Source organism: Lissotriton helveticus, chromosome 1_1 (genome assembly GCF_964261635.1).
Source record: "Lissotriton helveticus chromosome 1_1, aLisHel1.1, whole genome shotgun sequence".
NCBI classification, from domain to species: Eukaryota; Metazoa; Chordata; class Amphibia; order Caudata; family Salamandridae; genus Lissotriton; species Lissotriton helveticus.
The window spans coordinates 1746183325-1746471682 of record NC_136057.1 but is presented as its reverse complement, the minus strand read 5'-3'; the positions used below and the strand labels follow the sequence as shown (position 1 = coordinate 1746471682).

The 288358-nt window shown below is 45.5% G+C and overlaps 2 protein-coding genes and 1 pseudogene across 4 annotated transcripts; 2 read left to right on the top strand and 1 right to left on the bottom strand.

Annotated features, from left to right (window-relative positions):
• Positions 1-111941: 111941 nt before the first annotated feature.
• ATG4D (autophagy related 4D cysteine peptidase) lies at positions 111942-231024 on the top strand. Of its 3 annotated transcripts, none has more exons than XM_078639947.1 (12): positions 111942-112146; positions 113468-113621; positions 119592-119886; positions 121773-121856; positions 140100-140273; positions 154038-154368; positions 155800-155864; positions 172113-172258; positions 172823-172901; positions 173963-174039; positions 204328-204447; positions 226329-231024. In XM_078639947.1, the coding sequence occupies exons 3-12, from the start codon at positions 119664-119666 to the stop codon at positions 226512-226514; spliced, it is 1485 nt and encodes a 494-aa protein (XP_078496073.1). In that variant the 5' UTR covers positions 111942-112146; positions 113468-113621; positions 119592-119663; the 3' UTR covers positions 226515-231024. The 3 variants fall into 3 exon arrangements, with proteins under 3 accessions (XP_078496073.1, XP_078496080.1, XP_078496086.1); XM_078639954.1 differs by having other exon boundaries at positions 111993-112211; XM_078639960.1 differs by lacking the exon at positions 113468-113621 and having other exon boundaries at positions 112043-112146.
• Positions 231025-243752: 12728 nt separating this feature from the next.
• Positions 243753-244586, top strand: LOC144765249 (ADP-ribosylation factor-like protein 6-interacting protein 6 pseudogene; annotated as a pseudogene).
• Positions 244587-251796: 7210 nt separating this feature from the next.
• LOC144765233 (galactosylceramide sulfotransferase-like) lies at positions 251797-271772 on the bottom strand. The gene is made up of 2 exons (XM_078650319.1): positions 271735-271772; positions 251797-252940 (listed from the first exon to the last, which is right to left on the bottom strand). The coding sequence occupies exons 1-2, from the start codon at positions 271770-271772 to the stop codon at positions 251797-251799; spliced, it is 1182 nt and encodes a 393-aa protein (XP_078506445.1).
• Between the last annotated feature and the right edge of the window lie 16586 nt (positions 271773-288358).

Below are 288358 nucleotides of genomic sequence, written 5' to 3'. Positions count from 1 at the left end.
GCATATAGTTTTGATGGTGTATGATACAAATTAAAAACTGTTTTATAATGTTGTGCACGTAGGTTAGATGCTCTTAATACCCGTTTATTCATTACCAGAGCAAGGTCTAGATCTACCTCTGGGTCATTTAATTTGGAAGACCAGTTAGTTTCAATCTTTTCAATATCGCCAGGAAAGACTTCCAATAAACAGCTATAAATAGTTTTAATCTTATTTCTATCCCTTTCTAGAATCTTGATCAGTGGAAGTTCCTGAGGGGTAAAAGCTCTTGGTCTTAAAGATTGTATATTACGGGCTAATTGGCCGTATAGAAGCCAATGACTCCTAGGAATGCCATATTTATTCTGGAGTACCTCAAATCCCAGAACCTTGCCTTCTTCCGTTATATCTCCCAGGGTAAAAATTCCCATTCTTTCCCACATCCTAAAATTCCTATCGTCTCTCAGCTGAAAGAAGATACTAGAATTACGTAACAGTAGGTGAGGGTTAATTCTTGAAACATGAAAAATTTTTAGAACAGTATTCCATGTCTGCCACAAGCTAAACAGAGTTTTTAATCGAGTTTTTTTGTAGAATTTCCGCATTAATTCCCTCCGAAACAGCCCTGGCGCTCTATCACCCATAAGCATTCTAAAGATTGGGATAGGATTTTCTTCTAATAAGGATCCAGTTCTTACCTGAGCTTTTGACTGTACTAAAATTTGCATTTGAAGCAAGAGGCATGACCAATGATACAGCCGCAGATTCGGTAAGGCCATACCACCCCTATCTTGCGAAAGGGACATATAGTTAGTGGATCGCCTTATCCTGCCATAGTGCCATATAAATCTTATAAATGTGGACTCCAGATTTTTCAGGATTTTTTCTTCAATTAGTAATGGAATTGCTCTAAATAAGTACAATACTCGAGGAAACATTAACATTTTAAGAGCATTAACCCTCCCTATCAGAGAAAGGTGAAACACATCAATTCTCCTTAATTCCTTATCAATAGCATTTATTAAGGGGATGTAATTCTCCTCAACTATTTTTTCCACTGAGGCATGAATCTTTACACCCAAATACGTTGCGGATTCTACAAATCTATAATCAGACCTAGTTATGTTTTTGGAACAAATAATCTGGGTCTTTGTATCATTGAGTTGATATCCAGAATTTGAACCAAAATCTTTTGCCATCTTAATCAGAATAGGTAATGCCTGTTGCGGATTGGTAGTGATCACAGCTAAATCATCCGCATATGCCAGGATCTTATTAGAGTACCCATTATGAACAACTGGTTCAATTCCTGGATTGGCCAAGATCTCCTGAATTAGCGGGTCAATGTACAAGGCAAAGAGAATCGGGGAGCAGGGGCAGCCCTGCCGCGTCCCTCTCCTGATGTTTATTATCCCTGATTTCTCACCATTTACCAACACTCTAGCTCTTGGTTCTACATACATTGCCCGAAGGGCTTCGATAATTTTTGGGCCAAAGCCTCTGCCAGCCAATATATCCCATAGAAAGCTCCAAGTAACACGATCAAAAGCTTTCTCTGCATCGAGCAGGATCATTGCCATCTCTCTTCCCGCTGCAACCCGAGCATCAAATAGACTAATGGCTCTAATTACATGGTCCGTCGTTCCTCGGCCAGGGACAAAACCGTGTTGCCACGGGGAGACAAGATTACCAATGATCCCCCTCAGCCGATTAGCTAAGATTTTTGAATATAATTTAGTATCTGAGTTTATTAATGTAATGGGCCGATAAGAACCCGGACTGGTCGCTGGTTTCCCTTTTTTATGGAAAATTATAATAGTCGTTTCTCTCCAAGACATTGGAACTGCACCAGAGTAAAAAATCCCATTAAATAGGTCTAATAATAAAGGTGAGATCTCATCTTCTATAGTTTTATAGACTTCCAGAGGTATACCATCTGGTCCGGAAGCCTTCCCAGAGCTTAACCCCCGAAGTGCAACAAGAACCTCGTTCATTGTAATATCTTTATCTAGGTCCTCCTTACACATTCTGTCTAATTTGGGGCCTCTGTCACAGATTTCTCCACCTTCCTTGCTTCCAGGCTTTTCAAATTCATACAACTTTTGATAAAAGTCTTCAAATACTCTGCGAATATCCTTCTCTTCCGTATACTCTATGCCTGCTTCTTCAATTTGAGTAATAGTGGTCTTTGTCTTCGCTTGCCTTAGTCGGAGGGCTAGGGCCTTACCTGCCTGTTCTCCTGTCTCATATCTCTTAGCTCTTGAAGATTGAAACTCCCTGATAGTCTTCTGTGTTATTTCTTTCTGTAAGTCAGCTTTTGCAACCATTAAAACTTTTAAGCTCTCTGCACTGTCTCTCCCCATCATAATGTCCTTCACATGATGCTCCTCTGCACTCCCTACTTTCAGCATTAAGTTATCAACTTGTTCTCGATCTTTTTTCGTAAGTCTTGCAGTGCAGCTTATTGTTTCTCCACTCAGAGCAGCCTTAAATGTATCCCACACTATATTCCGGGAAGCACTATATCTATTATTATCAAAGAATTCTGTTACCCATTTTTTAAGATGTTCAGTAAATCTTTTATCCATTAATAATTTTTTTTCAAACGACCATGTATTTCTTTTTCTTTTCAGGCTGCTCACCTCATATGTTATTAATAGTGGATTGTGATCCGAGATTACCTTTGGGAGTTTCGTGATATTTACTTTTGACAATTCTGAAGAGGAAATAAGAACATAATCTAATTTTGTGTGTTTCTGGGCAGGATAGGAAAAATATGTGTACCCCGGATATTGTGGTTGTTTAACTAGCCATACATCCTGTAATCCATGAGAATTAACAAGAGCATCAACTGAGCGATAAACCTTAGGTTTCCGTCCAGTATATGGTTTTCCGGTACCCCAATCAGCCGAGATATTAAAATCGCCGGCAACTATTAACGGGGTGTGCCATCCTACTAATTCTACCTCTAAAAAGTCAAATATATCTGGATCATCCTGATTTGATCCATAAATTACACAAAGTGTTACACCTAGTTCCATTTCTGCTATTACCCACCTGCCATTACCATCCGCCAGTACTTTTTTTGCCTTTCCCAGAGATGTTCGGACCAGAATTGCTACTCCCCTAATTGTTGAGGTCTGAGTTGAACAAGCAACTAGCTCAAAACCATTCAGATAAAGCAAATTACGCTTTGCCCACGGAAGATGAGTCTCTTGTATACACAAGATGTCAATATTCTCATGTTTAACTATGTAGGCCAACCTCTGTCTCTTTTTCCAATCATTCATGCCTCCCACGTTTATAGTACAGATTTTAACATTTGTCATTTAATTGAGTTAAGGTTCCAACATCTAGACCCTGCTTCTTTTTAAATAACCACTGCCAACAATTTTGCATTCCTTTATATAGTTGAGCCATTAATTTTGAACGCGTGTGCCATCGCGTTTGGAGCACCCGCTCGGGAGTGACCTGTGATTTATGGTACAACACGAGCGCTGATATATATATATATATATATATATATATATATATATATATATATATATATTCCTTGAAAAAACCATAAGTTTCAGGAGTTATATAGTTAGGAATTAGCTTTTAAAAAACCTTTGAAATTCACTCAAAAAACTATAAGTTTTAGTGGTGTTATAGTTAGCTGGACATTTTACTCATACAAAACCATTGAAATTGCTCCTATCATTGATGTCATTTGAGATGTCATCAGTGATGTCACTGACCATGTCATGAATGATCTAATATGTGACATCATCAGCAGTGCATTGCGGGTGTGCGAAATATAGTTAGTACAACTAACTATATAGGAGCAATTTCAATGGTTTTGTATGAGTAAAATGTCCAGCTAACTATAACACCACTAAAACTTATAGTTTTTTGAGTGAATTTCAAAGGTTTTTTAAAAGCTAATTCCTAACTATATAACTCCTGAAACCTATGGTTTTTTCAGTGAATTTTAATGGTTTTTTAAATGCTAATTCCTAACTATATAAGGCCTGAAACCTATGGTTTTTTCAGTGAATTTGCAAGGTTTTTTAAGTGCTAATTCCTAACTATATAAGGCCTGAAACCTATGTTTTTTTCAGTGAATTCGCAAGGTTTTTTAAATGCTAATTCCTAACTATATAAGGCCTGAAACCTATGGTTTTTTCATTGAATTCGCAAGGTTTTTTAAATGCTAATTCTATTAGCGGATAACGTTTTTATATATTAAAACGTTTTTTAAATCTCAAATGCCTGCTTTGCTAACATAGTTTTTAAGCACAGGCTCTTTTGTCTCTGGTGGCCATCTTGGGAGACTGCATATCAGAATTTTTTTAATGAAATATAAGAGGATTTGAGAAGTCACTCAAAATGTGCCCTAATTTTTCTTTCTTCAGCACTAATCATAATTTCCATGGCAAAATGAACCCCCTCATTTTGTTCCTTTGCAAATTAAATGTTTTAAGTGTTAACACTTTATTCCAATCAAGATGACTTCAGGTGTGCCATACTTTTGTCATAAGTAAGACTGTTAGCGCTCTAGTTGTTCTTTAGAACACTCTGGGACATTCTGTCATGGGGCTATAGTTGGGCTACATCTGGCTGATATTTGGGCTACATTTGTTTTTTTTTGTCTCTGGTGGCCATCTTTGGGCTACATTTGGCTACATTGGGCTACATTTGGGCTCTAACATATATATAGCCCAATGTAGCCCAATATATATTTTTTCAAAGTTAATTTTCGTAAAAACCACTGGAGCACATATCTTGAAACATAGCAAAGGCACATCGGGCTACCAGTCCCTACAATTTTTCCAAGTTTGGTGGAAAACCATTCAGCCGTTCGGGCTAAAAGTGAGTCCAACCGCCCTATGGAAATTAACATGGGGAAAACACGTTTTCGGACCCCCCTTTTATCTCGGCCCCCGCTTGACGAATCCCCCCTAAACATTTAGGGAAGGACCGGAGCGCCGCGAGGCAAAGTTAAGGAAAATTTCAGGAAGATTCCTCAACCGGCGCCAAAGTTATTCCCAATAGAATGTTGCGATTTCCCTATGGAAAACAATCCTAACTATATATACCTACTGGTTATCGCCAGTAGGTAATATATATATATATATATATATATATATATATATATATATATATATATATATATATATATATATATATATATATATATATATATCCAGCAAATAGTTCTCTCAAGAATGAAGAGAATACACCGAGCCCCAATTTGTTGTTTTAAGCGCGTATTTATTTCATACAAGATGCGGCAAACAACTCCCGACGCGTTTCGAAACCTGTAGGTTTCTTGGACCCGTGACCAAGAAACCTAAGGGTTTCGAAACGCGTCGGGAGTTGTTTGCCGCATCCTGTATGAAATAAATACACGCTTAAAACAACAAATTGGGGCTCGGTGTATTCTCTTCATTCTTGGGAGAACTATTTGCTGGATTACGGAGGTTCGCAACCTCGCCGGTAGCCCGCCTCCACTAAGAAGGCAGAGGTCATAGCGAAATACGTATTGACCTATATATATATATATATATATATATATATATATATATATATATATATATATATATATATATATATATATATATATATATATATATATAAATATATATTGTGTGCCCTGGTTCCTTGTGAGTATGGCTGCCCTTGTTTCTTTAACATGACTCTTATTTTTACTTTACAGAAGGGCAATCTATCAACATTTCCCCATTCTACCAAAGGGACCTCAGGCCCTAACCCCTTTGGTGCTTATTTACAAGCCCCTTGCAAAGCTGGTACATCACTTTTTTCCACATTAGAAGTGACCCGCCGACGGCCTAAGGGGCTTGTAAATAAGCCCCTCTGTTTCCTTATTTTGGAACACTCAATATCACTAGGCAGAGAGCCACATCCTCAGTCTTTCCATGTGCGTATCCCTTCGTGGTGCAGTTTATCATGACCTTGGTGGACTCGGCTCATGGCCACAGAGACCAATCACACAGTTCACCTATATAGGTGAACCCACCTCCTATATAGCTCTTCCGGGATAGTGAGGGAAACCTAGGGCTGGGGGCAAGTGGGCGAGGAGGAGGGATACAAAGAGAATCCAGCAGGTTGGATGGTAGAAGACCTAAAATTGACTCTTAGGACTACAGGAGGCACTGAGACATACGTACAGAATACAAATATCTGTTACAGCAAAGAGCGAAAGGCAGCAGTACTGCATCAGTTATAAATAGCACCAATATAACAGTACATAATCAAAACATAGTGGCTTACCTGGTGACCTGCGGATGCCCACCATTACTGGCAAACCAGGAAACGTTCCAGAGAACCAAAGATGAAACAATCTACACAGGACAAGGTAGGATGAGCAAGGGCGAATAGCCAAGACAGGCTCACAAGAGCCAAGACCACTGTTCAGCAAATAGTGTAGATAACAGGGAAGGAAACACCAGAGCACACTCAAAGAGGACAAGTTATCGACTAGAGAGGTGGGAAAACCAATGAGCATATGGGAACAAAAATAGGTGTGACATTATGGGAATGAGTCATAACATCCACTGTTACCAGACACCCACTCTCAGTTCAAAGAGTCTTTATACGAGTGGACCTGTTCCACCCTGGTAGTGCCTGGTAGTGCCTGGTAGTGCCTCTGATCTCTATCAGCTATAGAGCGACTGGGGCTGCATACATGCCCTATCGACCTGGAAGTCTCTGTCCTGCATGACTGTAGTCTCCATTGCTTCAACCTCTTCTGCAGTGTTCTCAGGTCTCTGATCTGGGCTGAGGGATAGCAGTGATATTGGAATTTGATATCCCAGAAGCAGTTTTGGACACTTTCTGAGGGGTCTTATTGATGCATATGGCACAAATCGGTGCAGGGCCCTGAAGTCTTTCTTCAACTGATGCCACATTTTGAAAGATCCTCGAGAGCCTGCTGGGGCTATCCATCAGGGTGAGCAGTCACATATTTCCACTTCTGGTTCCTCCCTGATTTACCACAGGAGAGTATTCAGTGACCGAAGCCAATTGTCAACTGTTAGTGTTTGCGATAACAATTTGCACTTCAACCTTGTCTGATTAGCAGTTGAACATCTCACCCAATGTGTCACATAGTGTGGCACAAGTTTGTATGAGTTACAAAGACCTGCTCCTCCTGTATTAAGTATATTCCCGCATGCCCTTTCCTCATCATGATCAACATGTGTCTCTAGGTTAGTATGGGGAGATCCACCTTACATTCGAAACCCTTTTCTTTATTAGTCGTTTAGTTGCAGTTCCCAACCCTCCCTGATAGGGCCACATTTGTAAGGTGGGAAACCAAGTTTGTTCAAATGGCTATCTTGATGCTAAGGGACACATGTATATCTGCCTCAACAATGACGTTTTTAACCTTCCGATGGTTATCTATCCCCTTATGATCCTCAGTTGTTGGTGAAGACATTATCAATCGGTCAAAATCTGTCATTTTAATGTGTTCTTTCTTAAAAACAGGCACAGAAATAGTCCTGCATAACTTTTAAGGTGTTGATGACCTCAGACCTTCCCCGCTTACCTGATTTACCTACCATAATAGAGAAGAGAAAAAGCCCATAATCTAACAGGATATTTGAGGTGTCTTAGTTGGAAATGCTAAAGCAGGGCAACCGGTCTCTGATCTCTAGTCTAGTCTAGTCCTTCCAGCCATATGGCAGCATAGTAGAGCATTTTGTGTGCCACCTTTCCAGAGGCTATTTATTTTTATTTTTTGCTTCAGACAGCGCATGCCCTGTCTCCAGCGAGACCTTTTGTTTAGTTACAGCAGGCTTACAGGCCACCCACTGTCTACCATTGATTGGCTTTATAGTTACTCTCGTTTACTTGATTCTTATTTGTCAGTTTCTGTAGGTCTTCCTTCCTCTTCTTGTGTTTGTCTAACGCTGCTTTCTAGGTGCTACATTTCTCTTTTAGTTTAAGCACTCTATGAAAGTGCATTGGTCTCCCCTGTGTCCTTTCCCCACTCTATGTTCCACTCCCATTCTCCTCTGCCCACCTTCCTTTGTGCATATCCTGCCCCAGCCCATCCAGCCTGCCCTCTGTTGTCCATGTGCTTTCTGTAGCCCCTCTAACCCACTCTCTGTTGTCCATGTGCTTCTCCCATCCCCTTCTGCCCATTCTCCATTGTCCGAGTGCTTGCCCCAACCCCTTCCACCCAACCTCTATTGTATGTGAGGTTGCCCCAGCCCCTTCTGCCCATCCTGAGTATGCTTGCCCCATCCTCCGTTGTGTGGCGCCACCCCGTTCCTGCCACTCACCCTCTTTTGTTCATTTGCTTATCCCAGTCCCTCCTGTCCACCCTCCATTTTCCCATTGCTTGCCTTAGCTCTGGTCCCCCACCCTCCATGGTCCATCTCATCTGCTTTCCCCAGCCCTTCCCGCCACACTCCATAGTCTGCATGCTTTCCATCTCCTCCCACCTGATCTTTCTGCCCCACGTCACTCCCTCCTGTTCTCCCTCCATGTTGCCTCATCCTCCAACCCACTCCACTCTACCTGAGAATATAAGACAAAATACAACAGTTGAAATCTACTTCCTATATTTCACTAGAAACTATCATGATCCCCTGCATCATCACACATAGCTGAACTTAGGACATTCCTGCAAAAACCTCTACTGGCCTACAAGGCATAAATGATCAATCTGAAAGTGTGTTCTCTAGTGCGTATGCATTACTAAAATCATTCATATTCTTTGTCACCATTTGCCCCTGGCATGCATGGTCATGGCTCTTCTTGTGTTTAGCCCTCCACCCAGAGCATGAACTTGCAAACATCCACTGCTCCCATTTTTACAACCATTTTAGGACCTACTTTTTTCTTTCTTTTTCAGCACTCTACGCAGTGCTTGTGCTTTTACCAGATTTGTCTCCTCGCATACGCCCTCACCCCCTCATCCGTCACTGCTTTTCCTATTGTTGCTGCCTTTTGTTTTACCCTCATCCTCCCTTGTGTCCCTGCTTGCTCCCTGGTACCTTTCGATGCTTGACCCATCCACAAATCACACCGTCCCCCATCACTGCTTTTCCCTTCATTACTGCTTTCTGTTTCCCCCATCTCCTCCTTTCCGTCTCTGCTTGCTCCCTCGCACCTCCCAGTGTTTGCCATGTTCACAAATCACCCCCTCCCATGACCCCATCATGGCTTTAAACCCCATTGTAGTCTGTATTGTTATAGGGAGTGGTGGTGTTCTACCTTCTAATGTCCTTTTAGTGTATAGCTGAAGTGCTGATTGGAGCATGTGTGCACAGCTGCTATTACTTGACAACTTGTCTAGCCTCTGTATATTTTCCATGCCTGTGGGTTCTAGGTGTGTACGTGTTTACACCATATGTGGTAGTTCAGCAATTGTGTTTATGGCTGGAAAATCAGGCCTAATGTGAAACAGGAATGAGTTATCACAGGGCATGTCAGAGCATGTAAAGTACCTGTGTCTTCTGCTGTAATTTCATAGTCACATTTCTCCTGTGCGAAATGATTAAACTGTTCATGTGATGGAGAGAGATTCAGAAATTGAAAGCAGTCCTTGTAACTCACCGATTATGGGGATTAAAAAGTCAAATGGAACGTACAGAATAGTTCAGGATTTGAGAAAAGTTAACCTAATTGTTGTTCCCTGTTGTCCAGTTGTTCCAAATCCAGCAGTCATTCTTTATCAAATTCCGCATGATGCAGAATGGTATACTGTTATTGATCTTTGCAATGCATTCTTTACTGTTCCATTGCATCCAGAGAGTCAGGAAATCTTTGCTTTCAGATTCCAGAATAGGACCCTCGCATGGTGTAGAATTCCTCAAGGGTATACAGAGAGTCCTTCTATCTTTAATGAGCTGTTAAAGAAATCTCTGGAAGATCTTAATTTACCTGGCAGATCGACTTTAGTTCAGTATATTGACGATCTGTTTATAGCAGCCAAAACAAGAGACAACTGTGTAACAGATACGATTATTCTCTTGAATCATCTGGCAGATGAAGGACATAAAGTGTCCCCTGCAAAATTGCAGTTTTGTAAACAAGAAGTAAAATACCTTGGTCATCGAATTGCAAAGGGAATGAGACAGGTGACGATTGAGAGAATAAAAATGATTCAGGGAATGCAACCTCCAAAAACACAAAGACAGGTCAGAATGTTTCTGGGAATGGTTGATTACTGTCGTCAATGGATTAGTGGATTTTCAGTAATTGCAAAACCACTACAGAGACTGACAAAATCAGACATAAAAGATCCAATTGTTCTTACTGAAACTGAGTTGGAAGCTTTTGAAAAACTAAAAAGAAGTCTATGTGAAGCTCCAGCTCTGGGCATACCAGATTATGAAAAAGATTTTGAGCTGTACTGCAGTGAAAGGGAAGGATGTGCTTTGTCTGTGTTAATTCAGAGACATGGAAACATGAGAAAATCTATTGCTTATTTTTCAGCAGTTCTTGACCCAGTTGCAAAAGCCTTACCAGGTTGCTTAAAAGCAGTTGCAGCAACTAGTGTTAGCCTTGAGCAGAGTGAAGGAATCATAATGGGATTTCCTGTAAAAGTCTATGTTCCTCATTCAGTTGAAATTCTCCTTACAAGAAGCAAAACGCAACATCTGACAAGCAATAGACTGACAAAATATGAAAAGATTATTTTGGGATCAGACAATGTGTCAATTGCAAGGTGTGTGAATTTAAATCCTTCCACACTATTACCTGATACTGAAATTAGTGATGAAAATAATGTGGAACAGGAATGCTTGGATGTTATGGAATACTGTACCAAGCCAAGACAGGACATTAAAGATGTACCATTGCCTGAATCAGATTATGTCTACTTTGTAGATGGCTCCTGTCTAAGATCAGAGGGAGGTATTTTGAAAGCAGCATATTCAGTCTGCATAGTGGCAGATGTTGAAGAAGCATCATGTCTTCAAGGAATTCGTTCAGCACAGGTGGCTGAATTAATTGCTTTAATTCGTGCTTGTGAATTAGCAAAATATTTGAGAGTCACCATAATTACTGATAGTCAGTATGGATACGGAGTTGTGCATGATTATGGACAGCTCTGGTCTCAGAGAGGCTACATGACATCAGCAGGTTCACCAATTAAAAATGCAGAGTTAATTAAAAGATTGATTGATGGCATACAGTTGCCAAAAGAAATTGCTGTGGCAAAGTGTGCAGCTCACAGAAAGGGTGAGGATTTTATCACCAAAGGGAATGCTTACGCAGATGAAGTAGCCAAGTACTGTGCAAGGAACAATTATGCACTTAATTGGGAGAAAAACAGAGAATTTGTTTCGAGTTCACTGATGCTAACATCAATTGTTGAGACATGGCAGGAAATCAGAGATTTACAAAATGAAGCTGATGATGATGAGAAAAACACATGGTTGAAGGCAGAATGTAGACAGCGGGATGAGGATGGAGTTTGGACTTACAAAGATGGTAGAATAGTTTTACCAAATTGCATGATTGCTGACATGGCTAGGATGTACCATGGCCCAGGTCATATTGGAAGAGATTCAATGATTAGGCTTTTCAAGGAGACTTGGTTTAATACTAAGTTCAGAACAATTGCAGAGTCTCTCTGCCAAAGGTGTTTGATTTGTGAACAAATGAACCCAAACAGGCAATCAGTTGTGGGAACGGGAATAATAGGTCGGGAGGGTGGTCCTTTCACCAGATTACAGATGGATTTCATTGAGATGCCCAAACACAACAGGTTGCAATATATTTTGATGATTGTTTGTCTGTTTTCAAGATGGGTAGAAGCATTCCCCACACGACACAGTGATTCAATTACTGTAGCGAAGTTGCTTCTACGAGAGATTATTCCAAGGTACGGATTCCCTGTGACCATAGAGAGTGATAGAGGAGGACATTTTGACAACAGACTGTTGAAATTGATCTGTGAAGCATTACACATTGAGCAGAAGTTGCACTGTGCATACAGACCAGAGGCATCTGGAGTTGTAGAGCAAATTAATGGAACAATTAAAAATAGAATTGGAAAAATGTGTTTAGATACAGGCATAAAATGGACAGATGCTCTTCCACTTGTTTTGATGACTCTGAGAAGTACACCAGATAAAAAGACAGGTTTAAGTCCTCATGATATTCTCATGGGTAGAGTCATGAGACAAGCATTTATACCAGTAGGGAAACTGTTGAGCATTAATGACAGTGCAATTTTGGAGTGTTCTGGCAGAGCCCTTGTTCGTGGAAAAGGTTGTTTAGCGCTTTTTGCCTGAAGCGCCTGAAGCGCCTGAAGCGCTACTGAGCTGTGCTCTGTGTTCAACTTTAGTGCCCGCACCATCACAGCTCGCGTTTCCCGCTGCGCGGGAAACACTCGCATTCCTGGTCGGCGGACTGTGACTACTACAGGACTTCAGGAACCACAAACCTCTTGGCCCTGGAGCACCGCCCTGACACGCCCCCCTCACCTGGCGATAATTGAGGAGTAGGCGCGCTGGACTGAGGTGAATGCTGAAAAAATCGCTGCTGTGCGTCCTTCGTTCTGCTGTGTGTTCTGGCAGAGCCCTTGTTCGTGGAAAAGGTTGTTTAGCGCTTTTTGCCTGAAGCGCCTGAAGCGCCTGAAGCGCTACTGAGCTGTGCTCTGTGTTCAACTTTAGTGCCCGCACCATCACAGCTCGCGTTTCCCGCTGCGCGGGAAACACTCGCATTCCTGGTCGGCGGACTGTGACTACTACAGGACTTCAGGAACCACAAACCTCTTGGCCCTGGAGCACCGCCCTGACACGCCCCCCTCACCTGGCGATAATTGAGGAGTAGGCGCGCTGGACTGAGGTGAATGCTGAAAAAATCGCTGCTGTGCGTCCTTCGTTCTGCTGTGTGTTCTGGCAGAGCCCTTGTTCGTGGAAAAGGTTGTTTAGCGCTTTTTGCCTGAAGCGCCTGAAGCGCCTGAAGCGCTACTGAGCTGTGCTCTGTGTTCAACTTTAGTGCCCGCACCATCACAGCTCGCGTTTCCCGCATTCCTGGTCGGCGGACTGTGACTACTACAGGACTTCAGGAACCACAAACCTCTTGGCCCTGGAGCACCGCCCTGACACGCCCCCCTCACCTGGCGATAATTGAGGAGTAGGCGCGCTGGACTGAGGTGAATGCTGAAAAAATCGCTGCTGTGCGTCCTTCGTTCTGCTGTGTGTTCTGGCAGAGCCCTTGTTCGTGGAAAAGGTTGTTTAGCGCTTTTTGCCTGAAGTGCCTGAAGCGCCTGAAGCGCTACTGAGCTGTGCTCTGTGTTCAACTTTAGTGCCCGCACCATCACAGCTCGCGTTTCCCGCTGCGCGGGAAACACTCGCATTCCTGGTCGGCGGACTGTGACTACTACAGGACTTCAGGAACCACAAACCTCTTGGCCCTGGAGCAACGCCCTGACACGCCCCCCTCACCTGGCGATAATTGAGGAGTAGGCGCGCTGGACTGAGGTGAATGCTGAAAAAATCGCTGCTGTGCGTCCTTCGTTCTGCTGTGTGTTCTGGCAGAGCCCTTGTTCGTGGAAAAGGTTGTTTAGCGCTTTTTGCCTGAAGCGCCTGAAGCGCCTGAAGCGCTACTGAGCTGTGCTCTGTGTTCAACTTTAGTGCCCGCACCATCACAGCTCGCGTGCGCGGGAAACACTCGCATTCCTGGTCGGCGGACTGTGACTACTACAGGACTTCAGGAACCACAAACCTCTTGGCCCTGGAGCACCGCCCTGACACGCCCCCCTCACCTGGCGATAATTGAGGAGTAGGCGCGCTGGACTGAGGTGAATGCTGAAAAAATCGCTGCTGTGCGTCCTTCGTTCTGCTGTGTGTTCTGGCAGAGCCCTTGTTCGTGGAAAAGGTTGTTTAGCGCTTTTTGCCTGAAGCGCCTGAAGCGCCTGAAGCGCTACTGAGCTGTGCTCTGTGTTCAACTTTAGTGCCCGCACCATCACAGCTCGCGTTTCCCGCTGCGCGGGAAACACTCGCATTCCTGGTCGGCGGACTGTGACTACTACAGGAATTCAGGAACCACAAACCTCTTGGCCCTGGAGCACCGCCCTGACACGCCCCCCTCACCTGGCGATAATTGAGGAGTAGGAACGCGCATCGCGGGACGCGCGCGGGCGACGCCGGGCTAAGCCCGGGCAAAGGGCGGGCCCTCTGTGGCCCTCAGTGGCCGAGGTAGGCCGGGCCGGGCCCTGGTATCTTTCACCTTCCTGCATACATCTTTGTCGATATATATTGCTATACATATCTGATTGAAAACACGCGGACTCATTTTTCTGACTGTAATTTGTGATTTGTTATTGTGCAATCATCTGCCTCTCCTGGTGGATCTATATTTATACTTTTTAACTGGTTTGTGTTTCTATCCGGGACTATCTATCTTGTTTAAGGTCTAGTGCATTTATTCGCAATATGACTACAAAGAAATTACGCTCTGGGAAAGTCTTAGGGGAAAAAGTATGCTCATCAGCTGGACCCAATTTACTGCGGAAAAAGTCTGAAAGTAGTGTTCTATTGAAAGGCCAGATGCAGTTGGAACACATTTGGGAAAAATCAATGAATATACCCTCAAAAGACCGTACATTTTTAGATGCTGACTCATTACCACAACCGCAAATGCAATCTAGTGTGGAAATGGATTGTAACAATGATTTATTGTCTGAAATGATTACGTCCTCTCAGCCTCAGATACATGAAGTAAAAATACTAACTCATCATTCTAATAATATCAATGAAAGTGAAAAGGCAGAGATAGACGTAGCTGATGTTTCTATTTCTACCAGCATTGATTTTGATCTTTGTGGTCGGTATATGGATAAGAATCTTTTGACCCAGGTTGTGGACAGTAAAACCCCGATTAGAGCAACTCCTTCTGGAATGCAGCTATATAGCAGCACTCCATCAATTAAATCTAAAGATAATTTATCTACACATAGTGAGTTGAATTCTCCTCAATTTAATCTATCGGGGATTTGCTCTTTTGTCCCATCTAGTTATCCAATCAATGAGAAACCAATTTCTGAGTCTTTGATAGCTCTTGAGCAAATTCTGTCCTCTATACTGCTTCTACTTGGCAAATTTGCTGTGAACTCTGATTGTATTTTGTCCTCTGTGACTGAGATATTGAAAGAAATGTTGGCTAAAAAAGCTGCAAATGAATTAATCCCACCCATTGAACCTGTTGCTGAAAATGTGGTAGACTGTATGAATCATTTGGAGGTCAATGCCCCTATGAGAATGTCTGTAAAGGCAGACATTCATAAGCCTCTTAAAAGCCCTATTTTATCTTCCCTTGACTCGAGTAACGCCCTAAAATCTATTGTCAAGGAAGACAGTGTGGTAGAGATAGTACATACGGTAGAAAATGAACTTTTCCCCATCTTTACCCATGAAAAAAAGGGCGCAGAAGGCTTGCTGACAGGGACTAAAATCATAAAAACAAAACTAAAAGGGAAAAATAGAAAGTTGCTTCGCAAATATAAGAAAAAAAGGCCAAGGCAAATTATATTTCAAAAACATATAATATCTGAAGTACAAGATAAATCAGGTAATAGGGATAATTCACTGTTGAATTTTTCTAATAAAGAGGCAGTAGAGGACTCAGCTAATAATGTATTGGAGGATACCTCCGCTGTGGGTTATACAAACGAGGTAATCCCATGTCCCGTGTTAAATGCGCCTGAACCTCTATCATTGATGGTTGAGATTACGGGAAATTCTCCCTTAGTTCCAAAAGTACTAAATCCAACGGCACCTATTTTCCGTCCTCAGCCTGATACAACTAGAGGTTTAAAGATTCAGCCCGTTAAAAGCGATTTGACATTTGTGGACACATTGATATTGGACTTTTTTCCACTGTTTGATCAGGATGTAAAAATGAATAGGTCTTGGCTGCTTAATTGCTTTAAAGAGACTGATAGTCTAAAACTAATTTTATCAAATGATATTGATTTAGTTTTACCGATAAGATCGGTTACTGGGCAACGAACAAGGGTAACATTCTATTCAAAAATAATTACTAACCTAGTTCTTCAACAAGCAGAATTTTTCCAATGTAGAGGAATTGACGTGTTACCTTGTTATAATAATGCTTTACGTATTTCCTCTAGAGATGGTGTTACAAAGTTAGCTCCTGTACAGGATGAATATCTAACCTGTAATAAAGATCTAAAAATCTGGGTCTCTAGAGGTAAACGAATGGTATCTCAGGTTCTCCCATTACCTGATAACACAGATATTCCTTTAACAGAAGACAATCAGAGGTGGAATTGGTTACCCGGGGTTTTATCTACCAATACTACGAGTAACCCACGACTCTTTCAACATCTTTAACAATAATTTAAAAATTGTCTCTTGGAATGTAGCTGGTTTGTATAATTGCCCCGAGAAATTTGACTTTTTAGCCTCTTTAAATGCAGATGTAATATGTCTCCAGGAGACATGGTGTATAAATCTCCCCTATCTTGGGAAAGAATACTTTGTCTTGGAGGCTCCCGCAAAATCTTCTAAAAAAGGCCATGCAAAAGGTGGAATTGCTTGTCTTCTATCCACCTCGTTACAATGGCAATTTACGCATTATGCAGACTCTAGTAATCTTTTTCACTCTATAACTATTCGTAACCTAGATATAGTGGGTTCCCGGTCCTCATTTGTTATTTTAAATGCATATATTCCTCCCGAGGAAATTTTTAATTCAGTTCTAAAGCGAATGTTCTCCTATGTTAAACTACTATTGGAGGTTGAACACCCCCCCTATATACTGTTGGTTGGTGATTTAAACAGCAAATTATCCAACTTTACTTTAGACATGTTCAGAAATAAATTTAAGGAAGAAGCTTATAATATTCCCCAAGTGCTTTGGCCTACCAGAATAAAAACTAATAAAAGAGGTAAGATCCTCTTGGAGGAACTTAGCCTCGTAGAAGGACTTATTATTAATGGTAGAATGCCCTCAGACACTCCTGCTAATTATACCCATGGATCATTCAGGGGGGAGTCTATTTTGGACTACGCCATTACGGACTATGATACATTCTCCTTTATTAAAGATATGGTGATCTCTCACTCTCCTTTGAGCGATCATAAATTAATTAATGTAACTATCTCATTAAGCCCCTTTGAAACTAATTCCTGGTCCCTAAAGAATAGAGGTCTTTCCATTGATCGAAAATCAGGTAGATGTTTTTGGGATTCTAAAATCAGGAAGGATGTACAAAACCTCCTTGCCCAAACCCTACTAGAACTTGATCAGTGGGAGGGTATAGAATTTTTACAACTTGAAAAATTCATTAAAAAAATCACTGGCTTCGCCAAACAAAAGGGAAATTCCAAAAGAGTTCATTTTTCTCCTAGTTCTCTACTTTTATTGAATAGGGAGATAAATGATCTTATCAGGAAACAATATCTTAACAGATCTGTGGAAAATGAGCGCCAGTTAGCATTATTAAAACGTAGGAGAGTGAGATTGAGAGCTAAGTTAAAAAGAGAAAAAGAAGACTCTCTTTGGATTAGATTAAGAGAGGCTTTAACTTATAATAAATCTAGAGAATTTTGGTCCATAATAAGAAAAGGCTGTGGTTCCATTGTAACTCCTAGTCCAATACCCATTGCTGAAAATGTTTGGACTCTATTTGTGACTACATTATATGCTCCGAATGGTGTTATGGAGGATACATGTAAGTCTGGTCCTAATAGTGAGCAGAAAATAATACTCCCTACTGAAAAAACCATAGCCTCAGTGATAATGAGTATGCGATCAACAGGAGCTATGGGCCCTGATGAACTCCCCATGTCAATAATTAAACAGGATGTCATTTCTTGGAGTAGGATTCTTCTTCCAATATTTCAGGCTTGCTTTTTATCAAGAACTGTCCCCGATTCCTGGAGGGGAAGTATATTAATTCCGATATTCAAAAAGGGTGATCGGATGCTGCCTTCTAATTATCGTCTAATAGCTTTATTAGATGCAATAGGGAAAATTTTCGCTAAATGTCTTTTATTGTTAATTATGGAATGGGCAGAAACTTACATGATTTTACCAAAGGAACAAACAGGTTTCCGTGAAGAGCATGGAACGTTAGATAACTTAACATTATTGCAGGTGATTACTGACAAATATGTACGCGTCCGTGGGGGTGGCGTGTACGCTGCATTTATTGACTTCTCCACAGCGTTTGACAAAGTGGATCGTCCTACGCTGTGGAGAAAGCTGGCTGTGTTGGGGATGCCAGGATACTTACTTGAATTGGTCAGGTCCCTGCATACGAACACATGGTGTATGGTGCTACAAGGAGGAGAAAGGGGCCTTACCTCTCCCATCCCCTCCCAGAATGGGCTAAAACAAGGGTGTATATTGGCGCCCATATTGTTTTCCCTATATTTGGCCGACCTACCATCCTCTATTACTGCATGTGAGGGATTCGCTCCGATAATTGGAGGGTCGGCTATATCTATTCTAATGTATGCCGACGATATACTTATTTTAGATTTAACCCCGAAGGGTTTATCTAACCGTCTGCATGCATTGAACCAATTTGCAGTAGCACATCATATGAAAATTAACATATCGAAAAGTAAAATCATGTGTATTTTTGGTAAGAGAAAATGTAGGTCAGGTAGCTATAAGTGGTTTATCGGGGGACAAAAACTCAACGTGGTGAAAACTTACACCTTTTTAGGTAAAATAATATCAGCGAATCTTAGTGAGAGGCCCCACATCGAACATAACTCCCGTAAAGCGTTGGCCCATGGTATGGGGTTATGTTCGCTATATAATGCCACTGGGAAGAGACATTTTTCACTTTGTTTGGAGGTTTTTAGAGCTAAAGTCCCTTCCACTCTACTATATGGAATCGAATTAGTAGAGTTGCATCATTGGGGATTTCTTCAGCAAATAGAAGGAAAGGTACTGCGGAAAATTTCATCTTTGAACAATGCATGTTCTACTTCTTCATGTAGGTTGGAATTCGGACTTCGAAGTTGTTGGACACAGGGGCTGGTTGCACTTGTAAGATGGGTAACCTGTTTGGCTAGAGGTAAACCTGGTACCCTAAGAGAACTCATTAAAAAGGAATTATTGGGCAATTTTAATGATTTCTCTTCTTTAGTAAAAAACTTTAGGAAAGCAGTAGCCCTGTTAGAGTTGGACGAGAGTACTTTATTTTTACTCTCTCCTCTAGAACTAAAATCCAAACTAAAAAGCGCATCGTGGGAACTATGTTATAGGTTGGATACCCTTGCCCAGCTTAGATTAGTGAATAGGGAATCTCTTCTTAAAACATATATCCCCAAGCAGACACAACAATATCTAATCTGGAATATCCCCCATGGAGTTCGTAGACTATGGTACCTTCTACGACATGATCTGCTCCCTCTGAATTCACTCCTTGCAAAGTGGTATGGGGGTTCCCCATTATGTAATCTTTGTAATAACGCTGTACAAGATTGTAACCACGTTTTGTTTATTTGTCCAGTATTACGCTCTCTGCGCCTTAAATGGTTAAAACATATTTGTTTACAATTGGGAATTGTAAATGTTAAATTGTTTAGATATGCACTTTACTGCCCTCCAAATGAACTTTTCTGTTGTAGAATTTTTAGATTTTTTAAAGGGTTTTTAAATATTTATTAATGATGACGGGGTGATGTTGATGATTGCTTTATTTACTGACAACCGCTGTGTTTTTCTTCTTGTTGTATGTTGTTATTTTATTATTTTTTCTGTATAATGGTCTGTTTAATTTTATGTGGCCCTCATTGAGAGCCAAAACATAATAAACTTTTGACTTTGACTTTGAGTATTGTAAAAAGCTGTCTGACGTCGTGACTTCTGTATCTAATCAGGTGGGAACTGAAGTACAGTCAAAAGACAAAGTGCAAACACATGATTTGAGACCAGGAGATTGGGTCAGAACAAAAGTTCACCGAAGAAGAAACTGTCTAGTCCCGAGGTGGCAGAAACCAAGACAGGTGATACTTGTGACGACAAATGCAGTAAAGTGTAGGGGAATAAAAAGGTGGATTCATCCTAGCCATACTATTCCGATACCTACACCTGAAAACTCTGATGAAGAGAGTGATACAACAGCTGATTCAGATTCTGAAGAAGAAGCTGAAGAAAATCCAGATTCTGAAGATCGACAGAGACGTCGACATCTGGAGAAAGTTTCAGTGAATGGAGATCTGATTGAAAAAGATTTAAAAATTATTGAAATAGATTCTGAAAATGATGAAAATGTGCTAGAAAGAGAATCAGCAGAAGAATCTGATAAAGAAGTAGAAGAGGCAAAAGAACGTGATCAAGATAAAGAAAAAGAAGCTGAAAAGACAGAGAGATCTGATCAAGTTCAGAATCAAGACCAGGAGAGTATCGAAAAGCAGAAAATAAGCTCTGAATGTAGGAACAAGAAATCCGGAACTGGGAAGTTGAAGGTAATTGATGAAGTGGAGGAAGACGAATTGCCAAGTACCAGTGATGGAAGAAAAAGTATAATTCCTAACGGAGTGAAGCTGCCAATTAGAAAAGATCCTGAGTCAAGAATTGAAATTTCTGACAGTGATTCTGGAGAAAGTGATGAAGATTGTCAAAGGGAAAGTGTGAGAAAAAGATCTTGGAAAACAGAATCTAATGTGGCTGAACCAAAAAGGAAATTTCTGAGAAAAGGTGAAACCTGGCCAAGTGAAAACGGAGGGTTGAGAGTCAGGTTAATAAAACGATCAAAGGAGCAGGTGAATGAGATAACTAGTCAAGAGGATCCTGAAAAGAAAGCAGAAAAAGGAAAAAGAATAGAGGTTATCTCTAGAAAAACAAAGAGAGTTTTGAAACCAAATCAGAAGTATAAGTCTCCTGAGTGGGCTTATATTATAATTCCACCTGTAATTGAGATAAATAGCAGCAGTCAGGAAGAAGTGGAAGACAATAGTGACAACGATTGAAGTACTAATCTGTTAGAATTTAGGTTTCTGTTTTTGGCATTAGGCTGAAGAAATTGTGTTAGGTGACACAAGGTCGAAGAAATTGTGTTTAGTTGGAAAATAACTTGTGACGCAAGGTCGAAGAAAAGTTGTTAGAGGGTTAAAAAAAACTAATTGAAAAAGGGGGGTATTTTAAAAATGTAGGTTTTTGTTAGACATAATTTTACATTTTTGTTTTCTTTTTCTAAGAAACACTAACTAAAATGCCTGTTCTTTTGAAGCGTAGTACCTCAAAATGTTCCATTCTTAAAAATTGCTGTAAGATGACTCTGATATGTATGCTCATATTAATTCTGCTCTGGTTAGTGTTAGCTGTCATTTTTCCTTTCGGGATCGATAAGGAGATGTACAAAGTCAATATGACAAGCAAAGCTTCAATTAGTCAAGACAAACATAGTGCAACAAACAAAGCTAACAAAGTTATTGATCACAGACCAGAGGCTCATCAAGATAGATCTGTTAGTGATTTTTCTAGCAATACATTTTCGAGGCTTTTGGGAGAATATGTTAAGGTTATGAGTGTCAAAGATTGCTACATTTGTGTAAAGTTACCTGCTTCTGTTTCTGAGGGAGTGACATACAATATGCTTCCTCTTACTTATGGCATAACCTGCAGTGTGATAGCTAGCTTGTTTTATCAGACTGGTCGCCTGGAGTATTATTATTCAAATTATGATGAGATTTTTGCTAACCTGAAAATTGAGAATGCTTTAAATAAACATAAGCAAGCCAAACAGATGAGGGAATTCTTTTTAGTTACTAATGAACTCACCTATGAGTATGCTTACAGAAATAATCTAACTTGCAAATTGAGAACAGAGGAAAAGACTTTCCTGAACTTAGTTGAAGAGAGAAGGGCAATCTATAAAAGGAATGAAAAGGTCAAACAGACTAAATCCAAGTTTTGGCACAAAGAGGATGAGAAGCTTAATGGCAAATCTTTTGACAATGTTGCAATTCACATAGATAAACCAATTAGTGGCAAGCTTTGCATTAGGAGAGAGAATACTCTTTTTGATAATTACTTTGTAGGTGCTAGCAATTGTGAGGACACTTACCAAATCATGGGAGGTTGGGGATTCAAAGGTGGCAGAGATCCAATTTTTCCTGGGATCTATTTTATCTGTGGAGACAAAGCTTATTATAATCTCCCGGACCATTGGTACGGGACATGTTATGTTGGTCTTGTTTTTCCAAAAATATTTCATGTTGACAGAAATGCAGAAGGTTCGTTTGAAATCAGTAATCATGTAAATAGGTTCAAAAGAGAAAGTTTCTCAGAAATTTTGGGAGACATTTTTGAGGCAGTAATACCTCTAGTAGGTATAACCCTGAATGCAGGAAGAATCAGAAAATTGTCCACAATTGTTGACAGATTGTCCACTGACACAGCAAGTGGTTTCCAATTAGTGGATACCGAGGTCATTGCGATTAGATCAATGGTAATGCAGAATCGCCTTGCCTTAGATATACTCCTAGCAAAAGAGGGAGGAGTCCATGGCATTTTACATGTTCAGCACTGCTGTACATGCATCCCTGACGAGAGCAAGAATATTGAAATGTACATTAAAAATATCACAGAGATGCATTCAGAAATAGTTCCCTTAGAAGAGGATGATTTTACAGAACGTCTTTCAAAAAGATTTCAAGCTATCAAAACCTGGTTTCAAGAAATTGGTGGTTCAGTTCTTGGCAAGATTCTAACACCTTTGTTTGTTATAATTTTTGTGATAGTTTTGACGAAGATCAGTTGCATGTTACACAAGAGAAAGAAACACATGAAGGAAAAGAGAAGAATTTACAAAATCAGAAAGGAACAGGAGAGGGAGATAGAGCTAGAGGAGTTACGCAGAGCTCAATATGACAGTTGCAAAGAATTTGCTGAAACAAATCTTTAGAAATACTAACACAGTAAAGTCGAACCATATTCAATTTTAAACATTTTGCTAAATTTTGGGTGTGGTGTGGTGCTTTGGAAATCACCAGATGAGGGAGTTGATGGAGCGAGATTCAGAAATGTTTTCATTTCAGCTCCTGAAGTCACACTTACATAATTTAATTAATTATGCTAACAATTTGTGCTGTGTGTGTATTAATTCAACCTAGTTTTAAAAAGTTGCATACACAAAAAGACACGAGGGTTCCTAACATGTGTGCTCATAAACGTGCATTATGTTGCATTTTCATGTATGTGGAAAATAATAAATTAATCTTGTTTATTGTTATGTCATGACTAATAGCAGCCGTTTTAAATAATGGCATGTGCTTATTTTGCTTTCTTGTCTATATGGTGTCACTTTACTCTTTACAGGTGCATGAAGAATCCTATTGGATTAAATGAAGAATGGTAGATATAAATGCTGCTTTATTTGTGTGCTTCAGCTAGGTAATTTAGACTAATAGGTTAATCATTAGTTATGGTGGGTGGCAACAGAACAAATTGTATTTCTCACATTAATTATTTTCTTGTGTTTGTTTATATATTAGTTTTTCGGAAAGTGGTTTTGGGCCTAGTGCATTCGTGTTTGCTAAATTCTGCTCGGAGCAAAAGAGAGTCCATGATGAAAACGTTCCTGCTGCCTGAAACAATTTGTTGTGATGAGCTAACTGTTCCTCAGTCAAGCAAGGCCAAGGCCAGGAACCGGCAGAGAAGTGTGCGACAATTTCATATCCGAGGAAGCAATGATTTTCTTTCGGTTAATGTTGCAAACTCGAGGAAGCCTCGTTGTTCGAAAACTAGAGACAATGGACTCTAAGAAAGGGACGGAACTGATGTTCTAAAAAAATGAAATGACACGATGGTGTCACTTGACAGCCAATGGGACTCCGATTTCAGCAGAAAATTATACTTTTACTTAGATTAGGTTAGTGTAGAAAGGTATAAAAACTCTTCCCCGTGGAAGAGGAGCGTTGCTTCTTGCTGACCTTTGATGGGTGTATCGTGCAGACGAACTCTTCTTGGAACACGTAAGAGACCCAAAGACTTTACTCTTTTATTCTTTAAAATTTAGCAAGTATAGTTAGGGACTTAGGTTTTGTTTTTGCCAAACCATTATTTCTTATTTGAATTAAAATTTTGATTTATTTTCAAACTGACAATGCCTTTGCAATGATTCTAATAAAAATGCTTTAATAAAGATTTCTAATGCAATTTCAAAATAAATAGCTAATAAAAATTTTACTTTGGAAAACAAGCTGGTCTTGTTATTTCATGAGTTTAGGTTACCATTAGCAAGATCTTAATCGCCATAGTGGGTTAATTAATTCATAGGGTTTTGTAAAGTATGATGAATTCATTTACAGCGGTTGTATATAAATGTATATAATTTGTGAATAGATTAATTAGGTCACATGATTCAGTTGGTCAAAATATGTCATGTTAGTTTATGGGCCTTGTGATTGATTTATGATTAATAACAATTATTGTGAAGGTGGATAGTGTAGTTTATGACATATTTCCTATAGGCCGCTGGATCACATGTCTCACCTTGCTGCTTCTCATTTCATAAGGTGGGACTCTATTTCTTCCAATGTTTCCCGTCGGGACACTTTTTTACTTTTTCCACATTTACTGGTGAAGTGTTTCCGTGTGCTATTGTTGCTTAACTTAAATTCATAAAGTCTTAATGTCATCAAGGTCTGCCTGCCCCTCAGTGTCCATGGCAAAAGTAGTCCTTTTAACGTGGTTGCAGATGGGTGGTCTGGTAAAACGCCTCGTTCTCTAGAGGCGTTTTACCGGACCACCCGTCTTTTTTTAAACTAGCAGGCTGCTGGCGGTCTTGCATTTAAGTGGAACGGGATTACGAAGTAACTCAGCACACATTTATTCGATTTTAAAACGCACGGATATTGGCGCCTGGGATATACTGCCCGTGCTTTAAGGCCTTATTAGTCAGATCGAATTCTGAAGACTATCGGGTCGTATTATTGGGCAATTTCGGATTCCCTGAGGCTATCTGTGGGATACACCATTATCCACTAAAGGTCATTAGATAACCACACAACGATAGTGCGGTGAAAGTTTCTGGATATCTGGAGGTTCGGTGTAACCCCTTTTTTGAGCATTTTAATGTATTTGTGGGATTTATATAATTCATCCTAAGGAAGGTGATGGCTCTGTAGAAATATATGCCCACCGAAACGCGTCGATGCAATCCATGAGTTATGATACGTTAAGTCTGTGAAACAACGACTCTAACCAAAACAATTCCATGTATTAGAGTTGGATTCTGTGTTTGACTTTTGTATCTGTCTCAGTTTAATAGGAATTATACTTTCCTTCGTTTTATTTCCCACTTGTGTATATTATATATTTTTATGTATTATTGCATTTTTATCAAATTATATTGTGCATTGTGTTTTTAACTTACATCTGAATAAATTGTACATTTTTCATGAAGCTTTTTTATTATTTTTATACTTTCTTCTCTGCTCCTTTGTGAATTGAATGTTGTCTGTATAAATGTGGATGCTGTAGCAAATTTACCCAAGGGGGAAATTCTTTTTGACATTTGTCTTCTGGTACCCTACCCCTTTGGGTTTTTGGGTCCCTCTCTTTTACTAGAGATGCCCACACTGAACTCCTGCTGCACAGATCCCCTCTTCCCCCAGGTCGCCCCCTCTCCAGACTCTGCTTTTCACATTTGTTTTTGTTGCTGTTTTATGTAGTTCTAACACCACCCAAAGATATTGGATTGCTTTACATAAGCACCAATTACTTTTTTTGTGCTGTTTTACACAGCGCCAAAGACCATTCGAAGGTATTGGAGCGCTTTAAATTAGCACCAGTTACTTTACACAAAGACACATTGTGTGGTGACCCCTCCAGGTCGCTCCACCTACCGCACGGCCACCGTGTGTCCTAGGTCTCCACTGCTGCTCCTGTTCCCTGCCGCCGCTGCCTGCAGGGACTCCTCCCTCAGGCCTTCCCCCTAGCCGCCACCTCCGCTCTTCTTCCCGCTGTTTCTGCATTTCCTGACCCCCGCCGCTGCTCCCCTGCGGCCCGACCCCCTCCTCGTCCCCGATCCCCATTCGCCGCCCCGCTCCTGCCTCCCAGCTGCTCCTCCCTCCCAGTGGGCTACATATAGCTGGGACCGCACGGCAGTGAGCTGTGACCCCTCCAGGTCGCTCCACCTACTGCACGGCCCCCTTGTGTCCTAGGTCTCCACTGCTGCTCCTGTTCCCTGCCGCCGCTGCCTGCAGGGACTCCGCCCTCAGGCCTTCCCCCTAGCCGCCACCTCCGCTCTTCTTCCTGCCGTTTCTGCATTTCCCGACCCCCGCCGCTGCTCCCCTGCGGCCCCGCCCCCTTCCTCGTCCCTGATCCCCATTTGCCGCCCCACCTCCCAGCTGCTCCTCCCTCCTCCCGCCCCCCGCCCCCCACTCTCCATTTATGGCAGAGTCCGCGCGTGTGCGCAGCGTTCACGCGCAGCGTTCACGCGCAGCGGGCGCGCCGATTGTGCGCAAAAGGCACGCCAAAGGCAACCCCGTCTGCGCCCGTCCGCGCCTGGACCGCGCCCAGCGCCAGACCCCCTGTCCCCCGCAGATGCCAGCCAACCGGCCGGACTTACGCCGCCGCCACCCTCAACGCACTCAACACCGGCCGGAGCCCCGGCTGCCATCGAGCCACCCCAAGACGCACCCACGGACCCTTCACCTACCAATCCTGCAAGTTCTCCTGCATCCGGAGCTGCACCGCACCAGCCAAGCTGAGCACCAGCAGCAACCACCTGAAGTGCATCCTGCTCAACACCCGCTCCGTCCACAGACACGCCATTGAACTCTGGAACCTGCTCGACACCTCATCTCCAGACGTCGCCTTCCTCACGGAAACCTGGATGAACGCCTCCTCAGCACCCGACATCGCCATCGCCATCCCGGACGGATACAAGATCACCCGGAGGGACCGCGTCAACCAGACAGGTGGAGGCATCGCCATCGTCTACAAGAACACCATCCGCATCACGACCAACTTCGACGACACCCTCACAGCCGCCGAACATCTTCACTTCCAGATACACACCGACCCCAAGACCACACTCAAAGGCACCCTCATCTACAGACCCCCAGGACCCTGCACACAATTCAGCGAAGACATCGCAGACTTCATCAGCCCACACGCCCTCCCCTCCGCTGACTACATCCTCCTGGGGGACCTCAACATCCACCTGGAGAACAACAATGACAACAACACCACCACCCTGCTGGACAACCTCGCCAACCTCGGACTCAAGCAATTAGTGAACACCCCCACCCACTACGCCGGACACACGCTTGACCCAGTCTTCTCCTCCAGCAAGTACATCTCCTTCAGCCACTCCACCGGACTCCACTGGACAGACCACAGCTGTGTCCACTTCACCTTCAGAAGGACCACGACTCACCACCACCCGCAACAGGTTCCCCGCAGGAGCTGGAAAAGGATCACCACCGACCAGCTCACCACATCACTGAGCCAGAACCCTCCCGCCAGCTCAACGGACCCCAACCAAGCAGCCAACAACCTCAATCAGTGGATCACCAACTGTGCTGACGACCTCGCACCTATGAAAAACCATCCCAGCAGGCCCGGCAGCAAGAAAGCCTAATGGTTCAACGACGACCTCAAGAACTCCAAGAAGAACTGCCGTACCCTCGAGAAAGCCTGGCGAAAAAACCCGACTACAGACAACATGACCGCCCTCAAGCACGCAACCCGCAAACACCACCAGCTGATCCACACCACCAAGAAGGCAGCATTCAAGCAATGACTAGACAACAATGCACACAACAGCAAGGGACTCTTCAGCATCGTGAAAGAGCTCTCCAACCCCAGCGCCGGAAACAACGACATCACTCCCTCACAAGACCTCTGCGACTCACTCGCCTCGTTCTTCCACAGCAAGATCGCCGACATACACAACAGCTTCGGCACACAGACCACGCACCCAACCACCGAACCGACGCCCCCCCCACCACCACCCTCCGCGCCTGGACCCCGGTCAGCACCGAAGACACCATACACACGATGAACACCATCCACTCCGGATCACCAACCGACCCATGCCCCCACCACGTCTTCAACAAGGCCGACTCCGTCATCGCACCCCAACTCCGGGACATTATCAACTGCTCCTTCAACACCGCCACCTTCCCGGAGAGCTGGAAGCATGCCGAACTCAGCGCCCTCCTGAAGAAACCATCAGCAGACCCCACAGACCTCAAGAACTACCGCCCCATCTCGCTCTTCCCGTTTCCTGCCAAAGTCATCGAGAAGACCGTCAACAGACAGCTTGCCGCCTTCCTCGAGATGAACGGATCCCTCGACCACTCGCAGTCTGGTTTCCGAGCCAACCACAGCACCGAAACCGCCCTCATCGCAGCCACTGACGACATCCGAGCCCTGCTCGACAACGGGGAAACAGGGGCCCTCATCCTCCTGGACCTCTCCGCAGCGTTCGATACTGTCTGCCACCGCACCCTAGTACAGCGCCTCAGCAATGTCGGAATCCAAGAGAAGGCACTAGAGTGGATCATCTCATTCCTCGCCTGGAGAACCCAGAGAGTCCACCTCCCCCCGTTCAGATCCGAGGCCACCGAAGTCATCTGCGGCGTACCACAAGGATCATCACTCAGCCTCACCCTCTTCAACGTCTACATGAGCCCCCTCGCAGCCATCGCACGCCAACACAACCTCAACATCATCTCCTACGCCGACGACAACCAGCTGATCCTCTCCCTCACCAAAGACCCAGCCACCGCCAGAACCAACCTACACGAAGGGATGAAAGACGTCGCCGAATGGATGAAGAACAGCCGCCTGAAACTGAACTCAGACAAGACGGAAGTCCTCATCCTCGGACCATCTCCCTCAGCCTGGGATGACTCCTGGTGGCCCCCTGCCCTGGGCAGCGCACCCAAACCAACGGACCACGCACGCAACCTGGGCTTCATCCTGGACTCCTCCCTTTCGATGACCAGACAAGTCAACACCGTCTCATCATCATGTTTCAACATCCTACGCATGCTCCGAAAGATCTTCCGATGGATCCCCATGGAAATAAGGAAGACAGTCACCCAGGCACTCGCCACCAGCCGACGGGACTATGGAAACACCCTCTACACCGGAACCACAGACAAACTACAGAAAAGACTCCAACGCATCCAGAACGCCTCCGCACGACTCGTCCTGGACATCGACCGACACAGCCACATCTCCGGACACCTGAGAGACCTGCACTGGCTCCCTGTCAGCAAGAGAATCACGTTCCGACTCCTCACCCACGCACACAAGGCCCTCCGCGACCTGGGCCCCAGGTACCTCAACAACCGCCTGACCTTCTACACTCCCACCCGCCAACTACGATCGACCAGCCACGCCCTCGCCACCGTTCCACGCATTCGAAGAGCCACCATGGGAGGAAGATCCTTCTCCTACCTGGCAGCCAAGACTTGGAACTCCCTCCCCATCCACCTCCGCCTGACCCAAGACCACCTCTCCTTCAGGAAGCAACTCAAGACCTGGCTGTTCGAGCAGTAGCGGACCCCCCGTCCCCCAAGCGCCCTCAGACCCTCCGGGTGAGTAGCGCGCTATAAAAATACCTTGATTGATTGATTCATTCATTTTTGTAGGCATGGGGAGATTAAGTGATTTGCCCAGAATCAAGGATGTTAAGGTGGCACTGACACTCAAAACTGGTGTCTAGCTCCATGATCAGCAGTTCTGGCTCTTACCCCACATCCTCTCCCAAGAGGATGCCACATTGCCTCCCTAGCCTTGGTTCCACATTTTGTAATTACGGGCAAATCACTTAATCTCCCCGTGACTGCCGGCATTTGCTGTTGAATGCAGGTCCTCCTCCTGCCAGTCGCTGCTTGCCACCGCTGAACTTCGTTGCACAGATCCCCTCCTCCACCAGCTCTATTTTCACATGTTTCGCGCAGTTTTATGTAGCATGGACACCACCTAAAGGTATTGGAGAGCTTTACATAAGCACCAGTTACTTGAATTTGTGCAGTTTTATACAGCGCCAACACCACCCGAAGGTATTGGAACACTTGACTTTTTTATGTGCAGTTTTATATAGCGCCAACGCCACCCAAAGCTATTGGAGCACTTTACATTAGCACCAGTTACTTTACACGAGGACACATTCATGTTTGTAGGCATGGCGAGATTAAGTGATTTGCCCAAAATCAAGGATATTAAGGCAACGCCAAAACTCAACCTGGTTTACCAGCTCCACAGTCAGCAGCTCTGGCCCTTATGCCACATTCCCTCCTAAAAGAACGCCATGTCATCTTCCTAGCCTCGGCCTCAGTTCCACATTTTTTGACTCGAATAATTTACGGAGTCTCCGCTTTTCTAAACACAACAAGCATTGGCAAATCCAGTAGGTTTTGCCTATGCAAAATCTATTGTTTTTAGGTCTCGGCTAGACAGCGCATGCACTGCTCGTTAAGACAGTGCATGCGCTGCTCAGCTAGACAATGCATGAGCTGTCTCAAAGAGATGTGTTGTGTTCTATATGTGGGATTACAGGTCGCCTCTTCTCCTACCATTGGTAAACTTCAGCATCGCTTTAATTTTCTTTGGTGCCATTCATCATGACATGCAGGTGTCATGCCCTCATCTTGTGTTTCATATAGGGCAGTGATTCAATTAAGGTCTGGAGAGGCTGGAATCTATTAAACTGCAACAACAAAAGGGTGCCTCTCCAACCATGGATCAAAAATAAGCCTTTCAAACACAGAGATTAATTTTATTAACTCCGGGCCTATTCAATTAGTGAACTATTTCTTTTTTTGTAATTTTCCCATTTCTTGAATTAAACCATACACCTCAAATGGATTATGTCCATTTTACTCATATACCACAATCCTTTGGCTGTATCAAAATAGTTAAACATTTTCTAGAAGATGAAAGAGGAGCAAAGCATTTAACCATTTGCATTGCATAATACACAAAACACATTACCTACAGTATACAATACAAGACTATAACAATGACGAATCAACAGATATATCTCTACAGATAAACATATAAACTTTACAAACAAATCATAGACACATCAAATCACACATTTTGTATACTTTCGAAAAACCTAAAAGTCCTACTATACTTATAGATAGCGGGGTCCTGGTTATTTTAATCTTCACAATACTTTTTAGGTCTCGGCAACGAGAACTATTGTCGCCGAGTAAGCTCGGGAGTACAGAGCGGTGCACGAGCCGACCAGGGTCTGTGGACGCGCACACACAAAGGCAGGCAGGCAGGCACACACCAGACACACACAGACAGACACACGCACGCACACACACACACACACACACCCTCCCTCTCTGCCCACTCCCTCTCTGCCGCTCCCCTCTACCCCCACTCACCGGGCTCTTTCCCTCTGCAGCGGGTCAGTCACGGCAGCAGGCAGGCTCGGTGTCTTCTCCGGTGATCTTCAGCTGATGTGCACGCTCACGCTGCGTCTCCTGCGCGCCCACCACGCTGTTTCGCGCCCGTTGATCCTCAGCTTGTGATTACTACTCCTTCTAACCCGGATTCTAAATTACTATTTCTTGGTTCTCTAACTCCACTCTGTTGATTCGTAACAAACTGATATTCAGCACATTTCACAGTCTCGCTTTTGCTTCTCATAAATACAATAAGATTATTTTAAGCAATGTCTACCCTTCTTTTGGTTCTGTGCCTATTATGCTTCGGACTATAGAGTTTTAGAAAGTGTGGTGGAAGATTCCATGATATCAGTGGTGTGCACAGTGCAGAGTGAGTGTGCAGAGTGCAGAGTAGTGAGTGCAGAGTAGTGAGTGCAGAGTGTGAGTGCAGAGTGTGAGTGCAGAGTAGTGAGTGCAGAGTAGTGAGTGCAGAGTGTGAGTGCAGAGTGTGAGTGCATAGTGAGTGGGCAGAGAGAGTGTGCAGAGAGTGTGCAGAGTAGTGAGTGCAGAGTGAGTGTGCAGAGTAGTGAGTGCAGAGGAGTGAGTGCAGAGGAGTGAGTGCAGAGGAGTGACTGCGCAGAGTAGTGAGTGTGCAGAGTAGTGAGTGCGCAGAGTAGTGCGTGTGCAGAGTAGTGAGTGTGCAGAGTAGTGAGTGCGCAGAGTAGTGAGTGCAGAGTAGTGAGTGCAGAGTAGTGAGTGCAGAGTAGTGAGTGCTGAGTAGTAAGTAGTGAGTGCAGAGTAGTGAGTAGTGAGTGCAGAGTAGTGAGTAGTGAGTGCAGAGTAGTGAGTGCAGAGTAGTGAGTGCAGAGTAGTGAGTGCGCAGAGTAGTGAGTGCAGAGTAGTGAATGCAGAGTAGTGAGTGCAGAGTAGTGAGTGCAGAGTAGTAAGTGCAGAGTAGTGAGTAGTGAGTAGTGAGTGCAGAGTAGTGAGTAGTGAGTGCAGAGTAGTGAGTAGTGAGTGCAGAGTAGTGAGTGCTGAGTAGTGAGTGCAGAGTAGTGAGTAGTGAGTGCAGAGTAGTGAGTGCAGAGTAGTGAGTAGTGAGTGCAGAGTAGTGAGTATTGAGTGCAGAGTAGTGAGTAGTGAGTGCAGAGTAGTGAGTAGTGAGTGCAGAGTAGTGAGTGCAGAGTAGTGAGTGCAGAGTAGTGAGTGCAGAGTGCAGAGTAGTGAGTGCAGAATGCAGAGTAGTGAGTGCAGAGTAGTGAGTAGTGAGTGCAGAGTAGTGAGTAGTGAGTGCAGAGTAGTGAGTGCAGAGTAGTGAGTGCAGAGTAGTGAGTGCAGAGTAGTGAGTAGTGAGTGCAGAGTAGTGAGTGCAGAGTGCAGAGTAGTGAGTAGTGAGTGCAGAGTAGTGAGTAGTGAGTGCAGATTAGTGAGTAGTGAGTGCAGAGTAGTGAATGCAGAGTAGTGAGTAGTGAGTGCAGAGTAGTGAGTGCAGAGTAGTGAGTAGTGAGTGCAGAGTAGTGAGTGCAGAGTAGTGAGTGCAGAGTAGTGAGTGCAGAGTAGTGAGTGCAGAGTGCAGAGTAGTGAGTGCAGAGTAGTGAGTAGTGAGTGCAGAGTAGTGAGTAGTGAGTGCAGAGTAGTGAGTGCAGAGTAGTGAGTAGTGAGTAGTGAGTGCAGAGTAGTGAGTAGTGAGTGCAGAGTAGTGAGTGCAGAGTGCAGAGTAGTGAGTGCAGAGTAGTGAGTGCAGAGTAGTGAGTGCAGAGTGCAGAGTAGTGAGTGCAGAGTGCAGAGTAGTGAGTAGTGAGTGCAGAGTAGTGAGTGCAGAGTAGTGAGTAGTGAGTAGTGAGTGCAGAGTAGTGAGTAGTGAGTGCAGAGTAGTGAGTAGTGAGTGCAGAGTGCAGAGTAGTGAGTGCAGAGTGCAGAGTAGTGAGTGCAGAGTGCAGAATAGTGAGTGCAGAGTAGTGAGTGCAGAGTAGTGAGTGCAGAGTAGTGAGTGCAGAGTGCAGAGTAGTGAGTGCAGAGTGCAGAGTAGTGAGTGCAGAGTAGTGAGTGCAGAGTAGTGAGTGCAGAGTAGCGAGTAGTGAGTGCAGAGTAGTGAGTGCAGAGTAGTGAGTAGTGAGTGCAGAGTAGTGAGTGCAGAGTAGTGAGTGCAGAGTGCAGAGTAGTGAGTGCAGAGTGCAGAGTAGTGAGTGCAGAGTAGTGAGTGCAGAGTAGTGAGTGCAGAGTAGTGAGTGCAGAGTGCAGAGTAGTGAGTGCAGAGTAGTGAGTGCAGAGTAGTATGTGCAGAGTAGTGAGTGCAGAGTAGTGAGTGCAGAGTGCAGAGTAGTGAGTGCAGAGTAGTGAGTGCAGAGTAGTGAGTGCAGAGTAGTGAGTGCAGAGTAGTGAGTGCTGAGTAGTGAGTGCAGAGTAGTGAGTAGTGAGTGCAGAGTAGTGAGTGCAGAGTAGTGAGTGCAGAGTAGTGAGTGCAGAGTAGTGAGTGCAGAGTAGTAAGTGCAGAGTAGTGAGTGCAGAGTAGTGAGTAGTGAGTGCAGAGTAGTGAGTAGTGAGTGCAGAGTAGTGAGTAGTGAGTGCAGAGTAGTGAGTAGTGAGTGCAGAGTAGTGAGTGCAGAGTAGTGAGTGCAGAGTAGTGAGTAGTGAGTAGTGAGTGCAGAGTAGTGAGTAGTGAGTGCAGAGTAGTGAGTAGTGAGTGCAGAGTAGTGAGTAGTGAGGGCAGAGTGCAGAGTAGTGAGGGCAGAGTGCAGAGTAGTGAGTGCAGAGTGCAGAGTAGTGAGTGCAGAGTAGTGAGTGCAGAGTAGTGAGTGCAGAGTGCAGAGTAGTGAGTGCAGAGTAGTGAGTGCAGAGTAGTGAGTGCAGAGTAGTGAGTGCAGAGTGCAGAGTAGTGAGTGCAGAGTAGTGAGTGCAGAGTGCAGAGTAGTGAGTGCAGAGTAGTGAGTGCAAAGTAGTGAGTGCAGAGTAGTGAGTGCAGAGTGCAGTGCAGTGCAGGTATGTGCAGTGCAGTGCAGTGCAGTGCAAGTGAGTGCAGTGCAGTGCAGGTGAGTGCAGTGCAGTGCAGGTGAGTGCAGTGCAGGTGAGTGCAGTGCAGTGCAGGTGAGTGCAGTGCAGGTGAGTGCAGTGCAGTGCAGTTGAGTGCAGTGCAGTGCAGGTGAGTGCAGTGCAGGTGAGTGCAGTGCAGTGCAGGTGAGTGCAGTGGAGTGCAGGTGAGTGCAGTGGAGTGCAGTGCAGGTGAGTGCAGTGCAGTGCAGGTTAGAGCAGTGCAGTGCAGGTGAGTGCAGTGCAGTGCAGTGCAGGTGAGTGCAGTGCAGGTGAGTGCAGTGCAGGTGAGTGCAGTGCAGGTGAGTGCAGTGCAGTGCAGGTGAGTGCAGTGCAGTGCAGTGCAGTGGAGTGCAGGCGAGTGCAGTGCAGTGCAGGTGAGTGCAGTGCAGGTGAGTGCAGTGCAGTGCAGTGCATGCGAGTGCAGTGCAGTGCATGCGAGTGCAGTGCAGTGCAGGTGAGTGCAGGTGAGTGCAGTGCAGTGGAGTGCAGTGGAGTGCAGGTGAGTGCAGTGCAGGTGAGTGCAGTGCAGGTGAGTGCAGTGCAGGTGAGTGCAGTGCAGGTGAGTGCAGTGCAGTGCAGGTGAGTGCAGTGCAGGTGAGTGCAGGTGAGTGCAGTGCAGGTGAGTGCAGTGCAGTGCAGGTGAGTGCAGTGCAGTGCAGGTGAGTGCAGTGCAGTGCAGGTGAGTGCAGTGCAGGTGAGTGCAGTGCAGGTGTGTGCAGTGCAGGTGAGTGCAGTGCAGTGCAGGTGAGTGCAGTGCAGGTGAGTGCAGTGCAGTGCAGTGCAGGTGAGTGTAGTGCAGTGCAGGTGAGTGCAGTGCAGGTGAGTGCAGTGCAGTGCAGGTGAGTGCAGTACAGGTGAGTGCAGTGCAGGTGAGTGCAGTGCAGTGGAGTGCAGGTGAGTGCAGTGCAGTGCAGGTGAGTGCAGTGCAGGTGAGTGCAGTGCAGGTGAGTGCAGTGCAGGTGAGTGCAGTGCGTGCAGTGCAGGTGAGTGCAGTGCGTGCAGTGCAGGTGAGTGCAGTGCAGTGCAGGTGAGTGCAGGTGAGTGCAGTGCAGGTGAGTGCAGTGCAGGTGAGTGCAGTGCAGTGCAGGTGAGTGCAGTGCAGTGCAGGTGAGTGCAGTGCAGGTGAGTGCAGTACAGGTGAGTGCAGTGCAGTGCAGGTGAGTGCAGTGCAGTGCAGGTGAGTGCAGTGCAGTGCAGGTGAGTGCAGTGCAGGTGAGTGCAGTGCAGGTGTGTGCAGTGCAGGTGAGTACAGTGCAGGTGAGTGCAGTGCAGGTGAGTGCAGTGCAGTGCAGTGCAGGTGAGTGTAGTGCAGTGCAGGTGTGTGCAGTGCAGGTGAGTGCAGTGCAGTGCAGGTGAGTGCAGTACAGGTGAGTGCAGTGCAGGTGAGTGCAGTGCAGTGGAGTGCAGGTGAGTGCAGTGCAGGTGAGTGCAGTGCAGTGCAGGTGAGTGCAGTGCAGGTGAGTGCAGTGCAGGTGAGTGCAGTGCAGGTGAGTGCAGTGCGTGCAGTGCAGGTGAGTGCAGTGCGTGCAGTGCAGGTGAGTGCAGTGCAGGTGAGTGCAGGTGAGTGCAGTGCAGGTGAGTGCAGTGCAGTGCAGGTGAGTGCAGTGCAGTGCAGGTGAGTGCAGTGCAGGTGAGTGCAGTGCAGGTGAGTGCAGGTGAGTGCAGTGCAGTGCAGGTGAGTGCAGTGCAGTGCAGTGCAGGTGAGTGCAGTGCAGGTGAGTGCAGTGCAGTGCAGGTGAGTGCAGTGCAGGTGAGTGCAGTGCAGTGCAGGTGAGTGCAGTGCAGTGCAGTGCAGTGCAGGTGAGTGCAGTGCAGTGCAGTGCAGGTGAGTGCAGTGCAGGCGAGTGCAGTGCAGGCGAGTGCAGTGCGTGCAGTGCAGGTGAGTGCAGTGCAGTGCAGGTGAGTGCAGTGCAGGTGAGTGCAGTGCAGGTGTGTGCAGTGCAGGTGAGTACAGTGCAGGTGAGTGCAGTGCAGGTGAGTGCAGTGCAGTGCAGTGCAGGTGAGTGTAGTGCAGTGCAGGTGTGTGCAGTGCAGGTGAGTGCAGTGCAGTGCAGGTGAGTGCAGTACAGGTGAGTGCAGTGCAGGTGAGTGCAGTGCAGTGGAGTGCAGGTGAGTGCAGTGCAGGTGAGTGCAGTGCAGTGCAGGTGAGTGCAGTGCAGGTGAGTGCAGTGCAGGTGAGTGCAGTGCAGGTGAGTGCAGTGCGTGCAGTGCAGGTGAGTGCAGTGCGTGCAGTGCAGGTGAGTGCAGTGCAGGTGAGTGCAGGTGAGTGCAGTGCAGGTGAGTGCAGTGCAGTGCAGGTGAGTGCAGTGCAGTGCAGGTGAGTGCAGTGCAGGTGAGTGCAGTGCAGGTGAGTGCAGGTGAGTGCAGTGCAGTGCAGGTGAGTGCAGTGCAGTGCAGTGCAGGTGAGTGCAGTGCAGGTGAGTGCAGTGCAGTGCAGGTGAGTGCAGTGCAGGTGAGTGCAGTGCAGTGCAGGTGAGTGCAGTGCAGTGCAGTGCAGTGCAGGTGAGTGCAGTGCAGTGCAGTGCAGGTGAGTGCAGTGCAGGCGAGTGCAGTGCAGGCGAGTGCAGTGCGTGCAGTGCAGGTGAGTGCAGTGCAGTGCAGGTGAGTGCAGTGCAGGTGAGTGCAGTGCAGGTGACTGCAGTGCAGTGCAGTGCAGGTCAGTGCAGTGCAGGTGAGTGCAGTGCAGTGCAGTGCAGGTCAGTGCAGTGCAGTGCAGTGCAGTGCAGGTCAGTGCAGTGCAGGTGAGTGCAGTGCAGGTGAGTGCAGTGCATGTGAGTGCAGTGCAGTGCAGGTGAGTGCAGTGCAGTGCAGGTGAGTGCAGTGCAGGTGAGTGCAGTGCAGGTGAGTGCAGTGCAGTGCAGTGCATGTGAGTGCAGTGCATGTGAGTGCAGTGCAGTGCAGGTGAGTGCAGTGCAGGTGAGTGCAGTGCAGTGCAGGTGAGTGCAGTGCAGTGCAGTGCAGGTGAGTGCAGTGCAGGTGAGTGCAGTGCAGGTGAGTGCAGTGCAGGTGAGTGCAGGTGAGTGCAGTGCAGTGCAGGTGAGTGCAGTGCAGTGCAGGTGAGTGCAGTGCAGGTGAGTGCAGTGCAGTGCAGGTGAGTGCAGTGCAGGTGAGTGCAGGTGAGTGCAGTGCAGTGCAGGTGAGTTCAGTGCAGGTGAGTGCAGGTGAGTGCAGTGCAGGTGAGTGCAGTGCAGTGCAGGTGAGTGCAGTGCAGTGCAGGTGAGTGCAGTGCAGTGCAGGTGAGTGCAGTGCAGGTGAGTGCAGTGCAGGTGAGTGCAGGTGAGTGCAGTGCAGTGCAGGTGAGTGCAGTGCAGTGCAGGTGAGTGCAGTGCAGTGCAGTTCAGGTGAGTGCAGTGCAGGTGAGTGCAGTTGAGTGCAGTGCAGTGCAGGTGAGTGCAGTTGAGGGCAGTGCAGTGCAGGTGAGTGCAGTTGAGTGCAGTGCAGGTGAGTGCAGGTGAGTGCAGTGCAGTGCTGGTGAGTGCAGTTGAGTGCAGTGCAGGTGAGTGCAGTTGAGTGCAGAGTGGTGTGTATTGACAATGTAAATGACAATGCCATTTATTTATGATTTAAAGAAAAAAAAAATGTCATGAGCAATGCCAATAGCTCTACCTTTAATGATGCCGAGACCATTGCATTGTAAATGCTTGTTTAATTATGTGGTCCTAATGAGGTCAAAGCCCATGTATAAAACTCTAGGTCTGCGCCAATTTAATATAGCCCAGACTAATCCTTGCTTAATTTTAAAGGTCAACCGGGTTGCTCTTGGCCTTGGGAATAAAGTGCCAATGTGTTTCAACCTTCTTGGTGGGACCATAGAATAATTTGATTGAAGGTCTTCATCAGGGCGGGAAAGTTTTTTTGTAGGACACTGCAAGTATACAATATAAGTTTTTTTTAGTTATCACTAAATACATGAGTATTCCACTTATTTTTGTTATTAAATTATATATATCACGGAACTTCTTAAACAGAAGATACACAATGTATGGTTCTTAAATCTGTTGGAAAAGCGTCTATCCTAGTCTTCTTATCTTTTTTGCTTGTGAAGATGTCTGTATATTGCCAAAAAATTATATAAAGACGTTGTAACTAGTTGTATTCTACAACAACTCGCATCTAGTATTCTCTTTGACTCTAGGGACTTATCATATAGTTGTGTTGGGGAAGTGTGGTGTTAAAATAACACCTTATCAGATTTTAGCCTCGGGGGATCTAAATTGTGCCATGCGTGACTCTTAATTATCTAACAATCACGTTATGCATTTCATTACTAAGAAGCAGTTGTTTTAACTACCGGGCAGGCGTGGAGACCGGCATGCTGGGAACCCCGTGTTGGATCGATATCATGTAATCTTTTTGTGCGCATGCACTATTTTTGGTGGTTCCAAAAGGTGGAGCATTTTTACTTTCTGTGTTATATATATTTTTCATATCTCGCGTTCGACATCTGCTCGAGGGCTCCAATCTCCTCCATTACAGAAAGTGCCAGCACCTGGTTCAGATGAGTTGCGGTCTTATCTTGTAGCGTATTTGAGATCTAGTTGGGGGCTTCACTCTCCTCTGTAGCAGAAGGTATCAGCGCCGGGTTCAAAAGAATGGTGTTCTGTTACCGATTTTGTTTCCGTATTATCAGGAGGCGTCTGATGTGCTTCCTATTGCTACGTAAAACGCATGACTTTGCCTGACTTCCTTTCCTGCTCCATGGTTGCTATAGATGCTCGAAGCGAAAACAGAGTTGTACTTTGAATGTGCCGTCGTATATTGCTCTATTCCAGCGCTGATATTGCAATCATATTGAGACCTACTTTCTAGAAGGAATGGGTGGCATGCACGGTGCTATACAGTGCATGTTGAATCCAAACTTCCTGCCAATGGTTGAAATTTGCATATTGGCTAGACGTGTAACGTGACATTATTGCATATGTAACTGCACATAGTAGGGATCTATTTTATTTAAGCAACTCCCGCAGTCATCTTGTGAGGAACCTAGCTGGTACGCTTCTTCTCTTGGACTGGCTGTTGATAAACAATTTCTTGCAGTTTGTATTGGAAGTAGGTTATGATAGCCTGCCTTTATATACAGTGCATGATCTTGTTTAACCCCTTAACTGCTGGGCCTTTTCCCCCCCAGTGCTGAGCCCTTTTTTGGCTATTTGTAGTAGTTCGCGATTAGGCCTCTGTAACTTTTTGACCACATAAGGGATCCATGTCATTTTTGCGTCCTTTTCTTCCAACATCATGGGGATTCTAAAGGTACCCAGGGTTTGTGGATTCCCTTGGAGGGGTCCCAGAAATTAACCAAAATATAGTGATTTTTTAGTTTTTTTCAGAAAAATGGGAAAAACGGGCTGCAAATGAAAGCCTCTGGGGTTTTCCCTGAAAAAGTTATCAAAAAAGGGGTTGTGGGGCTGAAATCTCCATTTTCTCAGCTTTTAGGGAATGACAGTCTTTTGTCAGAGAACCGACATTTTTCACACAGTTTTGGCATTTTTCTGGGACATAGCCTATTTTTGCTATTTTTAGAGCTTTCCACCTCCTTCCAGTTAATGGTAGAAATGAGTTCGAAAGCAATAATGGATCCTGGAAAGCTGTACATTTTCGAAAAGTAGACAAACTTCTGAATTCAGAAAGGGGTCATTTGTCTAAATCCATGAAGGTTTCTTTACAGAAACTAACAGGTAAATATTGGAATAATTGAAAATTTGTTGAAAAAAACAGCCTTTTGTCACGACGTTTTCACCTATAACTTTTTCTAATTTTGACAGCTCTTGGAAAGCAATATACTGTTACATCCGTTAGACCTTCCTGGTTGTGGGGATATATAGGACTTGTAGTTTCACCAAGAACCCGACGAACCCAGATCCAAAAACTGAGCAGCAACTTGCAATGGTATTTTTTTATTTACTGGGTATAGAGCACTTTGTCTTGGAAAATGTATACATGGAAAAATCTGTATGAAAGACACCTATGTATTTCTGAATTGGGTACAAATTATAGAGTTCAGAAACAGTATATAATTGCTAATTTTCAAAATTGGGAATACTCATACTAGCATGAGAATTATTGGTCATTTTTCAAAAATATTTTTTTTTTACACAATGTCTTTCATTGAAAGGGAGAAATGCATGAAAGCTCAATTGGTAATAACAGTTGATTTACAAATCTGAATTACCCCAAGTCTCCCGATAAAAACGGTACCTCACTTGTGTGGGTCGGCCTTGTGCCTGTGACAGGAAACAGTGCAAAATGCAACGTGGTCACACCTAAATTTTGCAGTTACAAATTGACCCTTTTTTGGCAAAGTGCCTACCTGTAGTTTTTGCACCCTAGCTCTGCCGGCACCTAGGGAAACCTAGCAAACCTATACATTTTTGAAAAGTAGACACCCAGGGGAATTCAGGATGGGGTGACTCGACTGCCTACCACCAGGTTTTGTTACCCAGAATCCCTTGCAAAGCTAAGAATTTGACAAAAAAAACACATTTTCTTCACATTTCTGTGGTGGAAAGTTCTGGAATCTGCGTGGATCAGCAAATTTCCACCCACCCAGCGTTCCCCCAGGTCTCCCGAAAAAAAAGGTACCTTACTTGCGTGGGTAGGCATAGTGGCTGCGACACGAAACAGCGCAAAACGCAACGTGGTAGCACCTCAATTTCCCAGTGAAATCTTGCGCTCTTTGGACAAAGATACTACCTTTTGTTTTTGAGCCCTAGCTCTGCCAGCACCTAGGGAAACCTAGCAAACCTATACATTTTTGAAAAGTAGACACCCAGGGGAATTCAGGATGGGGTGACTCGACTGCCTACCACCAGTTTTTGTTACCCAGAATCCCTTGCAAAGCTAAGAATTTGACAAAAAAAACACATTTTCTTCACATTTCTGTGGTGGAAAGTTCTGGAATCTGCGTGGATCAGCAAATTTCCACCCACCCAGCGTTCCCCCAGGTCTCCCGAAAAAAAAGGTACCTTACTTGCGTGGGTAGGCATAGTGGCTGCGACATGAAACAGCGCAAAACACAACATGGTTGCACCTCAATTTCCCAGTGAAATTTTGCGCTTTCTGGACAAAGAGACTACCTTTTGTTTTTGCGCCCTAGCTCTGCCAGCACCTAGGGAAACCTAGCAAACCTATACATTTTTGAAAACTAGACACCCAGGGGAATTCAGGATGGGGTGACTCGACTGCCTACCCCCAGGTTTTGTTACCCAGAATCCCTTGCAAAGTTAAGAATTTGACAAAAAAAACAAATTTTCCTCACATTTCTGTGGTGGAAAGTTCTGGAATCTGCGTGGATCAACAAATTTCCACCCACCCAGCGTTCCCCAAGGTCTCCCGAAAAAAAAGGTACCTCACTTGCGTGGGTAGGCTTAGTGGCTGCGACATGAAACAGCGCAAAACGCAACATGGTCGCACCTCAATTTCCAAGTGAAATTTTGCACTTTTTGGACAAAAAGACTACCTTTCCTTTTTGCACCCTAGCTCTGCCAGCACCTAGGGAAACCTAGCAAACCTATACTTTTTTGAAAAGTAGACACCCAGGGCAATTCAGGATGGGGTGACTCGCCTGCCTACCCCCAGGTTTTGTTACCCAGAATCCCTTGAAAACATAAAAATTTGACCAAAAAAACACATTTTCCTCACATTTCTGTGGTGGAAAGTTCTGGAATCTGCGTGGATCAACAAATTTCCACTCACCCAGCGTGCCCCCAGGTTTCCCGAAAAAAATGGTACCTCACTTGCGTGGGTAGGCATAGTGGCTGCGACATGAAACAGCGCAAAACGCAGCATGGTCGCACCTCAATTTCCCAGTGAAATTTAGCACGATTCGGACAAAAAGACTACCTTTTGTTTTTGCGCCGTAGCTCTGCCAGAACCTAGGGAAACCTAGCAAACCTATACATTTTTGAAAACTAGACACCCAGGGCAATTCAGGATGGGGTGACTCGCCTGCCTACCCCCAGGTTTTGTTACCCAGAATCCCTTGAAAACATAAAAATTTAACCAAAAAAACACATTTTCCTCACATTTCTGTGGTGGAAAGTTCTGGAATCTGCGTGGATCAACAAATTTCCACTCACCCAGCGTGCCCCCAGGTCTCCCGAAAAAAATGGTACCTCACTTGCGTGGGTAGGCATAGTGGCTGCGACATGAAACAGCGCAAAACGCAGCATGGTCGCACCTCAATTTCCCAGTGAAATTTAGCACGATTCGGACAAAAAGACTACCTTTTGTTTTTGCGCCGTAGCTCTGCCAGCACCTAGGGAAACCTAGCAAACCTATACATTTTTGAAAACTAGACACCCAGGGCAATTCAGGATGGGGTGACTTGCCTGCCTACCCCCAGGTTTTGTTACCCAGAATCCCTTGAAAACATAAAAATTTGACCAAAAAAACACATGTTCCTCACATTTCTGTGGTGGAAAGTTCTGGAATCTGCGTGGATCAACAAATTTCCACTCACCCAGCGTGCCCCCAGGTCTCCCAAAAAAAATGGTACCTCACTTGCGTGGGTAGGCATAGTGGCTGCGACATGAAACAGCGCAAAACGCAGCATGGTCGCACCTCAATTTCCCAGTGAAATTTAGCACGATTCGGACAAAAAGACTACCTTTTGTTTTTGCGCCGTAGCTCTGCCAGCACCTAGGGAAACCTAGCAAACCTATACATTTTTGAAAACTAGACACCCAGGGCAATTCAGGATGGGGTGACTCGCCTGCCTACCCCCAGGTTTTGTTACCCAGAATCCCTTGAAAACATAAAAATTTGACCAAAAAAACACATTTTCCTCACATTTCTGTGGTGGAAAGTTCTGGAATCTGCGTGGATCAACAAATTTCCACTCACCCAGCGTGCCCCCAGGTCTCCCGAAAAAAATGGTACCTCACTTGCGTGGGTAGGCATAGTGGCTGCGACATGAAACAGCGCAAAACGCAGCATGGTCGCACCTCAATTTCCCAGTGAAATTTAGCACGATTCGGACAAAAAGACTACCTTTTGTTTTTGCGCCGTAGCTCTGCCAGAACCTAGGGAAACCTAGCAAACCTATACATTTTTGAAAACTAGACACCCAGGGCAATTCAGGATGGGGTGACTCGCCTGCCTACCCCCAGGTTTTGTTACCCAGAATCCCTTGAAAACATAAAAATGTAACCAAAAAAACACATTTTCCTCACATTTCTGTGGTGGAAAGTTCTGGAATCTGCGTGGATCAACAAATTTCCACTCACCCAGCGTGCCCCCAGGTCTCCCGAAAACAATGGTACCTCACTTGCGTGGGTAGGCATAGTGGCTGCGACATGAAACAGCGCAAAACGCAGCATGGTCGCACCTCAATTTCCCAGTGAAATTTAGCACGATTCGGACAAAAAGACTACCTTTTGTTTTTGCGCCGTAGCTCTGCCAGCACCTAGGGAAACCTAGCAAACCTATACATTTTTGAAAACTAGACACCCAGGGCAATTCAGGATGGGGTGACTTGCCTGCCTACCCCCAGGTTTTGTTACCCAGAATCCCTTGAAAACATAAAAATTTGACCAAAAAAACACATTTTCCTCACATTTCTGTGGTGGAAAGTTCTGGAATCTGCGTGGATCAACAAATTTCCACTCACCCAGCGTGCCCCCAGGTCTCCCGAAAAAAATGGTACCTCACTTGCGTGGGTAGGCATAGTGGCTGCGACATGAAACAGCGCAAAACGCAGCATGGTCGCACCTCAATTTCCCAGTGAAATTTAGCACGATTCGGACAAAAAGACTACCTTTTGTTTTTGCGCCGTAGCTCTGCCAGCACCTAGGGAAACCTAGCAAACCTATACATTTTTGAAAACTAGACACCCAGGGCAATTCAGGATGGGGTGACTTGCCTGCCTACCCCCAGGTTTTGTTACCCAGAATCCCTTGAAAACATAAAAATTTGACCAAAAAAACACATTTTCCTCACATTTCTGTGGTGGAAAGTTCTGGAATCTGCGTGGATCAACAAATTTCCACTCACCCAGCGTGCCCCCAGGTCTCCCGAAAAAAATGGTACCTCACTTGCGTGGGTAGGCATAGTGGCTGCGACATGAAACAGCGCAAAACGCAGCATGGTCGCACCTCAATTTCCCAGTGAAATTTAGCACGATTCGGACAAAAAGACTACCTTTTGTTTTTGCGCCGTAGCTCTGCCAGCACCTAGGGAAACCTAGCAAACCTATACATTTTTGAAAACTAGACACCCAGGGCAATTCAGGATGGGGTGACTTGCCTGCCTACCCCCAGGTTTTGTTACCCAGAATCCCTTGAAAACATAAAAATTTGACCAAAAAAACACATTTTCCTCACATTTCTGTGGTGGAAAGTTCTGGAATCTGCGTGGATCAACAAATTTCCACTCACCCAGCGTGCCCCCAGGTCTCCCGAAAAAAATGGTACCTCACTTGCGTGGGTAGGCATAGTGGCTGCGACATGAAACAGCGCAAAACGCAGCATGGTCGCACCTCAATTTCCCAGTGAAATTTAGCACGATTCGGACAAAAAGACTACCTTTTGTTTTTGCGCCGTAGCTCTGCCAGCACCTAGGGAAACCTAGCAAACCTATACATTTGTGAAAACTAGACACCCAGGGCAATTCAGGATGGGGTGACTCGCCTGCCTACCCCCAGGTTTTGTTACCCAGAATCCCTTGAAAACATAAAAATGTGACCAAAAAAAACACATTTTCCTCACATTTCTGTGGTGGAAAGTTCTGGAATCTGCGTGGATCAACAAATTTCCACTCACCCAGCGTGCCCCCAGGTCTCCCGATAAAAACGGTACCTCACTTGCGTGGGTAGACATAGTGGCTGCAACAGGAAACGGTTCAAATCGTACAGTGGTGAATTTACATTACCTTATTGCAAAACTACCTTGATTTTGGGGGGGGGGGCATCTGAATTTGTGGCCCGGGGCTCGGTGGTATTCTTTGCAAAGTAGCAAACCCAAACAGTTCTGAAAACTAGACACCCGGGGGAGTCCAGGGAGGTATGGCATGCATGGGTCCCCCAATGTTTTCCTACCCAGAACTCCCTGCAAACCTTAAAATTAGGTAAAAATTGCACTTTTCCAAACTTTTTGGCGTGGGATCGCCGTGCCGGCAAAAAAGTCGTACCACCCTGCATTCCCCTTGTTCTCCCGAGTAAAAGGATACCTCACTTGTGTGGGTGCCCCAAAGCAGAACACGCCAAAAATGAATTTTGAAAAAAGTAGTTTTTACTCATATTCACGTTTTACAAATTAAGCACCCCAGCCTAAGTCACATGCCTTTGGCCCACCGACACAAGTGAGGTATCATTTTACTCGGGAGAACAAGGGAAACGCTGGGTGGTAGGACATTTGTTCCGGCAGCGAGATCCCACCCAAAAAAGTATGGAAAAGTGGGTTTTTTGACCAAAATTTCAGGTTTGCAGGGGTTTCTGGGTAGGAAAACATTGGGGGACCCACGCATGCCATACCACCCTGGACTCCCCCGGGTGTCTAGTTCTCAGAACTGTTTGGGTTTGGTAGTTTCCAAAGATGCCTGCCAAGCCCCGGGCCAAAAGCTCAGGTGACCCCCTCAAAAAATAAGATTATTTGGCTAAAGGTAATGTTTTCGTCTCCACAGTATGAATTGGGCCTTTTCCTAAAGCAGCCGCTATGCCTACCCACGCAAGTGAGGTACCATTTTTATCGGGAGACCTTGGGGAACGCTGGGTGGGAGGTAATTTGTGTGAGCCCAGTGATGCCACGCTTTCCCACACTAAAACGTGTGAAAAAACTGATTTTTTGCATGCAAAAAATGAGGTTTGCAAGGGATTCTGGGTAAAGGAACGTTGGAGGATCCACGCAAGCCATACCTCCTTAGAAGCCCCCGGGTGTCTACTTTTCAGAAATGTGTGGGTTTGGTAGGTTTCCATAGATGGCTGTCTCGCACGGGGCCAGAAACCCAGGTAACCCCTCTTGCAAAAGCTGGTGAATGTAACAATGGTGAAAATCTTAAGTCCACCAGGTTTTGCAAGAGGGGTTACCTGGGTTTTTGGCCCCGTGCGAGACAGCCATCTAGGGAAACCTACCAATCCCACACATTTCTGAAAAGTAGACACCCGGGGGCTTCTAAGGAGGTATGGCTTGCGTGGATCCTCCAACGTTCCTTTACCCAGAATCCCTTGCAAACCTCATTTTTTGCATGCAAAAAATCAGTTTTTTCACACGTTTTAGTGTGGGAAAGCGTGGCATCACTGGGCTCACACAAATTACCTCCCACCCAGCGTTCCCCAAGGTCTCCCGATAAAAATGGTACCTCACTTGCGTGGGTAGGCATAGCGGCTGCTTTAGGAAAAGGCCCAATTCATACTGTGGAGACGAAAACATTACCTTTAGCCAAATAATCTTATTTTTTGAGGGGGTCACCTGAGCTTTTGGCCCGGGGCTTGGCAGGCATCTTTGGAAACTACCAAACCCAAACAGTTCTGAGAACTAGACACCCGGGGGAGTCCAGGGTGGTATGGCATGCGTGGGTCCCCCAATGTTTTCCTACCCAGAAACCCCTGCAAACCTGAAATTTTGGTCAAAAAACCCACTTTTCCATACTTTTTTGGGTGGGATCTCGCTGCCGGAACAAATGTCCTACCACCCAGCGTTTCCCTTGTTCTCCCGAGTAAAATGATACCTCACTTGTGTCGGTGGGCCAAAGGCATGTGACTTAGGCTGGGGTGCTTAATTTGTAAAACGTGAATATGAGTAAAAACTACTTTTTTCAAAATTCATTTTTGGCGTGTTCTGCTTTGGGGCACCCACACAAGTGAGGTATCCTTTTACTCGGGAGAACAAGGGGAATGCAGGGTGGTACGACTTTTTTGCCGGCACGGCGATCCCACGCCAAAAAGTTTGGAAAAGTGCAATTTTTACCTAATTTTAAGGTTTGCAGGGAGTTCTGGGTAGGAAAACATTGGGGGACCCATGCATGCCATACCTCCCTGGACTCCCCCGGGTGTCTAGTTTTCAGAACTGTTTGGGTTTGCTACTTTGCAAAGAATACCACCGAGCCCCGGGCCACAAATTCAGATGCCCCCCCCCAAAATCAAGGTAGGTTTGCAATAAGGTAATGTAAATTCACCACCGTACGATTTGAACCGTTTCCTGTTGCAGCCACTATGTCTACCCACGCAAGTGAGGTACCGTTTTTATCGGGAGACCTGGGGGAACGCTGGGTGGGAGGTAATTTGTGTGAGCCCAGTGATGCCACGCTTTCCCACACTAAAACGTGTGAAAAAACTGATTTTTTGCATGCAAAAAATGAGGTTTGCAAGGGATTCTGGGTAAAGGAACGTTGGAGGATCCACGTAAGCCATACCTCCTTGGAAGCCCCCGGGTGTCTACTTTTCAGAAATGTGTGGGTTTGCTAGGTTTCCCTAGATGGCCGTCTAGCACGGGGCCAAAAACCCAGGTAACCCCTCTTGCAAAAGCTGGTGGTTTTGACAATGGTTTTCCTACTACTCAAAAATGTAAAAGTTTGCCTATGTGAGGATTGAGGTGGGGCGGAAAGTCCCCTGCTACCCATTTTAACAAAAAAAAAAAAAAACTCACAAAAGACCATTAAACCAACACAAATATAAATCTAACACTAATTTGATAAAGCAAATCCACCACTTACACAGATTGGTTTTAGCACCTCCAGAAACGATGGCTTCAAAAGACAAATACGTAAAATATTAAAATATTAAAGCCAAGCCTTCTGAAGGGGAGCCATAAAGCCACGTCACGGCACCAACCACTTTATGGTCCATTCACACGCCATTCACACACCACACACAAGACTTCCATACCGCCAGCCACGGGCCCAAACAACCATTTCACTTGCACTCACAGAAAAATACTGCCGCCATGCAAGGGCCCATCACATTCATATGCCACAAGACATAATGACTTTGACTGTATTTTACAAACCTGTTAAGTCTCAACGTCCTTCTACAGAAATGTTCCCAAACACATGCCCAGTGAACCGATACTAATGGCTTTCATGACAGCCACACAAGGCTCAGGAAGACATGACTTTCATGCACCTTTAGTGCACTCACTATGCTAAATCCAACTCCTTCCAGTTTGTGGATGCAAGTTGGGGGGTGCTCGAGTATTCCGCAAGGACATATCTCGAGCTGAGCAAGCATATCTACCTTTGAAACTAAGGCAAACATGCTGAAAATGTTCAAAACATATCATAAGTCATATGCCACAAGACATAATGACTTTTTACCAACCTGTCAAGTCTCTACCCCCACCTTCCAGAACGTTACCAAACGCATGCCCAGTGAACCTATACTAATGGCTTCCATGACAGCCACATGAGGCTCAGGAAGACATGTCTTTCATGCACCGTTAGTGCACTCACTATGCTAAATCCAACTCCTTCCAGTGTGTGGTTGCAAGTTGGGGGGTGCTCGAGTATTCCGCAAGGCCATATCTCGAGCTGAGCAAGCATATCTACCTTTGAAACTAAGACAAACATGCTGGAAATGTTCAAAAAATAACGATATAAACTATGAACGGAGTAATGTGAACCAAGGGTAGTCCGTGACAACGTAGCATATGTGCAATAAACCGTTATGTGCAGTGACTGTAATGCACTTATCATACAGCAAACTGACCATCTACTAAGTTCTAACGGAGGATGAACATGGCAAGCAGCATTGACCCATAAGTGCTACAGGAAATTCAGTGTGAATGTGGCAGCAATGGATTTCAATCCATGGGGAAGAAAAAAGACAGAACGTGTATCTATACTACCTTTACTATCTGCCTTCTACCGTTGCAATATCCATTGGAAAGCATACATACCGTAAGGTGTTCTAACCCGTTTGTGTGTCTGTCCTCAGAGTCCACACTAACCCTATCAAATTGTTAAGAACCTCTATACTAATGCCTTCAATCACTAGCAACTTGAAGCTTGAGTGATCATTTCTGCCACGAGCAATCAATGCTCTCACAATGCTCTATCCAACTCCTTCCAGTGTGTGGATGCAAGTTGGGGGGTGCCCGAGTATGCCGCAAGGCCATATCTCGAGCTGAGCAAGCATATCTACCTTTGAAACTAAGACAAACATGCTGGAATTTTCAAAAACTTCCTAAAGAGAACATCATAAACTACGATGAACGGTGGAATGGGAAACTCCATGACAACGTGGCATATGTTCTGTCCACCAGTATGAGCAGCATGGGAACTATAATGCACTTGTCAATTGGCGAACAGAACAACTACCAAGTTTTGAAAACAGATAAAGGTGTGGCCCACAGACAGTAGGTATCCATTCACACCAACTGAACGGTTAACCTATTGTCAGCTCCACCTCAGTCAATTTCCCAGTATTTTGCTTTAGTGTGATACAACATAAAGCAAGTAGGAAAACATAAGCTGGGCGTACTTGGGCACTGAGGACAGTAAACACGACTCTCCTGCCTTTTTCCCTGCATTGAGCACACTTTACAACGACGACATGGTCGCTCCTTTTTGGCTGTTGCAGGAAGTTTATCAGCAAAGTGTCGCTCCTGCAGCCTTGCCACGTCCTCCAGAACACATGAAGTAGAGGCCTCTGCTTCTGTTGCAGTAAGACTTTCAATCACGGACAACTGAAAGTCAAGGAAAGACATGAGAATTCCTGCGGTGGTCTGACGATAAACAACATACGCATTGTATGTTGACATCTGCATCAGGTGCGTAAACAGTTTCTTATACCAAGTGCGAGTTTTACGACTCGCATTGTATGGCTGAAGAACCTGGTCGTTCTTGTCCACTCCGCCCATGTACTTGTTGTAATCAAGTATACAGGTGGGCTTGTGGACTTCGGCCATTTGACCCCAAACCGTGACAGGGGAAGTGCTCTCATCATGAATTGTAGTGAGCAGATACACGTCACGCCTATCTGAGAACTTGACTGCGAGCAGTTCTTTGGAACGCAACGCAAGGCTCTGGCATTTCTGGAGCTTCTTGCAAACAAGCTCCTGCGGAAATCCTTTGCGGTGACAACGAACTGTACCGCAAGCCACGGTGCCAGCTTTGTAGAGCTCACTGAACAGCTCTACTCCTGTATAGAAATTGTCCACATAAAGGTTATAACCTTTGTGAAGGAGTGGCTGGACAAGCTCCCATACGATCTTTCCTGTGACCCCTAGCATAGGAGGGCAACCTACAGGGTTAAGAGATGTGTCCTTCCCTGTATACACTCTCAAGCTATACACATAGCCAGTCGTGCTCTCACACAGCATGTACAGCTTGATGCCATAGCGAGCACGTTTGCTCGGAATGTACTGCCTAAACAGCAGCCGCCCTTTATACAAGATCAAGGACTCATCGATGGCTATATTCTTTCCAGGAGTACAAACCTCTGGAAACCTGGCAGACAAATGATCCACAACAGGCCGAATTTTGAACAACCTGTCATGGTCTGGATGGTTCCGGGGCAATGCAGCAGAATTGTCATTGAAATGCAGCATGCGCTGCAAAAGCAAAAAACGATCTCTGCTCATGTATGCAGCGAAGATGGGGGTTAACCAAACCGTGCGAGTAGACCAGTAGGATACCAAGGTTGGTTTATGCACTATCCCCATTTTAAGCGTGAGGCCTAAAAATATCTTCAACTCCTCCACAGAAGTGGGAGTCCACTTGCGCACCCTAGAATGAGGCCCTAGAGTGCCTCCTTGCTCCCTCAGAAATTGTTCGGCACGCAAATTTGTTTGCTCCACAATTTTGTCTAGAAAGTCAACCCCAAAAAAGAGAAGGAAGTAGTCGATTGGCAAAAAATTTGCAGTATCAACTTTACATCCAGCATCGCCAGTGAAAGGCGGAATTTGGGGCTGAACTAAATTGGGAGGCTGCCAAGACAGCACACCGTCTGTGCGTGCAGCCGCACGTGCCTGCACTCTGGGTTGAGGTAACCGGTTACGGGTGTCCTGCTGCACAGACTGTGCTGGCAAAGGGACAGCACCACTGACATCGTCTCCTTCAGAATCGCTGGACGATGAGTCATCGGATTGAACTGCGCCGACTGAAAATTCACTCCCAGAATCGGCTCCGTTGTCCTCTCCCTCAGATGCTGTTTCAGTATCTGCTGTTTCAGTCTCTGATCCTGCCTCAGAGCTGGACTCCAGAACCAGATTTAGGGCCTGGGTGGCATTCATCCAACGATGGGCCATCTCTTTTAGTGCCTAAACTATCCTTTTAAAACACTAACCTATGTAGAAGGCAGATAGATTGTTGGTTTTAAAGTGTAAGTGGGTGTGTGCGAGAGTAAAGTGTTTCAATCAATAATGACGAAGTCACCTTACCTTTGCAAAATCAGTACGCTCTCCAAAAAGACTAAGAAAGAAAGAAACAAAAACGCAGTATTACTTTACCTTGCCACATACCCATCATCGCAGCCTTTTAGCGCTGGTGGGAGCCAGTGCGACCATCATTTTGGCACCAAGATGCCTACGGAGGAACGTGTGCTTTACAATTGCACATTATGACCACCTTTGATGCGCCCACTACCATTCTTGCAAACGTGCCCCTCATCTCTCCATAGCCCCTCTCTCACATACACTTAATCTGTTACAAAGTGTTTCTACTGTGTGGCTTTACTAATCCACCTACCTGACTACATAATACAGATCTTCAGCACTAAGAAATATCTCAGTAAATATATATATATATAAATATAACAATTCAAAATGTCAGCATGCTCAATACCTGGTGCAGGCAGCAACGGGTAGAAACCTTACCCAAGATTGAAATTCTGAAACACAAAGGATGCCGCACTACAGGTTTCATAGTTGCTTTATTTTCACCACCACCTGTTGTGGTGAAAATAAAACAACGCAGAAACCAATCTCTGGAGTGCAGCATCCTTTGTGTTTCTGAATTTATATATACCTATATATATATATATCCACATAAATAATTACAAGAAAAGGCGCCCTTCCAGGTGGACCAGTGTTTTGTTGCAATATCACCGCTTTACTATTCCAAATGAAAATCAAGCTATATTATAACTCAAAGGAAGCCCACCAATGACCACCTCTGCCATGGATTCCCTCACAAGCTCCATAGTGCCCCTCAAATTTCAATAACAACTGTGTCTCAGATTCTTTCACTTTTATAATAACACTCACACCAGTGTACCGTGTCAGAGCACTTTACAACACACACATTGCACAGAGACATTTGCACATCACTTTATAGGAAATGCTACATCATACAGGACATGATGTAGTCTAGCAGTAACATGCCATCTATACTGGTAGGCAATATAGTTTGAGTCCTTATACTGGGAAAGCACGAAAAACAAAAGGGCACAAAAGCAGTAACCCACTAACCTCTTCACATATGCACTTTGCTATGTGCATGCCTATGGCTCTCCTGGAAGCCAATGGTGAACCCAACAGAAATTCCAATATTTTCCGATATATATAGATTTTCAGCATTGCCCCCACAGGGGGTCAGCCACTGAGCAGATGGACCAACCCCCTGCCAATATCACTACCATTTTTCATTACATTTTTCTTTCAATATTTGAAGGGCGATCTCGCCCCCAGTTAAATCCAGGCACATAAATGATCAAGTATGCCCCCATACTTGATTGCAGTCCCCCACAGGGGGTCGGCCACTGATCAGAAGGACCAACCCCCTGTCAATATCAGTACCATTTTTCATTTACTTTCAAAAAAAATTGAGAATCGGGAAGTCACTTCCGCCTCAGCGCCAGACCACCACCTCCTCCCAGGCACTCAAATCTGACCTCAAAATTCTCCTCCTTCAAAGACACTTCCAAATTCAATTCACGCCCTCTCTTTTATCTGAAGGAACCCCTTGCATTATAGAAAATTCTATTCTCCATGACTATGTAAGTGCCTCCTGTGTATTCTTGTGGTTTGAGTGTCTGCCATTTATTGCAGGATTATCCTTCTACTTGTCTTTGGTACTCTTTTGTAACATGCACACGTCACTTTTCTATTACACAGTTTTCTACTCTTACATTTTGTTTGCTTTAGATACTTACACAAGTGCCACCATGGCCTACGTAACGTTTGATCTTGTGTTTGAAAATCTGCCATTTATTGCAGTATTATACCTCTACTTGTACTTTGTATGCTTCTGTAACCTGCACACATATCACCTTTTCCATCCTGTAATAAACTGTTTGCTACCTCTTGCATGTGTTTGCTCACAATTGTCACTTATGCCTCATGTACCCTAATGTTTTGTAAATTGATCAGTTACAATTTTCACATCATGTATCAGTACTGATCCTATTGCGAAGCGCTCTTGACTTTTGTAACATGCACACGTCATTTTTTTTCAAATCTTACATTTTGATTGCTTTTGATACTTGCACAAGTGCCACCATTGCCTACGTAACGTTTGATCTTGAGTTACAGGTATAACACTGCAATGGCAGATACTCAACTTGTACTTTGTATGCTTCTGTAACCTGCACACACATCACCTTTTCCTCCTGCAATGTACTGTGTGCTACCTCTTGTATTTGTTTGCTCACAATTGGCACGTTTGCCTCATGTAATGTAATGTCAGGCGCTCAGAGACCTTTGGGTAAAGTCTGGGCTTCATAAATATACATAGAAAAAATAAATGTCCCCCAGAGGGGGTCGGCCACTGATCAAAAGGACCGACCCCCTGTAAATATCGCCGCCATTTTTTTTTTTTTATTTACTGCGTATTATCAACATTTTGGGGGGTCGATCGCACCCCCCCAGGGAAAGCAAAGACAAATAATTAAAAAATGTGCCCCCAGGGGGGGGGACGACCCGTCACCACAAAGGCCGACCCCCCCAAAAACATCCCTGGTGTCTAGTGGGGTTTCCTGGCCGTGTATCGCAGCGCTGCTGCGATCCACGGCCAGGAAACCCTCTCAGGAAGGCCTCGTTTGAAAGGGGAGATTCTCCCCTTTCAAACGAGGCCTCCCTGAAAGCTGGGGAGGCTGTTTTCACAAAGATCTCCCCCTCGGAGTCGAGCGCGGCCTTACCTGCTGCTGTCCTCGGCTCCGGTGGGGAACTCAGTGACGTCAGAGCGCCTCGTGGCGCGCTGACGTCACAGATGGGCGGGAGGGGGGGCGGGCGATGAAGCTAAAAGCCTTCCACGTCTCCCCCACGGAAAGAAATGATAAAAAAAAAAACAGGTGCGAGGCAGGAAATAATTAATTACAACCCTCCCTGGTGACGTCCAATGGACGTGCGCAGCACCAGGGAGGTAGTGCTTCTGACGGCCATTGGCCGACAGAAGCACTAAAGGGGTTAAATCATTTTCTGTGGTGCCCAAGCATAAAATGGTTTTGGCCTTGGTCAAGCGCTCCTATTGAAAAACTGTCTCATAAACGCTATCTATCACCTCAGTACTCACCATTAATCATAAAACTCATACAAAGGCCCATAAACCAACGAGACAATTTTTGAGCAACTGAATCATGTGACCTAATTAATCAAAACTATTCACAAACTATTTACATTATTATATACATCTGCAGTTTATCTAACCTCACCATGGTTTTAAACTTCTATCATTTATAATTAGGCCACTAAGGGGAATGGATCAACTGATGGAAACTAGACCATGAATAAGCAAGACCAGCTTGTTATTTCAAAATCTAATTTTATTAGCTTTATTTTTCAAACAAAGAGCATTTACGTTAAGAATCTTTATTTATTAAGCAAATAGGAAAGCAGCATTTTAATAAGGAAATGATTTATTAGACTGACACTTATAAAGCAAAATCAGAAAGCACAAATTATTAGCAGAATAACAGTTTCCATTCCCTAAATCTATTTCCCTGTCTAATTCCCTCTACACCCATAAAGGAAAATCAATTAAAGTCTGCTGTCCTTACGTGAGCCAAGAGTCCAACAGCATGTCACGTCAAACAGGAATAAGAAAGCGAGAAGGGGTTCTTCTCTACTCACGATGTCAGGTTTTATACCTTTCTTCCTAGCTAAACTTTCTACATTTTACATTCTTTTCATAGAAATCCGAGCTTCTCATTGGCTGTCTTATGTCAGTCCATGATAAAAAAGCATTAGGTCACTACAGTTTCTTGACCAAGCCCGGGCTTTTACATAAGCCCTATTGTCTTTTCGCTTCCACAACTTTGGCTTCCTCAAGAAAGATACTTTGTCCTCGAGTTTCAAACTTTAGCTTCCTAGCCTTGGCAGACACTTTAAGATCCTGTCCTTGAGCCTTTTCTCCAAGAGCACGTTCAGCACAATGAAAGAACTGCTTTTTCAAATATTGATGACAACGTGGTAAAAATCTCCACAGCTGCGCATGTGCAAGGCTCCACCCTGGACAAGCTCCGCGAGCTTTTGTCACAGAAAAGACATAACATAAGCACACTAAATAAGCACATGCCATTAGTTAAACAGCCGCATTAATACTGACAAAGACAATAGACATGGTTAGTTTATTATTTTTCTTTGCATTCGCAACATAAAGCACATTAGTTAATCCCGCGTGTACTGATTGTTGGACAGGCCTCGTAGCCGGGCCCCCCCCCCCCTACGCACAACAGGGCCCGGACCCCGGCTCTCCCTGAATCCCCAGCAAGAGCCACCCCGGCAACCCCCGAGGTAATCCACAACCCGTCCACACCGGGACTCCAGCTCCTGAACCCTCCCGTACCGGCTGGCCGGGTCCCCATCAGCACCAGGGCCCCGGCCCGGCAGCCATCTTTGGACCTTACAAACACGAGGCCACGCGGCCTCGACTCGACCCCAACCCTGGGCCTGGCCGGCCCCGACATCGTGGCACCAACCTCCACACCGGGGGTAAAGAGACCACTTGGCAGGTCAATGGAAGAAGAAGGCGTCAACGGCTCTCCTCCGCCGGGTGTCGATCACCCCCGGCCTCCCTGGGCGCTGGCTCCAACCCCCTGCTGGGTGTCGGGACTCCCTCATTCCGGACCTCCCGACCTCAAGGCGCGAGGGTCCGGACATCAAAGGGAACCAGACCTATAACTGGGGCAGCCCCAGACCGGGAGGGCAGTTGTATCCTGGAGTCGAGAGACACCGAGAAGAACTCATCCTTGGCGGACTGCTGGCGCTGCCGCAGCCCTGCTCTGTGAACCCTTCGTCTTGGCCTGCTGGCGCTGCCGCTGCCCTCTGCAACGTGAACCCTTCGTCTTGGCCTGCTGGCGCTGCCGCGGCCCTCTGCAACGTGAACCATCATCTTGGCCTGCTGGTGCTGCCGCGGCCCTCTGTTACGTGAACCATCATCTTGGCCTGCTGGCGCTGCCGCGGCCCTCTGCAACTTGAACCATCATCTTGGCCTGCTGGCGCTGCCACGGCCCTCCGCCATTTGACCCATCGCCTCGGCCTGCTGGCGCTGCCGCGGCCTGACCTTGCAGACTCTTAAGCTCGAGGATTGTGAGCTTCCCTCCTGCCACCTCCTGTACCGATCCGGTACCAAGACTGTCCCGCTACCTCCTTTCCCTACAGAGACTAGAATTGAGAGGACCCTCGAGTCCTGAATCTCCTGTACCGCTGATAACCTTGCCGCAAGAACCCTATATAAAGAGTGTTGATCTCATCCTTGTGTGGTGTCTATCTGTGGGGAGGGAAGTGACTTGTCTGTACGATCGCCGGAGACGGCTCTCATCGGAGGCCTCTCCCCCAGTATTCGGCCGACCCTCTGGGTCCCCGTCTAACATTGGTGGCCAGCGGCGCGATCCGAACCTACGCATAATCGTACAGAGGGTCACTCGCCCCACGACACACAACCACCATGACAACAAAAGAGAGCGGAGCAACGGAAAAATTCCAGATGGAAAAGCTGGAAGAATACAACCACAGAGAACTGAAACAATTTTGCATAGAATTAGGCATTTCAACCACAGGACTGAGCACGAAAGAGGACTTCAAACGAGCCCTGGAATCTTGGGCGGAGACGGGTACGACCGTACCCCAAACACGAAGCCACGAGACACCCGAAACAAGCCCCACGCCGACGGAAGAAAGAAGATCGGGTCTCTCCCCAGAAGAGGTCCGGGAACGGGAAAAAAGCAGGCTCCATGAATTAGAACTGGCACGACTTCGCTTAGATGGAGAGCTCAAATTGGCGGAACAAAAAATAACGTTGGAACACTTACGGCTCCGAGAGGAGCAAGAAGAGAAACAAAGGCAGAGAGAGCTAGAAGAGAAGAAGCTAACCTACGAACATGAGCGCAACCTCAAAGAACTAGAGATTCGGAAGCAGAACAAGGAACTCTGGGTCCCCGAGCGCACGAACACTCCTGCCCCTACAGACCCCAAGGTCCACATACCCAAAGATGTCGTCAGAGAGTACTACAAGAACGATGATATCCAGCAATGGTTCAAAGCGTACGAGGTAACCATGACCTCCCACCGGATTCCCCGGAGCGACTGGGGAGCCGGGTTATGGGGGAGGTTTGTCAACGAAGGGCGAGACGCCCTGCTGCAACTCCCGGACCATCTGATGACATCCTACGACCACATGAAAGCCGCCCTCCTCACTCGATACGGACTCACACCCGAGATGTACCGCCAGCGGTTCCGCGACTGCAAACGGATCCCGGGTACAACTTGGGTGGAGTACGTGAACTTCTTTAGCCGGGCCTTCGAGGGGTGGATCAAGGGCAGCAACGTGACCACCTACGAGCAGCTCTTTGACCTTGTTGTGTGGGAGCACCTTTCTAACAACTGCTTCATCGAACTCAGGCAGCACCTCCTGGACAGTAAACTAACGGAACCTCGGCAACTCGCCGCCGAAGCTGACCGATGGGAAAGCACCCGAGTTGGCCGAAATGGACCCAGCGAAGCGCACAGAACTGCCCAAGGGCCCCATCGCCCCCGTGGAGGAGGAGGCCAGGGTCGGGGTAGGGACACCGGCCCGGTGACTCCCGCCAGCAACCCCCCGCCCCCGGCCGGCAGGGGAAACCCTCCGATGCGACCCGGCTTCCGAGCCAACATTACTTGCCACCGGTGCCAGCGACCCGGCCACTACGCAAATGATCCCAATTGCCCAAAGAACCCGAACCCTTTACCCCACCAGGTCGCTGCTGCAGCCCTGGGGGAAGAGCAAACCCCAGAAGACCAAGAAGAGTACGAAACCGACCAGCCTGAGTGGGAACCGGCCGCCATTTCCCTGGTTTGCTTAGGGGAACGAGACCTGATCCCTCGGGCCCCCCTTCCCGCCAACACGCAGAAGTACAGCCAGTGGGTCAACATTAATGGCCGCCGGGCTGAAGCCCTCCGCGACACCGGGGCCAGTGTGACCGCGGTCCGCTGTCATCTGGTGGCCCCGGACCAGATCTTGCCGAACATTCTTTGCCCCGTCCGGTCGGCCGACAACTCAGAAAGTCTATGTCAAATGGCCTACGTCCCCTTCGAATGGGGAGGAGTATCAGGGATGCTGAAAGTGACTGTCCGCGATGATGCCCCCGTGGATTGCCTCCTGGGGAACGATCTCGAAAGTTCTCCCTGGGCAGCAGTCGAACGGAGAGAGCACCTGGGGATGCTGGGCCTCCCCGAATGGGTCTGTGCCACGACCCGGTCCATGTCCGCACGTGCCGTCCCCAGTCCAGAGGAACCCGAATGGCCGGAGCCTCCTCCCGCGATTGTCCCAGAGGAGGCCACCCCAGAAGCAAGTCCCCCGGCCCAAACCGAAGAAGGACCTGGTCGGCTCCCGGACCTCCCCGACCTGGCCCAGTGGCGTCAAGAGGGGGGTCCCACCCAGGAACAATTCCAACAAGAACAAAGAACCTGTCCCTCCCCCGAGGGACTCCGGCAGCAAGCCCTTGCCCAGAGCGCAGGGGACACCTCGGGGGCCCACTGGATCTACTGGGACAATGACCTGCTCTACAGTGAGCAAAGGATTGCAGAACTGGGGGCCAGTCGGGTGCTGGTGGTGCCCCTCCGCTTCAGAGATTTCCTCTTGAACTTAGCCCACGATATACCCCTTGCCGGACACCTGGGACAGGACAAAACGTACGACCATCTGGTGACCCACTTTTACTGGCCCGAATGCGAAAATATGTCACCAACCACTGCAAGGCCTGCCCCACCTGCCAGGCCAGCGGAAAAAGTGGCCGAAAAACCAAAGCACCCTTGCAGCCTTTTCCCGTCGTCACCACCCCGTTCGAACGGGTGGGAATAGACATTGTGGGGCCCCTGGACCCCCGAACCGCCCAAGGACACCGGTTCATCCTGGTCCTGGTGGACCACGCCACCCGCTATCCCGAGGCTATCCCTCTTCGAACCGTGACGGCGCCTGTGGTAGGCCGAGCCCTGATGGGGATCTTCTCCCGGGTGGGCTTTCCCCGGGAGGTCGTCAGCGACAGGGGCACGAACTTCATCTCGAAATACATGAAGTCTCTCTGGCAACAGTGCGGGGTCACCTACAAATTCACTACCCCCTATCACCCACAAGGAAATTGATTGGTCGAGCGGTTTAACCGCACTCTCAAAGGAATGATCATGGGCCTAGAAGAGCCCCTCCATCGCCAGTGGGACGTGCTACTCCCGTGCCTCCTGTTCGCCTACCGAGAGGTCCCTCAAAAATCCCTAGGCTTCAGCCCATTTGAACTCCTGTACGGGCACCCCGTCCGGGGTCCCCTCAGCCTAGTCAAAGAAGGTTGGGAGAGGCCCCCCCAGGAAACTCCCCCGGATGTATACAAATACCTCTTGGCCCTTCGCAACCAGACCCGGCGATTCAGGGAGATCGCCAAAGTCAACCTTGAAGCCAGTCAGGAAGACATGAAGAAATGGTATGATCAGCACGCCTCCTCCCTCGAGTTCGAGCCGGGACAGCAGGTCTGGGTGATGTCCCCGGTTGAACCCTGTGCCCTACAGGACAAATGGTCCGGACCCTTCAAGGTGATCGAACGCAAGGAGCCCGTCACCTACTTAATCGACATGGAAACTTCCCGGAACCCCCTACGGGTCCTCCACGCCAACAGACTCAAGCCCTATTTTGTACGCTCAGAACTCAGTCTCCTGATGGCTACCGATAATGGGGCGGAAGAAGACTCCGAGCCCCTTCCGGACCTGCTGAGGACCCTCGAGCAGGATGGCTCCGCGGAAGGGGTCAGACTCTCCGAGGCCTTGTCCCCGGAGCAACGCCAAGACTGTCAAGCTCTCCTGACACGATTCGCATCCTTGTTCTCTCTCACCCCTGGGGTCACCCCCTGGTGCCTTCACGATGTGGACACCGGGGACAGCCCCCCTATTCGCCACAGGGCGTACCGCGTACCAGATCGGGTGCGCGCCTGCATCCAGACCGAGGTGTCCAAGATGCTGACCCTGGGCGTGATCGAACCCTCGGACAGCCCCTGGGCCAGCCCCGTCGTCCTGGTCCCCAAGGCCGCCGCCCCGGGCGTTGCCCCTGAGCTCCGGTTCTGTGTGGACTACCGGGGACTGAATGCCGTTACCAGGACCGACGCTCACCCTATCCCCTGGGCAGATGAGCTAATTGACCGTATGGGGGCCGCCCGCTACCTGAGCATCTTCGATTTAACAGCGGGCTACTGGCAAATCGGCCTCACCCCCAGGGCCCAAGAACGATCCGCCTTCTCTACCCCGGACGGTCACTACCACTTCAGGGTGATGCCATTCGGCATGAAAAATGCTCCGGCAACATTTCAACGACTCGTGAACCAGGTACTGGCGGGCCTCGAAGGATTCAGCGCCGCCTACCTGGACGACATCGCTGTGTACAGTCACCACTGGACCGACCACCTCCGCCACCTGCGGGAAGTTCTACACGCCCTCCAGCAGGCCGGGCTCACCCTCAAGGCCAGCAATTGTCAGGTGGGCCAAGGGTCCGTGACCTACCTAGGACACCAAGTGGGAAACGGTCTGGTGGCCCCCCTCCAGCTCAAGATCGCTGCCATCCAGGCCTGGCAACCCCCTACGACCCAAACCGAGGTCCGGGCCTTCCTGGGGCTCACCGGGTACTACCGGCGGTTTGTGAAGGACTATGGCAGCATCGTGGGGCCCCTCACGGAGCTCACATCCAAGAATAACCCCAAAACAGTCAACTGGACTCCGGACTGCCAATCGGCCTTCGAGAAGCTGAAGGCCGCCATGTGCACTGCCCCCGTGCTCCAGGCTCCGACTACGGCCGGGAATTCATCGTACAGACGGACGCCTCCGATCATGGCGTGGGGGCCGTCCTCTCCCAACTCAACACCGAGTGAGTCGATCAGCCAGTGGCATTCATCAGCCGACGCCTGCTGGCCCGGGAACAGCGCTGGAGCACCATCGAGAGGGAGGCCTTCGCCGTAGTATGGGCCCTCAAGAAGCTCCGGCCCTACCTCTTCGGCACCCCCTTTCGGGTGCAGACAGACCACCGACCCCTGCAGTGGCTGATGCAGATGCGGGGGGAGAACCCGAAACTGTTGCGCTGGTCCATCTCCTTACAGGGGATGGACTTCACTGTGGAGCATCGTCCAGGCCAGGACCACGCCAACGCAGACGGCCTGTCACGCTTTTTCCGCCTCGGCGAGGAGAGTCCCCAAGAGGATGGCTGACTCTCCCTGCCTTCAGCTGGGGGGGACGCATGTTGGACAGGCCTCGTAGCCGGGCCGTCCCCCCCCTACGCACAACAGGGCCCGGACCCCGGCTCTCCCTGAATCCCCAGCAAGAGCCACCCCGGCAACCCCCCGAGGTAATCCACAACCCGTCCACACCGGGACTCCAGCTCCTGAACCCTCCCGTACCGGCTGGCCGGGTCCCCATCAGCACCAGGGCCCCGGCCCGGCAGCCATCTTTGGACCTTACAAACACGAGGCCACGCGGCCTCGACTCGACCCCAACCCTGGGCCTGGCCGGCCCCGACATCGTGGCACCAACCTCCACACCGGGGGTAAAGAGACCACTTGGCAGGTCAATGGAAGAAGAAGGCGTCAACGGCTCTCCTCCGCCGGGTGTCGATCACCCCCGGCCTCCCTGGGCGCTGGCTCCAACCCCCTGCTGGGTGTCGGGACTCCCTCATTCCGGACCTCCCGACCTCAAGGCGCGAGGGTCCGGACATCAAAGGGAACCAGACCTATAACTGGGGCAGCCCCAGACCGGGAGGGCAGTTGTATCCTGGAGTCGAGAGACACCGAGAAGAACTCATCCTTGGCGGACTGCTGGCGCTGCCGCAGCCCTGCTCTGTGAACCCTTCGTCTTGGCCTGCTGGCGCTGCCGCGGCCCTCTGCAACATGAACCCTTCGTCTTGGCCTGCTGGCGCTGCCGCGGCCCTCTGCAACGTGAACCATCATCTTGGCCTGCTGGCGCTGCCGCGGCCCTCTGTTACGTGAACCATCATCTTGGCCTGCTGGCGCTGCCGCGGCCCTCTGCAACTTGAACCATCATCTTGGCCTGCTGGCGCTGCCGCGTCCCTCCGCCATTTGGCCCATCGCCTCGGCCTGCTGGCGCTGCCGCGGCCCGACCTTGCAGACTCTTAAGGAGGATTGTGAGCTTCCCTCCTGCCACCTCCTGTACCGATCCGGTACCAAGACTGTCCCGCTACCTCCTTTCCCTACAGAGACTAGAATTGAGAGGACCCTCGAGTCCTGAATCTCCTGTATCGCTGATAACCTTGCCGCAAGAACCCTATATAAAGAGTGTTGATCTCATCCTTGTGTGGTGTCTATCTGTGGGGAGGGAAGTGACTTGTCTGTACGATCGCCGGAGACGGCCCTCATCGGAGGCCTATCCCCCAGTATTCGGCCGACCCTCTGGGTCCCCGTCTAACACTGATGAATAAATTCTTAAACTAAGTTGATTAGTACATTTCACCACATGCTTATTAATTCAATTACTATTATTATGGGAGACTAACTTTGCAAGTTTGAACAAAATCTTGTTCTTCACCTTGCTCCATCAACTCCCTCATCTGGTGATTTCAAAATCACCAAACAATACCCAAAAATTTATAAATTTTCAACCCTTGAACATGTTTTGGACTTTCTTAATATTAGTATTTCTAAACTTTAGATTCATCTGTTTTTCTGCAACTCTCATATTGAGTTCTCCGAAACTCTTCTAACTCTATTTCTTTTTCTTTTTCTTTTCTCAAATTGTAAATTCTTTTCTTCTCTAAAACATGTTTTCTTCTCTTGTGTATCATGCAACTAATTTTTAACAAAAGTATCACCATAGCTATAACTATTAAAGGAAAAACTATTTTACCTATGATTGAACTACCACTCTCTTGAAACCAGTGTTTAATTGCTGTAATTCTTTTACTTAAGCGTTCTGAAAAACTATCATCTTCTAAAGGTTCAATCTCATTATGTATCTCTGTAATATTCTTAATGTACATTTCTATATTCTGACTCTTATCTGGAATATATGTACAACAATGCTGGACATGTAAAATTCCGCAGACTCCACCCTCGTTTGCTAGCAAAATGTCTAGAGCAAGACGATTCTGCATTACCATCGTTCTCATAGCAATAAGTTCTGTGTTCACTAATTGAAATCCACTAACAGTATCTGTGGACAATCTATCAACAATTGTAGACATTTTTCTAATTTTATTTGCATTCAAGGTTATTCCTACCATAGGTATTACTGCACCAAATATGCCTCCCAACATTTCTGAAAAACTTTCCTTTCTGAATCTATTAAGGTGTTTGCCAATTTCAAATGAACCCTTTACATTTCTATCCACATGAAAAATCTTTGGAAAAACTAAACCCACGTAACAGGTCCCATACCAGTGGTCAGGAAGATTGTAATAAGCTTTATTCCCACAAACAAAATAAATTCCAGGAAAAATTGGATCCTTGCCTCCTATAAATCCCCATCCCCCTAAAATACGATAAGTATCTTCACATTGACTTGCACCTACAAAGTAATTATCAAACAAAGTATTATTTCTTCTTATAAATAATTTTCCACTAACTGGTTTATCTATGTGAATTGCAACATTTTCATTTCTACCATTGAGCTTTTCATCTTCCTTCTGCCAAAATTTAGATTTCGTTTGTTTCAGCATCTCATTTTGCTTGTAAATTGCCCTTATTTCTTCCACCATATTTAAGAATGTTTTCTCTTCCGTTCTCAATTTGCATGTTAAATTATTTCTAAAAGCATACTCATAAGTTAGTTCACTGGTCACTAAGAAAAATTCCCTCATCTGTTTAGCATGTTTCACTTTATTCAAGCTATTTTCAACTTTTAGATTTGCAAAAAGTTCATCAAAGTCAGAATAGTAGTACTCTAAACCACCTGTTTGATAAAACAAACTAGCTATTACACTACAGGTTATGCCATAAGTAAGACGAAGCATGTTATATGTTACACCTTCAGAAACAGATGTAGGCAATTTCACACAAATGTAGCAATCTTTTGCATCCATCACCTTAACATATTCAGATAAAAGTCTTGAGAAGGTATTACTAGAAAAATCTCCTACAGATCTATCTTGGTGAATCTCTGGTTTATGTACAATAATTTTATCAGTCTTATCATTTTTATCATGATTAACCACAACTTTAATAGTCATATTAGTTTTATACATCTCTTTATCTATTCTAAAAGGAAAAATGACAGCCAAAATTAACCAAACTAGGATTATCAGAATTACACATATTGAAGATAATTTGCAACATCTTCTGAAAATTGAGCATCTCGAATTATTATTAGTAGAAGGCATCTTTACTTTTAAACAAAAATAAAATTAAAAATTAAAAATTCTAAATATACACCCCTCTTTTTTTTTGTATAATTATTATTGTTATTATTGTGTCATTTATAAAGCGCGCAGCTACCCCAACGGGGTGTCCCGGCAGATAACTTTCTTTTCTAAGACGTCTTCTTCGACCTTATGTCATACATCAATGTGTTTTCCAGCTAACACAATTTCTTCGACCTTGTGTCACCTAACACAATTTCTTCAACCTTGTGTTATAAAATTAATAAAATCAATCATTATCACTTGCATCATCTAAATCTTCTTGACTATCATTTACTTCTACTACTGGTGGGATAATTATATAAGTCCACTCAGGTGACTTGTACTTTTGATTTGGTTTTATCACTCTTTTTGCTCTGTTGTTTATCACTTCAATTTTCTTTCCTGCTTGTCTTATCTTATTTGAATTTTCTTCCCTTTGACTTGAGATCTCATTAACCTGCTCTTTTGTTCTATTCACTAGCCTAAATTTTAGCCCTTCATTTCCATTTGGCCAATTATCTCCTTTTCTTGATAATTTTTTTTTCGGTTCAGCTAGATTATACTCCACTCTCCAAGCTCTTTTTCTTGAACTTTTCACTTTTGATTCATCTCCACTTTCATCTGTTTCACTTTCTGTGTTAGCTTTAGATCAGGTACTTCTTTACTCGGCAATTTCACTCTGTTAAGAACATCATCCTTATAGCTGGTACTTGGAATTTCGTCTTCTTCTTCTTCTTCTTCAATTACTTCCAATTCACCAGTTTCAGAATTTTAGTTCCTTCTTCCAGAGCTTCCAATCTGCTTTTCAATACTCTCCTGATCTTGATCTTGAATCATCACTTGTTCATTCTCGTTTTCTGCTACTTGATCTAGCAGGTCTTCTTCATTTTCAGAATCTTGTATTACAATCTCTTCAATTTCTTCATTCAATGCCTCATTCGCATTTGAATTTTCCAGATGTCGACCTTCTTGTCGATCTTCAGGATCTGAATTTCTATCAGGTTCTTCTTCAGAGTCCGAATCAGCTGTTGTATCACCTTCGTCAGGATTTTCAGGTGCTGGCACTCATATGGTATGGCTAGCATGAATCCATCTCTTCAGTCCTCTACACTTTACTGCATTTGTTGTGACTAATATCACCTGTCTTGCCTTCTGCCACCTTGGTACTAGGCAGTTTCTTCTTCGGTGTACTTTTGTTCTCACCCAGTCTCCTGGTAACAGATCATGAGCTTGTTCTTTCTCTTTTGTAATTACTTCAGTTCCCACCTGATGGAACACAGAAGTTACCACATCAGATAGATTTTTGCAGTAATCCATAATGACGCTATCATTAATGCTCAACAGTTTATCAACTGGAACAAATGCTTGCCTCATGACCCTGCCCATCAGGATTTCATGAGGGCTCAAACCTGTTTTTCTATCTGCAATGCTTCTCAAAGACATCAAAACAAGTGGAAGTGCGTCAGTCCACTTCATTCCTGTTGCTAAACACATTTTTGCTATTCTGTTTTTTATTGTACCATTCACTTACTCAACAACACCTGAAGCTTCTGGTCTGTAAGCACAATGTAGCTTTTGTTTTATATCCAGTGCTTCACAAATCAATTTTAGCAATCTGTTTTCAAAATGTGTGCCACGATCAGTCTCGACCGTCACCAGAAATCCATACCTCGGTATGATTTCTCTCAAAAGCAATTTTGCCACAGTAACTGAATAATTGTGACGTGTTGGGAACGCTTCCACCCATCTCGAAAATAGACAGATTATGACCAAGACATATCTGAGCTTGATGTGGGGTGGCATGTCAATGAAGTCAAGCTGTAATCTGGTAAATGGACCACCCTCCCGTCCTATGGATCCCATGCTTACCACTGTTTTTATGTTTGGATTGATCTGTTGGCAGATTAAACACCTCTGACAAAGGGATTCTGCAATTATTCTGAATTTTGGATTATACCATGTTTGTCTAAACAATCTAATCATTGAATCTCTACCTATATGTCCTGGACCATGATACATGCGCGCCATGTCAGAAATCATCCTGTCTGGCATTACTGGTCTGTCATCTTTGTAAACCCAAATCTCATCTTCTTCTTTCTGTCTGCATCCTGCTTTTAGCCATGTGTCTTTTTCCTCATCATCTGCTTCATCTTGCAACACTTTTACTCTTTGCCAAGTTTCAACTACAGATGTTAGCATAAGTGAGTTCAAAACATGTTCATTGTCTTTTTCCCGATTAATGGACATATTGTTCTTTGCGCAGAATTTTGCTGTTGAGTCCGCATATGAGTTTCCTTTTGTAATGTAATCTTCACCTTTTTTATGAGCTGTGCATTTTACAACTGCAATTTTCTCTGGCAATTGAATTCCATCGATCAGTCTTTTAATCAATTTTGCATTTCTGATTGGTGATCCCGCAGAAGTTAAATAACCTCTTTGAGACCAGAGCTGGCCATAGTCATGGACTACGCCATAACCATACTGACTATCAGTCACTATGGTAATTTACAACTCTTTTCCCTTTTCACTTGCACGAATCAAAGCAATCAATTCTGCTACTTGAGCTGAACGAATTCCTTTGAGACAGGAGGCTTCAATTACATCTGCAACTGTGCACAACGAATATGCTGCACTCAAAACACCTTCATCTGTTCTTAAGCATGAACCATCAACAAACAAAACATAATCTGATTCAGCCAATGGGACATCTTTTATATCTTGCCTAGGTTTAGTGCAATATTCTAATACATCCAGGCATTCATGATCAACCTCATCCCTGACTTCAGTTTCAGTTCCATCAGGTAATAATGTGGAAGGATTTAAATTCACACATCTTGCAATAGAGACATTATCCGATCCAAGGATAGTCTTTTCATATTTTGTTAGCCTGTTATTTGTCAAATGCTGTGTTTTACTTCTAGTGAGAAGAATTTCAAATGAGTGTGGTACATATACTTTTACAGGAAATCCCATTATTATTCCTTCGCTTTGTTCCAAACTTACACTTGTTGCAGCTACTGCTTTCAAGCAACCTGGTAATGCTTTTGCAACAGGGTCAAGAACAGCTGAGAAATATGCTATTGGCTTTCTCAGTCTTCCATGTCTTTGAATCAGAACTGATAAAGCACATCCTTCTCTTTCACTGCAATACAGCTCAAATTCTTTTTCATTATCTGGCATTCCCAATGCTGGAGTTTCACACAAACTTTTCTTTAACCATTCAAAAGCTTCTAATTCAGTATCTGTTAAACAAATTGGGTCTTTATGTCTGCTTTTGTCAGTCTCTGCAGTGGTTTTTGCGATCACTGAAAATCCACTAATCCATTGACGACAATAACCTACCATTCCTAAAAACATTCTAACTTGTCTCTGTGTTTTTGGAGGTTGCATTGCTTGAATCACTTTTATTCTTTCTGTTGTCACTTGTCTGACTCCCTTTGCAATTCTGTGACCAAGATATTTTACTTCTAGTTTGCAAAACTGTAATTTTGCAGGAGACACTTTATGTCCCTCATCTGCCAGATGATTCAAAAGAGTAATGGTATCTGTTACACAATTGTCTCTTGATTTTGCAGCTACAAGGAGACCATCAATGTACTGCACTAACGTAGATTTTCTAGGTAAATCTAGATTTTCCAAGGATTTCTTTAGTAACTGATTAAAAATAGATGGACTTTCGGTGTACCCTTGAGGGATTCGACACCATGCTAGGATACTCTCTTTGAACCTGAACGCAACAATTTGCTGGCTTTCTGGATCCAATGGAACAGTAAAGAATGCATTACATAAATCAATAACTGTATACCATTCTGCATCATGCGGAATCTGATATAAAATTACCGCTGGGTTTGGTACAACTGGGCAACATGGAACAACAATTTGATTAATCTTTCTCAGGTCTTGAACAATCCTGAAAGTTCCATTTGGCTTTTTAATTCCCATAATCGGTGAATTACATGGACTTCTCTCAATTTCTTTTAGAACACCTTGTTTTATAAATTTGTCTATTACAGGAGTTACACCTTCAAATACCTCTGCTTTCATTTTATACTGAGGAATGTTTGGATAATCTGCTCCTTGTTTTACTGATATTTTAACTGGGTCTACATTTTTTCATCAAACCCATTTCATCTCCAGTGAAATCCCAAATTTTTACATTCACTGTCTCTTTTAATTCTTCAGGTAGATTACTTTTATCAAACACAGGATATAATTTACTTTCTTCTGCCTCAACTATTAACATTGTTAATTTGTAAAGCCCATCTTCTTCTGGAGTTTGGAGCTCAATACCATCCGGTGAGCAATATATTTTACAATTCATCTTGCAGAGAATATCCCTACCTAACAGATTTACAGGACTGCTGTCACAAACTACAAATCTATGCATGTCCTTAAATTTCCCTATTTCAACTTCAACTGGTTCAGTTAAATCTGTTTTAATTTGCTGATTAGCTATGCCTACTACTTGGATCTTGTCACCAGAGAGAGGACGGTTTTCTATTTCCACTGATCTAACAGTAGAACGGGTAGCACCTGTATCCACCAGGAAAGTAATTTCTACATCATTCACTTTACCATTTACAAATGGACCAGATTGATCTACCTCAAGAGTGGCTCCAAGCACACACTCTTCCTCCTCTCTCAGGCACCGTCAGAAGTAATCCTCAGATTCACTCCCTCCATCTTCTTTCAACCAATACTGTTGAGAAACATTTGGCACATTCACTCTTTGCGATCTGTTTACCTGTTCACCTCCGCTGAATCCTGTTTCTGCACTGTATCTCTGCACATTTACACAGTTTGGAAGTGGTGGCTGTGGAATCTGACTTTGGTGAATCACTACCTGTCGCTGTAGCTGTTGCTGCTGATTTATCTCATTCTGCATCTGTGGATTTAATGATGCACTTTTTAACAAATTTCTGGGCGGATTCTTACATTCGCGCTTCCAGTGTCCAATTTCGCCACAATTAAAACATGGGAGTTTCTGTTTCAACTCTTCAATATTTCCCATCAATTTTGGCTTATTATAATTACCTTTAAATTTCCCTTGATTCTGATCAACATTTTTATTTCCTAAAGTTGCTATTTGTTGTTCAGCCACTTTTACCTGTGCCCACATAGCCTTTTCTTTCAGCTTCTTTTGTTTAGCATCAATTTCATCACTATAGTATTTTGTTTTTCTCAAAATATCATCTACTGCAAGTGATTGCCAACCAACTATTCCAGATCTTATAATTTCACCAACTTCAGGTCTTACGCCATATACAAATCTGTATATGAAATGGCTCATATCCTTTTCACTTAAATTTTCATAACCACTGTATTGTTTAAATACCAACAGTAATCTTTCATAAAATGAATGTACTGATTCTTTTGGCTTTTGAGTTGTTCTATCTATTTTAACCCAACCTACTTCTTTTGGAGGAATCTTGTTTTTCAAAAACACAATTACCTTTCCATACATTTTCATTACTTCTGCTGAAAGTGCACCTGTTACTTTATTTCGAGCAGGTTCCTCTGTAGGCCAATCCACTGGAATTTTACATTCTGTCCATAGATCTGATGGAACAACTATGTCAAAGAATCCATCGAGATCAACCCACAAAACTTTTGAAACTTTCACAAATCTGTCTTCCTGTCGATACCATTCTACAGGTTTTTCTCTTAATCGAGGAAAATCATTTGTAAACAGTAAAATGTCCTGTCTGGTCCATGGAACATGCACATACCCTCCTCCTGGTATTTCTCTCATTGGAAACTCATTTGCTACTGCTTCCTTTTCTCTGGCAGGAAAAGCTAAGCTTGTTCTGTCTTCCTCTCTTTTCTTTGACCATTTTATTCTCCATTTGCTTAATTCACCCAATTTTCTCAGAATCACAATTCATTCTTTAATGTGAGTTATTCTTCCTGTGGTATTCAAATTTTCAATGTCTTTTTCAGAGAAATCCACCCTGTATGTTTTCTGCAGATTCTTCTGCTTACTTAAATCTACTTCTAATTCAAAAGCTATTTCCTCTAATTGATCATATTTGTTTTTCGTTTTCCATGTTATGCTTTTGCAAATAAATAATAATTTATCATCCTGATATGCTTTCAAACTGTCAGTTCCAATTGTTCCAATTATCAATTCCTCTATATCTGCTTTCAATTTTGCAACTTGAAATAATTTCGATTCAGGGCTTTGTGATAAATCTATTTTATTCAAGCTCCTTTCCGGAGTTCCAGAATCAGATTCTGCACCAGATGGAGTTTTACATGACAGGCTTTGATTAAAAGTTAAATCAGGCATCATTGTTTTCTCTCGATGTATTTCAGACAAGTCTGAATAACATTTTTCTGCCACTTTCTGCATTTCTGCATTTAATGGAGCAGTTAAAGCTGAATGTCTAACTTCTCTTTGATCAAATACTGGAAGAACAGGTCCAATCGTTACAGGTACCGTTACTGCTTCCATGTTTTTAGTTAACTGCTGTATTAATTCATCTTTTGAACGGAAATATTCTGAGGTATTTGGTAATTCCTCACACCTTTCTGTTCTCATTCCATTTCTTGGGGTTTCATTTCTCTGAACTGGGGTTTCAGCATATTTCTATTTTCACCTGATATACTAGAATTACATCTTGTTTCTACTTTTTCAGGTGTCTTTCTATTATTCGAATTTGATTTAGGAGATGTTTCATCAATAATTTCTCTTGAAGGGGCACTTGGGGAAGACCATGAACAAACTGGTTGATAAGGTGGCGGTTTTCTAGTATAAATTTCTTCTAAAACCGCATCCTCTACATCACTTTCTTCACTATTTTTCTTTTTCTTTTGGGCACTCTTTTGACCAGTTACCTCATTAATCATTCTCGCTGGGTACAAACCATCACATGTGTTTTCACGTCTCCATCGACGCATTCTATCCTCATGTGTTTCTCTATTAAAACCTAATCCAGTACCTCTTGGTATTCCTCTATTCTCTCGTTCTAATTCAAACATTTCATCCTCCCATTCAGCTAAAGCCTCAAATTGAGTAGGTCTAGGCTTTGGTACAAGATTCGTCATCTTTTCTCTCAAATTTTTCAAAACCCCTATGTTAAATGATCCATCTTCTGGCCATGCTAGTGCACCATCGTTTTCGGTATACTTCATCCAATTCTCAATCCAAAGACAAGTATGATAACCATATTCACCTAACACAGTGGTTCCCAAACTTTCTTGACCTGTGGCTCCCTTGACCTACTCAGCAGTTGGCCGTGGCTCCCCACCATTTTTTTACCAGTGGGCGGGGGGGGGGGGGATATAAGCCCGACCTCGGGAGTACTTCCAGTTGTCTTCCTTAAAGTAATTGGGACGCAATGAAGGTATTGCAAGGGTTGGAATGCTTGAATTATTGATCTCATCCACTGGCAATCACTTTGGCTGCATCCCAATCCATTGTTTTTTCCCCCAACAGAGTGCCTGGTCCCAAACCTATTCTCTCTTGCGGGTTACTACATTCTCCTTCTTCAAGTTTTTTCTCCATTGTTCACTTTCTCTTTTTCTGGCTTTTGTGATTTTTCACTTTATTGCTCCGGGTCAAAGCCTGGTGAGGAAAAGTAATTGCCAGTCCGCAAAATGATTGCCAGTGGGCCTGACTTGCAACCACCATCTCTAATTAGGCACTGACCCTACTGGCTTGGTGTTCACTGCCCCTATATTCTCTCCACAGTCCCTAGTGCCCTTCCCTCTCCTGTACCCCCCTTGCTCTCAGCCATATTTCCCTTTCTATGCTGCGTCCCCACTTTTCTGTGATATCCAATGTTATAAGTTTGATGAAAAGTGTAGGAAGCTCTCAAAATGGAGCAGGGCCAAATAGGTATAACCAGGATTCCTTTCTAAGAGGCATGGCCAACTTGGTTAATGGTGTGGCTTAAAACATGTAAACTAGAACTCCATGTTTCACAGAGCGTGCCACCTGACTAGTAATTGAATGCCTCTCTATGAGATTTCTATTATTGCATCCCCACATGTAACAGCACAACCAATGCACACACCCAAAACAAGGCAGACCTATTAGCTTTGCCAGTGCTTGTTAGCAGTAGCAGATAAGTGAGTAACAACAATAATATTATTGGGAATAATTAGAATCTAAAATGTTTCAATTCTGAAAATATGAGCCTGCGAATTAACATAGTAAGGTCTATGGAAAGGGCAGTGCCCTTTCGAGTGCTTCAGACAACCCAGTTCACCCCTTCACACCACTTTCTTATGAAGTCTCCCACTCTGTTACCCACTTATGCCTATTTCCCCCTCACATCTTTCTGCAATCGTCCATCTGCATATCTCGCACTTTTCCACAATTACAACTGAACATATGTAGCCATCGCTCTAAAGAGAGGCCAAGGACTGGAGGTGCATACAGTCTTTACACATTTAGAACCAAACGGCAGACACTGTGAGAAAGTCGCACTGCCTTCTGTCTCAGCTTGAGAGCTCTCAATGGTGCACCTTGTACCGCCCACACACATAACCCGAGCTCACTAAGACATCTGGAGGCGTCTCAGTTTAAAATATGCACCCTTATAAAAGTCATTTGGCGTATCAAAACACTACAGAACCACAACACCTTGAAAAAGCAAATACTCCCAGGGAATGCAAGATAAAGTAAAACATGTGACACGTAAACAGAGATTGCATCGCTAATACGGAATATCGAAATGCTTTTTACAGTCATTGTTGAGAAAATAATTAGGGTTTTTGCTAGTAAAATTACGGACATGAATATAGAGCCAGATTGCGGCCAGTTTTAAAGACAGATTTCAATTGCTACTGGGTTTGAGACTCAGCAAGGCCCACCCCCACCTAAAGTCCTGGTGACAGCCCTGGTTTATTTCGTGTCTGCTATAAAGGTATTCTAACCCATCTCCACACCACTCAGTAAGCTGCATTCTAAGACATCAAAGTTTCACTAAAATAAAGCACTGCTCCCCCACACAAGCACACAAAGGCAAACATTTTAACCACAGATATTAAAAGATTGGAAAGACGCCTCGTGCGAAGCCTTATTTCGCCAACAAGTTCGCTAACCTCATTTGTACAGGGACTGCCTAATTAAAGGCTGTTTTGTGAAAGTTAGGATTGACTGAAGTCTCTTCTGCGAGCCAGCTCACTTTCTCGCGCTCTGATCGGTGCAGGCACGCACACACACGTGGGGTCTCTTGCTTCGGGAAAGCTCGGTGATCTGAGTTTTAGATTTTTTTGCAAACCTATGGCCTTTTTAATCAGACTCTGTGTGGCTTGTTCACTGAATGCTGGCTCCAAAATAGTGCCGCCTGGGGCGGACCGCCCCTCCCTCCCTCCCTCCCCCAGCTGCGCCACTGAACATAGGCCCATCAGCCTGTAGCTGCAATTTCCTACATCGTGCTCGCGGCGCCCCTGGCACCTCATTACGGCGCACTGGGGAGCCGCGGCGCACAGTTTGGGAACCACTGACCTAACATATAAGCTGCAGGTGTTTTGTACTTATGTAGTAATCTTCCACCTCGCGTTTCAATTTTCTTGTCAGGTTTAATTGTATTTTTTAATTTCTGAAACCACGAAAGCTTCTTTTTTTCCTTTATATAATAATAATCCATGTTTTTAGACAATTTCCCTCACTTCGGAAAAGATCATAACTACTTCCTTGTTGTTCTGCGATTCCAACCAATCCGTGCGCGAAACTCACCAACAAGCCAATCAGGTTAACCTTCATCACTATTCTGCTCAACCAATAGAATTACTGCTTTTCAGGAAGAGCCAATCAACTGTAAGCTTGTCTTAGTCACATGAGCCAATCTGTGCGCGAATACTGTGACGTATGTTAGCCAATCACAGCACGACACTTGTGACGTATACTGCTGCTGCAGCTTCTCTGTCCCTCTCTCCTTAGGCTGACACCTCCTTTACAAAATATTTTCACAGCACCATATTTACAAACATTTCAATTGAATTCAGTTAGTAACTCCACAAAAACAAACCATTTGTCTGTTTCGCTAAAATAAAGTGATAGTTTTCCCAAACATTCAAGTATTCTTTTGCGTGAAATAGACAACGCTATTTTCGCAGAATATTTTAATTCGTCAATAAAGTAAGGCTACTTTACCCTTCTAGCAGGTAATAACGAACTCGTTCCTCTCTGAATGCACATATAGAAACAATTCAGAGTTTCACTTGATTGAATATTACAAATTCATTTACACACATTCAAACGGAAAAATCCCTAACCATGCATACATAAATCTTTAGTAGGACTTTAACCCACCAATAGAAATCCTCATTCGCTAGTAAGATAGACGACGCTTCCTTACCCTTCACTCAAGCTTGGATAAATTCTACTACTCTTTTCACAGTGAGTTTTAAAACAGGACACCAGTCCCTATACTCAAAAGCTACGATTTCATAGACAATCCTCACTATGCATTCTACCTTACACACCTAAAATACCTAAACTTGTGCTGTACGTCCAAAACACTTGTGATATACGGCGATACCACTATTTTGAAACAATCAATCAATCAATCAATCATAACACTTGTATAGCGCGCTACTCACCCGGGAGGGTCTCAAGGCGCTTGGGGGAAGGGGTCCGCTACTGTTCGAACAGCCAGGTCTTGAGTTGTCTTCTGAAGGCGAGATGGTCCTGGGTCAGTCGAAGGTGGATGGGGAGGGAGTTCCATGTTTTGGCCGCCAGGTAGGAGAAGGATCTTCCTCCGGCGGTGGCTCTTCAGATGCGTGGAACGGTGGCGAGGGCGTGGCTGGTCGATCGTAGCTGGCGGGTGGGTGTGTAGAAGGTCAGGCGGTCGTTGAGGTACTTGGGGCCCAGGTCGTGGAGAGACTTGTGTGTGTGGGTGAGGAGCCTGAACGTGATCCTCTTGTTGACGGGGAGCCAGTGCAGGTCCCTCAGGTGGCTGGAGATGTGGCAGCGTTGGGGGATGTCCAGGATGAGTCGGGCAGATGCGTTCTGGATGCGTTGGAGTCTTCTCTGTAGCTTGGCTGTGGTTCCGGCGTAGAGGGTGTTTCCGTAGTCCAGTCGGCTGGTGACGAGTGCCTGGGTGACCGTCTTCCTGGTTTCAGTCGGGATCCATCGGAAGATCTTGCGTAGCATGCGTAGGGTGTGGAAGCAAGATGATGAGACGGCGTTGACTTGACTGGTCATCGAGAGGGAGGAGTCCAGGATGAAGCCAAGGTTGCGTGCGTGGTCTGTTGGTTTGGGAGCGGTGCCCAGGGCGGGGGGCCACCAGTCGTCCCAGGCGGAGGGTGATGGTCCCAGGATGAGGACCTCCGTCTTGTCTGAGTTCAGTTTCAGGCGGCTGGTCTTCATCCACTCGGCGACGTCTTTCATCCCTTCGTGTAGGCTGGTTCTGGCGGTGTCGGGGTCCCTGGTGAGGGAGAGGATCAGCTGGGTGTCGTCGGCGTAGGAGATGATGTTGAGGTTGTGTTGGCGTGCGATGGCTGCAAGAGGTCTCATGTAGACGTTGAAGAGGGTGGGGCTGAGTGATGATCCTTGTGGTACACCGCAGATGACTTCAGTGGCCTCGGATCGAAACGGGGGGAGGCGAACTCTCTGTGTTCTTCCGGCGAGGAACGAGACGATCCACTCCAGTGCCTTCTCCTGGATGCCGATGTTGCTGAGGCGTTGAACTAGGGTGCGGTGGCAGACAGTGTCGACGCTGCAGAGAGGTCCAGGAGGATGAGTGCCGCTGTTTCCCCGTTGTCGAGCAGGGCTCGGATGTCGTCAGTGGCTGCGATGAGGGCGGTTTCGGTGCTGTGGTTGGCTCTGAAACCGGACTGCGAGGGGTCGAGGGATCCGTTCGTCTCGAGGAAGGAGGCCAGCTGTCTGTTGACGATCTTCTCGATGACTTTAGCAGGAAAACGGAGGAGCGAGATGGGGCGGAAGCTCTTGAGGTCGGTGGGGCCCGCTGTTGGTTTCTTCAGTAGGGCGCTGAGCTCGGCATGCTTCCAGCACTCCGGGAAGGGGGCGGTGTTGAAGGAGGAGTTGATGATGTTCCGGAGTTGGGGTGCGATGGTGGAGTCGGCCTTGTTGAAGACGTGGTGGGGGCACGGGTCGGTGGGTGATCTGGAGTGGATGATGTTCATCGTGCGGGCTGTGTCTTCGGTGGTCACTGTGGTCCAGGTGTGGAGGGTGGTGGTGGGGGGCGTTGGTTTGACGGTTGGGTGCATGGGTGGTGCGCCGAAACTGTTGTGGATGTCGGCGATCTTGCGGTGGAAGAACGATGCGAGAGAGTCGCAGAGTGAACAAATGCACTGTGTAACTTCACCTGTCCAACTTCTCATATGCTGGCAAACCAGGAATTTTCACACTGCTGGAAAAAACCTTTCGACTGCATATAACAACTGATCAAACTTAACATGTTTTAGACATCAATTCCTATGTATTTACCATGTAACATGCCAGTTACCATAGTAACCGAACTCTGCTACCAAGTAATTGATCCAGCGCTCCTATTGAAAAACTGTCTCATAAACGCTATCTATCACCTCAGTACTCACCATTAATCATAAAACTCATACAAAGGCCCATAAACCAACAAGACAATTTTTGAGCAACTGAATCATGTGACCTAATTAATCAAAACTATTCACAAACTATTTACATTATTATATACATCTACAGTTTATCTAATCTCACCATGGTTTTAAACTTATATCATTTATAATTAGGCCACTAAGGTGAATGGATCAACTGATGGAAACTAGACCATGAATAAGCAAGACCAGCTTGTTATTTCAAAATCTAATTTTATTAGCTTTATTTTTCAAAGAAAGAGCATTTACGTTAAGAATCTTTATTTATTAAGCAAATAGGAAAGCAGCATTTTAATAAGGAAATGATTTACTAGACTGACACTTATAAAGCAAAATCAGAAAGCACGAATTATTAGCAGAATAACAGTTTCCATTCCCTAAATCTATTTCCGTGTCTAATTCCCTATACACCTAGAAAGGAAAATCAATTAAAGTCTGCTGTCCTTACGTGAGCCAAGAGTCCAACAGCATGTCACGTCAAACAGGAATCAGAAAGCGAGAAGGGGTTCTTCTCTACTCATGATGTCAGGTTTTATACTTTTCTTCCTAGCTAAACTTTCTACATTTAACATTCTTTTCATAGAAATGTGAGCTTCTCATTGGCTATCCTATGTCAGTCCATGATAAAAAATATTCACAACCGTTTCTTGACCAAGTCCGGGCTTTTACATAAGCCCTATTGTCTTTTCGCTTCCACAACTTTGGCTTCCTCAAGAAAGATACTTTTTCCTTGAGTTTCAAACTTTAGCTTCCTAGCCTTGGCAGACACTTTAAGATCCTGTCCTTGAGCCTTTTCTCCAAGAGCACGTTCAGCACAATGAAGGAACTGCTTTTTCAAATATTGATGACAACGTGGTAAAAATCTCCACAGCTGCGCATGTGCAAGGCTCCACTCTGGACAAGATTTCAGATCTGCAGCTCTGTCAGCCATCTTTAGGCCTCACTTTGGAAACTATAATTAAACAAACACAAGACATCAATTAATTAAAAAATTTAGACCCATTCTGTTACCCACCCCCTTTACTAATTAATCCCGTTAATATGTTACCTGGCAAAGCACATATAAGCAGCATTATATTTACTTTTCTTCTTTGAACTGAACGAATCTTTGCGAGCTTTTGTCACAGAAAAGACATAACATAAGCACACTAAATAAGCACATGCCATTAGTTAAACAGCCGCATTAATACTGACAAAAACAATAGACATGGTTAGTTTATTATTTTTCTTTGCATTTGCAACATAAAGCACATTAGTTAATCCCGCGTGTACTGATGAATAAATTCTTAAACTAAGTTGATTAGTAAATTTCACCACATGCTTATTAATTCAATTACTATTATTATGGGAGACTAACTTTGCAAGTTTGAACAAAATCTTGTTCTTCACCTTGCTCCATCAGCTTCAAATCTTGACGGCAATGTTTCAATGTTCTTGCCTATACATGTTTAAGGACTGTCCACTTGAAATCATTCAGGCCCTGTCCTCTATCGATGCAGTGTTGGACCATAAGTGCACTAGGTACTTTGCATCTCACACGTGACCAGTGTTCTTTTCTTCACTGGCTGTGTAGGTTTTCCAACGTAGGCCATTTGGCAGGGGCAAATGACGGAATATGTAACATTGGTTGTGTTACAGTTGGTAAATTGTTTGTGTTTGACACTTTTATTTGCATAGTTAAATTGTGTTCCTTCAATGGTACTTGCGCAAGATACACAGTTACCGCACCGCCGATTGCCTTTAATCTGTGGCAATGAAAGCATTGTTTGTATAAATGTTGGGACTGTTCTCTTTTTCGTATTTGCACTTGCTAGTTTGTCCTTGATGTTTTTGTTTCTCTTCAGGGCAAATACAGGTTGATCTTTAATAATTTCCAATCCTTTTACTGAATGCCAATTTCTTTTGACGATTTTCTTTACTTCAGTTTTACTACCAGAAAAGGTGGTGACGCAGACCAATCGAATTGCATTTGGTTTCTCTTTAGGGATGAGTAGTGTCTCTCTCGGGGTATACCACACTTGTTTTATTGAACGCTTTAACAGTTTTCTAGGATAATTTAGTGAAACCAGTTTTTACAGGAGAACTTTAGCATTGTTAAGGCAGTCATCCTTTTTGGAGCAAGTGCGCCTGATTTGTAAAAACTGGCTGAATGGAAGATTTTCACGGAGATTGCGTTAGTGAAAACTAGAACAGTGAAGAAACGTATTTCTGTCAGTCTGTTTTGTATAAAGGGTAGTATACATGACTCTATCCTCATGTTTCACCAGCAAATCCAGTAAATTAATTTGATATTTGGTGAAATTCAATGAGAACTGAATGTCTGGATTTCTTTGGTTAAGCCAACTTTGGAACTCTGATAGTTGTTCTGATGTTCCCCTCCATAGCATGAACACATTGTCGATATAATGACGCCAGATCTTTATGTGTCCATCAAATGGGTTGTTGTTGTAGACCCATCTGTCCTCGTATCAATCAATCAATCAATCATAGCATTTGTATAGCGCACTACTCACCCAGAGGGTCTCAAGGCGCTTGGGGAGGGGGGGTCCGCTACTGCTCGAACAGCCAGGTCTTGAGCTGCTTCCTGAAGGCGAGGTGGTCTTGGGTCAGGCGGAGGTGGGTCGGGAGGGAGTTCCAAGTCTTGGCGGCCAGGTGGGAGAAGGATCTTCCTCCTGTTGTGGCTCTTCGGATGCGGGGGACGGCGGCGAGGGCGTGGCTGGTCGATCGAAGGTGGCGTGTGGGAGCGTAGAAGTTGAGGCGGCTGTTGAGGTAACTCGGGCCTTGGTTGTGCAGGGCTTTGTGTGCGTGGGTGAGGAGGCGGAAGGTGATTCTCTTGTTGACCGGGAGCCAGTGCAGGTCTCTCAGGTGTCTGGAGATGTGGCTTCGTCTGGGGATGTCGAGGATGAGTCTTGCTGAGGCGTTCTGGATTCGCTGGAGTCTCCTCTGGAGCTTGGCGGTGGTTCCGGCGTATGGAGTCATAAACATCACCGCCATTTCTGGGGTGAAGGGATACCCCATTGGGGTCCCCTTCATTTGTAAGAATTGCTCATCATTATTATTATTATTATTATTATTATTATTAATATTACGAATTTTAATATAGCGCCTGGTTACCATTAGGCATCCCCGCGCTCATCCAGAGCAGAGCAACGTCATACCAGCACAAGAAATCAGGCAGGAAACAAAAAAGTTTTCAAGAGTTTACGAAACCGTAAGAAACTTGCTTCCGAGCGCAAGTACAGAGGGAGGGAATTCCACAGGGTGGCCACCCTTATGGAAAATCGTCTTCCGCCAGTTCTTTCTTTCCTCACCCTCATGACCTGCAGCAGGTGTTGGTGGTCAGAGCGGAGAGAGCGGGGAGAGCGGGGGGCCTTATAAGATTGGACCATATCCTCAAGGATAGGTGGCCCTTTCCCCTGTAGAAGTTTGTGGGCTATACAGAGTGCCTTAAATTTGACCCTCTCTCTGACGGGGAGCCAATGTAACGCCTTTAGAGCAGGGCGAGCAGACTGACGCCTAGGGATATCCGTCAGGAGCCTGGCGGCCGCATTCTGCACTTGCTGCAGTTTATTTAATGTACATTCTGGGGCACCCAGAAATAGGGCATTACTAAAGTCCAACCGCGAGATGATAAGCCCCTGAATGAGTAGCCTCCTAGAGGCTGTTGGAAGGAGAGGTAAGATCTTCCGGGCTGAACGGAGCAGGCCAAAACACACGCCTGAGATCTTTTTTGCGTGTGTTTTAAAAGAAAGGTCCTGCTCAAGCCACACCCCAAGGCTCTTGATCTCCTGCTTGGGGGTGGGCACAGGTCCCAAACAACTGGGCCAGCTGCTAGGAGATAAAGAAGGCGAAGAATTCCCCAGCAGCATCAGTTCCGTCTTAGAGCCGTTAAGCTTAAGGGCTGAGCTACACATCCATGTAAAGATCTTCTCCAGGCATGTGTGCAACCGGTCGGGATGGTGAGTAAATTGTGGGAGACCTACTACCAGCTGGGTATCATCAGCATAGCTGATGATCTTAATACCCAGAGGCAGTACCACACTCTCCAGAGGGGCCATGTAAATGTTAAATAAGGTAGGGCTCAACGAAGAGCCCTGTGGCACACCGCACTGGAGAGGTACTGAGGTTGATTTCTCTGGGCCTTCCCATACCTCAAATGACCGGCCTTCCAAAAAGGAGACGAACCACTTGAGGGCCATCCCGGAGACCCCCACCCCTGACAGCCGTCGGAGAAGCACCTGATGGTCTACGGTGTCAAAGGCAGCACTGAGGTCCAGGAGGATCACTGCCACTGATCCCCCTGAATCCAAAATGCTCCTTGCATTCTCCACGACTGCCAGCAATGCGGTATCGGTCCCCTGACCGGGACGGAACCCAGTTTGAGAATTACCCAGAAGGGAGTTAGACTCCAGGAAGCCTGAAAGGCGACTATTCACCAGCTTCTCGGCCACCTTGCTGAGGCCGGGGAGCAGGGAAATAGGCCTAAAATTTGCAAGGTCGACTGGATCCAAATTAGGCTTCTTTAAAAGAGTCTTCACAACCGCTCCTTTCCAGCTAGGGGGTACTACTCCTTGGGCAAGAGACAGATTTATAATGTCCGTCACCGGCCCGCCGATGGTATGGGCTACCTGCTTCAGGTATTTCATGGGAGCAGGGTCTTTCGGAGAGCCACTTTTCATAGATGTTAAGACTGTGAGGACTTCTTCCATGGTGACCGGACCAAGAGAGTCCAACTCCACAGGTCGCACCCTAGACTGGGGCCCTGAACTGTCATTAAACGTAAAGAAATTATATTTGAGGCATTCCTCACCCATCTCTACAAGATAAGATGTTGGAACATTACGTGGCAGTGTCCGTTTATCCAGGAAGTGATGGATAGCTTCCAATCCAGCTTCTTGGGGGATGTTGGTATATAAACTGGCAATATCAGGTGTTGTTCAGGGAAAAAGGGATGCCCTTCCAGAAATGTGATTGCTTGCATAGTGTCACGAATATAACTCACTGTTTTGCCTACCAGCAGTTTAAGAAAAGTATCTGTATATTTGGCTGGTCTCTCCAGAATGGAATCAACTCCGGATGCTCTCCATCTCCCAGGGGGATTTTCAGTGTCCATATGAATTTTAGGAAGGACATACATTAGTGGCGTCCTAGGATTGTCATTGTCTAGATATTTAGCTTCTTTTTTCGATATCCAGCCGTGTTCTTCTCCTGGAGTTATTAATTTGATCAATTTCGAGCGTATCAACTTGGTCCAATCGTCATTTGTTTGTGTATAATGGTCTTCATTAGACAGTTGGTGCATAATTTTTGCTTCATATTTATCTCTTTTCATGGTGACAATTGCACCTCCTTTGTCCGCCGGCTTTATTATGAGTTCCTGATTATTGGTCAGGTTCTCCAAGGTATTCTTTCATTTTTAGTCAAATTCCACGTAGTTAATTCTTCTTCTTTTCAAGTATGTCTAGGTCTCTCATGACGTTTTTCTCGAAGATAAGAAGTTCCATCGGTACACTTGCTGCAGATGGAAAGAAGGTAGACTGTTCTTTGAGACCTGAATAGTTGCATTCTGGTAGATATGGTTTCTCCATGAAAAAAGCTTTCAACCGCATTTTGCGAAACAGTTGAATTATTTCTAGTTTATTTAATACTTGTATTTTGTCGGTTGATAGAACATAGTCTGTCAAGTTGTAAATCAGGCTGGATTCAGTTCTTACTAACGGTAGATGTTACTCCTCCATTATGATTTCTCCCTGATATTAATTGGGGTAGGGTTGTACCATTGTTTGACTCTGGTTCTTCCTCTGGGTTGTCAGCTGCCTCTGTCCAAAAAAGGTTGCGGTCCTTGATAGAATTGTACTTGTTGGGTGCCCCTGGCGCTTGTGGATGGTTCAGAGTCACTTGAGCTATCAGAATAGGAGGAGGCGTCGAGAAGGTGGTAAATTGTCTTCTGCTCCTGCCAACATATGTTCTAAAACTTCCTGTATTGGCTGGTTGCTAGTAGTATTCTTTGTCCAAATATGGATAGGCCTTTATTTCACTGAAATTTGAAATGTCTTTTTGTAATTTAGCCCTTTTGAAGTCCTCTGTGGTCTTCTTGAATGTGGTGCTCTCTTTATCCAACTTGGAAAGCAGTGCTTGGGCATTCTCAATTGCAGTGTTGTTCAGGAAAGCTTCTTATAACTCTTTTATGAGATCCAGCTCTTTCAGACTTAAACGCTCTGCTGTTTTAATAGAGAGGAATATCCAATCTCTTGAGCATTTCGTACTGACGTGACTAAAATCTCGCAAGTATTCAGGCTGGTCTATAAAAATGACTGGAACATTTTTCACTTGCAAGCCGACGGGAATTGTGCCTGCTCTCAGATGTTCTAATAGTACTTCCCCATGTAAAGCTGTGCGGATCTGTTTTTTCTTGAGACGTGTTATCATTTATAGCTCTGATTATTGGTCTGGATAGGTGGTCATATTATCCAGATTGAGTGGAAGGTCTTCTTAAAAGTTCTTCTATTTAATCCTTCCTAAAGCTCAGTGTTTTGGGTTCAGACATTTATGATGATGTTATAACGGTATATCGGTATGCATAAACGATTTAAGTTAGAAATCACATTTTGGAAGGGTATTTAAAAAATGGGAATACTTACTCGTCAAGTGGAAACAAAGTCCACCTGTAATGGGGTTACTGCCTCTAAGTGTTAATATTCAGGGTCCTCCCTCGTAAGCTTGGTGCCTACACTATCAAAGTCTCATATAGGGGAGTGCTTCAATTAAGGATCAAAAATAAGCCTTTCATTCTGGAGAGACCAGCCAAATATATAGATACTTTTCTTAAACCGCTGGTAGGCGAAACAGTGAGTTATATTTGTGACACTATGCAAGCAATCACATTTCTGGAAATGGCTTCTCTTTTTCCCTGAAGAAGAGCTACTGGTAACACTTGATATTGTCAGTTGATATACTAACATCCTCCAAGAAGCTGGATTTGAAGCTATCCATCACTTCCTGGATAAAAGGACCCGGGCACATAATGTTCCAACATCCTATATTGTAGAGATGGCTGAGGTATGCCTCAAACATAATTTCTTTACGCTTAATGACGAGCAATACTTACAAATAAAGGAGACCACAATGGGGTGTACCTCCGCCCCAGAAATGGCTGTGATGTTTATGGCCCTATACGAGGACAGATGGGTCTACAACAACAACCCATTTGATGGACACATACAGATCTGGGGTCGTTATATCGATGATGTGTCCATGGTATGGAGAGGAACATCAGAACAACTATCAGAATTCCAAAGTTGGCTTAACCAAAGGAATCCCGATATTCAGTACTCACTGAATTTTAGCAGACAGGAAATTAATTATCTGGATTTGCTGGTGAAACATGAGGATGGAGTCATGTATGCTACCCGTTAAACTTCACTTTTCTAGTTTTCACCAAAGCAATCTCCATGAAAATCTTCCTTTCAGCCAGTTTTTACGAATCAGGCGCAATTGATGATAAAAGGATGACTACTTTAACAATGCTAAACTTCTCCTGGAAAAACTGGTTTGAAGAAATTATCCTAGAAAACTGTTAAAGCATTCTATGAAACGAGCGTGGTATACCCGAGAGAGACACTACTCATTGATAAAGAGAAACCAAATGCAATGCCATTGTTCTGTGTTACCTCCTTTTCTGGTATTACAACTGAAGTAAAGAAAATCGTCAAAAGAAATTGGCATTCAGTAAAAGTATTGAACCTTTCTAAAGATCTGTATGTAAATAACTCTATAGGAAACCTTTTTAAATGTGGACCAAATATCTTTCAACATGTATGTACAAACCCAAGGATACTAATTCAGTAGAAATTCATAATTTTTTTATTTAAAGACTTTTTCACAGAAGTATAAAACAATGAAACCAAAAGTATGTATTTGTATAATCACTGAACAACTGATGATAACATGTATCTAAATGGGAAACATCGTTTACAACGCGGTGTTTACACCGCATGACCTTTTCCACGCAACTATTACAACGCAAGTCGTTACTACGACTTGCGCTGGATGGCGCTGTGGGATAAGGAATGTTGTAAATATATATTCCAACACCTTCCCTACTGTTACGGGGACTGGTGTTGGAATATAAAATTATAAAATTCCTAAATCCGCGCCCTCCAACGCAAGTCGTTGTAACGAATTGCGTACTAAAATCTGCGATGTCAAGTACCGCAATCTAAAAGATCGCATTGTACTGACATACATCCATCTAAATCAGTTTCTTATTGGCATCATAATTCATTTAATCAATATCAAGCCAATTAACTATGGTACATTCAGATTCTCAAATAGATATCCTATACAAGAAAACAAAAAAAATTCATACAGGCAAATAACACAAAAATTGAATCATATTGAAATTTCATGGCTAAATAATATATAATCTACGCGCGTTTTGGCTGAGCCTTCATCAGGTAGCCATGTATTTTTGCTGTCTTCCAAGAGAGTAACAGCTGCTTTTATGTTCTGACTTCTTTAAATAGTTGAGCAGCTAGCAGACATCTATCCGGGCAAAACTCTCCTCCTGTATAAGGGGTGCAACAGGGACGATGATTTGGTCCCCAGCTGGTCCTTGCAACCCAGCTGCTTGCTACTAGGGTACTCTGTCCTCAGTACCGACGTCCACCAAAATTTTGGGTGAATGTCATGGCCTCGGTTTTAAGGGCAGGGGTCCCTAACTCGTGGTGGCCGTAGGGATATCTTGCGACGATGCACATTTGTGGCGTCGGATATTGAGATTGGGAAGTTGCTACCGCAGCTGTTTACCATACAGCTTATGCGGACTAGTCAGGAGGGACCAGTTAGGGCCCCTCGGCAACTTGCCCCCCCTGCCCTTTAAAGCACGTCAGACGTCTCCCGATAATACCGAAACAAAATCGGTAACAGAACGCCATTCATTTGAAGCCAGCGCTGTTACTTTCTGCTTCGGAGGAGAGTGAAGCCCCCAACTAGATCTCAAATTCACTACAAGATAAGACCGCAACTCATCTGAACCCGGCGCTGACAGTGTCTGTAATGGAGGATATTGGAGCCCTCGAGCAGATGTCGAAAGCGATATATGAAAAGTATATATAACAAAGAAGGTAAAAATTCTCCACCTTTTGGAACCACCAAAAATAGTGCATGCGCACAAAAAGATTACATGATATCTAACCAACACAGGGTTCCCATCATGCTGGTCCCACGCCTGCCCGGTAGTTAAAACTACTGCTCCTTAGTAACGAAATGCATAACGTGATTGTGAGATAATTAAGAGTCACGCATGGCACAATTTAGATCCCACGAGGCTAAAGTCTGATAAGGTGTTATTTTAACACCACACTTCCCCAACATAACTATATGATAATTCCCTAGCGGCAAAGAGAACACTAGATGCGAGTTGTTGTAGAATACAACTAGTTAAAACGTCTTTATATAATTTTTGGGCAAAATACAGACATCTTAACAAGCAAAAAAGATAAGAAGTCTAGGAGAGACGCTTTTCCGACAGATTTAAGAACCATACATTGTGTATCTTTTGTTTAAAAAGTTCCAGTGTGTATATAATGTATTAAGTGATAACTAAAAAACACCTTATATTGTATACTTGCAGTGTCCTACAAAAAAACTTTCCCGCCCTAATGAAGACCTTCAATCAAATTATTCTAAGGTCCCAAGAAGAAGGTTGAAACGCATTGGCACTTTATTCCCGAGGCTAAGAGCAACCCGATTGAACTTTAAAATTAAGCAAGGATTAGTCTGGACTATATTAAATTGGCACAGACCTAGAGGTCTATACATGGGCTCTGACCTCATTAGGACCACACAATTAAAAAAGTATTGTGGAGATTAAAATAACCAGGCCCCGCTGTCTATAAGTATAGTGGGACTTTTAGATTTTTCGAAATTATACAAAATGTGTGATTTGATGTGTCTATGATTTCTTTGTAAAGTTTATATGTTTATCTGTAGAGATATATCTGTTGATTCGTCATTGTTATAGTCTTGTATTGTATACTGTAGGTAATGTGTTTTGTGTATTATGTAAAGTTGAATGCTTGCACACGTACGTAAACAAATGCATTCCTTAAAAAAAAATTAAAACACTCATGGTATTAGAGCGCTTTAAGTGCTCACCAGTTACATTACTCAGTAATAGATTCCTCGTCATACTGATGGGAAAGAGTAAATTATTTGCCCATAATCACAAACTGTTCAGCCGACCCCAAGATTTGAACATGTTTCCCTTGTTCCCCTTTCGGCAGCTCTGGTCATTACCCCACATTCTCACTTCACTTCAAAGCTCCTCAAATGTTTCTATCACTTCCACATTTGTTCAGCAAGACCCCATCAACACCGAAGAAGCATTGGCAAAGCCAATAGATCTCTGCATTGGCCAAGCTATTGGTCTTGCCAACGTGAATGTCTTTTAGCCATGTTGTCTAGCAGCACATCGGCTGTTCAACATGGCTGAAATTCACTTAAAAAAAGCGCCATGATGTGGCCAGCGCAGGCCACGTTATATCGCTTTTTTATGTAAAGGGGGACAGGTGAATACATTCAAAATGGGGGGGCCAAAGAGACTTGGCGTTGGCTCAACATCCTGAAATTCTGTGCTTTCAGTGACTTTCAGCTATCATCTGTGGATTGACTAGTTCACCACAGCATGGAGCCCCCGTGCTGCACGTAAACTTGAAGTTCAAGATCATTTTGGGGCGATTGACTCAACTTGATGAATTACTTGCTCCTATAATTTTGGCAGCCACAACTCAATAGGAATCATTTTTGCTATGCGGCAACTACGGTGCGGACTTCCCACCACACGGGGGCTGTGACCTGGCAATACCCACTGACACCTACATATAGGTTGTCTCCACTCCCCCTGTCCTGAAGACGAACCGTAAACTGAGGATGTAACTTACCCTCCATGCACCACGGTCGAAACTTCAACACTCTTTCCCAAGTGGGCCTGTACACGGTACCACCCCTGCCCTGCCCAATCCACAGATTATATCTCTCTGTGCAGCATTTTGGAGACATCATAAGTGACATTTAGAATAACCCGTGAGGGGCAGGCCATGATAAACTGGCGTCCCTGTAAATTTCAGCCAGTTTTTCAAGATGTATAATGATTACAAATTATTTACTTTTAAATGTACCCTGACTTTAATTCCCTTCTTTTTTATCTTATCATCTTACACATGAGCACGCCTCTTCTTTTTCACTCCCCTTGGAGCAACCCTTCATCTTGCTATTGTGTATGGTGATCTGTTTACCAAAATGTGCCAGTAAAATATAAATAAAACAGTCACGTTTACAGGAATAATGGGTGCCATTGTTCTTTAAGGATGCGCATATTTTTGAATTCTGAATGTACTTGTGACTATTTTGCCAATCATATGCATATCTAATGCCTTTACAACTTGTATATGCATATAAATGAGTCTAGGACCAACTGCCTTCTATATCAAATGATACCCAGGCCCAGGGACATTTTTTGGGGTTACCCCGTTATTCTATAATGGTCATCAGTATCAAATGTCCTGGTGTTGTTTCACACTCTGAGATCTTTAATGAGGCGAAGTCTTAATTCCTATACCAGAAGCGCCGCAGGAGTTTTAGGATGGACCAGCCCAGTGCCTGCAATATGCTAAGAATGATAGGACAGCAACGTCAACCTGCACAGACTTCCAAAATGTACCCAGTCCTTCATTCACACTGGAGTTAATTCTGAAGATGAGACAAGGATGGGGGAAGAATTCCCAATTGTATAGAGTTTTGAAAGTGGATTAGTAAGGAGTACAACTGAGAGTTAGGTAAATACCGAAGGACAACTCTGAAGAATTAAATGATGATGAGCAAGAGAATCTGACAGGTGCTCAGGTGAAGGGAGTGTTGTGTAATGCAAGATTTAAACTAATGTATTTTAACTTCCTCAATTGTACATTCTTTTTTCTAAATCTTTGTATTACTATTTTTAATGGATTACAACAGAGAGCAATATTAAAAACCATCACATGATATACCCGCAGAGCTTTAGTCCCCCTCCACCCTACTTCAGGCCCAACCCTGTGTCACACAAGTCTCAACTGTGCTCCAATGCGCCATCCCAGTTCTCTGGTTGTCGGCCGTGGCAGCATTGGAGGCATCACAGATATTTCCTCTATAGGTATTCCAAGGTCCCCAGATTTTGTCCCACTTCCAGGAACATCCTCGGCCTTCATAGCCAACCCTTTTAGCCACCATGTAACAGTCCATGTCATTCTTCCAACCGTCCAGTTGTGGCACTCGCTCATTACCCCGTAGTTTAGCAATGTTGTGTTTTGCAATGAACAGGCCATGTATTGCTCATAGTTGGATCATACGTGGTAGTTCTATCTCCCCCATGCATTTAGGAGACATTATTTCGAAGCTAGGGTGAGGAATGGCCCACATACCTCATTTAAGCACTCAAATACTGCTTCCCAGAAGACCTGCAGCTTCAGACAATCCCTTAGCACATGGTAGAAGGTGCACACTTTCTACAATTCAAGTCGTGGCTTTACCCATTTTGAATAGTGTGGTCTGGGAGTAGTATGAGCGGTGCAATATTTTCAACTGCACAACACCGAAGCCAGATCTAATGGCGACTTCTGGTGGGGAGGCCATGGCCTCCTCCCATTCTTCGTTTTCAAGTCCCCCCAGATAATGTGTTCATCAACTGTACATTCTCAATCTCCTTAAAACTTAAGAAAATATATCCTGAAACACACAAGCCCTATCCCAGCACAGTGAGAGTTGCACAAAGTAAAGTTTTTTGCCCCCCAAATAAATCCAATACTCACCAGTGGTCTCCATATTCACATGTCATGACATGTCAAGTGTGAGCCATATTGGGGCACTGATTTATATGTGCCTATATCACACTCAAATGCGCACTCATGTAACATGTTGTTGTTCAGCCATGTCCACCCTGACCTGCGCGCATTGCACAAGTTCACATATTCTCAATGCACATGCAACGCATACTTACTAACGTGGTTTCCTGACACGTGCCTATCTACATATAAATGCCTAGAACCATAACCACAGGCTATCCCGTTAACATTTGTGTGCCAATTATTCATGTCTAGAGTGATGACCGTAATTGTGTAAATATTTGTGGGGCCATTACCAGGTCAAGAATACTGACCCTGGCCTAAGACAAAATGTTTCAAAGTGCATCATCATGTTACCCCTTGTGCGGGGTAAGCATCATGGCGCGTGTCAATACCTAATCTGATAATCCTTTCAAATTCCCATACTACATTTCCATACTACATGTTCTAAGTATCTCCTGTTTTGTATCATATGTCCTAACGTTGTTAAACGTCACGTCAATATTGACGTACAAGACAAAAATGCCTAGAACGCTGATCATAAACAGTTACTTTTTAATATTCAAATCTAGACTCCTGGCCATATGCAAGGACATACAAAGGATTGCATACACATTAAATACAGATATTTTCTGTGCTGGGTAACCACCTTTCATATATAAATATAATCACATGTAATTTCCATTTCATGCTCCATTGTTATCACCTATATATTTGCGCGTATATATAAAAACACGTATTTAAAAACTGGATTCTGTTATCAATAAAGTCTAAAAAAAAAGAGGTATTCGCAAACTTTAGCGGCCTGTCGAATTTCTCAGGTCCATGTGTGACTAGAAGCTCTACTCCATGGTTCTTCTTTGCATTCTAAGACTGGTAGTTTCGTTTATCCCATTTTTAAATCATGACAATATTTCCCAGAATACAATGCAACAAACCTGGACTAGCACCAACAGTCAAATTTGGATTTGGGAACATGGCAGGTTAGCTTTACCTTTTTTCCTGCTGACTATAGCTCCAATGAAATGCAAGTTAATGGAAAAATGCAGTTTCCCTATTTTTGGTGTTGCAAAAAATCTCCCTTCAATTTTCTATACTGTAAATGTGTGCAAACAGGAAATGCAGCAGTCATTTGAATGCAGTACTTCCTGTTACACCAGCCTGAAAGTCACATGGGTCGTCCCCTACATCGGCTCAGCAGCTACCGGTATGACCGCTTGTTACTAATCCTTCACATGTACATGCAGTGACTCGCCCACATCTACATATGGTTCCCATTTAAGTATTGAGAAAATAGCGTTTTAACATGAAGCAAAATTCTTTTTCAGCTGGACCTGCTAAATACGCCAGAGCTAGTAAGACTCTTTACACCTTTATGCCAATGATACACAACCCTGTTTGGGAGTCTCCTCTGCATGAAACATTCAAAGTCTCAAACACTGCTTGCACATCATCCAGAACTGTATAGCCTGAGGCTCAACCCAACCAAGACACAAATCCTTTTATTTGTCAAGAACAACAAACAAGAAACACTACAATCCTGGCTCAATGACATGAACCTTAACAGCTTCAACCCCCGATTTTCACTGAATGTTAAAGCACTTGGATTCACCCTACACACCATATTCCTCCTCAAGGAACACATTGCCAAATAGAAGAATAACACACATTCTGATACTGATTCTCTCTTGTAAAGAAAGTAAAACCGTTTCTTCCAGAAAGCAACTTCAGAACTGGTGTTCAAGCCCTTCTACTCTTACATCTGGATGGTGGTAATGCCCTCTCTATAGTCTCTCACACTCCACATTGTTATGTTATGTTATGTTAAGGGGGTGCTTGTAAAGCGCACTGTCACCGTGAGTTTCATGGCGCTGGTAGGGTGCTGAAGGAACAGAGGGACTTTTAGCTGGATTGTGGGAAAAGCCAGGTTTTTAGTGATTTACGGAATTGGATAAGAGTGCCAGAGATCCTGACTGAGAGAGGGAGGGAGTTCCAGAGTTTGGGGCCGAGGTAAGCGAATCTCCGACCACCAGATCTACAGAGTTTGATGGGAGGGACCACCAAGAAGTGTAAGTGTAGTGATCTAAGGTTACGTGAAGGACAGTAGGGCCGAATGAGGGATTTCAGGAAAGCGGGGCAAGAGCCAGAGAGAGACTTAAAAATAAGGCAGCCAAGCTTAAAGGCAGCCCTTAGGCTGACAGGGAGCCAGTGCAATTTAATGAGGAGGGGTTTGGCAGACTGCCATTTCGGTATCCCGAGGGCCAGTCTCGCCGCCTGGTTTTGAATGATTTGCAGCCTATAGATGGAACATTTAGGTAAACCATGGTAGATGGAATTCGAAAAATCCAGGCGGGAGAGAACGAGGGCCATGATGACTTGCAGCAGAGCATCGGGGGTGAGGAGGTAGGCCACCTTCCTAATCCTGCGCAGCTGGAACATGCAGGAGGAGACCACCGTCCCCACCTGCGGCCCGAGAGAAAGCCCAGCGTCAATAGTGACCCGAGGCTTTTCACCGAGGCCACCGGGGTGGGAGGGGAGCCAAGCTCTGCCGGCCAGAAATGTGGACCCCAGTGGGCGGCGCTCTTACCAGGCAGGAGGAGCTCCGTCTTTCCTGGGTTCAGTTTAAGCTGGTTCTGACACATCCACTGAAAGATATGGGACATAACTGCCTGGAAAGTAGGGATAGCAGAGGGGGAGTTTAAAGAAAAAACGAGTTGCAGGTCGTCCGCGTAATTAAAGACGGTGACGTCCCACTGCCTCAGAGAAAAAAGAAGGGGGCGAAGATAGAGATTAAAGAGAAGGGGGGATAGAGAGGAGCCCTGGGGGACCCCGCAAGGCAGGTGCTCCCTGGGGGCCCTAAATGTACCTAGGCTGAGGGTCTGGGATCTCCCAGTAAGGAAGGATTTAACCCATGCCAGCGCCAGGCACCCTCTTGGGATATCCTACACACGACTGCAGCACGTCTCATCCAGGGCCTGAAGAAATATGATAACTTCACCCCCTGATGAAACTCAATTGGCATACCAACTTCAAATCCAGATGTATCATTTACAAAGCTATCACGATTGGCACCTCAGCTTATCTTGAAAACAAGCTCACCATCTCTGGTGGTTCTCTGCACACCCGCAGCCAGGACACCATCAGGCTGCAGACTAAACAGCATAAACAAGAAAAAACAAGATTGCAGGCCTTTCTATGTATGCACCCAGGATCTGGAACAGCATCCCCGTGTCCATCAGGACCACCCAACGATGTTCCAATTTATGAAAGATTTTAAGGCTCCCCTCTTTAATGAACACCACATTACAATGAATTAACCTTCTATAGACTAGCTTCCTCGTCTTAACTCCTTGACTTAATGCTTTTTAGAAATACCATATAAATGCATACATACATCCATATTTTTGGCTATACTTATAGCTGTTTCATCAAAGTTGGGGAGGCACTTCAAGTTGAAGACCAGGGAGCAATCCTTCCACATAGAGCGAGGAGTTCAAGGCAGAGAAATACATAAAAAGTGACTGATTTTTTTTTTTTTCTCTGCTGTTGCTACTGTCAATCAATGTCCCTGTAAAGATCTTCTGGAAGACCTGACAAGAGCATGCACAAAGAATGTTTATGCAAATTTTCAGACATACTTTTCCTTATCGATCTAGCTACCATTATGATGAACATTTCAAAGATTACTAAAATAAACATAAGGTCATTTTTTATCATGTTAAGTTTTGAATCCTGCACAATGCTGGGATGTTGAGCTTTTATAAACAGGTTGTATTGCTAGGCTAATAAATATGCATTTTGTAGATTATAAATCAACTGCATGGCATTTAATGTCCCTCTAAGGGCATCAGTGCTGGGTTTGGCCGTTTATATCTTTTAAGGATGGTAGCTTGGCTTATTTTACAGGCACATGATACCTACAGGCTATCATAACATGTTAGACAACATCATTTGGATTTCTGGGACTCACAGCTTTATTTTTACTATGTAAACATTGGATTACCTGCTTTATAAAACACCATGTCCTGCTGAATGTGTTGGATATTTTATGTGGCTGCTCATTAGGTTACCACACTTTCAGTTTCTGTTTTGCTGCTGACCATCATTTATTAGGTCTCGCCTAGGCAGCAATTGCGCTGTCTCTTCGAGACATGCTATATTCATGTATGGACTTGTAGCTCCGCCCATTTTCCGCCCAACTTTTCCATTGGCTCCTGTTACTGTTGTTTCTAAATAGTTGCTTTTGATTCGTGAATAGGATTAATTGTGCCTCCTTAGTACCCCTTTTTAGGGCTCGACCTACGTCACCACGAAGTGGGGCGGAGCTCCGAGCTCCTATTGTTAAAGAAAAAAAAAAAAAAAGGTTTCTTTAGGGCTCGGGCCAGAAACATTCCTTAGTGCGCGAGCTTTTTTTATGGCATCTGCATAGTGATTCGTCTTCGCTGTGCTGTATTTTTAGTAGCCTTGACGCGATAGGCTATATATAATTTTCGTCCGCCATTGTTGGCATTTTCTGTGTGGTTACGCGCACGGCAGTCCATTAATTTTAATTAGGAGCTGTCAGGGTGCTCCTCCAAATGCAATCCAGATGGTGGGAGCGCGTTCACCATTCAGCATTGCATTGCATGTATCAGGCGCGCGTTCGTCTGCAGTGTGTAATGTTCGTCTGCCTGTGCTGATCATACTTTACTTTACTGTGTCTCTCCAATGCGTGATAGTTTATTGATGCCTCCTTGAGTCTTACACACAGTTCTATCACAGCTAAGCAAAGGCGTTTTGCCCTCTCCCTGTCACCCCTTCTTCCATCTTACAACTGCAGACCATTGGAGGGTCTAGCAATGAGAATGCGCCCTTCTGCTTCCATCTTATGCAAAGAAGTACGGTTGTGCGCCTGCAGCTGAGAAACTAAACACAGGGACCTAATCCATAAATTGTGTTCATTGCCAAAAAAGTTTTTTGTCGCATTGTCAGGGGTAGTAAGCGCTAGATAAATGCAATTACAATACATCTCGGCCCTAAAAGGAATGTAGATGTTATTGTAGGAATTGTCACATTAAGATTTACATTTCTATCGTATCTACAGCAATGAGAATGCGCCCTTCAAGTTCCATCCTATGCAAAGAAGTATGGTTGTGCGCCTGCAGCTGAGAAATGTAAACACAGGGACCTAATCCATAAATTGTGTTCATTACCAAAAAAAAATTCTGTCGCCTTGTCAGGGGTAGTAAGCGCTATATAAATGCAATTACAATACATCTCTGCCCTTAAAGGAATATCGATGTTAATGTAGGAATTGCCACATTAACATTTACATTTCTTTCGTATCTATCATCGTAATGCTATTTCTATCTTGCAACGACAACCCTATCTCCTTCTGTACGTTGCCAGCAGCCCGCACACATTCACTCACTTCCATTAATTTCCGCATACTTACACGCCACACCAGTCTGCAGTAATTACACCCATCCCCCTTCTGCAGGTCCATAAACATAATTACGAAATCGTACCACTTTACATTTCAGGTTCACATTCAGCACTGAGGCTACACTTTTCTTTAAACTACGGGCCCTTTTGTAGTTCGCATTACAATGCCAAAGAAGTACGGTTGTGTGGCTGCAGCTGAGAAATGTAAACACAGGGACCTAATCTATAAATTGTGTTCATTGCCAAAAACATTTCTGTCGCCTAGTCAGGGGTAGTAAGCTTGCAGACCCAAGAAGGATGAAGACACAGAGCAGCCCTGCAGATTAGATCAGCACAGATCAGGCTTCAGTGCCAGGGAGCGGCTGCTTGCAGACCCAAGAAGGATGAAGACACAGAGCAGCCCTGCATATTACATCAGCACAGATCAGGCTTCAGTGCCAGGCAGCGGCTGCTTGCAGACGCAAGAAGGATGAAGACACAGAGCAGCCCTGCAGGTTAGATCAGCACAGATCAGGCTTCAGTGCCAGGCAGCGGCTGCTTGCATACCCAAGAAGATGATGAGACAGAGCAGCCCTGCAGATTACACCAGCACAGATCAGGCTTCAGTGCCAGGCAGCGGCTGCTTGCAGACACAAGAAGGATGAAGACACAGAGCAGCCCTGCAGATTACATCAGCACAGATCAGGCTTCAGTGCCAGGCAGCGGCTGCTTGCATAGGGAGTGCAGAGTGCAGAGTGCATAGGGAGTGCAGAGTGCATAGGGAGTGCAGAGTGCATAGGGAGTGCAGAGTGCATAGGGAGTGCATAGTGCAGAGTGCATAAGGAGTGCAGAGTGCATAGGGAGTGCAGAGTGCATAGGGAGTGCAGAGTGCATAGGGAGTGCATAGTGCAGAGTGCATAGGGAGTGCAGAGTGCATAGTGAGTGCAGAGTGCATAGGGAGTGCAGAGTGAAGAGTGCATAGGGAGTGCAGAGTGCATAGGGAGTGCAGAGTGCATAGGGAGTGCAGAGTGCATAGGGTGTGCAGAGTGCATAGGGAGTGCATAGTGCAGAGTGCATAGGGAGTGCATAATGCAGAGTGCATAGGGAGTGCAGAGTGCAGAGTGTATAGGAAGTGCAGAGTGCATAGAGAGTGAAGAGTACAGAGTGCATAGGGAGTGCAGAGTGCATAGGGAGTGCAGAGTGCATAGGGAGTGCAGAGTGCATAGGGAGTGCAGAGTGCATAGGGAGTGCAGAGTGCATAGGGAGTGCAGAGTGCAGAGTGCATAGGGAGTGCAGAGTGCATAGGAAGTGCAGAGTGCATAGGGAGTGCAGAGTGCATAGGGAGGGCAGAGTGCATAGGGAGCGCAGAGTGCAGAGTGCATAGGGAGTGCAGAGTGCATAGGGAGTGCAGAGTGCATAGGGAGTGCATAGTGCAGAGTGTATAGGGAGTGCAGAGTGCATAGGAAGTGCATAGTGCATAGGGAGTGCAGAGTGCATAGGGAGTGAAGAGTGCAGAGTGCATAGGGAGTGCAGAGTGCATAGGGAGTGCAGAGTGCATAGGGAGTGCAGAGTGCATAGGGAGTGCAGAATGCATAGGGAGTGCAGAGTGTATAGGGAGTGAAGAGTGCACAGTGCATAGGGAGTGAAGAGCGATAGTGCATAGGGAGTGCAGAGTGCATAGGGAGTGCAGAGTGCATAGGGAGTGCAGAGTGCATAGAGAGTGCAGAGTGCATAGGGAGTGCAGAGTGCATAGGGAGTGCAGAGTGCATAGGGAGTGCAGAGTGCATAGGGAGTGCATAGGGAGTGCAGAGTGCATAGGGAGTGCATAGGGAGCGCAGATTGCAGAGTGCATAGGAAGTGCAGAGTGCATAGGGAGTGCAGAGTGCATAGGGAGTGCAGAGTGCATAGGGAGTGCAGAGTGCATAGGGAGTGCATAGTGCATAGGAAGTGCACAGTGCATAGGGAGTGAAGAGTGCACAGTGCATAGGGAGTGAAGAGTGCACAGTGCATAGGGAGTGCAGAGTGCACAGTGCATAGGGAGTGCAGAGTGCATAGGGAGTGCAGAGTGCATAGGGAGTGCAGAGTGCATAGGGAGTGCAGAGTGAAGAGTGCATAGGGAGTGCAGAGTGCATAGGGAGCGCAGAAAGCAAAGTTCATAGGGAGTGCAGAGTGCATAGGGAGTGCAGAGTGCAGAGTGCATAGGGAGTGCAGAGTGCATAGGGAGTGCAGAGTGCAGAGTGCATAGGGAGTGCAGAGTGCATAGGGAGTGCAGACTTTAGAGTGCATAGGGAGTGCAGAGTGCATAGTGAGTGCAGAGTGACAGTGAGTGCAGAGTGACAGTGAGTGCAGCGTGACAGTGAGTGCAGCGAGACAGTGAGTGCAGCGTGACAGTGTGTGCAGAGTGACAGTGTGTGCAGAGTGACAGTGAGTGCAGAGTGACAGTGAGTGCAGAGTGACAGTGAGTGCAGAGTGACAGTGAGTGCAGAGTGACAGTGAGTGCTGAGTGACAGTGAGTGTAGAGTGAGTGCAGAGTGACAGTGAGTGCAGAGTGACAGTGAGTGTAGAGTGACAGTGAGTGACAGTGAGTGACAGTGAGTCACACACCACCAGCCATCAGTGCACGCATCAATTGTTAACGCATCCACAATTAACTATTGTAGCAATCGCAGTATGGTACACTTTACTTTTAAACATATTCATCTAAAGCACAGCATGCCACCATTGGTAAAATTACAATCCAACCCACATAATTCCACTACACACCACATGCACACACTCCATAACACATGGCGAAAAGACATTGCCATTTACAATGCCATTAGCTCAAACTCAAATAAATCCGAGCCCGATTGCATTTCTAATGCTTGTTTTCTTTTGTAATCTTCCTTAAGGACTGGCCCTCTTACATGTCTTGTTACCCGGTATGTTTTATTTCCAGTTTTGAGCACTATTTCCTTAAATGATTTTCTTCTATTGCACACAGGGCATGCTTTCCTGTCACGGCACCTGCTTTTCCACTTTCTGCCGCCTGTCTGCTCTACATCGCCGTCCCGTATCCAGGTGCCCGCTTTAGGTTTCAGCCTGGCACCCACTTTCATATTAACAATACAAATTTAGCCGTGCCCACTTTTATACTAGTTTTTTTTGTACATTAGTATTAATTCACATTTTTGTTTTTACAGTACAGCGCAACGCCATACGAAAGCTTAAACAATGGTGGCTGCAACTCTATTTAAACATCTCTATACATTTGTTTATCAAGCACCACAACACACAGCTCTTAATCCGCAACAATGGCGTACGCGCATTTCTTTTTTTTGGGCTGGCTCACACAGCTTCCTTTGTTTCCTCCACCCCCACAAACAATTAGTATCCCTTGTATGGCTGGCTTGCAATCTTCGACCGCCGTCCAAGAACAATTCTGCCAGTAGTTTAATACAGGTTGACTCTTGTTTTCTTGCCTGTTTCAGATTCATGCCTCCCACCCGGCCACCCCCCGGGCTTACCTCTCAGCGGGGCTGTGTTCCTACTGTCTCTTTCTTTCCCTCACAAACCCCCTTCTTCCAGATCAAAATGCTTGTGTGCCCTTAGTTTAACAGCACATTTTGTTTGGGGCAAGATTAAGTAGCTCCTGGTGGTTCTCCTCATTGTAGGGAAACTGCAGACATGGACACAACTGTACAGCGTGGCAGCTGCAGGATCCCTCTTGGGTACTGGCGTGGTCTCCCAACCTCCCGTGGTGCATGCTTCCTTGCTTGCTGGAGACAGTTGCAGGACTCAAGTGGGGAGAGCACTCCTCGGCTGAGGGTCAAAGCACATTTAAACAACCATTTGCAATGCAATAGGTCTCGCATTACTGAAAACTTGAGCTATTGGTATTGCTAATAATAAGGCAACACCAATAGCTCAAACACTGGTCTCCAACCAGTAGCTTGTGAGCTACTGTAGTTCTCCAGTTACCTCTGAGTAGCTCACCCGTGTGCAGCCCAGCTTATTAAATTATTATGCTTTTGCTTGGTTGGATTAATATACATATAGCAAACTTGAAATTATACAACACTAATAATATTAGTAGCTCTCAATGCGTTTCATTGAACAAAAGTAGCTCCCAGTACAGAAAAGGTTGGAAACCCAAATTTTCAGTAATGAGAGAGCTATATTATTTCTATTTATTTCTTTTTTAAGCAATCGCGGGCCCGCTCTTATTGCCTAAAAAAAAAAAAGGAAAAATATTTCCAGTACAATAGCTCTCACATTACTGAAAGTTTCAGCTATTGGTGTTGCATTATTATTAGCAACACCAATAGCTCAAACTTTCAGCAATACGAGACCTATTGCATTGCAAATGCGTGTCTATTTTGTGAGGCATGCTTTGCTATCTCCTGGCACTGTACCTTTTACATGTGAGGAAGGCCTTCACAGCTGCTATTCATGTTTTTTATGTTTTGTGTAAATCAGGCTTATACAATCACTACAGTGTCTGCTTTTTCTTTTTCTTTTTTTTGTTTATGTTAGAGGGTGCGGCATTAAAATGCAGACAAAAAAATACTTGTGTTCTACTCTAATTTCATTTTTTTTAAGCGTACGGATCCATGCTGGATGGGTAAATAAAAAGAACGGTGTCTGCATCCTTTGGTAGCTGCATGCATGAGTAATGATGCATGTGCACGCCTACAAAATTACTCTTCCGCCAGTAGTGGTTGCATCATTGCACCTTTTTTCTTTTTTTTTTCTTTTAACCGATGCTGCACAGCATCTGTAAAAAAAAAATCTTTCTGATGCTGTACAGCCTCACTAATGCGCAACGGCAAAGCCAAAAGGCCCAAGGCAAAACCTACAGGCTTTGCCAAAGCTTTTCTGAGAAATGTGACAACAGTAGTCCCCATACAGAGAAGTATTGATCTCTCCCCTCCATGCAATTGGCGGCCTATTATATGATTATTGCTTATATGAAGTGCTTCTATTGGAATCCACACAGGACTGTTTTACATCTGAAAAGAAAGAAAGAGTGACCCGACTGGCCACCGCAAAGACTTCCTGGGGATATTAGGCCTCAGCACCCTTTGTGCTTCTGAAGAGGGTACTCCTGAGTACCTTTCCGTCTCTGGATCGCCCTGTACCTCCGCCTGCAACACAAACAAGAGATTAGAAATTCCTTCCCTCCCCTCCCATCCCCTGAACGCCGGGTAAGAGGTAGGGAGGGAACGGCATCAGGGGTGCGAGGAAAGAGGCGGCTCGGTGGGCGGGGGAGGAACTTATACCTCTTCTCTTCCCCCACCTCGGCCGGAAGTGATGAGCAGGACCCCGTAGGGGTCTCAAGACACTAGGCTGTCCAGTGTGCCATCATGTGGCAGTAAAGGGGCCGCCCTCTTTTGAGGGTCCCCTTTCGGGGACGTCGGTCAGCCCACAAGATCTTCTTAGAGTTTCTCGTTACGCAGATAGGAGTGACTTCTGATATTAACCTGTTTCCACGGACTTCATTTCTTGATTTTGCTCGCAAGAAAGTGTCACTCTTACGTGTCGCAAATTTGGTGGTTGAATGTCACTTATAAGTACTATGAAACTATGAAAATGTCAAGTAATCTGAAACCTTGGCACCTATGGGTCACCCTATCTGAAAAGTACACATACTCATCACACCTTCTGTCCCATTCGAATATCTATCTCCCGGTGCTTTTTTTTTTTTTTTTTTTGAAAGTCTGACAATAAGTTTTTTATTTTAATAAATGTCCTTAAAGCTATTAAATAGGCAGATACTGACCAGTACTGAGTAGCTGCAGTACATGCACCGTCTTTACTTTGATTTAAGACATTGCTTTCGCCTACATCCATTCTTAGACAGAAAGGAATCTGGTACTTTTCCCAGCATCAGCAAATCCAATATCGCTGGCTTGAATGCCTTGGCACATGGTAACTTGACCAAATGGCTATGCCAGTGCTTGTTAATTTAAAATAGGGACACTGTCACACACGAAGTAAAAATAATGATTTCCTCCCCTTGTTACCTGGCAAATAAACTGAAAATATCTGAGGCCCTAGACCTTCTCGGAATGTGGAGAAGTTTCTGCTTGAGCCCCTCTCCTTCAAAAGGGAAAGATGGATGGCTCAATACTTCTCAGGTAATGCAGTGAGAATCTGGAACTCGCTTCCTCCGTTGATTCGTGCCACCTCCTCTACCCGGCTCTTGTCGCGCGATGTATGCTCGCGCTGCTGCACGTGTTATAAACATGTTGTCATTTAAATGGTTTTCACTCGCGCATGTACGCCTGTCCCTGCGATTGGGCATTGTCACCGTTGGCTTGCCGCTGTACAGACGCTTCATGCACGAGTGGAGTTTGTACTGCAATAATTGGATATTCCACTTAAAGAAGGTGTTGCTTTTACTTCATTTCGACACCGCTACATTTGGCGACGATTGGGGAAATCGCTCCACCCGCACCCACGCATAAATTTAATTTAATTTGGATTACCTACTTCAACTTCAAGTTCACCGTCTGTCGTCGATCATTTCGGTAGGACTGTCGAAGGAGGTATGTTCTAAATTCAAGACTTGAGGTGTTCTAAATTCAAGACTTGAGGTGTGATTGGTAAGCCACAAGATTTCTATTGGCTTTTTGGATTTAGGAGGCGTGTCTGGAGAATTCACCACCTTTAACTGGATGGCTTTCCGACTATTATGAAACCTCCTTTGCTATTGGTTTGTGGCAATCAGCAGTAACGGATCATTGGTTACTGATACAACGTGTGGTTGTTTGTTTTCCGGTGCATTACTACAGCGATGCACACGCTTGTCTAAACTAAACATGATTGGTTTATTTGGAAATTGAGCCATTCTGCTCAGGCGGCTACAGCGATACGCACGCTTGTCCTTAAAGTGTTTTTCATTGTTAAAATCTTTGCGTATCTCTTCAGCGATACGCACGCTTGCTTATGAATCACATTTGTTTTCATTTTACTTTACATAGGAGTCGTACTGTTTCATCGATACATGCTCTTACCTTCTATTCGTTTGCTTCATTGATTTGTGAGTACTATTATAATTTGACAGCAAAAATATTCTAGGATTGTATTACACTTTCATTTTTATATTGAAAGCTATTGAATAACTATTTGATAACTTTGACAGGTTACATTTGATATAGTTTCCTTAAACAAGAGTTATGGCAAACAACCAGTGGCATCAAATTACTCAGCCACCCCCCTTTTTTAGCAAACCAGGGTCTCCAGATACCATTTGGACTGAATGGTTTGGGTTATTTGAGAACCACCTAGTGGTGATTGATGCTTCAGAATATTCTCCTCAACGCAAGTTTGCAATTCTTTTTGGATGTCTTGGTCAGGCTGCACAGAGAATATTTAAAAGCATTACTCCCATCGCTCCTCCTATATCTCAAGATGAGAGCGGTGATAATCCATGGAATGTTTACATTGAAGCCATTGCTAGGTTAAAGAAGCAGTTTTGTGATGAACCTAATATTATGCTGGAACGTCATAATTTTTACGCAAGGAAGCAAAAGGAGGAGGAGAAAGTTGAAGAGTATATTTCTGCTCTTAGGGTCCTACCTATTACATGTGATTTTGAACCTTCGACTGATAAATTAATCAGAGATCTATTTGTGTTCAAATGCGCATCACGTAAAATTAAACAAAGTATCCTAGGTTGTAAGAACCCATTGTTGAATGAGGTAGTTGATCTTGTCTTAAGTATTGAACGATCTACCTTGACAAGTAAGGTTGTAATAGAACCCTCAAAACAAGGAGTAAGTTTAGTAGACTTTTCTGATGATGACCAAGAAAGAACTATTTGTGCAATCAACACAAAGAGTAAAACACAGTTTAGTTCTAAACCTTTTCAGAAAAAACAAGTGGTATTCTGTTATAGATGTGGCGCTAAGGACCACATAGGCAACGCTCCAAACTACCCAGCACTTAAAAAACGTTGTACTGTTTGCAAAAAGATTGGGCATTTTCAAGGAGTGTGCAGATTTGCAAAGAAACCCCCAAACGTGAATTTCATTGAATATGATGTTGATGAATGTTCAAATTCTTTCAGAAATATTGTTGTAACTCTGAATTGTAATGGGGATGTAGACTCTATCAAGGGTCCTTTGTGTTCTGCAATTATAGATAATATTACATTGCAGGTTATGGCAGATTCTGGTTCTCCATTCACAATTTTAAGGGACTCAACATTTTATGAAAAATGGAATAGGAAAATTGATCTGATAAAATCTGATGTTAACCCCAAGGCATTTGGCGAAAAAGATATCAATATGATTGGTTATTTTTCAGGTTTGGTTCAATGCCTTGGGAGAGAAACTGTGACTAAGATTTATGTTGCCATTCTGTGGAGGCAAGATGGCTGCCGTGAGGAAGGCTGTGTAAGCAGCTCGTTCCCTGGCTCCAGGCGTCCGGGAGAAAAGGAGAGAGGATAGATCCATTTTTTTACGAGGAAAACCTGTGATGAATGCGCTTTTGTGACACAGTTGGTTTGAACTGCTTTGCCGCACATGGTCACTTACCCGTTATATCGGCGTTTCTTCTTCTACCGCTGGACGCCGCAAGACGGGGACCGCCTGAGGCGTTGACCGCTTCCGGCTGATTTACCCGTGTGTGCGTTGTGCAAAACAGGCTTCTACTGCAGCGCGGAGAAAAGTGCTGCGGGGAAAGTGTTCTTGGCTGTCAACGTACTGCCATGCTGAACTTGATACAAAGTATCCCGCTGAAGGATCATACAAATGTTGCTGAACTTTTCCGAGCTCAGTCGGCGGTCTCCGCTGTGGCGTGCTACACTCTGTCTGTTCTGGGTGCAGAGCAGCGTCTTTCCCGGGAGAGGTGGAGGCGGAGGCGGCACACGAAAGGGGAAAAAAAGACACCGCTACCCCCCTCTGTCAGTACCCGTAGCAACAGGAGAGACGGCGAAGGTCGAACGCAGAGAAGAGCGGAACTGGGCGGCGAGGGATTCGTGATGGCTGAGGCTTCAGAGGCTGCATCCCCGACCCCTGCTAACACTACAACAAAACAGGGTAAGAACACTAGCAGGCCCCCTGTCAAACATAATGAGGCTGTAAGTGTTAAGGATTCTACACTACAAACTTTGCCTGCCTTATTTGAGAAGCAAGTTGCCAGGAAAAAAATAACAACTGATGTTAACGCGCAAAGTATAGTTGTGATGGAATTGCCGCCTGAACAAACCACTATTGCAGATGAAATGGATATTAATCCGCTAAATAATTCTTCAAGTCTGTTGCTGACTAATCCTCTAAAGAGGGGTATTATGGGAGTTGTAGTCTCTGGGGGTGCGGGTATCAGTCGCTCCTGCTCTCTTCCCACGCTATCAGCATCAGTATTAGTAGAAAATGACCAACTGAAAACAACGGGAGACCAGCATACTAATCAGGAAACCTCTGAAAAGTTCTTTTCTTTGTCGGAACTTTCTTCGGACGAGGCGACAGGAGTTCATAAAGACTGGGCCGAGATCAGCTGTGAGAGCCTATCTTCAGATGGCGAATTCAGTCTGAGCCCGGATGCTAATACAGCTACTACCATAAAAAAAAAACTCTGGAAAAAGCGGTCATTACGTGTGGGGAGTAAAGAAGCTGTCTCTAATTCACCTAGAGGGGGTAATATTTTACCATCTAACTCTGTATCTGCTCCCACCTCTGACGTCACTGATACTGTGGGAACTAACCCTAATTCCGCTTCTGGCTCGGCTATAGTACAGGACAGTAGTGAAGGCTGTGAGGAGATTACTCTGAAAATGATCTTTGACACTATGATGAGCCACAGGGCCGAAAGTAAGGCCGAAAACTTACGTACGCAGGTGACCTGTGCTAAGGTCAAAAACTCAGTTCGCCGGGCAATCAAGATGTGTTCAGAGACCACAGATAGAGTTGTCGAAGCAGAGACCAGAATTGCAGTTTTGGAAGAAGAAAGCATGGCACAGAGACAGGAAGTCGGCGACTTTACAGCCCTGAAAGAGGATCTGTCCGATAAGATCGCCAATTTGGAGAATCAGGCCCGTAGAAGTAATCTACGTTTTTTGGGAATTCCCGAAAATAAAGAAGGATCTGATCCACGGAGGTTCATTATTAATCTACTGAAGGATGCCTTTCCTGATATGGTAGACTGGGATTGGACACGGGAGGTACAACGCGCACACAGGTTCCCCTTCACTGTGCGGAGTCCACGACAAGGTCAAGCAAATTATCCTAGGGCTATTCTGGTCTCATTCAATAACTTTCTTGCCCGTGAAGCCATTTATGTGTCTGCGAGACCAGACAAGAAAGCAGATGGTCTCGGCTGTCAGTTCTTCGTACGACCGGACTATTGTCAAGCCACAGTGGCCCAACGGTGGAGGTTGAGACAACTGATTCCTGATTTTCAAAAGAAAGAGGCTGCCGTTTTTCTTCAAGGTCCAGCAAAGCTAAAGACTGTATACAAGGGCACAGTTAAATATTTCATTTCAGAGGTCAAAGCCAAAGAATACTTGGACTCTATCTGAACAATAATCAGATGCTAAGGACTTTTTGAATACAAGGTTATTTTTTTGTAGGACTATAAGGGCTATAACGGTTGTTAGTTAGTTTAAGTATTCCTGTCGAAGTTTCAATCTTCTTTTTTTTCTCTTTTTTCTTATCTCTTTCTTTTAAGTAGGACTGACAAGCTTCTCTCTTTCTTTTTTTTTTCCTCTAATTCTGTTCTCTCTTTGTCTAATAGTTTTTCTCTCATCCCTTTTTTCCTGTTTGGACGCTATGGCCCAGGGACACGGCACCCATACGTTCTAGGAACTGGTAGTTCCTATGCCTCCTATAATGGGGAGGGTGGGGGGAGGGGTTCTGGGGCAATGGGTGGGGGTGGGAAGGGGTAGGGGTTGGTGGTGGGGGTGTAAGGCAGAGGTGTTCGTTGCAAGGATGGTCAATTGGAATCTAAGTTGGAATTTAAGTGGTAGTAGTGAGGGTTATACATTGTCGATGTTTGCTAATTTTTTCTTAATCATCAATTTAATATGGAGAAAAAGGTGAAAAAGGTGAAAAAAAAAAAAAAATGATTTATGTTGCTGAAAAAGGAAAGAATATTGTGGGGTGGAAAGACCTCGCGCGAATTGGTTTGTATCTAGTTCCCGGGGATGATGACCCTATTAAGGTTGGTGAATTACCCAAATTCATTAAGAATGATTTGCTTGTTTCCATAGTTGATTGTACTGACACTAACGTTTCAACTGTTCAGGACATTCTTTCTGAGTTCAAACCTGTTTTTAATGATGTAATTGGAAGTGTAAAGGGGTTTGAATACAAGATCAGATTGATTCCCGGGGCACAACCTGTTTCACATAAAGTACGGGTGGTTCCTTTGAGTGTCAGGTCCGAGTTAAAGAAAACGCTAAATGAATTATGTGATCAGGGCATTATAGCAGCTATAAATTCATCACAGTTGGTGGCTCCGGTTGTGGTCGCTTGTAAAAAGACAGGAGAAATTAGGCTATGTGCAGAGTTACGCTCCCTAAATAGGAATATTATGGTGGACTGTCACCCACTTCCTAGGATCCATGAGCTTTTGGCAAACATAGGGGAGGCTAAATGGTTTTCACGGATCGACTTGAGGTCAGCGTATCATCAAGTTTCTTTGTCAAAAGAGTCTCAAGAACTAACATCGTTTATCACTCCCTTTGGAGCTTTCAAGTTCTTACGACTTCCCTTTGGGCTGGCTTCAGCCGGAAGCGTTTTTCAGAAACTGATGGATCTTTTATTTCAAGACATGAGAGGGGTGCAAGTATATATTGATGATATCTTAATTTTTGCACAGTCCTTAGAAGAACACAATAAGATTTTAAAACGTGTTCTTTCAATTTTAATGTCAAGAAACATGACGGTTCGCAGCGACAAATGTAAATTTGCTGTTAACAAAATTGATTATTTGGGGCATACAGTTTCAGACCAAGGTATTACTCCCAAGTTTTCTGTTATCAGAGCCATCGAGGATGCTAAACATCCAACAGATAAAGACGCCTTATGATCTTTCCTTGGTTTAGCAGAGTACTACGCTAGGTTTGTCCCATCTTATTCCCAATTGGTTGAACCCTTACGATCTCTCTTACGAAAGGGTTCAAGTTTTGTGTGGTCTGACGAGTTGGACAGAATTTTTTGCGAGGTTAAAAAAATGATTGTTTCAGCTAAAGTCATACATGCCTTTAGAGAGTACGCTGTTTCTATTATTACAGTAGATGCTAGCATGTCTGGACTGGGTGCTGTTCTCACACAGAGAGTTAATGGTAAAGAACAAACCGTCGCTTTTGCTTCTAGAGCCCTTAAGGTATTTGAACAAAGGTACAGCACTATAGAAAGAGAGGCTCTAGCATGTGCATGGGCAGTTCACAAATTCAAAATGTATATTTGGGGAAGGAAATTTGAGTTAGTAACTGACCACAAGCATTTAGTTGATATTTTTAATAAATCTAATTCGGCTTCTATGTCAGTGAGACTTATGAGATTGGTGTCGAAATTGCAAGAATTTAATTTTATGGTTAAGCATATTCAAGAAGGCAAGAATTTTTGTGCGGATTGTTTATCCAGGCTAGCTATGACTAGGGATGATGAAGAGGATTTTCTGGTCGAGGACGTGGAATGTGTTACTTTGGTGGATGCGGTGAATGAGATGTGTGATGTTATTTCTGAGGGTGACTGGAAAGCTGCTGCCTTGGTTGATGATGTTTTACAGAAAGTTATTAATTATTCTACTCATTGCTGGCCAGAGCCTAGGGGGTTGAGTGGAGAGTTGCGTAGATTTGCACAAGTTGCGGAGGAACTTTCTGTGGAGAATGGCATAGTTCGTAGGGGGGGAAAGTTTGTCCCTCCTTTCAAACTTTGCGAGTCTATCATCAATAAGGCACATCAAGGTCATTTAGGGGTGACTAAAACTGTTATGCCTATTAAACAACATTATTGGTGGCCTGCGATTGATAGTCAAGTCAGGAGTTTAATCGATTCTTGTCCTGAATGTTTGATGTCTGACAAACATTGGCGCACTATGAAGGTTCCTTTACATCCAACTGAATTCCCTGATTCAGCTTGGGAGAAGATTGGTGTAGATTTTTCGGGGCCGTATTCCGTTCTAGGTCAAGAGAATAAGTATGTGATTTTGTTAGTTGACTACTTTTCAAAATGGATGTATTTTGAATTTGTGAAATCGCCTGATTCAGATTCAACTATTTCTTTTCTCAGAAGAATTTTTGACTTAGAGGGGGCGCCTAAAATTATTGTCACTGACAATGGGACGCATTTTGTCTCGGAGAAGATGTGTAGGTTTTTGAAGGGATTGGACATCAAACAATTGAAAGTGGCCTTATATTCTCCAGCTTCAAATGGTTTAGTTGAAAGAGGGAATAAAGTAATTAAGGAAGGTGTTCAGACTGCAGTATCTTGTAATTACAATGTGGAAAATTTTGTCAAGCAGAAGGTATGGCATTATAACACATCTCCTCATTGTGTTACAGGGGTATCTCCATTTTCTCTATTAAGAGGGAGGGAAAATCGTTCACTTCTGTTTTCTTCTTGGTTAAGCCGCAATACTATCAGAAATGGGGCGGAATTAGACTCTGTGAGGAAGACTGTTCAGGATAATCGAGACCGGATGAAATCACATTTTGATGGTGGAATGAATAGTAAAGTAGTCGATATTGTTGCAGGCGATTGTGTTTTAATTAAAAATCCAGGGAGAGTTAGCAAAGGCCATTCAAAATGTTTTGCTCCTGTTCAGGTTTTGAAAATTAGTAAAGGAGCCGCATTTGTTGGCAAGAAGGGTTGGTGGAATAAGCGTCAATTAGTGAAAGTGACGGATCAACAGGCTGAGATTATTGGGGGAAGACATAGAGAAGACCATTCGGATAGTTTAGATTGGAGTTGTTGGTTGAATGAGTCAAGTAGCATAAAACGATCTTCTTGTCATGAATCCTTACTGGTCAGTCTAGTAGTCAACAATGTGCTAGGAATGTTGTTAATTGTCAAAATGTTGCAAAAAATCAAATTGTTTCTTCTTTTGGCAGGCCTATTAGAGCACCTGAGAGATATAATGAATTTATTAGATTTTAAGCATTTTTTTTATTGTCTTTTCATTTTTATTTTTTTGTGTTTTGTTTGTTGTTGTAAGGCAGTGGTTCCCAAACTTTTTTGACCCCTGGCTCCCTTGACCTGTTGGCTGTTGGCCACGGCTCCCCATCATGTTAATTTTTTTTGTGGGAGGGGGAGGGGGATGTAAGCCCAGCCTTGCGGGTACTTCTATTTTCCTCCCTGAAAATATTTGATATGAAGCCAATGAAGGTATTCTAATCATGTAGTCTGGGAAAGTGTGTCGATGATCGGCTTTGATGTGTGTGAAAGGTGTGTAGGACCTTTAGGTCAGTACTTTCATGTAGTCATTTAACGCACAAATGAGTTTTGAAAAACGATTGCTTTAACACCAGACTTTACATGTATGCCTGCTTGTGCATGTGGTGTTCTGTCACTAACATATGTTGTTTTATGCAACAAACTGAATTGTTTGCATAGATTTCTCTTTCTTTCTCTTTCTCTCTTTTTCTCTCTCTCTCTGTCTCTCTCTTTCCCTTTCTCTTTCCCTTTCTCTCTCTCTCTCTCTCTCTCTCTCTCTCTCTCTCTCTCTCTCTCTCTTTCTCTCTTTCTCTCTCTCGTTCTCTCTCTCTTTCTCTTTCCCTTTCTCTCTCTCTTTCTCTTTCCCTTTCTCTCTCTCTCTCTCCCCCCCTCTCGCTCTCTCGTTCTCTTCTAGCAGGGAAGGAAAATCAAACCACTTCACTGGTAGAGATGCACCTGGTATGTACAACGCTTAAAAACACAAATTGCTAAAACTGAAGTAGCATGCGTTACAATTTACTATGTAAAAGCTTCCACTTGTGGCGTCTGTGCCTATCTCCTCCGTGCTCTCCTTGTAAAGCCCCTCCTGTCAGCCCCTCTCTCCACACAGGCTTCTTTTCCTCCGTCTCGGCCTGCTCTTTTAGCCCCCTGCTCTTTTAGCCCGGGCTTGTCATGTTCAGCCCAGGTCTCTGCGCAGATGCTGCCACCGGAGCTTTATTTCCAAACACAAGGAATGTGACACTGGCACAAACCCCGGTGGCCCCTGTAGGTACTGCGCCCCTCGAGATTATTTCCCTGTTTGTGTGCAGACGTGCATTACTAGTATGGATCGCGGACTTTATCTACAGATTTGTATTACTTTAATCGATTTTTGTATTTAGTGGCATATCCGCACCTTCCATACAACATACTGTCTGGGACTATTGAGACACCGGGATGAACAATAGAGTTTGATTCTTAAACTGTGCGTTTGGTGCGCGGCGCCCCAGGCTACTTTATACGGCGCACTGGGGTGCCGCAGCGCACAGATTGGGAATCACTTTTGTAAGGGGAAAGGTGATGTAGTGTAATGCTAATGGCATACATCGCGCGGTCTGTCGCGCGATGTATGCTCGCGCTGCTGCGCGTGTTATAAACATGTCATTTAAATGGTTTTTACTCGCGCATGTATGCCTGTTCCTTCAGTTGGACATTGTCACCGTTGGCTTGCCGCTGTACAGACGCTTCATGCACGGGTGGAGTTTGTACTGCAATAAATTGGATATTCCACTTAAAGAAGGTGTTGCTTTTACTTCATTTCGACACCGCTACATTCTTCAATGTCGACCTCAATCTCTTCTCTTCCAAAGACACTTTCAGAACTAATACTTTCATTCTCAGGCCCCTCAAGGAAGTTCGTTCATCATTGTAAATTTGTAATATTTTCTTGTACATTCCTCACTCTAGCTTGCTGTTTTTCATATTGTGTTTTTTGCCTTCTATGGTCTTACCCTGCTTTTTCTAGTCTCCAGTTTCTTTTTGTAATGTTCTAATTTGTAACATGTCCTTATGTAACGTAACTGGTTCTATTGTACAGCGCTCTGACACCTTCGGGTAAATTCAGCGATATATAAAATTGCATTAAATAAATAAATACGTGATTCAAAAGCTGTCTTGTAAACCAGCATGGCGCCCAGCGCTGCCCCATTCTCTATAATAGGTGAGCGCTCTAGCTCTTAATAGACCTTTTGACCGTCACGCCTGTGTGTTCTGACGCACTTAACACGAAAGGCAGCTTCTGAGAGTTGATCGCTCCTTGTGATGCGCAGCGCACCAGCCTCTGACGCTGCAGCTGACGCTCGCGCGGGGCTGGGCGAGGTCCGAAGAAGCTGCTTCCGGGTATAGTGTTTCCTGGGAACTAGAACTAGAAGCCGCTGCCAGCATTTGGAGAAGACACCCAAACGGGGGCAAGAAGAGGTACCGAGGATAGAGGGGTGTGGAAAGGGCTTTCAAAGAGCTCGAGAAAGAGAGGCTACTTACTGGTAAACTCCGGCACTTGTCACAACAAGCCTCCCAAAAATGCTCAGCTACACGGGGCAACGGGTCCTGAAGCTTGTAATGTGCAGGAATGCGAGTGTTCACAGCGTTTTGCGGGCTTTAGTAGAGTTTGGTGTTGGTGGGTGGGTCTGGGGTCATGATCCAAGAGAGTACCGGGTGTATAGGAGTGAGGCTCCACAAATTGTTGGTGAGGCACAAGTCCTATGTACAGTTCAATGGGGAGGAGAGATAGATGACGAGCGTGCCCGCAGCACCTTACTCACAGTTATGATGCTTCAAGGAAAGCAACTCGGAAAGAAAAAAAAATCACCTTAAGTCAGGAACAATAAACACCAATGTTGTGTAGTGTAGCACCAACCACGATGTACAAATTACAATACCTACTTTAATATATACATTGTATACAGAGATCTAGAGGGTTTATGATCGTATGTTTTATTGGTGCCCTACAGAGGACTTCTGTTTGTACACTATAAAAAGTAAACTAGATATAAACCCAAATGGAAACGTGAAAAGAACATTTATTTTGATAATGTACATCGGTTGTTTATTTTCCATGTTTTGAGAACGTTACATTATGAATAAGTCAAAAATAAAAATGGGTATTTTTGCTTTGGACAGTTTTTCAACATATGAAGTAAACGTTATACCTTGAATAAAAGAATGTTTGGGTTCTAAAAGTATGAGAAATGAGAGATTTGTTTACATTGCAATCTTACGTGACTCGAACACTCCACCTCAATCCCCATTAGAAATGTTGATCACTTTGTGACTTATCTTTCTGAAAGCAGACGCTTAGCAATGCCAGAGCCTCCTGCATGTTCAGCCAGTAAACAATGTGAAAGCTTGTAGGTCTCTTCCCAGCCCTTAGGCATTGTTAAAAATTATTGGTGGGGTCCCACAATCCCTTATAACTTGCCGCCTATGACTAGTTGTGTATTTCAGAGCTGGAAGAAGCTTAACGGGTACAGGGTTTAATATCCCTTGAGAATTTTCTGTAGGATATGGTGGTGCAAGATTGGGCAGTTTAAGTGTGCAGAAGTGACAGGGTGTGTGTGGGTGTAAGAGTGCAGGAGGAAGAGTGTGTGCAGAAGAGAACCGAGTGTAAGATCGTGAAAGAGTGCATGAAGAGGCCAGGTGCAAGTGGGGCTAGGTGCGGGAGTGATAGGTGGGTGCAGAATTGATAGCTTTTTGTTCTGGCTGTGCCAAAATAATAACATTATGCAATATGTAATCATAGGTGTGAATGGAAAGCACAAAGAAGGTGCGGATGAGGAACTCTCTGCTCATACTAATGTAAACATTCTAGAAGAGCATCCCAAAAGGCACGCTCTTGCGTCAGAAGGCCTTTGTAATGAAAAGTGATTTCACTGGTCTATAAAAGCTTATTCCAGGTAAGTGGTTATGTGGGAATGCCCCCACTTTTGGGATTTCGTTGGTTGGTGCAAGCTATCATGGTAATATTGGTCCTTGGTGCACACATGCATTGTATGGTGCACCAGCAGTGTGTCAAGAATAAGGGGCACCAGACCAGATCTGCTAAATTAGGACAGCAAGCAAAGCACTAAATAAAACTCTGCAAATCTTAGGAGAGTAAGGTGCAGAGCAGAGGGAGGGGCTTTGGACATATCTTCCAAAATAACGATTAGTGAAAGATGATGCTGTATGATAAAGGTATTTGGGAAGGAACACATGGTGTGAGAATCACTAGACATAGCTACTCAATATGAAAACACTCTGTAGTCCTGGGCTTGCAATTGTTTTGCCTTCTGAGTTAGCCGGTGGCAGTCTAAAGGCACTACTAAAAGTATATTAATTAGTAGAGGCGGTGGCCACAGACCTGAAGAACCTGTTGGATATATGCTGCTTACTCAGGCTAAATCACTGCAATTTTGGGAGTGGCTGTGGTTTGAATTGAATATTTTGAAACCATGTACTGCTTGGTATGATGCTCTTGCAACCGTGAGGGAAACCAATGCTGAAGGAGTGACTGGTAGTTTAAGGATGCAATCTCACCCTAACCAGTGGACATGTTGGTATTGGTTTGATCACTGTCGTAGCTGGTCAACATTGATCAAGTCTTGCTTCGATTACTTACTGGTAATTGCATTACTCTGAGTCCTTATCTTGCTTGTTTCCTAACTACATGAGGGCCCCCGTGCCTCCACAACACACACACACTCTAATCTTATAAAAGCCCCCCCCTTACCTCCTATATGATCGGCTAGCTCCACCGAAGCTAGTTGGTGTGGACTGAGAGGGCGGGATGGAGGGCATAAGGAAGCCAAGCAGAAGAAGGACTGAGAGTAATGCAATTACCTGCAAGTATTGTAGCATTACCTTCTCTCTCTCGCTTGACTTCCTTACTACATGAGATGTACCCAAGCTATAAACAAAGGCAGGACAACTAAAGAAATTCAGAAACAAACTTTGTTATAGAAAGAAAAAAAGCCTTGGTTACACCCCTGCAGACAATACTTTTGAACCAAAGAGATCTTACACCGCAGGACCTTGAATGACACTGTATTGTTTAATAAATGTAGAAGGAATCGCCTAAGTGGCTGCCCCACACATTTTTGGTATTCAGCCAAACAAGCCCATTAAGCCCCTAGTTGACCTGCCCTGAACCTCTAACCAATACTGGGCACCAAACTGGTAATAAGCCAAGGCAATCGGAGAACAAGCTCATCTGCTCACAGTCTGTGTGGTAGGCTTGCAAACCTTCCTGGCATGCCCAAAATTCACAGAGAGGAACTCTGGCAGTTGTTCTCCATCCTCCCTGAATAAATGAAAACTGAACTACCAGGGATCAAAGACTAACTTCCTCAGGTTGACTGAGAATCGGGACAAAAGACTGGCAGAATGACCTTCTGCTGGCAAGGAAAGACATAATTGACCTTGGGAATAAACTCTGGTCCCAGGACAACTGAACGTCAAAGATCCGCAGAAAGGGGGCTCTACAGAAAAGAGATCATAGTTCACCTAGTCTCCTATCTAAAGTAATGGCCACCAGAAAAAAAGACTTTCAGGGTAAGAAACCAGAGTTAAATGGAAGAAAGTGTCAAAAGTTGAGTAACAAAGAGTCTGCACAACCATAGGCAAATCACAGGAAGGAGACACAGGTAAACGTCTAGGACGCATGTTGGAAAAACCTTTAAACCTCTTCTGAACCAAACACAGGGAATCCACCAGTGTACCCCAAGGAACCTTAAAAGCCCTGTTTGCGACACTTTGGAGCTTCAGCTTGGAAGAACACAGCCACAAAGAGAACCTGGCTTGCATAAACCAAAGGATCTGGGAAAGAGCAGCAGGTCATCCCAATCTCTTGTTTCCCAGGCTACTTCGCAAAGGAAACCGTGTCTAGCGTAGAAGGACCTAGTGGAAGATTTCCCGGCAGCCTGATTAGAAGTAGAAACTGAAATGGAACAACCCAGAGCCATCAGTCCTGACCGCTCCGACTATAAACCGACAATGTCATATGAACCAGTGACTACTCCTGAAGGACTGAGGAGCACAGAAAAGGAGGACTCATAGGTAGCAGCCACTCCCTGTCCCTCTTCATCATCACCAGAAGAGGAAACCAAGATGAGCCGCCCCATGCTGTAGCAACTAGGACAAACTGTACACCCTATCTCCTAACTCTGAGCAGAAACTTCTAGTCCAAACTGAAAGAAAACAGAAGACCCTGAGGCTAAGGACAGGACAGGTCATCTGTCCCTCAGGCTGACCGCTCACTTATCCTGGACCAAAAGCAAGGAAGTGGAGTGTTGCAAGCATCCGCAAATAGATCCACCAATGGACACTCCCACCTCTGACAAATCTGGCTGAACAGACCTAGGGCCGAGACAAAAGTTGTGAGAGAAGGGGATCACTCTACTCAACACATCTGCCAGCGATTTTTAGCAGACCCGAATATAAATTGCAGTTAGAGACCGGAGATGAAACTGTCTCTGAAAAAAAATGTGATCCGAAATGAGGGACAGGGACCGGACCTTTTTTGCCACCTGCCGGTTGATGTACAATTTAGCAGTTGTATTGTCCATCCTGACGAGAACAGCCCTGTTCTGAATCCATGGAGAGAAGACCAGGAGGGCCAAAGCGATTGCTTCGAGTTCCTCCAGTTCGCTGACCTGACACACTGAGAGGATGTCCACAGACCCTGCACCTGATATGAAGCCACCTAAGCGCCCCCTATCCCTTCATGCTCGCATCTGTGGTAACTATTACTATTATCTAAAATCTTGGGGTACCGGAAGGGGAGGACATGAAGACACCCCTTTCAGTAGAGTCAACAGATCCAACCACCAAGCTAGCTTTTGCTCCACAAACCGTGACATAAAAAGATGGAGAGAATTCTCCTGCAAGCCAGGATCCCAGGTCTGAACCAGGAAATGGATCCCAGGCCTGAAGCAGGAAATGAACCAGGACGCTCAGAAGGAATCTATCAAAGGAACCAAAAAGACAGTGACTGCCAGATCCCTCGGTACTCTCAACTAGTATGAAATCCTTGGAGAAAGAGAGCTCCGGAGGGCCAGAATATAGGACTGAACGTTCTCCAACCTGCTGTCTGGAAGAGTCACCACCCCGATGTCTGTGTGAAACCGGGCTTCGATGAAGACACACTCCTGTGCTGGAATCAACTCTGATTTCTTTGAGATAGAAACCCATGGGATGTTAACACTCAAATGGAGAGGGAGAAGTGAGGCCGCTGTACATCCTCCCTAGCCAAAACACTATAACAAAAAGGTACCACAGCTCAAAAAGGAAAAGAGAGACTTTTTCCAATTTGGAAATTCAAGTCTGATCCCTACTTGGACATCAGAAGAATGTGGTCGGGACATTTGGAATACCAATCTTTTGGTAGAGGAATCCTCACACACTATTTGTGTCATGTTCCTCATCAGCAACCTCTCTCCACCCTGATAGGACAATGTTATGAGGGCGGACCAACCTCCTGGTGAACTCTAACGAAGGAGGGAGTTCTTAGTTGAAGATCAACAAATGGCACAATACAGACACATTTAAAAATACCTTGGGGTGCCCAGGTAAATGACCTTTTAAATTTTGGGGACCTCGGGTGTATCTGAAAACAAGAACAAGATGGCAAATTAGAGCAATGACTCAAACCATCTCCTTAACCCAGCATGTTTCTGCACCTATAATTAGCCTATAACGGCCTTGGGCATTCTTCAGGGCTAATGATGTCTAACTGATTGACCTAATCGCCAAATGCAAAATACAGTAAAAACCAAAGAGCCTAAGTGAAAATCCTACCTGGACGTAGGTACATTCCACCCTAATTTAGGGGATACCAGCTGCCTGGTCTGGGAGGGGATGATGTCCTCTTTAGTCACACATTCGTCAGAAGGTCATTGTGTTACTTGACCTGTATAGACTGCACCTTCTCCCAGCCACAGGGCTTGTCTGTCACTCCTTGGCGAGCACAGCTATCCCCAGTATTACTCCTTGCCTGTATTTCCTTGGAGCAGCATTGTTCTCTCCATCCGGGCAATTCCGCAGGGATCAAAACCGCCAAACCCACAAGTATTCTCCAGAGCACAGGCGCTGCAGGAGGACACACAGTAAACCTCAGTTGCTGTTGTGGCCCCTGCCAGAAGCTGTCTCCAGTCCCCCGGGCCCCATCCTTTAAGAGGCGACACTGGCAAATGGATTCAGGAGCGGGTGCCCCGCAGCGGCCCATCTTGGAGAAGACCAAAAAGAACAGGAAGTTAGGAGGGGGAGAGGGGCTTTTATTACATTAGAGGGGGTGTCAGTTGAGGTGCGGGAGGCCTCGTGATTAGGAAGCCAGAGAGAGGAAAAGGTAATGCTACTTTTTTGACATTAGCTGAATTTCCATGAACCTGTTTGTACCCTCCTTTCTGAACTGCTGCTCTTCGTTTGTGATCAACAATTCATTTCTATAACTCCCTTCCTGTTCATGTTTTGGTATTAAATATGATTAGGGCTCCCGGTTTTATGATATTTATTTTATTGACCGTTCAGTCTGTATTTATCCATATTTTTTTGTGCTTATTTGATCTGCATTTATCCATTTTAATTTTGAGTTTTCTGCAAAAATGAAGCTGAAATTAGTATGTTTCCACATTTATTTAACTGGTAAATGTGCACTAATGCTTGAATGCCTACCCGGTTTCAATGCTGTAAACACCCACAGAAGATAAAATAATACGCTTATAAGAAAATATGCACATTTTAGTATCAACCCTGTGCATATCTACTGCTGTGAAAGCCTCTTTACTAAAATTCCTTTCTTTTTTAGCCCCCTTACCTATTAATCCATATAGCTATTGGCCTGGCAGTCACGGCAGACAGTATTTAGAATTACTCAAAAAGCAACCAATTTTCCGGTTTTATCCAAATTTAAAAATAAATACAGACAAGAAAATAAATGTGTTCTGTAAAAATTAGTAAAAATTGAAAACCGGGACCCTTGATTATGATCGTGTGTGTCCGCATGAACATACTCGTTATTTCGTACAAGAACATGTGCTGTGAGAAAGGGAATTGCACACGGAATCGCAAGCTTTACTTGCTTTTTGTCTGGTGTCCTGTTTCCAAGAGACAGTGTAAAACATAATGTAACCATTAACTTTTATCTTTGACGATTAAAGTTGGCAAACTAGGCATTTGTAGCATTAGATGGTCTTAAACCTTGTGTATTCAGCATTCAGTGTTTGTTCCCTGTGGTGGCATTCTAAACCTGGCAGTTGGATTGCAACCAACCTCTTTGAGACACCAGAGCGTTCCTATTTTAATAAAATATCCTGTTTTATCCTCTTACTGTTGTGACACTTCTCTACGACCGCATTATTTCTCGATCGCATGTACATGGACAACGAATAAACACAGCTGTGGTTTATACAAAATACACAAGTCCACGTAGGAGATCTCCATTCCTGAACTCTTTGATTATTTTGTTAACCACATTGAACTTCCCCAGGACGATCAGGAGCCATTGTGGTCCATGTGGTAACTGTGCGAGCTCCTGCGCTGTTCACTCGTGGTGCCTTAGGGGTGGCTTTTTTACTTATCCGGTGGTTAATTTGACTTTCTTAGTACTATGTTGTCACAAATCCTCTACTTGAAACACTGATCCAACTGAAACCCTGATGGTTTGATCACCTCCTAATGAAACTGCAGGTAGTTAAATGATTAGTCTTGGACCATGTGGAGCCACTGCCCCACTTTTCATTTGATTGTTGATTTGAAAAGCCTAGATAAAAAATGTAGTTTGATGTTTTGCTTACCATAGAAAGAGGCATATATGTTGTTTACATGATGTGCTTCATGGTTCTAATTTTTGAATATATGTATATTTTTTTGTTTGTTTGGGATCCCGTCAGGTTTCCTGGCAATGATCCCACATCTCGCACGGAAGCCCCAATTTAACCAGGCCTCATCACGACGAAGGATTGATGCATTCCGTCGCCCCCAGCGCTCTGCAGTATGGGAATGTGAGTCAAGAAGTCGCCCTGCAAAGGTCAGACGAGGGCACCTCACCTGCAGTGCGGTCTTCCATCACAGAGAAGAACTGCAATGGCCAATTTGCCCGGCCGGAGAGTCCCCAGTCGGGGGAGCTGGACGAAGTGGACAAGATTAAAAGCAAGCTGATGTCTGCTTGGAACAATGTGAAATATGGTGTGTGACTAGATGTTGTGGAAGTGTGACTGGATGTTCATTTGAAAGAGATTGATGTTGTCTCCTGCTTAGCGGGGGCAGTACGAAAACCTTCCTCATAGACTGTCCCATAGAACATAACGTTTTTTTTTTTAGAACTGTTATTTATCACTGACATTGCTGGCCCTTTATTAGATGACATCTTCTAATAAGCAGTAGCCCTTAGTTAATAACATGTTGTCTTCCTCTTACAGCCCATCCATCCCTCCGCCTTTTTGACCTTATAGCTTTTAAGGAGGAGGGAAGAATGGGTGGTAAAAGAAAGGCACCACTTCAGTCTTATATGGAGCCTTGCCACTTACCCTTTGGGGACCAGCTTTACCATTTTAAGTTTGCCTTGCTTCACCACCCACATAATAAACTACTAGTTTTATGTACTCTAGTATTGGTTATAACTTACTGTCATTTTGCCAGCATGCCTATCTTGAAAACGTTTTCCTGTCATGCCACGTGTTAGTTGAAAACTGACAATGATTTGATTAAACAAATCAAAGCCTGGTTTCTGTTTACTTGTTGGGAAGATTTATAAAAAAATAAATCACCTGTTTGTCCCATTTTTCAAAACGTCTTGGAATCTTTGGTAGTTGTCAATGTAGCAGTTGTCTAGATCAGGGATGTCCATCTTATGTCCAGGAGGGCCTCATCCAGAATAACTACTGAGCAGGAAAATAAGTTTCATTTTGACTTAGGTATTGCAAATATATTGTGTCTGGGTATCCTAAAATCCTGTCATGGACATGGCAATCCTGCTCCAACGCTGGAAAGCCTGATCTAGACTCTTATGTATTCAAACAATCAAACAACCTTTCCACAGTAACCCACAGCCACTCATTTAAAATCTGCTTTAATGAATGAATGAAGAATATTTGAAGAGTGCTCTTATTACCCTCTCGAATGTCCTGGTGCAAAGCAGACTTCCGATTAAAAAAATAAAAATAAAAACATGTCTTAAGCTTCTTCCGGATCTCTGGTGGTTAAGAGTACCCAGATACACCAAGGTAGGACTTTTCGTTGATTAGAACGAAGATGAGCAGATTCTGGCCTTCTTAATGCCTGGATACTGGACAGGATTGGTCGTAGCAGGGCCTTCGTTCTTGCAGTGAAATACATTCTAACACGATTCTGGGCGTAAGCAGGGCCTGAATTGTGTGTGGCTTTGTAACATAAGCAAATCGCTTTAAAAATATACATCTGGTACACTGTATCAAAGAGTAATGGAGGATTTCAAGGCCAATCATAGAATTAACTGAGCAGTAGCATTTTTTTTATAATTTGCAGTCTCGTTCAGTTAAGGTGGTAAACAGAGATGGAATTAGTTGCAGTAGTCGAATTTTTATACAATAACCCTCACGAACATTTGTTCCCCTGCCTAGTTTGTGTTTCAGACACACTGCTTTCTGGGTTTGGGGTGGAGCACAACATACCCCTTTCAAACTTGCACCCTTTCTCTTTGAAACAACACCTAATGTAGCAGTTCTCACCTTTTTGACTTCTGTGCATGTGTCATTATTGTAAGTTAGGGACCCCCGGCCTAAGAAATTTCTATGGTTTCAATCCCAAAAGAGTACACAGAAAATACAAAAACAAGTATATGCAAAGCAAATGCTCAAATATTTAAATATTTGTTAAGTTCACAAACAAATATAGAAAAAGCTTGTAGATTCGGTTTTGCTTCTTTAATTGTTTATACTTAATTTAAATGTGTTCATTTTAATATTTAATTTTGTTAAACAATTGCGTACCCACTAAGTGGTCCTTGCGCACCCCAAGGGGACCTCCAACCACAGATTAGAAACCAATGACCTAGTGCAAATGTAAACTTTGTAACCTTTTCCCATCCCTGGCAGGTTGGGCTGTTAAAACGAAAACTAGTTTCAGCAAGTCATCCCCACTGCATCTCCTGGGACGTTGCTACTTCTTAGACCGTGAAGGTAACTGTATAATCCATTTTATAGCTAATGGGTGATCCAAGCCTCTTCGAGTTACATTGATAAGTAATGAGTTCATTCTCTTGATGGTGTTTTGCAAGTGTAATATCGCATAATTAAACTTTGATCATCACTGTTATTTTTGTAGATTCATGATATCTGTTTTCATATCATAAGGCTGCTTTAGAAGAGCAGTTTTTACCAAGTCACCAAATGGGGGTTACGCTCTTAACGAATTATGCTATTTCCTGATACTTGAAGGGGTGAACGTTTTCAATGTATTAAGGGCTTTTAATATGGTACAGCCCATCTAGTCTGCTTCTGAGCAGGAACATGATGGTTAAGGAGCTGTTACAAAGTGAAAAGGAAGTAACAACTCTAGTCACGACTTAACTGGTTATACAAAATGTCTCTTCTTAAATGAAGAACTAGTGAAAATGATTTTTCTACAGAAAGTGAAGTGTCATCACACTTGACCTCCAAATAAATGTCTTCAAATATATTGCATAGCGTATGCAAGTCTCCAGGTGCCAAATGTGTTGTTTTGGGCTGTGAGTAGGATGTTGTGGCTTCCGGATCTCCAGGCTTTTTTCTGGGTGCCTACCTGTGTCTTTACAGGTTTTTGAAGCCCTGACCACAACATAACTGTGTCTTTTAAAAAAAAATGTTTATGGATTTGGAGGAAGCTGACATGCAGGTCTAAAAGTCATTGTTTACTTCACAGCATGTCTTCTACAGTTTTCCTCGAAACAAGATAACCTTTTACCATACCTGTGTAAGGTGAAACAGGCAACTTTGTGTTCTAAGAATAAAAAAAAAAGATAAACTACAATTTTAGAAGATTGTGCTGTATAGCTGATATTTCTAGGAATTATTTCCAAATGTGAACTTAGTGTATGTGTTGCACTTGTTGGCCTAATTCTGTTTTGTGAAAAGACACCTTCATTTTCATGTCAGTTGGGGTACGCCTGTTCTTTTTAATACAGGTCTCTATCTTGTTTAGGCAAGCAGGCAATATTGGATGGGGATTCAGGTGATTTTGGCCTCCGTAATCTTACCCCGGACTACCTCGCTAGTTGCACCACGAGCGTGGCCTCTGTAGCTTATCTGTCATGTTCTTTCTTGAGCTGCTGTCTATCCACTGTTAGAGATGTTATGTAATTGCTGAACATAGTTGCTGATTCCTGGAACACTGCAAACTTGATGTGGTTCACAGGAGAGCAATATTGCAGAATCTTGACCTGTTCATTGCAGCCTTTTGGGAAGAATCTCGGAATGGTTAGAGCGATGGCCGCATTCTGAGTGAGCTCCTCTCCAGACGCCAACAATATCCTTCCAAAATCCTACATACAATGACACCCGACAGCGAAATATGATGAGGTGAGCATGGGCACCTCGAGAACCAAGAATATTCCTGCTGCTGACTCAAATCTCTGGTGGAGAGACATCCGACGTGGGAGGGCCATGGCAAGCCAAAACAAAACTAAAGCCTCGGTCTGCAGTGGCAAGCAGTCCGAGACGCACTGCACGTAATGCGGCATTAGGACAGTCATCGGACTGCTGAGATCGATATATGTAGCCCGGAGTGACCAAGCGGTGAGTGACTGGCATGGAGACCTGCGCAGGAGGGCCCCTCTGAGTATTGTGGCATTGGAGGCGGTGTGTGGTCCCGAGGAGAGTGGCTGACAAAGTGTAAAGGCTGTGGCGAGTGGAACGGGCATAGCGCGCAGAGACATCGGCCATATAACAATTTGTAGAGACACGCATCGGAGGACTTGGCTGTGGATTGCGTATCTCTTTGTGGTTACACGCCCTGCGTCTGAGGATCCTGCAGTGCGGGAGGTGCGGCGGCGGAGCTGGTGGGGTCGGGCGAAGGGTGCGTAGACTATTTTCCTGCGTCTCCCTCCAGAGCTGCATATACTGCGCCCCCCGTGCATGCACAGAACGGATCTGCGGTGAGGCGCGCAGGTGGGTGCCTGGACACACAGAACTGCCCAACCTCGCTTGATATGGAGCCTTTTGACTGCCTGATGGTGTCGGGTATGACGAGCTAGTGCCCACCTTGTGCTTTTTGGAACCTGGGCTTCGTCTCTGCACTGCCCCATCTCCTGTGCAGAGTGTGGTGGTGCCCGCAGGAGACCTATTGGTGCTCTCTCTGATTTGCGGACCGCGTGCACATAGGGGCGCCACCATTTGAAAAAGCGGGCTGAAAGTGCGCAGATAAGCGTGCAGAGTGACGCAGAAGGCCTGATCCTTGGCGCACGACCTGGTTCTTCTGAGGCGAGGTGCGCACAAATAAGGTGCAGGAAATAGGGTGACCCACCGGGAAAATAGTTGAGAGCTGCATCAGGGGTCCACACCGCTACAAAACATAAAACAGTTAGGAAATAAATTACAGAGGTCTGCACGAAGGTCTACCTGTTGGTTACATGGCACCTTAATTCATGGCGGAATTACGTGACACTCCGAGCTGTGGTGATTTTTGTGTCCCAACCACCTGCTTGCAAGCTATATACCACCCACTACTTATTATAAACCTCACAGAGGCGGACCAAAGGCGTCGGCACTATGGGCAAGACAGACCGCACCCAGCCCAAACTAACTTTTGATCAAACAAAGAAGCAGCCTGATTAAGGGTCAGAGAGCCAACCGTCGACCCAATCTACGGTGGGAGCAACAGGTGGAGTAACGAACGATAATATCCAAGCCATGTTTGCCACGATTCAAACTGCGCTGTCAAATTTTGACAGAAAGATAGATTCTCTGACATATAGAGTCAATAGGATGTCTGAGCGCATAGACAAACACACAGAATAGAAATGGCGGAGGGCAGAATATCCGAGGCTGAAGACAATCAAGCTCAGATGGACACAAAATAGGTCAAGATGGATAGGCAGCTTGCGGCCATGGCTGCGAAGGCAGAAGATTTAGAGGCGAGGTCTCGAAGAAACAACATCCGCCTCACGGGTGTATCGGAGATGAGGAATACAAGTCCCATGGAAAAATTTGTTGAACAACTGCTCATATCCCTACTAGGCCATGAAACATTCTCTGATATATTCATCGTTGAGAGAGCGCACAGATCATTAGCACCAAAACCGCCGGCTGGCTCGAGACCAAGACCGATTATTGAGTGACTTTTTAATTATAGGGACAGGGAAGGGAAGAGAAATGGGCAAACTGAACCACGAAGGTTTGGATATTTCCCTCTACCCTGACTTCACAGCCTGAGTACAAGATGCAAGGAAAAAGTTCAACATGGCGAAACAGAAACTAAGAGACTTAAACATACCATATGCTATGTTGTATACCACCAGACTTAGGGTTACGGATGAGGGGAAGTCTAGGATCTACAATGACCTTCAGGCTGTGTTAAAGTTTCTCCAACAGAAAAGTCAGAGGGCCACGAGGAGGAAATCGCCATGGGGATACCCGGAAGACCAATCTACCACATCGGACGTGGAATGAAAGGTTCAGGATGTCTTCGCCAATGCGGGCTTGCAGGCTCGGACGCTCAGTGGTGAAATGCTAAAGAACTGTCCAGGCAGCAATAGACCATGCCCTTTTGCTGGTTCATCAGCCTTACTGGCTGAACGACGCCAGGCCTAAAGACTGTCCTACGTGTTACGAAGCGGGGCCTACTCCACGCCGTTGAGAGCTAATCTGATCGCAGGAGGCTTGATAGCTGGGTCCAGGAGACATGAACAACCAGATAAGTCGAACGATTTGACAAGCTTACAATTGACTCAAGTGCTTATGTACATTTTTGTTGTTCTCGGGAGGCTCCGGATTGAGGAATTGATGTTTGATTCTGATCTCTATCTCAGTGCTCGTTAGATGTGGAAGTATTATAAATGTCGAATGTCTAATATTCTAGCTGACGCGTTTACCCATGTGGTTTTACCCACAGGTAAAGGGTTAGCAGCTCTTACCCTTCAGTGTGAACCGCAACAGTTCTTCATTGTTTTTTTGCCTATTTTGTTTTTTGAGGGGGCGGGGGAGGGGCTGAACAATGTTTTTTGGGAATGTCTGCTGCATGCGAGGAGGCGGAGTGGGTGGCAGGTGGGGGTCAGGAATGTATGGAAAATTCCGGTTGACGTTGAGCAGAGATACATATGTTTTTTTTCTTCCTTACCAACACATGGACATCACAGTGAGGGAGGTTAGTGGTAAGGACAGCAATAGAAATGGCTGACACAAACCTGAATACCCAAAAATTGACGTTTCTGTCCTGGAATGTTCGTGGACTTCAAATTCCCCAGAAGATACGTAGAGTGCTGGCATACTTGGATAGGCATGGAATTGATGTTTCAAAGAAGTAATGTTATGCTGTTCCTCAAGTGGTGGAGTTGTAGAGTCAACTACAGGTTGGGTCCAGCTATGCCCACAAAGGCTCTAGTTGGAAATCCATTTGTTGGATTTTAATTCCCTCACACACCCTCTCGGGTGTCATGCTTCATCGTATGGGCTGCTACTCGTTGGGTTGGTGGTGCAATACCCAACGGGCTCACCTAAAAAGGGGCACTTTATTGGAGATCTTTTATCCAACAGCCGTATGATGAAGTGCGGGTATGGGGCCAGAAGTGTGCAGATGTGGTTTAAAAAGTAGGACTGGGAGTACCTGGCGTGGAATTCTTTATTCTGGGGGTCTCCTGCCCTAGTTAAAAACACTGAACACGGCACTCATCAGAGTGTAATGTCTCGTGGTAGAGTGTCCGTTGTTAGTAATCGTAGGTCAACATGTTTCTCTCGTATTGTAAATTACTTGCGATTCTTCAGGACCAGGAAAACTATCTACACTTAAAATCTTTTGGTAACTCAGTTTGACAAAAGAAGGAAAGTCTCCTGCACTATCCACCGACCAAAGAAGGAAAGGTGTCTGTTTATAAAAAAGAAGTATCTGTGGTAGCCTGGGTCCAGACCCAGTGAATTGGGTAGGTCGGGAGGAACGACTCAAGAAGCCAAACTCGAGCACACATAGGAGCCAAGCCTTATGTGTTGACCACAGAGTACTGTTGACGCCTGGATACTTTAAAGAATTAGGCAGATCCGGGCTACCACAGATACTTATTTTTTATAAATAGACACCTTTCCTTCTTTGGTCGGTGGATAATGCAGGAGTACTGTGGGAAGCGTTTAAAGTCACGATAAGGGGGTACTGTATTAATAGGCACGCTGGCATATACTGAAGGACATTCAGCAACAACTGAATTTGATAGACTCGAGGAAGAACACACACTGACCCTGCACTACTAGCACAAATACGGGGGAAAATGGATGATTATCAATCACAAGCCGCAGACGAAGTAAAATACAAAGCATGTAGATTCACAGCGCGTACCTATGGTGAGGGTGGTAGACAAGGGCGGGCTTTATCAAGGAAAAAAAATACCGGTGCCAACGATGCCATTCATTACACAAATAGTGGACAACCACAACCGTGACCTATATGACACTGTCTATTTTGGAATGCTTTAAGCACTATTTCTGCCATCTCTATGACACACATACGACAGTTACCGCATTAGAAATAAATCCGTATCTGCAGGATATCAGTATAGCCTGGTTGTCGGACACACATAGGAAATTCCTGAGTCATCATATTACTAAAGATGAAATTATAGACGCCATAAATTCCCTTCCGAACAACAAAGCACGTGGCCTGGACGGGCTCCCCAGTAAATTTTATAAAGAATACCAGGATTTGCTAATACCATACTTAGCTGAAATGTTCAACGAAGCGTATGAGTAAGGTAAACTAACCACTCCATTAAGGGAAGCTCTATTGATGGCCCTTTCCAAACCGGATAACGATCTCACAAAATGTGACTCTTACCGGTCACTATCCTTAATTAATATTGATGTTAAGATCTTATCAAAAATCATTGCAACCAGGATACAGCTCCTACAGGAGAAACTGGTGCTGCCTGACCAGGCAGGTTTTGTACCAAATAGATCCACGTCTCATAAACTCCGAACAATATTTGCAAAGGAATCACCATTTAGACCCAGAAATACAAGCAGCAGCGGCATAATTAGATGTAGCGAAAGCCTTCCATCGATTGAGTGGGTATATATGTTTACAGTGCTATGTAGAATGGGCTTTCCGGAGCCGTTCCTGAAATGGATAGAATTATTATATAATGATCCCACTGCTAGGGTCCCATACGAAGAGGCACGAAACAGGGTTGCCCGCTCTCCTATCCTGTTCACGCTAGTCATAGAACACTTGGCTTGCATGATCAGACAACGGCACTCGGAGACGGCTCTACAATTCAAACTCCGCCCTCTCAGCATTTCTCTCTATGCTGACGATATGGTGCTTTTCACCCGAAACCCTGACACGCATTTAAACACACTTATCAGGGAATACGTGCGATTCGAACAATATTCAGGACTGCGTTTAAACTGGGACAAGTCGGTGGTCATACCGCTGACACTGGTCACAACACAACCAATTTTGGGTTACCCCCTAAAATGGCATACAGACCTGGTAAAATACCTGGGCATATGGATTCATAGGGACCCGGAACAAGTAGTAAGGGACAACTACGGCAGGGCAATAATCAAACTGAATGAGCAAATAGATAGATGGATAAAGAGGCCCCTTTCTCTGGCAGATCGGATAGCTCTGCAAAAGATGATTGTTCTACCTAAATTCTTATATTTATTTAGTAATATACCTAGCTGGCTAACACAGGCAATGTTCTCAACCTTACGAACTGCAATGTAGAAGTTGACATGGGCAGGGAAACAGGCCAGGGTGCGGTGGGATATACTGACTGAGCCATATCACAAGGGAGGTTTCGGTGCACCGGACCTTCAACTATATTACTATTTTGCACAGGCCCAATATGCTCATTACTGGCTACAGACACACACGTTCAATTTCTCATGTGGGGGTGGAAACAGACAGCGTGGAAACGACCCCACTGACGGCCTATGTGGCAGACCTGAGATCCTTTACCCATCATGACAGGATTCAAACCGTACATTGCACTTCTAGAGCTTGGTACAAACTGGTGCAGCGCGCAAATAAACTTTCTGTTTATGCGCCAGCACTACCTATCGCACATCACCCGAGACTGTCTGTTACGCAAGAAAAAGTTATGCTACGACTTTTTTATGAAATGTAATTGACCACTATGGCGGATGTATTCCCACATGGGAGATTAATTGGGATAGATGACCCATCACTAAGTATACGTAACACCCCCATGAAAGTGTTGCAGACGCCGATAAAGGAACTATATGACTCATATCCGGAGGAACCGTCTCACTTACAAACACTACAGACAATGATGGTGGCACCTATCCGCCGTAAACTGGTTACCCGTCTATACACTGCGGCACAAGCGGAACACAGTGGAACTGTGAATAGATTGCTTAATAAATGGGAGGAACTACTGGGGGACATGGGGAGTGTGCAAGACTGGGAGTATAGTTGTACACAATTACAATTGATGCAAAATTGCAACCTGCGTATCATACACTTTAAATTCTTGCACCAATTTTACTGCACACCGACTCAGTTACACAAGTATGGGCTGCGACAACAAAATGACCAGTGCTATAGATGCGAGGCTTTACATGCAGGCTTATTACATATAGCGTGGGCCTGCCCGCAGCTCCATGCACACTGGGAAGATATTACAGGAGCACAATAATGCTATTGGAGATGATTCCTAATGCCACATTAGTATGCCAATTAGGGATGTATAGAGTAACGCCTGTAAAAAGGAGGACATTTCTGGCTGTAGCGCTTTTACTGGCTAAGCGCCGTGCTGCTATGAGATGGGGTAGTAGATGTCGTCCCCCCCCCCCCCCCCCCCCCCCCCGATTTCACCACTGGCTGAAGGACATGTCATACTGTAGACACACCTTGGAAGTCTATGAGGAAGAATTGCTGCGGTCATCCAGGCCCAAGGACTACTGGTAAACCTCTGGTACAATATTTACAGCGTGCGCAGGTGGAAGGGAGTGATGCGGGACCTGATGACACAGTTTAAATATGAGACCTCTATATCTCCACGCTGCCTAGGGGTTTAGAACCATGTTAACTGATAGAATGAGAATATATATAAGCACTGTTCTTATTTCTCTGATTTGAAAAATGTTGTAATGCAATTAAGACACACTACGGTCATGCCGCGGGAAAGACAGACAAAAGACCGAAAGGGACACATGCCATGTAACTAATGCTCCTGACCACGATAAGAAAAGGATCTCGGTCATTATATATGTATGCGCTGTAATGTAAATTATTTGCTTCCTTTTTTTATTACTTTCTTTTTGTATAAATGTGTAATATTAAGGAATATGTGACTTGCTCAATGCTGACCGGAAACAATAAACAAAATAAAAGAGAGAGCATACTTTATTTCATGAGCTCACCAACCTGTTAGGGTCTAGCACAGAGTTATCTGATTGGGCCCAGGAGGTCCCAATGCTTGGCAAATTATAAATACATTCGGATAACAATTTACCATTAATATAGATGGAGATTGATTATACGGGTAGTGGTTATCCTGCCTTTATTTGATTGCTAATCTCCATTAATTTAGTGAATAGCGCGATTGGCAGTGATTTAAGAAATTGTATGGTTCTTCAGTTTCACAAACATTTTTGTGATGACTGTGTCTAAGGCCTTGGTGTATGTATGGTTCTGTAATGTGATTTAATGCTTGGGGTCTTTTTAAAATATTTCTTCATAAAGGTTTTTTTTTTGTGTGCACTTATGTGGTTCTGGTGGTGTGTTCTTGACCTGATGTCACTTGTTATGTTGTGTTTTTATGAGTGGTAACTTGATGGTGAAGGAGGCTGATACTTTTTTGGGCATCACTGACGTGCAGGTCTGGACATGGTTACTGGCGGTGCAAGAGGATGCAGTTCTTTTCGTATTCAAAGGATTTGGTTGCATGAATTTATTTGCCATTTGTTATCTCCTCTGCACACTTTTATTTTTTTATTTTTGATTGATCTGTTTATTTCCCAATTTATTCGTGTGGAGCCTTTTGCTAGGCACCAGATCGATCTTTTCCCTTATGCTTTCCAGAAGGTAGTTGAGTCGGCAACGCACAGAAATATCACAGTACATAACCTACATTATTACATTTTTAGACTTAAGAAAATCCTACAATCTAAAGAAAGCTTGTTTTCTTTAAGTTATTCTGATGAGACACTTTGTTGCTGTAAGTTGATATTTATTTTTTAACAGCATCTTTTGGCATAGTGGAGTAACATCAACTGACTAATGTTTCTTTCCCGGCGCACAATACGAACAAGGTTTTTTCAAAACTTCTTTTAAGTCTGTATGTACTCTGGATTTGTTTGGATCCTTGGTCAGGCGTGGAACAAGTGATCTGCCAACCAAGTAGTGTTAAGAACTTATAAAGTCTGCCCCCTAAGATCATTGTTGTCAGATCAGGCGTTTGTAGCTTGTTCGTGAAGCAGGTTGGGATTTTTGCGCTCCACTGAGTGGTTGGTGTTAAAAGGGTGGAACCGAGTGCAGTTTGCTTAATATTCAAAGGAATTGAATATTACATTTGGGGTTCCTTTGTAAACAATTTTTTTTCGTTGTTAAATGGACTTTGTTTCACCCTACCCCTCCCCCGAACCCTCCCAATGACTCCTAGGGAAGTTCTTAGCAAAGGAGCCACTGTCATTTGCCCTGTGGATTTAGATTGTTTTATTTCAGGGTTCAGTCATTTTCATTCTTGCGAAAACCCATTTTGTGTGTTTCTTCACAGTTCAGAACATTTTCTAGTGACTCGTAAGTTGGTCGGGTCTACAATGGTGCTATTGGAATGCTCTGTAAGTTCCTCTTTTCAAAGGCTTTTTTATCCTGAAGTTCCGCATTCCTGAATCCTGGCTTGCTGCCCTCTTTCCTGATTTAAAAATACCCGCCTTTATTTCATATATTTTCCATTGCACTTTGTAATGACAGCCATTACTTTCAATATGCTATTATCCAATAGTGTTTGTACTTATCAATGCTACACGTCTTGGTTTGCGAAATCTGCCTTTTAAAAAATAGCCTCTATCGCAATGTTTATAGTCAACACTGCCCACAATGTACACACATTCATGGAATGTATGCTGTTGTGTTAAATCGCTGTTAGAAATGTATTCATAACCTAAGATCCCGTAGTGCACAAGAGGCACAGTTCTTCACAAGAATCTGTTGTAAGGGATACATTGAAAGCTTGGACACTTGTTTGGTTAGGTGGGTGTGCTGTTGGATGGAAATCTACAAGGACTGTCACAATATTTTACTTCAACGGTCTTATTTTGTGCTTCATCCCTTATTTCATAATGAGTATCTGATAGCTCTGTATTTGTAGTCATGACCCAGGCTCTACCTATGACGTCCATTTTTGTTATCACACTTATATATCCATGCCTAGATGTAAGGCTGCAGTCTAGATATTATTTCTTTGGCCACATCAACATTGGATTGTAATACATCCTTTTTGCACGCCACATGTAATGCACAGCATGTCAAAATTGTTTCTGACAACATATGCCTATGTGTCCTTTAATAATGATTCAACGTGTAAAAGTTGGTGCTCCCCTTCCTCGGTTTCAGTTCAGTTCAAGTGCTTCTAGGGAGTGTGCCCTCATAATATACCCTCTCCTACATGAGGCAGTGCAGACTCAAAAAAAGTATTGCCCTACCAGTTCGGGATTCCCAGAGTAAGATTGATTTTGGGTTCTAATTATTAGTAACAGGCACTTATCAACATAATAGCTTTTATCCAATTTACACGTCATCATTTTAAATACAAGCAATGTACATATTTTGCAACAAGAATGTATTTCTTTTTGTAACATATAAACTTTAGACGTCTTTCATTTCCCCTTCATACCAACACCTTTTGTTTTGCATTTCCTGCTATTGTGAGCGTTCTGAGAACCTTTATTGCCCGATGTTTTGCAAAGAGTTGTTTAGGTAATTCGAAAAGTACCTCAATGTATACAAGCCAGAATATTATTAAAAATGGGAATCTATTTGTCCAGCTCTGCATTCTTTTTAGATCTCTCCTACACAGCACATGAACTGTGCTGCAAGTTCTATTGTTTACAATTCAGTGAGCTTACAAACATCCGACAGCATACCATTATTGCTTATCTCCCGTAGGCTTCCTTTGCTTTCTTGTGTTAGCTCTTCCCTTGGAACATGTGTTCTTCCTCGTCTATTTTTAGGTTTCGCTGTAGGGCGGAGCTCTTAGCTCCGCCTCCAGAGAAATCTCTTGATCTCGGTAAGGAAAATGGAATACGCCCCCCTGTCCCATTGGCTAGCTCCATAAATGGAGGCTAGCCATTGGAACAGAGATCTGTCCGTCATTCACGGAGCAGATTCGTGGGCGTTCCCTCGATTTTTTTTTTTCCCTGGGCGTTCCCTCTGTGAGTCATGCGGCGGTGGGCGGAGTTGTTTTTGTTTTTTTCGGGGCCGACCGAGGCTGTCCTGTGCCCCGTTCCCGCCCTCCCCCCTCCCCCCTCGCTGTCCTGTGCCCCGTTCCCGCCCCCCCCCCCCTCGCTGTCCTGTGCCCCGTTCCCGCCCCCTCCCGCTGTCCGTTCCGCCCCCCTCCCCGTGTGTCCGTTCCGCCCCCCTCCCCGTTACCGCCCCCCTCCCCTTTCACTCTCCGTTGCTTGTTTCTTTTTGCGTTTAATCGGCGTGAGTAATCACAGCGTGCGTCTTGCTTTCGGCAGTTTATCTCTGTGCTTCACTCATGCCTGTCGCTCGCCCTGTCATCTGGCAGTCTCTCCCTGCGCTCTAGCTGGGGTCTCTTCAGAGCCTCGTCCTAGCTGTGGCTTGTGTTTTCATCTTGCTCTGCTGTGGGAGTTCGTGCAGGCTTGGTTCCGGGTTTTCACATATTTGCCACATATTGCAGTGATTTGTCTGCTGGGTTTCGTGACGCGCGGCTGGAGGCTTTTGTGCTGTGGGGCAGGTCAGGGGGAGTGAAATGTTCTTAGGATGTTTGCTGTGTGGCTGCGGTGGGATGGTTGTTGAAATGTGCCCTTTCTAGTGGAAGAGTCGGTGCTTTGATTTATTGTAGGGGTTTTTGGTGTGTGTAGGAAGGTCTGCTGAGTCAAAGAGCATGATTCGTGCTGTGCACTTACTTTATGATTTGAGATAGGTATTGTAGGAGGGAAATGCTCTGATGTCTCCAAGGCTTGTTTGAACACGAAGGCGTGTTGTTATTGCTTATTGTGTCCTCTGTCTAAGCTGTGGTGTGGCTTGGCTGCAGACGAGGCGTGAAGTACACTCGTGTCTGCGTTGTTGCTGTGTTTCTGAGATGCTGCTGCCATTTCTCTGGTGTCTTGCATTGAGAGAAAAGTGTGCAGTACTTTAAATTGGCTTGTTGTCCTATGGTGTTTGTGAATGGTGTGTGTGTGTGTGTGAGCGAGAGAGATTTATGAGGTCTGTGAGTGATAATCTAACATAGCCTTTTATTGCATGCACTGTTTTTATGTGTGCATAATGAGTTATTTGCGCAGTACACAAAAATTATCTCCTTTTGTGGAGAAATGTAATCGGTTGTAGTGCGTAGTGTGTCTAGCAGTGCTGTGATGGTTCCACTGAGGTGTAGTGCAGTAGTGAAGTGTAAGTGGTGATGTTGCGTACGATGTTAGTGGATGTGTGCAGCATTTTGTGGCGTTAAGCTGGGAATATTAATTGCACTTGTTTTTGAGTGCATTGCTGAGCGAGGGGTTATATTGTGTTTCAGAATGTGTGATTGTGCTGCAGGCATTAGCTTGTATATTTTCTAAAATGGCAGACAGTTCATAAAAGGCTTTGCGTGTTAGTGTTGCATTTGTAGACGTGAGAGGTATCACATCTGTACTTGGCTAGTTGTCCAAGCCACCTGTGTTGCAGCAGCGCGCCTCAAACCCTTTTGAAGCCACTGCCCTTCTAAGTTGCAGCCACTGACTTTCTGATTCTAAAATTGATGACTTGTCAGTCAGGATCTCGTGGTCTTTGACGGTAGCCAGTTAGGGTTTTTAGAGTTGATTCTGAGATGAGGGGCTGGACTCATTCAGGTGGTTTGAAACAGGTTCTATTCTCTCAAAATATTTTGAGAGGATGGACAGGTAGGAGGACAAGATATGAGGGGGGATTGGCTGATAAGATCCATTGTATGTTTCCTTATATAGGTCAAACCCTCTTGTTCTTGCTACCGATCTGTCCAATGATTACATCTTCTTATAGCAGTATTCACGGGTGGCAAAGGAGTCCGCAATAACCCAACAAACTATCTGCTAGAAGAAGAATGCCCAATTTGATTGATGTACGGCAGCCACAGTACGCTCGCTTAAGTGCCGGCTTCTTGTGATTAGAGATAGTGTGAGGACTTAAAAAAAAAAGAAGCAACAGGTTCTATTAGGAGTAAAGAATGTTGCAACGGGTAATGTCTCACTACTTTATGAAAGTTTTGCATAAGATTGTAATCTTTGTGAATTTGTATTGTTGAAAGTTTGTTAAAAATAAAAAATGGCAGGAAAGTTTGTAAACTCGGACAGCTTTGTAACCTTTGCAGAGTGCAAAATTTGCCAACATGGTGTAAACCTGGCTACAGTGGTGTAGAAAAGGGGCAATGGCTCGAAAGCAAGCAAAGAAAAGACACTCACAATTGGGGTGTAGTGGGGCCCTCACGCCCAAGGGCCTTGGCGCCACTGCACCGGCTACATTAATGGCAGCCATGCTCTTGTACCATTATTTCGGTGACAATTGCTAGCCGGCATTTTGAATTTTTACGTAACACTACATTTTCATGGTTGTTGTTCCAGCGTGTCGTCCCAACAACTGATAAGGCCGTTCCACGGATGTGGAAGTGTGGGTCAGTGACAAGGAGTGCAGGAGACGGCCTCCACGTGGCAGCTTGGGACACATGAAGCAAATTCGCCTTCTCTGAATTCTGGTTTAGTTTTGCTGATTGATTTCTGATATGCATGTTTCCTTGAAGGTGATTCTTTGCACAAGGCGGAGTCAACACAACGCCTGTGGGTGTAGAGGTGATATTGTCTCTTGTGCCAAACTGCAGGGGGAGCCTGTCTGCTCTGTGCTCGCTGGTGAGCAGGTCGGTGGAAATGTCTTGGTTGTGTCCGTTGCGATAATAAAGGCGACAGAGTAGGATGACTTTGTGTTCAGGGTCACAGCGACAGTCCTAAATAAACCAGCTTCTCCATGCTCCTTCCGGGGATGGAGGAGAGGTCGAGGAAGTGAAAAAAAAGAAAGATAGGGTTTTATGAGTGGACTACCACGCATCTTCCTGTCTTAAATTCTAGGCGGCTCTAGTCTGTTACTTGCTGAGCTTCCACGCGCATCTGCTGACACAAAGAGGTATCTGTTATGAGGATGCGGCTAATTTTTAGATTGGCCGTGTCTTATCAGCTTAATTATAGCAGGCAAGTGTAAATGAGAAACTTATGGAAGCGAGAGGGGTGTATGCTGACCAGGAAGTTGGACAAAACGGACCCCAGTGGAAATGCAAAGGCCTTTGGTTATGGTTGGTAGAGGAATGGTGTGAAGGTGACTATATAACCACAATTGCAAAAGAAGAAGAAAATAGGGTGTTCTCTTGTGTCTCGTGGGTGGACGTAGAGGGTTCCGCCTTCTGCAGCCTCGACCTTGGCTCTCCTGAGATCATAGACACATGGACTGGTCGAGGCTTCACTCTGGCTTTACGTGTGCGTAAAGTGCACGTTACATGCCTGGTGGTACATGAGAGATGTCTGTTTCTGTATTACACGCATTTATTTTAGAACTGAATACGAAAAGAAACCTCTCTGCCCCTCTGTTTTGTTTCTGCAACTGGCTTGGCTCTAGGCAACCCGTTTTTTTTCTTCGGATTTCTATAAACCCACTCATAAAAGTAACCGGGCGATATTTCATAACTGAAGACGTTGGAAATGGAGGCTGCATTTTATGAGCATTCAAAGATGGCTGAAAATTGCATTGAAACATACAAATGTGTTATTATTTTCACAAGGTGATAATACCCAATCATCATTCCATAAAGCTTTATAGAGTGCTGCTTCATAACCCACCCGTCTGCGCCCCAACACCAGACAGGCTGGGCCATTCCATTCATGAGGAGCCTGAACTTAGGGCTCGATTATGATGGCGGACGGACCTGCGTCCGTCCGCCACCCCCGAGGTGGAGGGACCGTCCGCAGGGGCAGCGGCGTTCCCTCCATTGGAATTAAGATGTGACCGCCACCCTGGCGGTCACATCCCGTATATTTAACATTGCGGCGGCAGCACCCGCCGCAAAAATGCATGCTGTGCATTTGCATGCACAAAACGGCAGGCACCGCGCGGTGCCTGCCGCATTGTGAATGCAAATGCAGGGGGTACCCCATGTGCACCCCCCATCCCCCTTCACCCTGGGGGCCCGCAACGGGCCCCCAAAGCAAGGACCGTATGCCTTTTCGTGGCGGCATTGCCGCCACGGAAATGCTTAGCCCCCAGCACATCCTAATATGGCTGGCGGTGTCTGATAGACACCGCCACCATATTAGAGCTTTTCAGCCACGGTCGCAAGGCGACCGCGGCGGAAATGCGATGGACGGTCTTCCCGTCCGCCATGGTCCCCCCCGCCATTGTAATATGGCGGGGGGAAATAGGTGGTGGACGGCAAGGATGGCGGACGGATCGCCACCGCCTGCATGGCGGTGGCGATCCGTCCGCCATCCTAATTGACCCCATAGTGTGGATAAGCAGAGGAATCTGTTCAGGAACCCAAGAGCAATTGCACCTGTGGGCTTGGCCCAGGAGGGACCACCCCCACTGGCTAAAGAGGTGAGTGGTCTGTGCCTATAGGGAGCAGCGCCGCATCGGGCGCAGGGGGGCCCCCAGCCAAGCCTCCTCTGAAGAGTAGGAGACCATGGAACCAATGGCCATTCGAGCTCTCATGTAGCGTTTGAATTTCCCTCCTCCATATGGGATGCACGTGTTTGACCCCAGATATTGCAGGTCACAAAAATGTTTTACAAGTGTTGAAGTAATTTCATTATAAACAAGCATTTACAATGCAACGGTTTCGCCTTTGGAAAAGTTAGAGCTATTGGCAATGTAAATGACAATGCCATTTATTTATCTGTTTTCAAAACCAACACATAAATAAAAATGTTGTCATTTACAATGCCAATAGCTCAAACTTTTCCAAAGGCGAAACCGTTGCATTGTAAATGCTTGTTTTTCTTGCTTGTAATTTTGCAACTCCAGTTTTTTTTATTTATTTCTAGAAGTGTTTTGGTGTTATTCTTGTACGTGAAAGGTGCTTTCCTACTTTTAATAGAGGCATATGGCTTTTTATCTATGTTGCTTTCACCCTATCTATTGCCTCTATTGATGCTTTAGTTACTTACACACTCCACTGTACTACTCTACGCCACTCTACTAAAAGCCATGCTATGCTGGCTCCACACTATGCCGCTCCACACTATGACACTCACACCATGCCACTACACGCCATTCCACTCGCACTGTTTCACACCGCGCCACTCCACGCCAATCTCCTTTATGCCACCCTACGCCACACTACTCTACTCCACTCTGTTCTTCGCTCTGCCACTCCACGCCACTCTATTCCAATCAATGCCACTCTGTTCTCCGCCTCTTTGTTCTTCGCCACTCTAGACCACACAGTGCCACTCTACGCCATGCCACTCTTCTGTACACCACTCTATGCCACTCTGCTCTGTCACTCTATGCCACTCTGCTCTCACTCTACACCACTCTGTTCTACGCCACTCTATTCCACACAATGCCACTCTACGCCACTGTATTCTACACAGTGCCACTCTCTACGCCACTCTATTTCACACAATGCCACCCTACTCTATGCCACTCTATTCCACAGAGTGCCACTCTGTCCTACGCCACTGTATTACACACAGTGCCACTCTGTGCCACACCACTCTACTTCACTCTATTCTACGGTCCTCAACTCCTCCCCACTTTATGCTACTCTGCTCATCTCTACTTTACATCAATCTACTCTACACAACTCTACTATGTGCCACTCTAGTTTATGCCAGGCTGCACCACACACTCTATGCCACTCTCCGCTTTCCAGCTGTCATCTGTGCCATGCCACCAACGATTAGTCATGCTGCTGTACAATATGGCTTAAAGACATTGATAAAGCGAGTAACTCTCCGATAGGTGGTTCCTATTGGCTTTGGCAGTGCTTGTTCTTAAAGTAACTCACCGTATTCTCTTTATGCTATGTGTATCTTGATTGCGCTCAGCCATTTCAGTCCATGCGAGTAAGAAGCCCGTTCCACCTTTTATATCAATTATCTCTCGGAGGACAGGATGACCTAGATAGATTTCAAGGATTTTTTTTGTTTTTGGGATGGCATTTGAGACTGTATCCGTGGACTGATCTGTACATCAAGACAAGAACTTTGAAAATCTGAGTCATTTGTGTCCCTACTCAACTAGACATTCTTAATAGTGGGGTTCCATGAGAAATGTTACCTTCTTCGGCACCAATCCTTGCCATTGATGTCTTAGAGTAGAAATTGAATGTTGGCTCTTTTATTTAAAGGCCATTGTGTAACTGATTTATTATATGCCAAGCATGGCTTTGATAATAGACCGATTTCTTTAGTCGGAAAAGGCTTGATTTTGCATGACATTGTAAGTTGGTGGAGGCTGGTGCATACAAGTATTGTGTACCTTGAATATGGTTGTTGTTAAAACGGCATACACTCAATGTATGCTCTTAGGTGGTCTCTAAAGTTTTTCTTTTCGATCCATTTTTAAGCTAATACAAAATGGCAACAGCTTAAAGCTATTTATTAATTTCACCTCTGTGGCTTCGTCAAGAATATATTGCGTGTTTCCAAATGCATTTCTTTGTATACTTTAGTTTTTGTTAAAATTTCGTTTTTTTCAAAGGTTCTTTTCTTTGCCTCGTTGCTTAATAAAGCAGTTGAATGTAAACCTTGTTTCCACTCGTACATTAATGTGGTTCAGCTACCTTTAGTCATTCATGGGTAATTACACTCTAACCAGGTTATTTGCTACGTATTCATCAATGATGTTGTGACGTGGTTACTCGCCTGAGCTGTGTCTCATGGCCAATTGAAGTCATATGCATGTAGTAATAGATATTTCTTCCATTCGCTATATATAATTTTTGCTGTAGAAGTTATACCAGTTTAGTAGATCGTAAGGCTGGAGAGCTAAAGAGTGTTTAGTTAACGATTTCCCCTCTGTTTTTCTTCTAGATGATATTGAGAGGTTTCAGAAGGACTTTGTCTCCAGAGTATGGCTTACATACCGACGGGAGTTCCAGGCTCTGGAGGGCAGCGTGTGGACTACAGACTGTGGCTGGGGCTGCATGCTACGCAGTGGACAGATGCTACTGGCGCAGGGGCTCCTGGTGCATATCCTCACACGAGGTGAGTCATGGGTTGTGTAGGGTGTGGAGAAGACTTAAATGGCAGCTTGACTTTTGTAATCCATTACTGAAAATGTTTTCCTCACTGACCTTTGTAATTGCACAACAGTTAGGGAGTTTTTCATGAGGGACGTTTTAAGAAATGCGCGGGGTAGGACACCTCACGATCTGCTGCTCCCATTGTCTGTTGAGCGCAAAATGCCAGCCCCGAGTGGCAGAGGTGGCGCTGAAACAGCCAATCATCCCTGAGAGAGCTGTAGCTGCCTGCCCAGGTGATAGGAAACTGGGCAAGACCCGGAGACTCGCTGGGCTGCGAGAGTCCACGCTGTGGGGCCGCTCGCGGAGGGGAGAGGAATGGCGCCGTGACTGACGGCGAGGCAGGCGTGGAGCGAACTTTCCAGGCTGCGAAGAGACCCCAGTGAACAGCAATGGATTAAATATACAGTCTAGAAGTGGCTGATCCGAGGTCGCACAAGGAAGTGGACTCCTGAGCCCCAGCATTTTAGGAAGTTGCGCATGGGAGCGGACTCCCGAACCCCAGCATACTGGAAGGTCGCGCAAGGGAGCAGACTCCCTAGCCCCAGCATATTGGGAGGTCGCGCAAGGGAGCAGACTCCCTAGCCCCAGCATATTGGGAGGTCGCGCAAGGGAGCGGACTCCCTAGCCCCAGCATATTGGGAGGTCGCGCAAGGTAGCGGACTCCCTAGCCCCAGCATATTGGGAGGTCGAGCAAGGGAGCGGACTCCCTAGCCCCAGCATATTGGGAGGTCGCGCAAGGGAGCGGACTCCCTAGCCCCAGCATATTGGGAGGTCGCGCAAGGGAGCGGACTCCCTAGCCCCAGCATATTGGGAGGTCGCGCAAGGGAGCGGACTCCCTAGCCCCAGCATATTGGGAGGTCGCGCAAGGGAGCGGACTCCCTAGCCCCAGCATATTGGGAGGTGCGCAAGGGAGCGGACTCCCTAGCCCCAGCATATTGGGAGGTCGCGCAAGGGAGCGGACTCCCTAGCCCCAGCATATTGGGAGGTCGAGCAAGGGAGCGGACTCCCTAGCCCCAGCATATTGGAGGTCGCGCAAGGGAGCGGACTCCCTAGCCCCAGCATATTGGGAGGTCGCGCAAGGGAGCGGACTCCCTAGCCCCAGCATATTGGGAGGTCGCGCAAGGGAGCGGACTCCCTAGCCCCAGCATATTGGGAGGTCGCGCAAGGGAGCGGACTCCCTAGCCCCAGCATATTGGGAGGTCGCGCAAGGGAGCGGACTCCCTAGCCCCAGCATATTGGGAGGTCGCGCAAGGGAGCGGACTCCCTAGCCCCAGCATTTTAGGAAGTTGCGCTTGGGAGCGGACTCCCGAACCCCAGCATATTGGGAGGTCGCGCAAGGGAGCGGACTCCCTAGCCCCAGCATATTGGGAGGTCACGCAAGGGAGCGGACTCCCTAGCCCCAGCATATTGGGAGGTCACGCAAGGGAGCGGACTCCCTAGCCCCAGCATATTGGGAGGTCGCGCAAGGGAGCGGACTCCCTAGCCCCAGCATAATGGGAGGTCGAGCAAGGGAGCGGACTCCCTAGCCCCAGCATATTGGGAGGTCGCGCAAGGGAGCGGACTCCCTAGCCCCAGCATATTGGGAGGTCGCGCAAGGGAGCGGACTCCCTAGCCCCAGCATATTGGGAGGTCGCGCAAGGGAGCGGACTCCCTAGCCCCAGCATATTGGGAGGTCGCGCAAGGGAGCGGACTCCCTAGCCCCAGCATTTTAGGAAGTTGCGCTTGGGAGCGGACTCCCGAACCCCAGCATACTGGAAGGTCGCGCAAGGGAGCAGACTCCCTAGCCCCAGCATATTGGGAGGTCGCGCAAGGGAGCAGACTCCCTAGCCCCAGCATATTGGGAGGTCGCACAAGGGAGCGGACTCCCTAGCCCCAGCATATTGGGAGGTCGCGCAAGGGAGCGGACTCCCGAGCCCCAGCATATTGGGAGGTCGCGCAAGGGAGCGGACTCCCGAGCCCAGCATATTGAGACATTTCATAGAATCCTGGAGGAGCAGAAGCAAACTTGCAGCGAGTGCGATGGAGCAGGCTGCATCCGCCACTTGGCCCTCATCACCTAGCCCCATACAGAAGGGAAAATAATTATATCTACGGGCTCAGGCTGGACATCAATATATTGTAATGTGTTGCACAGAGAAAGAGTTCCTCCAAAGAGTCTATTTAATCACTGGAACTAAAAATAGTTTATCAGACATCAAGGGCAGAAAACTATGCCCTAACATATGTGAAATGAGAGAGCTTAATAGCAATGTTCATAGGCCAATATGTATGATCTATGGAAGGTTAGTCCAAAGGATGTAGTCATTTAGCTCCTATATGACCTCCTCAGTCTGAATACCCATTAGTGTTCTCTTAGGAATAAGAATTGTCACATCTGGTGTTAACTGGTATAATGGTTTTGTCCAATGTAGTCCATGTCAAGTTATCTGCAGTATGCTATGCCTAGTATGTAGATAATGAGTCGTCGGCATAGTAGAGGCTCGTTTGCATCTTAGGGTACTGTGAGGTACTGCAATGTACACCCTAATCTTCCTTGTTGTCGTGCCTATATAGCGGAGGTCACAAAAGCAGTCAATCATATAAATGAGTTGCCCCTGCCAACCATTCACACAGCCACTCTATGTTCTGACCTGCTAGTATTTCAGATATTCTAGTGCAGGTACAGTAAATGATGTAACTGCTAGCTGATCATGATGAATGCCACTTTTCTTTCACTTTTCCTTACTGTACTTTCCTGCATTGTTACTTTTGTATGTTTTTTAGTTGTTTGCCGCCATATCGACATTCACTATTTCTTACTTCACGTGTTCCTAAATATGGATATTATGGCAATTGTTTATGAAAAATGCAATAAAAACATTTTTTAAAAATCATATAAGTGAATTTGTCACTGCTGCAGTTAGTATGTGGTCGTAACTCCCAAGACATAGTCAATCCTTACTCTAGATGTGTACTGTGTGTAGTGTAACTGCATACTCCACAAGAACCACACGGGAAAGGGCCTCTTACCAGAGGTAACATCCATAAGGTCTCCTGACTTTGTGACCTTCAGGGCAAGGGTCTCATTTTGTACTTATTTGTCCTTCAATTCTGGCTGCGTTTAAATGCAAACTCAGGTTGTTGAAGTGTCAGTGTGCCTATATTCCATTTCTTATGTACCACCCGTTTGAGATCGACTGCAAAATGTGCTGACAAACACCAGTCTATCTGAGATGTCTTTGGTCTGGTTTCAAGTAGCGCAGAGTGATTGTTCTTCCTTGCTCGTTTTTAGGTGTCACGCCTGCGTTGTACTGCGCAGCAGTGCTCGCGCAGCGCAAGACCTTTAGTGAGTGAAAAACAGGGTATTAGCACTGACCTAGGAATCGCACACGCTCGTGCGTGTGCGATTCCTTTTGTGCTACCCCATTGGCCTTTGCGTGCGTCTTTTTATAAAAGACTGCACGCAATTGGCCAAAGGCAGGCGCGTTGCTCCACCCACAGCCTATTGGTGTCATTTACGCGCTTGTTGCGCGTAATAGACACCAATAGGCCGTGTGGTTTCAATTATCGTGCCCAGAAATGGGCACGAGAAATGAAAAAGCACGTCTCGCTGTGGCGTGCACGCACCACTCACTGAATTGTTAATGTTTGGATCCATTTCTCAGGGAAGCAACGGAAGGAAAGAAGCGCTGACGTCTTGTTTAAAATGGGTCCCTGCTAGTCGCCAGCAGCTATTTCACTTTCTTTTCCGCTCGTTAATTTTGCCTTCACCCAAGCCCTCCAGCCCCCCTGGAAAATCTGTTAATTATCCTTTACACATACAAATCTTACCCCCTGGCCAACCAAACGTCTCTTTGTGCTCAGTAAATCATCACACCAGCCGCCTGCTTGGAATTCGCGCCCCTCCCATGCAGGCACATTTAAATGCATATTGTCTGCCGAGTTCGCGCCCATGAATAAAATCCCCACTGAAGTAGGTCTCCCTCAGCTTTCAGGGGTCTCCAGGGTGGGTGCACCATCTCACTGGTGAAGAATTGTAGTCCGAAATAAAATCCTAATATTGACACGAGTAGACCATGAAAGTGAGTTTAAACACTGATAACACTGCACATTGTTATAGCGCTCACCACCCTCTTGACGCTACAATAATAACGCGTGTCATTCGCGTCTGCTGGTATGCCTTGTTTTTTTTGCAGGTTGATGTAGCGCGAAAACGACTGGAAGTTATTGGAGCTGTATGTGAGCACCAGTTACATTAGATTTGTAGTACACTTTTCTAGTCTTACATTTTTATTGTTTGTGCTATTTTGAGGGTGAAGTTCCAGAGGTTGCTAATAGCTGTTATTTAAGACCCTTTATTGCTCTGTCGGTGGCTCGGGAGGCAGCGCTCAACCTCCCATTACGGTTTCAGCACATGTTAAACATTGCACTTCGGATAATAGAAAACATGCATTTATTTCAGCTTTCTCTTGGCTTGGACAGGGCTCTGCCTGTTGGACGCTGCAGAGATCGGGGCTCTACACATTTGTTCCCCGCTTATAAACGAGGATGTTTAATGTTGTTTTCATAATTACAAATATATTCAAATTGATGGCCAAGCAGGGTTCCGGTATGTTTTATTTAAAACAACTAAAAAAAGAAATAGAAAATTGGGATGGGGTCTAAGTGGCTGCAGGATGTGGATGCACCGACGGGTTGTGTGTATAAATACATATATTTCTAAAATACATATATTTTTAAGTTGTCACTTAAAGCATCAGTTTGTGGTCGGCTCACCTTGGGGTGCACGTGTCTTTTTTGTGGTGACTCCGGTGACTTTTGTAAATAGGGCTGTGAAGTTTTTAATTCCTGCTGCGCTGTTGTGTTCTCAGTGATGAAACTGGGCCCACGTCCTGGCTCACCCGCTGCCAACCCGTGTGACCCCGTTTATTTACATCCAGTATCTGCTCAATCTGACAGTGCTCAAAAGTCGTTTATTCGCCTTATTCAGAGCTGTGTAAACTCCAACCTTTGCTTCTCCTTTTCATTTGTTGAATTGATCAGTAGAAGAATTTTGTGGTTTCCAAGTCAGTTAATTTTAAGTTTCTTTTCTAAATTTGGTATTATGGGATATATCGTATTATCACAGTCGTATGATTCTGTGGAAAGAGATATATATCAAACCAAATCCTTTGTTCTGTAATGGTTCGCTGAGCAGTTGAAACAGGAACGGACTCCACTGTCTTGTGCAAAATATATATATTTAAAACAAATATTTATATATAATGTAAAAAGTGTAAACAGTGCAAAGGTAGTGTGCTGTGTAGCTGTGATCATGTGCTGCGTTCCACTGCCCTGTCATAGAAAGGCTGACATACTAGGACAGGACGCATCAAGGGTTCTGAGAGCTCGGACACGTCATGCCGCAGTGCATGGCTCTGGTGCAGTGCACTCCATTCCCACAGCACAGGTACAGTCCGAGTGTGGACAGAGGTGCCTGCATTGAATCATTTATTCATTCTGCTTCTGACCCTGCTGTTCCCCCGGCCAGGGGACGCCTGCTTTTTGTCTGTATTATGGTGGGGGTGGAGTGCACTCTTGTCCCTGGGTCCCTTTGGCGCAACCCCAGCCCCACCCATCCCCCCGCCATGCTGTCCGGCAGCTGAATAGTGCTGAGAGGCCTGACACCTGGAGGGAGGCGCATGTTAGTAGAATATTGCACAATATTGTCCCAGAGAATACTGGCTCTTTGCCTCCTGCGGATTCCGTGGCTAAAATGTCATTTCATCTTTTAAGGAACTTTTTGATCTGGATGTTCATGATGACCCCAGGTGTGCTACTGTTTTACCGAAGCTTGAGGTTAAAGGTGTTTTTTTGAGGCATAAAAATAACAGACGTAAAGAATAATCTAGTGATTATTCTACCCATGCTTTTTATTTTTCAAATAAGGAAGAAGGGACTGGGATTCCTATGTACCAAAAAGTTATCACAAGACAGCCTCACCAATATGTATTAACAAGGCTGAGATTAGGTATTGTGCATAATTTGGTGGCATTTCCGAGGATGAAAATATACTCTACCACCCCTTGTCCGTGTGACGGAATCACTAAACAAGCACGTTGCACTTCATGTTAATATGCCCTCTGTATAAACCCTTCCGTATTTTTTACCTCAAACCATTGTTTAAGAAATATTCTGTGTCCACAACTGCTAATGCTATGAGATTTTTATTTGTACTTGCTACCCCGGATATCTGTTTTTTTTATCGCAACCTTTATTCTAAAATCAGTATGGGCCAGAAAAAGCATGTTTTCTTAGTATGGGTCCAAATCCTTTGCTACTAGTCCATGTTCTTACGTATCTTAGTACTATTATGTATTGTATTCCTCGATTTTGTACTAATTCATAAGTGCCTCTTTTTTATTCTGTATACTCTTATGATGTTTTTATGAACAATCGAATAAAGTTTATAACTTGCCTCCTGCCCCCACCCCACCCATTGCACCCAGGAACCCTCCCGAGGAGTTCGGCACAATTCTTCCTGTGAGGACGACAGGAGTGCCGAGCGAGAAGTTAGTGCAAAGAAACCTCTTGAGCACCTGGTTATTTTCACTTTTACAACCAAACCAAACGCTGGAATTCACATTGATTGGCAGCCGTGAACCTGTACAGCTTACAGTATGCACGATTTATGTGGTAAAGTAGTAATCGTGAAAACCGCAGCACACAAGGGTTTGGACACTACTTGTGTGACGAGGCTCCGACCTCAAGCAACAGCAGAGTTAGGAATATTAACTGATCACCCGCCCAGGGCCTGAGTGGTCATGTGTAACATCGCTCACGTGTAACGCTTATCACTACTCTCCTCTCATTGCTCACCTCTCACTACTCGTGTAACAACTCTCACTACTCATGTGTAACACTTCTTACCTCCTCATAAGTCTTCCTCGCCACAAGATTTACATAATGAGCTTCAGCTCCCAACGGAACAAAAACAAGCATTTGCAACGCAATAGGTCTCACATTGACGCGAGTTTGAGCTATTGACATTGCAAATAAGTGCCTTTTTTTTGTTTTCTTTTTAAAAACATAAATAAAAGGCATTTTTATTTACAATACCAATAGCCTAAACTCTCCTAACTGCGAGACCTATTGCATTGCAAATGCTTTTTTTATGTGTTTCTTAAGACTAAGGAGAACAAGCATTTGCAATGCAATAGGTCTCGCATTATTAAAGTTTGAGCTATTGGTATTGCTAAATAATGCAACACCAATAGCTCAAACTTTAATAATGCGAGACCTATTGCATTGCAAATGCTTGTTTAATGCTGGTCCTGCCAAACGTTCACTGTAATCCTGCTGTATTAATTGGGTGGTTAAACTGCATGCATGTTCCTTAAATCTAGAGACTTGTGAGCAGTTACGCCTTATCTGGAGAAACAGTCGTCTAGGGAGATTGTCTCACGGTGCTCTAGGATGAAAACCCTTGTAAGACCATAGGTTCAGTCTCTAGAACTCCATCCAAGGGGTTTATAAGAAGATCAAATGAAGGCAACGTATCCTTGCTATATTCACAAGTGAATGTCAAAAATGTATTTCTAGAGTTGAGCCGGGTATTGAATTCCAAAACAGTGTCAACCTCACCTCTTCAGTTCACCAAAATGTCATCTATATATGTTGTTTCCATATTTTTACACCTAAACAAAAAGGATTTTCTTCTGAATAAATGTAGTTGGTCTCGAAACTGTGCATGTAAAGATTCCCCTTTGGGCCAATGTAGTGCCCATTGATGTTCCGGATACATATAGATATAATCCTTCCTCAAACCTTAAGATATTTTCTTTCTTAGCCAACTTAGCACACTCCATATTAAAAGATCTTGGTGTGATAAAATCATTAGAGTTGTTAAGCAGTAAAGACTGTACCATATCCAAAGTCTCATCTTGTGCAATCTCTCTATACCTGTATTCCACATCAAGAGATGAGAAAGTCTGTAGTGAGATCAAAAGATAAATTATCCAGATACTCAGAATGTCTTTAGTATCTTGAAGATAAGACGGTATTGTGCATATAAAATGGTGTTAAAAAGACATCCATAAATGGTTATAAAGGCTCTAGAGTAGAAGTCACTCCAGAAACATTTAGTCTGATCGGGACCTGGCGTTGTGGTGTGATGATGAACCCTATGATAAACCATGTCACTTCAGCGTGGGTGAGGGTTCTTGTCCGTAAGGAAGCTCTTTCCTCTTTTGATATTGGTCAGAACACTGATTGTCGGCCTACTCTTTAATCTCTTGATTAGAAATATTAGAACCGGGTATACTGTTGTGTTCATTTTGGTGGGAGTTTGCACCCGCTGGTCTTTAAATATTCCTTGGCCTTTTTGTGTGTTATTGTTAGTGAAGTATCCCTCTTTCAGGATCTTTCACTGACCACACTTCTGAAACACAGAGCCTTCAAAATGGAACTCTACAAAAAACAAATTGTGTATTGCTTCAATTCACGTGGAAAGACTCGGACTGGGAAAACTCGAAAAGAAGGCAGTAGGGTCTTGGGTATCCCAGCCGAGAGCAACCAGGAAAGGAGGCTACCGTACATAGAAAGGAAATGGCAGTGGAAACCACCTTTGAGAGGCGACAAGCACCAGACCCTACACTGACCCCCTCTAGAGTGATTGGAGGGAGTCGGGTTCTTGATTAGGACCAGCCAGGTCAGGCTTGTAGGAGTGAGCCGGACTCCAAATAGACTCATAACTTGTCAGCGGGAAAAGCCATCTCATGAAGTAGGTATTAGGAGACCAAACTGGGAAAATGGGCATCGCACAATGGGAAGCATTGAGATCACAGTGGGGTAAATAGTGGTTACTCTACAGAGTTGGGGCTCAATGAGATACCAAGCAGGGGACATGTGGAGGTAAGATGGGGCACCATCACTATTCCCGATTGCCAGATACACAACTACGTACTATGCATACCATCCTCGGGCCATAACCTTGAGGCAGAGTGGAACAGCTTGCTGATCGAACTTGCCTAGGACCAAGGGCTCCCCCATAACCATGAAGGGGCGCTTTAGTTAGGAGTACTTTTAGATTTGTAACAAACAACTAAATACATCACACTACCCTTGGGAGGTAAATCTGCCAAACTATAGTCACCTAGGGTTCCATATTACAGCATTAAATACATCAACTTGAATATATGGGGTCTTATCTCGCCATGAAAACTTATGTCTTGTCTGGCGTTATCTGAACCAACAACAGGTTGATATTATCTTCTTACCTGAGACACATCTCTTGTAGCAAGACCAGTTTAAAAATGAAACACAAGGATACCCAACACAGTACTGGACCTCCGGGGAAACTAAAACTGACAGGATAATGATTCTCTTCAAAAGAGACCTCCCTATACAAATGCAACAGGTGCAAAAAGACAGAGAAAAGCATATTATTGATAGTTTCGATAGTCTGCTTCCAGTACACTCTCATCAATATACATGCACCTAATTCCCATCAGGAAGCCTTTCTAGAATGTATACTATCTACGCTATTGGGGTCGACAGAAGGGAGCATTATTTTGGGTGGGGACTTTAACCAGATATGGCATCCAGAATTGGATTAATCGCCAAAAACACATGCCACGATCGCGGATTCACATAAATTTGTGCACATTTTAAAGCACTGGGCATGATAGATTGCTGGAGGCATTTTACCCACATGCAGATGAATTTACCTTCTATTCTCAGGTCCACAAGTCATACTAGAGTAGATATGTTCTTTATATCCAGGGACATGATTATTGGGGTTATTGAAACATATATTAAAATGGGCACCATAGCCAAATGGCTATGCAGGTGGGAGTTGTGTTGGTGGAAGCTAGACGGATCCTGGAAATTCCCACCCTTTATTGTGACGGATTTGGTCTTCTTAGAGCATTTGGCCCAAATTATCGTGACTATACTGATAATGACCCCAAAGATACCTCCTACGATACACACTGGGATGCTTTTAAGACAACATTTAGGGGAGCAGCCATATCAGCAATGGTGGACAAGAGGAGACGAGCTAAACTTAGTGAATACCAACTCCTAGGAGAGCTGGAAAGAGTAGACTGCTTGCTTAAACGTCAACCCACTCGGAAGGCTGAAAGGGAGTGAAATAAACTACAGGGCAACTTAGAGCCCTAGGAATTGAAAAGGCATAGATAACCTTATTGAAACTCGAACAGCCTTTCTATGAAAAGTAGAGCAAAACAGATACATTTTTGGCAAGGAAATCCTGGGCAGAACAAATGAAGGAACACATCCCTAAGCTGACCACACACACAAAGAGCAGGGAAAACAAGAAGTTTTCCTTAACTTCTATACAAATCTCTACACCTTAAGTGCCAAGTGGGTAAGACTCAACTGCGATTGCCTCCTATCTAGATAGCCTCACATTACCCCGAGTTCCCCCAGAGTGGAAACAATTTATGGATGAACCCATGACACATACGCAGGTGCGAATTGCATTTAAATCCCATAAGGCCCCAGATGGCTTGACGTGCTCTTTATAAGGAGTTCTCAGTGCTGCTCTGGGGCTACTAGACACCGAGAAAGCATTTGATGGGATGCGCTGGGACATTCTTTGAGGATGGTAAAACAAGGGCACTCTTGGGATATGTCTGAGGGGCAGCAAAAGGGTGTACTGGAAAAAACATTTGGCACTCCTTACGGAGGCGTGGATACCAAATCTGTGGCAAGCGATGGCCCTGGAGAAACGAACATGTAGCTTGATGAATAGCAGTAAAAACTTTGAGTGTTGAGAGAACTGGGCCCCCATCAGAAGTACCTCACCTCTCGACCGGTCTATACTGGGTATAACCCACCCCGCCCCCCCATTGGGCATGGGGCCCAAATAATCACAGAGAGAAAGCACTCGGATAGCAAGCAGCCTGAGAGTGTGTGATGTGGGGTTGAGGGCGAGGGGCTAGGGGGTTGATCTTCTACATGTAACACAATGTACAACTGAAAGGGGCACTGAGACGTGGTTGCTAGACACGGAGGGTTGACAAGACTTCTGCAATGCCCTGTTGTGAAGCAGGGTAGTGTATTTACGAAATATGTATGAAATGTTTTGTACAAAAAAAAATCATGCAATATTGCCCCTGTGGCAGAACTGTTTGCCACTACCAATGTGGAGTTGGACTGTTTCAAGCCACTTGTGTTGCATTTATCAGCAGACCTTGGCGGCATTAAGCTGAAACTGGATAGTGTATGAATGGAAGCTTGTTTTTAGAGGCGTGCAACTGTATGCATCCGACGGTTTACTGCATGTGTACAAGTATGCTGCGTGGAGAGGGACATTGGAAATACGAGGGAAGGGAGGATTAAACATTTAAATATTACACCAGTTGAAATCTTCCTAAGGATAAGGAGTGCCAAGCGTCTGAATATATGTCTGAAAACGCCTCCATGTCATTTCTTAGTAAAGTCCTTCTGTGAAAAAAAACAGCCATGCGGACAGAGCAAAGGGTCACAGATGCGACCCCTAAATGACGTCCATGGCGGGTTTCTGGATTCTCAGAGACCTCTTGCCATATCTTGCTGGGGCGTGCAGATATACAGGCTGAAGTGCAGGCGTCGGAAGGGGTAGGTGCTGAGAGCCAGCACACTAACGGAAATTCCAGTTAAGGTGCAGGTTACCCTGTGCTCTAGCCTATGGAGCATTTCTCCTTATTTTTCTAGGTTTCCTCGGGAGTGGTTCAACTTTAGTTGCGGCCTCGCTGTAGTGTAGTCTTGGCCCGCCCTGAGTTCACAAGGGTTTTTACCCCTTCACTCACTTGCACAATCACACCTCGGCTTGTTTTGGTCCTGATAAAGCGGCACGGATCCTTGTGACCAAGGAACCGCGAAACATGTCGACCCTTTCAAGTTACTTGGGCACATTACGCCCATTGGAGTAACGCACGACCTTCGGGTTTTTTATTCTGCAAGGGTACCTTCCCAATAAATGCACCGATTCCAGGTATCCCTTAGCCAGTTTTAACTTCTTACACTCACTTTGACCCTTCACATAGGATTCCCCCAACCCCACACACCCACACTCAGCTGACGGCTGTTACAAAAAGATCTCTGCTACAGTGTCCCTTTGGGGAACACGTAGGGCATTGCAGCACCGGCCCGACGAAGAGCGAACGCCCGATAATGAAGCATGACATCCTTTGGTGTGTGAGAAGGCAACAAGAGACAAGCCATGTGCTTGCCTCTGACCAGTGGGTTCTAGACTTAGAATTTCAGTTTTTCTCCTTTTCTCTCTTTCTTTTTCGTTTTTGTTTTCCTTCTTCTTTCTCCTCTGATGGGTGGTTGACCCTTAACACCCCCTCCTATGGAACCGTTAACCCCCCCATTTTGGTTTGATGAAGTGCATACGTGCAGTAAAATTGCTGGGGTGGGAATCCAAATTAACAGACTTAACCCTGTTATGGGACTATGATCTGTTGGAAGAAGTTGTTGGGTTTCCGTAGGTGGAGCCTCATCCGGATCGACCACCTCTGGGATGTCTGGTGGAATGGGGCCAGGATTACATTTGAAGACCTGCAGATAGAGTAGCAGCGGCCAGATGGGGAGCGCTTTCGCTATTTACAGTTAAGGCACGCCTTAAGGTGTCACATACCGGTGGGTGGGAGAGCTGCTGCCTGACTTCTCCCCGCTAGAGGACAGGCTGCTACTTGATCCAACGGTGGGCAAGGCTGTCTCTCTTACATATTGTAAGATCATGAATAACTTGCCAGATCCACTGGGTCCCTTGAGGGAGGCATGGGAGACGGACTTGGGACTGTTGGAGGATGACGATTAGGCTGAGGCCATACAGAGCCCTAAGGAAATTGCTATACCAGCAAGATTTAGACTTATTCTGCTTATGATTTTGCACTGGTCAAGCATTCCTTGAACACTGCAACAAAGGCTGGGCCACTGTGACTCTAGTCAATGTGTCAGGAGTTGTGGGGAGGTGGGAACCTTTTTTCACATCCTTTGGGCCTGTCCCAAAATTCAACAATACTTGGAAGGGGTATCCCGGTTGATCGCTGCAGTGGTGGGTGTGCAGGTCCCAGTTTAGGCACGATGGCATCTACTGGGAGTGACCGGGAAGTTAACCTGGCCCAAGTATACTAAAACCTGGCTTATGCTGTCCTCTGGAGTGGCAAAGAGGAACATCGCAAGATCATGGAGGGCAGCTGATCCATCGATGGTGGGGGACTGGAAACGAGATCTAGATTGGTATCAGCAGGCAGAGAAAGTGGTTTATCTTAGTAGAGAATGCCCCAAAAAATGGGGAAAAGTTTGGACCCACTGGGAAAAATAAAGAAGTAAAATTGTAGAAGAGCCGGGGAATTGTTATAATTGAAGAGATTTGGACCCAAGATGTTGGGCCCAGGAATTGAGACCCACTTGTTTGAAATTGTGTTACTCCTTTAACCAATAGTGCCCTATTATAACGTGTACTGTTGTATATGGAGATGTATCGAGCAACTGTTTAATAAAAAAGAATTAAAAATAAGAAAATACGTGCACTCTCCCCCATGCGTATGTTCAGTGAGTGAGACCATCTTTTCTTTTAACTGTTGACTTCCGGGCACAAGTTCAGTGCTATGCCCATTACTCTATCCCCTTGATATATTTGTATATTTCTCTATATGTATCTCTGAGTTTGTTTTAGCTCTAAATGATCTTTTTGTACGCTGTCTGTTCAGACATTGATGTAGTCTCTCTTCTCTTTCTTTGCTACCCTTAGCCTGGACATGGCCTGAAGCTTTGTTTGTGAACCTGGTAGAGATGGAGCCACTGCTGACCGGCTCCCCCTCCAGGTCCTCAACCCTGAACTGGAGTCCTGGTGCCACCATTCCGACAGACCGAACGAGTACCCGATGGGATATCATGGCTTCCATCCGAAAGGCAAGTCCACAGGACCCAGCAAAGGAGCATCTCCACCGGAAGATTCTGTCCTGGTTCAGCGACCACCCAAGGGCTCCATTTGGAGTCCACCACCTTGTCGAGCTCGGCAAAAGCTCAGGGAAAAAAGCCGGGGACTGGTACGGGCCATCCATCGTCGCTCATATCATCAGGTGAGCGCAGCAGAGTGGTGCAGCCGCCAACCATGCTATGCCAAGGAGCAACATGCAGTAATGAGCTCTAGGACACAGTGGTTCAGCCCTTCTAGGCTTCCAGCTAGGGTTTGTCAGCAGGGTGGATGAGGAGGGGCTGGGGAGATCCTCGTATTTTTCAGAATTGACTGTTCTTGCTAACCTCTAACGGTGTGTACCCTTCCTCAAAGTGTTCGTTGCTGCTATATTGTAGTTTGTATATGTGTTAGAAGTAAAAACGCCAGGAAACAGAGTAGGTTTCAAGCACTCCTTTATTGGCCATCCACTCTGCTCACAGTGGTGGAACAGCACCAATATTCTAAGATGAGCTCCAAGGATAAGAGTCCAAAGGAAAAGGGAAAGGAGGGGAGGGGAGTGGAGGAAGGAACGTACCAAAAGGGGAAAAGAGGAAACCGAGGATTATAACAATATGTTTACACAGTAATCGGCCAGGCAACCAGATAACCTGCAGAACGTCCACGCGACTAGGTTGTGAGGTAGTGCACATTTATACAAGATAGCCGAGAAACACACAGTTGTACCAGACAACAGGAAAGCATGCTGATATACCAGGCAACTGGGAAAAGGGATATCCTAGGCAACTAGAACTTTTGGTAACTGGGTAATATCATATATACAAGGGAGCTGGTAATATCCATATCAGCCAAGCAACCTCGGTAGTAAGGCAGTTAAATAACTGTGTAAACCTCCCCTGTTATGTTGAGAAGAGATGCACCAGATGCGTGGAATACTTACTTCCTCTAAAGGCTGTATCACTTCATACGTGACTTTGACAGCCCAAGGCCATCACCTCCAAAATAAAATCTATCACAGAGGTTTGGTGCTTGGTAGTGGTCTCCAGCATGTACACTGACGAGGCTCAAATTTTGGTTTAATTGTAAGAAAAGAGCGAGGGGACATCCCGACTAAAAAATGCTGCAATAGGATTTATGGTGAATACTTTCATTGTGGCAGATTTCTGTTCTTCTGTCTTGGTTTAGGTATATATGTACTATATGCATAAATAATACATCAAATAATTGTATTTCTTGCAAGTTCAGTAACCCGCAGATCCACAGAGAAACAGACATTCAGGACTGGACAATTGTAGAACTTCGCTACGTTTACACATCATGTCCTACTAATAGCTGATGTTCATGTTGTTACTCAAAGGCTTGTCCTAGGAATACAGGACACTCTACAAAGAGACCTGTATGGCCTAGGACTACTTACTGATTTAATATTAAAGAGGACTATAGTTCAAGCATAGAAGGTTGACCAGTGTTCCATCTACCTAAAGATGACTGGTGACTTTAGGAATCCACTAAGTAAAAGTAATGTATTGGTTGTATGCAGCACTAGTTGAATGAATTTTGCTGTCTAGTAATTACTCTTTCGTTTTTCCCTTTTCAGAAAAGCAGTACGTATCTCCTCTGAAGTTTCTAACCTAGCTGTGTACGTATCTCAGGACTGTACAGGTGAGTGCAGTGTAGGGCAGGTTGCAATGCCTATTGTGTGATTTGTATGTCTCTTCAAATTAGCCTTTTATTTTATTTCAGCCATTGCTTCGAGAATCATTATGAAGAATTTCTCTTAAAAGGGTCCTCTAGTGAATGTTGTGGCATGTCTCCATCAAACGGGGTTTCTCTGGGATCCTCCTTGTTTGCTGATATAGGACTGGCTTCTACATAGCACCTAGTTTTTGGGTAGTGCTCATGAAGGCCCACCTTCTAGAGTCAGCAGCATAAGCTCAGTATTCAATAACAATGTGGCCTCTTCTGCCCACACTGCACCAGAGTTCTAACGAGTTTGTTCTTGGTTTCTCTCTTTATGCCCAGATGTAATTTATTTGTGAGGCATTCAACCCAAAATTGCAGCCGAAGAAAGAATGCTTTTTGTTAAATATTCGGAATCGTCAGGGAAACAGAGTGTCTATTGTAATTACTCACAGTGACCATCAGTTGTTCATAAAGGTGTTCAGATTACATACGCGTCCTATCCTTGGCAATGATGCCTGGTCACATGTATCAATTGTAATTTGATTCTATGGGAAGGTGTGTGAAAGAGGTACCAAGATGGGGAGAATCTGGGGTGGTGGAGTGAGTGAGAGTCTGTGTGAAAGCGAGAGGATAATGACGTGGAGGAGATGAGATGAAATGAAATGCACACGGAAGGAGAGTGAAAAGACGGAAATGAAGTGTGACCAATGAAGGGATTCCAGAATGTGAAAATTAGATGTCTCAAGTGACGAGCACAAAGGGAGAGGTTGTATTGGAAAGTGGTGTAAAGCGTAGAACAGGAGCGGTTAAGCTGCTCAGCATGGCACTTCCCTTGCCACGGACCTCTGTTCTGCCTTATTCACATCATCATATTATCATTCTTTTTCAAAATCTCACATTTTTTTTGTAAATCTGTCCAATGTTTTAGGCCAAGCCCAAAATTACATAGGCACTGGAATTATGTGGCAGGTGAGGACCACATTATGCTACAGAGTTGACTAAATTATGCGTCCAGGAAAGGTAAAATATACAGCGTTATGCTGCACCTTGTGTGATAGAATTATGTCATTTTTTGTCTTTTTTACATTTATTAAAACTATCTGGGCATAGGTTTTACTTCATTACCAGTTTAACACCCGAGTATAGCAAGTAGCAACAGAAAGGTCGCTAATCGACCTTTGCGAACGAAGTGCCTTCACTATGTGGAAACACGTGCTGCCGCATTTTTAGTAACTTTTGATGTGTTTGAGATGGAAACTTCTTTTTTTGTTAGAATCTGAAGGTTATGCAACATATGATGTGTTATGTGGCAAATGCAAATCCATAACTGCAGAAAAACACGGCTGCCACAAAATTGTGTAATTCTAGTGGTTCTGTACGTAGGCCGTAGTTCCTGTAAAGCATGTCTAGTTTTGCTTCTTTGGCAACCCCCACTTTCAAACCACTCTTTTCATCCCATTTGAAGCACTGGTTACGCCACCGCTTCCTTTGTCTTTCAGTTTGCACAAGTGTACTTGCTTTGTTGCAAAAGTGTTGAATTGCAGCGTGGCATATGCGGAATCATTTTGGTATATTGCATAATTGTCCATAGGGTGCTCATATCCTAAGTTGGGTTTCAGTGCCTAAACACTTCGTCGACTGTACGAGTGAGGAACAGAACACAGGGCAAAGAACCTCTTCACATACCCCAGCCCTTTCCGTAGCCAAACTGAACCATGAATTCATTGGAATATTTCTTGCGTGCCCTTTCAGAGTATTGTTTGAGGGTTTTAGACCTTTTAGCCAATGTAATTAGTAATTTGCCTGGAAAGTGCACTATTTTACCCCATCTTACCCCACCCAAACTCTTGTTTAGGAAGGGCAGGCTTGCTCGCTGCACTTAAACTTTGTTAATTGTACATACATGTAGGGGTTAGGGACCGTTTTGGAAGTGTGTTAAAAAGCTAGGTTTAGTGGACTCTACCAAGTGGTGCGGTGGACGGCGCCAGGTGGGGAAATGGTTGGTGACATCCTAAGAAAATTAGTTGGCACCTGCAATTATTTTATTAACAAATTAAGTACTTTATAGACCTCTTTTATTTAACACACATTGATCTGGAATGGAAATTGCACATTAGTTTCGGGAGCCATGTGCCATGATAAATGTCGTCATTTCACATTGATAAATAACAAATGCTGTGTACATTTCTTGAAAACCAAAAGTACCCCAAATTGCAATTATAAACCACAACCTTTTTTTAGCGCGTGGTACAGTTTTCTGTTGCACTATGTGTTTTTTGTGGTTTTTATTAGCGGAAAGTAAAGTATGGATCCTGCTTGTTTTGCTTTCATTTTTAGCTGGCCACCTCGATGTAAAGAGAAGTGTACATAAATACTCAAAAAAGGCTTGGCATTCATATAATTTTCAGCTCGGCCAGGATTCTTTGTAAAACTGTGTTTTAGCTAAATGTTACTCCACTGACTTTTCATTTGTGTCTTTACAATAAATGAAAATTTATTTCTTGCGGTTGGGTCTGCTGCTAGGAGTTAGAGTAAAGGTGAAGGTTTATTCTACAGAGACTAAGGAAGCAAACAAAAGGGAGCTTGTAGGCGTTCTTGCATATGAATCCCTGCAAATGCTGTCCATGTTTTTTACTAGGAGATCTGGAAAAGTGTAGTCTTTCTGCTTGAGTCCTTCGGGGATCAGTGGTACACGGCCCCCAGAGCCTGGTAGTAATAGTACAGTAGTTGAAATCTACTCCTGTAGTGTTATTTTTACCTCTAGGAGTATATTAGTAGTCTTTTGAGTCAGAAATCTACTCCAAACATCTACCACAGTTGTGGATTCCCTATGGTACTCTAATTCACAAAAGTTACTTGTACTATATATCCGATAGGTGCAGAATTGTACATTGTATTATTTTTTTCACTATTGGAAAAATATAGGCACTTTCCAAGCACTGGAAAGGGCATATTTTATTTATGTATATATTTTTTTGTATCCTCGATCAGACTATTCTTAGGGTGTACACTGACCATGAAATAATTTTTCTCTACCTCAGCATTGGACTTAAGGTCTTGTCCCTGGACTGATTGTTTATGGTCTTTGGGTAACTCTCTTTCCACTTTCTTTCTGCAAACACGTTTTGTGGGAGCAGTTGGTATATTGGTTAGTAGCTCTCATTTACAGCTTGCTTGTCCGCCCTCCATACTGCACTCTTTCTCAAATCCCAAGTTACTCCCTTCCGACACTTACCACCTCAAAGGTAGCTCATTCAAGGCTTAGGTCAAGGGATAAGAATGTGTTCGGACCTCTGATATGTTATGACACTTTAACTCCACAAAGTAATCTCAGTATGCAGCTAAGGTTGAATCTTTTAGAAAATAACTGGTATTCATGTACATATAGGAATTTTTTATCCATTAAAACAATGATCAGCAAAATAAAGCAGAGTTTTCCTTATAGGGCTGAGAAAAGATTCCAAGCAGCTGTAAGTGGTTCTTGCTCTGTAAAGCAATGTATTATGCACAGTGGAAAGTAGATTCAAATATCCACAAATTCAAGGAATGGTATGAAGGAAATGTATGCACACCACAATGAAAGTCGTTTGACCCTCTAGCAAAGCAGATGTCTTCTGTTACCTCCTGAGTCTATGACAGAGCACCACTGTGAAACGTAAGAGGAATCTACGTAGTGAGATACTCTATAGATGGTAGAGTCAGACTGTACACGTTGTCCATAGGGCCATCTGACCTACCGCACTGATTGTTACTGTGACGCATGGTTGGTCAAGAGTAGAGGCCTGAGTATTTTTCTTATTTTACTTTTGCACGTTTTTTTCTAGCAGTGACTGAAGATCTTGGTCCTGATGAATGCCTTGAACTGAGATGTCATATAGGACCGAAACAAGTTGACCACATTACAGGGTACACATCCATAACCCTGTCTCACATCGCTTTTATCCTCTATCCCGTAGGACATAATAACAAAGTTGTTGTACCTACGGAGATGGTTTTAAACACACAACTTTTTTTTGTTGCACTCTGCCCCTCACTTTCACCCTTGAGGTACTAAAATCTTGCGTGCTTTATATAAAACACTCCTGCTCCTTCCACGAGGGGAAGTTGTAGCTCACACTGGGTACCTTGCAGTCCCAGCGTGTTGAATGAACCCGAAGATGAAGCATGTCACCCTCAGGTGAGTGAGGGTTTTCGTCCAAACACTCTTTCTGGCCCCCCGCCACAACCTTTCCCTAGTTGCACCTTGCTACCCTATATCTTGTGTGAGTAACAACTTATGTTAGCTTCGGCCAGCTGGGCTGCAAGGGCCTCAGGACTTCCAGACAGCACTTTTTTTCCAACTGAATCTCCATTCAGGCTACAGTCTGCTGAACCTCAGTTCTTGTCCTCTTGGATGGGGCACCTCCTCTCAGGCACTGTATGGTACTGCAAGTAATCAGCATGTCGTCCTCCAGAGACCTGAGACCTGATCTACAGTGCCTGAGTGTATGAAGCCTGCTCTTTATACAGTGGATCAAAAAGAGGCACACTGTGTAAAGAGTCCAAGCAAACCCCAGAGGAATTACAGAGACACAAATGAAACCCAAATGCTCTCTTTTCTGGTAGCTTGGGCGAGCATTTAGGCATATTGGATGGTAGTCTTAAGCATTTATTACACACACAAAGGCAGTAAGTGAGACCCAAACTCAGTAAAAAAAAAAAATAATCTCACCGTTTATTAACCAGCATTGAAAATGCAATAGGTCTCGCCTTTGATTAAGTTAAAGCTATTTGCTTTGCTAATGGTATTGTATAGCAAAGCAAATGGCTTTGACTTTAACAGTTAAGAAGTTAGAAGGGATGGATCAGGTTGGACAAAGCGGGTGTGCATATTTGTTAGGTTGTGTAAGAAGAAAATACGGTTTGAAGAAAAGCTGGTAGGGCTAGGTAAGGGTGGTAAGGTCAGGGTACAGGTGGTGAGGTTGGAAAAAAGCTGACTGTGTGTGGGAGGATAAGATGACGCTAGAGATGGTTGATGTGTGACTTGGGAGCATAGATGCATAAGGCGGGTTAACACAGAGGCCAGGATAGAGGAAGTAGAGTAGAATTGTATCTAAGATGGGTGAGGTTAGTGACGATGTTGGTTTGGAAGGGTATGTTGATAAAGATGGTGGAACTAAAGGGTGAGGTTGTGTAAGATGGTGGGAGGGATGGGAGAGGTTGTGATTGATGGTGGACGACAAGGGAGAGGTTGGTTAAGGGGTGGGAGGGAACTGTGAAGTTTGGAATGTTTTGGACAAGTGCAGGAAGGTTAGATAAGCTGGTGGGAGCGATGGATGAGGTCAGGTTAGATGCCTGTAAGGATGACTGGGAGTGGGTAAGGTAGCAGTAGGAAAGGTTGAGGTGGGGTATGAATTTGGTATGGATGGCATAAGATTAGCTAAAATGGTAGTCGAGATGGGCGGGTCAGATAAGAAGGTGCTAGGTTACTACTGTGGGTGGGTAGGTTTGGGTGGTTGTGGGATTATTGTTACATGACAGTATAGAAGCAGTATTTGTTTAGAAGTTGGCAGAGTAAGTGGTTTTATAAGGAGCTGGCAGGAGCAGCATTAAGGACTCCTTCTACTTATGCGCACCAATCAACTCACCCATACTTGCGAGTAAACCTACCAGCTTTGAAGATACCTAGCCTTTTGTGCAAAATAGAATAACTGGCAGTACCTGGCTTAAAGGGGAATAGATTGGCTCTCGTTGGGAGAAAAAATATTGGACTTATAACTATTCGAGGCAGATTGCTGCACCAGTGGGTGCATAGAATTAAGGATTTCGTATGCCTATATTGCAACCTATAATGCATCAAAGCACGGTTATATCCATATAGTGTATAACAAATCAGGCTAGATCTAGGTGTGAGTCATATAGCTTTAACCTAGCGTCAACCTACACAATGGGTACATCAGTGGAGCCGTGTGTGTGGGGGCAAGGTAAAGTATCAAGAAAGAGGTGCTTCCAAGAAGAAAAGATGAAAGTAAGCCAGATTTACAGGTGGAACAGGTGATGGATAGGAGCTCATCAGAGGAGGTCAGGTACCCATGTGGTAACCCTAATAAAGGGTTTGGACAAGGAAAGTAATTGTAATGGAACACCTGCTGCTAGAACTGAGTCAACGTTATTGCTGCTGACGGTCAAGAAATGTCATCAATTTTAAACCTACAACATGTTTCCTAAACCTGGTGATGCACTGTGAGCATTCAAAGGTGTATTGGGAGATGGTGTCAGTAAAAGTTGCTGCACTTGTGAAAACGGTAATTGCCAACCCCTATTTGAAGTCTCTGCTCTGGTGACAAATGCACTGCTGTTGTCCAAGTGAATATATCACAAGTAGACTCTTACACTAAACTAGAATCTGTAAAAACAAACTGAACGGCACTTAACATGTTACTTTTTTGTCCATGGATTTCATATTGTTTATGCAAGCCCGTTCACCAAACAAAAAGCTACACTATTCTTAAGGGCTACTGCACCTCTCTATCACGATAACACTAACAACTGTAAGAAGTAGAACTAAAGTACTGACAAGCTAGGACCTGTACAGCTATACACCTGTGGCAGCTTCAATATATAGTCATTGAAAGAACCCTAGACAAGAACTGATGAGTCTGTATGAGAAAGTAACGAAATCATATGAGCCACTCTGAGTCACAATGTTTAGAGGATGGAAACGTTTTCAGAATGTGGTACTGACACCCAAAAATACAAATGGAATCCGAGTCCTCAAGTCCTGATACACACAAGTGCTGTAGCACCCCTAGTTAGGACTATTCTGCGCTTAAGTCTTTTTGCCTTGTGGCTCAAACAGTAGATATGTATACACATGCCCCAGAGAGCAATAATCCGTTTGCCGAATATATGGCATCAGCTGAGTATGCAGGCAACCCACTGCTCTAAATACACAGGTATGGCCACGTCATAAATTTCCTAGCACCTCTCTGTATGAACGATTTAGGTCCACCGTTGAGACTACAAAGTTGTTGATTCTTCAGTCTAATTCACTGAAAGATGAATTTTATTTAACAGGCTTGGACCTAAGGGAGAAGCAGCAGCACTGCCATTAGAGAATGTACAGTTCTGTTCCCCCACTTAACCCACTGCAGTTGTGTTTTTGAACAGTGAAAGTTTGCTAAAAAAACGTCACAACCACACAGGCCTAGGCAGCCACACTGGTAAGTGTATACATCTCTATGAATAACACTACATTATTAGGATGAGATTACAAATAAGAAAACATGAGCATGCTTCTTTGCTTATATAGCAGACCAATAACTCAAACATAGTTTCAATATTCCAAAAAGTACATAAGCAGTTCAATATGAGCTAAGTTTTACCTAACACAGAGCAATTTCTTCTACCAAGTCATTCACAAATAAATCTAAACTTGAAATGATATAATATCAATCATTGGTTGCGTTTAGTGGAATTTATATCTACTGTCTGCTGTAGGCAGAGAGAAATCACATACTGGTGTACCATTGTAAAAACTGTTCCCCAACATGCCAAAATATTGGCTTTCACATGCTGACACAACAAAAAAGGTTTCAATCTGCTCATTTGAAAGTATCAGTAGTAGCAACTCGACATATTCAAATAATCTATAGGGGCACCAAACAATGACTTCTCCAACTTTAGAGGTACTGGGTGGTTTTGCTAAGGGAAGCATGCATCAAGCTGCTGATAACTACAACAGTGAGACAACACCACCCATCAATAACTAACTCTTCGTATGTCATGACGTAATGTATAATTCAGGTGCAGAAATTGCGAAAAGAATCACAAAAGCAATCTAATTTGGCATATCTCCAGTTTATGTGAAAAGCAAATGCACATCTGAATGGTGGACTTTCTTTGGAGCAATGCGATATTAGATACCTTTGCAAAGTATTTGTAAGAGTAAAGGCCTTAATATACAACAGCCTCTGACCACGAGCCGTGCTGCAGAAGGGGAGGGGGGGGGGGGAATCCCTCGCACAAGAACCACGCCAGCCGAAGCTACAATTTTGATGCTCCCTTAACATATGCCCCAGTCTCCCTAGAGACTCACTCACTTAATGCGCTGTAAGCAACGGCTACATCGCACTATTCTCCACTCTGCCCCATTGAACCCGGATTGCCCCTTTCAACCATATTGCCACTACATGCAACCGCAGATGCAATCGCATCATTACCGGACACTCAGACTTTCATCCTTCTTGAACCTGAAACTAGAGGCTGGTGTGTATTTACCTGTGTTTTAGGGCTGCACAAGAAATGAAGGAGGGGTAGAATGCTGGGAACCGTACCCTGTCCTTTTAAATTACATAACGGAGCGCTACAGTATGCTAACAAAGGACTCCTGCTCCGTGGCCATAGGACATGCTGTCACTTCCGCCCCTGCTCACCTTACCTCAGACACTTGCAATGACCTCGTCAAAGGCCCCCCAGCACCCTGCGAACCTCATATGCAGCTTTTTAGGTCGAGTTATACTCGAACCAATTACTACTGAACCAAAGTCTCTCAGACCAGCCGATTTCCTACAATGCGTGTTAATTGTTCATCCGTGACTTCTCGAGCGCGCGCTTGGCCCGTTCCCTCCCACTCGCATCCCGCCCTCCACCAGGCTCACGCTTCTCCAGCGTGCTGAGAGCTTCACTTCAAAGGGATCGGCTCTCCCGCCCCCTGCTTCACACTTCATAGGAATGCGCCCCCCGCCACCGCAATGCCGAGAGCATTTCCTGGCCGCTTTTCATTTTTTACATCTTTTTACAACGTTGCAGGCCTAAACGTTCATCTACTTTACCTCAGTTAAATTCACTAGTGGAAATAGCAACATTCCTTGACAAGTTAAGCTTTACCAGTAAGCACTTAAACCAAATTGGGTTTTTATTTATTTATTTAATGCGCTTTTCTATAGCGAAAACTTTACTCGAAGGTAAATACTTATTAGAACACTACCAGCTCTTGGGAAATCTAAAATTATCTCAGCTTTACTTTACGTGACATTAGTTCATCCAGTTGAACTTTCACAAGTAAAATTGGGCAAATCACTATTTCTTTATCACACAGTTATAAGGGCTACAAACAAGCTGCCTCCTTTAAATATCTATATCACTACCGTACCTATAATGTATGACAACATGTTTCAGAGCGCATTCAGTACCATAAGCCCCATGATATTTTATATATATCTCACTAGGAATCACTCCGTATCTCCAAATTCAAATATATTTAACTGTATCGCACAACAGACCGCCAAATGCGATTACAATCAACTCTACATACCTCTTCGAACGGAGAGTACTCCATGCATAGTTCCGGAAGGCGTGGTAAACAGGCGCCATGTTAGTTCTCTTTTACATAGGGAGCAGTGACATCGATCGAAGGCTTGCTTTACGGAAACACTATCTATGTCCTGCTGTTTTTATAACACATTACTCCCCGTTTAAGTCTATATTGTCCCTCCAATTTGTAACGAAAAAACAGCTTAATTGTTGACAATTAAAATAAATATTTACCGCAACCATCTTGCCCAATATGGCCGCCATTAACTTCTCCCAACCCGAGTTAAAATATCACTATCATGGCACTTTCTATTTTTCGAGTATCTCTCATATTAAGTAAATTGCGCTTCCTGTTTTACACGTATCTAATAATAAATATATAATCTAATAAAGTTTTTTACATATAATTCCCTATTCCAATCTTATACTATAAATTAATCGAACGTATGAATCGCGCCACAATTTGCCCCAAAAAAAACCAAGCATTGGCATAGCCAATAGGTCTCGCTTTTGAGACCTTATTAGTTTTGAGTTATGCAGGCCAATATCATTGGTGCAACAACATCAACTGTTGAATGGTTAAACACTTATAAGTTCCCAAATGCGAGACCTATTGGCTATGCCAATGCCACTCAGCACCACCACAGCACCACTCAGCACCACTCAGCAACACCACATCACCACTCAGCACCACCACAGCACCACTCAGCACCACCACAGCACCACTCAGCACCACCACAGCACCACTCAGCACCACCACATTATCACTAAGCACCACCACATTATCACTCAGCACCACAGCAGCACCATTCATCCCCACCACAGCACCACCACAGCACAACTCAGCACCACCACAGCACAACTCAGCACCACAACAGCATCACAACAGCATCACTCAGCACCACAACAGCATCACTCAGCACCACAACAGCATCACTCTGCACCACAACAGCATCACTCAGCACCACAACAGCATCACTCTGCACCACCACAGCATCACTCTGCACCACCACAGCATCACTCTGCACCACCACAGCATCACTCTGCACCACCACAGCATCACTCTGCACCACCACAGCACCACTCTGCACCACCACAGCACCACTCTGCACCACCACAGCACCACTCCGCATCACCACAGCACCACTCATCACTACTCCGCACCACCACAGCACCACTCCGCACCACTCCTCACCACTCCGCAGCACCACTCCGCACCACCACAGCACCACTCAGCACCACCACATTATCACTCAGCACCACCACAGCATCACACAGCACCGCCACAGCATCACTCAGCACCACCACACCGCCACAGCATCACTCAGCACCGCCACAGCACCACCACAGCACCACTCAGCACCACCACATTATCACTCAGCACCACCACATTATCACGCACCACCACTCAGCACCACCACTCAGCACCACCACAGCACCACCACAGCACCACTCAGCACCACCACAGCACCACCACAGCACCACTCAGCACCACCACATTATTACAGCATCACTCAGCACCACCACAGCATCACTCAGCACCACCAAAGCATCACTCAGCACCACCACAGCACCACTCAGCACCACCACAGCACCACCCCAGCATCACTCAGCACCACCCCAGCATCACTCAGGGCCTCCACAGCATCACTCAGGGCCTCCACAGCATCACTCAGGGCCTCCACAGCATCACTCAGGGCCTCCAGAGCATCACTCAGGGGCACCACCACATCGCTCAGCGCCACCACTGCATCAATCTGTGCAACCATTCAACAACAACTGGTTCAAATATGTTCTCTCAATGTTTCAAGCTTTATTACAAATGTCACAAAAAGATGTTAATATTTCACTTCTGTTCTTGGTTTTTCGTCACAATAAAATACACTGAACATAATCTTCACAAAAGTTATTTACAAAAGTTTAAGCTATTACCATTATAAATTACAATGACTTTTATTTAAGTATTAATTATTTTAAAAAAATTAAAAGCCATTGTTATTTGTAATATCAATACATCTAAGTCACGTAAATACAAAACATGTTGCATTACAAATGCTATAGGTGTCACATTTGCCAAAGTTATAACTATTGGCATTGTAAATGACAAAGCTATTAATTTAGCTATTTTGAAAACCAACACATAAATAAAAAAATTGTCATTTACAAGATCAATAGCTCAAACTTTCCTAATGCGAGACCTATTGCATTGCAAATGCTTGTTTCCTCTGCAACATGACTCTGACTCCGCCCGAGACTGCAGGCTCCAGCCAGGAAAAGGGGACGTGAAGGCGGCCGATTGCACCGCGTGCCCTGACTCCCCTGCGCCTGCCGAGTCGAGCATCTTCACTTGTGCGGCGAACCTCTGCTGGTGGGGGACACCCCGGTATTGCTTCCTGGTTCACTGCGGTGTGTTGGGCAGCAAGCAGGTAGACCATCCTGGTTGTGGATTTGCTGTAGGTACCACTGCCCTCTCTTGCACGCTGTTCTGCGCGCCGACGCCCGCTTCAAAAGTAAGCTGCGCTGGTCACTTTAAGTGAAAACGCAATGCGAAAGTAAACACGCGGCTGGCTTTGCCAAAGCTGAGTGAGAAAAAAAAAGTACGTAGGGAGTAATGAAGGAGTGTGTCACGCCGCCGGGAAAAGATCAAATCCCGGTGGCGTGGCCAAAGGGAGACAAGGCTTCAACCAGGAGGGACTAAGAAGCCTCCTTTAGAATGAGAAGCCAGCATTTTGCATGCAAGATGACGCGAACCAATCTAAAAGATGGGCGGGGCTTCAACTCCGCCTCTGAGAGCTTTGGAATCTGTATTGATTCCAAGAAGCTCTCGTATGAGGAGAATAGCGCATGCGCGCTGCTTTCGCCAGCCGAGACCTAAACATAGCATGTACTTTTATACAGATTTAGATACCAAGATCCTCGGAATCTGAGAAGTACTTTTCGAGTTATTAATTTTTATAGTTTTCAGAAATGGACACAATGCGTTTTCTGGACCGTCAATGTTCTCTTTTGAAGGGCAGACATGTATTGCATTTGTGCCCTTAGCAGTGACTTACGGGACTGTTCTTCAGGACTTATGGTGAGTATCTGGCAAGGTTCACATCCACACCAGCAGGTCGCCTCAGGAGGCTCTGGTGTATCCGGGTGCAGAGGTGTGTCAAGGCGTTGGGTGTCCCATTCACTTCAATGGGAGAACAGTCCAGTTATAAAGAGTCTGCAAGCAGGGACTGGGGCACCAGTCCTGGGGAACCCACAGGGGGGGGGGGGCTCGACCCTTTAGATCCTCGGGCACTTGGGGCACCTTTGGTCACCTTATCCTCAAGCTGGGAGGCTTGGTTGTATTGGTGTCTTTTGACGTCAGATTCTTGTGCATGAGAATCTCATGGTTGGAGGGGGCCTACTGAAAGAGGCCTCCGGCAGCGATGAAGTCCAGCCTGGACAAACCCAAGCGTGGACTTGGGTCTTGGGACCCCTTTGACACCGTCACCTCCCTTAAACTCCAGCCCTTCAGTGCGGGTGCATACACGCTTTGAGGTGTCTGGTGGCAGCGGTCACAGACTCGTGTCTTGGTGTTTGTTTTGCAGAAGAGGGCAAACCCGACAGCTGGGTTGCTCATGCAATGGGTCACTTTGCATCTTTGGTGCCTGCAGCTGCAGACGAGTAGCTCCTCTACTCCAAGGTGGTTTCTTCAGGCAATTGGTGAAGCACTGGCAGCCTTCCCGGTTTCTTGGAGACTGCAAAGCGACAGGACGAGTCTGCTTCTATTTTCATTTTCTTTGAAGATTTATATAAGGCAAACTCGACCCGAAGGTATTAGAGCACTTTACATGAGCACCAGTTACGTTACACAAGGACACAATTATGATTGTTGGGGGCAGCAGTCAGGCTGGCAGCATTGGTTCCAAGTCTGTTGTTGCTCCTCAGTTCTCGTGGTAGTACTCTTCTTTGTCCACTCCACTTGATCTGTCAGAATCTGGTATCGGGGGAGGGGGGGCCCTAAATACTGAATTTAGGGGCGCTCAGGGGAGTGAGGGTTAGTAGCTAATGGGCTACTTACCCCTGGGGTTATTACACCCCCATATGATCACTACTCTGACCCAGAATCCCCAAGTTTGCCATCGTCAAATTGGCCAACTCTGAAAAGTTATGTTCCCTTCAGGTAGCCCGGCGTACGGGGGGCACTAACCTGGGGGGTGGGCATGTCTCCCTGACTAGCTAATCTTTCCACCTGTCCAGGTGCCAAAGGGTTCTGGACAAAGGGAGTTGACATCTCTCATGTCAGGGAAGCCAGACTCTCATATCAAAGGTGGTGGCTTCTTTGAAGCTTCCCTGCCTTGGAATGCTAATCAGCAGGTCAGCCTGTGGGAGGGGGTGTGAACACCCTTCACCAAAGCAGGCTTTGTTTCTGACCTCCTGAGAGTGGAGGCCCTTACCCTTGGGGGTCAGAAACTTGTCTCTGGGGGCAGGCTGGCTTGAACCAGTTAGTCAGCACACCAGTGGCTGGTAGGTTTTCAGGGGGTATCTCTAAGGTGCACTCTGTGTATGTATTAAGAAATCCGACACCAGTGTGAGTTCAATAATACGAGTTGTTTGATACCAAACATCCTTACATTCAGTGAAGCCATCATGTAGCTGGGGAACTCGTTTACAGCAGTGTCCAGCCCATGCATTTAAGTTGGCTTCCCTGATCACTTGCAATATCTAGTTATAGAACTAGTCATCACAGGGGCATGTCTGCTCATACAGACATGACCTTCACATAACATATAATGCACCCTGCCTTAGGGCTCAAAGGTCTGCTATGAGAAAGTGCCTCTTTTGCATAGTTAGCCCCCCACTTTTTGCCTGGTTTTGATGTGGTTTCTAATGTAGTTCACACAGTCCCTGCCAACCAGGTCGACTGTGCCCTAAAACAAACCCCCAATTGGTACTTCTGCCCATTGCAAGTCGCTAGTAAATGGTTCTCTAGGTACCTAGGGCCTGAGAGCTGAAGAGGGTCCCTTGGGACACCCCTCAATGGGATCATGCCACTCCCCTTGCAGCCTGCATGCCCCAGTGAAGGGAGAAAATGACAAAGTCAACATGGCACCCTCCCTGGGTGCCATGCCAGCTAGCACTGACTCTAGCAGGCATCACAGCCTTAAGGCATGGTGCACTATACTATAGGTGAGAGCATATCTGCATGTGCAGATATGCTCCTACAATATTGGGCACCATGTAAGTGCCAGTGAAGCCATAAACAGTACATGGGCTGGGAACTCTGCAACTCTAGTTCCACAGCAGCATGATGGCTTCACTGAATACAGGAGTGTTTGGTACCAACTCCTTTCAGTAAATCCACGCTGCTGCCAGTGTGGGATTTACTGTACCATGTACCCAGAGGGGACCTCAGAGGTGCCCCCTAAATCCCTATCAACCCTGGTGTGATCTCTGACCGGCTGTAGACAGCCAGCCAACGCCAGACCGGTTTCTGGACCTCTGGGTAAAAGAGCCCCTGCTCTCTGGGACCTGAAACAATGCACGTCCTGAGCAGAAGTGTCATTCCTCCTCCCCCAGGATGGGCCAGAGCTTGAAGAAGGGAACTTCAAAGGCCTGTCGCCTTTGTAACGCGACCCCCAGCCTCTGCTGCTAGCAGCAGATGGCAGCCCCTGGTTTACATCCGCCACTTTGAGCGGGTTTTGAGGTAGAATTCAGGTTTGGAACTGTAGTTATATTCCAAAATCATTTGGGTCCAATGACGACTTGCGTATGACCAGTGAGAAAATGATCTAATTTGCTGCATTTTAGAACTTGTAGGGTAACAGTTATTTGATAAACCACGGGCATTTACATTCACAGCGTGATCATTTATTCTTCACCTAATATTTAAAAGTTCTCCCAAATGAATTGGTTTGAAGGGAAAGCATTGTAGTCTAGCCCAAAGATAGCTAGGGCATTCACATTATTTGTAGGGCTCGTGCTCCTTAGAAGTAGTCCAGATTACTATGACTTTAGAAGTAAAAGATGCTATTACATAACTGTTGTATTGTCTTCTAACTAACTTACAGATAAATGTAGCATAAATAAATGGAGGTAGTTACTATGGTGCCAGAAGAACCCTACCAACACCAAACAGTTCGCAGGACAACTTGGAGGATTCAGTACTCGCCCCTAGACTCGTACTCCTAAATTGTTGCCAGCAGCAAGTTCAGCAAATAAGGAGTAGGCAGGGAGGCACACAGTGATGATACCCAGGTTAAATCCCCTTGGCTTGAATCCTCCTTCAAAAAAACAGCATCTCAAACTTGGTGTCTGAGGAGGTTTGACTACTATTGTTGCCGTGCTGGAATCTGTCATCTTTTAGAGGGCCTATACTGCGGTTATATGCTTAGCTTTCTTGTCCTCACTCTGAATAAAAGTGCTTGGAGGATGGTTGTCTCTGGATTTCAACTCATTTGTGGATCTTGAAGCCTTCCTGGTGCATTTTGCCCTTACAGCATTGATCTACCACTTATTGTGTCAACACTATTTCAATCATTCCTTTTATGCCAATATATTTACTCAACTTTGAATAAAGCCATAGATGTTTCCTCAGTTCATGCACCATGGGACTTAATATTTTGAAGGTAGAATATAGCTTTTTGTTAGAGCTGGTATCAGCCAAGACCTTTACATTTTGGTAAAATTCTATATAATATACTTGCTTATTGGGGCTTTTAGCCAACCCTTTTAATACATTGGTCAGGTGTTGTCAACATTTTCCTTCTGCCACATACAACATGGGGCTGGGGGTCAGCCCACTGCAGCCTCTTAAATAGAATAGTTCAAGAGATTTTAAAAATAGAATGCCTTTCTTTCCTCAAATTGCACTGGAATTCTTTAATGATAAAGCCACTGTTTGTGAGGAATACGGTTTCACATTCATCCAGGGGTCATTAACATACTGTGTTATTTCAGTGTACAAGGCAGATGTGCAGAGACTACTGGAAGGTGACGGGACTTCTCAGCTGGCCCCCAATGCCGGATGCTGCTCTGTTATCATATTGGTGCCTGTTCGTCTGGGCGGGGAGAGCTTGAATCCTGTTTATATCAGCTGTGTCAAGGTAAGCCCTCTTTGCTTTACCAATTGTCCTTTTGCTCCTTGCTGTCTTCTTTGCACAATTGTGTTTTGATTTCCCACTCTCCGGTGTTTAAATATTATTTTATGTGACTAGAAAAGTAATGTGCATCTTAAAAAACATTCATTTCACAAGTCAAACATTACCCCAATTTTGGGATGAACTAAAATTGTTTTAAATCATGTGAGATAAGGACCACGATGTCTGCTGCAGGGCAACATCATAGTACGTAATGGTGGTTAGCTGGCTTGGAATTGATTAGAACAGGTATTGGCCTATAGCTTAAACGTTCAAGTGCATGGGCATAGCTGATCCATGCATATCACATTTTCTTGATGGCAACATGAAACAAATGTACTTGAGTGCATCTAAATTCAGCCAAATGTTTACTCTGAAAATCTAGTATGGATTACTCTTTCTTGGGTCAGGGCTGGGCACCTTTATTCTAGTCACAAAATGAGACATGGCATTGAATTTGGGGTAACTTAGTGAGCTATGTTTCCCTTATTCCTGCTGAAGCATTTTTCTGTAACATAATGTCATTTACAGGAGATTCTTAAACTTGAATTTTGTATTGGGATTATCGGTGGAAAACCCAAGCATTCACTCTACTTCATCGGATATCAAGGTAAGCATCAATCAAAATGGGTGACCAGAATTCCTCTGACTGCCCCTTTCACTGTTCTCTCTTTTTTAACCTTAAGATTGGAATCCAGGCCCCCCCTTGCTTTTCTTTTTTGGAATATCTACATGAAACCTCAAAAATGCTTAAAGCAGCCAACAGTGTACTTCTCAACAATCTGTACTTCTGGGTAAATTTGGAAGATTACCTCTTAATAATTGCTTTAGTTATTGTTGGTGAGGAGTTGTGCCTTGTGAAAGATGGGACACCCTTGTGGGTTTTTCCTAGGAATCAACGCCTCCTTGCATACATGTTTCCATATCAGGGGGCCTTTCAGTTGATGATTGCTTGTAGTATAAGCTTGCAGTAGTCCATTCTAAGGGCATGTGGGGTGATGTAGTACAGCCTTTTCAGGTATTTTGAATCTTTTTCAGAGAAAGCTTTTTAGACCCAGCATTTATTCCTGACTTTTTAGAATATTCAAGTATCCTTCTCATGCTTTGCACAAAGACTAAAATCCCAGAGGAACGTGAAGGATCAGGCTCTTTCCCCTCAGTCTACCATGGCAACTTTGCTACCTTTTTCTCGGTTAGCATGTACCCAGCTCCACTGAAACCTAGAAACCTGGTCTTATTTTTTCCTGCAGGAGCTTTCGTCCTCCAATTTATCCGAGCAGAGGACCTGGCATAGTAAATTATGTCATAATTACAAAGAATCATATAATTGTATTGCGTCCTATGAGCATGTTGGTGGTCTGTTTTCATGTTTTTTATATGGCCAGATGAGCAAAGCTGGCACTCGCATAAAGCTTTAGTTTGAAGGCTGTATAATGGGTTCCCGGACAACTCCATCTGTCTGTTTCACAAATATTTTAAAGAAGTGTTGGGTGTAGCCGTCATGTCATCTGCAAGCTTCTTCAATTGTCTGTAGTTTGACTGATTAAGCTTTGATCAACATAAAGGTAGAGTAAGATCTGCCTGAACGCAGGGAGTACTGTCCTGAAAACGACCCTTGTTCTCTGCATAATCATGCACTTTGTGTTATGCTTCTTAATTTTGAATTTACAGATGACTTCCTGCTGTACCTGGATCCACACTACTGCCAGCCTTTTGTAGACGCTGATAAAGATAACTTTCCGCTAGAGGTCAGTGAGAAAATATTGTCATTCCAGCATATTTGTGTGTGTGTGTGTGTGTGTGTGTGTGTGTAAAACACCATCACTACAGAGTAATGTTAGAGGTTTTGAACGTTGAATTGTGGCTTCAGCACAATAAAAACATGCTCTTTGTCACATGTACTTAAATTGCTTTGGATTCCTTTACACATGAGCATACAAAGTCTATTAAGTCTATTCTCTAAAACCAACCCCACCCATCCTCCTTGCCACTCTGTTTCCCAGCCTACTGCAGCCCATTGTCGAGTTTGACCTCCTTCCTCCATGTCCGGGGGTAATCTTCCCTGACACTACCTTTAGAAAAGAGAAGACGATACATAGTACAGAAACTGCTTAATTGCACTAAAAAAAGGTTAGTGTTCATATTGAACTGTCCGATATTAAGCTTTTTTAATTGCATCTATTTATTTTATTTATTTATTTTTTGGAGCTTATAAAGCGCCGGCCACCCCCTGCGGGGGTGTCCCGGCGCTGCGGACAGCAGTCAACCAAAGGGGGTACAGCGGGTCTAGACATAAGAAAATAACCAGGTTTTAAGTCTGCTCCGGAATAGTGACTCTGATGCCATGAACCTAAGGTCCAGAGGAAGATGATTCCAGAGTTTTGCAGTGACCACAGCAAAAGCTCGACCTCCCGTTCTAGAAAGACTGAAACGGGGGGCGTGTAGAAGGCAAAGATGATTTGATCTAAGGACACGAACCGACTGGACAGGTTTCAGCCTGTGTCTCAGATAAGCAGGGCCTAGACCATTAAGTGCCCTAAACGCAATGACCAATGCTTTGAATTGTATACGCTAGGACACCGGCAACCAGTGAAGTTTAGCCAAATATGGGGTAATGGAATGGCGATACAGGATGTTACAGATCAGCCTGGCCGCGGCGTTCTGTACAGTCTGCAGTCGTTTAATCAGATAGGCCGGGGCTCCCACATACAGACTGTTCGCATAATCCAGATGGGACGTGATTAATGCATGAACCACAGTTCTCCGTGAGTCAAGTGGAAGAAAAGGGAAGATTTTTTTAATCATGCGCAGTTTACCAAAACATGCTGCTGAAACTTTATTAATTTGGGTCCTACAGGACAAGACATTATCGAATTGAAAACCCAAATTCCGTGCGGATAAGACCGGAACTGGGGCAGGGTCTAATTCGTCAGGCCACCATAATTTAGCCAGGGAGGAGATTTTTGATTAAAAAATAAGACCTCGGTCTTATCCGCATTAAGTTTCAGGTTGTTGGTAGTCATCCAGGAGGAGATGTTAACCAGGCATTGTCGAAAATTGGACAAATTGCCTTCAGAGTGATCTCTAAATGAAAACACAAGCTGAGTGTCGTCAGCATGAGAGATCACTCTGACCCCCCAGGATTCAACCACATCCGCCAAGGGAGAAAGGTAAACGTTGAAAAAAAGGGGGCTAAGTGCCGAATCCTGCGGAACGCCACATAACAAAGGGTTCGAGGCATGTGGGCTGCTAAATTCATATCTATTGCATAGATTGCCGCCTAGTGTTGGGTCCGGATGATTGCACATTGTTGTCCTGGAAGAGTCTTCGAAGTATCACAAGATAGGTGGCTCCTCCCCTGGACTACAGTGCGCATGGGCATCGACTCCATCCCCAGATTGTTTTTTTCCGCCATTGGGTTCGGATGTGATTTCGACGTCTCCGTGTCGGAATCGAAAAACGTACTTCTTTAAGGCCAAAAGGCCTTCGTTACCTGCATCGGTATTGTTCGCGTGCGGTCTCGAGCATCATCCGACTCTTCGAGTCGGAATTCTGCGGAGTCAAGTAACTCTTCGGACATCGAGGCCCTCTCGTCGCAGCAAGAGCCCGACGCACTTATCATGGAGGGGAGTCCGTTCAAGTTCTGCCCCGTCTGTGGATCCAAATATCCACATATGGACGTGCATCCAGTCTGTAACAAATGCCTCTCGCCGGACCACAACGAGGCCAACTGCATGGCCTGCTCTAAGTTCAGGTCAAAGAAAACGCTCAAGCTTCGCCGCGCGGCGCGCCTCGAGGCCCAGCGAGCGGCTCTGGCACCCGACGACATATTCGACCCCGCAGAAGACTGCCGAAGCCATCATCTTCAGATTTCACCACCGTCGACGGAGGTCGAGGCCGATCCCTAAGAACACGTCGAAGGACAGGGCCAAGACCTTGAATACGTCGAGGAGGTAGGGGACGACGAAGAAGTTTATGGGGCCGCGGAAGATAGCTCGGAGGAAGAGCTATGCCCCGAAAGTTACATGGCTCAGGTCACGGGATCGCCACTCGGCCTTACCCACGACCCTGCACCGCTATCCCCGGCCCCGCCTTCTGGCCCGGCCACGGACGCACCAGTGGAGCCGCCATTGCACGTATCAAAACCGAAAACGAAACCTTCGGAATCGACGACACCAAAGATGGCCGAAATCCCACCAAAAACGAAACCGAAACCTTCGGATCCAACCACACCTAAAATGGCCGACGTCCCAACAAAAATATCGAAGCCTGCTCCCTCATCGACTCCGTCGCCCTCCGGCCCTCCGAAGTCGAAGAAGGCTGTCGAGTCGACAGCGCCGCAGAAGGTGGCCAAGGACCCGTCCTCGAAGAAGGTCGTCCATCCCATGTTGAGCACAGTTGCTCCGGCGCGGTCCGCTAAGGCTGTTGACACGCCTTCGGACGCGACTGCGGCGCCGACAAGCAAACGCACTGTCGAAGCGAAGTCAACTAAGAGCCACGACCCGAAGGCCGGAGGCACTACGCATCGGCACAAGGATGCCGGATCTGCAGCAACGGCGCCGGCGCCTAAGCCTACAACGGAGCCGAGAGCCGTTGGAGCCGAAGATTCGTCGGCGGCATACTCGTCAACACCGAGGTCCTCCGACGCTGCCGAACATCGGGCATCGGTTACCAAACCCTCCGCTTCCTTCACAAAACAGGTCACCGACTCCCTCAAACGTATTCGGGAGAAGACTTTGTCGTCAACGGCTACCACGCCGTCGGCTCCGACACCGGTGGACACACCTGCGAAGACTTCGACCAAGCTTCTCTACACTCTGCCACCGAAGGTGGCACCGAAGGCATTTGCAACCAGATCGGTGCCGAAGATTACTGACACGTCAGAACCTTCCACGCAAAGTGGCCGATTGGATCGACATCCGGCCTCAGAAGAACAATCTGAGCATTACATCGATGCCGTAACGGGGAAATTGACCCTCTATAAAAGAAAGATAACTTCCCAACCATTGGAATCCTATGTCATTCCACTAAAAAAGAAAAGGCCGGCACAGGACATTCCTGCCCTTGTTGAACCTATTCAGCCACCACCAAGGAGGAGTCCATCACCTTCCCCCAACCAGTCAGGGGGATAAGATGATAACCAGGATGACCAGTACAATTTCCCAGCTGACAATGACCCTGATGGTCAACAGGACTCATATGACGACACTGGTGACCAGGGAGGACATCGGGTGGTACAGGACCCACAGGGGTTTGGTGCACGTACATCACCAACTGAGGATTCCGCAGCATTTAATGCTTTGATAGAGAGGGCAGCTGCAAATCATGATGTGGACATGCATGCTGACCCGGTGGAGGAAGATTTTTTGTTTGACACTTTCTCTGTCTCAGAAAGAACAGTTAAGACACTTCCTATGCTGAAAGGTGTCCTTAAGCATGCCCCAGAGATCTTTAAGGAACCTTCCAGGGCGAGAGTGGTGAACCCACGTATCGAAAAGAAATACAGGCCAGCACCTGGGGACCCTGCATATATTCGGGGACAGTTGCCTCTGGATTCGTTGGTGGTTGCCAATGCCCGCAAGAGGGCAAGCTCCCAAACAACGGGTGACGCTCCTCCCCCAGACAAGGAGTCGAAAGTGCTTGAGGCATCGGGCAAAAGGGTGGCTGCGCAGGCTGCCAATATCTGGCGTATATCAAACACACAGGCACTATTGGCACGATACGATAGGGCGCATTACGACACCCTAGAACAGCTCCTTCAACACCTACCTGATGAGTTTAAGGAGGCAGCCGAAATGCTCATACAAGATGGAAAGCTCATCTCAAACGCTGCAATAAAGTGTGCACTTGACGTGGCTGATACAGCGGCTAGGGCGATTAACACTAGCGTCATGTTAAGGCGACAAGCATGGCTTCGCATATCAGGATTTAAACCTGACATTCAAACAACAATACTCAACCAGCCCGTTAATCCTGACAGACTGTTTGGACCAGATGTTGACACCACCCTCGAAAAAATTAAAAAGGACAATGAGACAGCTAAGTCCATGGGGGCGCTTCAGTCTCAACAATTCAGGGGGAGCACTTTTCGTCGCTCAGGAGCACGTGGTGTTACCAGAGGACACTTGGGTCAACAGACACAATTCACGAAAGGTGGTGCACAATCCTCGTACCCCAAGCAGGGTAGAGGGGGTTACAGAGGTAACAGTGCCAAGGGCAGAGGCAGAGGCAACACCAACTCCCGTTCCTCTGCCGCCAACAAACAGTGACTCTGTCACTGCCCCCGACCATCCAACACCTGTCGGGGGGGGAGACTCCAGCAGTTCCTGCCAGTCTGGACATCCATCACCACAGACAGGTGGGTAAGACAGCTTATCCAGTACGGTTATTGTTTGGAGTTAACATCAACTCCACCCACCATTCCCCCAAGACAACGTCCTATGTCGGCAGAGCACTTGCACTTATTGCAGCAGGAAGTTGTGGTGATGCTGCAAAAAGGCGCAATCGAGCTCGTACCAGTGGAGGAGGAAGGCACAGGGGTCTATTTCCTGTACTTCCTTATCCCAAAAAAGGACGGATCCCTCAGACCCATTCTGGATCTACGCCCCCTCAACCTGTATATACTGTCAGAACACTTTCACATGCTTACACTGCAGCAGATTCTTCCCCTGCTGAACCAAGGGGACTTCCTAGGAACCTTGGACCTCAAGGATGCTTATTTCCACATACCACTCCACCCATCCCACAGAAAATACCTCAGGTTCACCATTCAAAACAGGCACTATCCGTTCAAAGTCCTACCCTTCGGAGTGACCACTGCCCCCAGAGTATTTACAAAGTGTCTGGCGACAGTTGCGGCGCACCTCAGGAGGCAGAACATACATGTCTACCCATACCTAGACGACTGGCTCGTTCAAGCAAAGTCGGAACAACAGTGCGCCGCAGACATGTCCCACACCATTCACCTCCTTCACAGTCTGGGGTTCTCGCTAAACTACCCAAAGTCGCACCTTCAACCAGCACATGTGCGGCAGTATCTGGGTGCGACAATAAATACCCTGACTGCTATGGCTCAGCCAAACCCGGTCAGGATCGACAACATTCAGTCGCTGATCCAGAGGTTCAGACCGCAACACTCCCTACCAGCGAGAGTGTTCATGCAGTTGATAGGCATGATGGCCTCCTGCATCTTCATAGTCGCGCACGCAAGGTTGCACATGCGTCCGCTCCAAGAATGCTTGGCAAATCAGTGGACACAGGCTCATGGACAACTGACAGACCTAGTATTGGTGACCGGTCGGGCATACAACACTCTGCATTGGTGGAATCCACACAACCTTTGCAAGGGACGACCGTTCCAAGAGCCTGTGCCACAGATTATCCTAACAACGGACGCATCTCTCCAAGGGTGGGGAGCTCATGTGCTCCACTACACGGTGCAGGGACTGTGGTCAACCTGGCGATCTGGCTCCTGAGGTCCTAGTTTGGCTACCTCAACCTGCCTCCAGAATGCATGGATATCATACGAGAGGCAAGAAAGCCCACTACCAGAGCTTGCTATGCAGCAAAATGGAAGCGGTTTGTCATTTACTGTACAGAACACAATATCAACCCGCTAGATGCATCCATTCCTAACATCATCTGCTATTTGTTACATCTTTACAAATGCAATCTAGCGTACGCTTCCATTCGGATACACTTATCCGCCATAGCGGCTTATCTCCAGAACAGACAGCATCTCTCTGTTTTCAGGGTGCCTGCCATTAAAGCCTTCCTGGAGGGACTGAAACGAGTCATTCCACCTAGAACACCACCAGCTCCAGTGTGGAACCTCAATGTGGTCCTCACTAGGCTGATGGGCCCACCTTTCGAGCCACTGCACTCCTGCGAACTTCAGTTCCTGACATGGAAAGTGGCATTTCTCATTGCTATTACATCGCTCAGACGTGTTAGTGAGCTGCAAGCGCTCACAGTCCAGGAGCCATTCATACAAATTCATTCAAACAGGGTAGTACTACGCACTAACCCCAAATTCCTTCCGAAGGTGGTGTCACAGTTTCATATCAACCAAACTATTGACCTGCCCGCATTCTTTCAAAACCCACAAACAGTAGCGGAAAGAATGCTTCATACATTGGACGTTAGGAGGGCGTTGATGTACTACATTGACAGAACACAACACTTTAGGAAAACACAACAACTTTTTGTTGCCTTCTCAGTACAGCACAAAGGCAACCCTATTTCCAAAGCAGGAATAGCCAGATGGATTGTTAAGTGCATTCAAATCTGTTATCAAAAAGCTAAACGTACTTTAACAATACCCCCAAGGGCGCACTCCACACGCAAGTTGGGGGCCTCCATGGCTTTCCTGGGGAACATTCCTTTGGAAGACATTTGTAGAGCAGCCACGTGGTCTACACCACACACATTTACCAAACATTACTGTGTCGATGTGCATTCCAAACAGCAAGCAGCTGTAGGACAGGCTGTTCTTAAAACACTTTCAGACTTCTGCAGCTGGCACGGGCAACCGCCCTTAAGGGAGGGACTGCTATGTATTCTATGCAATAGATATGAATTTAGCAGCCCACATGCCTCGAACTGAATATGCTACTTACCAGTATGCATCTGTTCTTGGCATGTAGGGCTGCTAACATTCATATCGCCCGCCCTCCTCCCCGGTGCCCGTAGCGGCTGCAGATACTCTCTTGCATTCAATCATTAGCATGGACATCCTTTACACTATTTCACACCATCTCTGCCACAATGGCTAAAAACAATCTGGGGATGGAGTCGATGCCCATGCGCACTGTAGTCCAGGGGAGCAGCCACCTATCTCGTGATACTTCGAAGACTCTTCCAGGACAACAATGTGCAATCATCCGGACCCAACACTAGGCGGCGATCTATGCAATAGATATGAATGTTAGCAGCCCTACATGCCAAGAACAGATGCATACTGGTAAGTAGCATATTCATTTCTCTGCAGAAGCATAGGGCCGGAGGAAGACCTGCTGGGCTCTGTCTCTTAGGAAGGATCTCACCCACGCCAAAGGCGCCCCCCCCCCCATGCCAGTATCTCGAAGGCAGTCCAACAGTATGTCGTGTGAGACAGTATCGAAGGCCGCGGATAGGTCGAGGAGGACCAACATGGCCTCCTCGCCCGCATCCACGCATTCTCGAATAGCCTCCGACACCTCCAGAAGTGCAGACTCAGTGCTAAAGCCGGGCCTAAAGCCCGACTGGTAATCATGAAGAAGTTGATTCGATTCCAGGTGTTCCGCGAGCTGCTCCTGCACCACTTTCTCCAAGATTTTCGCAGGCTTAGGGAGGAGTGAGAGAGGCCGATAATTACTAAAGAGAGTTGGGTCGGCATCAGCCTTTTTCAGGATAGGAATCAACATGGCCTGTTTCCAAAGAGAGGGGAATAGGCCGGAAGCTAGTGAGAGATTCCAAATCTCAAGAAGTGGATTAAGCAGCAGGGGAGCCAGATTGCTTAGTACTTGGGCAGGGTCAAGAGGAGAACCTGATTTACATCGATGTAACAAAGTCTGTACATATTCCGCTGTTAGGGGTTTAAATGAAACAAAAGTGTCCTTGTGAGTAATTTTGGGAACAGATGGTACGGAAACCCTAATCTGATGAAATGTGCCCGTAATCTTGATAATTTTATCGTGAAAAAAATCTGAAAGACCATATCAAAGGGACTGACTAGGGACAATCGGACAGACCACGGCAGGGGGATTGGAGAATTCTTTAATGATGTTAAATAGGGTCTTGGATGAATTCTCAGCAGCCTTGATTTTCTCTACAAAATGGTCCTTCATAATAGTACTTTTGAGTCTATGGAAATGCTTGAGAGCAGTTCTATTAGTAGTTTTAGCGACCGGATCATATGACCGTCGCCAAATGCGTTCCAATTTCTTGCACCTACTTCTTTCCTCTCGTAGTTCCGGCGAGAACCATGGGGCCGAACGCTTAGATCTTAAAGAAGCAAGAGGTACCATAGGGGCAATAAGATCAATCGCTGAGGAAAGACAGGAATTAAATTTGGATACGTCGATGTTTAGATCGTTAGTGAGCTGCCCTATCGGGGTAGAAAAGATAGGCTCAAGTGCCTCACAAGTGATCTTGTGCCATTTTCTCTCAAGGTCTCTGATTTTAGAAGAGACCATAGGAGGTCGGGCACAGCCAACTCAAAAGGAATTAGATAATGATCAGACCAGGTGAGGGGTAATGAAGGTAGTGTGGTAAGACCGGGAAGGTTCGAGAAAACGAGATCAAGAGTATGGCCAGCAGAATGTGTGGGTCCCCGTACCCGCTGGGTAAGATTAAGGCCATGCATAGAGTCTAAAAAATTGCTGGCTCGTGTACAAGTGCTCACATCTGCATGAAGATTGAAATCGCCTAGTACTAAAAAATGAGGATGCTTTAACGATAGATCCGCTATCGTAGCCAAGAGAGTGGCAAGTGGAGATGTCACAGCCCCAGAAGGATTATAAGGCACAACGCTTACACGTTAAGAATACATTTGTTTGGTCAACCCAGCCGAGGGAGTCCCGGCCCTACTGGCGCTGTGCGATAGGCACGGCCAGGCGTCAGGGTACACCCTGAATTGGTCCAAGTCTATACTGTACGTACTTAAGGGCCCGAACCCACTTCTGCCTGACGACTGCCCCCTGACAGTGACAACCACCTCCTTTAAATATTTGGGAATTTTCGTTACCGCTGATGCCGCTGACTTTTATACTAAAAACCTGCTACCACCTCTTGTGCGCTTACGTGCAGACATAAGATACTGGGCGACTCTACCGTTAACCCTCCTTGGGCGAGCGGCACTGTATAAAATGATGGCACTCCCGAGGTTTCTGTATGTGCTGGAAAACTCTCCATATATAGTACACCAGCGATACTTTAAGCAGGTTGCTGCACTGATCTCCAGCTTGCTATGGAGCAATGGCCCAGCAAGGATATCACAGGAAAAACTGGTGAAAAGCTGGTATGAGGGAGGGATTGCGTTACCCAATCTCCAGCTATATTATTGGGCATCCCAACTTAAAATAATTAATCATTGGATACACACCCCACGGGAGGACCCCGCATACAAGGCTGACTGGGCACAACTGGGGACAGACGGCATGCTTGCAGTATTGTACACTCCGTCGCGTGTGAGGGGCCTACTCGGCCCGACATTCCATACAGCGACACTATGGCACACAGCACAATCCAGACTGGGCTGGAGGGGGAAGATAACCAAGATGACGCCACTGTAAATGTAAATGTATTGCGACTTATATAGCGCACGTATCACCCGAAGGCATCAAGGCGCTTGCTTAGGGAACCCGTCCTGGTATTCCCCTGTGAGATACCCCGGCAGGGTATCCACAAGGTGAAAGCCAGGCATCCCACCGCGAGGGGCCGTAGTGGAGATTAAGCAAGCTATTGCCCAGAGTCGCAGAGTGTGACCCCGTGAGTCGAGTAGGCACCGGAGCGAGAATTGTCGAGTCCGTGGAATTTTTGAGCACGAGACCCGCCGAGGCGGGGAATCGAACCCTGGTCCACGGCCGATCTCAGCTTCCAGGTCTGCCGCCTCTAACCACTGAGCCACGCTTCTCCACTGTGGGACACTGCAGCGCTGGGTAACCTGCGGTCCTGTAAGGGCTTCACGCAATGGGACCGCATCGGGATCTCAGTGGTTGGAGACCTCTGGGACAAGGGCGAGGTGCTTCCATTTACGCAACTCCAACACCAATATAGCATGGGCTCCGCTGAGGCATTCCGATATGGGCAGATCAGACACGCTCTAATGCAGGCAATTCCACCTGAAACCACACTCCCTGACTCGTCACCCCTAGAGGACAGGTTGCCGACGGAATTTATGGAGCAAAAAGCGACCTCTCTCACTTATAAAAAACTGCTCAATAACCTGCCAGAGCCCACTCGGACACTTAAGGACCGGTGGGTTGAGGAACTTGGGGAGATGGATGACACGGAGTGGAACGAGGCCCTTGCATCACCACGAGAGGTGGGCATATCGGCAAGGTTTCGTTTGGTACAACTCAAGATCTTGCATCGCACCTACTACACCAGAACACTTCTCCACAAAATACACAGGGCGCCACACCCTTACTGCCTCAGGGGATGCGGGGAGGAAGGTACTCTGTTTCACACACTGTGGGAATGTCCTCGAATCCAAGAAGTGTGGAGACAGATCATGCGCACAGTCTCTCAGGCCATTGGAGTGTCGGTCCTACCTGTACCCCGTACATGCCTTTTGAACGTCTGGGACCCTACTGACTTGAACAGGTATGGCCAGCTGTGGGTTACTTTAGCTGTGACCGTGGCAAAGCGTGATATCGCCCAAAAGTGGGGTGCCCCGGACCTACCTACGGTGGCTGGCTGGACCAGATATATGGACCTCCTGATGGTGAAGGAAAGGGCAGTTTATGTGTTACGGGCCTGCCCCCGTAAATGGAATAAGATTTGGTTGCCGTGGAATAAGTATAGGGGAGAGCCGTGTGCACCCTTACCGGAGGGTGAGGATTCGGACTCCGATGAGGACGATGAATAAACTGTATGGGTGCGTGCACTATGCATGGGGGTATGTGGGGAGGGACCGGGTGATGTAGCCTACCGTTGACTGTGAGACTATATACTTCATTGTCGAGTGACGACTTTAGTTGGGTTCTATAGTTTCTTTTGTTGTTTGCTATACGTTGCAATTGTTAGGGTCAAGTGATTAAGCCTAATAATACTCTGCCTCACCGTTACCATCAGGGTATGGAGTTGAACGCTTTCTATGTAGTATTTGCTTCTGACAATCTCATGCCATACTCAAGATGTCAAACGATATATGTTGTATTACGATCTATCTTGTCATTTGTTCCTACTTATGCAAACAATAATCTCCGAACGTGCAATGTATATGTTATTGGAATTATGTATCCTGTATTCCTGACAATAAAGTTTAAAAAAAAAGAATACATTTGTTAAGTAAGGACATACTCAATTGGTGAGTTCTAGGACAGAATTATAAAATGTAGAAAGACGTATTAAAGAAACTCAAAGGATATAACGTATTGTAAAGTGCAGATGCATAAAGGCATTGTATTTAAGGCTTTTAGCAATCTGACAATACAGAATTATGGGCGAATTCAGAAATATTCTAAGTCTCAATGAGCAGAAAAATCAGTACAAAATTGGACAGCTTCCCTAGTAGCATCGGAAAGTCATATGGCTGGCCCTCAATTTTGAGTATTTAGATAGGATATCTTCTCATAGACTAATGTTAAAAGTGCAGATTCATCGTAGTGAGGGCAAAAGTCTACTATATCCATCAAATCAGAGCACAGCAAATTAGAGCATCATACTGCCTTATCACCTAAACACTAGCCCACTACATGAATATCGATTTAATCCATTCTATACTAACATCATCCAGAGATTGCAGAACAAACTTGTAACAAAACAGGGAGCGATTATGAATGAGTGCAATACTGCAAGCATTTGGCAGAAACCTTAAATATTGTTAACATTACCGAGCCTATCCTAGAAAGATTTATTCGAGAACAACTTCATTTGGAAATAAACAAATGTGACTTTGCTTGACTGTGTGCAGCAGAAATAAACTGTGAACGTGCAGGGTGAGACATTTGTTTTGAACAAGATGGCGTTAAGGCCTAGTAAGCATAAGCTACGAAAAGGCAATTTAACAGGTTATAGCAAACATTTTTGTAATGCAGTAGCATCATGTACATGTATACTTGTACATCTGAGTGTAGATCCATAATCTCCACATCATTGGTAATGCACAAAAACTCACACAATGGTGCATGAGATCTTGATGAGGAGTTTTGAAAATACCTTCACACAAACAGTCCATTGTTGACTTGTTGTAGCCAAATATATTTTTTCAGCTGGGCTGGACACCACAGACTGTTTAGGGCATGCTATGGGCATTGGTGTAGTGTGTCATTTTTAATGCCTGGATGCGTACTTTCGTTACCTGACCTGAAGTCACCGTGTAATTTCCTCCACTTTGCTGTGGGGCAGGAAGACCTCAAGTTAGTGGTCCTGTCATTCAGCCTCACCTCGGCGCCCAGGGTATTTACAAAGTTGATGGCATTGGTTGCAGCCTATCTTCAAAGTCAAGAATCTTTCCATACCTTGACAAATGTCTGTAGAAGGCGGTCGTGTCACATGTTGCATCAGGCCATCTGCGGACGACCACCTCACCCCTATCTTCTCTAGGCTTATCCATCAACAAGCTGAAGTTTAGCTAGCGCAAAGGATTTCATCTATAGGGGCTGTCCTGGACACGGTTGCATTAAGGCTTTTCCGACTGCAGCGTGTTTGGAACATTCAGGACATGATCTTCATGTTTTGGTCTTGGCCCTTTTATTCCAGCTCGAACGGTTCTGAGGTTTCTTGGTTTCTTGGCCTCTTGTATCGTGCTGGGTGTAATGCTGGTTACCACATGAGGGCGTAGCAGTGGAACCTCCGCCTTCAATAGGCTCAGTACTGCGGGTCGCTATTAGGCAACATATGTGTTTCAGATAAGGCCCCAGGACCTTCAGTGGTGAATGAAGGATTCCAACCTGACTTGTGGTAAGTAGGTCTAGTTGCCCCATCCATAGTTCACACTGGTGACAGATGCCCTCACTATGGCATGTAAAAGCCCCCTGGGTGAGGTATAGATCAGAGGCACCACATCAGTCTGCTGGAACAGCATGCCTTCGAGTGGCTCGCAAGCACTTTCTATCTACCATCAATGGTAGTCCCAAGGAAGTTCTGACTGACAAAATAAATGCCATGTGATACTGCAACAGACAGGGCGTTTGTGCTCACATGTGCTGTGCTGAAGGTGCGGAGGCTGTGGCACTGGCTGGATCTTCATGAAAGTTTTTTGACTGTAAACCAACTGGCAAGGTCCCTAAACACAAGGGCAGACGAGCAGAGCAGGTACCATCTAACTAGCTACAAATGTCATTTGCACCCAGAGGTAGCTCAAGACCTATTCACCCAATGGCTTATGCCTAGAGTAGATCTTTTAGCAACCTCAGAGAATGCTGACTGTCAACCTTTTTGCCCTGTAGAGATTCCACCTCAAGGTACCCTTGGAGTTGTGTTCTGCTTTTTGTAACCCTATAGTCTCCTTTATACATTTCCATCTCTGCCACTGCATCCCCAGATTCTGATCATGGTTGGGAGGGACTGGCCTCAAGTGATCTCAATAGCCCCGTAATGGGCTACAAAAGTCTGTTAATCCGACCTGTTGAGTCTGAGTGTCTGCCTCATGCTCCTTCAACAACCGGCATGGTGCTACACTCAAACCTCCAGAACCTACATCTCCATGCATGATTTGTGGAACCAAATGAGAGGATTTGAACTGCCTGCAGAGGTGGTGGACTTGAATTTTGGCTGCTCGCTCCCAAGCCACAAAAGTAGCAATGTTTTTTTCTGATGCGAGGACCATCTGCTCAAGCCACTTGAGGCAAAGCTAATTTATCCAGCATTGGGGTATCTTTCATAGATTCACATGCCTGAATCATTCCCTGTCGCCGAGGCGGGAGTCCCACGGTAAATACAAAAGTAGTGACAATGGTAAATAACAGTAGTAGGCCCCAAAGAAAAAGGCTTGAGGCCTAGATCTTAGTAGCCTATCTACATCATTATACTAAAAGAACCAAAACATTGGTCCCAACCAATCAGCTCTCAGCACCCTCTAGAACACTCTCAGCAGAGCCAGTTCTCCTCAGATTTTCACCGCATGTCGTGTGGAAGGGAGTCTCCCTGAGTGCCACTCAGTTTTTTCTTCATGTTGTCAGACAAGAAGGCCTTGTTCAAGCCCTGTAGAACCTGCGACAAGAATAGAGCCCATGTTGACGATCAACATAAGGACTAATACTGCCTCTACCCTAAACATGGGGGAAAAGATTGCAAAATTTGCCGTACCTTCCCTCCTAAAACTCTCAGGGATAGGGAGGCAAGAGTCCTGTTGTGGCTTAAATCTTCTTCGGCTGAAGATGATGATAGAGCCTCAACATCCAGCAAGAGAGCTAGATCACAGGGCAGTTCTTCAAGTGAGGGGAGAAAACACCTTAAATCCTCCCACTCTACTTCTGCCCATTCTCAGAGGTCTCACTTAACCTCCTCTGGGTCTGCGCAGTCTCCTCATGCTTCTGCTCTGAGGCAAGAGTCCTGTTGTGGCTTAAATCTTCTTCGGCTGAAGATGATGATAGAGCCTCAACATCCAGCAAGAGAGCTAGATCACAGGGCAGTTCTTCAAGTGAGGGGAGAAAACACCTTAAATCCTCCCACTCTACTTCTGCCCATTCTCAGAGGTCTCACTTAACCTCCTCTGGGTCTGCGCAGTCTCCTCATGCTTCTGCTCTCTAGGACTCTAAGAAACCATCTACTAAAACAGTGAGTAAAAGCCACTCAAAATCTCTGGCTTTCCCTCCTTCGTCGACGATTTCTGTCACTTCTTCTGCCCCTTCGTCGACGGAGACTATCTCAGCTACGTCTATCACATCTCCTATACTGTCGACGAGCATTACTATCTTGTCAAAAAAGACCATTGTCGAAGAATCGTCGACGAAGGCTTCATCGACGAAGTCCTCATCGAAGCACTCGTCGACGAAAGTACCGTCGACGAAGCCTCCACCGTCGATGAGAGATGTATCGTCGACGAAGACACAATTGCCTACTACATCCTCGACAAAGACACAGTTGCCTACTACATCGTCGACGACTGTCCCGTCGATGGCTGTCCTGTCGTCAAAGATCCCAAGTCCGTCGACGATGAACTCGTTGACGACACTAGCAAAGAACCCGTCGATGACAAGTCCATTGACAGAGAGCCCGTCGACGACCATACCATCAACAGTGGTTTTACCTGTTCCATCTAAGGCTTTGGTTGTGGTCCCATCTAATTCAACGCCTGTTCCTTCTAGGAGCTTTCAACTCAAAACATTTAAAAGACAGGAGTATTGCAAGATTTCACCTCTTACTCCGTCACATCTCCTGGAAACATGCGCAGGAAGAGGATGATGATTATGACGATGAGGAAGACGAAGGACCATTTGATACAGCTCATCATCCTTCTGAGCTGCATGTCAAATGTCAGGATGACGAGGAGGAGGATTACAACGAACAATATTATCAAGAGGACATTGTCGTCCCGCATTATACAGTATCATAGGCAAGCTCGCCAGTCTGAGACCAGCCATCTGCCTCCAAATCTTATTCAGGACTTGCAAGCCATGCTTGCAGATTATAGACAGCGGTTTCCCCCGCAGCAGGTTATTCCACAAACCCCACCTCCGCCTGTGACGGTTCCAAGTCCTTACCTCAACCTGAGGCTCCGGTCACAACGCCTCAATTTACAGAACCTCCTCAGGAACAACAGCCCCCGGACCCTCATCGGGGTCAAGTCACATCCTGTGATGAGGAAGTTGAAGAAGGTGAATTGCCATAGAACCCTCATGTTGATCCTTGGGATTCTTACATTATCCCTATGCCTTCACCACCCACTCCTCTGCCATCTGATTCGCCACCAGAGGATATAGGAGGATTTCACAATCTCATGCAGCGAGCTGCTGCTAGATTTCAACTAACGGTCACTGTTGAACAAACAGAAGGTTTCCTTCACGATTTTAAAGAGGAATCCAGGAATATTACCAGGGCCGTTCCTATAATTGATTATATATGGAACGAAGGTATCAAGATCATGAAGACTCCTGCATCTGTGCCTGCAGTACTTCCACGGATAGATAAGAAGTATTGTGCTCCGGCCAATAGTCCATCTTGTCTCATTGGACACCCCCCGCCAGATTCCGTCATCCCCCTGGCTGCCCAACAAAGATCTAAGAACCCGGCATCACCCATTACTACACCGCGGACAAGGAGGGGCGCCGTCTTGATCTGATTGGGAAGAAGTTTTCAACTATGGCAGCTGCTTCCATCAGGGCAGCTGCTTCCATCAGGGCAGCTAACTCCCTAGCGATCATAGGGCGTTATGTCCGCCAAATGTGGTCAGATATGGCTGGGCTGATTGACCTCATTCCTGAGGACAGAAGACAGGAAGCACGGAAAATCTTACTGGAGGGAGAACGTGCGGCATCTGAAACAATAGATTGCGCACTGGACATTGTTAATACAAATTTCAGTCAACTAGCTGGGGCAGCAGTACTCGGACGCCAGGGTTGGCTTAAAGCTACCACTTTCAGACCGGAGGTACAGACAAAAATATTGGACATGGCCTACGATGGCGAATTGTTGTTCGGAAAACACATCGATGAAGCCCTTCAGGCAATAAAAACCAATACGGATACTGCAAGATCCTTGGGCTTGTTGCAATACAAAGGTGGAACCTTCTGATGCGCTAGGGGGCTTGGTTTTTCCTCTAGAGGAGGATCCCAGACCCAGCAGAACAGACAATACCAGCCCAATATAGACATAATTACCAATCGTCATACCGGCAATCCAATACGGCTGGTTTCTCTCCCCAGGGAGGTCAGAAACAATCGCAAAATCAAGAGCGAGACTCTAACAGAAAACAGTTATCTCCGCAGGGCGCCAATCACAACTCTTCCCATTCCTGTGGGCACAAAAGTCTCATAATTTGTGGACAAGTGGTGAGAAATTACCTCCGATCAAAGGGTTTGTCACCAAGCCACCTACAACTCCGCCCAAGGGACCCCCTCCCCCTCGTCTTCACTTATTGTTCAAGGAAGCTTTTACAATGCTCCTCAAGAATGCTATAGAGAAGGTCCCAGCACATCAGAAACTGACAGGTTTCTATTCTTGTTCCTTCCTGATCAAAAAGAAATCAGGGGAATGGCGGCTGATCCTAGACCTTCACAACCTGAACAGATTCCTCAAAAAACCAGGATTTCGCATGGTCACACTTTCAGAGATCCTATGTCGCCTAAACAAGGAGATTTTATGGCTTCTCTGGACATGGAAGACGCTTACTTCCACATCCCAATCCATCCCAAACATCGCAAATATCTCCACTTCACTGTGGCTGGCGCCCATTATCAGTTCAAAGTGCTCCAGTTTGGGCTAAAATCGGCCCCAAGGATCTTCACAAAGTGCCTAGCTCCTGTAGCAGCAGCATTAAGATCCGGGGGAATCCAGGTATTCCCGTATTTGGACGATTGGTTAATCAAAGGTCCTTCAGAGCAAGCAGTCAAGATTGCCACTGCAACGTCTTTTCATCATTTCAACTCTCTGGGACTAACTGTGTACAAAAGCAAATCCCAGTTACGTCCAATGCAAGTCCTTCCATTTCTCTGAGCCCTTCTGGACACAGTCCAGTGCAAGGCATTCTTATCCCACGAACGACAGGTTCATCTTCAAAAGCTAGCAACTCTGATTTCAAGAAGAAAGTCAGTTTCTGTTCGCATGTTCGCTTCACTCCTGGGGATGTGCTCTTCGGCCATAAATATCATCCCGCTGGCAATACTCAGAATGAGACCTCTACAGGAAGAGCTGCACCTTCAGTGGCAGCAAGCCGTGGGTTCCTTCAACGACAACGTCAAAGTCACGCCACGCATGGTGAACGCTCTACATTGGTGGTCACAGATAGTCAATCTAGCTGAAGGACTCGCTTTCATACAGGATGTCCCAGATTTTGTTCTGACAACAGATGCCTCCATGGAAGGATGGGAAGGTCACCTCCAAGATTTACAGATACAAGGCAAGTGGTCTCAAGAGTACAGACAACAACATATCAACAGCCTGGAATTAAGAGCGATTTTTTTTGTCCCTGCAAGCTTTCCTTCCAAGGATTGCGGGTTCATCGGTACTGGTGCGAACCGACAATACCACCAGCATGTTTTACGTGAACGAGCACGGAGGGACAAGATCGACAACTTTGTCAAAAGAGGCTCAAGAATTGTGGAAATGGGATACACTTTACAACTGCTGGAGAAATGTGTCCAACTCCAACTAACAAAACACATTGATCAATTTGACCTCCTCAACCCTCATCAATCAGGTTTCAGAGCGAAACATAGCACGGAAACAGCTATGACACACATAATTGATGACGCCCTCCAAATTCTGGATCGCAATGAGTCCTGCCTCCTCATCCTTCTTGACCTCTCGTCAGCATTTGACACGGTCAAACATGAGAACTTGCTGGAGCTGCTAAATACTCGAATGGGGCTATCGGGAACGGTTCTCAAGTGGTTTTCGTCCTTCCTTCACAATCGGTCTCAGAGGTTCAAGATCGACAATGTGCTATCTACACCTATGCCTGCAGATCTAGGTGTTCCACAAGGATCCACCCTCTCCCCTACACTGTTCAACCTCGTTATGGAACCGCTCGCCACCTTGCTTCAAGCATCCAGTGTTCAATTCCATATGTACGCCGATGACACACAACTCTATCTAAAGTTACAATCCCCGGAAGATATCAAACATCTGAATTCCACGCTTATTAACACCCAATCTTGGCTGGCCAATAATCATCTCAAACTAAATGCTCTGAAAACTGAGTTCCTACTCATCTCACCCCCGGCGAAAACCTCCTCCGCCCAAACCTGGCTCAACAACCTAACAGCACTCAATGTCCAACCTACCATCGTGGACTCGGCGAAATCCCTAGGCATCACACTCGACGCCAAGCTCAACATGCAGCAGCACGTCAGCAAAGCCACAAAAGCAGCTAATTTCCAAATTAACACGCTGAGGAAAATTAAACCCTTCCTCCCGGCCAAAGACTTCCAAACTGCTGTACAAGCTTTAGTCATCCCTCGAATTGACTACGGAATTGCGGCCCTCAGCGGTCTCCCGCTATCCACAACAGCACCCTTAAGAGCCTCCCTGAACGCTGCCGCGAGACTCATTACTGGCTCTAGAAAGCATTCGCACATATCCCCAGACTTAAAGTCTCTAAAATGGCTGCCTTTTGAAGCCAGAATACAGCTAAAAATTGCAGTTATGACACACGCGGCCGTGCACCACAAGGCACCCAACTACCTCGCTCAAAAGCTGTCTATATCAGGAGGTTCGAGAACCAATAGGAGTACAAAAAATCTACTCCTGAAACCTCGTAGATTCCGGAAAGCGAAAACCTACAAGCGCTCCTTCTCAGGAATGGCACCCAGGATCTGGAATGCGCTCCCTCCTGAAACCAGGCTGATCTCCTCCACGGCACTCTTCAAGAAAGAGGTGAAAACCATCCTTCTGGCCAAGATCTCCTGATCGCTATAGATGTTGGTTCAGAGACTCTGCATTGTATCACTGCTCACCCTATCCCTTGGCACTACACTTTACCTGTAGAGTGGCACTACTACGCTACTCTCTTACTACCGACCAAGATATGATACACGTTGGTTTACTGATCCACCTGAACACCTCTGTATTGGGATCAATGACTTGTGCTGTCCTATATTACTTCCTTACCTGATTGTATATGGTTTGGTTTTATGTATGTTTTTTATTATCCATGTTATTACCATGTTATTGTTATTGTTACCATGTTATTGTTGTTTTATCCATGTTATTACCATGTTATTGACTATTATACTGTTCCCAGTATCTCTGTTGACTCCTACTGCCCCTACCCTGTCTTTGTGAAGCACTCTGATATCTGTAAGGATCCTGTTCGCGCTATATAAAACTTTGAATAAAAATAACTTAACCCTCGAAGCGGAACATGTCGGAGGCCTCCACAATACCCTGGCGGACACGCTCAGCAGGTCTCTATTGGACTGTCACGAGTGGGAGCTAGAGCACACTCAAGTGAACAGAGTGTTCCAAACTTGTTGCAAGCGGACATTGGATTTGTTCGCAACGAAGCACAACAAGAAATGCCGATATTACGCCAGCAGATATCCTCAACAGGGATCAAGAGGGAATACCCTGTCCATGCGATGGTCAGGGATTTGTGCTTACGCTTTTCCCCCAATACATCTTATCCCGAGGGTGTAACGCAAGATGAAATCGGAGGGCTACCGTCTCATCCTGATTGCACCCCGGTGGCCACGTCAGTACTGTTTCCAAGAACTGCTGTTACTATCCCAGGACCAGCCGATCCGTCTTCTTCAAACACCCACAATGTTGTCGAGGAACAAGGGTCAGGTGGTTCACCCAGACCCTCAGTCTCTAAATGTACACGCATGGCTCCTGATTTCCTATAATTTAAGGACCTTGACATCCCTCAGGACTGTCGTGACATCTCAACTAAGTTACGAGCTCAGAGCACAATTAAGACTTACCGTCTAAAATGGAAGAGGTTTTGCTGTTGGTGTGAGGCTAACAAGGTTCATCCGATAGACGCTCCTGCGGAACAAATTCTCCCTTATTTGCTACATCTGGTTAGGTCTAGACTCACTTTTTCATCAGTTGAAGTCCATTTAGCCGCACTTTCCAGATTCAGAAAAGGTGCTAAGCTTCCTTCTTTATGTTCATCCTCATTAATCAAACAGCTCATGAGAGGTCTTTTCCGAGCATTTCCTCCAGTGCGGCCTCCTCCACCGGAGTGGGAACTTAACATTGTTCTCATGCAGTTAATAAAACACCCATCGAGCCCATCCACAAGGCCGAGCTCAAGTTTCTCACGTGGAAAGTTGCTTTACTTCTAGCTCTAACATCTGCTAGAAGAGTGAGTGAAATTCAGGCTTTCACTATAAAGGAACCATTTTTACATTTCTCTCAGGATTATGTGACCCTCTGGACTAATCCTACATTCATACCTAAAGTGCTGTCACAGTTTCACCTCCGTGAACCGGTGAGATTACGGACTTTCTTTCCAAATCTGTCTACACCAGCAGAAAGAACCTTACATTCTCTTGACATTAAAAGATGTTTAAAGTTCTATCTACAAAGAACAAAGACCTTTAGAAAATCCGACCAGTTGTTTGTGACTTACGGACAAGCTACTCTGGGAACTGCAGGGAGAAAAAAGCCACAATTGCCAGATGGATAACATCTATAATCCATTTCTGTCATGACCAGACTAACAGGCCATTGCTAAGAAAAGTCAAAGCCCACTCCACAAGAACTGTGGCAGCGTCTACAGCTTTGTTTACTGGAGTGACTCTAGAAAATATCTGTTGTGCTGCGACATGGGAAAAATTTCCACACTTTCACGAGGCATTACTGCCTTAAATGTACATGTCAAGAGGATGCGGCGGTTGGACAGGCTGTCCTATGCCATCTTTTTCTTTGAGACCAGTTTTCAGGTACCTTTCGGTCTTTTAATTACTATCTATGGTTGTCATTGTTCATAATACACACACATTTCTGCGATTATAACATGTTCATTGTATATAATATGTGCATAATGCTTACATATCCATATAGTAATATTACTATGCATGTTTCTTTTCCTATTTATAGGTCATGCTTTTAACTTTGAAGGTTTGGTTTATTATACATTTTGTTAATTTCTGGATGCAATTGGGAGTTTATCAGCACAAGTCTCCCACCATCTGCAACCGACTGTATACTTGGTATACCGCTTGCTACTCTGATTCTGGCATGTGAATCTATGAAAGATCTGGATAAGAAATCAAGTTACTTACCTGTAACTACAGTTATCCAGCATTGTTATCTTTCATAGATTCACATGCACCCACCCTCCTCCCCGGAGAGTCGGTTCTCTATGTTTTTGGATACTTATTTCCCACTTGTGCTAACGAAAATCTGAGAACTGGCTCTGCTGAGAGTGTTCTAGAGGGTGCTGAGAGCTGATTGGTTGGGACCAATTTTTGGGTTCTTTTAGCATAATGCTAGAGGGTGCTGAGAGCTGATTGGTTGGGACCATTTTTTTTGTTCTTTTAGCATAATGATGTAGATAGGCTACTAAGATCTAGGCCTCAGGCCTTTATCTTTAGGGCCTACTACTGTTATTTACCTTTGGCACTACTATTGTATTTACCGTGGGACTCCCTCGGCGACAGGGAATCATTCAGGCATGTGAATCTATGAAAGATTCCAATACTGGATAACAGTAGGTTCGAAGCATTGGGGCTGCTGAATTCATATCTTAGCATAGATCGCCGCCTAGTGTTGGGTCCGGATGATTGCACGTTGTTGTCTTGGAAGAGTCTTCGAAGTATCACGAGATAGGTGACTCCTCCCCTGGACTACAGTGCGCATGGGTATTCTCTCCATCCTCAGATTGTTTTTTTCTGCCATTAGGTTTGGATGTTATTCCTCTACTCCAACTTCGGAACCAAAACTAAACAACTTTCTAAGGCCAAAAGACCTAATACCTCGACGGTATTGTTCTCGTTCGGTACTCCTTGACTCGATCAAACTTTCCATCTCGATCCGGTCGTCGACGTGGGCCATTGGGCCTTTCGACGCCACATGGGCCTGCTGTCGATGGAAAGGAGCCCGTTTAAAAGGTGCCCACAATGCCACTCTAAATTCCAACATACTGACAAACATACAGTATGCAACAAGTGCTTATCCCCAGAGCATAACGAGGAAAATTGTCCAGCGTGTGCTCAATTCCGCTCGAAGAAGACTATCCGGAATCGACGGGCCGCTAGGCAAGAGATGCAGCGGCAGGTACCGGAACCGGAGAACATCTTCGATGATGAACACAACCTCCCAGAAGTGGCAGACTCGGATCTAGAAATCGTCAGCGTTGAGGACCAGTCGGACTCCGATGACCAGATCACACTGGGGCAAAAAGTGAGTACACAGCCCCCAACCCCACTTATACCCAAAGACAAGGCTCCGGTCGAAGCATCGCCTAAAGGCCTTAGCCGAGATCGACAAACTCCTTCAGAGACCCCGCCTTACGGCTTGACTCCGAAGCCCAAACCCAGGCCTTCCGATAGCCCAGGAACGAGCAACACTTTTCCCAAAAAGGTTGTCGAACCGAAGAAGGTTGTCGAACCGAAGAAGGTTGTCGAACCGAAGAAGGTTGTCGAACCGAAGAAGGTTGTCGAACCGAAAAAGGTTGTCGAACCGAAAAAGGTTGTCGAACCGAAAAAGTTGTCGAGCCGAAAACTTTCGAGCCAAAGAAAAGCCTCGAACCAAAGAGGGTCGTCGATCCAAAAAGAACACTCGACCCGAAGAAGGTCGTAGAGCCTCAAAAGAGTGTTGATCCCCAAAAACGAGATCTCACTAAAAAGCCCGTTGAACCGAAAAAAGCCGTCGGCTCGACCAAGAACATCGAGCCGAAAAAGATCGTCGAGCACAAACACGCCCAAACACCCAAACGTATCGAACCGAAGACTCCGAAAAAGGTCTCCAAACCAAAAAAGACAGTAAAACAAACAAAAGCCGGCGACGGAAAAAGTCGTTGAACCGAAAAAGGTTGCCGACCCGAAACCAGCTGCAGTCGAGCCGAAAACAGCTCCACAGCCAAAGGCCCTCGAGCCAAAGACTCACAAACAAGTGACTAAGCCAAAAACATCCAAACAAGCCAAAAACATCGGCGCCAAAGCCACGGACAGTTGAGGAAGAACTCTTCCATCCTGATCCAGCGAGTGAGGAACAACCTAAACTGTATATAGACCCTGAAACAGGACACGTTCCAGTTTACCACCGGAAAAAGAGACCATTGGACACGGACACTCCTTCCCCTGTTCCTCCAAAGAGAAAAGACTTCGGAACATCTCCCTCAAGGCCTTTTACTCCTCCTCCTTTCTTTCCTAACATGCCCTTTGTGCCTTACTCTCCTACACATTCAGACTATGGTGAGGGTTACAACATGGGGGAAGATCCTCAGGATAATTTTGGAGAACCAGAGGATCATGATGCATAGGATGACACATGGGATGACCAGAATGATCCATATGAACCACAACCCATCCCTGACACCTCCCCATACCCTACAAAGCCGTCACCTACTGACGACCCCATTGTTTTTAACCAATTACTAGATAGGGAAGCAAAATACCATGGTGTAGACATGCACACTGACCCTATAGAAGATTTTCTATTTGACACTTTTCCTACTTCTGAAAAAAGTGTAAGGACACTTCCTATGTTAAAAGGGGTACTAAAACACGCGCCAGACATATTCAAAGACCCAGCCAGAGCGCGTGTTCTCAATCCCAGAATTGAGAAGAAGTATAAATCTGCCCCTACAGACCCTACTTATATTAAGTCCCAGTTGCCTTTAGACTCACTAGTTGTAGCAAACGCTCGAAAGAGAGCTAATTCACAGACAACAGGAGACGCTCCCCCTCCTGACAAAGAGTCTAAGATATTAGAAGCCTCAGGCAAAAGAGTAGCCTCAAAGGCTGCAAATTCCTGGAGGATTGCAAATACACAGGCTCTATTAGCACGCTACGATAGAGCACATTACGACCAACTTGAAGGTTTACTGCAACACCTGCCAGAACCTTTTAAAGCTAAAGCGAATGACCTCATACAGGAAGGCAAATTTATAACTAAAGCTTCCATTAAATGTGCGTTTGACGCAGCTGATACATCAGCCAGGTCCATTAATACTAGCGCATTGCTACGCAGGCATGCGTGGCTACCCCTCTCTGGTTTTAAGAACGAGGTGCAATCCACCATCCTCAACCAACCAGTTAACCAAGATTTCCTGTTTGGCCCTGCGGTAGATACCATCTTGGACAAAATGAAAAAAGATGCTGAAACTGCTAAGTCTATGGGCGCACTTCAGTTTCAACAACCAAGAAGTTCCTTTCGTCGCTTCTCCTTCAGAGGCTCAGGGAGAGGCAACACATCACAAACTTCCTCAACAATCAAAAGTAACACCCAGAGCTCCTTTAATAAAGGCTCAAACAGAGGGAGTTATAGAGGCAACAATAACAAAGGCAGGGGACGTGACGGCAATAACACCAGAACCTCCACCGCCACCAAACAGTGACTTGATCACACTACCTCCAGACCACTCAACACCGGTTGGAGGCAGAATACAACAATTCCTACCAGTCTGGACCGCCATTACCACAGACAGGTGGGTGAGACAAATTATCCAGTATGGTTACTGCCTGGAACTCACTTGTACTCCACCCAACATACCACCCAAACACCGTCCTATGTCCAAAGAACACATAATGCTGTTACAACAAGAGGTCACGTCCATGCTACAAAAGGGAGCCATAGAGCCAGTCCCTGTTCAACACCAAGGAACAGGAGTATACTCTCTATACTTCCTAATTCCCAAAAAAGATGGATCCCTCAGACCCATACTAGACCTCAGACCTCTGAACCAATACATACTCTCAGAGCATTTCCATATGATTACTCTATAACAAGTACTCCCGTTACTCCAGCAAGGCGACTTCCTTGCTACATTAGACCTCAAAGATGCATCTTTTCACATACCTATACATCCAGCTCACAGGAAATATCTCAGGTTCACAATTCAAAGTTCTCCCCTTCGGGGTAACTACAGCCCCAAGAGTTTTCACAAAATGTCTAGCAGTAGTAGCAGCACACCTCAGAAGACAACACATCCACGTGTTTCCATACCTAGACGATTGGCTCATAAAGGCCAACTCGTATGCGCAGTGTGCAAGCCATACGTCTCAAACAATCCAGCTGCTGCACAGTCTGGATTTTTCCATAAATTACCCAAAATCACATCTACAACCCTCCCACATACAGCAATATCTGGGAGCTACAATAGATACCTCAGTGGCAAAGGCATATCCAAATCCAGTCAGGATAGCCAACATGCAAACTCTCATCCAAAAGTTTCAGCCACAGCACTCTATGCCAGCTCGAGTGTTCATGCAGCTCATAGGCATGATGGTCTCCTGCATATTCATTGTCCCTCATACCCGACTTCAAATGCGTCCATTGCAAGAATGCCCAGCACGGCAGTGGAACCAAGCTCAAGGACAACTAAAAGACCTAGTGTTGGTAGACAGTCGCGCTTACAACTCTCTGCAGTGATGGAACCCACGAAATCTTTCCAAGGGGCGACTGTTCCAAGAGCCGGTTCCACAAGTAGTACTAACAGCGGCCGCATCACTGACAGGTTGGGGAGCCCACCTACTTCAATACACAGTCCAAGGGCTCTGGACAGTCAAACAGAAGACACTGCATATCAACCACTTAAAGTTGCTAGCAGTATTTCTGGCACTGAAAGCATTCCAGAAATACTTGTGCAACAAGGCTGTGTTGATCCGGACGGACAACATGACAGCCATGTACTACATCCAGAAACCAGGAGGGACACACTCTCCACAGCTGTCTCACCTAGCACAGAGCATATGGAGGTGGGAAATTCCAAAACACATTTTTCTCCTCGCAGAACACCTGCCAGGGAAAGACAATCAAATAGAAGATCTGTTAAGCAGACACAGCCAACAGCTACATGAATGGGAGATTCACCCTCAAGTTCTCCAACCATTCTTCCAAAAATGGGGGCATCCAGAGATAGATCTGTTTGCCACAAAAGAAAACTCAAAATGCCAGTACTTTTCCGCCAGGTTCCCACACCCGTTGTCTCAAGGCAATGCGATATGGATGAACTGGTCAGGCAGATTTGCGTATGCTTTTCCACCAGCCCCACTGATTCCGCTGGTGGCACGCAAACTACACCAACAGTCACTCACAATGATCCTGGTTGCTCCTACATGGGGAAGACAGCCATGGTGCACAACGCTCCTGGAACTTTCAGTAGTTCCCCATCAAAGACTGCGCCTCTCGCCACATCTTTAACTCAGAACCATGGAGAAATCAGGCACCCAGATCCCAATCAGATGAACCTAGCGATCTGTCTCCTAAAGTCTTAGAGTTCGGATACCTTAACTTGCCTCCAGATTGCATGAACATTATCAAGGAAGCAATCATATCACCCGCCCTCTTCCCCGGTCACTGTCACAGCTGCAGGATTCTCTTCTTTACAATACATTTGCATGGCCATCTCTTACTTTACTATACTCCATCTTTGCCTCAATGGCGAAAAACAATCTGAGGATGGAGAGGATGCCCATGCGCACTGTAGTCCAGGGGAAGAGTCACCTATCTCGTGATACTTCGAAGACTCTTCCAAGACAACAACGTGCAATCATCCGGACCCAACACTAGGCGGCGATCTATGCTAAGATATGAATGTCTAATTACAAAAAGGGGGTGGTGATGGACAGAGTATCTGAGTTAATCAGAACACTCCTACCCAGTCAACAGATCAGGGCTTGATCCATCACCGTTTTTTAGCTCACTGCACCATCCCAGTTCAGAACCTGGCTATATGCAAATTAGTCTGTCCCTGGCCCATGCATCATGGGAACAGGGCAGACCAAACTACCAAGCCAATTCTTCACTGGAAAGGAAACAAGCTTCCGGGGACCGGTTTCTGGCATTACAGCCGTCTTCGGCCCGGCTTGCTTGAATCCTGATGGTGCAATGAGCAAGGGACTCATGTCTGAGCATACCCTTCCACACTCATGGCGGCCAAAATAATTACAAAAAGGGGGTGGTGATGGACAGAGTATCCACCCCTTGTTGTAAATAAGATATGAATGTCAGCAGCCCTACATGCCAAGAACAGATGCATACTGGTAAGTAGCATTTTCCTTACAGGTAAGTAACTTGTTTTCTTATGTTCTTCTGTTTGCCCTATGTTTGGCCAGGTAAGGTCTTGCTTCGGGCACCATTAAAAGTTATTTGTCAGCCTTGTCTGCATTTCTACTTTTACCTGATCAGCCCTCTCTGTTTGTCACTAGTTTAAAAAAGTTTTTTAAAGGGTTTACATATGTTTCCTCCTGCATCTTTTGTTAAGCCATTATGGCACCTTAATTTAATTCTCCTTGTGCTTGCCTTTTGGGCCTATGTACACCTATTCTTTGAGGCTACTGCCGCTTAAAACGGTCTCCCTCATTGCAGTTCCTTCCATTGGCCACATTAGTGAACTGCAGGTGTTGTCAATTCTACCACCATATACCACATTCTCTCTGGACAAGCTGGTGCTTTGACTCCAGCATAATTCTTTATAAAAATTGTCACCTTTCAATGTTAGGCAGTCTATCACACTCCCCACTTTATTCTATCCACCACATCCCTCTAGGGAAGAGAGGTGGTTGCAACCCCAAAAGAGCTATCCATGTGGATCATTCTTTGAATAACAAGCCTCCTGAGGGCATTAGCTAACTCAATCAAAGCTAAGGCCATCACTAAGGCCTTCATCTAAGGGAGTGTTCCGGGGATGGACGTCTGCCAGGTGGCTACATGGGCCTCCGTCTATTTCCAAGCTTGTCCTGCAGGATTTCCTGGTGTAATGTTCACCCTTTATTCCCTCCACCTTTTTGGGGATGAGGGTGGTACCCTTTTGGTATCTTCTCAAAAGGTGAGGAATCTGCGATTTAGAAGTATCCATCAGAAAAACAATTACTTAACTTTGGTAATGCTTTTTCTTGTGGATACTCCATCTCACCAGAGGTTCCTCACTGCCCACTCCTTTCTGTGGAGTAGACTTCTAGGTGTTCATATGGTTCCATGTTAAATTTTGCACTCTCTCCTGTGGTTCTCAATTGTGTGTCTGATGTTCCGGGTCCAAGGGCGCAGTGGTGACACCTATAGATGGCTCCTCGCCATCAGTTTTAGAGGTGGGAAGAGCCCACTGCAAAGTCCAATGGTGCTATCTATCTGCATTGACGAGCATTTGCTGAAACCGTTTACTGATCCAGTTTGGTACCTGTAGGGAATTTATAATGTGAAGAAGTTTGATGGGGTATCCCTCAGAAAGAGATTTACCTAAAATACGTTATTGGATTGTTTTTTTGAACAGCTAGATTGTGTTTTCATTTTTAATGCCGGCTAACATTCTTAATCAAAATTAGATTCTTTTGCAAAATATAAGCAAATAATAGTTGGAGGCCATGGGCCTTAAAAGAGTTAGACTCTCTGCAGTTCGTCCTGTAAATGTAGCATTGTTTTGCGCAAGGCACCTTGAGAAATGGGTGGGTGGTGCAGGTGGCCTTTCCTGTGAATATTGCAGCCGGTGTTGCACCCTCATTCTGTCCACTTGACCAGTCTGTGTTTTTATTTTTACATCGAACGTGTCTGTCCTCTTCATATTTGCTCCAGACTAACCTAGAGTTCAGTTATTCTGCATTCCATTGTGCTTTGAGACAGACCTCCTATAAAAGTAGACACACACTCATTCCACCAGGGCAAAAGCATCATTACGGGCCTTTAAAAGACGTTTAGTTTATAGACATGTGCAGGAAAGCAACAATGGCTTCTCCACAGGTGTGTTTTGCAAGCTTCATGCATGGCTCGTCCGGGCACAATGCAGCTTTTGGTTAGTAAGCCAAGTGAAATTTGTTAACTTGAAGCATGGCTAGGCACATACTCTCTTCCTACCTCTTTAGTATTTTTGGTTGTTGAATCAAATTATCAACCATTTGGGGTAGGACAGAGAGCAGGATGACAAAATAACGAAACATTACCTTCATGGTAATTCCTCTTCACAACACCAAATTAGCCATCTCATAGAAGTATTTACTGCTCTTTATTGTTGAATGTTCGGAAAAATATGTGACCTTTGGTGGCACATAAGTGTGACCTTTGTTTGCAGAGGAACACTAGCACAAGAGCAGGTCCACACAAAAAATTACAGTGACTGTGTCTGCTTGTGAAAAGCTGACCGCCTTTATCAAACTATTGCAATGGAGGGTGAGCAAGGATGTAGAGTGACTGATTGCTATGAAAGTGATTTTATTTTTCCTGTATTTCTTCCATGATGTCAGCTTTTTGTAAAGAGGTGATTTGGGGAATTGTATCAGATCTTTTATTTTTGCAGCCTAAAACGGACAGCAACACTTAATGCATAGTGCATTTCTAAGACTTCTCCTAAGAAAATGTTGCATCAGGCTTTGCTTGTAGCACAACACCTAGGGTTGGGACCAGTCTGTAAAGTGACTACTTTTGCTGATGCTAATGCAAGGCGTGAGAATTGCTAACTGTTCTAAAGTGGGGTTGGTGCACCAGTAATTTGAGAGTCCGGAGAGCATGGTAAAGTAATGGGTTAGAAGAACGAGTTTTAGAGCAAGCGATGCTCAGCATATCCAATAAACACATGCCTTAAGAGTGGTCTGATCCAATCTTTCGCGGCTGTCATTCTCTTCCAGACTTTCCACTGCAACTCACCAAGGAAACTCCCTTTCAGCAAAATGGATCCCAGTTGCACGCTGGGCTTCTACGTCCGAAACCGCAAAGAATTTGATACTCTGTGTTTGGAACTAGCAAAGGTAAGAGCCACTTAGTTTGCTTTCTGTCTAGCAATAAAACTATTATCTGGTTAATACAATAGTTTTATTGCAGAGTCTGACTACTTATGATGCCACATAATAATTACCCATGTGACACACTGTTCTGATAGTGGTCTGCTCCAAATGAGTGTACTTGCCCTTCTGTCACTTCTTTGGGCACCTTAAAAAAGCCATTGGCACCTGGATCCCTGAAATCCCAGTTGTTGTTCTGGCCATTAATTCATTGAGTGTGACCTAGGTTTACAGTACAGTGCTGCCGGCAACCCCTCAATAAGGCAAGACTTCAACATCCTAAACATGATATGTAGCACTGCGCAAATAAAAATAAAAAAATCCCTCCGTCCTGCTATCCTTCCCTTTTGTTTAGGTCGCGCCTAGACACCACTTGCCCTGTCTCTCCGAGACATGTTGTATATACTTTGTGCGGTACAAAAGGGGGTGGTGATGGACGGAGCATCCGAACCAATCAAACACTCAAACCCAGTCAAAGGATCTGGGTTTGATCCATCACCGTTCTTTAGCCCACTCTGCCACCCCAGTTCAGACATGGCCATATGCAAATCAGTCTGACCCTGTGCCTCATGGGAACAGTCCAGCCCGAACTGCCAAGCCATGCCTTCCCTGGACCGGAAACAAGCTTCCGAGGACCGGTTTCTGGCATTACAGCTGTCTTCAGCCCGGCTTGCTTGAATCCAATGGCAAAGTGAGCAAGGGACTCACATCTGAGCATACCCTGCCACACTTATGGCGGCCAAAGCGGTACAAAAGGGGGTGGTGATGGACGGAGCATCCGAACCAATCAAACACTCGCACCCAGTCAAAAGATCTGAGTTTGATCCATCACCGTTCTTTAGCCCACTCTGCCACCCCAGTTCAGACATGGCTATATGCAAATCAGTCTGACCCTGTGCCTCATGGGAACAGTCCAGCCCGAACTGCCAAGCCATGCCTTCCCTGGACCGGAAACAAGCTTCCGAGGACCGGTTTCTGGCATTACAGCCGTCTTCAGCCCGGCTTGCTTGAATCCAGTGGCAAAGTGAGCAAGGGACTCACGTCTGAGCATATCCTGCCACACTTATGGCGGCCAAAGCGGTACAAAAGGGGGTGGTGATGGACGGAGCATCCGAACCAATCAAACACTCACACCCAGTCAAAAGATCTGGGTTTGATCCATCACCGTTCTTTAGCCCACTCTGCCACCCCAGTTCAGACATGGCTATATGCAAATCAGTCTGACCCTGTGCCTCATGCGAACAGTCCAGCCCGAACTGCCATTAGTGTGGCAGGGTATGCTCGGTGCAATGAGCAAGGGACTCATGTCTATCAGGATTCAAGCAAGCCGGGCCGAAGACGGCTGTAATGCCAGAAACCGGTCCCCGGAAGCTTGTTTCCTTTCCAGTGAAGAATTGGCTTGGTAGTTTGGTCTGCCCTGTTCCCATGATGCACTGGGCCAGGGACAGACTAATTTGCATATAGCCAGGTTCTGAACTGGGATGGTGCAGTGAGCTAAAAAACGGTGATGGATCAAGCCCTGATCTGTTGACTGGGTAGGAGTGTTCTGATTAACTCAGATACTCTGTCCATCACCACCCCCCTTTTTGTAACTGTTTTGAAATCGGTCCTCGGGTTCCCCTTGGTGCGCAATCCACTCTACCCTCGACGGTATTGTTTTCGAACGTGTTCTCTTTTCTCTGATGTTCATATAGACCATCAATAAATCTCCAATTTCGATTACGGTTTTCACGGGCAGCCTTCCGCCCTATCCGCGTCGATCCGGCACCTTGTCGATGGAACGGACTTCGTTGAAATTCTGCCCCCCGTGCCATGCGAAGTATCCGGGTACGACCTACATCAGGTGTGTAACTTCTGCTTGTCTCCCGAGCACAAAGAACAAGACTGTGACGCATATCGATCCTTCAGAACGAAGAACATTCTCTGTGATAGTCAGGCTCGATGTCGAGAGATGCAGCAGTTAGACCACACACTGCATCTCTTCCACGATGATTCCGAGCAAGAGGTCTCAGCAGCTGAAGAAGAACATGCTTCAGGAGGAACAGGCTCCAAGGCAGAGTTGCAGATTGTCCTCCAAGACTACGATGTGCCGCAGGGACAAGGGGATGTATGTGAGTACAGAAGAACATCCGCCCCCCAGCACCTCAAATCCACCCCTACCCCCATCCTCGCCGTCCCTAGAAAATCTAAGGCTTCTGCACCACTTTTGCTTTCAGGTCAAGGGCGGCACCAAGAAGAGGATTCTAATGCTCTGCCATCCAGCTAGTCACCGAAACACTCTGACGAGCCTTCCGGCTCAGGACCAAGTCGGCCAAAACCGACTTCCGAGCCGAAACCTTCGGGCTCTAAACATAAAATGAGCTCAGAGCCAAAATCTTCGACACCGAAACAAGGAAGCATTCCCCTGAGCTGAAATCTTCAGCACCGAAAGGACATTCCAGCTCGGCACCGAATGCTTTGGTGCCAAAATATAAACAGCTGCCAGTACCACAACAGGATCTAAGCATGGCCACTGTACCACCTAAATCGGATTCAAAACAGAAAAAACTCTATATTAATCCGGATACTGGAAATATTCACGATAAACTGCCATCCAAACACAAACTTCAGGATTACGAGAGCACTAAAATTCCATTGAAGAAGAAACATGTGGGGCATGGCCTTTCCAGGCACTACACTCTCCTCCTCCACCCTCTCTGCCTAGGTGTAATGTGTAAGCGATCAAATTGTGGCGGTCTCCTCTACCTCACCCTGGTGAAGATGACACTGATGATGATGACACATAGTCACCAATAGATCCTTGGACAGGTTATACCATTGATACTCCACAGGATACAGACCCAGAGCTTTACCCTGCCAGACCAGCTCCACCGCATGACAATATGTCATATCAGGAGCTGCACACTACCATGGGGTAGAGCTCCATAAAGAGTCCGGAGAGGAGGATTTTCTCTTTGAAACTCTAGCAATACATAAATCCAGTCGGACACTGCCTATGTTTAAAGGTATGTTAAGGCACACAGGCGACATCTTCAAAGACCCTGTACACTCCTAGAGTGGATAAAAAAAATACAAACCTTCCCTACCCAACAGACCCTATTTTTTATTAAGGGTCAGTCACCACTGGACTCAGTAGTGGTATCCAATGCTCGAAAGCTAGCTAATTTTCAAGCATCTGGGGATGCTCCTCCCCAGATAAGTAGTCGAAACTAATTGATGATTCTGGCAAACGTGTAGCTGCGGCAGCAGCTAATCATTGGCATATTGCTAACACCCAAGGTCTCCTTGCAAGATATGATAGAGCCCACTGGGACGAAATAGAATAGCTTCTACAGTTTCTCCCAGATGAGCATAAGGCCAAAACACATGACTTAGTTCAGGATGGTAAACTGATTTCTAACACCTTAATTAGATGCCGCCGATACTGCAGCTAGAGTAGTAAATACTAGCATACTACTCAGGAGACATGCCTGGCTACATGTTTCAGGCATTAAACCTGAAGTACAGCAATCTATTCTGAACATACCTTTTGACAAAAAACATCTTTTTGGCCCAGAAATTGATCAAACGCTCAAAGATGAAAAAAGATACTGATGTAGCAAAATCCATGGGAGCGCTTCAGTCTCCCTCTAACGGGGGTTCCTATTAGCGCTCTTTTTATACGGGAGGGTCCAAATCCACAGGGACAGACCAAAATACTTCCTCTTACAAAACACTTCTCAATCATCCTTAACAAAAGGATTTTTCAGAGGAGGGTATAGGGGAAATAGCCGAAGGGGCAGAGGTAAAAACACCACACACCCCAATCCCCCAACTCCCCAAATAAGCAGTGACTTCCCCACACTTCCCTCTGACTATTCCACACCTGTCGGAGGAAGTCTTCAAGACTTTCTCCCCATTTGGGAATCGATAACAACCGACAAGTGGGTGATTGCAATTATCCAACAAGGTAATTGCCTGGGGCTTACCAACAACCCTCCAAACATTCCACCTCTATATCACAAATTGTCAGCAGACAAGAAGTGTAATCCCTATTACTCAAAGGGGCTATAGAACCAGTCCCACTTCAGTACCAAGGGTTAGGGGTTTATTCCCTTTACTTTCTAATTCCCATAAAGGACGGCTCATTAAGACCTATTCTAGATCTCAGAGAGTTAAACAAATCCATGCTGTTAGAGCACTATCACATGGTGACTCTTCAACAGGTACTTCCTCTTTTACAAAAGGACGACTTTGTCTACTCTGGATCTAAAAGAAGCCTACTTTCACATTCCAATTCATCCAGCTCATCGCAAATACCTCAGATTTATTATAGCAGGCAAACATTACCAGTTCAAGGTGCTTCCATTTGGAGTCACCACAGCCCCCAGAGTGTTCACCAAGTAGCTGCTCATCTTAGAAGACAATGTATCCATGTCTTCCCTTACCTAGACGACTGGCTTATCAAAGCGGGCACTTACCAAAACCTCATCAGTTAGGTTTCACAATCAATGCACAAACCTCTCATCTGTGCCCTACACTAGTACAATCTTATCTAGTAGCTTCCCTCCACACAATCAAAGCTCTAGCCTCTCCCAATGTAGCCAGGTGTCTCAATATTCAGATTACAATAATACAATTTCAACACAATCAAATATTACCAGCCAGAGTTTTTATGCAACTGCTGGCTGGCATCCTGCATTGTAATTGTACCTCACGCAAGGCTTCACATGCGTCGTCTCTAGGAATGTCTAGAGCGTCAGTGGAATCAGTCACCGGGTCAATTAACAGATCTAGTGTTGGTAGACATCTGCACCCATCACTCTCTGCAATGGTGGAACCCTCAAAAGAGCGGCCCTTTATAGACCCTGTTCCACAGACTGTACTAACAGCAGATGCATCTTTGACAGGTTGGGGTGCTCATCTCCAATATCACGCAGTTCAAGGGCTGTGGTCAGACCATCACAAACGTCTCCACATCAACTACCTGGAACTTCTAGCAGTGTTCCTAGCACTCAGATTTCCACACTCCCCTTCTAGGCAAAACTGTCTTAGTCCGCACAGACAATATGACAGCCATATATTATCTGCAGAAACAGGGAGGAACACTCTCTCCAGCTGTCGCGCCTTGCACAAGACATTTGGAAGTGGGCAATTCATCACAAAATCTATCTCCTAGCGGAACACCTCCCAGGGTTAGACAATCAAATCGCCGACCTGCTCAGCAGACACAGGCAACATGTTCACGAGTGGGAACTTTATCCCCAAGTTCTTCTTCCCTACTTTCAACAATGGGGATTTCCGCAGATAGACCTGTTTGCTACAATACACAATGCAAAATGACCAAAACTCTGCATCCAGGTTCCCACACAGTCTATCCAAAGGCAATGTTCTATGGATGAATTGGTCAGGGAGATTTGCCTACGCTTTTCCGCCTCTCCCAATAATTCCATTACTGGTTCGGAAGCTCAAACAAGCATCCCTCACATTGATCTTAGTAGCCCCCACATGGGCTTGTCAACCCCGGTATGCCACCCTGCTAGAACAGTCAGTGGTGCCACATCAAAAGCTACACCTCACACCCAGTAGTCTCCTCACTCAGAGCCATGGAGAAATCAGACATCCAAATCCCAGAGAACTCAACCTAGCGACTTGGCTCTTGAAGTCATAGTTCGGTTATTTGCAACTACCACAAGTACCAGACTATATGAATATCCTCAAGGAGGCTCGAAAGCCTACCACTAGAGCAAAATGGAAACGGTTTGTTATCTATTGTAACAACATCAATCCACTTGATGCCTATATACAAAGCATTATTTCTTACCTGTTGCATTTACATCAGTCTGGGTTCGCTTAAACATCCATTCGGTTACACCTAGCAGCAGTAGCTGCATACTTGCAAAATAAGCAACACTTATCTTTATTCAGAGTATCCATGATCAAAGTCTTCATGGAAGTGTTAAACAGATTGATCCCACCAAGAGTTCCCCCTGCGCCAGCGTGGAACCTAAACATAGTACTTACAAGGCCAATAGGTCTACCTTTTGTACCAATGCACAAATGTCAGATACAATTCCTCTCATGGAAGGTTGCTTTCCTTATAGCAATAACCTCTCTAAGGAGAGTTGGTGAACTTCAGGCTTTATCTATACAAGAGCCTTTCTTTAAGCTCCACAAAGATAGGGTAGTTCTTCGTACTAATCCTACATTTCTGCCTAAAGTAGTTTCGGCCTTTCATATCAATCAATCAGTTGCGTTACCAGTGTTCTTTCCTCAACCTGATTCTGTAGCAGAGCGAGCTTTACACACACTTGATATTAGACGGGCTATACTACATTATGTTGAAAAAACTAAAGAATTTAGAAAAACAAAGCAACTCTTTGTTGCTTTTTTCCCACCACATTAAGGCAATCCCATATCTAAGTCAGGTATTGCAAGATGGGTTGTAAAAATGTATCCAAACGTGTTATGCTAAAGCAAAACAATCTCTAACATTACCCCTTAGAGCACATTCCACTCGTAAAATAGGGGCTACTATGGCTTTCTTAGGCAATATTTCCCTAGCTGACATATGTAAGGCAGCAACATGGTCTACACCGCACACATTCACTAAACACTATTATGTAGATGTGTTTGCGAGGCAACAAGCAAATGTAGGCCAAGCAGTACTTAAAACGCTATTTCAAACCACTACAACCACTACAGGTTAGCTACTGCTTTGGGAGTATACTGCTATATAGCCTATGCAAAGCATGTAATCTACATCTCCCATCCCTCGAACGGAAAATTTTACTTACCCAGTAAGCATCTGTTCTTGGCATGTAGAGCTGTAGTTTCACATACGCCCACCCGCCTCCCCTGTCTCCTGTAGTTGTTGTAGTTCTCAATTTACATTCATACGCAAGGACATTTCTATTCTACACTCACTAACTCACCCTGTGCGGGAAAACAATGGAGTCGATGCCCATGCGCACTATTACCGACAGGAGGAGTCACCTTACCTTATGCCTTGAAAGACTTCTTTGAAGAAAAACACCTTGCAAACACCCGTACCCAACACTAGATGGCAGGAGTATGCAAAGCATGTGAACCTACAGCTATACGTGTAAAAAACAGATACTTACTGGGTAAATAACATTTTCCGTACAGTGAAGCAATAATGATGCCGTTGTGTTTAAGCAGATTTAGATATTGGTTTATTTAGTTGTTTTGGCTGCCAACGTGTTGCACTTTATCCTCCTCAGAGGGTTCGAGACACTGTAAGCAGACTGAATTGCAGAAAAAAAATGTCATATATTATAATATGCAAACAGTGCGGTAAATCACATGAGCACCGTGCCTCATGGCTGAGTGCACATGTGGCTGCTCACTTGAGTGGGCTGGTGTTTTTCGAAGATTGACGGGCAAAGAAAGAAAATTCAAGCCAACCGATTTGTTTATGTACTTTTTACTCCAATGTTTGCCTTGTGAAGTAACCTAGAAGGCACACGCAGCACTTTACAGAGATCCTTAATAATTATATATATGCTATTTTTAGCATTCAGTTACATTTGCCGCCAAGAGATCTTTAGATACTCGCCTTCCTTAGAATTAATAGTTGGGTTCCCCCTCATGCCAGCTCCTTTGCAGAGATGGCCCTGCTGGAGGCACACTTCCCGCTATGCAGAATGGCCACTAAGAGTCTTTAATTCTGGTTCACTTGTAATTCTATTTTTAGGCATTTTGGCTTTGCGCTTAATGAACACACTGAGATGTAGGGGCATAGTGGATTCGTGGGCGGGAACACACCAACAGCAGTAACTTAAATAGCCGTTCGGATACCAGATGATAGGCTGTACTTGAACAGGAGGAGGCTGAGGCTAGTAATTGGCCTCCCCCATGCAAGTGGTTGCAATTGACTAACAATCGGTTTTCGCGAAAAGTGGCTCTGACTGTATTACATAGGGACTGGTCCATGCCCTCCTCACTAGCTCTTCCGCCAACTTCATATTGTCTTGTCGGGTGTTAGTGCTCGAACCCTTGGCTGTGAACCCATTGATGGAAGTTAAAATGCCGCCGTATAGGGTGGCCTGCATATGCAAAAAAAAGACCCTTCACAAAACTGTTAAACAAGCTTTGTCAAAACTAATAGTTTCAGGAATTGGCTGCCAGCCTTTGGCTTTTCCTATGCCTTTATTATGTTTTTCTTTTTTTAACATGGTTGGGAGAGCTGATGGGACATCACCAATATATATTTTTAAAAAACTGGCTAAAGGCAAAATATTTTTGGGTTCCAAAAACCGCACCTTACCGTAGTAGACTCTGCCACTGAAGGGACATTCTTTGTGTACGGATGTTCTCTGTTCTCTTGTGAAGGAGCAAAATGCTGCAATCACAAGGAACTCAGCCAATGGCTGAAGTGGGCTGCTCTGTGCCTCGTGAAGTATGCTGTAGTGGACGGAATTAAAATGTGACTCGCATAACAAAATACCAATGAATGGAGAGGCCTGGCTGAAAGCATTTACTCAAAAAAAAAGTATATTATGTGTAATTTTAGTTAAATCAATCGGTGCTTTCTAATAACAAAACTTAAAAAAACATGGAATGAAAAAGAAATAAAAGCACAATATGGCATACCTGTCGTGGCATTGAAGTGGACTGCTTTTTAGGCAGATATGCACAAGTAAAATGCAGTCACTCACAGTTAACCGACTCTGTGGTTGAAGTAGGCTGACCCACTACCCCATGCTAGAATGAATAGAAGCAAAAGGGAATTGACACTTCAGCAGACCAATGGAGGATGAAGACTAACTGAAACCTCCGTGGCCTGTGAGATAGCTAAAGTCTAATTAATTAATTTGAATGGGGACTCCTACCTCCCTACATGTTTTGGATGAGGGGGAGTAATCTTGCTCTAACCCCACACTCCCATTGAGCACCTCTGTTTCAATTACCTGAGGTTCTATTCCTTGATCGAGGCTATATTTTGAGAGTCAAGTTTGAGTACTAATATCCAAAAGGAACATGAATTTGTGTGTGTGTGTGTGTGTGTGTATACACAATGCGTCAAACTCTGCCTCAACATCTTCTCTTCTGATTCTCTGAGTGCACCATATTCCTCAGCCGAATACGAGGCCCTAGGGGTGACTGAGATATTTGCCTATCTGAGGCTCTGTAGCACTATGTCCCTCCAACCCCTTCCGCCCATATAGCTTAAAGGAGGTTCTGGTTTAGAGCCATTCTTTTGTAACCCCCCAGATGTAGCTTTGCCCAATTTCCTCCTCAGTTAAGCACATGTGCCAAATCACTAAAGAGAAGCTCTAGCTTGGTTATACGAGGCTGAAGTTACCATCATCTTCTGTTCAGTAAGGGAAACTCCACCTGTTCAGTAAGTAAAGCTTTTGAGACTTATTTTTAGGCACGGTGGGTGGTAGCTTGAACAGTTGACCCAGAAATTTCCACCACAGAGACTTGGGACCTTACTTGACCATGCCATCTGGGTACCTCCCCACATAAACAATAGAGGTGTACCCACTGCCCACCTACCAGAAGCCTGGAAAGCGAGTGTTACACTCTGAATTCTTCTTAGGAATTCCAATACCTCTAGGAAGCTGGCTCTTTATATAGTATACCAAAAAGAGAGTATGCTGTGTAAAGAGTCCTGGTATCCCCTATAAGTGAACAGGGGCTTGATCTAGCAAACCCAAGGTGCTCTATTTGGGGATAGTGTGGTCGAGCAGCCTAATCAGAGAGGAGTGCTAGACATTTGTTACACAGAATCAAATGATTCACACACTTAAAAAGATCTACTCCAATTTACCAAAATGACACTTCGTTATATATATATATAAATATATATATATATATATATATATATAACAGCAAAAACTTAATAATTGGGTATGTACTTTGTTTTGAGAGATCACTGTCTTGTAAGTATACATAAATACATTTGCATTGGGTGAGGTATCACGGTTTTTCAGTATACAGAAGTACACTGGCACTTGTATCTTTTGAAGCAGTAATGGTATACTATGGGAAAGAAACATATACTGCCTGTGGGTACTTAGCAGTGACTTACAGGTCTGTTCTTCAAGGCTTCGGGTAAGTATGGGACAAGATCCCAGGCAGCACGATCGAATCACCTTAGACGGCACTGGGGCGCCGGAGTGCAGAGGTGCAATTGAACATCGGGTGCCCCATTTAAATCGATGGGGAACGAACGGTCCGGTCACAGAGGCTGCAAGCAGGGACTGGGAACCCAGTCCGGGTTAACTCACAAGGAGAGTCTTAGTCCTTGAAATGCTCGGGCTCGTAGGGACACCACTGGTCCACTGGAACTCAGGCTTGTGGGCTTTGCTGCAGTGGTGGTTTCTCCGGTGGGGTCTCACTGCAGAAGACTCTTGCGTAGGTGTGTTGGGGGCTGCAAAGCAGGCGAGGACTGGGGGACCAGTCCAGCCAACCCCAAAGGTGGGCTGAGCTCTTGAGGCCCTCAGGAACCCGTTGGCACTATTGGTCCACTTCTCCCTGGTCTGTGGGACGTCGGTGCAGAAGAGCTTCTTGGTGTCAAGTTTTCACGGTCCAAGACTCTCGCGGTTCGTGCTGTCTGTCAAGAGAGGCTGCAGGTGGGGACTTGGGGGCCAGTCCGGTGAAGCCCAAGGGAGGGAGAAGGGGCTCAACCCATGAGTGTCTCTGTGCCTCACGGCAATTCTGGCAGGGGGGGCTCATGCAGTAATGGTTGGTCTGGCAGGGCCACTCTGGCAAAGGCTCTCCTTTCAGTCCTTTTGGTGCCTGCAAACGTCCAGGGAAGCAGCTCTGCTGCTCCAAGGGAAATATTCCTGGCCAGGTGAAGTTGTGGGTCACACTTCCACAGCTTTTGGAGGTGACGGCGCGTTTTGGACAAGCCAGATCCTTGCAGTAGTCTGGGACAGCTGGCATGGTTGGTGCCTAGTCAGTCGCTACTCATCAGTTCTTGCGTCCTGGGCTCATCTTTATCCTTCTTTCTTCTCTAGTCAGACACATATGTTTTCCTGCTGTCAGCCACCTAAATACTAAATTTAGGGGCGTTGCGTTAAGGGGCATGAGGGAAGTAGCCAATGGGCTACTTACCCTTGGGGCCACTACACACCCTAGATGACCACTTGGGCATCATCCTGTCCGAGTTAATAATTTCCCCACAGCCAAGATGATGAAATCGTAATTTTCGTGTTCACTTCTGGTAGCCAACACTATGGGTGTGACTAACCTGGAAGTTTAACACGTCACCTTGCATAGCTAATTTCCTGCCTGTCCTGGCGCCAAATGGGCTTCACGAGGGGGTGACATCATGCAGGTCTGGGGAAAGCAAGGCTCGCATATCAAAGGCGATGGGCTCTTCGAAGCTCCCTGCCTTCACATGCTAATTTACTAACCATCCTGCTGTAAGAGGTGTAAACACCTAATGCCAGAGGAGGCATTGTTTCTGACCTCCTAAGGGGTCATGAACTAGTCTGTGGTGGCGGCTGGGCAGGACCAGTCAGCCAGCACACTAGAGGACTAGTAGGTTTCAGGGGGTAACTCTAAGGTACCCTCCTGGTTGCAGGTATTAATAAAGCAAACACCGGAATCGGTGTGGGTTTTTTAATACGAGGTGTTTGATACCAAACACCCTGTGTTTCAGTGAAACCATTATGTAGCTGGGTAACTCGTTTTGACCAGTACCTACATTACCTTAAAATGGTGCTCACTTGTAATATCCAGCAATGGGGCTAGACATTACAGTATCTTATCTGATATGATGCAGATATGTCCTCACATGTGCTGTAATGTACCCTGCCTTAAGGCACCTAGGCCTACTGTATGAGTGACTTCCATATAGCCCATGCAGTGCCTTTGGCATGGCTCACAGGGATGTGCCATGTCATGTTTTCAAAACATGGTTACCACCATGTCACGCAAACTGCAATGGCAGTCTGTGTGGAATTTGCGTGTGGGTCCCTTTGGTGAGCAATACCGCTATCATGCAAAGTAATGGACAAACACGTTCATACAGTTTCATGGTAAAAGCTAGATAAAAGATGTAAAAGTAAAAAAAAAATGTAAATCATTTTAGTATTCATTCTGCTGGAATGTGATCTCTTCAGGCATTACTTATGTCCGTGGTTCCCAAACTGTGCGCCGCGGCTCCCTGGTGCGCCGTTATGAGTTGCCAGGGGCGATGCGGGGCTCTTAGAAGGGGTGAAACAACAGCAAGACCTCATTAACATGTAAATGGTCTTTAAAAGACCTGTGAAGTGCTCGGGTGCGGCTGTGTGTGCACCCGGGATGCTGTCTCAACCTGGGCTGCCACACACGACGGGGAGGCGGGAGGGGGGGTCGGGGTCGGGGACTGAAGCCCTTTGAGTCCAATGGGTGTTGCGAGCCACGACTGTATTTTTTTTGTGGATTATGTGCTCTGTTCTTGCTCACTAATCACTACTGTGTGTGCGTGAAATGGAATGGGGTTTCCGGTTTCTTCTGGGCACGGCGCTTTGTGCATATGTGAACTTTTCTGACCTTTACTGGTTGCACAGGCATGCCATGCCGTGTGTCTGGAATGCTGCACTTTACTTTATTTATTGATGCCATTGACACTCTCAACCTCGTGCAGTTTAGGTGACCTTGGTATTCTGGCGAGCATTAATTAACCGAACAACAATTGGGTAAAAAATTTGATTCACATAGAAATTATGTTCCCAGAGTCTGTAGTTTTGCTACACTCTCAGGTGCGTATTCAGACAGAGTCCTACCTTGGCATCAGGACTCATGAACTGTACGTACTTGAATATTCATCCACATCGTTTAGCAGCGCATTTTACGTGACCTTTTTGCGCTTAACAGTTCCAAGTACAATGGTCATTTGTTCCCCCACACGCAGTGTATTGCTGTATTTTTATTGGCAGGTCTGTTGTGCACATGGTACCAGTCTCTTCTACGTTAGTTGGTTTTGAGAGTGCTGTGGGTTCGTAGTTTGGTGCTGTAAATGGATGCAGTAATCTGCAGTTTTTATAAGCAAATGATGTAAAAAATGGCTCCTAAAAAACACTAACCGCCAGCGTGGAATAAAAGATCGTACCCCGTTTCAGGTCTGATCTGCACATGCCACTCGCCTCTTTCCCAGGAGGGGTTGTTTTTAGCTGCAGAATGTCACAGCTCTCTGCTGCGCCCGCGGTGCCCATTTTTAGGTTTCAACCTGGCGATCTGCGCAAGCAGTTCGCGCAGGTGAAATCTTTTGTTTACCATATTGGCTATCGGAACGTCCCCCACCTCCCATTAGCTAGCTCCATAAATGGAGGCTAGCCATTGGGAGCCGGATCTGTCCGTCAAAGCCGGACCAGATTCGGGGGCGTTCCCGCGATTTTTTCCCTCTCCGCCTCTGCGATGTCGTCATCGCGGCGGTGGGCGGAGTTTCGTTTTTTTTCCTTCTGTGTTTGTTTTGGTCATTCCATGCGAGGAAGCCCAGGTGAGTGCTTGTTTTTTAGTGGTGGAGCACGTGAATTCAGTGTACGTTGGTTAAAAATACATGATGAAGACACAGGCCACGATCTGGCTGTTCATCAAGTGCATGGGCGCTAAAACTAATTTTTGCCCCTTTATTTGTAGTGAGGACTACGCAGTGGTTTGTCTGATGTGAAATTGCTCGGCTGATCCCCTTTGTTGCAGCATGCATAACTTTTCATTCTTTCAGTTCGACTATACAGTCCGTTTTAATAATGTCCTTAAAACTGCGGGTGTTCAGTACCCAAACGGCCTAAATAGACTCGTATGGGCTAAGCATCTCGTGCCCCTCGTGAGACACTTGTAAAACTGCTCATAAGATTTGCAACAGGGAGTTTTTTCATGGTTTGGCATTTTTCGTAATGCATTACAGTTGAATTTATATAGCGCTTCATATCCTAACCGCACTGCAAAGCGCTGAAGAGCATCATAGAGAGTGCAGAGTGGAGAGTGCATAGGGAGTGCAGAGTGCATGGAGAGTGCAGAGTGCATGGAGAGTGCAGAGTGCATGGAGAGTGCAGAGTGCATGGAGAGTGCAGAGTGCATGGAGAGTGCAGAGTGCATGGAGAGTGCAGAGTGCATGGAGAGTGCAGAGTGCATGGAGAGTGCAGAGTGCATGGAGAGTGCAGAGTGCATGGAGAGTGCAGAGTGCATGGAGAGTGCAGAGTGCATGGAGAGTGCATAGGGAGTGCAGAGTGGAGAGTGCATAGGGAGTGGAGAGTGCATAGGGAGTGGAGAGTGCATAGGGAGTGGAGAGTGGATAGGGAGTGTAGAGTGCATAGGGAGTGTAGAGTGCATAGGGAGTGTAGAGTGCATAGGGAGTGTAGAGTGCATAGGGAGTGTAGAGTGCATAGGGAGTGTAGAGTGCATAGGGAGTGTAGAGTGCATAGGGAGTGGGAGAGTGCATAGGGAGTGGGAGAGTGCATAGGGAGTGGAGAGTGCATAGGGAGTGGAGAGTGCATAGGGAGTGGAGAGTGCATAGGGAGTGGAGAGTGCATAGGGAGTGGAGAGTGCATAGGGAGTGGAGAGTGCATAGGGAGTGGAGAGTGCATAGGGAGTGGAGAGTGCATAGAGAGTGCAGAGTGCATAGAGAGTGCAGAGTGGAGAGTGCATAGGGAGTGCACAGTGCATAGGGAGTGGAGAGTGCATAGGGAGTGGAGAGTGCATAGGGAGTGGAGAGTGCATAGGGAGTGGAGAGTGCATAGGGAGTGGAGAGTGCATAGGGAGTGCAGAGTGGAGAGTGCATAGGGAGTGCAGAGTGCATAGGGAGTGCAGAGTGCAGAGTGCATAGGGAGTGCAGAGTGGATAGGGAGTGGAGAGTGGATAGGGAGTGGAGAGTGCATAGGGAGTGGAGAGTGGATAGGGAGTGGAGAGTGCATAGGGAGTGGAGAGTGCATAGGGAGTGGAGAGTGCATAGTGCATAGGGACTGCAGAGTGCATAGGGAGTGCAGAGTGGGGAGTGGAGAGTGCATAGGGAGTGGAGAGTGCATAGGGAGTGCAGAGTGGAGAGTGCATAGGGAGTGGAGAGTGCAGAGTGGAGAGTGCATAGGGAGTGAAGAGTGCAGAGTGCATAGGGAGTGCATAGGGAGTGCATAGGGAGTGCATAGGGAGTGCATAGGGAGTGCATAGGGAGTGCAGAGTGCATAGGGAGTGGAGAGTGCATAGGGAGTGCAGAGTGCATAGGGAGTGCAGAGTGGAGAGTGCATAGGGAGTGCAGAGTGGAGAGTGCATAGGGAGTGGAGAGTGCATAGGGAGTGCAGAGTGGAGAGTGCATAGGGAGTGCAGAGTGGAGAGTGCATAGGGAGTGGAGAGTGCATAGGGAGTGCAGAGTGGAGAGTGCATAGGGAGTGCAGAGTGGAGAGTGCATAGGGAGTGAAGAGTGCATAGGGCATAGGGAGTGCATAGGGAGTGCATAGGGAGTGCATAGGGAGTGCATAGGGAGTGCAGAGTGCATAGGGAGTGGAGAGTGCATAGGGAGTGCAGAGTGCATAGGGAGTGGAGAGTGCATAGGGAGTGCAGAGTGGAGAGTGCATAGGGAGTGCAGAGTGGAGAGTGCATAGGGAGTGGAGAGTGCATAGGGAGTGGAGAGTGGATAGGTAGTGGAGAGTGGATAGGGAGTGGAGAGTGGATAGGGAGTGGAGAGTGCATAGGGAGTGGAGAGTGCATAGGGAGTGGAGAGTGCATAGGGAGTGGAGAGTACAGAGTGCACAGGGAGTGCAGAGTGCATAGGGAGTGCAGAGTGGAGAGTGCATAGGGAGTGCATAGGGAGTGCATAGGGAGTGCATAGAGAGTGCATAGGGAGTGCAGAGTGCATAGGGAGTGCAGAGTGCATAGGGAGTGCAGAGTGCATAGGGAGTGCAGAGTGCAGTGTGCATAGGGAGTGCAGAGTGCATAGGGAGTGGAGAGTGGGGAGTGGAGAGTGCATAGGGAGTGGAGAGTGCATAGGGAGTGCAGAGTGGAGAGTGCATAGGGAGTGGAGAGTGGAGAGTGCATAGGGAGTGGAGAGTGCAGAGTGCATAGGGAGTGGAGAGTGGAGAGTGCATAGGGAGTGGAGAGTGCAGAGTGCATAGGGAGTGAAGAGTGCACAGGGAGTGCATAGGGAGTGCATAGGGAGTGCAGAGTGCATAGGGAGTGCAGAGGGCATAGGGAGTGCAGAGTGGAGAGGGCATAGGGAGTGGAGAGTGCATAGGGAGTGCAGAGTGGAGAGTGCATAGGGAGTGGAGAGTGGATAGAGAGTGGTGAGTGCATAGGGAGTGAAGAGTGCATAGGGAGTGGAGAGTGCATAGGGAGTGGAGAGTGCATAGGGAGTGGAGAGTGCATAGGGAGTGGAGAGTGCATAGGGAGTGGAGAGTGCATAGGGAGTGGAGAGTGCAGAGTGGAGAGTGCATAGGGAGTGGAGAGTGCAGAGTGCATAGGGAGTGCAGAGTGCATAGGGAGTGCAGAGTGCATAGGGAGTGCAGAGTGGAGAGTGCATAGGGAGTGCATAGGGAGTGGAGAGTGCATAGGGAGTGGAGAGTGCATAGGGAGTGGAGAGTGCATAGGGAGTGGAGAGTGCATAGGGAGTGGAGAGTGCATAGGGAGTGGAGAGTGCATAGGGAGTGGAGAGTGCATAGGGAGTGGAGAGTGCATAGGGAGTGGAGAGTGCATAGGGAGTGGAGAGTGCATAGGGAGTGGAGAGTGCATAGGGAGTGGAGAGTGCATAGGGAGTGCAGAGTGCATAGGAAGTGCAGCGTGGAGAGTGCATAGGGAGTGCAGAGTGCATAGGGAGTGCAGAGTGGAGAGTGCATAGGGATTGCAGAGTGCATAGGGATTGCAGAGTGCATAGGGAGTGCAGAGTGGAGAGTGCATAGGGAGTGCAGAGTGGAGAGTGCATAGGGAGTGCAGAGTGCATAGGGAGTGGAGAGTGCATAAGGAGTGCAGAGTGGAGAGTGCATAGGGACTGCAGAGTGCATAGGGAGTGCAAAGTGGGGAGTGGAGAGTGCATAGGGAGTGGAGAGTGCATAGGGAGTGGAGAGTGCATAGGGAGTGGAGAGTGCATAGGGAGTGGAGAGTGGAGAGTGCATAGGGAGTGCAGAGTGGAGAGTGCATAGGGAGTGGAGAGTGCAGAGTGGATAGGGAGTGCAGAGTGGATAGGGAGTGCAGAGTGGATAGGGAGTGCAGAGTGGATAGGGAGTGCAGAGTGGATAGGGAGTGCAGAGTGGATAGGGAGTGCAGAGTGGATAGGGAGTGCAGAGTGGATAGGGAGTGCAGAGTGGATAGGGAGTGCAGAGTGGATAGGGAGTGCAGAGTGCATAGGGAGTGGAGAGTGGAGAGTGCATAGGGAGTGGAGAGTGGAGAGTGCATAGGGAGTGGAGAGTGGAGAGTGCATAGGGAGTGGAGAGTGCATAGGGAGTGGAGAGTGGAGAGTGCATAGGGAGTGGAGAGTGGAGAGTGCATAGGGAGTGGAGAGTGGAGAGTGCATAGGGAGTGCAGAGTGGAGAGTGCATAGGGAGTGCAGAGTGGATAGGGAGTGCAGAGTGGATAGGGAGTGCAGAGTGGATAGGGAGTGCAGAGTGGATAGGGAGTGCAGAGTGGATAGGGAGTGCAGAGTGCATAGGGAGTGCAGAGTGCATAGGGAGTGCAGAGTGGAGAGTGCATAGGGAGTGCAGAGTGGATAGAGAGTGGAGAGTGCATCCCCTCTACTTCTCTTCTATGGACACTTGTACTTCTTCTACTTCTCCACCAGCACAGTGTGTGTTTCCACTCGCCCGTGGCACTGGAGACTGAAGCACATCCTTCTTAGGGTGACAACCGTCTAGCTGGTCATTATGGACACTCTTTCCAGTTCTGTACTTTTATGTGATCACACTATGCATTATGGGGGGTGTAGTGTTGTTTTGATTCCATTAGAACACAGCTGAAAACAATGATTTGTAGATAAAAACTCTAGCCCCCTAAATCTTGGAAGTGCTTATTCACACACACACACATGCATGCACGCACATATGCAAACACACTCTCTCTCCCTCAACAGGTGCACTACCTCCTCACAAGCACGGACAGCAAGCGTCGCCTTAATGTGCCACCCCAGCACGGTTTAACCCCCTCAGCTGTCAATTGACCGTCTGTCACGTGACACCTGCAGACCAGACTCTGAATTTCTTCAGTGAAATCCAGTAGGGTACAATAGGTCTTACATTTGCAAGAGATTAAGCTGTTGGCAATGTAAATGACAATGCCATTTATTTATCTGTTTTCAAAACCAACACATAAATAAAAATTTTGTCATTTACAATGCCAATAGCTCTAACTTTGGCAAAGGCGAAACCGTTGCATTGTAAATGCTTGTTCCCCATGCTAGGAATTTACCAACAGTGGGGTTTTTTCAGCCGGGTCAAAGCTCAATCAACGCACACAAGGTGTTTTTTCACCCTACCTCTCTCGATGCAATTTGCACACAGTGATTTATTGTCTCCTTTCCAGGCACTTTACTGCCACTTATGACAGCAGTCAAAGTGTCTTTCTTTTCGCTCTCGTTCTTACTTCCTACAGCTTCCATCATACTTTATCTCTTGCTTTCTTTCTTCAAAGTGTATTTAGATCGTGTTCTTTTTTTTCTTTCGTTATTTGTCCACTAAACCCAACTGCATAACGTGTGTGCCTCCTTTCTCTCTCTCTCTATTAATCATATATTCACTCACAATTGGCTCTATTTCACCACGTCCCACACATGTGCAATTTGTACAAACAACACAGAAGCTGTCGACTCTTCTTTTCTCCTCTTGTTCGTGTTTCTCTTTGTCACTGCCTGGCTCCTCTGTGTTCATTCCATGGAGAGAGACATATTTCCTGGCCCGACACTCACTCTCCTGTTGCAGATGTCCTTTCCAGTTAAAACTCAGAGGTCATTGTAGCCTGAGTTCCAGGACGCTCCCACCGCTGGAGCCTCAGCAGGGAGCAGTAGCAGAGATGGTATTGCCCGGGATACAAGTGTCACAAATGCAGGGAGCCGGTCTGAGGCCAGGACTCCTCCACCTGGGGCTGTGTCAATCTTCTTTGAAAGAAGCACTAATATTAAACCGAGCCCTGGGAATGCTGATCGGTTTAAGTATGCAAATCAGTGGAGTCTGGCCTTCCATTGAGATTCATGACTGCCCTTGGCTGCAGGTGTGACTGAGCACAGGCTGCAGATGTGACTAAGCACAGGCTGACAGGCTGGAGAATTGACCTTATTTCACTACTTCACTTCGAGGCGCTTATTAACTGAGAATGTGTTTTGAGTTTAGTGCATTCATTTGCCTGTTATGAGCGAATTATTAGCGCAGCAAAAATTCACTGATAACATTATTTTTCTATTTCTAACCATTTTGATTTTTAGATATTAATTTAATTATTTTCTCTAGACCTTCATAAACAGACTTTTTTTTAATACCGTTTTCCTGACATTTGTAATGTGGGTGATGTGGGAAACTAGTCTATTTCAGAGTGACATTTTGCAGAGAAATGTTAGTTTACGTTTCATGCAACATCCTTAAAGTTACTTTTAGATCAAAATAGTACCTCACACACACATGAGAAATGGATGGGTGTCACAGATTATTTGCATTAATATTAGTGAGCTGCTGTTCTGTTGCAAATATTGAAAACACGTCATCACTATCCATGAATATTATAGATGGAAACACATTTAGAATTTTGGAGGAATGGCAGTGCACTGTCAGTGACCTAGTCAAAGAGGGCATGAAACAGCTGAAACTGGACCATATATTCAAAGCGGTTCCTAACAAGGGCCGGGGACCCCCTGAATATGTTAGGCCTAGGGCCCCCAAAATCCTTAATATATCCCAATTTGCCCACTCTTTTAAAAAAAAAAAAAAAAATCCCCCTTAGGTTGTTCAGGCTCGCTCGCTGCGCTCGATTGCCGTGGTGGACTCCCAAACAAATTTTACGCCTCACCACTTTCAAATGTCTCCAGCCGCCACTGGAAAGGGGCAGTCTCAGGGCACGATGGGAGCAGGCATGGAGGAAAGGGGCAGTCTCAGGGCACGAAGGGAGAAGGCATGGAGGAAAGGGGCAGTCTCAGGGCACAAAGGGAGCAGGCATGGAGGAAAGGGGCAGTCTCAGGGCACGAAGGGAGAAGGCATGGAGGAAAGGCATGGACAGATGAGGTAGTCTGAGAGCGCGAAGGGGGCTGGGATGGACAGAAGGGGAAATCTGAAAGCACAGTGGGAGCAGGCATTGCCAGATGGGTCAATTAGGGGGCACAAATGGAGCAGTCATGGACACAAGGAGCAGACTGAGTGCACGAAGAAAGGAGGCATGCACAGAAGGGGCAGTCTGATGGCGCGGGGGCAGGCATGGACAGAGGGGGTAGTCGGGGTATGGGGCAGGCACAGACAGGAGTAGTCTGAGGGCACGACGGAAGCAGGCATGAACACTAGGAGCAGACTAAGGGCGCGAAGGGAGCAGTTATGGAGAGAAGGGTAGTCTGAGGACACAAGGGAGCAGCATGGATAGAAGACACAGTCAGAGGACACGAAGGGAGCAGGCATGGAAGGAAGTGACAGTCTCAAGACACGAAGGGGACAGACATGGGTAGAGGGGGCAGGAGAGGTCACGAAGGGAGCAAGCATGGGCAGACCGGGCACTCCTAGCGCAGGGCCAGCCACAAGCCATAAAAAAAGACTGGGGAGACATCCGGGGGCAGGTGGAGAGGGTTGGCAGGGTTCTGGCAGACAGGGGTAGAGGGTTGACAGGGGTGTATTAAATGAATTTTGGCGTGCGTGTTTGCCTGTTGGGTGCATTTTTCCTCCAGTATGCAATAACACCGAGTGGCTCCATCTTAACTTGGTGGAATTTAACTCCAGATTAACCGAGAGTTCTACTGGGTTTGGTCTAGAATAGATTAGAAAAATGACGATGGCCCTGTCTGTAAACGCACATTTGATGATGTTTTTTGAAGATGTTTTTTAAACAAAATACACTTTTTTTTAAATGTCATTGTAAATGCATATTCCATATATTCAATAGGGAATATGCATTTACAGTTACATAAAAAGAAAGTGTATTTTGTTTAAAAAACATCTTCAAATGTGCGTTTACAGACTGGGCCATCGTCATTTTTCTAAACTATTCTAGCCCAAACCCAGTAGAACTCTCGGATGGTCCTTGAAAGGGGAAGGCAATCAAATATTACTAAAACATCAGTATGGTCACTGGCTTCAATACAGCCTCCCACGCCTGAGATCACAACGCATTTACATTCTCGATGAGAGAAAACGTATCAGCACACAAAACAAAAGTTTGTTTTTCCCCTTTTACAACTGTTATCTTTTTATTTTGTTACCAATATGATTAAATAACTTCATTGCATCCCAATTAATTTAAGGAAAACAGGAAGTACTCCCGAGGTCGGGCTTACATCCATACCCACCCATCCACTGGTAAAAAAATGGGGGGGGGAGCCACGGCCAACTGCCAATTAGATCAAGGGAGCCATGGGTCAAAAAAGTTTGGGAACCACTGACTTATGTGAAGCAAAGTTCAATTAAAAAAACTAAACCGGTCTAGCTACTGCAACAAACTACATTTTTTCTCTATTTGAATATTTGAAATAAGCTTGGATTTGTTTTCTTGGCACTATGACATTTCGTTTACATGCTCCGCTTGATATTAACCTGTAATATAGTGGTAAGCTGGGAAGACCTTGCTGGTTATATCTCCAGGATTGCCAACTTTCAACCCTCAGTAGTTGATAAAGTTAGTACATCTGAGTTGAGGAACTACTCCATGTTGCTGTATGACTGTAGTAAAAAGTGTGCGGAGAAAAATGTAATTAGTGCAGTAATTTTGCTTTTGTTTCCCACTTTCTTGCTTTTGTTGTTTTTGCTGCCCAGGTGCTTAATTTGTCATCGTCGAAGGACATCTATCCCATTTTCAGCTTTGTGGAAGGCCATGCTCAGGACTACGCCTTGGAAGAGTTGTGCTCACAAATCGCTGAGCAGACTGTGCACATCTCTCGCCGGACGGAGAACCGGGGGAAAGTCAAGCGGCTAAGCTCAGATGAATTTGTCTTTTTATAATATCCCAACTCGGTTGGGACACCTCCAATTGCAGGTAATGGCAGCTATATGGTGGTGGAAAAGGAGGATGCAAGGACATGTCTTTCCTAACCACTATCCCCTCTTGGCGATACTTTTCCCCTCTTTGGGGTAAATCCACTTGCAGAAATCAAGACCTCCGAGCCTGTGGGCTTCCTCGTCAAGCAAACATACGTCACAGTATTCAGGGTGAATTTCTTTCCTCCAGAAAGCATCATCAGGCAGTGATTGTCACACAAGAACTTGATGGTCATTATGGCAGAGATTCCAGTTTTTGATATGGAGCACCTACTCTCCCTTTTACAGGAAGCTTACTTTGTTGCTTGTCAGAACTTTGCCTTCAGTGGTATTGGATAGACCACAGTCACGTATTTGCAGCCCAAGAGCGTTTGAGAACAAGATCTTGTGCTGGAAGAGAGCGCCAACATGTCTGTGCCCAGATACGGGATAGCTCTGTATTTCTTTTCGTTTTTTTGACATCCAAAAGTGAGGTTTGCAGTTTGTTTTTATGTCCCTATTCCTCATTTCATCAGGCAAATTACAAGAACAACTTTGGGTCTAGACTATTGTGATTGGGTTTTGATTCGGCACTACAAAAAATGCTAGGTTAACCGAAAACAATTGCATTTCACTGGTAGGTTTGTAGTGAACTAAACTATTGGTACTGTTCTCCGGAAAGGAACTATCGAGTGGCATGTTCCTTGCAAACTGTGTCTGCATACATGTTGAGCAGTTTTATTTAGTTGTGGCAGCTTCCTTTTTCCCCTAGAAAATGGGCTTTCTTAGTAGGTGTTGCAGGCAGAGCTGCTTTACAAAATTGACACCCTCGTCACCCATGTGTCTTCTAAACCTTTTGTCTCCCGAGAGGGAACCGGCTACTTTGTCCACTTATGCACACAAGTCAAACAGAACTTTAAACCTCAAGATTATTAGCTATGCCACCTGGGATTTGGTACTGGAACCTGCTTGACTTGCAAAACATTTTGAGCTTCACCTTTTTCTTTATGAAATTTCAGAGCATAGTATGCATTATATTTATTTTTTTATGTTTTAACATTTTACTTGCTTTTCGGTTCTGATTCTCCAGGCATGTATGATTACTTAGTGTTTGTGTGTGTGAATGCTTGATTATTCCTTAAGAAGATGTTGAAAGAGGAGTGTGTTTCAAAGTTCATTGTGTACTTTTGTTATCGGCTACTGAAGATATCTACAGTGTTGTGGCAACTCGCAAGACTCTCACATCATCCTATGGGACCCTGCTATCCAGACAACATCTCACTATCTACTAGATCATTCCTCAAAATAACATGCAGCTATTCATCCAATAAATCACCTTCTGATTGCTATGATGCTGAACGGTTACGAACCTAGGTGCACCATTATCTTGTTTGTGCAAGATGCTCCTGGAAATGTAAACAAACCTGACTTGTCAGCTTATATAATAGCTACACTTTTGATTGAACTTAATTTTGTGGCCCAGCATTGCTAAATACCCCTTTCTTTTGAGTAGAAATGTACTAGTCTGTGAACACCACAGCATTGTCCATAATTGGCTTACATTGTTTCAATATTATTCCTGTAGAAAGCAGACCTTGATTTCTTTAATGCAATGAGTGAAGACTTTTTTGGGTCTTTAGGGGCCGTATTACATAAGGCGCCCCGGGGACGCACGGGCGTTTGCACCTGCTCTGTGCGCACTGGGGCACTTTGGTATTATAGAAGGTATCGCAGGCGCTTGTGCATCCCCTTTTATAATACCGATAGCGCTGGCACACTTAAAGCGCCAGCGCTATCAACAGAGGGTGTTCCCTTCATTTACATAGGGATGTGCTCTATGCAAATGAGGTAATTCCTTTGACTCTGTGCCCGTACTATATTACAGATGTGGGCGCAGAGTCAAAGAAGACGCACTGACAGTGCACCTTTTAAAAGGTGATGCACTGTCAGTGTGCCCCCTGAGAGCAGCCCTCTGCAGAGGGTAAAGGGGATCCCATGGACCCCCCAGACATCCCCTTTCAGCGGGTGCAGTCACAGACTGCACCCGCCTGCAAGTGGATATCTGATCCCCTTTGAAAGTGCAGGCGAGTGCTGCCAGCACGGTGAAAATACGGAGCAGCTGCTCCGTTTTTCACATGAATGCTCTGCCCCCAGGGCAGCGCAAGTTTGCGGGTGCCCCCAGGGCGGCGCATTCACCACAATGGGGCGCATTGGCATGGTTTGCGCCCGGCTCACCTTTTCAAAGGTACGCTGGGCGCAAACAATGCCAATACATAACACGGCCCCTGGTGTCATGAAATAGTTCCTTATTTTCTGCATCTTTTTTGAGTAACCCTCTGTCACTTGCACTGGTGACTATTTACAAGAGTTTTGGGTTTGTAACGCAGCTGGATAGCTGAATACCAAATATTTAATAACGATAGTCTAGGATTGTTTTCATCAAAGCTGTGAAATGCTCAGTTTACAGAAGGCAGGAAAATTCCCCAAAAAATATTTTAGAATATATACTAGTATATTAACACTTGCAATAATTATTTTATCAAAGCTGCTTTATCACAATTGCAGGCAGTATTACAGATCCACATTGATGCTGTAGAGCAGCATAATACTACCCCTCTCATATTTTCTATTCCTAATGGATCCAGTATCTACCACTTATAGGTTTCTGTAATTTCTGTATTTATTCTTGTTTTAAAACAAGCTGAGATGATGGGGCAGTGGGTAGTTGATGATTGTGCAGTGACAAAAAAAATTTGCTGACTAGATTGACGCATGACTTTGGTTGTTTGCATGTGAGATGATGATGGAGTTTTAGGCCTTTTAGTTCGGCCATGTGGGCTTTCCTATTTCGGAACTAGGCTTTTGGACCATCAAAAATAAATATCCCCCTTCACTTGTTTTCTGGACCCTTTCTGCGGGTGAAGTGGAGTTCTAGACCCTAGCACTCTCTTGACCGTGCCACCAAAAGAACACGAGTTCAATGTTTAAAACAAATTTATTTTAAATGTCAGTCAACGGGAAAAGAGGTTCCATTTTGCGAAATTTCAAGGTTTTACCTTAAAAGGCATTATTTCCAGTTTACTCCTTTTATATTTTAGCCCTGTGGGCTTCTGGTATATCGTATCAGCTCGAGGATTTCAGCGTGGTGACAGCTTCACTGCTGTAGGTGGACACCACCAGGTGTTGCTGCTTATCAACCTTATGTTGTAACCATTCTTATGTGCACAACTCTTGCGTTTCTTTCTGCATCGTAAGCAGAAATTGAAGCAGCATGGTTGGGGGAATGGGCAGCCATTCTCTTTTATTTATGAGTATTTGGTTCTGCTGTATGATGTGTAGCGTGTGGTCTGTGGTGTTCAGTTAACACCAGTTCTGGCTTCCCCTCATATCATTCCTTTTTAGTTAACTTTGAATGACAAAACGATACATTGTGTCTTTTTTTCCTCAGGTGTGCCCACTGGTTTCAGATTACCTGCGTAAAGTTGGCAGGCGACACACACTTAGTTACATGTGCAAGTTGTAATTCTAGCCAAGACGGGGACAGACAGTGAAGACACTAAGCGCTCAGTCAGGTCATGCCCAAGAGTTTCCCATTTGGCTCGTTAAATAAAGAACTCACTAAGCCAGGTGCTTTTCTTCACATTTGGCACAGTGTTTGACGTGTGGTCTTTTGAGGTGTGGCAAAGTACCTTCTTTTTGATTAAATGCAGTATGATAGAGCAGGGCTCTATGGAATAACAGGAGATGTATGCCCTGTTTGATTTATGTTGCCACCAACAACAATGCTGTGTGCTATGTTTTTGCTGCGATTTTGCCTTTGGTTTTTAATTTATTTGTTTTATTGGTTTTTGACGTAGGAGGGTAGGTCTATTTTTGGGAACATTAAGGTAGCAGTTTTGAACTTTTAATATTTTTCTGTGTTCTAACCTAGTCCCATTTTCTTATAGTTTTGCTTCACCTCATAATAAAGGATTTGTAATTTTTCTTTTTCTTTTTTTACTAACCGTTCAGCTCCAGGTTTAAATATTTGCAAAATTACTGTATTTGATGTCTGGGTAGGATTTGAGCTAACTGCTGGGAAGATTTCAGGTGGGAGACCGCATCACTGCACCATCTTTCAAACACTTTCAAGTCTGAAAATGTTAATGTTTCACTGTGCTTGAACTACTGATTTGATTGTTAAACTGTACTTGATTGTCACAGCTGTTCATATATTTTTCCTGTGCGTCATTAACTTGGTTGAAACTGTCTTATTGTATCTTCCTGTCTCAATACCTGTTATTTGTTGCTAGATTTCAGTCAGGTTCCTGCTAGATCCCACAGCAGGGTTGTCTTCGACACGGCTTCAGGCCTTTATGATCAAAGGTTGCTATGGAAAACTTGAAAATATGACCAGGGATTTCGCCGTTAGCTTTACACTGCAAAGAGAACGTGGTTTTTAATATATTTGTGCTCATACATTGTAAATAATAATAAACCGAAATTACAGACAGAATGCTAATGAAGTGAGGTTATTTTTGTTGGTTTTAAGAAGTGGTTGACCGTCGGTTGATTGTGAACTTAGCACAACTATATTCATGCACATTAATTCTGCAATTGGGACCCCTTGCTGCCCTAGGGTTAGTTTCTGCCAACACAGGCAAGCGTTACTCATTGTTGAGACCTGAGCATTGGCCGCAGCACAATTGTGCCCACCAGTACCCCCTGCTTTATCCCAACTAACACACACACACACCACTCTCAGTCCTATCTCTCTGTTGCTGCTTCATCACAACAGCAAGCACTTCATCCTTCCCTGATTCCCCACTCCATAGTATAAACCACTGGCAGAGACCCAACTCCAAGAGGGGGGTGAAACTAAATTTAGTGTAGTAGTTTCAAACGCGTAGTTTGAAATAGTTATTGCCCCATTTATATCTTAGCATTACAGATACTTTGTTGTGGCAGAGTATCTATACCACCGAGATAATGGTGCGCCGGCTAAATTTAAATGCGGGCGGACCTTAGGTTTAATCACAGCAGAGACTCCTCCTTCTCTGCTGTGATTAAACCCCTCCAACGACTGTGCGGAATCGTATGAATCCCCCCTCTCCCTTGACGGCTTCAGGTGTCTGAGGCAGACCTCTGATTCTGCCCATCTCATTTAGATTAATCAAATGGAGGATAGGCCCTGTGACAGTAACCAGTTTGGGCCTCTTTAAACAATGATAACAATGAGGAAATACACAACTACTCTTTTGTGCACCTGTATTTTATTTAAGCAGGTACAACAAACAGAATCCAGCAATATGTCTTGCATGGATCTAGTTTTCAATTAACTTATGATTTATTTTTATCAAGTTTTAACTTTGTTCAGATCTTTCGAAAAAATAGCAAGATAAGGATAAACGTTAAAAGCAAATAACAAAACATTTCATGACCAAATCAACTGTCAATAAAGTACAAGACATATACATAAACATATAACACACAAATATGCTATGAAGCACCATTTGCCACAATATGTTTCCACAAAACTTGCAAAACTTTCATTTCATTCTAATTCAACAGTTCAGTGACTTAATCAATAACATTTCTATGAATGCTCAACACTATTCTCAAGTGAAGCGTTTCAAGTTCCCATCTCACTCCAACAACTCTCCTCAGGGCTTCTGTTATTTCTAGAATGACTGTTTTGTGTCTAAATAAAAAACAAACAAAATCATGTGTCAAAGTTTGCAAAAAAAATCTACCTCCTCTCTCTATGTGCCAAAATGTCACTAGGTGCAAATTTTTACCTTTGGTTAGAAGCGTCAATCTAATTCTGGCGGACTCTATCGGGGTACATTTTTATCTCCCAATTCAGGACAATGCGGGGATGGTTGAACGAATCCTAAAAGTCAATATTAGGAAAGTTAAGAGTTCGATAATTCTCTGTGTTTGGCAAATATCGTGAAGTTTAGACAACATGTGTGCCGCCTCGTACCTTAATACTTTTCCTCCGATTTATTTTTGTTCGCACACCTGTCATATTCAGGATCGTTCCTCCTAAAACCAATATCTCCAATTAATCACTAGACGTGTATCGTTCTGGAAATACTTCATGGTATGTTGCCGCTTAGCATACACATAAACTCGTACCTTTCTAAACTGCAGTCTGTCTGGTCAATGCCTCTTCAGCGGTTCCCGCTACCGTCTCTCACACTCCCAATTTTTTTCCGTTAATCACCAGCGTGATGCGACGTATTTGTATCTGTCACAAACCCGGAACACATTAAAACACCTTTCTTTTCCAGCTTCGGCTTGCGCTATATTTTCAATATGTAACCTCCGATTACCTCTTCTTTATGCAGGCTGTGGCTGCTCACGATTCTGCATTCTGACCGTCTTTTTTGTAAAAACGCTGTCTTCTGGGTATGGCTTATCAACGCCAATTCCCGGTTGAGTAACTCGCGTGACTTGGCCTTACTTTTGCATTGTAGGAACTGTAGTTTAAGTAACAAAATCATCAGAGCCGCATTATGTTCGCTTTTCATTCTGGAACTATGTTGTGTAACGGGCAATGTCGAAACACCTTTTGCGTTGCTGGATTTTTATTAGCTTCTTGTTTAACGTGAACAACCATTTATGTATCCCAGTGTATTTGCTCGTTCACCGTTCTCAGTCACTCATTTGTGGCCGAGTAATTTTAAGAAAAGTGTGGTCTGCTGTTTGGCACACATGGTGGCTTAAGGAATACCACAACGGGAACAATTTCAAATGATGGTAGGCCATCTCTATCCACTTTAAAGTATGGCAGAAAAGGATACACTTTCTTTTACGGAAGACCACATTCAAAATTTAATCACAGCACCTTCCCCTTTCTCCTCTATGCCTCAGCCAAACAGCAGAATGAATCAGATGCACTTATCCGTTTACATAAAAAACACATAAGAACAGAATTGCATGGCCATTTTTTATTACAACACCTTAAAGCTGGAACAATTCCTTGAGGTCTCCAAGTTAAAAACATCCCTGTCATTTTTATTGAAGATCCTGAGTACAAAAAGGGCTTCAGTTTTATTAGTACGAAATGTAGTAGGGATCTTATGGTCCATACTATAGAGACAGCGCACAGAATTTGGCTTAAAGAAGCAGATGAGTTGGAGACCTTGACTCAAGCAATTAAAGACAACCACACTGTAACAGAAGCCAAGACCCTGCTTGAGAAAATTGAAAAGGAAATTTTAACTTTCAAAGATCATACAGTTAGTTTCAAGACTTCCAAATTTGAGAGACACACTAAAGCCTTTAATATAGAGACTACGTACCCCTAGCTGAAGGATGACTTCTACACTAAAACAGAATCTCGACCATTCCTATCAGACTACCAGGGAAGATCAAAAAATCACTTCCTCACGTAATCAGAGTCTTCATCATCCGATTCATCCAGAGAATCAGACTCACGACAGGGACCATCCAAAAGACAGAATTCTTTTTTAGAGAAAGGCGGGGACAAACCCAGAGCAAGATTCAAACCCCAACCATGGGAAATGAAAACCAGACGCCAGTACTACAAGTCCTGAAAAAACAATTCAATGGTAAATCTCTCTGAAAAGACACTTACTAAGGATGAAGAATCCGTTTTGGAGCTTGGCCTAAAGTTTGTTCCCAATCGACAGACAGATTATACCAACATGAAGATTGAAGCCACTGAGTTCTTTAGAAAAATAAGACTGCAAGTATTCTTTGCTGAAAAAGAATACACAGGCACTGGCGAACACACTGGTCTGAAGAACAAATCTAATTTTATTCCGCCACTCCACAGTATCCCTAAACAGATTGCAGCTTTTGAGCAAGTTGTTTTATCATCAATCTTTCAACTGGAAAAACAGAAGATCTTTGTAAAGAAGAATATAACAGCTCAACAACAAAATGCAATTTGTGATCTTAAGGAGGATGATACAATAGTAATAAAGCAAGCGGATAAAGGCGGCGCGGTTGTAATATGGCCAAAAGAATTGTATCTTGCTGAAGGAAGAAGTCAAGTGAACAATAGAGAATGGTATTATCCAATTCAAAAAGACCCCACTAAGCAAATTCAGGAATTAATTGGAGCTATCCTTAAAGACTGATTTGATCAAGGTTTTCTTGGGCCTACAGAATATGAGTATCTCAATAAAAACATCCACGAGTTCCTGTAATTTATTTTTTGCCCAAAATACACAAGATTAAACAATCCACCGAGCAGACCAATAGTTTCTGGTTGCGGTTCTGTAATGGAGCCAATAGCTAAATATGTTGACATCTTCATTAAACCATTCATAGAAGAAGTTCCATCGTATTTAAGGGACACCACCGACTTTATTGTAAAAGTTGAAGGCTCCCAGTTTGATAATCAAACAAATTGGATGGTCTTGTTTGACGTCACAAGTTTATACACACAGATTCCACAAGAAGAAGCACTGGAAGCTATTGAAATAAATTTTGAGAAAAGAGAAAGACCACACAGAGTACCGACAGAATTTGTCCTGCGACTGGCTGAAATAGCATTGGAAAAAAACTATTTCAAGTTCGAAGATTCGTTCTTTATGCAAATAAAGGGCACCACCATGGGATGTCCATTTGGCCGGAAATGGCAGTGCTGAATATGGCACAGTACGAGGAGAAATATGTTTTTAACAACAACCTGTATTCCAAAAACATCCTACAATGGCATAGATACATCGATGATATCTGGTGCATTTGGAAAGGCACCGAGGTTGATTTGGATACATTCCACGTGTGGCTTAACAATAGGCATCAAGACATCAAATTCAGCATGACCAAAAGCACCACTAAAATGACCTTCTTGGATGTTGAAGTAGTCCCTCGAGATGGTGTATTGACTACTACACTTTACCGGAAGGAGACAGATCGTAACACGATCTTACATCACGGCAGTTCGCATCCTCGTACATTAAAAGACAATTTGCCCTATGGGCAATTATTGAGAATTCGGAGGAACTGCTCAAGGATTGAAGATTTTGAAATTCACGCAGATTTGTTTTGTCAACAAATGAAAGACAGAGGATACCCTAAGGAATCCCCGAGCCATGCACTGAAAAGGGCAAGATTCACCCCTCACGAAACATTGTTACAAAAGAGAATCAAGAAACCACTTGAAAGATTGGTATGTGTATCCAACTATAGCCCTGCTACCAACAAATTGAGGCAAATAATTCTAAAACATTGGCACTTGCTACAAAATTCGGAGTGCCATTTTGCTATCCCATTATTCGCCATGAAGAAAAACTTTTCAATTGGCCAACAAATAGTACGGGCAGAATTGCAATCTAAAGCACAGAAGAGCGACTTAAGATTAAAACTAAAACCGATCCAGGGGAATCATAGATGTGGTAATTGCTCAGTGTGTAATCTTACCATTGAAGGTACGGATTTCAGTCACAATGAAATGAAGTGGAAACATCTCGAATTCCCAAACTGCAAAACAAAAAACATAGTATATGCAGTAGTATGTCCATGCTCCAAGATTTATATTGGGAAGACATCTCAACAAGTTAACCAACGAATTGTTCAACACCGCTCTAGAATCAACGAAAAGGTTCTAAACGCTCCCATGGTAGCACACTTTTCAGAAAAAAAACATGGGTCAAACGATCTGAAATGGAAAGTACTAAAAGCCATTCCGACAGGCACAAGAGGAGGTGACACTGAAGAGATGCTTCTCCGAAAAGAAGCCTACTTGATTTTAAAATTTAACTGTACCATCACATGACTGAATGAAATGTCTGAGCTTTCTAAAGTATAACCTCATGTAGATGTATTGGAATAGTTGATCTTATGACCTAGATCCATCATTTGAAATTGTTCCCGTTGTGGTATTCCTTAAGCCACCCTGTGTGCCAAACAGCAGACCACACTTTTCATAAAATCACTCGTCCACAAATGAGAGTGACTAAGTACGGTGAACAAGCAAATACATTGGGATACATAAATGGTTGTTCACGTTAAACAAAAAGCTAATAAAAATCCAGCAATGCAAAAGGTGTTTCGACATTGCCTGTTACACTACATAGTTCCAGTATGAAAAGCGAACATAATGCGGCTCTGATGATTTTGTTACTTAAACTACAGTTCCTACAATGCAAAAGTAAGGCCAAGTCACGTGAGTTACTCAACCGGAAATTGGCGTTGATAAGCCATACCCAGAAGACGGCGTTTTTACAAAAAAGATGGTCGGAATGCAAAATCGTGAGCAGCCACAGCCGGCATAAAGAAGAGGTAATCGGAGGATATATATTGAAAATATAGCTCAAGCTGGAAAAGAAAGGTGTTTTAATGTGTTCCGTGTTTGTGACCGATACAAATATGTCGCATCACGCTGGTGATTAACGGAAAAGAATTGGCAGCGTGAGAGACGGTAGCGGGAACCGCCGAAGAGGCATTGACCAGACTGCAGTTTAGAAAGGTACGAGTCTGTGTGTATGCTAAGCGGCAACATACCATTAAGTATTTCCAGAACAATACACGTCTAGTGATTAATTGGACATATTGTTTTTAGGAGGAACGATCCTGAATTTGACTAGTGTGCGAACAAAAATAAATCTGAGGGAAAGTATTAAGGTACGAGGCGGCACACATGGTGTCTAAACTTTACGATATTTGTCAAACACAGAGAATTATCGAACTCTTAACTTTCCTAATATTGACTTGTAGGATTCGTTCAACCATCCCCGCATTGTCCTGAATTGGGAGATAAAAATGTACCCCGATAGAGTCCGTCAGAATTAGATTGACCCTTCTAACCAAAGGTAAAAATTTGCACCTAGAGACATATTGGCACATAGAGAGAGGAGGTGCATTTTTTGTTTGCACACTGACACATGATTTTTTTTTTATTATTTAGACACAAAACAGTCATTCTAGAAATAACAGAAGCCCTGTGGAGAGTTCTTGGCGTGAGATGGGAAGAAACCCGTCGGCACTTTGAGAATAGTGTTGAGCATTCATAAAAAATATTATTGATTAAGTAACTGAACTGTTGAATTAGAATGAAATGAAATTTTCGCAAGTTTTGTGGAAACATATTGTGGCAATTGGTGCTTCATAGCATATTTGTGTTATATGTTTATGTATATGTCTTGTATTTTATTGACAGTTGATTTGGTCATGAAGTGTTTTGTTATTTGCTTTTAATGTTTATCCTTATCTTGCTATTTTTTCAAAAGATCTGAACAAAGTTAAAACTTGATAAACTAAATCATAAGTTAATTGAAAACTAGATCCATGCAAGACATATTGCTGGATTCTATTTGTTGTACCTGCTTAAATAAAATACAGATGCACAAAAGAGTAGTTGGGTATTTCCTCATTGTTATCATCGCATTTAGATGGCAGAAATTAGAGGTCAGTGTTCACTGCCAGTCACCGCCAGGAAAACCCAGATGGTAAGGGGCAATGAAAACTGCGAAATGTTCCCCTCGCCATGGGAGAGGACTCTCTTGGTGAGGGGAGCATTTTCTTTTATTTTCAAATAGAAAATCCAGGTTAAGGATTATGTATTTGAAAAGAAAAAGAAAACAGTTTAGTGCAGGGCTCTGTCATGTTGACGGAGCCCTGCACAAAAATGTAAATCGCCTTGACAAAAGTTTCTGCCAATGCTTTGGAAATGACCTCCAGCTTGCTGGCTGTTTCTTAATTTGGTGGGCGTAGTAGTCTCGTCTTGCGGGCGTTAAATCCTCTGCCAGGCCCATGTAGATTACTCCATCTGCCAAATTATAAATCGGCCCTCCGTTTGAAAAATGTAGCATTCAGTGAGGATAATTTTATTTATTTATGTACATGACATTTAGTTTGAGGAGAGATTTAAACTTTTTTCTATGTGTATTATTTTTTTTAATCTTTTATAATGATGACCTGCTCATAACTTCATCTGTGGGAAATACCTTGTTGTGCCATTACTTTAGCTTGATAGAATTACTTTCCAAACCCTGGTCTCTGCCATTTTCGGCTCCTAAGCCAAGAGGTGGTAATAAGTTGTGCCAATGGTAAAAGTTTAAAATTATATTTTTTTTCCCTTTCTCACTAAATGCTTTTGAATCAAGTGTTTTTGTTAAACACGTTCAACCTGAATGCTTTTCATACTAAATGTTTCAAACTATTTGCCTATTTCAGTACTAGCAGTCCTTAGCAGGATCTCCCAGGCTGCCTCCATCTCAGCAACCCTCATCCTCTGTGCTGAAATGCTTGCCTTCAACACCAGTCCCTCTGCTGCCACTAATCTTCAGATCTCACAGTACTATAATCGCAAGCAAAACATGGGTATTTCCTCAATTCCTTCAATTAAGTTACCAACACATCGCTTCGGACAGAAGGTTATTCGTAGGGCAAGTTAACTTTGCTATGGATCAGACCTTCCTTACCTTGGTCAAAGGCTCACTCAGCATGGTTAACTCTCAAAACCATCTCCATTCTGTACCTTCCTACAACTAAAGACTAGACCTAGTCTAAACCGGGGGTATTACCACTAGCTTCCTCAACCCACACCTTGGCATCTGGATAGATCATTGCTCATCGTCTTCATCGATCTCCATACACGGTCAGACTCTATTCAACCATCAACTGCTCACCCTTAAAAGAAACATGATTGTGGATTTAAATCATGCTCTGATCTAATGCAACCACCTCACTCCTCTCCACATGTGATCTGGCCTACATCCAACTAATGAAAGTTATCAAAGCACTGATGACCAGGGGTCCCTCCTGTGATCTGCACCCACCAGAACTTTTAGTTTCAACCGAACCATGCCTCCAAGAAAGAACGCTGCAGCAAAATATCAGCTAGCCCTGATCAAGCCTCGATTTTAAGTAGCCTAATCCGACTACCAAAAGTCTATCCTCACCACAAAGGGTTTTAGCAAATATATGCTCCCACCTCTTTCGAAACACTATTTCAGGCCATGAGATCTTTCTCATACCCTCTGCACAGACCCACTCATCTTCACGACCAAGGGACTGGATATAAAAACTGACTTTGTATCTGTAGGAAATTGGGTTTTTTGTTGCAGTTTCTTTTTGCCTGGTTAGTGATGCAACTTTGACTGAAGTGTTCTGGGTCCCTGCTAACCAGGTTCCCAGTACCAATGTTCATTCCCTAAAAAAACATTGTTTACTCTATTGGCAAAACTTTTAGCACCCTCTGCAAGTCCCTAGTAAATAGTACCCCTGGTACCTAGGGCGGCCTGAGGTACTAAAGAGAGCCCCTAATGGGCTGTAGCGTGGATTGTGCCACCCTAATGGACCCCTCACCAAGCACATGCAGGATTGCCATTGCAGGCTGCGTGTCTTGGCACAGACAAAAGTGAAAACACAACATGTAACACATCCCTGTGTGCCATGTCCCCTACCACTGCATGTGAAACTTATAAGTCACCCCTACAGCAGGCCTGACGGTACTAAGGCAGGTTGCTTAGTACATAACACAAAGGTGTCGATGGCTCTACAAAGCATTAAAAAGTCTACCAAAGTATGTGTCCTGACTGTCCTATAATGTCCTACCAGAGAAACGTGAAAATCAAGAGAGAGTGGAGGATACCCTAATCTCAATGTGATCTGGAAAGGATACCCATCAGTCTCCACACGGAACTGCCCTTCATCATTTGTGATTCCTTAAAGACCAACCACTTGGTGAGCTACCGGTAACCGAGGAAGCCTTGGTCAAATCACTTCCAAACACCAGGTAGTTGCCAGTATGGTCTAGGTATAAATGATAAAACCTTACAAGTGGGTATGAGACGGATTTGCAGTGCATGTGAGGGAAAATGTGAGTAATGGTGAAAATAAAATTGGGTGAGGGAGCAGTATGGAATTTTATTCAGGTTCTGCTCACTCCTCCAATGTTAAAAAAGCAGCAATAGCAGTTTTAACAAATAACTGCCTGGATGTAAAAAGTGGTCGACATGTTTCAGCAAATATGATGGACACCTGTGTGAATTGCCTTCATCAGGACCTAGATATAACTGATGCTACTGCAGGGTGAAAGTGCAAAAAATAAGTAAAATAAAGTGACTGCATAAATATCTTGCTATGACAAGGAAAAAGATCACCTGATATCCTAGGTGTCTTCTTAGCGTATTACGGTTGAGTCTGCATGTCCCTGATAGGAAAACAAACAGACAAAGACACACAATAAGTGTACATACAAGTCACAATGGTAAACAGTGAAAAAATAAAGATGTAATTTCTAACTATACTTTACTATAAAATGAGTATATCATAGGCAAAATTAAAGTTTGCTGTCATTTTGATACACGAAGGTATTTTTATTCCTACATGTGACACAAACTCCATCTTACCCAAGTCATAGGAGTTGAGGACCTCACCCCGCCTGGCAGCGGCTCAGGCAATGAGGGAAGCACCACTCTGGTTAAAAAGGAAGCAAAAAACACACAGGAATATGTGATTGCTGCCTGTCAAATGAACAGTATACAATGAAGTGAATCAGTACATCCATGATGGTTGGTAAATAGATGTTTTAGTTGATTAGAGAGCAGCCCTGGTGTACACCCGGACCGTGCAAAATATCTTAAAAAACACGATTAGCTGTCTACGCATACTGTTACTGGTCCCATCATCTCCAGCTAACTGATAGTATATGATGCAGAAAAGACACCGCATTTCTAAAAGACCTTAGTGCACGTGATAATCAATGTTGTTATTGTTAATGTAGGTTTATATAGCGCCAACTCACCGGCAGGTCTCAGGGCGCTTTGACCACAAAACATAACGACCTAATCAGTGACAGGGAAAGAGTAGAAGCTAGACTAGGCTCAACCCTGCTCTGAACAGGATAGTCTTTAGGATCTTTCTAAAATGGAGCCTATTTCCATCCTTACGAAGAACCTCAGGCAATTTGTTCCAGATCCTCGGCAACAGAACCGAAAAAGCTCTTCCACCTTTTGTGGCCAATTTAAACCGAGGGCACACAAGCAGTTGAGCCTCGGAAGACCTTAGACTTCTTTCAGGTCGGTAGATCTCCAGCCTTTCTTTAATATAGGCAGGGGCTTGCCCATAGATAGACTTATGGGCTATGCAGAGACTTTTGAAAACAGACCTTTGCGTCACTGGCAACCAGTGAAGGCTCTGCAGCAGCGGGGAGGCATGTGATTTCCTTGAAAGTTTAAAGATGAGTCTTGCTGCATCGTTTTGGACCACCTGCAATCTGTTGGTCAATACCTTTGGTAGGCCCAGGTAGAGAGCATTTCCGTAGTCCAGCCTCGAAAGTATAGTGGCCGAGACTACGGTACGAAGCATGGACTGGGAGAGAAGCGGGACTAGTTTGCGCAATTGTCTTATAAGACCGTTGCAAATTCTTACAACGGTAGAGACCTGGCTCACCATTGAAAGAGCACTATCTACCTTAATGCCAAGGCTTTTGACCGAGTCGGCTGGTTTAGGAGTGGGACCCAGTTCCTGGGGCCAGTACAAGTCACTCCAAGGGGAGCAAGTAGATGAAACTATTAACACCTCAGTTTTTTCCGGTTTAATCTTCAGGAGGTTCCCAGACATCCATTTAACTGTGTAACTGAGTACCTCCTGTGCCTGTAACTGGGCCCGTTCAGTGTCATCCATACTCAACAACAACTGAGTCATCCGCGTAATTGAATACGCGGCAACCCATCTCAGTCAAGGTTTTTATTAGAGGTTGTAGATACAGATTAAACAGGAGGGGGGACAGGGCAGAACCCTGGGGAACCCCACATGTAAGTTCTCCCACTCCTGATACCATGTCTCCCAACTGAATCCTCTGGGTTCTCCCCGATAGAAAAGATTCCAGCCAATGATATGCTGAAATGTTGTAATCCACACCGATAGAGCTGGCAACACTTCTATCACGTGTCAGTTTGTCTGATGGTAATGTGTCTAAGTGCTCGTCAAGCTACAGTTTAAGGTATCGAAGTAACAGTAGTGAAAAGACACTGGGCATACAATGCGTGTTAGCGTGCCGCGGGCGCAGATGGCGACAGCTTGCTTAACATGATGCTACTGCTTGCTGACCTGTGTCAAAAGCAGACAAGTTAGCAAAAATTCCGGGCTTACCTTTCCGTCGGTACTTCTCTGCCGGCTTCCGAGCCGACTGGGGAGGTACCGGTGCGGAGAAGGAGCCTCGTTTAAAAGCGGTGCCGTGATTGGTTCAGACAGTCACATGGCACCGCTAGAGAACCAGCCTCTTTGTTTACGTTTTTCAGGAAGAAGAGCCTCATTCTGATGCGATATTCTCATAAGTTGATCGGAGTCACATGTTTGTTTGTATTTTGATAGTATTGATCTCGAACGTAATTACGGTCCGAAAAAACAAAGCTGTGATGTCACTCAATTGTAAAGTCATTATATTTGAACACAGCGATAGAGCATCAGACAAACTGACACGTGATAGAAGTGTTGCCAGCTCTATCGGTGTGGATTACAACATTGATTATCATGTGCACTAAGGTCTTTTAGAAATGCGGTGTCTTTTCTGCATCATGTGCTATCAGTTAGCTGGAGATGATGGGACCAGTAACAGTATGCGTAGACAGCTAATCGTGTTTTTTAATATATTTTGCACGGTCCGGCTGTACACCAGGGCTGCTCTCTAATCAACTAAAACATCTATTTACCAACCATCATGGATGTACTGATTCACTTCATTGTATACTGTTCATTTGACAGGCAGCAATCACATATCCCTGTGTGTTCTTTGCTTCCTTTTTAACCAGAGCTGTGCTTCCCTCATTGCCTGAGCCGCTGCCAGGCGGGGTGAGGTCCTCAACTCCTATGACTTGGGTAAGATGGAGTTTGTGTCACATGTAGGAATAAAAACGTAATACCTTTGTGTATCAAAATGACAGCAAACTTTAATTTTGCCTATGATATACTCATTTTATAGTAAAGTATAGTTAGAAATTACATCTTTATTTTTTCACTGTTTACCATTGTGACCAGTGTTCCCTCGGACGTGTGCGTCTGTGCGGGCGCGCACGTCAGTGCCCCTGAGCGCGCAGTGCTGTGTGTGTGGCATGCACACACATCCATGAGAGCATTCGCGCCACCCTGCAGCGTGAAAAACGGGCATTTCGATCTCACGTTGGAAGAGGCATTTAGCAAATGCTCCGGGGAGGGAGCACTTGCTAAATTTCTTCTGTTTTCTAGAGTGTGGCTCATTGCGTGCTTTTGTTTGAGTATTAGTGTCAATTGCAGAGCCCATAAGGAGCTGCGATTAACATGAATGCTTTAAACAAAAAGCACACAATCGGCTCTGCAGCAGGGGGTAACCGATGCATCCTGATATCTGGCATGGTGCTTGAAGAGGAGAACGGAGGAGGCTCTATGTGGCAACAGGTGCGCCGAAGCTCGGGTCCCGATGTGGCTCTTGCCACTCCTATGCCCTTTAGAGAGGGCCTATTAGCCACCAATGAGTTCCCCCAGCCAGACGCCGCACCCGCCCGTGGAAAGAGGTGGCCAGCGAGACTACTGTCAGTGTTAATACAAATAACACCAATGTCGATAGTTTGAAGTAAGTATTTATTGAATTAATAAGGCCGTCAGCAGCGGGAGGGAAAGGGTATAAAGAGGATGAACAGCTGACGAAATGACATGAGCGTCATGTGACTTGCACTAAATAGTGTGTGAACATTCCATATGACGTAAGGGATAGGAGTTAGGATGGCAAGCCTTCTGCAATCAAGCTTATAAATGACATCAATTACAACATGTTGCTTGATACTTGTGGCTGGTCTGGCCTTCATTCTGGCGTTTTTCTTCGTTTTCCGGAAAGAGCTGCCGTCCGAGAAGACAAAGAATGAAGGTGGAAATGAAACTCATGTGTTAGGCTTCTGGAGTCTGCTGGTGCTGGCTCTGAGAGCCTGACTGTCGTGTTGCAGCTTCTCTGGGACCGTGACCTACTTTGATTCCTTTGAGCCCGGAATGTTTCCACCAACACCTCTGTCGCCAGCAAGGTTCAGGCGAATGACAGGACATTCTTTTCACATGGGCTATAGCGTGGCACTTCTCAATGGCATCGTGGCAGCTCTTACAGTAGTATGGAGTTTGATATGATTCCGTGCTTTGCCATTATGTGGGACATTCAAAGGGAATACTCAAGGATTTTAACGGAAACTGCAGTATGGACTGTTTTTGTACCGCTTTGGAACGGCATTTAGTTTTTCACATAAGAATGTGAATTCTTTACACAACTTGCAACTTATCATGAAACGTGTTAGGAGGAGGGTGACGTTGCAACTCGTTTCCCAAACCACCTAATTTGCCTCTTTAATGGACGAGTGACCGTGGACTCTTTTGTTACCCATAATTTTACAAAATAAAAATTCATTGAAAAGTTGGTAACCAAGATCCACAATGTTAGTATAGGGATGTTTGCACTTTTGTCATTGGGAATGAGTTCAAACTGTTTGAAAAAATGGACATAACCTTTAAAAAATAGTTTAGCTAGAATGAGTATGGAGGGCTTGGGATTGGGAAGGGAGGAAGCGCCACCCTCCGCAGCAAGAAAAGTTGAAAATGACAGAGCCTCTGGATATTGTTTGACTCCTGCCCAGACCTGTTTCCAATCCGGGGGAGGTATTCACCCGTGTAGACATTTATACTGAGGAAGAACTGTGCCCATCAGCAAGGAGCATAACGGGAGAGGAATGTGCAGATCATCAAAAACTCCATTCAAGAGAAAATGTGCACAGCTGTAAAAAGCGAACACTGGGGAGGAAGGCACACCTCTAAATATTACATACAGAGAAAGCCAATCATGAATACGATAGCAATACTGCACAAAAATTGGGCAGCTCTCTAAGACAGTACTAATGGGGAGAAATGCATATCTGTAGAACAGTAATAATGGAGAAAATGTGCACCGCTGTCATATTAATGCCGTAAAACATATTGACATCTGTAAGACTAGACATACTGGGAGCAAAATGGGCTCACTGGAAAGACAGATACTGTAGGACATTTGCAGATCTGTAAAACATTGATATTATGGGGGAATTGTGCATAGCTGTGTAAAGTTAATGATGGCACACATTTGTGCACAACTATCATCCACAAACGAGTGAGTCAAGTGATATGCCCTAGATAGTTAAAGCCTTGCTTTTAGTTCCTCCCTTTATCTCCAAAGGCTCAGGATCCTGCCGTGTCAGAAGGGAAGGGAGGCATCCAGTCTGCAGAAAATATGCATTCTCTACCCTTAACTTGCACTTCTGAGGAGTAGCCATCAGCGTGGACTCCCAAAATCCTGCAGCCAACTGTTCCTCTGACGGCCTACACAACAACAACCCTTACCAACACACCACAGGAAGAGCACTTGGCTGGACTGGAGCTGCAACCTTGGGGCAGAGTGAATACAGAGTAATGTGACTGTGTGAATGCAGGGTCAGTGAAGAGCCTGTGCGACTGCAAAGTAAGATGTGTGACTGTACAAGTGCAGGGTGAGTTGTGTGCTTTTGTGCCTGCAGAGTGAATTATGCAAGTCCACTGTATGAGCGCAAGGCGAAGGATGTCCCTTTGTGAGTGAGTGTGTGGAGGTTTATTAGTGTGCCTCTGTAAGAGCTGGAGTGAGTGCTGGGGGTGCATGGTGAGCGATGTGTCTGTATGAGCGTACAGTGAGTGTTGTTACTATGAGTATACTGTATGAGTGATGTGAATGCACTCAGTGAATGGTGTACACTAGTGAGAGCAGGGAGAAGGGTATGCTTATGTGAGTGTAGGCTGAGCAAAGCATTGTGCATCTGTGAACACAGGGTGAGAGGAGCGATGTGTCTGCATAAGTATAGGGTGAGTCTTTGTGAGGTCATTTGCATATTTTTAATACATATTGCAAGGTTTCGGGAAATATATGGGGAAAATGCAACATTTGCACCCATTTTTTCTATATTTTTCTTGTGAAATAGTACCAAACTAATAATTAGTCTCATAGTAACCCCATCTCCATAGTTGTTTCAAGCTCAATCGCTGAGCTCTCTTGCACTTTTTCACACTTTAAATTCAACTCAAAGTTTTCTGCCTCACCACTTTTTAAAAGCACCAGCCGCCACTGCATAAGCCTAAAAGTGGAAGCACAAACCATTTGTCCCTGAGCCCTAGATTTTCTGTCATCAGCACTTGTTCTCCATATTTCAACAAGAGCAGTTCAAGCATGAATGGCAAAATATCCTAGTTTGCAAATGTTTTCTACATAATTCTGGTTCCTCAATATTTACCGCATAATGCATCATCTGCTGCATAAATTGACGATTTTAACTAAAAAATTGTTTGTAGCTCAAACGGATCAAATGTTACTAAAAAATGTGACTAGTGTTTCTGCAAAGTTGACAGCCCTTTGCAAAGGTTGACTGATCACCTTGTCACTGCTGGATTATTATGTCATTAGTGTCGCTACCACCCACCGGTGTGTCCAATCTTCGAAGCATGTGTGTGCTTCTGGTCACCAAAAGGGTGGTGTGATTGTGGGGAAAAAAGCAGGCAAGACCCACTCCATGGATCACCCACGTGATGGCTGGTACCCCCAGAGTACACTCACAGGAAGGCTGGTTGGGGCACGGCTAATTGATCTGTTAAATTCTGGCCTGCCTGCTCCGCGCTGTTCAAGAATATTCTATCTCTGATGTATAGCTTTTCAAATTTGATGGCGCAGTTGCACGCTCATATATGTTAGACAATTTTAGCCTGCTGGTGCTGCCTCATTGGCAGTGTGCCTCAATTGCAGTATTGTCAGAGGGGCGCGAGAATGCGTGACTAATGCATTTTAATGCGGTGATGCGGACACTAGCATTAAAATGCGTTAGTCGAGAGCCTGATGCAGCGCTACCCTAACCCAGCCCTGAAACTGCGAAAAGTACAATTATAATAACGTTATTATAACTTTATTTTTCCTGCTCAAAGAGAGCATTTGTTAAAGTTTTCATGTTAATCGCAGCACCCATCATGAGCTCAAATTAACATGAAAACTTTAACAAATGCACACAATCACCCGCAGCCCAGATCTATTAAGAAAAGAAATGCAGCAACATAGCTGCCAAGATTTCAAATTGCTATGTGGGATGGTTTCAAACCTGCATTAACACCATTCACGTGGATCTGTATGTGTGGAAATGCACAGTCTTTTCACTTTTTTAAACAAAAGCTTGGAGTGATATTTGGCACTGCACCCACACGCACGTCTGGTTATTGGTGCACATAGCCTTGGTTGCAGCGCACATAGAACTTACACTGCCGCACACAGAGGAAAGAAATTAGAGGGAACATTGATTGTGACTTGTATGTACACTTATTGTGTGTCTTTGTCTGTTTGTTTTCCTATCAGTGACATGCAGACTCAACTGTAATAGGCTAAGAAGACACCTAGGATATCAGATGATCGTTTTCCATGTCATAGCAAGATATTTATGCAGTCACTTTATTTTACTTTTTTTTTTTTGCACTTTCACCCTGCAGTAGCATAATTTATATCTAGGTCCTGATGAAGGCAATGGACACAGGTGTCCAACATATTTGCTGAAACATGTCGACCACTTTTTACATCCAGGCAGTTATTTGTTAAAACTGCTATTGCTGCTTTTTAACATTGGAGGAGTGAGCAGAACCTGAATAAAATTCCATACTGCTCCCTCACCCAATTTTATTTTCACCATTACTCACATTTTCCCACACATGCACTGCAAATCAGTCTCATACCCACTTGTAAGGTTTTATCATCTATACCTAGACCATACTGGCAACTACCTGGTGTTTGGAAGTGATTTGACCAAGGCTTCCTTGGTTACCGGTAGCTCTCCAAGTGGTTGGTCTTTAAGGAATCCCAAATAATGAAGGGCGGTTCCGTGTGGAGACTGATGGGTATCCTTTCCAGATCACTTTGAGATTAGGGTATCCTCCACTCTCTCTTGATTTTCACGTTTCACTGGTAGGACATTATAGGACAGTCAGGACACATACTTTGGTAGACTTTTTAATGCTTTGTAGACCCATCGACACCTTTGTGTTATGTATTCATGTTAGGGAACGTGTCTTTGCTCGGTCTTTAAATTCCCCTGGGCCCCCTCCCACCTTCATGTTATTATAGGTTGCTTAGTACTACATTTGAGGGCATACTGCATGGGCAGATATGCCCCTGTGCTGGCCAGTTCCATTACCGCTAGTACAATTGACCAGGGAAGCCATTTTAGAACATGTGCTTGACACTGGTGAAAATGAGTTTCCCAGCGGCATGATGGCTTCATTGAAAATAGAGATGTTTGGTATTAAACATCCCGTATTGGCAAGGCAAACCCACACTGTGTTGGATTTATCAATACATGCACCCAGAGGGCACTGCAGAAGTGCCCCCTGGAAACCTTCCAGCCTCTTGTGTGCTTGCTGACTGGTTTCTGCCAGCCTGCCACCTGAGACTCTGTTCTAGCCTTCCAGGGTGAGAGCATTTGTTCTCAGGAGACTCAGGACAAAAGCCTGGCGAGGTTGAGGGTGTAAAACACCCTCTCCCACAGGATAACCTGCTTATTAGCCTTGGGGCTGACTAGCTTCAAGGACGCTGCCACCTTTGGAATGCGAATCTGTTTCCCCTCAAAGGACCGGAAGCCACCCCGCTATCCATAGCCTGCTTGGCACCTGGACAGGTGGGAAAATTACCTAGGCAAGTAGGTATGCCGTCTCCAGGCTAGTACCACCCCTAAGGTGGGCTACTGTGAGGTGGACACAATTTTTCAGGATTAGCCATCTTTGTGATGGTATACTTGGGAATTCTGGCACAGAGTTCTGCCCACTTCCCACAAGAAATGGTCATATAGGGGGCATAGTGACCCCAAGGGTCAATAGCGCATTAATTACTACCCTGCACTTCCCTAATGCCCCTAAATGCAGTATTTAGTGGAGTCACTGGCACCAGAGACGCAGATCCTGATGACATACGAAGATCAGCTGAAGCAGATGAAAGAACCTGCCCCATTCCAGTTTGAAATCTGTGCAACCTATCCAATTGTGTTCTGAGTCATATTTGACCAACAATCTCTTCCCAAGAGCAGATGAAAAAATGACTCTAAAAATTATAAGAAACTCATTTAAGCACTCTGTGGAATTTTTACCTTTTAACTATTTTCTTTGAGAAATCATGGTTATTTTTTTTTTCTAAAGATTTACTTTGTGCAAGTAAGCAGCTCATCTTTGGGGAATGTTGAACTCCTTAAATCATAAAATACTATAATATTTCACAAATGCCTCTTCCGAATTGTATCTGAAATCCGACATTTTTTTACAATGTTATTTGACTAAAAGCATCTTTTGGCTTCCTTTTAGTCTAAATGTTCTACATGAAACGCCACCTTTGGCCTACCTTGAGAGGGTAGTGGCCCTCGATCACTTAACTCAGTGTAGTTGAGGCAGGTTAACACCCCCACCCCCCGCCCACAAAAAAAGAAATCGCCAATCTCCACTAATTTGGGCTCAACCAGTTCATTAACAGGATTATAGTTCCAGTGAACAAAGCACTATGAGTCACCAGTAAGGGAATTATTTATGTATCCTCTTTTGAAAAATCTGCTTCCATACCTCACTTCCCTATGCATCAATATTTTTGTGTTGTACAGTCTAAGGTAATTGCCCAGGTGGAAATTCAGTTAACGAGTTACAAAGCATTTTTACGGTAGTGAGTTACAAGCAAGGGACATCATAGTTGTTGAGGGAAATTAACAACTGAAACATAGAGATGTAAATAACCCTGTCCACAAAACTACTGAAATATAGTGGCATTGTTTTCATAATGTTTTGGTGGTCTTTTAAGGCCCACATTACCCCAGGGCTCAAGTCGGGGGTACCACGCGGGTGGGCAGTGTCCCCCCACTTATTTTACCGGGTGGACGCCGTCCCCCCTGCCAAACAGCTGGACTTCACCTTTTGGCCGAAGATCGGAGCTCACAGCATGCTGCTCACGCGCTGGCTTCTCAGATGCAATCGCATCTAAGGAGTGAGCAAGGGGAGGCAATGAGCCCGATGGGGCAAGCCACCTTTCGTGACATCACTTCCTGCTGTGACGTCACTTCCGGTGACAGCATTCCCCCACTTCTTTTTTTAGGACTTGTGCCCTGCATTACCCTAAACATAGCTCAGCAGTAACACACGCCCAGTTCTGCCAGTCACCCTGCACCGCCCTCTGGTGGGGCATTACCAGGTACAGATGTTACTGCTCTGCCAATCACTCTTTAGGTCCCCCCTTCTGTTGCAATGTATCCAGCCCTTGTGTTTGCAGTAGCCCTCTGCCCACTTCTGACACCTCGTCCATATACCTTCTCATTGAGCCGGATCTTCAAAGGCCTTAGCAACGCAAAGCAAATCTGCTTTCATCTTTTAATCCTGTCTGAAGGGCTTGGGTTTACTTTTTCACACCAGAATAACAGTATGACAAACTGGGTAGCCCCAACACTATAGACACACATCGAGGTAAAGCGTGCTCAAATTTACTGACCTATCCTACACTCCACATAGAAAATATGCATGTTTATTGTCTTTAGTTATGGAGTTACTAATAAATTGTTTTTGAGATCTTGTTTTGTGTGTGATCCATGAGCGTCACCAAGTCAGTTAGCGCTGCCTTGTTGCAGTTGATGAAAATTGTTTCTTGCTTTCAGTAAGTCATGCCGCATGTATTCCACGGATGGTGCCTTCTGGAATCGGTGATGTGTTGCCTCTTGCAGTCATTGGTGACTGCTGGTTCATCCAATCAATGATGAATGGCGACTCTTGCTTTCATTGAGTTGCCACTTGCAGTCGATGGTGAGAGGCAGCCTTTGCGATGGCTAGTGAGTGCTGCTTCTTGTAGCGCCTCTTGCACTTAGTAGAGTGCAGGACCTCTACTAACCATTGGTGAGTGGTATCTTTTGCAGTCCAGCCTCGTCATAGGTACTCACTGCCTCCTGTGGCCAGGAGACTAGAGATATGCTCCTCTTGTTTAGATGTGAGCAGCCTGTTGTGTGTTGTTACTTCAGGGAAGTGTCATTAGAAGCCTCTCCCTCTTAACTCAGCACTGTCAAACGTTCTACACCCTGGCGTTTCACTGACATCGAACCTCTCTAATGGCCCCAATGAACATAAGATCAGTTTCCTCCTGTTTGCCATGGACTGAACTTTCTTTGCCCATAGCAAACTTGAGCCAGCCTCTCCCCATATTGAAAGCTGATTGTTAAAATGGGATTGCAATGTCTTGGCCGAGCTGTTAATAAACTGTCATCGTAGCCCTTATTAGCATGTCCCTCGCCCACAGTTTAGTCGATTAGTCCAATGGAAGTGTCTTCATGTCTCTGCCATACTGTCGTTGATAAAGATAAGCGTGATAGCGGAGTTCAGGCAAGACTAGACGGAAACATTTTTCATATTCCAGTGTGGAGAGGTTTCTCCGTAGGTTGTACCCTAGGATCCTGGTGGTGTCTGGCTGCCATGGACGGAGGTTGTCTGATGTCTTTTCTGGTCCCACTGGACCACCATCAAGACATGATCTCCTGGTCTCTCTTGTCAGGGACTCCAAAGCATCCAATTCCCTCTTCATTCTTGTGTATCCATAGCATTCGATTTTCTTCCATAAAGTCCTGTTGAAGTGTTCATACAAGTCCACATCCAGTTGGTTCCAGGTTCTAATCTGCTGAGACTTACCTCCATCAATATTCGCCCTGCTGCCTTGTGGTCTGGTGTTTAATCGTACATAAACCAGGTCTTCAAAATCCAAACTTAGAAGTTCCTTAACAAGTATCAAGGACTCGTCAAAGTACTCTGCAATCATTACTAGGTGAAAATCCTTCTCCAATTTTTCCAGATCTTTTTGCCAAGTCTCATCGACCCGCTCTCTGGTACTGTTCAAACCCAGGTCAAATGTCATTGGATTTTTGGCCAAACCATTTGTGATGTACCTAGAGTCGTAATAGTGATGTGGGGCTCTAAGAAATGTGGCAAGTGGACTTCCTGAGCTGTTCATCACCAGTTCGAATGCCGGCACCGTCGTTCTGTAGTAGGTGAACACTGATTCAAAGGTGCTCACTGGATCTCGGAGGATGGTGAGATAGTGGGCGCTCCCAGGCATGGCCTCCTGTACTGCAAGTACATCTAACCGCATGTGGCTGCAGAGGATGTTAAACTCTGCAGCCTCTCTTGGAAGGTCTTCCACAAACCCCTTGGCAAACTTCTCTGGGTAGGCAAACTGGTAGGTATAGACTGGGAAAGCAAAAGTGAGACCCCGCTTCTCCCCAAGCCGAAAGAGAATGTTCTGGAAAGTGCTGCTGCCAGTTTTATGAGTTTTCAGAAACACAATGTTTTGACTTCTTATTTCGCTATTTGGGAAGCATTCCTTTCCACGTGGGGTCTTTACATCTGGCTCAAACCGTCCTCTTTCTCTGCTAATGCTACGTCCTTTCCCAGCTGTCTTCCTGCAATTGAAAAGAACAGTTGAAATTAGATATTCTATACAAAGTAAGCAGTGAACGTTGAGAAATTTCACATTTATGCAAGGTTTGGGAATCCTGACAATCAATTAACATTTCCACATACCCAGACAAACCAAACTTACTTCTAACTGCATGTTCCGTAACTTTTGGATTATCCCAGGCACAAGACTGAATCTGGAACTATTTGGACATGCACCTGCACCTAGTTTGACTAACCTATTTGGGCCTCAGTCCAGACCCTTACTGGCACCAACTCTTACCTCTACTCCTGTGCTGGAGGCTTTGTTGATACTGATAGCTCCTGCACCGACGCTGCCTCAACTCCAGTAGTGCCTATCTGGATCCGGCCCAGACGCCAGTCTTTAATCCAGAACTGACATCAGCCCATACCAAGCCTATATCTTGTTATGATATTACCAAAGTGCAACTCATAAGTTTGGATGAATCCCATCCTCTTCCCTGGCACCATTTCTATATTAGGCTGCAGGACCTGTTCATATCTGGTTCTAAAACTGTTCAAGGGCTTCAAGATGGCCCACGTGATAAGGAGACAATCAATTTGCTTCCCCATTGCATAGATGCTGATTTATACTTAGACCTAAAGAATGGCAGTCACCTAGATACCTCATATTAGAAATTGGGTTGTTGGTTGACTAGGGTATTAACCAAAGTCAGGCAGCTACCACTGAGTTAGTGTAAGGAGCAAGCAAACCGTAAATGAGCCTGTGCTGACTCACTGGTATCTTGGCACAGAGCAGTTAGGCTTAACTTAGGGGCAATGTGTAAAGTATTTGTGCAACACTTCAAACAGTACAACAGTGAAAATGCCACACAAATAGATTCCTCACCAAGTTAGAAAAATAGAGTTTAAAAAAAATAAATAAAACAAGACCAAAACGACAAGCATCCAATAAGCAGAACTTGAGATATAATTTTTGGGGAAGAATAAACTGTAAAATATCGCTTAGAAGCAATAAGCACTTACTTGGGATATCTGGTCACGCTTGACCGAGACAAAGCCAAAAGTTTGGGCTCCCAGTGATGGAACATGGCCTGGATACAGGACCCATTGAGGTCCACTGAACAAAAGTACCTTGATCCTGGCTGGGTTGACGTTGACGATGCGTTGGTGTTAATCCATGCAGTTGTGGCGATGCGCCAGTCCTGATCCGCGCAGCAGTGGTGATGCATCGGCTCCGATGAGGTGCAATGCTTAGATTCGTCGTTGAAGATGCCTTCAATAGAGATGCAAAGACCTTGCACTGGGAAGAGCTTCATGCAGTTGTAGTTCCTAGGGCGATGTGTCAGGGCTGATCTAGGCAGCTGAGGCGATGCGCTGGTTCTGGTCATGCAACTGGAGTGATACACCGGTTCTGATCCATGCAACATGATCGATGCACAGTTTCTGATCCACATTGTGGCAGCAAAGCGCCCGTTTGACAGAGGGTACATAGGTTTTGCTATAGCAAGCACCTTAGGCCCCCTTCCAAGGCTCTAGGACTGGGATGGCACCACTGGACAGGGCAGACTCGCAGATGGTGGAGTCCATGTGCAAAAGTAAGGTTGATGCAAGTTTTTTTAAGTCCCTGAGGGTTCAGATCAGGAGCCAGCCAGGTAGCCCGAGGAGTCCCTCTGGGTTCACGTGATACAGGTCCTGTCATTCTCAGCCAGGCAGAGGAACAGCAGGCAGCAGTCCTTTAGGAGCCCTTCTTCCTTCTTCCTGGCAGAATATTAACAGGTCCAGAAGTGTACTGTAGTGGTGGTGTCTGGGTCCAGTAGTTCTACCTAGTGGCCTTAGGAGTGGGGAGACTTCAAAGATAGGCCTTTGAAGTGCACAAATGCCCCGCCCACTCTGTCCTGGCTCCAGACTCACTACTGGGGGAGGGGGGGAATTGCAGCCCTTTGTGTGGGGGACAGGACGCAGTCTATTCAGGTGTAAGTGAGACTGAGTCCAGCTCCTCCCTCCCATCCTGCCAGGATGGCCCATCAAGGCACACCTAAACTCTCATTGTGTGTGGCTGTCTAGAAGGAATACACCAAGCCCAGCTGTCACCCTTCCCAGATATGTCGGAGGCAGGCAGCAGGAACCAAATGGCTAGAGTAAGAAAATGCCAACTTTCTAAAAGTAAACACAAGATGATGGATGGAGTGCTGAAACGTTTCAAGCACCCACCCCCCCAGTCAAAATATCTGGTATTATTTCCTTGTTCTTTTGCTCACTATGCCACCCCAGTTTGGACCCACCCATATGCAAATTAGCCTTGATTCTGCACCTCTTGGGAACAGTGCAGCCCGACCAGCCTGGCCAGGTACTCGTTGGACTGGAAACCAACATCCTGGGACCGGTTTCGGGGTCTCATCCCTCATCGGACAAGCTAGCTAGAATCCAGGGCCACAGCGAGCAAGGGACCCACTTCTGGGCATACCTTTGGACACTTAGGGCGAACACAGCAAACACAACAAGATGATGGACGGAGTGCTGAAACTTTTCAACCACTCTCCCTCAGTCAGGCGATCTGGGTTTAATCCATCATTCGTTTGCGCACTATGTCACCTCAGTTTGGCTACTTAAGCGGTTGGCACAATCAGTGCTGCAAATCCACTAGTAGCATTTAATTTACAGGCCCTGGGCACATGTAGTGCACTTTACAAGGAGCTTTTAAATAATTTAAATATGCCAATTGGGTATGAGCCAGTGTTGCCATGTTTTACGGAGAGAGGACATGCCGTTTGCACTGATTAGCAGTGGTAAAGTGCTCAGTCCTAAGGCCAAAACAAAATACCACAAACGGTAGGAGGAAGGCAAAATGTTTGGGGGTGACCCTGCCAAAAGGGCCATTTTTCAACGAAACCCCCCTCCAGCCTCTAGCCAAGGTACTCCAATCAATGCCTTGATGGACTTCCCTGCTTAGGGCGATAGAACGTGGACAACGGTCCACTACTGCAGAGGCACTTGTCAGAGCTACGCCTGTCTAAACTCTGTTGGATCCCTCTATCTATACTCTCTTGAGCCTATGAACTGACCCATGACAAATCCTTCTCATCTGTGGACCCCATATATGCAGCATCTAACCTTAATTTGCTCACAGATATACCCCAATACTCAAACACCGGCCCATTCCATCTCTTGGATCAGACTTCTACCCCCAACCCAAGGAAAGCTCTGTCCATATGGACAGTAATCAACAGAGGCCACTGACAGCTGTCAGTGTCAGGAGCCAGGCTCTAGGCCAACAATTGGTGGGTGGAGGCTCTAAGTGGGGATATTGGGTAAGCCTCTTTAACAGCCTTGGGACTGGCAAAGTGTTCCCTTATGGACTCCTGGGGTCGCATTGACCTCTGAGGTGTCTCAGAGTGGGGAGGGAGGGGGGCGGTGGTTGGGGAGTAGCCCCAGGTGCTTTGCTAACCTACTTCCACTCTACCTCCCACCAGTTATGGGGTAGTATCCTGACACTGGTCAATCAACGCAGGGGCTGTACCCTGAGGCTAAACAGGGGTGAGTCTTCCCTCACCCTGCCCCTCCACCTATCCAGGGGGTGGCTAATTTGCCAGAATGTAGTCTATGGGCATCTGTGGACTAACTACGATAGTCCTCTGGGTCACCTCCCCTCCCCATTCCAGGGATACCAGGGTGGGAGATGTCCTGCCCATGGGCCTGTGTTACCCTACACACCTGGTTGGTGTACTGCTCTGGGATAACTAGCCGTTCCACCATCATGGTCAGGCTAGTCCCAGTGTCCCTCAAAGCAATGAATTCACTTTCACCTGGTAGAAGTTACGACTCCCACCCTCTGGGATCACCAGCTCACCCTCTGAGTCTAGCTCCCAACTAAGGGAGATCATGGCATGGTCTATGACCTGCCCCTGGGGACTACTTACCCCTATTGGCCACTTCCGTAGGTCGCACTAGTGGGTGGCTTCTTTGAACAGACAGAGTCCCCCTAATTGTGTCCTAACTGGGAGCACTGAAAGCAGTGGGACTGGAAATGGGACGCACAGGGTCATTGCCCACTAGAACCTTCCCCTTGTTTCTCAGATGGGGCATGGGAACCCTTTCCTCCCCCCTTACTCTGGGACTTGTCTGGGTCATCTTTAACCTCCTCTTTCTACTGAGGGGAACCTGAACCACCCTGTTTGAGTTCACTCCCAGGTACCTTCTTGGACACTCTGTTGCTGACCCAGAGGTCTGCCTCCTCAGCAAGCCTCCTGGGGTCAGTCAGCATACTGTCAACTAGGTGCTGGCGCAAAGCTATAAAACAGATACTGAACATGTACTCTCTCATGATTAAATTGTACAACCCAACGTAATCCTTAACCTCGCTGTCCCACGCATGGAATAACATTTGTAATGGACATGGTATGCGGATGTAAAGATAACTATGTATCGATCAGCAACTGGCTTGCTGTTTGAAATATTTGTAGTTGTAGCATTGTTTTAAAATGCCACTAAATAAATTAAATAAAATATACCTTGCTGCCCCACACTCAACCATTCAGTGTCCTCAAAATCCTCCCAGGTTTGGTTGGGGAGCTTTTGGCTGTCCCTGAATCTTTGGCGGTACTGCTCAGTGGTCAGCCCAAATTTGGCAAGTAAATGCCCTTCATAAAGTCCACATTTGTAAAGCGCACAATCACCCGTAAGGGTCTCTAGGCGCTGGGGGCCGTCGGGAAGATTAAGCGAGCTATTGCCCAGAGTCACATGGTGCTGGGCTGACCTGCCGCCGGAGCCGGGGATCGAACCGTGGTCCCCAGATTCCAGCGTCAGTCGCCCTGGCCGCGGCGCCACACCTCTTCATGGGAGGGTACTTGGTTTTGTCCCCAACCTCTTATATAAAAAGTGTGTCCTTCCCCATAGTAGGCATGTGTTCCTGTAGACCCTCTCCCCCCAGTGCCCCTGAGGAACCCTGTGAACATTCAGTGCAACTTTATAGGCCGAAAACCATTTATCGGTGTCATCTTCCACCACATAACTGGGCACCAAATCCTTGGGTATGCGAACCCTTTTTTCCCCTTCAGGTACTGCTTGTATGCTAAAACAACGTCAACGCTCCGTCCATCATCCCCTTTGGTTTTTCTTTGTTCGCCCTAAGTTGGCAGGGCATGCTCAGACGTGAGTTCCTTGCTCACTTTGCCACTGGATTCAAGCAAGCCCGGCTGAAGACGGCTGTAATGCTAGAAACCAGTCCTGGGAAGCTTGATTCCGGTCCAGGGAAGACATGGCTTGGCAGTTCGGGCTGGACTGTTCCCATGAGGCACAGGGTCAAACTGATTTGCATATGGCCATGTCTGAACTGGGGTGGCGGAGTGAGCTAAAGAACGGTGATGGATTAAACCCAGATCAGTTGACTGGGGGTGAGTGTTTGTATTGTCAACGCTCCGTCCATCATCCCCTTTGGTTTTTCTTTGTTCGCCCTAAGTTGGCAGGGTATGCTCAGACGTGAGTCCCTTGCTCACTTTGCCACTGGATTCAAGCAAGCCCGGCTGAAGACGGCTGTAGTGCCAGAAACCGGTCCTGGGAAGCTTGATTCCGGTCCAGGGAAGACAGGGCTTGGCAGTTCAGGCTGGACTGTTCCCATGAGGCACAGGGTCAGACTGATATGCATATGGCCATGTCTGAACTGGGGTGGCGGAGTGAGCTAAAGAACGCTGATGGATTAAACCCAGATCAGTTGACTGGGGGTGAGTGATTGTATTTTCAACGCTCCGTCCATCATCCCCTTTGGTTTTTCTTTGTTCGCCCTAAGTTGGCAGGGTATGCTCAGACGTGAGTCCCTTGCTCACTTTGCCACTGGATTCAAGCAAGCCCGGCTGAAGACGGCTGTAATGCCAGAAACCGGTCCTGGGAAGCTTGAGTCCGGTCCAGGGAAGACATGGCTTGGCAGTTCGGGCTGGACTGTTCCCATGAGGCACAGAATCAGACTGATTTGCATATGGCCATGTCTGAACTGGGGTGGCGGAGTGAGCTAAAGAACGGTGATAGATTAAACCCAGATCAGTTGACTGGGGGTGAGTGTTTGTATTGTCAACGCTCCGTCCATCATCCCCTTTGGTTTTTTACTGCTTGTATGCTGCCATCGTCATTGCTGGAACCCACCTGTGTGACCTTAATACCCATCTCTTTTTGGCAACTCTCATGAGCCAACAACAACTTTAGGCCTTTTCAGCCTTTTTCTCCTCCCAGGTCCTTTCAGTCTTTTTTGTCCTTTAGAGCCCTTTTCTTCTCCTCTGCCTCCATTTTTAATTTAGCCACCAGCAGCGCTTGATTTCTCTCTCCTCTGTCGGTTCCTATGCGGACTGGCCGTGGTAAAAGGCACTGCTCACTGCCCTGGCAGGAAGCTCCAATATTCAGGGGTTACCCCCATTCCACTGCAGGTGTTTCATCAGAAGGGTTATCCTCCATCCCATCATCCTCTCCTGTAGTCTCACACAGCACAGAGTGAGCTTCTAACTAGGCCCTCAGTGCCTTCTGTAACTCCATCTTCCTGGTGCTGCTTTTGGCAGGAAGCCCAACCACCTTACTGAGGTCCATGAGCAGGGTCACAGTGTAAACCTCTATGTTGGCCAGTTCAAATTCTATTCTTGTGATTGCAGCTGTAGGTCCAGTCGGCAGAGACTTGAATTTGCACACAAAATCAAAGAATGCCAAACTGGGAGAATCCAAAATTCTAATTGGTCTTCAATGTGGTTGGTAGTGTACACCTGTTACTGCTTGGCACTGCACAAACATAAGTCCTATCCTCACCTCTGATCACCAATGTTAGAAATTGGGTTGTTGGATGACTAGAGTATGAGCCCGTCAGGCAGCAGTTACAATTTTAGTCGGGGTAAGAGGCAGGGAAATCCTAAATTGGTAGCTTCGCACAGAGCAGTCAGGCTTAACTTAGAGCAATATGTAAAGTGTGTGCAACACTTGAAACCGTGAAAGCGCCACACAAAAAGAATCCACACTAGGTTAGAATAATGATGCATAATTTAATAAATAAATCTGGTAGAGTATACTAGCCGCAGATTCCTTAACGTAGAATTATCCCCAGGCGTGAGACTGGATCCGGAAAAACTTTCTTGCCACAGCATCCCTGCACGCCGGGGGGACGGCACCAAGTGACTCAGCCCTGATGCCGTCCGCGTTTGTGACGTCAGCGAGGATACATAAGTCCCCACCCCAGCGCGCCTACGTCTGTTTATTCTCTTTTCTGCGTGCAACACGGATGCGGTTTGTGTCCTGGCCTGTTTTCAGGCCTTCTCTTCTTTTTCACGCTTGCCGTTAGTGGAACAGTGTGCGAATGCCTTCGGGCTTCAAGACTTGTACCTCCTGTGCACGTCCCATGTTGGTGACGGACCCTCACCCGATTTGCATGTGGTGCCTAGGTGAGCGCCACGACTCAGAGAGCTGTGACGCCTGCCAGCACCTTAAGCCTAAATCGTGGTGGGAGCGCCGGATGAAGCTGCTGTTGGCACGCTTGTCCAGGTCATCCCAGCGTCCGTCCCCTACCTTGGAGGCGAGGAGCCGCCGGTTTAGTCTGTGACATCGTCTCTCGCCATGGCCCCAAGTGCGTGGCTCACCGGCTGCTAGGTCCCTCAGTTTGTCTCCGAGGCCCTGTCCTCCTTCCGCGGTGGGCGCCGGCTCCCCCAGCGACAAGCGCCCCCGCCTGTTGCCTTCCTACCTGCCGCTTTCTGGGGCAGAGGTGACTAGGGCCCAAATGACAGCCTACGCTGTGGCTTTGCAGGCTTCTTTGGCCCTTCCTCTACCTCCTGAGACATCTGCGGAGCCCTTGCCTTGCGCGGGGCCTTCCGCGGAGTCGCCGGCGGCTCCGACTCCGGCGCCAAATGTTTCGGCTTCAGGTCGTAGGAGGGGGGTCTCGTCTAGGTGTGGTCCTTTAGGGCTCCCCTCTTCAGCGCCTGGCGTCCCTACCTCGTCGCAAATCCCAATGGGGCTCCCTGTGGCATCACAGGAGATCGCAGGGACTCCGGGCTTGCCCCCGAGTCCCCCTCAGTGCTCTGAGCAGGCGGCTGCCTCGCCAGAGGTCGAGCTTGCGCAGTTTCGGTGCCGGGAACCTTCCTCCCCGGCTCCGGTGAAGTCGCGAGTGGAGACCGGGACATGGGGCTCTTTCCCTAGTCCCTCTCGGTCCTTGGCGCGAGCGGCTGCCCCGTCTGAGGCCGAGTCCGCGCCTTTTCCTGGAGGGAATGTGGGGGCAGAAGTCGACCCGGCGGTGTGTTCCTCCCCGGAGATTGGGTGATTGGGTGCCGTATTGTTGCCTTTTCACCAGCACCTTCCAGGGGGGGCTCCTCGCTGTCCCCACGGCCTAAATCCTCGAACCCTTCTTTTTGTGGCTCACGGCTGGCTTTTCCACCGGCCTCTCTGCCTTCCCCTGAGGCCCCTCAGGTTCTCCATTCATCTGTGGATCCTCTTCTATTTCGAGGCTGGCCACTCCCCCATGGACTTGGGGATGGATGGCTCAGTCTGCAGCCATCACCCACAGAGGGATTACTTTCTCCTCCGCGATGCCGTACTAAGGCTAGTGTTGCCTTTGTGTGGGCTATTTCCACAGCCGCTGATATTCTGCGGATGGGTGAACCTGTCACTCCGTTTTCTATGGACAACCTTTTGGAAGTTACCTACTAGGGCTCTGGTGGACGGGAGTTGTTCCTTCCCTTTGGAGCGTCACTCCACAATTCTCTTATGGGGGCTTGGGGGCGTCCTGCCACGGGTGATCCGGTGCCTCTGGCGCTTCTGCATCGCCACTGTCCTTCTCCACATGACACTGTCTGTCTTTCCTTTCACCCCTCTACTCAAGGCTCTCTTCTGCGGAATGCCTTTCCGTGTTTGCCTGTAGTGTTGTTTCCTCCATCTCGGGAGGCCCAGTGGTTGGATTCATGGGGGCGTTACATCTTCGCTTCTTCCAGCGTCGCCTTGGGGGTGCTTAATAGTTTGTGTGTGCTGACCAGGGCTACTTCCAGTCTGTGGGACTCTGTTGAGTCTCTTCTTTCTCATGTCTCCCATGAGGGTGCCAGTGCTGATCTGCGGGGCCATGTGTTGGATGGTAGGGAGTTGGCCGCATTTATTCTCTGTGCAGACTTGGATGTTGCCGATGCTCTCGGCCGTGCTATGGCAACCTCTGTGGCTCTCCGTCGCCATACTTGGCTGCGTGATGCGGTCTTTCCTGAAAATATTAGAGAGCGTCTGGTTGATCTGCCCTTTGACGGGGTCCTTCTGTTTAATACTCATGCAGACTCCGCCATTCAGCATCTTCTTGCGGGCCTCTGTCCTCCTCCTCCACCTCCTCCTCAGTAGGTTGGGTGGTCGATCCTCCGGGTCTTGGTGGGGGATGTTATCCCACTTGCTCCTGGAATCTGGGGTTGGAGTGTCCTTTACACTTTCTGTGAGGGTTGCTGTGCTCTTGGGGTTCCTTGGTTGGCCCACTTTTTCAGTTGGCTGCTGGTTCAGCCCCCCTATTTTGGCTAGAGTATACCTTTTGGCTGCTTACTAAGCCTTCTGTGGTTTTTGCCGCAGGTTTACAGTTTTGTTCTCTGATGCTGGATTTGTCCCTAAGAGTGGTTCCCATAAATTTCTTAGGACGTGCCATACCCTATGTGGGGTACTTGTAGCTATTGTATAGCTCTTTCTTTCGCTGGGAGGGTGTGGACTCTCCTTGCGGGTTCTTGCCTTTCCTGGTGTCGCTGTATTCTGCTGGTGCGGTCTCTTGGTCATTACCTGGGCGTAGCTGGCGATGCTTAGTTCTGTCTTCTAGGTCTTGATGCGTTGATTGCCTGGCTTGGTATGCTGTCTTCGACGTTGTGCTGCGGTGTTTCACCCTCCTGTTCGCTGTTTCAGCCTGGTCCTCTTTTGAGTGATTTCAGGGGGGATGCGTTCCTGTGTTGACGGCTAGGCCCGTCCTACTTGTTTCTCCTCTTATCTTCTGGCTGGTCGCCTATTGGTGCCCATCTGCGCCTGCCTGGATGCTGTGGTCTGGACGTTTAGTTTCCTGGTGCTTGTCCGTGTCCAGCTGCGCCTGCCTGCTTTTCTGGTCTGCAGCCAGTTGCCTTGGAGTGGGACCTGGCGCCCCTGCTTCTTGTTTTGCGATAGCCTTGTGGGACTATGTTTTTCTTCTCCCACCTGCCTTACTACTGAGGTGCTGTTCTGTCTGGTCTGTTGACTTCCAGCTGTGATGGGTTTGCTGCCCTCTTCACAGGATGTCTTCCCGATGGAGGGCTCTTGTCTTCATTTCTACCCCTTCTCCTTGGTGTCTCTGGGTTGCTCTTCTTCCTCGGTACTCCTCTGCATTGCCTGTACCTCTGGGGCTTCCGGTGGAGGTCCCTATTCCATTGACTGCTGGCCTCCTTTCGTATTGCCCTTGCTTCCGCCTGCTTGGTGAGGGCTGGGCTGCCTCTTTTGTCGTTATAACACATCCCCTTAGGGGCCGGTGTTCTTTGACATTGCTGAGGTTCTCTTCTGCTTGGAGGGGGGGACTGAGCTCTTTCCACTGTCCCTGTACTTTGTCCCCTGTGGGGGTCTGGTGCTCGCCTGAGCTTGAGAGGTCCTCTTGTAGACCCTCCTTCCCCTTGGGTATTGCTTGGGTATCCATTCTACGTTAAGCAATCTGCTGCTAGTAGTCTTTATCCGATGTACGAGTTACTTACCTTCGGTAACGATGTATCTGGTAGAGACAATTTTTTTCCTAGCTCCTGCTTGCTCTTACGTTGAGAATGTATTCCATCCCATAAACATTCCCACTCCTGCCGTAGCTGCTAAACTGAGGATTCACTGCGCCCCTGGGCTGAGCGATGATCCAGCTACAGTGTGTTTAAGGTAGGTAGAAAAACAAGTTTATTTGTCCATAAAGCATTCTGAAACCTCAATTGACAATTAAAAGCATTAAAAGGGCCCTGTCATAACTACCCAACACCCCCTACCCAGTACAGTTCATCATTAAAATTCTGTTTAACCAAGCGTAAATACCGAGCAATTCCAACTGCCACATCTAAATAACGCATTTCTGACAATAGCCCCACAGCTTTCCCCTATGGAGAACATCATATTTAAAAAACAGAGGTCTTAAAAACTTAATTCGATTTGCAAGATAAAAGATATCCAACTGCCACATCTAAATAACGCATTTCTGACAATAGCCCCACAGCTTTCCCCTATGGAGAACATCATATTTAAAAAACAGAGGTCTTAAAAACTTAATTCGATTTGCAAGATAAAAGACCCAGTCCATAAGCATATGCAGATGGGAGCATTTAATTTTAGGGGGCAGGGGCAGAGACCACTATTATTCTGAACCCTGGTCCAGTATGGGCAGATGAATAGATTGGGTTACATCCCACCCTGACCCTTAATATTTTATTTCTCAATCCTGGGTCTGGTAACTGCAATAAATAAGGGAAAAGAGTGTCCTGGCCCAGAGTAGAGATTGAGAAGCTTATAGATGGTCTCTTACTTATACAATAGGTAATTTGATTCATTCACCTAAGCAACAGATTCTCTCAATGTGTGCATGCCTTGGAAGGGGTACCAAGATGTCATTGTACAACTATCTGAATGGAGGTTCCTAAGGGAAATTACCCTGGTTCTTATGGCCTTTGTTTTGAATAACTCACTTGTGATGCTTGTGCAGAGCCTTTGTTCCCTAATATTGCTTTAAATAGCGTTAATCTGGGTTTGATGTGCTACTACGGTATCGCTCATTGATCAAGGAATCAATAGTTCAGCCTTCCATGGGTTGAATCCCCTGGTGCACAATCTTTGCCTCTAGATCACTAGAGGAGTATTTGTTTGTACAGATTCAGTAGTCAAAGTTATTTCAATCCAGTTGGTTTTATTAGATGAACTTAAATTCAGTTCATTATTATACTGTATTCAAAGTAGCATCCTCACTGTCATTTTAATTTTCCGAAATCCAATGCATTTCGGGCTGATGCCCTTCGTCAGGGATCACTATAGGTTAAAACGGAACTGAATTTAAGTTCATCTAATAAAACCAACTGGATTGAAAAAAACTTTGACTACTGAATCTGTTGCCCTTCTAATCTGTCCCATTCGTATGTTGGATCAAGGGAAAAAAACCTCTCCTCCATACAGACCCAGCGGAGGTATCTTCCCTTTGTAAGCCCTTAGTAATGGAATATGGGAAAGCCCCCCCGAATCTACTATTAAAACTGGCTAGACAAATGGCCTGCGTTAGGGCCTTCTGCTTAATGCCTTACCAATGCGTACCCCAATTCAAATTCCTCCTGAAGTTTAAGCCCAAATATTTATATTGGTCTATTTGCTCCACCTCCTGTGTTTCTAAGTGCCAGGTGAAACTCTTAAATTTTTTCCCACAGACCAAAATCTTGGTCTTTTCCAGATTAATGTGGAGCTGGTTCTGCTTGCTATAAGTTGCTAGAGCATTTAATTTCCTCTGCAGATCATTAGGCGTACAATCCAGTAATGCCAGATCGTCTGCATAAAGCAGACAGACAATTTGCTAGTTCCTGATTTTAGGGGAAAAACACTTAGAATGGGAAATAAAGGTGGAAAGGTGGGCCAAAAATAGGCTAAAGAGCAGGGGTGCTAGAATGACAGGCCATTGTCAATGGGAATTCTTTGAGATAATCGACCCGCCTTATCTAACTCCACCTAAGCCCAATTACCAGAGAGCAAGGCTTGAAGTACACTAAGGAAGTTTGACCGGAGCTCCCAGGTGACAAGTTCCCCCAACCGGATATCCCTATCCACAGAATCAAAGGCTGTCAGGAAGTCTACAAAACAATAGCGCAGCTTTTGATTTTCCTCCAGGGCCTTTTGAATAATGGCCCATAATGCAAAACAGTGGTCTATAGTGGAGTGACCCTCTTGAAAGCCCCCCTGTTCTATTGGAATTCTCTTGGTTTCAATAGACCAGTCTTCAAGTTTGGCTAAAATAATCTTAGAAAAGATCTTTAGTGAGATGTCAAGAAGGCTAATAAGCCAATAATGTATGGGGTCTGTACCACTCCCTTTTTTTTAAATGGATTTCACTATAGACCATTTCCATGAAAAGGGGTAAAGGCCGGACGTGGCAATCCAACTAAACAAGGAAGAGTAAACCATGGCCCATCAAACACTGTTCGTCTTAATTATTACTGCTGAAATGTTATCGGGGCCAGCAGCGAGGAACTCTCGCAATAACGGCCTTTACTGAAAAACATGTAACGGGGAGTTTTCGTTCAAGAATTTTATGGGGGTCTGTCGGAGCCGAAGGGTCCCCTAGATAGGTCTGTCAAATAAGTAGCCCACTGAGCTTCCGGGAACATACAAGCAAGCGTGCCCCTATTTTGACCACTAAACTCATTAACCTTTGCCCAGAACTTTTGCTGATCCTTGAGGAGGATAACTTCCTGCATCTCATCCAACTTACTATGGTAGGAGGTGGCTTTTTTTGTCTTCACATGAGATTTATATTGACGTTTAAGTTTAACCAGCTCCTGGGAGGCTAAGGGGCCTGGATGATGCCGAACGCTCCTAGCTCTGTCTCACCAATCGTTTCAACTCTTGACAGTCAGGTGCTGATTTTGTCTAAAGAGTAGCGCAAGTAATTAACTCCATTTATCTTTTCACAGTTTAGCATGGAAAGGTTAAGGTTATTTATGAACCTATTTTGAAGGTTGAAATTAAGTCCTTGTATGGAGTTGGTGTTCTGTCGATATTTTAGAAGAGCTTGCTTAGCAACCATTAAAAATTGTCGTAAATAGGGGAGGAGCTTCGCGGGCATCCAAGATGGTCGCGTGAGCACAGAGCTCCCCGGACCCGCGTCGCCCTTCGCAAATATCCTGACTACATCCTGATTTTGAAGATGGGCTTTTGTTCGCAAACTCTCGTTGATCTCAACATTCTTTGAAGAATTGAATTTGGACGTTGGGACGAACTTTTGCAGACCCGCCCGAGACGGACCGGGGGCTCGGTTGCTTGGCAGGCCGAGTAGTAGTTTAACAACAACGGCTGAAGGGGTCTCCTCCCGATCGACCCCAGTCTAACTTTCAGTTTCGTTTTCTACTCCCGGCTCAGATTGATTGAAGCGCTGCCCTGATCAACCCTTGGCCGGCCTGGTGTTTCTACACTGCTGTGTGCTGTCCCTGCTGAGTGCCTCATTTCCAGCTTTCTTGGCGTCTACGCTATTCTGATCCAGTTTCGTTGTCTTCTTGGCCACTCTACACCCGGCCATTTTCACCAGGTCGCGCGGGCCCCTCCAGGGTCCCTTCTCCAATATGGCCACCAGACCTGATACTGAGAGACGCAAGATCAAGACACCTCTCCGTGGGGGTCAGACCCAGACGAACATTATGGACCACTACTCCCATTTAAAGGGGTCCCCCAGCGGTGCTGGCCGCACTTCTGACCATCCTAAGGCTGATTCTGCTGCGACCTCAGAAGTATCGCTGCAAGACGTCATGAGTGCCATCACCAGCATGAAGGCCTCCATGGGACAGCTGTACGAGGCCCTTGCCTCTAAGATCGACACATAGGCCGTCGACGTCACGCTGATTAGAGCGGACTTGGCGAAGACTAACGAGAGGGTCAAGTCGTTGGATTTGAAGACTTCCAGTCTGATTACTGATGTCACGGACGCTCAGACTGAGATCGGTAACTTGCGTTCCTCTCACGACATGATGGCTCGTCGCCTCGAGGATTATGAAAATAGGGCCCGTCGTAACAATGTACGCCTTATCGGTGTCCCTGAGAGTCCCGAGACTCCTGCAACCAACCTTCTCGTGGAAGATCTGGTCACGAATTATTTCGCTCCCGCTGGACTTAGCAAATTCTTTGCTGTTGAACGGGCCCATCGAGTCCCCGGCGGAAAGGCGAAGCAGGGTGCCCCCCCCCCCCAGACCCATTATTGCAAGACTATTCCACTTTAGGGATAGAGACGCTATCCTTCAAGCCTCGCGGGACAAAGGCCCTGTGAAATTCGAAAATGCCTCCGTGACCTTCTATCCCGACTTTACACCGCTCGTTCAGAGGCAGAGGCTGGGATTTCAGGGAGTAAAGAGACGGCTGCGGGACTTGGGCCTTAAGTACGCCATGTTGTTCCCGACCAGACTTCGGATCGAATATGAGCGACGTACGTTTCTCTTTGATCGCCCGGACAATGTTAGTGACTGGCTCGACTCTTTGCCCCAGAGAGACGATCGATCCGGGCACCCCGGTGGCGCCGACGGTGGCGTGCCGGAGTGAGAGTGACACTGTGGATCCTGGCATCTGAACTTTTCTACTATTTCAGCTGAGTCTGGACATTGGTTCTCTTGTTCTTATGTTAGATCGGCCCGAGGGTGGCGGGGGTGAATGGGGACTCTTCCTCCTCCTGGGTTCTTTGTGTAGATTAGTTTTATGACGGGGCGACAGGCACACTGCAAGTTGGGGTGGCTTATGAGTCGCACGCAGGGGTGCAGGGTGGGGGGTGTTGTAACGGGTTCAAGTTGGGGGGTGGTGGGGTGTGTGTGTGTGATTCTTTCTATTCACGAGGCATCGTATTGTTTTTTTTCATCTGCTCTGGTCATTGGGTCTTGTGTGGGTGCTGCTCTGCCTTCTTCTTGGGGATGGGGGGTGGCGAGTTGAGACTGCTATCCTGGAATGTCAATGGGTTGGGAGACAGGATAAAGCGAGGGGTTGTGTTACAGTTCCTTAGACGCCATTCCCCCAACATTGTCCTTTTGTAGGAAACGCATCTAATAGGTAATGCGTGTCAGGCCATGAATAGGCGTGGATATCGGCTGGTGGCTCACTCTGGGTTTACTTCTGGTTCCAGGGGGGCGGGCATTCTTATCCGGTCTTCTCTCCCTTTTGAAATCGATGAAGTGACGCTTGACGACAGGGGGCGCTATGCGGCGCTTACTGGTAGATGGGAGGGGAAGACACTGTCCATACTTTCGGTTTACATCCCTCCGGGCCTACAGGCCTCAACTTACGCTGATCTCGGTAGGGTTATATTAGGGCTTCCTGATCCTTGGTGGGGATTTTAATTCTGTGGTTTCTGGCACTTCTGATCGTTGTCCCCCTAGGGATTTGGCTAGGTCCCAAGTGTGGTTGAGTGACTTGCTTGAAACCTTTGGGCTGATGGACAGTTGGAGGTTGATGCACCCTACGCAGTTACAATACACCTTCCATTCAGGGGCCCATGGCAGTCTCTCTAGGCTGGATTACTTTTTAATGCCATCGGTCCAATCCTCCTCCATTAGAGAAGTTCGCCAGCTTCCCAGGGGCATTTCTGACCATTCCCCGCTGTGGCTTTGTTTTGAGGTCAGGGTGGGCAGTGAGGGTAGAGTTGCTCCTATTAACCCCTGATACTTCCGCAACCACAAAACCCGCTCTGAACTTGTGAGTGCTATTGATCATTACTTTAATGAAAATGTGGGGTCTGTTTCTTCTTCTGTTTCATTGTGGGAAGCCTTTAAGACGGTTATTCGTGGGCAATCCCTGTCGCTGATTGCCGCCGCCAAGAAGGCTAACAATGTGGAACTTGTACGCTTGGAAACCGAAATAACTGCACTTGAGGATGATCTTGAATCAGGAGTCTCTTGCGCAAAGCTGCACTCCCTCAGTTTGAAACAAGCCGATTATAGAGCTCTCGTTACTGATGCGGCAAAAGTGATGTATAGAGAGCAACAGGGCAGGTTGTATGATGTGGGAGACAAGGCTGGTAAATTGCTTGCGTGATTGGACAAGACAGAGAGAGTGAATCGTGTTGTACCGGTGATTGAGAGGCCTGTTGGTGAGTGTGTTACGGACCCAGTCGGGATCGTCCAGTGTTTTGTCGACCACTTCAAGACTGTGTATGCCTCGGTCTGTGATAGAGATGAGGAAGACTCTCGCTTGCTGCTGCGGGACATTGCATTGCCCTGCCTTTCTGACGCCGATAGAGACCTCATGGAGGCACCTCTTACGGTGGATGAAGTCGCGGTGGCCATACGTTCCCTTCGTTCTGGCAAGGCAATGGGCCCCAATGGTTTACCCATTGAACTGTACAAGCTGCGACCCGACAAAATGGCGCCCTACTTAAGGGGGATGTTCCTTGAGGCTTTGGAGTCTGGTTCCCTTCCTGCTGATCAACGACTTGCTACCATTGTAGTTATCCATAAGGAGGGCAAGCCGCGGGATCGTTGTACTTCGTACAGACCTATTTCTCTACTTAATGCCGAACCTAAAATTCTAGCTAAATTGTTGGATAATCGCTTGATTAAGGTGATCAGAGACTTGATCCATCCGGATCAGTCCGGTTTCATCCCACATCGCAACACCGCCCTTATTCTTCGGAGACTCCATGGAGTTCTCGCGAGGGCTGGAACACTCACTGAATCAGCCATTTTGGCTTCCCTTGACGCTACCATGGCCTTCAATACCATCGAGTGGCCCTACCTTTGGGCGGCCCTCTCGAAGTTTGGATTTGGCCCGGTGTTCATCGCCTGGGTGAAACTTCTTTACGAGAGGCCTTTGGCTCAGGTGGTAGTTAACGGGAAGGTGTCCGGTGTTTTTACACTTGGGCGTGGTACTCGGCAGGGCTGCCCGCTGTCTACGCTGCTTTTTGCCCTCGCTTTAGAACCTTTGACGGAATGGCTCAGTTGGGAGCATTCGGTGGACTGGATTTTGAGGATCGTATCTCGCTATATGCGGATGACATCCTTCTCTACCTCACTTCCCCTCGGAAGTCCTTGAATGTACTTTTTGATGTTTTGACCTCTTTTGGAAAGAACTCTGGTCTTATTATTAATTGGGCTAAATCCTGCGTTTACGTTTTGGCAGGAGATCTCCCTCCATTGCCTCGTAGATTTCCAATTCAAGTAATTGAGACCGGCTTTAAGTACTTAGGGATTTATGTCTCCTTGGACCCCTCTGTGCGCTACAAGCGTAATTTGTTACTCCCCCTTCAGCGGCAAAAACTTGATGTTGCCACTGTCACCACTCGGTTGTGCGGCTCTTTTCAAGATGATGTCGCTGCCTCGATTTTTGTATGCACTTCAGAATTCATTTGACCCAGTTCCTTCGGGTTATTTTCGTGAAGTGGAGAGCCTACAGAGACGACTGGTCTGGGACGGGCGCGCGCGCATTGCTCTTTCCAAACTCACGCTTCCGTGGTATGACGGTGGCATTGCCCTCCCAGACATCAAGCGTTATTATTGGGCTTCTCAGTTGAGTGCGGTCAACCACGCGACTTACGCTCCCGACCCTGCCTCGGCTTTCGCTATGGATAAATATCTTCTGCCAGGAGGGAATTTCAGTAGGGCGCTGTATTCCAAGGGGCTCTGTGGAACACTGACCGGTCCCACCAAAATTGCTGTACGGGTGTGGCAGGACAAGAATGCGGCATTGGGGTGGTGTGGTAGATTTACCCGCGCGACCCCTTTGTATGATTCTGAAGGTTTGGGACATTTGTGGAGAACGAAAGGCTTTGATAAATGGGATATGATTGGTATAAGCAAGGTAGGTGATCTATGGTCTAAGGGTAACGTTAAGTCCTTCGATGTGCTGAAGGCGGAGTACGAGCTCGGTGACACGGAATTCTTTAGGTATGCTCAGGTCCGTCATGCTCTATTGTCAGTTTTTGCTGTGGGTGATGATATTCCTGAGTCCTCCCCCCTTGAGGACCGCATCCTAGATGGCCATGTTCCCGACAGCACAATTTCACTGATCTATAAGAAACTGATCAATAATAGACCTGATTTGCTTGTACGCCTCAGGGCTTTGTGGAGTGCTGATGGACTAGAACTGGATGACGAGGACTGGCAATCTGCTCTGTCCTCGCCTAAGGAAGTTGCCATACCTGCTTGCCTTAGGTTTGTCCAGCTTAAGATCCTCCATCGTGTGTATGTTACTGGTCCGAGTCTGGTTCGTATGGGTTATTCTGTAGACGGGTTGTGTAAGCGTGGTTGCGGTATGACTGGCACCTTCCTCCACATTCTATGGGAATGTCCGGAGGTGGTTGAGTTTTGGTCCCGAATACATGTGGAGATGGAAAGGGTTACTGGTGTGTCGCTGCTGCCCGAAGCCAGGCTATGTCTGCTGAATGTCTGGGAACCTAACGATTACAACACGGCGCAGATTAATTGGGCGACCCTTGGTAATATGGTTGCGAAGAGAGATATCGCTCAGCTCTGGGGCTCCCACAGGCCACCCACCGTATCAAAATGGAAGGAGAACATGGATTGGTGCATGTTTCGGGAGAAAACTGTGTATTTGTCACGGGGCAGGCCCAAGAAATGGGGCAGGATCTGGTCACTATGGAACGCATATCGTGGAAATGTATGTACTCCCCCACATGATTCATCTCCCGATGCCTCCTTGTCCCCCTAACGGGCATTCCGATTTCTATCATTTACTGTATTACTGCTTGTTTCCTCGCTGCTCCCCTCCCCCCCACGAATATTGATTGTACTATATGTACTGTACGCGGGAGCTCGGCCTACATGGACTCATGATCATGCTTCACTGTATTTTTGCCTTGTGAGTTTTGTTAATTTGTATATTTGAATAATTTCAATTAAAAAAATTGATACAAATTTTTAAAAAATTGTCGTAAATGTGTCAGAGGCCTATTTTTGGAGGATTTGTGGAGTTAAAAGCAAAGCATGTCACAGGTGTTTGCATTTTTGTATGCTGAAAGATCATCTGGCCTGTGAACTTTGCTGGCAATAAATTATTCTTAATTTAATTACTGCTGGAAAGCCCAGTTCAGGAAGATAACAGAGAAACTTTCCTGTTCAGAAGATTGTTTAGAAGAGCAGTTTTTGGAAAAAAGGCTACTTGGCTGAAGGTATTCTATTTGCAATCATGGCTAATGCAAATCTATTTAGAAAAAGAAAGGCCTACTTTTCTGAACAATCTTTGGAACTGCTTGCTGACAACATCCTGGAAAACTATGATGTTTTATTTGGTACACAGTCCCATCGTACATCTCTGCACATTAAAAATGGTGTCAGGGACAGTATTCAGCAAAAGATAAATGCCATCTCCACCACCTAACGCCTTTTAACTGATATTAAAAAAGGTGGTATGACCTGCGCAAGAAAGTGCGTGAAGATTATAGCATGGCAAAGCAGAACGCTAAAGGGACAGGTAGCGGGTGTCCCTTATGTTGAACTAAAAGTGCTGGAGATTATTGATCCTGCTTGTTTGGAAAGACTAGATGGAATTGATACCACCCTGGAATACACAGAAAATGAACAGTCAGGTAAGCTTTTCCCCTTCTCCTTTTGTTAAAATAAATTTAAGCCCTAATGAAATGTCCATTCCGAGAGCCAAACCTGGCATAATTTTGGTAATTTTCACGTTTCGCTTTGTAGGCAACATTTCCTAAATTAATATATTATCCCTTGTCGCATAATTCAGCATTATAAGCAGCAAATATGTAGCAGAGAACAATACGAATGACCAGAACTCAAAGGCATGCTGTTTGCAGTGCTACTGTTTTTTGCACTTTTTATATAGCGATCAATGCATCCTTTTTACAAAAAATGAGGCAAGCACGCAATTTGTGCTATAATCGGGGCCACTGGAATTATGCAAGTGTGCGGCTGTGTAGATTTTAGTGTAATTGTACATTTGCTGCATTTGCCACATAATCAATCATCTGCCACGGGGTTCTGCTTGCACACCCTTCTCACATATATGTTTACTGTGATATGACCCAAAACTTGTTGTACAATATTATTGTACCGCACAATGACATCATCAACATAGGTAGGGGGATATCAATCTTCTTCTCTAGTTGAAAGGTGGCTAACTGTTGGAGATGAATTCGATTCAAGCTTTTTGAGAGCCTATGCGGATAAGACATTCCTAGAGGCAAAACCCTCTCTGAGGACACTGGCTCACACAGGTCAAGGACTGCTGCAATTGCCCAGTGATCACTACCTTCATATTTTGCCACCTCGAAATTCTTAAAAAGGTTGAATTGCCAAAGACACTTAAATATGTAATCAATAGGGCCTAAGCACTGGCCCTGCCGGAAAGTTGCTGCTTCTGGGGAAATAATTTTTATATTGTCAGTTTATATAAATCAGACGAGATTCACCAGCCGTTGACTCAACACTTTAGCCTCATTTTTAATGATACCAGGAGGAAACTCTGCTGGGGGAATATTATAAGAATCCAAAACATCCTCCAGCTGCAGCCTGCGTCCAGCTGTTCGGGGAAGAGACGAGCATTAACATCCCCGGCCATTATCACTGCTTCCGGATATTTTGCTACTAGACGCTGGAATGGGTATTCAAATAATTCCAGCCAGCATTTCATTTGCCGATGGTCTTCTTTATGAATATCGACATTTATGAGTAGAAAGTATCTGAGAACATTGTTGCTCAAGCCCAATTCAACCACTGAAAACTGCAGACCACTTGATATGTTTATAACGTCCAATGATCTCTTGATCACCGTGGTAGATATTAGCATTAGAACACCAACAGATGCTCTCCCCTTTCCCCGGGTCTGGCCTTTACTATTCAGTACCATGAAGCCTTCTACTGATTGGTCCTCTCTCAACCATGACTCCTGAAGAAATACCAGATGGAAGGGTTTCAAACTTTCTTCCAGTTCACCACTGTTCCTCAAGCGTTCGAACCCATGGATATTCCAACTCGGGATTCTCAGTGTTGTTTCAGAACACACCACTCTGTAGATGGATGTCTGGATTGCGCATGTGAGGGGCATAGTTAACCCATAACAGTCACAAGCCTTTTTATTTAGCAAACAATATGCTTATACCTTAGGCTTCACAGTATATCTGCTAAAATGGGGCTGACAGGGCGCAGATCCGTGCATCCCTGAGGCCAGTGAGGAGCAGGGCCCCAGCACTGTCCCAGCTTCCGATAGGGCTGTGCTTCCTTTCCTATCAAGAAGCTGGGAAAGGGCTTGAGGTGGGTCTTCCTCTGGAACCTGACCCTGCTGCTCTGTCTGGCTCCTTGTTAGAAATCATGGCATGCTAGTTCCAATGTCCGGCGCCGGATTCCTGCTCTTTTGCTGCCATTGATCTCCTGAGTTGCCAGCAAAGGGAGAAAGGTAATTAAGTTTAATGTGTTTTAGAGTTTCAATGAGTGAGAAGGAGTATGAATAAGGGAAAGCGAGGGAGTGAGTTAAGCAGTGTGAATGAATGAATGAGTGCAGTGGTCTTTTCAGTTCTCTTCCATCAAGATCCCCCCTTCTCAGCTTTTTTAAATACCTTGAAATGAAACAAATACTCTAGTAACTGACAAAGTGGATTTTTAACCCCCTATTCTTTAACTTCGACGTTCCCTGGTTCCTTTCCCAATTATAATTTGAGATTCATGCATTTTTTTCTTGTAGACGAACCCTTCAGATGAGAAGGTGGCATGGGCCAACCGTTTGTCTACGTGGTTTAGACTCCTATCAGTTCCAAGCTCATTGCTTCTTGTATAGCACTTCAACTATAATTTTTAACTTACACCTGCTAAAATAGTAGAGAGGATTAACAGATGCAACATATTTATCATTCATCCGATGCTGAGTAACTAGAACAGACCATATACACGTTTGATACCTGTTCATTGTTAAGAGGATCTGGGGAGTGAATTTTTTATACTGTCATGCTAAATTAATAAGGCATTTTTGTTTGATCCACTATGGACCTTTCTCTGGCTAAACTATGTTTTTTATGAGAAATTGCTATGTTTTTCCCTGTTAGTTGCTTTGATTATCACTAGGAACTGGGATTTGCAATTTTGATTACGAAAGCAGGTAAAATTAAATATTTCAAATAATACTATAAACACTAAATAGGTTTTGGTAAAAAATAAAAAAAAATTGAACATTGTAAGGAAATTGTCCTGTGAAGAGTGTGTCCTTTTATTCGGTTGTTTATGCTGGTGATATGAATTTGTAAAGCGCACAGATACTCCAAGGAGTGTCCCCACACCACAGCCTAACAGTACTAACAGGCACCACTTAAACCAAAGCAAATTGCCAAGTTGTAAGATTTTTGGGGAAAGATGACACAAAGCTCCTCACTTGGAGCTCTGTTGTAAGCAAGTTCCATGTGGATAGATAAGAGAAAGAGCAACCCCGTCCCTTTTTCTAACATGCCTTCTCTTAGGAACCACTACTAGAAAAGACCATGAGGAGCAAGAGCTTTTTGCATTGGTAATGTAGCAGCCTAGTTATCAGATACCTAGGGTCCTACGAAAAGAATACCCTAAGCGCCAGAAGTAAAGTCTTGTAAAGAATTCTCTTCTTTACTGGCAGCCATGACAGCAATCGCAAGTGAGGAGTCATGGATGTCTGGAGAGGAAGATTGACATTGACACGTGCGGCAGCGGCATTTTGAACACCTGAAGTCTGCTAATCGGATAATCTGGGAGACCAAGGTAGAAAACGTTAGCATAATCTAACCTAGAGATAAATAAGTGCATGTATCACCGTCTTTCTGGAATTCGACAGAAGAAAGCATTTTTTTTAAAGGCTAGGAGCAATCTAAATCATATACCTATCATTTCAGAAACCTGTGGGTTGGAAGGAAAACAGGTTATCGAACTTCTCTAAATTCTTTGCAACGGTCGAAGGTGGAGTGGACGAGGGGCTCTATGAGGCCAATAATTGGACCACTAATTAGTTTGGTAAATCCCAAACAATAAGATCTCAGTGTTATCCATGTTGCACATTAGATGACTAGCACAGAGTCATTAAAAGGTACCTGAAGGCAGCTTTTGAAAGGTCCACATTCAACAGCAGCCCTCTTCTCAAGAGTGAGGAGTAGCTCATTGTAATTGGCGTACGCCATTTAAAAACAAACGAGTCAGCCAGGGGCATCAAAAGGGCCAGATAGACGTTAAACAGAGGTGGGCTGAAACAAAAGCCTTGAAGCAACCTTACGGAAAGGGGCATCAACCCACTGGAGAAGACTCCCAGCCACACAGATTTTCCTCTGTTATCCAAGAACGATTTAATCCAGATTACTGGGGTACAGTAGCTTGGGGTCTCCAGATCCGACAGCTGCTTATTTATTAGCGTCTCAAGCAATTTAGGTACTGCTGGGAAAAGCCAAATAGGTCTAAAATTCGACAGATTATAAGGGTTCACAGAGGGTTTTTAAGAAGCGGAACAATGTATCCTGTTTCTAGACTGAAGGTACTGTGGCTGCCTCGGGCAATCCCAATGTCCCTTGGCAATCAACTGTCATCTAAAACAAGGGTCTGAGCCGAATTATGCTGGATTTTAGTGATATTCTCTTTAAAAAACACTAATTCATCATACAGCTCCAGAGAACGTCAAATATCACTGCTGCTTGATGGAGCTGCTATAAACCGCTTGACGATTTTAAAGATTTCATGTGGCCCATTGGTGGCTAATGCTGTCTTTTCTTCAAAAAAGATGCTATCGCTGACCTAAACGCAGCATGGTATTTTCTCAAGGCTGCCTTATAAACCTCGTTGTCTCCGACTGATAATATCCTGCCACAGTCTCTGCCTTTTACAGGCACTCTTTTCCAATGCGAGAAGCAAAGTAAACCAGGGAGCCGAAGGCCCATGTATACAGGCCTTCTGAATCAGTAGTGGAACTAAGGGATTGGCAGCTGGAATAAGCCAGCTGTGAACTTCTTCTGTGTCAGATTTAGGCCTACCTGATAGGTGAGTGGCCGAGATAAATAGAAAGTTCGGAAGATCAGCTGGCTTGATTTTTATTTCTAGTACAATAAGCGTAGGAGGAAGCTGTGCAAACCATATGAGGTTTATTGCCACCCTGCCAGTGAAATTTAATCGGAGAATGATCCGGCCATGACAATGGGCAGAGCTCAGAAACAGACATAGGGCAATTAGAAAAAATAAGATCACGAGATGGCCAACTTGATGCATCGGGGTGGAGGCTACTTGGAAGAGATAAAGAGAAGTCATTTTGTCCAACAAAGCCAGAGTCCCATTATCAGAGACACAGTCATCCTGCATATTAAAGTCCCCTCGGACAATGAAATGTGCATACTGGGACGAAAGATGGGCTATCGCCTCATAGAGACTTAATAAGATCATCAGTGTGGCCCAGAGGATGATAATGTAATGCTCCAGCTAAGTGCTTCTGAGGAGAGGTGGAAAGGCAGAAACACAAAACCTCCACCCAAGAGTTAATGAGTGAGATACGTGGAGTACTGAGAGCATTTTCCTTTTCTACCGAACGTCTCTACTTTCCCTGTGTGCTCCTGCTTTACCCAAGGATTATGACCTTGATTCTTCTACTGTATCGTGTTATTTTATTTTATGTATATTGACCTGATTTTTTAATTATAAGAAGCAGGTGTTGGCATAATTTGAATGATTTTCTTTTCCTCTAGGCGCTGCATTTCGGCAGCCATAGTGTGATTTGAGGGAGGAAGCAGTGTCAATACCTTAGTCTAGTTGTCTGACTGACTAATAGGCGAGAGCTAATGGTGGCTATACCCTGTATTTGAGCCTTCTTTTATGCTTTCCATGCCTTATGTAGTGTGCCCCTAGACACAGTATGTTATGCAGGTGATGTTTCCCCACGCCACCGTGGTATTTGCAGACTTGTGTTTTAATGGTACATGCCAGGCACTGCACGATACATGAACTAAATGTACCCCTCATGCCTTCAAGGCACATAGCAATTCCCTAAGTAAAAGTTTACAATTCATTTTAAGGATGCACAACTGCACTTGATCCGATTAATTTGAAAGTTTGACTGTTTGCCCTTTGATTTTTTAAAGTGAAAACGCACATCACACTGCTACCAAATAGTACTAGAAACAAGCATTTACAATGCAATGGTCTTGTCTTTGTTAAAGTTAGAGCGATTGGCATTCCAAATGGCGTTTTTTAGGTTTCGAAACCTGGCGAGGGGCGAAGCCCCTCCCAGATCGAAATCTATTGTTTTCAATAGTGAGGTTAGGACAGCCTCTGTTTCCAATTGGCTAGCTCCATAAATGGAGGCTAGCCATTGGGAGACAGAGGCTGTCAATCACGCTTTCTGGTGAAAACGCGATTCGGGGGCGTTTCTGGGACTTTTTTTAAGTCCCGCCCCTTTGTCCCGGGCCGCGCTGTCATTGGCTGCCGACCCGGGACACCCCCGTGATGTCATTCCCCGGGCCGCGCTGTGATTGGCTGGCCGGCCCGGGACCTGACTTGTTGCCGTCTGGAACTTATCTGCGTTCCGAGAGGGGAAAAAACGACAACAGGAGGATTTGTCGTTGGCCAGGCTTGTTCTCAGTTGAATTCGATTATGTAATTTGGACAGATGATTTTAATACGAACTCCAAGAGAGCCAGGGCTATTATTCTAAAATAAAAAAAAACAGGAAATCTTGATTTCACTTGCATCCAAAAAATATGTGCAGACGTGCGGGCTTTCTTAATATTACAGTGCGTGTAGCTTCGCCGGATCAAGTCTTTCCTAGCTATGCATCCAAGCTCTGTGGTTCAAGTCACGTGATTAGTCCTCCAGACCCCTATTGGACAGCTGGCTGGCAACAGCTGCAAAGTAGGCTGCTTCCAGGGACAGGGAACCACTGTTTTTCCAACATAGCATTAAGAGAGAAGTTATTCTGCAGGCATCAAGATGCAGATATGGGCTGTGCTGCCAGTATTGTTTTTCTTCAAGCCTTCCGCGCTGTGGTACAAAGGAACTGCGCACACATCTGCACGCAGCGACAGGAGGAATTAACGCATGAAACCGTGCCGCTGGAAAGCGCCGAGGAAATAAGCAGACCCCGAACGCTCATCATGATGGTACGGTATGTTTGATTCTGCCCTGAGAGTTTGGAAAATTATTATGTTGCTCTGCGCAAAATAATTTCTTTCCCTTGCGTGTCTGCACAGGAATAATGAGATGAGAAACCACAGGTTGCTCTGAACTGTCTACTTCCTATATGCAAGTGAATGTTAGAGTCTCAGACAGCCCGTTTCTAATGACTGAAAGTCTAATTAAACCGTGGCACAGCTGTTTGTTATGCTGTGTGTCCCGGGCCGCGCTGTGATTGGCTGCCGGCCCGGGACACCCCCGTGACGTCATTCCCCGGGCCGCACTGTGATTGGCTGCCGGCCCGGGACCTGACTTGTTTGTTTTTGGGGCTGTGTGTATTGTAGAGGGCGTTTTCGATTGTGCCAGGAAAATAGGTTGCACAGTTTTGCAAGACCGATGTTTCAGAGATGCACGTGCAAGCGTAATATGATTTCAAGGATCCAAAAACGCTGTTCGTGCCTTTGAAACTTGCATTCCTGGCGCTATCTCAGCCTGATGGGTTGTTTTTATCCTATTTCACATGGAATGTCAGCCATCTTTGTTCTCCTGCCGTGCCTTTTGCGTGGTGTTTTTCAGTCTGGCCTGTCATGCTTGTCTTCTTCTCAGCAGATCTCCCAGCAGACATGTCTAGCACGTTGCTTGATTGCGGAAGGGGCACGTGCGCCTAATCCAGGCTTGCACACACATAGCAGGTTTATTTATTCTGGGATGTCGATTGTGGGCACGTGCAGAGTGAATCGCTCTCTTCCGGCTTTAGCAGCCACCATTGCTGTTTCACCACTGTCAACTTAAAAATATTCTATCCCAGGGCTATGAAATCTCATGTTTCTTTTTCACTTGACAGTATTCGCTCTTCACTGAAAGTAGCCACGTGCTTCTGAGAAATATAAGCAATAACAGAGATGCTGCTGGGAGCATTTTAGGTGGGCAGCAAACTGGGCACACTTTGGAAAACTTAATTCATGCATTTGTGTGTGTGTGGATGGATTTTCAGAAAGTAGACAATATAGGTGTTTTTTTAAGGAAACTGTATGACAGAGTCCACTATTGTATATCTTTTTTAATGTAGCAGTCAATCTTCAAATCTGTATGTGACTTTTCACTGCACTATTATGAGAACTGTTCAGTGCTTTTTATTATTATATTACAGATGTTCACGTTCTGGGACCATGATTAAGCTATTGCCATTGTAAATGACAATGTCATTTATTTATCTGTTTTCAAAACCAACACATAAATAAAAATGTTGTCATTTACAATGCCAATAGCTCTAACTTTTGCAAAGGCGAAACCGTTGCATTGTAAATGCTTGTTTCATTTTGTTTTAAAAAAAAACATAAATAAATGGTATTGTCATTTACAATGGAAACAGGTGAGCATTAGAGAGTAGTAGAGAGTATTAGCGGACACAGAGCCACACACACACACACAGAGAGCCACACACACACACACAGAGAGCCACACACACAGCGAGAGCCACACACACACAGAGCCACACACACACACACACAGAGCCTAACAGACACGGAGCCACACACACACACCCACACAGAGCCACACACACACAGAGCCACACACACACAGAGCCACACACACAGAGCCACACACACAGAGCCACACACACAGCCACACACACAGCCACACACACACACAGCCACACACACACAGAGCCACACACACACAGAGCCACACACACACAGAGAGCCACACACACACACAGAGCCACACACACACACACACACACAGAGCCACACACACGCACAGAGAGCCACACACGCACAGAGAGCCAAACACACAGAGAGCCACACACAGATAGCCACACACACACACACAGAGCCCCCCCCACACACACACAGAGCCACACACAGACACACACAGAGCCACACACACACACACACAGAGCCACGCACACACACACAGAGCCACACACACACAGAGCCCCACACACACAGAGCCCGCCCCACACACACACAGAGCCACACAGCCACACACACACACACACAGAGCCACACACACACAGAGCCACACACACACAGAGAGCCACACACACACAGAGAGCCACACACACAGAGCCACACACACACACACAGAGCCACACACACACACAGAGCCACACACACGCACAGAGAGCCACACACGCACAGAGAGCCAAACACACAGAGAGCCACACACAGATAGCCACACACACACACACAGAGCCACACACACACACATAGAGAGCCACACACACACAGCGAGCCACACACACACAGAGAGCCACACACACACAGAGAGTTACACACACACACACACACAGCCACACACACAGAGCCACACACACACACAGAGCCACACACACACAGAGCCACACACACACACACAGAGCCACACACACACACAGAGCCACACACACACAGAGAGCCACACACACACAGAGAGCCACACACAGAGAGCCACACACACACACACACAGAGAGCCACACACAGAGCCACACACACACAGAGCCACACACAGAGCCACACACACACACGGCCACACGCAGAGCCACACACACACAGCCACACACACACACAGCCACACACACAGAGCCACACACACACACAGAGCCACATACACACACAGAGCCACATACACACAGAGCCACACACACACACAGAGCCACATACACACAGAGAGCCACACACACACACACACAGAGCCACACACACAGAGCCACACACACAGAGCCACACACAGAGCCACACACACACACACACAGCCACAAACACACACACAGAGCCACACACACACACCCACAGAGCCACACACACACACACACACACACACAGAGCCACACACACACAGAGCCACACACACACAGAGCCACACACACACAGAGCCACACACACACAGCCACAGAGACACTGGCGTCCATGCCCTGGGCACCCACTGCCCCTCACCACACTCCCACCTCTGCCCAGTAACGCCCCAGGGAACAGAGGCAAGAACAAACGAGCACAACCAGGGGGCAGAGGCAAGAAACAACGAGCACAACCAGGGGGCAGAGGCAAGAAAAAACGATCACAACCAGGGGGCAGAGAGCCACACACGCACAGAGAGCCACACACACACAGAGAGCCACACACAGAGAGCCACACACACACACACAGAGAGCCACACACACACACACAGAGCCACACACACACACACACACAGAGAGTTACACACACACACACACACACACAGAGTTACACACACAGAGCCACACACACAGAGAGCCCCACACACAGAGCCACACACACACACACACACACAGCCACACACACACACACAGCCACACACACAGAGCCACACACACACAGAGCCACACACACACACAGAGCCACACACACACAGAGCCACACACACACACAGAGAGCCACACACACACAGAGAGCCACACACAGAGAGCCCCACACACACACAGAGCCCCCCCCACACACAGAGCCACACATAGACACACACAGAGCCACACACACACAGAGAGCCACGCACACACACACACAGCCACACACACACACACACACACAGAGCCACACACACACACACACAGAGCCACACACACACACAGAGCCACACACAGAGAGCCACACACACACACAGAGAGCCACACACACACAGAGAGCCACACACACACAGAGCCACACGCAGAGCCACAACGCAGAGCCACACACACACAGCCACACAAACACACAGCCACACACACACACACACACAGAGCCACACACACACACAGAGCCACATACACACAGAGAGCCACACACACAGAGCCACACACACAGAGCCACACACACACAGCCACACATACACACAGAGCCACACACACACAGAGCCACACACACAGAGCCACACACACAGAGCCACACACACAGAGCCACACACACAGAGCCACACCCACACACACAGCCACACACACACACACAGAGTCACACACACACACACACACACAGAGCCACACACACACACACACAGAGCCACACACACACACACTCAGAGCCACACACACACAGAGCCACACACACACAGAGCCACACACACACAGAGCCATACACACACACACACACACACACACACAGAGCCATACACACACACACACACACACACACACACACAGCCATAAACACAGAGCCACACACACAGCCACAGAGACACAGGTCAGCCGGTGCACTATCGTCCATGCCCTGGGCACCCACTGCCCCTCACCACACTCCCACCTCTGCCCAGTAACGCCCCAGGGAACAGAGGCAAGAACAAACGAGCACAACCAGGGGGCAGAGGCAAGAAACAACGAGCACAACCAGGGGGCAGAGGCAAGAAAAAACGATCACAACCAAGGGGCAGAGGCAAGAAAAAACGATCACAACCAGGGAAGAAAGGTAAGAAAAAACGATCACAACCAGGGAAGAGAGGCAAGAAAAAACGATCACAACCAGGGAAGAGAGGCAAGAAAAAACTACCACAACCAGGGAACAGAGGCAAGAAAAGGGAGCACAACCAGGGAACAGAGGCAAGAAAAACGGGCACAACCAGGGAACAGAGGCAATTAAAAAAGGGCACAACCAGGGAACAGAGGCAAGAAAAAACGATCACAACCAGGGGGCAGAGAGCCACACACGCACAGAGAGCCAAACACACAGAGAGCCACACACACACAGAGAACCACACACAGATAGCCACACACACACACAGAGAGCCACACACACACACACACACACACAGAGCCACACACACACAGAGAGTTACACACACACAGAGAGTTACACACACACACACACACACAGCCACACACACAGAGAGCCCCACACACACACACAGAGCCCCCCCCCCACACACACACAGAGCCACACACACACACAGCCATACACACACAGAGCCACACACACACACAGAGCCACACACACACAGAGAGCCACACACACACAGAGCCACACGCAGAGCCACAACGCAGAGCCACACACACACAGCCACACACACACAGCCACACACACACACACAGCCACACACACAGCCACACACACACACACAGAGCCACACACACACAGAGCCACACACACACAGAGCCACATACACACAGAGAGCCACACACACACACAGAGCCACACACACAGAGCCACACACACAGAGCCACACACACACACAGAGCCACACGCAGAGCCACACACACAGCCACACACACACACACACACACACACACAGAGCCACACACACACACACACAGAGCCACACACACACACAGAGCCACACACACACACACAGAGCCACACACACACACACAGAGCCACACACACACAGAGCCATACACACACACACACACACACACAGAGCCATACACAAACACACACACAGCCATAAACACAGAGCCACACACACAGCCACAGAGACACAGCTCAGCCGGTGCACTGGCGTCCATGCCCTGGGCACCCACTGCCCCTCACCACACTCCCACCTCTGCCCAGTAACGCCCCAGGGAACAGAGGCAAGAACAAACGAGCACAATCAGGGGGCAGAGGCAAGAAACAACGAGCACAACCAGGGGGCAGAGGCAAGAAAAAACGATCACAACCAGGGGGCAGAGGCAAGAAAAAACGATCACAACCAGGGAAGAAAGGCAAGAAAAAACGATCACAACCAGGGAAGAGAGGCAAGAAAAAACGATCACAACCAGGGAAGAGAGGCAAGAAAAAACTACCACAACCAGGGAACAGAGGCAAGAAAAGGGAGCACAACCAGGGAACAGAGGCAAGAAAAACGGGCACAACCAGGGAACAGAGGCAATTAAAAAAGGGCACAACCAGGGAACAGAGGCAAGAAAAACAATCACAACCAGGGAACAGAGGCAATTAAAAACGATCACAACCAGGGAACAGAGGCAAGAAAAGCGATCCCAACCAGGGGGCACAGGCAAGAAAGAGAGTACAACCAGGGGGCAGAGGCAAGAAAAGCGAGCACAACCAGGGAACAGAGGCAAGAAAAGCTAGCACAACTAGGGAACAGAGGCAAGAAAACGGGCACAATCAGGGAACAGAGGCAAGAAAACGGGCACAACCAGGGAACAGAGGCAAGAAAAAACAGACACAACCAGGGAACAGAGGCAAAAAAACTAGCACAACCAGGCAGCAGAGGCAAGAAAAACTATCACAACCAGGGAACAGAGGCAAGAAAAACGATCATAACCAGGGAACAGAGGCAAAAAAAAGGGCACAACCAGGGGGCAGAGGGAAGAAAAACTATCACAACCAGGGAACAGAGGCAAGAAAAACAATCACAACCAGGGAACAGAGGCAGGAAAAACTATCACAACCAGGGAACAGAGGCAAGAAAAGCGATCACAACCAGGGAACAGAGGCAAGAAAACGGGCACAATCAGGGAACAGAGGCAAGAAAACGGGCACAACCAGGGAACAGAGGCAAGAAAAAACGGGCACAACCAGGGAACAGAGGCAAGAAAAAACGGGCACAACGAGGGAACAGAGGCAAGAAAAACTATCACAACCAGGGAACAAAGGCAAGAAAAAACGAGCACAACCAGGGGGCAGAGGCAAGAAAAAACAATCACAACCAGGGGGCAGAGGCAAGAAAAAACCATCACAACCAGGGGGCAGAGGCAAGAAAAAACCATCACAACCAGGGAAGAAAGGCAAGAAAAAACGATCACAACCAGGGAAGAGAGGCAAGAAACCCTATCACAACCAGGGAAGAGAAGCAAGAAAAAACTATCACAACCAGGGAACGGAGGCAAGAAAAGGGAGCACAACTAGGGAACAGAGGCAAGAAAAACGGGCACAACCAGGGAACGGAGGCAATTAAAAATGGGCACGACCAGGGAACAGAGGCAATTAAAAACGGGCACAACCAGGGAACCGAGGCAAGAAAACCAATCACAACCAGGGAACAGAGGCAATTAAAAACGATCACAACCAGGGAACAGAGGCAAGAAAAGCGATCACAACCAGGGAACAGCGGCAAGAAAAACTAGCACAACCAGGGGGCAGAGGCAATAAAAAGAGCACAACCAGGGGGCAGAGGCAAGAAAAGCGAGCACAACCAGGGAACAGAGGCAAGAAAAGCTAGCACAACTAGGGAACAGAGGCAAGAAAACGGGCGCAATCAGAGAACATAGGCAAGAAAACGGGCACAACTAGGGAACAGAGGCAAGAAAAAACGGGCACAACCAGGGTACAGAGTCAAGAAAAAACAGGCACAACCAGGGAACAGAGGCAAGAAAAAACGATCACAACCAGGGAACAAAGGCAAGAAAAAACGATCACAACAAGGGAACAGAGGCAAAAAACTAGCACAACCAGGGAGAAGAGGCAAGAAAAACTATCACAACCAGGGAACAGAGGCAAGAAAAACGATCACAACCAGGGAACAGAGGCAAAAAAAAGAGCACAACCAGGGGGCAGGGGGAAGAAAAGCGATCACAACCAGGGAACAGAGGCAAGAAAAACAATCACAACCAGGGAGAAGAGGCAAGAAAAACTATCACAACCAGGGAACAGAGGCCAGAAAAACGATCACAACCAGGGAACAGAGGCAAAAAAAAGAGCACAACCAGGGGGCAGAGGGAAGAAAAACGATCACAACCAGGGAACAGAGGCAAGAAAAACAATCACAACCAGGGAACAGAGGCAGGAAAAACTATCACAACCAGGGAACAGAGGCAAGAAAAGCGATCACAACCAGGAACAGAGGCAAGAAAACGGGCACAATCAGGGAACAGAGGCAAGAAAACGGGCACAACCAGGGAACAGAGGCAAGAAAACGGGCACAACCAGGGAACAAAGGTAAGAAAAAACTATCACAACCAGGGAACAGAGGCAAAAAAAACTAGCACAACCAGGGGGCAGAGGCAAAAAAAACTAGCACAACCAGGGGTCAGAGGCAAGAAAAACTATCACAACCAGGGAACAGAGGCAAGAAAAACGATCACAACCAGGGAACAGAGGCAAAAAAAAGAGCACAACCAGGGGGCAGAGGGAAGAAAAACGATCACAACCAGGGAACAGAGGCAAGAAAAACAATCACAACCAGGGAACAGAGGCAGGAAAAACTATCACAACCAGGGAACAGAGGCAAGAAAACGGGCACAATCAGGGATCAGAGCCAAGAAAACGGGCACAACCAGGGAACAGAGGCAAGAAAAAACGGGCACAACCAGGGAACAAAGGTAAGAAAAAACTATCACAATCAGGGAACAGAGGCAAAAAAACTAGCACAACCAGGGGGCAGAGGCAAGAAAAACTATCACAACCAGGGAACAGAGGCAAGAAAAACGATCACAACCAGGGAACAGAGGCAAAAAAAAGAGCACAACCAGGGGGCAGAGGGAAGAAAAACGATCACAACCAGGGAACAGAGGCAAGAAAAACAATCACAACCAGGGAACAGAGGCAGGAAAAACTATCACAACCAGGGAACAGGGAACAGAGGCAAGAAATGCGATCACAACCAGGGAACAGAGGCAAGAAAAAAATAAACGATCACAATCGGAAGGCAAGAAAAGCGATCACAAACCGGGGGCAGAGGCAGGAAAAGCAATTACAAACAGGGGGCAGAGGCGAGAAAAGCGAGCACAAACAGGGGGCAGAGGCAAGAAAAGCGATCACAAACAGGGAACAGAGGCAAGAAATGCGAGCACAACCAGGGAACAGAGGCAAGAAAACGGGCACAACCAGGGAACAGAGGCAAGA

Coding starts and splice junctions, on each gene's coding strand:
- ATG4D (XM_078639947.1), top strand. CDS start 119,664: ATGCATTCCGTCGCCCCCAGCGCTCTGCAGTATGGGAATGTGAGTCAA. Junction 121,857..140,099: donor CTACTTCTTAGACCGTGAAG/GTAACTGTATAA, acceptor TTTTTCTTCTAG/ATGATATTGAGAGGTTTCAG. Junction 174,040..204,327: donor AAGATAACTTTCCGCTAGAG/GTCAGTGAGAAA, acceptor ATTCTCTTCCAG/ACTTTCCACTGCAACTCACC.
- LOC144765233 (XM_078650319.1), bottom strand. CDS start 271,772: ATGGAGGATCTTAAGCTGGACAAACCTAAGGCAAGCAG. Junction 252,941..271,734: donor GACAAACCTAAGGCAAGCAG/GTATGGCAACTT, acceptor TTTCAATTGCAG/GAAGACAGCTGGGAAAGGAC.